The 238,761-nt window shown below is 38.5% G+C and overlaps 4 protein-coding genes across 27 annotated transcripts in view; 2 read left to right on the top strand and 2 right to left on the bottom strand.

Moving 5' to 3' along the window:
- Window positions 1–24,029: 24,029 nt before the first annotated feature.
- On the top strand, window positions 24,030–128,543 carry HERC1 (HECT and RLD domain containing E3 ubiquitin protein ligase family member 1). Of its 18 annotated transcripts, XM_075160332.1 has the most exons (80): window positions 24,039–24,179; window positions 39,614–39,823; window positions 43,463–44,418; window positions 45,662–45,757; window positions 46,067–46,261; window positions 47,918–48,229; window positions 48,920–49,016; window positions 50,170–50,313; window positions 51,782–51,909; window positions 52,791–52,935; window positions 53,030–53,201; window positions 54,354–54,488; window positions 56,247–56,412; window positions 56,975–57,100; window positions 58,294–58,515; window positions 59,734–59,886; window positions 60,060–60,192; window positions 60,690–60,881; window positions 62,093–62,314; window positions 63,232–63,405; window positions 65,073–65,187; window positions 65,280–65,400; window positions 67,553–67,724; window positions 69,796–70,102; window positions 71,467–71,587; window positions 71,867–71,918; window positions 79,631–79,902; window positions 80,213–80,428; window positions 80,514–80,634; window positions 81,627–81,864; window positions 82,866–83,059; window positions 84,001–84,156; window positions 84,390–84,496; window positions 84,738–84,848; window positions 84,930–85,106; window positions 86,080–86,319; window positions 86,523–86,606; window positions 87,590–88,110; window positions 89,251–89,295; window positions 90,254–91,029; window positions 92,372–92,570; window positions 93,544–93,704; window positions 95,265–95,381; window positions 95,554–95,785; window positions 96,939–97,063; window positions 97,326–97,546; window positions 98,747–99,015; window positions 99,545–99,597; window positions 100,887–101,087; window positions 101,713–101,887; window positions 102,623–102,893; window positions 103,751–103,964; window positions 104,728–104,987; window positions 105,556–105,683; window positions 107,467–107,594; window positions 108,839–109,039; window positions 109,914–110,044; window positions 111,101–111,300; window positions 111,764–111,878; window positions 112,424–112,570; window positions 113,099–113,200; window positions 114,247–114,420; window positions 114,740–115,033; window positions 115,801–115,866; window positions 116,001–116,126; window positions 116,757–116,895; window positions 117,360–117,541; window positions 118,277–118,432; window positions 118,919–119,041; window positions 119,634–119,736; window positions 120,469–120,638; window positions 122,020–122,158; window positions 122,436–122,605; window positions 122,972–123,141; window positions 123,328–123,493; window positions 124,476–124,552; window positions 124,979–125,231; window positions 125,469–125,621; window positions 126,655–126,960; window positions 127,885–128,543. In XM_075160332.1, exons 3-80 carry the CDS (start codon window positions 43,489–43,491, stop codon window positions 128,068–128,070), a joined length of 14,691 nt encoding a protein of 4,896 aa, XP_075016433.1. In that variant the 5' UTR covers window positions 24,039–24,179; window positions 39,614–39,823; window positions 43,463–43,488; the 3' UTR covers window positions 128,071–128,543. The 18 variants fall into 18 exon arrangements, 17 of the variants coding, with proteins under 17 accessions (XP_075016441.1, XP_075016436.1, XP_075016440.1 ...); XM_075160340.1 differs by lacking the exon at window positions 39,614–39,823 and having other exon boundaries at window positions 24,030–24,179; window positions 69,820–70,102; XM_075160335.1 differs by lacking the exon at window positions 39,614–39,823 and having other exon boundaries at window positions 24,030–24,179; window positions 84,933–85,106.
- Window positions 128,092–139,762, bottom strand: FBXL22 (F-box and leucine rich repeat protein 22). Its single transcript, XM_075160357.1, has 2 exons — window positions 139,329–139,762; window positions 128,092–136,450 (listed from the first exon to the last, which is right to left on the bottom strand). Exons 1-2 carry the CDS (start codon window positions 139,661–139,663, stop codon window positions 136,108–136,110), a joined length of 678 nt encoding a protein of 225 aa, XP_075016458.1. The 5' UTR covers window positions 139,664–139,762; the 3' UTR covers window positions 128,092–136,107.
- A 5,121-nt stretch (window positions 139,763–144,883) lies between these two features.
- On the bottom strand, window positions 144,884–192,356 carry USP3 (ubiquitin specific peptidase 3). 7 transcript variants are annotated; one of them, XM_075160353.1, is made up of 15 exons: window positions 192,129–192,356; window positions 174,147–174,207; window positions 171,677–171,808; window positions 164,295–164,378; window positions 161,964–162,045; window positions 159,265–159,347; window positions 158,244–158,357; window positions 157,458–157,571; window positions 153,165–153,311; window positions 150,187–150,293; window positions 149,942–150,022; window positions 148,902–149,020; window positions 148,618–148,731; window positions 148,432–148,499; window positions 144,884–146,715 (listed from the first exon to the last, which is right to left on the bottom strand). In XM_075160353.1, exons 1-15 carry the CDS (start codon window positions 192,217–192,219, stop codon window positions 146,697–146,699), a joined length of 1,416 nt encoding a protein of 471 aa, XP_075016454.1. In that variant the 5' UTR covers window positions 192,220–192,356; the 3' UTR covers window positions 144,884–146,696. The 7 variants fall into 7 exon arrangements, with proteins under 7 accessions (XP_075016454.1, XP_075016451.1, XP_075016456.1 ...); XM_075160350.1 differs by having other exon boundaries at window positions 144,884–145,703; XM_075160355.1 differs by lacking the exon at window positions 192,129–192,356 and adding an exon at window positions 191,489–191,507 and having other exon boundaries at window positions 144,884–145,703.
- Window positions 192,357–216,971: 24,615 nt separating this feature from the next.
- Window positions 216,972–238,761, top strand: part of CA12 (carbonic anhydrase 12) — a 26,004-nt gene continuing 4,214 nt past the window's right edge. Inside the window, exons 1-8 of the mRNA XM_075159528.1 lie at window positions 216,972–217,062; window positions 220,301–220,321; window positions 226,910–227,089; window positions 230,465–230,607; window positions 231,494–231,589; window positions 233,317–233,380; window positions 233,846–234,003; window positions 235,040–235,166. Of these exons, the coding sequence (XP_075015629.1) occupies window positions 216,972–217,062; window positions 220,301–220,321; window positions 226,910–227,089; window positions 230,465–230,607; window positions 231,494–231,589; window positions 233,317–233,380; window positions 233,846–234,003; window positions 235,040–235,166 (880 nt within the window). The remainder of the gene's footprint in view (window positions 217,063–220,300; window positions 220,322–226,909; window positions 227,090–230,464; window positions 230,608–231,493; window positions 231,590–233,316; window positions 233,381–233,845; window positions 234,004–235,039; window positions 235,167–238,761) is intronic.

Below are 238,761 nucleotides of genomic sequence, written 5' to 3'. Positions count from 1 at the left end.
GGCCGCTGAGGAGAAAACGGAGGCGGGTGCCGTGAGGGGCCGGGCGCGTGCCGGCCGCCGCGCGAGCCCCGCGGGGCAGCCTGACGGGTGCGGGAGAGAGTGGGAGTCGGGCCAGCGGCACCGAGGCCCTTCGGAGCAGCCGTTACCCTTATTCCCCTCACCTGTGGTGACACCCCGCGGGGAGCTGGCGCTGGCTGCGGGCACAGGCAGCTTGGGTTGGGGGTAAGGCGGTCAAATGGCCTTTGCAGGAGGACCGTTGTGGTGCTGCGTGCGACCGGAGAGGAGCCGTCGCCTTAGCACCAACTAGCCTTTTAGCCGGAGGGGCTAGTGGGTTTGCTGTCAGCCCAATGCTGAAGCAAGAGGGAAGGCTTGCTGGACCGTGATGCTTCTTCAGGATCGAGGTCCCTACGCCGCTCCCCTGTGTCCGCAGCCTCAGGGAGTGAGGTAAGCCTGGCTTCTTCTGACCCCAGAAGCTCTGTGCACTATTTCTGGTGTTATCTCTGGTCTGTGCTGTCCAACTCCATTTACTGTGTATCTGGTGACTTTTTTTCTTTTAATAAGAGGTATTGTTCCTATCCACATTTGCATGTAGATCAGGGAAGCTGTATGTGGCAGGGGAAAAAAAGAGGTATATATTTAACAGTGTTCAGTTGAGAATTGAAGAGGACTCGGAGGCATGTCTTTTACCCCTCTCTTCTCCGTATGGTCACTCTGTGAATTGGATGACGTTTCCCCTGTTTTTCACTTAATCGCCTACTCTGTCTTCACATAAACCTCAAACTTTATCAACTTCAGTGCATGAGTGCTAGGTAGTACGTTATTTTCAGCATGAGTGTTTCAGTGAGAGGAGTTAAAAGTGGTGGGCCAAATAGGGGTTACTTTTGGGCACCATCACCTGGAGATGATCATGAGCCTGATGAAGTGACATTACAGCAGGCTTCATCCAGCTGGGGCAGGAAGAACCAGAGTGCTTATGGGGGGTGGCCAGAGCTGTGCCCCAGCTGGGGTGACCAGGTGTGTGGCTAAGGCTCGGGGGCAGAAGTTTGGTCTGGAGGCAGAGCTTGTGATAAGCTGAGAAAGTGGAGGTTTCAGATGGGCGAGAAGTCATGGTCCACATCAGAGCGAGTGACTTTACTGAGGGAAGAATGGTTTGAGGAGAAGCCTTGAGGAGTCCTGATGGGGTGGACAATGGGCTTTGGCTGTGTGACAAGATGGGAAGGAATGGCTGATCTGGTTGTGGGTCTGGGGGGTGGGGGTTGCACAAGAAGCCTGTGACTGTGCCCTACGCACAGCATACCCCGTGTCAGAAACATGAGGCTATTAGGTTATTCAGAGACCTAATAGCATGGACCTTTGGCTCTACCTGCAGCTCCGCATGCCAGAGACTTAGCTTCTCAGGTTTCTCTCACAGTGTCATTGCTGGTGTAGTTTGCTGTTATTTTTGAGGGGTTAGGTGAAGAGACTGTCACCGAGCATTAGCTTTTTATAGCAATTCGCTACAACGTGTGACCATCAGTCTCAGAGGTGTAACGTTTTCCTGTCCTTCTTGGAACTGTGCTCAGTCACAGGCCTGTTTAGGGTGGGAGGTATCTGCTCAACAAACTCAGGTAAGAAAAATTGTGTCACATCAGTAGTTCCTAAAATACTTTTTTTCTTGAGGATGAGCCTCATAAGCTACATACGATGCTTTGTTAAAAATGATTGTTTGAAGTGTGTGTAGTAGTAGTAGTTGTAGTAGTGTGTGTAAATTGTCTTAATATAACAATTATTTGGAAAAAAATCTTTTAAGTAATTCAGCTGCCTTTTAAATCTTTTTACTCTATCTACCTAAAAGATGCTGTAATGTATTGGTATGGAATTTGAATTTCATTAGATTTACTGTTTTGAAACATGGAAAAGCCTTTCCCGTATTTAGCTTAGAGTCCCTTATTCAGTTGACAAAGGACAGAAAATACTAAATTAAGTTTAGTCCTAGTCAATGCAATTCAAGTAACAGAAAACAAGGTAAGGATGGAGTTTTGGTCTCAGTGCTGAGCCTTAGTCTTGTCTCGGCTGCTGCTGGGCCTTTAAAAGGTGCAGCACTGCAAAGTCAAGTCCTCAAAAGTCTGCAACAAGCAAAGTCTGATTTTGAAATGTAATGGCTCAAAGCCCATAATCATGAAAAGTTGGGAATATGTAATCCTACTCTGTCATCTCGAGTACTCCATTTCCCCGCGTCTGGATGAAAGCAAGAAGAAAGGCTTTTCTCAGTCTGGCACAGGAGCACTCTGTATGCTAGTGGTAGTAGAAGTCAATATTTAAATATGCAGTGTCCCCTGCACAGCGTGTATCTGTGCCTGTACTTACACTGTTATGAGGCAAATCAATGCATTAGAGACTTTCTTGGTGTTTGGTTATTCTGCCGGGAAGAAATCCTACAGGAGTCTGTAGAACATGTGGAAAGATACAAAGCAGGCAGATGTGTAACTGGAGTAGATCCAAAGCCACTGGGGGCAGATCACTTACCAACAGTGGTCTGTCACGCCAGGGTCCAGAAGCAGACCCTGCTATTTAAGGGACTTGTGACTGGGGCCCAGGGATGTTATGCAAATACTGGCCTAAATTTATTGATGATTAATTTTTTATCTTAAAGACAGAATTCATAGAGCTATTCCATTTGGCATGCACGATGTTGGAAGAGAGATATTATACAGGAGAACATACGATTTTCTGTATGGGACCACGGTAAATGAAATGATTGATCCGTTAGCAGGGAAAGCTGTATAAAATAATTTAGATCTCTAGTTTTAGGCTTTCTAGAGCATGTAAGGCAATTTATGATTTTCTTGTCAAGTGCATCCTGGTGTTACTTATGGAGAGATGAGAATAGTTATGCACGTGGAGATACAAGTACCTTGGCTTTTGCCATAGTTGATAGATACAGCGTTTTTCAGACCACAGTCAGAGGAATGCTGCTTTCAGGAGGGGGATCTGTGTTTTCTGCATGCAGAGATGTCTCATAGTTGCATGCAGTGAGGTTGAACCAGATCTGTCCCTCAGCTTCTGCTCTCTGGAGCAGTAACTGCTTGTTTCCTTCCTGTAGCTTCTCTTCCTAGTTAGCTAATACCTACATTGCAGAACTGATTTCCGGGGTCTCAATGCTCAGAATCAATTGATGTAACCTTCTTTTGCTTTGAAAGCTGAGGCCATTTAGCCTGCAATGGTATATGCTTCCAACGCATTTTAAGCTAAAATAGATAAATTGTTCTTGCGTGGCTTGTGGCTACCAGAGTTCTCACCTTTTCACAGCTGAGCGCCCTAATCACTGGGGTAGAGAACAATGCTCACTCTCTTTGGTCCAAGCAACCTCGAAGTCCCGTATGCAATATAGAAGCAGCAGCACCTCTTGTAGCTGTGTTGAATGAAAGACTTGGCCTTCCTCACAGGAGAAGCTTGGTGCCTGATTCGAGGGGACAGTTCAGGGCTGCCTCCAAACAGAGGTAGACACTTTCCCACAGTCCAGTACAGCACCGAAGGAAAAGAGCCTTGAAGAAGAGTTAGGTTTCAGATATGCTTTTTTTCTCAACTTCTCTTTGTGTCTTTCTGGGGTAATTCCACATTCATCACAGTGCTACTGGGAACGCCTAACTTTCCTCAGGTAATCTAGAGACAGTATAGGTGCTTTCTGCCAGCTCCACCAGGTCCCGGTGGAGGGTGGGAGTCTAAGTGCCTCCTAGATAATGACTGAAGGGCTTACTTGGCCCTAATCATCCTTCTTCTGTTTTTGTGGCAAAGCAGAGACTTGTGGCCAGTCCAAGTGCCACGCTGCAGCCTGTTCTTCTTAACCACTGACCTTTGTGCTGGGAGGGTTTGTCTTTGTCCTTTAACAGAGGAGGGAATGATTGGGAGAGGAAGGAGTTTGCTTTCCTTCACGCTTGCTGATTCTTGATATAAACTGCTAATGTAAAAGTGATCTGAGAGCCTCAGTTGACAGCTACTGCCATGGCAGCCTCGTTTCAGTCTGGAGCCCTCTTAGGAACGTGTTGTCAGCTAGAATCCTCTTTTAATCTTTGCTTTTTCTCTTTGGCTAGTAAGTGTGACCTTCTTTACAAGTCACAGCGTTTGAAGGGTGTGTGGGGGGGTCGTAGTAATTTATCATTATTCTGTGAGTCATCTAGGACCCATTAAGAATTACGAAAATTTTTTCTATCATGTTTAGAATGATTTGAAACCTATGACAAGGTGCTGAAAAGCAGTTGAAAAGCTTTTTCCTTTTTTTTTTTTAAATTTTTTTTTAAATGGTGCTGAAGAGCATTCAGTGTCTTTCAGGAATGACACCTCCAACTGTTTAGCTTAACTTGGTAGGTCACTGCACTTAGTACCTAAGATATTCTAGTTCAAAAACTACACCTTCACCTTGAACCACACTAGAGGGACTGCAAGATTATTCTTAAGTGTCTGTATCATGGGTTTTTAATGCACTTCAGAGGGTGGGCGGTTTGTTGGATATGCTAATTAAATAATTGTAGAATTGCACCAAGGGTTTTGAACATTAGCACATTCTCAAAGTTGCTGTTTTGTTTTAGTGGAAGAATTCTCACAGCCTCCCAAACACGGGTGGGATGCACCTGAGGTGACACAGACTGCATACCATAGCACAGACTAAGTGGTGGAGATAGCTTTATCAACAAGATCCATATGTTCATAAGGAAAATCTGCCAGCTTACACTTTTCATAAAATAGTATGGAAAACAGTGATGCAGTTTTCATGCAAATGAAAAGTTTGTTTTTGCAGTGTAAGTGCCAAGGAGACAGAAAATGTAAGTTCAATGGATATGTTCTACTTAGGAATACATTACTACAGGATGGTTTGGGGCAGATGGGATAGGGGAGGCAGGGCCTGAATCACTTGAGAAACAGCAGTGACCTTCCATAAAAATATCTGGAAGGAAAAGACCTCTGAACAAAATCTCTAGAGAACAGAATGAAGATAAACATGCTAGTACGCTTCTGTAAATTATCAAACAGGGAGTATATTTTCAAGACCATGTGGGTTCCTTTCTTACTGTCTTGCTTTTGAAGTTCTTGCTCTCTTCTTCCCACAGCAGCTTTCTTGCCTTGTTCTCCCCACCCCAAACTGTACTTCCACTCAAATTTTTCATTTCAAGGAGCACTGGCTGTTTATTTCTTTTAAAAGTCACACTGGGAGAATTCCAGATTTTCATTCTCTTTGTTTTGAAAATCCTTTCAAGAGGCTACAGACTGTTACAACTGTGACTGAGAATTTTTTTCCATTAATGATAATGAATGTAACGTTTATTCTGTTTAATGGCTTTGGCTCCACCGACTGAAGCAAATCCTAATGGACTGTTCAAATGGGTTCCGCTTTTGAGAAGTTCAGGTAACAGAAAGTTACAAGGGCCGAAGAAACGTGGGGTAATACAGGCTGTTTCACCACCGGGTGTCATGCTAGCTTGCCTGTCTTGGTTTAGAACTCTGTGCAAATAATTTATGTCCTGTGTTAAAGGTAGACCAAGCAGGGTGTACTTACACCACTGAATCTATTTGCTGCTAGAAAACTCTCCTAATAACAAAAGAGGGCAATAAAAGTCTCTTCTGACAACTTCAACTTGAAATAAAACCAAAACAATACCTGAATGTGACAAAAATGGCGATGCTGCCTGCAAGTTTGGGACATGACTTTCAGTGCCTTTTGGACAGGCAATGCATGCTCTTCATGGCAAAATCTGCACTGGCAGTCTGTCATGCCTCAGCTTCAAGCAATTTCTGTAATTAACATTAATTAAAATACTTATGACCTGCTGTGATCTGAAGTGTGTGTCTGTCCCTTTTTCGCTGTTGTTACTGCTCATGTATAAGGGGCAGGATCTTTCATAAACTTTGGTGTGCATGATCTGCAGGAACTTTGAAAGACCCTGGGCAGAACAGTGTTCATTTGGGAGACACAGATGAGCAGTCCAGCCCCAGCAGGTGAATTTTAGAAAGGAAGATGACTGACCTGTCCTTGATAGTGTTTTTGCTGACATTGGAGCTTCTTAGAAAACATGCTGAAAATCACAGGGCTGAGTTCTGGGGGTTGCTGACCGTTGTTCAGGAGTTGCTATATGTATCTCAGGTAAGTGGTTCATTGCAGACAGCTGAAGCAACTTTATGCCTTTGGTTTGAGTGGTGCTCATTAGGGAGGTAGCTTTCTTTGTCCCCTAGAAGGATATACAATGGACAGTACATTTAAAGGGAAGCAGCTGACAAGGTATTACATATTTGCAAGGTATTACTTATTTGCAAGTGGCAGATAGATACTCTTCGAGGCTGTGGTGGATGTAATGATTCCTTCTCCTCCTGTCGCCACTTCTGCAAAATGTAGCCTGGAAGAAACACGCTGAGTGATAAAACTCTTATCACTCCAAATGGCACTGTCCTCTGACAGGAGGCTTCCGGCTGTGGGGCTTTCAGTTCAACCAGATACCAGGACTGACTGTCTTTGAGGGAATCCTTCAGGCTCCAGAGGGTGGCTAAAGGCAGATACTTGCTGAACAGTCCCCAGCAGGGTTTGGGCTGTGTTCCTGACTCTGCAAGTGCAGAGAAAGCTGCACCCAGCTATCAGGCAACATCTGTGAAAAGCATTAGATTCTCTTCCAGTCCCTAGTGGAAGAATCAGAGAAAAACCCTCCTCTGAGGCTGTGGCAAACAAACTTTCCCCAATAAAAAGTTGTGTTATATGGGACCAAAAAGCACCTCCCAAAACAGGTAGTCTGATATCTTTGTTCATGTCTCCTACTTGAGCATAAAATGAGCTTAGTGAGACTTTCCGGGAAAGCTGATAGAACACATGGCCCGAAATGACTAAATCAATCTGATTCCATTTCACTCCACTGCTCATGAGTAATACAGATGGTACCAACTCAAGTAAATACACCTCACATGGCAATGCTTGTCATGCTACGTATTATACCTGTACTAAGACCTGATAGTGGATTGTAAGAGGTGCTTTTGCTATTGAATCTCAGCACCTGAATTTAAGACTGAGAAAGCAGTTAACAAATTTTAAATTTGGTTATTTTTGTTGGGGAGTTTAATTAAGCCACTGTATAGTAAGTATTATTAAGAGGTAGTGAAAATGTTCTTTCTCTTGGCCTCGTGTAGTAACAGTGTCTTTCTCAGTCTACTTTGAAACTAATTAAGCCTACCCCAGATGATGTGAAGTAATTAAGAAAATTATATCTAGGCTTGGGACCATAACACGCCAAATGACAGAAGACATACAGTATATAGTCATTCTGGGACTGTGCTCAGGAAAGAGCACCTGACCAAAATAAGTTAAGATTGACAGAAGTAGCTGCTTTCTACAGTGTACACTCTCTACAGTAAAACTCAGGTCCAGGGAAAGCAGCCATTCTGATGTGACCGTATCCAGGATTCTGATTGTGGATAGGGAGTCGTTACTGACCTGACAAGTACGTGAGAATCAGCAGTGATTTGTTCTGATTTAAATGCAATTTCTTGTAAAAGATGATGAGTGTGGTCATATAGGAGTGGGCTAAGTGATTAGTGGTAATGAAAAAAATATTGGTGTGATAACAGAAAAATCTGTCTTTCATCAGAAAATAAGACTGGATCTCAAAGCCTTCGATTATAGAGAACAATAAACCTAATTTGATATTGGGACACGGTAAGGCCTAGTTCATTTAGACATGATTGTGAAACCTTCTTTAGAAATACACTACGAATTTCAGTTTTAGAAAGCCTATTCTAGTAGTTTCTTTGGTAGTGAAAAGGCTTGGCTTCTGATGTCATAAAATTATAAACTTGTAGATTCTGCATTGTTTACAATTGTTTTCTCTGTACTTAGAAACACTACACAGGAGTGTAAAGCAACAAGCCAAGACTCTTGAGGTAATTGTTAAGTGAATGCTGGCCAGCCAGCATGATGGGAATGCGTCTTTGATATTTCTGAATTTGAATGGGCTTTCAGCTTGTTGGAACAGGTTGGTTTGTTTGTTTGTTTTTTGCTGATAAGTGTAGATAATGCTGGAATTAACAGCAGGGTACAAGGCAGAAAACCCTGAGGTGGTTAACTGTGTACAGCTGAAATCAATGTCCTAGCTTTATGTTGCTGGGGTTGTTATTTTGGTTTAGGTTTGGTCATTTTTTTTCCCACCTCCAAGTCTGATAAAACTACATTGCTTACAGTATGCTTTGTATCACTTATAGATGAGGGGATGCTAAATATTTTCTGTAACTTCGGTTCATAGAACAAATGTCAGCAAATAAATGGAGAATTAACTTTTGACTACCATATACACCTTGACACAGTTGCTTGCTTTGTGCAAAATGGGAATAAGTGCCTCTAGACCAGAATTCTCTCTTTGTGCTGATAGTGTTTTACAACCATGCAGCATGCGCTTTACATATTTTTAAAGGGTTGCATAAGAATTAAGTCAGTGGGAAATTAAGTCTGTTACAGATCAGCATATAGAAGAAGGATAATGGTCTGACTCAGACTTACTAAAACATTGTTTGCTATCAGAGGCTTCATATTAGTACAATTCCATGTATTTGGATACAGTAATAGTCTTCACCTGTAAGAAGATGCATATTTTCTTAGTGGTCTACTTGCTTACACTTGTGTACTTGTAATGCATGACAAAAAAAAGCTTGTTTTAGTCCTTATATTATGCACAATATTAGAAAAGGTCTTCATTGTGAATTGGTCATGCATATCATAAGTGAGTTCTCATTTTCTCAGGATGTCCGGTTGAGAAGGTTTTTGTTTGGGATACTTGTTTCTGAATCCTTAAAATAATTTGTACTGTAGTGGTCGCTAACATTAGAAGAAACTTTTCTAAAATTTCAAGCCTCTTGGGAACCAATTGTGTGAATTGCTCAGTTTGAAGGAAAAAAATAGTGAAAATAAGATTAGAAGTCTCATACTGTGTATGCACACATGCTCATTTTGTTACAGTGAATGTTAAATTACCTGTTTCTCAAGTGTGACATTGGATTCATGCTTCTGCATGGTCTCTGGGCAAAACACGTATTCAACTTGCTCTAATTCTTCAGAATATAGAGTAAAACTCCTCAGAAGAAATGGAAAGTCTGTTCTGAAATTGAGCAAAATGAACTTCCAGCATTCTTATAGGAAACTTAGAATCAGTTGAAAAGCCAGTTTTCCATATTGAATCAACATTAATGTTCATTTAATATCAACTTCAGATGTTTTATTTGGTAACAAAAGAAAACTAAGAATGTTTAAATGCTCTTTCAAATAGTTTCCCCCCCCCCCCCGGCCTTTTATGCATTTTTGTGTTTGTAGCAGCTTTGCTTATCAACTCCCTAGAGAACTGGGGAAGAAAAGATTACATAAAAGTTTTCTAAAAAAAGTTTATGAAAACCCCAAGTTTGCAAAAATTAGAAAATTGTGAAAAGTTACAAAATATTATGTGTTTTTCAAATCCATTTTTGTTATGCAGCTGCTTTTAAATCAAGCTTCCATAATGTTTATGTACAATAGACTTTTTCTGTACTTAATAGCTCTGTACAACTGTTGCCAGGCAAAAGAAAGGTTACGTTAATGTCTTAGTATTATTCTAACTGCATGAAGTAAAGATTTTCTCTCCTTACCAATTTTTCTTTCTAATGACTACTGGAACTTTCCTATGCTCTGTTGAAATAGTCTTACTTCCAAGTACCTTGGATGTGACACACCATTTACTTTTGATTTTTGTTCAGTAAAAATGTGATTTTTAAGGGCAGTTACTTCAGAGCACGTGTACAGCTACAAAATGTTAGTCAAGATCTCTTTTGATCCAAATGCTAAAGATCAGTGGAACAGAGACATAACATAATAAAAAATTGTCTGGTCTTCCAATGTCTTAGCTAATTAAAACATAAAAGAACCTAGCAACTTTGTTACAGTATTCTATTTAAAATCTCATACCATGACTGTAACCATGGTATCTAAGCACCTTCTAGTCATGGACAGTTTTCATAATGGTGTGAAATATCCTCTAAGAATTAGCAAGAAACTGATCAACTTGACTTTTTTTGTCACCTAGGTTCTTGCTCAGAAAAATCACTGATGTTCATGAAAAGACTTACATTCATGCTTATTTTTAAACTTATGCTTAAAATCTTCTTAACTTCTTACTGAACTGTAACTTCAGGAGAAGTTAAGCATCTGATCACTTCTTAGCCAAGATACAGAATTCACTGCTATGGGAAGCTGCTGGTAATTTGTTAGGTGTTATGTTTGTTCTCTGATTCAGTATCCTAAAATATTAAGTGACATTGTGTGTTTGGAGGTGCCCCATCTTTGAAACAATATAAAGCTGCAGTCCAGGTGCCCTATGGCTGTTTTGTAAGCATAGCTGTTGGCTGTGGTAGGCTGGCCAGTTTCCCATTTCAGTAATTGCTTTCGGCATGCCTGAGATGTGCCCTGCTGCTTCAATGGGATGCAATGTCTCTTTTGTTTCTTGCCCTATATTGTCCTGTAGTCGTGCTCCCGTGTCACATTTGTATATGAAACTATTGTGCAGCACAGCCTGATTCCTCATGCTGTAAAAACCATTATTTTCAGATAGAGAAGAACATTTAGAATTGAATTAAAAGCCTGACCTTGAGCTCTCTGAAGGATGGGATCATGCATCTATTCTAGATGTTCTTCTAGAGGATCTTTGACCTATGCTGTCTCTCCATTTAGATCTAAGCATCCCTGGCCTTCTTTGCGGAGTCTGAAAATCCTTCTCCACAGCCTGCTTCAAGGGAAGACCCCCTGTCTGTGCTCTTTCCATTGCTGTAGACTTTCTGTCTGTCTTGCCTCAATTTAGGCATGGCTGTTGATCCGAAGGCATGTTAGAGCAGCCAGGAATGGAATGAGCACTGGTTTGAAGCTTCAAATGTCCCACATCAGTGCCTGGAAGGATGGACAGGCACGTACCATCCCTCCTGCCCTCCCTGTTATTTCACTGTTGTTTCGCCTTACCGTCTCCCTGTTCCATCTGCATGACGGCCTAGTCTGTTCTTCAGTGCTCAACTCTGGACAGCTTCATCCCAGTAATTCGCCACTAGGGGATGGGACCATAAAATAAACTCAAAGGGCTGGGTGAGTGCAAGGGCATGTCCTGGCAGACATGGGTGCTAGAGAGCATCACTAGCAGTCCCCACTGTGTCACAGTGTTTCTGCCCCAAGACTTACCAATAATGGAAAAAGAGTAATCAGATAATGCTCTGGGTTGAACTGTGTATTACGTCAGGGAGCTTCCTCTTTGCCCAGGCCACTGTGACTATATTTCTGCTTTTAGACATGCGTGGCGTAGGTGATCACTATTTCTTTCACTCTTCAAGCTGGTGTATTTATAAAAATTGGTCAGTGTTACAGTATCCTGTGTTACATGTTTCCTCTTTATACCTTGTCTTTTGAAATCTGGAGGCAAGACCCGGGAATGTTTCTTCAGGCTACCATCTCTTTCAAGTTACATTCTCCTGTTTATTAATGCTTTAAAGTCACAGATATGAATTGTTGTGAGGCAGTGACTGTAGGCGTGTGATGTGTTACTGTGCAGCCATGTCTGCAGTGACGGTGCTCCTCAAATCTAGCAGCAGTAGCAATGTAAGAAGAATAGTCTGAGCAGGATTTTCCTCTGTTGGTGACAGCATTCTCAACCCATATGTCCCAAATTGCCTTCCTGCTAAACTGCTGTTGCAAATACTGCTTCTGAATTACCTTCCTGTAGTGTTGATTCTTAGTTTTCACAGTAGCATTTCAGCTTTTGTTTCAGGGAGGACACCCTTACATGAAGTGTGCAAACATGATTTAAAGTGTTGTCCGTATTGCTTTAACTGCCTTGCTGCTTTCGGTTTAGTTGGATCATGACTGTTGCATCCCTTCTAAACTATGACCAAGGTAAATAACTACTTTTTAAAAATTATTTTCAGTCATGAACTTTAAAAATCATTCTTCCAGCGGCATGTGAGCAATAATATTAATTTGTATTGTTTTTTTCAACTGCTGCATGAAAGGGTGACATCAGTTTTGGTTTTAATTCCTTTGGTCCTTGGTATATGTTTCTTAAGACACCTGTTACATAGAAGACAGAGCTACGGACATTTCTTAGAGTGGCATCTCCAAGTGTTGCTCTCTGTTCTGTACAGTTATAGATCCTACAGAAGGCTTGTGAATGATGGTAGGCCGGTTATACTTCAGGCATGGAAAATACTGCAGACAAAATAAAATACCAAGCTAACTCATTCCTGTGCTTCCCCCATCTTCTCTGTTGTACCCAGTTGATGCTGGAGCCTCTCCTCTGCTTGAGGCTAACATTAACTAGCGTTAAATTGGGACACGTTGCATTTTCAAGCAGCTGGATCACACAGTGTTCCACTAGACTTCCTCCGTGCCGGGCCTAAACAACAGATGTCCCCCCACCAGCGAAGGGCTGCCAGACCGATCATATTGTGCATACTGAGCAGGGGCCAACTGGAATAAAGTGTATTTGCAGGCTGGCTGGCCTTGCAGCGCAGCGCGGGAGGGCTGGTTCAGATGTTGATGGGCATGAGAGGAAATTGGACAATGTACTTGAAAAGGGGAGAAAGGGTTGTGGATGAGGGAAGCAGGGGAATGACACTGAGGAGAAGCTGGGAGAGGTGGGGAAGGGTCACTGTATTGCATGGTGGGGGGAGCAAAGTTTAGGGAGGTGTAGGTGGTGGCAGTGGGTGTGGGCTCATCCGCTGTCCTGAGGCATGTTCCTGGTTAGTACCTTCTAATACAATAGGCATTTTTATTTCTATGAGACCCCATAGCAACAGAAGAGAGATGTCTGCTGTCATTCCCATGTCACCATGCTGAAACTAACCATCCTGGTACTTGTTGTGTTAGTATGTTTAATTCCGTAGCTTGGACTTTGGTCCTAGCACCGGTATTCAGCACTACATAACCTCACTCTGCAACATGAATGTGAGAGCATGACCAAAAAGGATCTTAAAGCCTCTGCCTCACTTCAAAGGCTGGCACACTAGGTATCTAATTGTACATCAATATGATAAACTCTACATGTGATAGCAGAGAGTATGAACTTACTGAGTGCTTCAGCTGGGAAAGATAACTGACCTAGTGAATTTCTAAGCTCACTCAAAAAATGCTCTTTCCAGAATTTTTCTGTCCCTTTTGGTGCTTCCTTCACCCTTTTAATGTTTCCTTTTCTGTCACTCTGGCTGGGTATTTAAATATGGGGGGCAGGAAATCTTTAATCAGTACTATATTATTGTGTTGTCTTTGATTTATCTTCTCCGTGCTAGAAACTACTCAATAATAATTTCTGTGATTGCTTATGTGCAGCATAAACAGGGCTATATTTTAAAAATGAACATAAATCTTTAGAGAAATAACATGAAGCAACCGAACACAGAAAGCTTTTGTAAAAAGCCCAATCAAAACTGCTCAGTCACAACATAATCTGAACAGATTAAATTGCCCTGTTAGCTACTTCCTTTAGAAGGAAAAAGGAAAATTATGATTTTGAATATTATCCACATTGTTGAACCAATTTAGTTTAACTGAAGGTCATGGATTCTCCCATGCACTTAATCACCTGAATGGATCATTTTTCTTTGTCATTTCCATTGTTTATAGTTGACAGCACACTGTATAAGGGCCAGTAAAAGTTGCCTAAAAAGGCACGTAAGGATGTCTGACCAGGCATTGCGTAGGCTGTGTGGGACTGCCCGCTCACCGCCTCCTGCGTGGCCTGGCCGGACTGCTCTGGTGCCTGCGGCTGGGTGCTGTGCTGTACACCTTGCATCGCTCTCACCTTCGGGGCCTGCAGCCCAGGCAGCAGCATCCAGCAGCTATTCAGGGCCTTTTTGGACCTGAACACTCCTGTTTGGCAAGGAGGAAAAATAAGCAGCTTGAGGGAATTAAAAATAACAGCAAGAAAAACCTGTTCAGTAATCAGCTGAATGTTGAGGGAGGGGTGAGGAGGAGGATCAAATGGAGTGTAGCCAGCCGTATATGTTTGCTCCTTAGCACAGCATTTGGGCATGGGGATTGATTATACCAAATCCTGAACATGTGGCCAAGCAAACACTTCTCCTTACGAGAGAAGATACAATTAAAGGAAGAATAAAGTTTCACCATTTACTTGCTATACCTACTTAAAAATGTTTATGATAGGATTTTATTGGCTTTTTCACTTCTAGAAAAATTGGGAATAAAATGTCTCAGCCATGAAGTAGCCTGTTTGCAGGAGTTTGCCACAGTGAATTCACTGGCTTCTCACCTCTTCTTCCTTGCTGCTTTTTCCTGTCTCATAGCCTGGCAGAACACTTCTGCTCTCTGGTCGTATACTTCAAAAAGTACTACCCATCATGAGCAGGTATTGCAATTTAGCATCCCCAGTGGGGATGCTAAGTGGACAGAATATGTCTTTCAGAGCATGCATTCTTCTTTTCCAAGGCACATCCACAGAAAATTGTCCCTTTGGCTTTTCCTGTCCCAAACCCATTATTATGAACCACCCACATGTGCATTTGCTGCACATCCATAACACACAGAAGACCAGAAACACTTAACCCCCACCCCCCAAAACCCCTCAAAATGCATCTCAACTCATTTTTGAGAAGCAATAAACAGGTTTCCAGCTCAATTTCTGATGTTTTTCTCAGCTGGATGATTATTCAGGATTGAGTTAATTCTTTCAGTCAGATGATTCAGGACAAGTTAGAAACAGCTGCAGGTAGCTATGCAGTTCCAGAAAACCAGGTGGTTTTTTCCTTTAATATTTAAAAAGTGAACTAATATCTTCAAGTTGTGCATGCTAAGGCTCGTCTTGACTTCAAATTGTTGCCTGTCTGATTCTAGGGCTGAGTGGGGTTTTGGTGTTTTTTTTTTGGGGGGGGAGTGTTGTTAGTAAGTGCAGTTATAAAGAGAGAGACGTACCTTTAACTAATAGTGCAAGAACAGAAGATGTAAATATGTGCCTCTGTATTGGTGCCAATGGCATCAATCCTAGTCATTTACCAGCATAAGTAGGTTGGGATAGACAAGATTACCCCCTAATCAGCACAGCTGTATTGGTCTTTTACTAACTTCTTAATTGGCTGAAGTGTTTGTTAGTGTTTTACAATATAAATGTTTTAGCTCATCTCTTTTCTGGATGATTTAGGGCTGAATTAGCTACGGCAAAGAGGATATGTCTGTTGGTTGCTCTGTGATTCTGTCTGTCAAGTCCAGGACTTCATGGCACGTACAAATCCAGACGCCTGTGGGCAGGACCTCTGGGCTTTTGAGTTAAACCCTAGTATTGGATTGTGGAGACTGGAGCCGTATTCCTGCCTCTGCTCCAAGTTATATCCTGAAACTTGAGAATAGCCTTGGAAAAGTTGCTTCATCTGTCTAGGCTTCAATTTACCTCTCTGAAATGAAGATGGTGGTAGTGCTCCATGTGAAAGATTTCTTCCCAGTATTCATTTTTAAAAGTGACCTTTATATTTCCGTGTCTCTCTTGTGAGTGGGCACTTTCTTTCCCCAGCAGCAGCGAGGTATTGTAGTGGTAGCAGCCCAAGAAGCTACGTGGGACAAAAAAAGCAATGCTTGAACTTTATCATTCTCTTTCTAACAAGACCAGTATGAGCAGGGGTTTTCTTGTAAAAGTAGAATATTAGGTAACATGCTGAGCTGGAAGACAACCTGTGCTAGACATACTGGGATGAGGTAATTATCCTATTTATACCTTGTGTTTTCCCCATCTAAGGGAAAGATGATTCCTTTTGAAAAACATTTTGAGATCTCAAAGTGAAAGGTGTGGGAGGGTATTATTTGTATTATGGTGCTTGCTGGAAAAAATTGAATGCAAGAACAAATGGAATGAGAGGAAACGTGAAAACAATGGGAAGAGAAAAACTGCTTTTAGCCTTACAGAGTAGTCATTGATTCATGAAAGCAGAAGGATAATTCCTCATTGTACAGCTTTCAGACAACAGTTAGAATATTCACTTCCAGTTAAAGACTAGAAAAATATCAATGAACTGACAAAAGCCAAAGAGAAGTCACTAAAAAAAAAAAGTTAGGGGACTGGGGGAATAACAAATATAGGAAAAGAGGAAGAAAAATATAGTTTAGTGAATTGGTGGAATGGAGCATGAGCAAGGAAGTGACATAGCTGTCAGAGTTGGAAAAGATGATAAACGCAGAGAAAAATGAATGGCTTTTGTAGCTCAAGTTCAGAAAGAGCAATTCTGGGATGAAAATAGATGTTTTTTTTTTTTTTATCCCCAAAAGAGATTTTTTGGGATAATCATTTTTATCTGAGGAATGATCTCCTAGAGAAAATGGAAGAAGTCATTATTTTTAACAACGCTAAAAAATGCATTAGAATATGCTGTACAGACAAGATGTTTTGCAGTATCTTTCAGGCCTTCAGGCTTCATGTGGCACAATTACCTGCATATTGTGTAACTGTGGGGTTTGAATGTTGCTAGTTTTGAGGATAGCTTTACCATTTTTATGCATCTGTGTTCTGCAAAGAAAAAGAAAACAATCACAACAACAAAGAAGTGCTTCTTTTCCTAGGCTTAATATTTATTAATGACTTTGATAGAATTAATGCTATATTCTAACTTACAAAACTAAACGCCTCTTGCTGAAAGAAATCATGCATAGGGTCTTGCATAGAACAATTATGGTAAAGTAGTAATATTTTGCATTTGTCCAAAAACATTAGAGTAATTTGAAAGCAAGTTATACATCTAACTAGTGGTGTTATGCCCATTTCAGAGAAGAATAAATAGGAAGGGGACTTACTCAAGGTCAGATGGCCTCAATGAAAAAAATGGAAGCTTTTTGCCCTCTAGATAAATTAATTAAGATTACTTTTTCTTCTCCTTATGAAAATGGAGACTGGATCAGTGCTGTGCTTATGACTGTATAAACTTTAATTTTAATCTTTATTCCTTAAATTTTTCACCTCTAGAATTTCCTTGAAGCAAAACAGAATACTAGTGCTTGCTAGAAACAGCTCAAGCGTTATTTTGCTACTGAGTCCAGTTTCATATGATGCAATTCTTCGTAAATATTAACTCGTGAAATACTGTGGCTACTTCTTTTTGGAACAGCAGTGAGTTTACTGTGCATTAAGTTAATGTGTACAGGCACACATCTCTTGCGTACCATATCTGGCAGTCCTTCAGTACATCCCCCTATGTCCTGCCAAGACTAACCAGTCTGTTTGCTTCTGTTGCTCCAGGGCCATGGTAGCTGGATAACCTCTCCGCTTTAAATGCAAAGGGACAACTAGTCTCAGTCTGTTTGCATCTCCGCGCTCCAGTAATAAGCACAAAGGTGATGTTAGAGCTCTGCATTGTCTCTTTTCCATGTTTCCATCCAGAGGTCTCGGTTTGCCTTGCTCACTGAGTAGGAGAGACTGGGGGGCAGAGGGGGGGAAGCAAGCAATTGTGACCAGTACTTTTCTTTCCTAACTGTATTGCTAAAGGGATATGAAGTGGGGACACAACTGCAGGATTGCGCAACAGTGGTACTTAAAAGAAAGCAGAGGACCAAAACTCACTTATAAGGCCTTAAAGGTATTGTGAACAACTGGTAAGAGTACAGCTGGCAATCCTATGAATGGTACTTTGACCATTGATCATTTATTGTTTAACTCTTTCTAGTATCTTTGTGCATATAATTATTATTATGACACAATATTTAAGCTGTACTTTGGCTGTGCACCTGATGCTACCATATTGAACTAATGTGAATTACTAATCCTTTTGAAGTTCTAATAACCTTCTTGCTACATAGGCTCAAAATGTTTTGTACCCATGCATAGATTTGTTTGGAATTAGTCTTGTGTACGAATTTAGCTGTTACTTAGTTGTTCATGTATAATCCTTTTATCTTCCCCTTTATATTCTCATACATTGTCTTCCAGTGCAAACCCCTCCTGTTTCCCATGTGTTTTTCCCATTTGTTGTCTGGCATGTTTCCTGTTTTGGCCTGGCCGACGGCATTTCTGAGGTGCAGAACACTCTTTCACCCAGACTGGCTTGTAACAGTTTGAAAAAGTTACCAGCTAGCTAGAGAAAGGGAGAGATGGTGATGGATTGAATCAGATCTTAAATTTGAGGTTACTTCAGACTGGTTCCTACTCTGCATTTCACAGAGTCTTGGGATCCAGCAGCAGAAGAAGGGAAGTGACACAGCCACCTGCAATCCTGAGCTCTGAAAGTGCTGATTATGTGGCAGTGATGATTTGTACTGGGGTAAGAGCCAGCTGGCCATGTGGATGTGGCTTTAGATTGCTTTCTAATAAATAACAGTTAGTATGGCTCAGCTTGGTATGAACGGGAAGTGCCATGCAGAAGAACTGTCACTCCAGACCATGAGTCAGAAGATGAAATTAGTGACTGACACAGATGCATATATTTCAGTGCCTCCACATTTGGCATCCCTGCATAGGCAAAATGTTCTAATAACAGCTCCCCTGATATACCTTGGATCCACAGGAAAAGAGCTAGTGTTGTGATGAGTAACATATAGAAGACATAGGTGAATGGTATTTTTAGCCTAGCAATCAATTTTTCCAGGCACTTCATAGATTGCTGTAGGCTGGCTTTAGTCATGTTTCTTAGTGTTTGCAACGGCTTCTTCCACACCTGATCAGTGACTGACACTTGCTCCTTTCCTCATCTTTTAATTGCTAAACTTCCCTCTCTAAAATATTTTTCTTTTTCTTTTGCCTCATGTAAACTGTGAACTCATTGGCCAAGAGAAGTGTCTTGCCTTTGAATGAGCCCTCACAGAGAAATTATTATTTCAAGATCTTTCTTTACTGGGATAAGTATAAAATACAAGACTCTTCTTGTGTATTTCTGAACATTAAGAGCAGCATTTATTTGGGCAACCCTGGGTCCTAGTTAAGTAACTGGTCTAGTTAAGTAACTGCACAGGCAGATCACTGTGATTTTAGTAATGCTTGAGAGTGACAAAGCTTTACCCACACAGCCCTAATTGCAAGATGGGGTCACAAGTGGCAATTTGGTGTCTTGTATCCAATCGAGGAGCTTATGTTCAATGTCTTTTGTTGCTGGTTTGGGCTCGCTCTTTTTTTCCCATTGACCATTTATTAACTGGTGGCACAGAAACATCCAATGTCCATTATTCTAACTGTTGTCCCATTTCTGTATAAAATGATTTCTGAGTCGCATCCAAAACCATATAGATTCCTTCCGTTGCCATGACAACAGCAAGGCATGCCAATGTTAGCAATGTCTGCTGGAAAAAAAAATGTCAGTAAAAGCAAAACACGTTTAATTGATATATTTCATATATAAATCCGATTTTCTGTAATGATCCAAAATTATCCTGCATTGTGGAGAAATAGTTAAGAACAACAGATAAATAACGTAGTCTAATGCTGAATGTTGGGTCCTGTCCTAGGCACTGCATTACAAAAATAGTGAGAGTGGAATTGGTCATAGCCCTGGTATAATGTCTGGATCAGAAGAGGATAAAGAGTTAAATGTGGTTACTAAAAATAAAGGATAATTACTAACAGTTTTAGAAAAAGAAAGACTTGATGTTAAAGTGCGCATTGTTCTTTCATTATCATACCTTTCTCATTATTGCCTAAGACTAAAAGTAGATTTGATGGGATTACATAACAATACATTTAAAACTAATAAATGATGCAGCAACTCATACAAAATAATAGGAAATCATTAATGTAAAACAGGTCTTGTAGAGCTGAATGCTAGAAGAAATCTGCCCTATTCCAAGTGAAGCTGGGAAAGAGGAAAGCCAGGGGGGTGGGACTAGAGCGATCTGCAGTCATCAGGAGGGATTATTTCTGTTTTAAAAAAGAGGTGGGAGCACAGGGCTAATGGAGGTAGTATCTACAGCCTCCTTTCCCTTGAAACCTGCATGATCGTATGGGCTTTCTCCTGGCCTCCCTCTATGCTTTGAAGCTAAGATGGAGACTGTCTTGGAAATAGAAATTGAGCATGAATATCCTGCAGTCAGGGGCATCACCTGCTGAACTCTAGAAATTTGTAGGTTTTGAAGACTTCTGCTTATGCTTGCTGTGAAGGAGGGGGAGATGAATGATGTTGCCCACTGAGAAGCTGTGATTCAGGTTTTCCTGGACTATGTCTGGGGTTCTCCCATAAAACTCTTCTCAACTTTTTGTGTTATTTTTGCCCTATTAATATGTAGCTGCAGATAGCTGGAGGGCTAATTTTTCTTCTGATGTGTCCTCAGGGTGCCCAAAAGAGTTTCAGGAGCCTCTGCAATTTCCAAAGGATGGAAGTGCTACATTTTCATTTAATGATAGTTTGACTCTCAAATGAGGTGGCTGATTTCTAGTGACAGACATAGGCGAAGTCAGAGCAAATGTAGATCTTGTTTCCCTTATTTATATCCTTATTTTTAGACCTAGTGGTATTGCTGTAGATTAGGATGCTGTTGGCTTTATTTGGGTTCTTGGGAATTTTGACAATACTTGCCTGCTTAGTACAGGGAGATGGAATAGGCCTCCTCATCCTGCATCACTTGCTATCCTGGGTTTTCTTTGAGTCAGGGAGGTCCCGAGTGCCAGCTGGCTGTGAGAGCAGACAGTAGCTCAGGCAGTGTAGCCCCCAGTGAGTGGGTGCTCCAGCTCTAAAAAAGCCCTCCTGGACTTCCAGAGAAACTGTGGGGAAGTCACTTGACTTCTAGATGCTGTTTGAGACTTATCAAAGATTGCGGTTAATATCAAATATTAACAGTTGCTATCTAATAAACAAGCTTCATATGAGAATTCAAAAAGGTAAATTGCAATGGTTGTTTGGGACGTCGGCAGCATTCTGTGGGCTGAAAACCTTATGAAGGTTGGGTACGCCAAACTGGATTTTCCTTTTTTTCGTTGTCCCTCTTACCCTCACCTTTCATTGGCAACATGCTATTTCACAACAGTAATGATCGGAAATTACGTGGCAAAGATTTTCAAGGTGTCTTAGAGAATTAGGTACTTGGATTACAACAGTCTATATTATAATCATCATGTATGTTTAAAAAGATGTATCTGAAATGATAGGAAGATTTTTAATTTAGAACACTACTAATAATTTGCTTCCTTGGTTCTTCTCATGTTCTCGGCACCTCAGGTCCCAGTCTGGAGAGTGGCTGCAACGTGTCTCCAGTGTAACTTAGATTCTGAAATCAATGAGCCCCTGTGGAAATGGACAGATAGAGCCGCATACAGCCAGACTGCAAGATGAGAGTCCTAGACTCTCAGTATTGCAATTGATGGGCTGTGTCAAGACTTGACAAACAAAACAAGAAAACCTTGCAGCTTTATGAACTTAATATCTAAGTGTACATAACTTAAAAACATTAAACATTTGCAAACCTAAGAAATTCCTTGAGAATTGTACAACATTTGGTTGCTGGTGGAGCCTGCGAGCCATAAAAACCTGCAGTTAATGATACGGTTTGTCTTCATGCTGCGGTTAACATAAGTATGTGGGTGTGGGGCATGTTAGCATGTTGAAGAGTACTGCTTAGTGTGTCTGTTTATTCTGCTGCCTGTTCTGTGGAATGGCAGATCTGAACATTTCTGAATTTAATGTATTTTGATGTATCTGTTGAATTTTTTAAGTTTATTTCTTACACAGCATCCTTCAGCTGGCATATTTTGAATACTTAAAGAATGCTTTAAAATGTTTTTATAATTTACCCCATTTTTGGTGATGTTTGTTTGCACAGGTAGTCTCATCAACAAAGAAACTGCTGATTCACAGCAGAGTTTGCCTGTGGCTTTAGACAAAAGATTAGCCAGTGCAGTTAGGGGTACAAAACTAAAAAAACTTAAGACTTCTTGAACATAAATGGGTTGTCTCGACCATTGTTCTGTGGGTTGATATTACATGGGTAAGTTGCTAACAGCGACTTTTTTTGGTCTGTGTTTTTTAGCTTGGTTGTGTCAAAGACTATTTTTAAAGCAAGGCATTTGAGTTTTATTCTGCTGCAAAGAACTATGAATCCATGAGTAGTCTTTTAGGGGGACAGAATAAAGAGCCGTGAATAGTTGGGATCTGCCTCCAAAGCTGCCAGTGTCATTTGATCTAATTTTGGTTCGAACTTGTGTCAGGAAGTGCAACAGTCCCTCCAGGGAGCTGAGCTCTACCCTTAGTGAATCCAGTAACCACTTTATACCTCAGAACGAACTATTAAGGATATGTGCTGCTTTGGGCTGAGAGGGGGGCTTATACTGAGGAGAGGTGCAGTAAAGATGGGCTGTAGGACAAGGACCTAAGGATCGGACACTGGTCTGTCAGTACCGTGTGTCTGAGGACAGCCATCAGCAGATGCCTAGAGAAGAAAAGGCAAAAGCAACCACATGGTAATGCGTCCCCAGATACTCTATGGCCTTCAGTGGTCTGTGGGTCAGGGCGTTTTTCAACCAGAGGAGATGTCTTTGGTAATCTGTGATGGATTTTTTTCCTTCCTTGTTTTTCTCCAATCCCTTTTTGATCCCAAGTAAACTTTTGCTACATAGTATCCTGCAGCAAGGTGTTCTACAGCTTAATTACGTGTGTATGAAGAAATAATGGCTCTTTTGCTTGTTCTGAATTTGACATCTGCTAGTTCCACTTGTTAGCCTCTAGCTTTTCTATTGGAAGAGCCAGTAAACAATTGTTCCCTGTTCACTTATTTCATGTCACCAATCTTTGTAAACTTCCATTATATTGCTACCTTAGGCTGATGTATCCAAACATACACAATTGCTCCTTGCACGGACATTTTTCTCTTGATTCTTTTGTCAGTTTTCCCATTTATTTAATGAAAGTCATTAACAATGTGTACTAATTCAGTCATGACATCCCTACCATTGTATGGACCATAACCCATTGACGTGGGTGTAACTGAAATTTTTCATTGTTTTCTTTCTTGCCAGTGTGGCCTCACTGATGTTACTTGGCATGTCATTGTTGCTGCCACCATCTTGGCCTGTAATTCAGTCTTGATAGTATACTTTTCCTATTTTAGACCCAGAATTTCAATCTCCAGTGACACTTTTACTTGTTGTTGTTGTTGTCCTGTTCATTAAGTCAAAGTTTTCTTTTTCAACATACTCCTGCTCATCCACCAATGTGACCTGTTTTGCCTTTTCTGCACTTTCTATCCCTGCCATACAGCATCCATTTCTCTTTTCACTGACCTTCCAATACATCTGTTCGATCAGTATCCTCATCTAAATTAGATATTTCATTCCTCTAACCTGTTTTTTAGATTGCTTTTATGCAAAAAGAGTTGTCTGCTGTTCCTTGCACTTTAAGAAAACAAAAAAACAACCATTTTGGTAATGTTTTAATTTCCAATGCCAGCAGCCTGCATCCATTTTGACTGAGGAAAAGCCATCTCTGCTGCACGTGCTGCCCCTGCTCCAGCCCTGCCCTGTGCGATGAGTTTAGGCCCCTCTTTCTTCTGCACACCGATGGCTGGTTCCTGGTTTCTCCATGGCTCTTGCCACAGAGTCCCTCACAGCCCTGCTGGGAGCCCCTTCGCCTCACCAAGCTCCTGCAGGCTCAGCAGCACACCTGCACCATAGGCACTCTGGGCACCCACCTGCCCTGTCCCTGTCCCTCTGGCTGGGCTGCTGCAGGCCTCACTGGGGTGGGGTGGTGTGTTCCCTGTCGTCGGTCCCTCTGTTCGGGGGTTGCTTTGCAACTTGGCTAGCCAGGGAGAGGAGACCCTGCGGCTGCCCCTCGGCAGGGAAGCCTTCCTGCCCCCGCAGAGCTGGGCTGCCGGCCGATGCGCGCCCCTGCCCGGCGGGCCGAGGCCCGAGCGCACCGTCCGCGGTGGCCGCACCGCCCGCGCCGTGGCGAGCCGCCTGCGGGCCAGCGCGCGCAGAGGAGGCGCGGAGCGGGCGGCCACGCGCCCAGCGTTCCCGCGGCGCGGCCCGCGGCGGCTCGCGGCCCTGCGCGCGGAGGCGGGGAGCGGCCGGCGCCTCGCGAGACCCGCGCGGTAGCCCCGCGAGATCTCGCCGCCTCCCTCCCCCTCCCCGCCCGCGTCATGTTTTCTCTTTGACAAGCCGCCGTCGCCGTTGCTGCCGCAGGAAAGGACGCGGCTCCCGGCGGGGACTTGCCGCTTGCCCCAGCCTCGCGGAAGACCCGGACGAAGGTCCGCCGCCTCCCCCCGCTGCCTGGTGAGCGCTCGGCTGCGGGGGGCTGACGAGCCCGGCCCCCGGTGGGGACCGGGGTGGGAGGCCTGAGCGAGCCCGGCGCGGGCGGGGGAGGGGGGTTCTCCTCAGCGCCTCTTCCTACCTAAAAAAACCGCCGCCTCGCGGGGCGCGGCCGCGGGGGGGGCAGCTGCAGCCCCGCTGCACCCCGGCACGGCCCTCCCGCCTTGTCTTGCGGGGGTGGCTGCACCCCCTGTGCCGCCGACGGGTGGGGGGGGGGGGGGCGCAGGGAGGCGAGGCCGCAGCTCTAGCCACGGGCATCTGGGAAGGGGGGAAGGTGCAGGCGGGGATGGAGAAGAGGGGGAGGCAGGTGGGGCCGGTCAGATGTCAGTGCCCTGTTGCTGAGGGTGAGAGAATGACGGGCATCCAGCAGTTCTTCCTTTGTAGGAAGGGGAGGAAGGTGCTTTTTGTGCCTCTTCAAAGTGGTATAAACTATACAAAATCTGCCTTGTGCTTCGGCTGAGATCCTCGGAGCCTGTGCTTTTCCCCTGAGCCTCATGAATGCCGTTGTAGCGTGGCCATGCATTCTTCCCCGAAGTGTTAAATGCATCTCTGATTGTGTGCATCCTAGGTGGATCTGGCTGGTGTCACAAAATTCTGTCTGAAATTTGTCATGTTGGCCTTTATCAACTGTGTGTATGACTGTATAACTGTAGGTGTTCCACGTATCTCCAGACCTGTCATCTGAATTGCATTGTCTCCCCATGTCTTATTTGTTGCTCTTACTTGCAGTACTGAAAAATTACATGGATAGTTTTACTTAGAGATGATTTATTTTGTATTCTGAAGTGATGTCCTAGCAGGTGGTTGTTTTGGGTTTTTTTAACTGCATACAGTTCATTTATTTTAGGAGTTACTGTATACAAGCTGCTTTTCATGTTTTTTAAGGACAGAATTAGTGTTACGCTCTCTCCCTTTCATGGTCTACATAGGAGAGGTTTATGTACAGTTGGTGAAACATCTTCATCTTCTGTTGTTTTAGACCTGTTCTTCATGTCACATATCTAAGCTGATTGTGCTTCATGGACTGTTTGATTTGCTGTAGCTGGGACCATGTGCTCTATATACTTGCATACATATTACATACATATATGTACACCTATATATACATGCATACATATTGTGTCATGAGCTTGATCAGGTTTGTAGATTAGCAAAGTGTTCTATGCTGTTGCTTCATAATAAAAACTCAAAGCTATAAATTTACACATACTGAATTTAATGCTCCTTGTTAGAGGCCCCATATAAACCACATCTCCATTGCATAGGGATGTGGGACCGCAGAGGACTTGGATCTCACGATTGAGTCTCACATAATATAAGAAGAATATAATAGACATTTAATCTGGAAAGGTAGATTGTATACCTGGTTGGCCTGCTACTGCTTCCCAATATTCTAAGAGGAATCTATTAACTTTGTATGAAAGATTAAAAGCTGTACAATGTTAATGTGCTACAGGACAGAAGAAGGGCATTGCCAGTCTCTTGTATCCTTGCACTTACAAGGAATTTGTTAGGTGGCTTTATACACAGTAGTCGTCTCTCAGAATGAAATATCTTAGGGCTCCTTGTCTCCGAGTATAAACAAACTTGTATATATGTGAGGCTTTCCTCTCTGCTTTTATGTTCTTATTTAAATGTATCGTGTATGTTTTGTTTATTGTCTTAACGCTAAGGATAACCATGTTTTTGTGGCTCGAAGTATGTAAGTTGAAGGGGGAGTGGGGTGTTGAATTTTTTTTCTGCAAGCTGTGTAAAGGAGGTATTGATACCTAGTTGTTAATTAAGAATAATAGGATATAAAGTTTTTGACTTATTTTTGCTGAAGGACTGCTTCATAGTAAGAATATAACACAGCATTTTTTTCTTCATTTAATCCTTGAACTGAAAGATAGTTTATGAGTGAAAACTTTTCCTTCTGTTATTTCAGAACTGAATTAAATGGATATTAGTTGATTAGGAAAGGATTTAAGGGGCCTGACTAAAAATCTCAGTTGGTTTTTGTCTTTAATTTACAATTTTAGATAGCCATAATCTTCCTTTTTTGAAGAAAACAGTGCAGGGGTGCTCTGCATGTTTTAAAGTATCAGTGATGACTGGAGTGGGACCATTTTACTGGCATATAAGAAAGATGGAGAGAGACTTTTTATCAGGGCCTGTAGTGACGGGACAAGGGGCAATGGTTTTAAACTGAAAAAGGGTAGGTTTAGATTGGATATTAAGAAGAAATTTTTTACAATGAGGGTGGGACAGGTTGCTGGAGAAGCAGATGCCCCATCATTGGAAGTGTTCAAGGTCAGGTTGGACGGGGCTTTGAGCAACCTGATCAAGTGAGAGATGTCCCTGCCCATGGCAGGGGCGGTGGACTAGATGATGTTTCCAACCCAACCATTCTATGATTCTATGACTGTATGGCCTCCAGAGGTGACTTACAACCTAATTATCTGATGATCCTCTTAGTAAGTTTTTGAATCACTTCTCTTTCTGGAATACAGTGAATAAGGTGTAGGTAATTCTACTTTAAAATATAGTTGAGCCCATTTTTGCTTTAATATGCAATTTCTTATTTCAGGAATTAAAACAAAAGTACTCAAGAGCTAGACTGCAACTTATATGCAAAATAATCAAAGTATACACTTTGTGTTAACATTTCCATTTCTTGACTTGAGCAGTCCCGGTGTAACTACTGAAAAATAAACTTTTGTTGTATAAATTCATGCATTTGTAAGGAAATGTACGAGGATTAAATTTCTGTATTATGCAGTGCTGACAGCAAAAAAAAAAAAATTATTACTAGTAAGGAGGACTCAAACTGTAGGCTCTTTAAACAGTAAATTAATTCCAGCTTCCAGCAGGGAACATGATTACTTGAGCCACCTGGACATACTCCCAACTTGCTTGATGACATTAGGTCAATCACAACAGGCAGTCAAGGCCAGAGAATATACCTGGCCAGTTCCCAGGCCACAATTACACTTGCTGTTGACTGGCAAATTCCATAGCCACTGGGTTCCAAGCTATTTTTTTTTTTTCCATCTTGAGAAGTTACAAGGGTTACTATGAAGTTACTATGATGCACAGTAAGCAGCTGCAGCACACTGCCGGTTACTTCAGCAGCCCTAGGAAAGTAGAGCTTCATTTTCTGAGGGCTACTTTAGCTGTTTTTAAGGAGAAAACACCTACTAAATTTGAATGTTCCGTATGACTGTCAACCACTACAGGGAGAGAGAAAAAAAGAAAACCTGCCAGCAACTTCTGAGAGCCAATCATGAGAAAGAAACATAACCAACACAGCACTCACCATTCACTAAGATGACTTTGACACCAGGAAGTCAAATCAGCTGCAGACAAATGCACCCTACATTTAACTAAAACATACTAGTGCAAGATAAAAATCTTTCAAGTTATATAAACAGAGGAAGATTGAGTATCTGTACAGTATCTAAATGAAGACTGTTCTATTGAAAGGTTAATGACTTCATAACAACCTATGACCAGAACTCAAATGCCTGCTCCACCAAGTCTTCCTGAAATACATATATTTTTTGTCTCCATTACTTATTTCTAAAACGGGGATAAAAGTGCTTCTCTACCCTATGATAATTACAATAAAAATGGAAAGAAAGATTGGAATACTAAAGTTGAGTCTTAAACAAAAGTATTTAAATGTATATACTTTTAATTTTACTACCAAAATACAAAGACTGATTTTACGTGTAGTTTTTCCCATCCTTATATGCCCCCTTTACATATATAGAAAGGCAGCAGTCCACCTCTCTGCTTACATCAGAGCTGACTTGAAAGTTAAATGAGATCACTGATCTGGTTGAATTTTGAGTATTTATACATAGGTGGATTTTGCAGTCTCCTAGCCATTGCTGACTTTCTCAATTTAAAATCATGTTTACGAGTAAATGCATCTTAATAATTTTTGTAGTTTTTACAAGAAAATGTCTGTTCCTCTGTCTTATGGTGGTTGGAAACATTACGACTACATGGTTAGTAGTAGTACAAGTTAGTAGAAGTACAAGTGATCGCACCTTTAGAGGAGAGTGGTAATGGTAAAACCTCACCAGGGTTTTCAGCCCTTTCCCAATGCAAGATCAGTCATCTTTCTTTCCTCAAATTGTTGGAATGTTTTTGATGCATGGGAATGTCTGCTTCTCAGCTCCTCTTTTTACTAACTGCTTTTGATGATTATGTATGTGGACTGCCTTCGACATTCTCAGCTTTTGTTCCAATATACTTCTATGCATCTGAAGAAGTAATGGATTAAACTGATTTTTGTAAGTTTCTCTGCTGAATAGTAATAATAAACTTTTATTTCTTTTCTGTTTGGGTAGATTTTGTACAACACCCAGGGGTATAAGGGTTTACATTTACAAACCATGATTAGTTTTTTGTATCATTTTCTTTGTAAACATAAGGGCAAAAGAGCAAATAGATTTCATTTCTTATCAACTTAAAAATAACTTTGTCCTCCTTTTGTCTGTCTCTCAAAAGATTTTTGGAGTGACCAGTTATGACCAGCTGAAAGCATAGGGTTATATTGGTTTCAGTAATATATAAAATATATAATGATATAAATAATCCTAAAGGAACCTAAAATCATGTAGGAAGACTAGATCTGGAAGAATATTGGTAGAACCTCAGCATGGCTTACCTGACAAATATTATAAAGCTAGATGGGATTTACTGTTTGGAAAGAAAAGTTGATAGTTGGCTGCAGAATTAATCTGAATTAGGGTATCAGTAATTTGATTTCCATATGCTGAGCAGAAGGCTAATACAAGGAGGAAAGATAGTGGACATTGTGACCAATGGAGGTAGATGTTCACATAAATCAATTAATGTTAGTGTGTATTTCATTGTAACGCTTTTCTTATGAGTGAAGAACAATCTGCTGTACCTGCTGGTGGTGCTTGCTCTTTGTTGTTTAGTTCCTTTTGCTCGTTGTCTTGCTGTTTCAGATTTGTAGGAGACTGTGGCTTATTTTTCCTGCATTGTTTTACTGTTCATCTCCTATTATCTAGCACCTCTCCCTTTTTCCTTTTTTTTCCTGCTTCTAATGTCTCTTTTTGTCTCTTTAGTTTCAATTCTCTGTTAATTTGTAGTAATTTCTCTGCAGTGTCAGTATTTTCTAATTTATCGTTTTCTCTTTTTCTTTCCCATGACTGTTTTGTATAGATTCCCATTCACCTCACATCTGTCATGACACTGTGTATAGACTAAATGTATTGGCCAAAAAGAACATTTGAGGAACATTACCTTGCATGGTGATCTACAGTGATTTTTGGCATGAGTAAACTGTTGAACAAATAACTCTTTTAGGCAACATTATGTCCTGTTACCATTGGTTTTAACTGTCATAGTTTGCCCTGCCCATGAGTAATATGGAACATCTTGCAGGTTTTGCTTGCTTGTAGGTTTTACATTGTTGGCCTATGACAAGGCAGGATTTTAATCAAGTAAGAATGTTACATTTATTTGAATTAAGAAAATAATCTCTAAGGGTTCCAAGTGCTTATGCTACAAAACTCAAATGTTGCAACTTTGAAGAGATTCCACTTGTAAAATGGAATTGTAGTATTATCATCACAGTGAGGCAGTAAATAGAAACATATTGCATCAGGTTTTCAGTCATATTTGAAATAAATTAACTGTTCCAGACCTGTGATGAGCTATGTATACAGAACTTGTGTTTTCTTAAGAACTTATCTAAAATAACATCCCAGAAAAAAGTAGGTTTTGAATAGTCAGTCTCACTTGCAGTGAATTAATTGAATTATATTCTTAATGAGCTAGTAGAATTACCTGATTATTCTGATTGTGAAATCTTTCCTGAGTTTTGTGTAAGCCACAAAAAGCTTGATTTTTCTGGCCCATCTGCAGAAATTATTTCTCACTGTTGCAAACAAAGATTTAATACTCTTAGCAATATTAAGAGCTGTAGTGCGGCCTGGCTGCCATCTGTTTAAATATTAAATTTTCTAATCCTTTTCAGAAACCACCCAGGTGACATCATGCTTAAAGTACCTCTAGCACAGTTCACTCTAGGACCACTCATGTTGAAAATAGTAAATGAAACTGCTGTGAACTTGAAAAAGATCGTTGTCAGTGAACACACACTGAACAGCTCTGTCGTTTAGAAATACACAAATCTGCTTATTTGTTTTGCTTATTTGTTAAAGTTTTTCTTTTCTTGCACTTTTTTTTAGAAAATACCTTTACCTATCCATTGGGGAAAGGTGGTATAACATTACTGTGAGGCAGTAAATAGAATTCAGGCATGCGAGTTTCACAACCAGTTCTTTGCATGTTCTTTCGTTTTGGTGTTTCCTGCTTTTGATTTGACTGTACAGACTTCCAGCTTCTTGAGTTACAAGCTTTTGTAATGAGGTTCCCATAAAATAAAGTTAAATGTAGTCAGCATCTTACAAAGGTTGCTGAAATTGCTAATTGCAGAGAGGAGAGAGCAATAGAGTGAGTGCTTGTGAGGTTTATTTTTCCTCCGAGAAAACTTCTGATTTTTCGGCCATGTAATGTTTGAAGCTTTATAGGTGCAGTTTTTCAAGAGCTTTGCAGAAAATAAAGCTTTCAGCTGCTTTTGTAGCAGGTCTAAGAGTCTAAGCACTTCGCTTCTGTCAGAATAATTGTTTTTGTCTGTGCTTGATTTCTGCTATAGTCAGACTAAGTTAAAGAAAAATGTGGTAATATGTAGCTTCATTAAATTCTGACCTTGTTCATATCTTCAGTGTGTGTGCTAGTCACTGATTTAAGAAAATGTATTTTCTTCATACTGATTGAAGATACTGTATCTCATTTTATGCATATTGATTCTCAGATCGTGGTTCATCAAGTGGTGCTGTCTTCATGTTTCCAGAATTCAGAAGCTTCTGGATCATACTTGAATGTTTTTTTCGTTACCTTTCTAATATATATTTTCACTTTCCAGAAATTAATCCTGGTTTTGCTACAGGTTGTTATAACTTAACCTTTTATAAGTACTAAAGTAATTTTCTACCTCTTCCCACATCTCTTCTAGCTTTTGGGGTGGACTGTTGAAGCTGGTTTTAATTGCTTTATACCTAATACGTTATTTATACAGGGAGTGAATAATTCTCTGTTTTATTCAGTTGACGCTGTAGGGAGAAATAAAATTAGCTAAAGTAGAATTTGGATAGAATGTTAAATTTCATTCTTCTACTATTCTAAGAGTTGCTCAAATCTTTTTATAATTACAAGTGATAATATCTATGGTGTTCCTCTCCAGAAACGTTGTACTAACTTACTATTGAGTCATAATACTGCTTCCTACAACACATGATTCTCTCCTCTTATTTCTCTGGCTGACATGCCATGCTGCTTCTGAGCAGAAGTATATGACAGCATTTTCCAAATCTTCAAGTAAGAGGCTTGTGTGTGTTGTATACATCTACGGTAGGAGTTTGTGAGGATGACCTGATAGTCGAACATGCCTCAGCTGTATAACTCGTGATGAGATACTTGTGTTAAAGAGATGGACCTTGTACAAGACACAATGTTTCCAGTATTTTTGATTGGCATAAAGAAATATTTGCAAAATCTCTTAAAAATCCAGTTTTTATTTTGAAACAATTAAAAAAAAAAAAGTAAATGGAAGATTTGTTCTCTGCTTTCTGTTTGAGTGGCAGACGGCAAAAATGCAATCAGGTATGCTTACCAGGAAGTATTATTACTATTTAAGAGAGAAGCACCAGAGGAATAGACTTTCATGAGCCATAGAAAACTTCGAAACTTATAATTGTGTTAGCTGAAGAATGATTTTTGTAAGTTTGAAAATCTCCGTGGACTGTGACATGTGATGCCTTAAGGTTAGGTTAAAATATATTCCCCTTGTTTACTGTGTTCATTTGACAACATTTATGCAAGATCAGTTTTGCTTTTTATCCCTGTATTAGAATTACTTGTTTGGACCTTGTAGACAGGGAGGAAAGCACGAAGTTGTAAAATAAGAATTAAGCAGGAAGATTCAGGTATATACAGGCAATGGGAAATCACTGTGCTTGAAGATGTAGCTACATTTCTGAGTTGATTGTTCAGTTTTTCCTTTTAGCAGTCTGGGCAGCAGTTATATCTTCTTCCTTCTTATCTGTGGGCTTTTATTATTATTGAAATTCTTGATGGAATACCAATGATTACTCGCATTTGGCAACGAGGTAGAAGCTCTGTGTTCAAGATCATGATGCTTTTTTTTTTTTAAAAAAAAAAAAAGGGGTGCCCTCAAATCTATTCCTCCCTTCCACACATTTAGGTAGTTTCTGTCTGTTGATAACGTGAATGTGTATGCTAAGGACTGTGAAAAAACAAAACACATTTTGTGGAGAAACTGTGCTGTAACACACTCTACTTTTAAAAATAGTAAGGTAATATTCCTGTCTTCCACTTTTTAATGATCTTTGTACAACCTTCTTTTAAACAAAACAAAAAACCCTCTACTTTTTCTTGCCTTGACTCTCATACTTAAATCTCTTCTTGCAGGAATTTAGAGTTATCTCTTTGGAGTTGCCTGGAGCTCTTCCTTATCTTCCTGTTCCTCCCTCAAAAAGAAGCTACAGTGTGTGCTGTAATCACTTGATATGGCTTCTGTCTCATCTCCACCTTTCTTTAATTTATCACAGCAATCTTTCTCTTAGATCTATACCCAGACCTTCTCAGTAATCTTTTTTTTTTTTTTTTTTTTTTTAAAAAAAATCTACACCCTAGAAGGGAGCTTTCTGTTTACTTATATTAGGATAAATTTGTCAGCTGCATGGAAGCAGTGCTTGGGTAACAAATTCGAATATCTCCCATAATTTCCAAGCTGACATGGAAAGGGAGGACTACAGAAATTCCTTCTGGGAAGTTGTGTATACATTCTGTCCAGGGCCAGTCTTTCCTGCTAAGCTCAGAAAAAGAACCTTTATAACCTTATAAGCTTTGACCTTCAACCCCATGCTAAAATCCTTTTTAAATTATTATTTCTCCCTCACCCCCCTCGGAATATAGGAAATAGGAATATTTGCTACACTTTCCAAATTCCTTTGACTGTGCTGAAGTTGAAAACTTCTCTTATTAACTTTTTTTATAATGGTTTTTTCCCTTCTAGTGAGTTGTTCTTATACTTGCATTTGAAGTTGATCAAAGCTGTCCCACTTACCTCAAAGTGAGAAGACCTAAAAACTTCTTGGTTTCCAGAAGCTGTAGTAAAAATCTGAAAGAAATTCATTCTTAGAGATTTGACAGTCTTCACATCTGAGCCAGTCAAGTGGATTTATGAGAACTCTTTAGTGTTTGCTTTGTTCCACTTCTAGAAAAATCTACATTTTCCATAGATAATTTAGGAGGTGACGGAAGTGGCTGGAAAACTTACTGTTACTTGCCAGTCCCATTTTACCTTTTGTATGGCACATTATATAAACATAAAAATAAATTTTACATTATTTTCCCTGTAATTTCACTTTGATGTTAAGTGTGACATTTTGGAAGAATTACTCCACTTTTGAAAATAAATAATTGTTATACAGAAGTTACTTATGCTTCAGGCACATACACATGAAATACTGAAATATTTATAGTATATATTATAAATACTGCAATAGATATATTTCTGTATATATAAAAAAATACTGAAACATTTATAATGGAATACCTATTTTGTTATATCTCCTAGTCAGTTTTACATCAGGATATTGCACATGCGTCCATGCAGTCACTGGCTTGGTATTGTATATATAAAATAAACAAGCTGGGATTAATTGCAAGATCAAGTTCCTCTTTCTATTTCTGAGTGTTTAAATTGCTGTGGTGACAGAGAGAAGAAAGGAGCAGTATCACTTCATAATTTATTTCCGTTTCATGGAAATAACTCATAAATTTACTTATATGTATCTCCAGTCTCTTATTTTATACTTATTTAAAATACAGGGATAGTTTTTATTTCCTTAGAAAATACACAGTTTTCCTCAGTAAAAGCATTTACTGTTTGGCCTATTTCATTAGTGATATAAACTTAATCTTAATTGAAAGCTCATTTGTTCAATATTCTCTTACACTTAATGATTACCTGCAACAGGACTTCCGCATTTTAATACATGTGATTTATTAGTTATTTTAGGCAAGCTTACATCTCAAAAATGAATGGTAAGCAGTAGCTGGTTTCAGGCTGAATTAATTTCTATTTAAGAAAACAAAACTCTCTTAATATTTTAAATTCTTTAAAAATATTTGCTACGCCATTAAAGACTGCATTCTCCCCCTGAAATATGACAACTTTCCTCTTTTTCTCTATATTTGAACTCAAAAAGGAAGATCTTAAATGCATTAATTATTATTAGTATTTACTCTGTCTTGCTGACAAACACTTGCAGGCTCTTGGGTTTGTGTTTGTTTTTTTCCTCGATGCAACAAACACTGTCTAAACCAAAACCTCTTTAAAATCATCATGTAAGTAAATAGATGAACAGAAATATATGGAAAAAGGGGAAATTAAATTTATTGTAAACTTGCATTTTCTTTGAATTCTTGGCCATGTGGAAATGTGTGCCAACCATTTAATTATTATAATTGCGTAATGCTTAGAATTGCTTGTAAGTTGATTTATTTGATTTTGAAATGCAGCCTATTATCTTCTTTTTATGCTTACTAATTATTGCAAGATGTGAAGACTTCATCCTGAGCTTAGAATTTGAGTGATAATAGCATAAGGTAGTTTATGTATTTGGTGTTAGTTTGTTTGTTTGCATAATGGGAAAAACCATAAACAGACCAGAAGAGCTGTTTTTGTGCTTGAAAACACAGAATCTGAAACATGGGGGGATGATCATTCATTATGCAGTGAGATGTAGCTTTGGAAGATGTAGGTTTGTCTTTGGGTGCATTTTAAATGGTGGACTGATAAAAGGAAAAAGAACCTTTGTCTATGCTGCAGGTAAGTTCCATGTGTCTTACAACATCAAAAGAGAGCTCTCTTAAGGGTATTTAAATATCCTACTCTCCTTTCAGCTCAGGAAAAAAACCCTCTTGATTATGTTCCTCTTGTTTTCACAGGTTTCATTTTAAAGTTCTTTTCTTCTCATTCCCTTTCATATGATGTAAGAGGAAAAACCAGCAGTGTCCTGATTGAAGTGAAGAGTAACTAACAACTTTGTTTGTTCTACAGCTTGCAAATATTCCACTAGAATAGTTGATGAATCTGAGCCTTTTCTTCAGTTCAGTTGTAGAGGCTGCAGACTGTCTGTGACTCACAGAGCTATTAAGCATTATTTTTCCCCCAGCTTTAACAGTAGTTTCTAAGAGGGTGGTGGACAAATGCCTTTTCCTTCATCTTCTGTTCAGCAGCAGTTCTTTCGTTTTGGAACTGCCAGTAGTATTGGTAGGTTTCTGAATCTTCCTCCTAGCACTTGTTAATGAAAAACACTTTCTTGGCAGGCATTAAGTTGGATAAGAAATAACCCAAATTCTTTTGTCCAAATAATGTTTGTAAGGAATGCAGTTGACTTTTGACCTTGCCCTGTGTTTTGCTGAAGGTAGTCTCATGCTTGTATCTGCTTAATTTCTTTCATGCTTCTTGTTTACTCCTGGTGTAATGAAGTTTCATCGGCTACACTTGATTAGTGTTTCCACTTACTTAAATGTGTTCCCGAATTATTTTTTTTTCGCACAGAGTCAACTCTTAGGCGGAGGTTTTCTAGATTGGTTTCTAACTTTATAACAAAGAACTTGGAATTCTGAGTTAGCAAACAAACTCTGAAGGCAGTCTTAGTTGCCTTCAGATTTATTCTACTGCAGCTCAAGTTGCTGCAACTGCTATTTTGAAAAAAATTCTACATCCAGGATACATAGAACTTGTTTTTTAGGGTTTGGTATTTTCATTTTGTCCTAACTGTTCCCTAGAGTAAGCTTTTGAAATGGGTGTTAAATTTGGTAAGACTGTCTTGTAATCCTTCTTCAGCTATTAGTTGTAAGTCTGTTTTAGTTGACTTACCGATCAGCAACAGTAAAATATATGTGGGCGTTTACTCCCCCAAAATGGCTATTTGCCCAACAGGAACTGTGGTTCTAAAAGATACGACAAATGAGTTGTGTTGCAAATTCTCACTATTTACTTCATTTTTTTTTTTTCTGAGGAGGAGGAGAAAACAAGGAATAAGGGAAGGAGAGCTGGGCTTTTGTGATTCATGTTTTGTTAATGTGAATAGATTTTTCTCCACCTGGTGCTAGACAGCTACATTTTTATATAAAGTAAAATATCAAAACTTTCTCTAATAATTCTAATTTTAAAACTTTGTTATCTGGAAATTATGCAATAGGAAATGTTCAGGGCATCATCTTGGTTAAATCCTAGCTTTTTTGAACCAGTGAGAGCTGCTCACTTGGAAGATTTGGAGGTTTACTACATGTAAAATGTTGGCAAGTGATTTGACAGTAGGATAAGTTATTTTCAGATTGCTGAAAGGAATATTTCTTTAATTGGAGTCCCAAAATATGAAAAAATAAACACGTAACAAAATGTGATAGGGCTGTTTTTAAGGAGGAACAATTGTTGCCATTTCAAAAAGATCTTTTGGTTGGCTTTTTGTGGTGGTTTTTTTTTGTTGTTGTGGTGGGTTTTTTTCTTTTTTTTTTTTTTTTGTGTGTGTGTGGTTTTGTTGTTGTTGTTTGGAGTGGTTTTTTGTGGTGTTTTGGGTTTGTTTTTTTTGTTGTTGTTTTTAAATAGAAATCCCAGAAAGTTCTGGGAACTTTGAATTCAAAGTGCTCCAGTGTTGAAATACTTTTATAAAGCTGTTGCTATACATGTACTGTTTTAGGTTTGTGCTGCTGAAAGAAAAGTACTTCCTTTCTCCACTTCTTGTCACATGTTTCTGTCTTCTGCCTTTGTGCTTAGTCTGGTGCTTGGCCATATGATCAGCTTGTTTAGAAAGTTGATGGGACTACACGCTTGGCCCACACTGCAGAATTGGTACCTTTCACATTGTCAGCTAACCTTGTAGTGGTTAGATGTAGTAAAACATCAGTGAGTGTATTCACATGGTCTTTCAAAATCAAATGTATTTTCTTTTTGCCTGCACTTAAAAAGAAATGAGGTGTCTTTGCCTGCGCTCTGAAGCAATTATAAACCTTATATTTGTGGTTCTCGGGCAATGAGCTGGAGGAAATAAACCCTACCTATAAACTGTGCTAGCTGTTGTTACCTAGTTTCTGGTTAACTACAGTGATACTCAGTCGCTATGCTTCTGCTCCACACAGAGACAGAGATAATTTACATTTGTATTCAGAGAGCGTTTTCAGCTTGTTGCCATCAGTGTGTCAGGTTAAGACTGCTACCTGCCACATCAAACCGAATGTTATTTTCAAGATGGACCAACATATTTATTTTGAAAGTTGCAGTAGGAGAGTAGGTCACTACTAAGAGCTCAGATTCAAGCTTCAGTCTCTATTTTTAGAGATGCGTACAAGGGGAAAAGAAAAAATTCATCACTTTTCAGGAAAAGGAGCAGTATTTGCAGCTTTGAGGTACATGAGCAAGTTTAGAAATTTCTGAAAGAAGAATAGCTGGTGTAACTATGACATAAAGCAAATGAATGAGTCTTTATTCAGGGAACTTCTTAATGTAGCTAGAACCCATGTATTGCCTCTTGAGAAGGCGCTAACTTTGTCACGAAGACCAGAGTTTGGAAGTTTGCATTAATTGGCCTTACAGTTGCAATTCAGATCAAACGGCAGTTAGCAAATCCTTTCTTCCTGACAAATGAGAAAATGTTGTCTTTTCTTCGGGAAGGTCTTGGATGTAATAGTACCTGTCTGTATCCCCTGGAGGCTGAGCTGTTGGTGTGTTTTGTAATATGAGTAAACAGGAGGTGTGTCTAGTATGAAATACAAAGAATGCTCACTGCCTGTGAATGGTAGTTAACATTTGTGGCTCCAGTTTTTGTGTGATAGACATGTGTAAGGATTTTGTCTGCTGTAATACAACTGAAGTTAACTTGGGCAAGGCTCACTGAGGCTCAAATAAGGCTTTTGATGAAGGTGCTAATCTATTTTAGAGAAAATTTGGCTGGCATAAAAGCAGGTGCTTAATAGCACAGAATGTGCTTTTTTGGAGGATATATTGGCAGAAGAGCTGTAGTATAGTTCTCTCTTTTTTTTTTTTTTAAAAAAAAAAAAAAGCGTGGAATGTTAAGGCCGAGAAAGAACAAAGTTGCATTGTATGTTATCTACATACATTGCAGCTGTAGTAAGCACATCCTCTCACTAGGTGGCAGAGAGATTCCCTCTACCCCCAAAGATTTAGTTTTAAATTAGATCAAAGAGGGCTCAGACTACCAAAGAACACAAATCTCTCCTTCAGAATATTATATTACTTTTTGGAGAAATTGTAATACATTAGAACTTGAAGGGTCAAAGAACAGAAACCGATCATTCAGAACCTATGTAACCTATGGTTAATGATTACAAAACAGCGGTCAAACAAATCTGTTTTGTACAATATGAGGTAAAGCATTTGTGGGTTCCTTTAAACAACACTTCTTTTAAAAAGAGCAGTTTGAAAACACTCTTTTGCTTTGAAAAAGCCTCCTTGCATATTAAGCTATAAGTTAGCTTGTCAAAACTTACAGTTGACATCAAGAATCCTCTTGAAGAAACTGGAGTTCTAAATGCTACCAGCATTAAAATTAATAACTCAAGTGTCTCTTTGGGAGCAGAGTGTTCTTTTTATTTATTCATTTTTAAAATTTGTCTCAGACTTAGACTTAGAAGAACCCTGGACTCAAGTAGTTGTCATCAGTCTGCGTTCTTGTATGTGAGAAGTTTTTCAAACTCAGTATTTGTTTTTGGAATTAGGATTTTTTTGTCATGTTACCAATGCTTTTACTTTTGCAGTACTTGAACGTTGTATAAATGATAACTAAGAAACGATTTTAATGACTTCATTCTTATTTCCTTGCATGTAGTTCTTATGGTTTATGTTTTTGCTGTTAAACACTGAAAATACTGTGTTTATGAGGGTAAAAATATTAAGCAAGGAAAACAAGAATAAAAAAATTATTTTATTGGAATACAGAAATCGAAGGCAGTAAAAAAGTATCCTAAATCCAGTTGCAAAGCACTGAAATACTAAAATGCTGCTAGATTGCAAGTGAACAGTAAAAATAGTAAGACATTAAAGTAGACAGTCTGAAATCTATGGGACATATATAAATATTAAATGCTCAATGCACATTGCACTTAAACTCTTCTATAGATTTCTCCTACTCATGCCAGGGTTCTGATGCAGAACTATGACTAGGATCTGGCAATGAAGCCCTCACTTCATTTTTATGTAGCTGGGTATCCTGAAAGATAGTTATTCCCAAACCATATTGCATTCCTGTTTTTTTCAGTCTTAAGTGTTGACAGAACAGCCTGAAATTGCAAGATGAAAGGAAAAAACAAGAAATGGACTGAAAAGTTTTATGACACATGCTGAAGCAAGATATGTGAACTAGCTTGGATCCTGTAAAAACAGTATGACTGTATCAACATGGTGCTGTGCTTGAGCTAATAAGCCCTTCTAAGAAGCTGTTGTAATACAAGCTTTGCTTGTATCTCAGGTTACTCTCACATAGGCCGACACTTGTAGACTGGTCTCTGAAGCAGCTTGCCTTTGGGTACCAGTGGCATATATTAATGGTGTTGGTTAGAATCATTTTTTGCTCTAAACAACATGTATAGTATAGGAGTTCTAGTCACTGCTTTATTCTTGGGAGAGTACTGTCAGTTGTATTTCCTTGTTTTTTGGTCTATGGAATTTCTTGTGTTATAGGAGAGATGTGTTCAGCAGTTTACACTTTTGTCAGAACAGGTACCCCATTAGGTTAACCTCCTTTATCCTTATAAAATACCAGAACATGAGGGCAGGGTAACCCATTGTATAATTCAATGCAGACATAAATCATCATAATGCTGAGATATGCTTATCAATTCTGCAACTTTTTAGTTCTTCAGATCTACATCTTGAATTACCTTGTCTGTTAAATAAATGCTGTTCATGTATACTTTTAAAATAATAACCAGGTAAACTAAAACTGTGGTTACTAACATTAAAATACAATTCTATAGTACTTGGAAGAAGTGAATTATGGTGAGATGTATATCATGACAAAGAAAAAATCTCATGCATTGCTGCATTTATATGGAACAGTCTTCCCCCATACATCCTCATCGGTCTGAGAGAAAGCAGTCACTAAGACAGCGCTAGGCACTTTCAAAATAAATGTAAAAACCAATTAATTTACTTTATGACTCTAAGTATTGCAAAATTGGAACAAACTTTGCTTTGTGTTCTTGCTGCAGATTACTTAGGATTTATTTTTGTTACAGAAATCTCTTCAGGGAAGATCTTTTTGTTAGCCTGAAATAAATGTTTTCCTAGTAGAATGACAACATGAGACTAGAAAAATTCTCTGTGTTGTATCAGAATTTGTTGTACTCTATTTCAATAGGGTTTGCTATTTCCATTAGAAACTCATTGGAGAATTTAACTGGGAACAAACTTCTGAGTTTTTCAGTTTAAAAAATAATTTGTGATTGTTTCATACCCATTTGTTCTTATGCTCATATTCTCCTTTTGCTTACATAGCCACTCCTCCCCCTTTTTTCTCTGCTGTATTTATAGACCAGATTTCATTTTGTTTAATTTTTATTATGTATTTATTTATTTTGATTTGCTGTTCTGAAAAGCCACACTCCTAATCTTTCCTTCAGGCTAGATTCTCTATTAGGGTAGATCAGAGGAATAATCTTTTTCTCTGCATGATCCAGTGTCAATCTTTAATGAGTTCAGAATATAGGTGACAGAAATCCAGCTGGTTAATCCAATTGATGAGCATTTTATAAAATTGTGTAAAAATGCTTCCCATACCTAACCTTCCCTAACCATTCTGGAAATGCTTGTTAATGCTACTCAGGATTGTAATTTTTTCGTGATGACTCATGATCCTTCTGTGATTCACTAGATTCTTCTACTTTTGAATGTCCAAATAATAGATTCTCTACTTATGGGAGAACTTTTTATTCCATAATTGTATAAGGTTGTATGTTTTACTATTAAATTTTAAGCTATTAATCTTACTACTTCTCACCTACATATGGTTCTTCCTATGTGACATAATCATCTACAGTGATAGAGGTGCCTCTGCACTTTGTGTTGTCATTGTTTTACCAACTTATTAACCAAAATATTACATTACATAACATTGAGAAGATCTCTCAAAACTTAACTAAAAACTAACTTGATTTTTTTTCCCTGTTTTACTTCCAAGTTTTGTCTTCCTAACTTACAGTTCTTCTGTAAACTTACACCACCTTAATTTTTGGAAGTAGTTTATTACAGCATCATTTGCCTAAATAATACTGTATGCTTTTGAATATACAAGAAGCCCTTCTAATGATTTTGGTTTTTTTTTTAAGTGGCTCACACTTCCATTTTGAGTAGTATGGTTAAGAGGTTTGCGGTGACTGAGCATTGGGGAACTGCAAGGCCATATGCACATTTGCCATACTGTCCATGCCATACATCTATGGTGTGTCATCCCGAAAGAAGGACTATGTAGAGAAAATAATCTGCTTTTCCAACTCTATATTCTCCCTTCTGAAAGTGATCAAAGAGGACTTGTTGCCATGTTCAATTTGAAAGTTGATGCACCCAGATTAAATTTCAAAAAGGTCTGATATTCTGTAATTTAAGTGTAACTTTTCCATCTGTTGATTTATTTTAGATTTTGAATTTTAATACAGTGAACAAAAAATACAATCCCTTCTAATTAATTGTAAACCTTGAAACTGCTTTTCACTTAAGCCAAGTTATAAGTGGTTTAATATCAAACCATTCAAGTTTCACACATGGAGTTTGTAACTGAGGTTTTAGACCACCTGTGTAGAGCTCAGACCCTACTGTGTCTCTCAAGGGAGTAACAAGGGAAAAAGGGATCTCTCCGTTCAGCTAAACAAGTTGACTTGGGTTCAGGCAGTGCAAAAGTCAGAAGAGAGATATTTTCTAGGGGCTAGTGCTAGCCAAAAAAAGCTTTGTGGTATGTAGCGAGAAATCCCATTTTAACCGTAGGATTTCCAGGAATTTTGTAGCAATTTCATCATAATGTTTCATTGAGTTTGAATCCATGAAAAAGTGTCATGATTTATAATGCGTTGGGTTTTTTCCCTAAAATTGTCAGCGAGAAAATATCTCTCAAATTCATTGATGTCTTTGATTTGAAAGAATGTTGTAAGCTGTCAAGTTGGTTTGGCAACCAATTTGAACTTTCCTGGTAAACCAGTGTTGTTGCATTATAAGTTTTCTCTTTACCTCCATATTGTTAGTGATCCCTTCCTTAAAAAGCTGTCCTAAAAGCTTTGAATACTTTCAAAGTCATACATTATACAATACATTAATGTAATGTAGTACATAATTTTTGATACTGTAAATTTATTTGGAGTAGTTGTAATGTGTATTTGGCTCTGAAGAACCTATTCACTGAATGAGTAGGACCTACATAATGTGCCACTCTAGCAGTCAAGCCACCTGTCCTGGTTTCCATTTAATGTTCTGACATGGATTTTAAGGGGATCTCTAGCTTATCTTAGAATGGGGAAAGAGTGGCTTGTGACAGCAGGACTTAAAAATGTGTTTGACAGGTTGAACCCTTAGTTATGGCCTGAATTAGTAGTCTCATTTGTTGTAAAATGAAGGTTTACACTGGTACTCCATTCACTTGTACACGGTTGTGTATGATCTTGTGCATTTTTTAAGTCTTTGTCCTCAGTTTTGCTGTCTGTAAAGAGAATACTAGCTTTTCTAGAGAATATTAAAAGTGTATTTTCATTGAAATATAGCAGAATTAAATCTGCTTTGTGTGAATTTTTGTGCATATGGATTTAGAAAATGCAGACGTATACTAAAATGCTTACATCATGTTAAGGAAGTTGCACATACGCAAGTACTTATTTGTCTAAAATGAAGATAAAAATTAATCTGCAAAATGTCTTTTTTATGTACTACTCCTAAACTGTTCTGTTAGTATCTGGATCTGAATTCCAGGTTGCAGCACTGGGTAAAATGCTGGAACTTCGGTAATTCTTGGTGATTAATCCTTTGCTACTTGCTTTCTTAAAAGATTATTAGGATTTGTCCTACTGTGAGTAATACATTCTGTAGATGATATTGCACACCTGTTTACAGTGTTTTTCGTCTTCAGGACTAATGGCAAAGGAGTAAACCAATATGGCAGCTATGGTCCCACCTGTGAAGCTGAAATGGCTTGAACATCTAAACAGCTCCTGGATCACAGAAGACAGTGAATCTATTGCAACAAGGGAGGGAGTTTCTATCTTGTATGCCAAGTTAGTCAGCAATAAAGAAGTAGTGCCATTGCCCCAGCAGGTTCTGTGCCTCAAAGGACCTCAGTTACCAGATTTTGAGAGAGAATCTCTATCTAGTGATGAACAGGACCACTACTTGGATGCCCTTCTTAGCAGCCAGCTGGCACTGGCGAAGATGGTATGCTCAGATTCTCCATTTGCTGGAGCGCTTCGAAAACGTCTCCTTGTGTTGCAGCGTGTCTTCTATGCACTTTCTAATAAATATCATGATAAGGGTAAGGTGAAACAACAGCAGCATTCACCAGAAAGCAGTTCTGGATCAACAGATGTGCATTCAGTCAGTGAACGTCCTAGGTCAAGTACAGATGCGCTCATAGAAATGGGGGTTCGGACTGGATTAAGCTTGTTATTTGCACTGCTAAGACAAAGTTGGATGATGCCTGCGTCAGGACCTGGCCTCAGTCTTTGCAATGATGTTATCCATACTGCAATAGAAGTCGTGAGCTCTTTACCACCTTTATCTTTAGCAAATGAAAGCAAGATTCCACCAATGGGCTTGGACTGTTTGTCACAAGTAACAACATTTCTTAAAGGAGTAACAATTCCAAACTCTGGGGCAGACACTTTAGGTCGTAGATTAGCTTCTGAATTGCTTCTTGGTTTGGCTGCCCAGCGAGGTTCCTTGCGATATCTTCTTGAATGGATAGAAATGGCTTTAGGTGCTTCAGCTGTGGTAAACACCATGGAGAAAACAAAGTTGCTGCAAAGTCCAGAAGGGATGATCAGCTTTGATTGCTTTATGAGTATATTAACACAGATGCGACGATCTTTGGTAGGTATACCAGCTTTGATTTTTCTACATTGCAAATGTAGTTGCATTCTTAACTTTAAATAGTTTCTCAACACTGAGTGCCAGTTTGCTGAATAGTTTGCTTAATATATTTAAAAAAATTTGGTTTTTTTTGGGGAAATATTTTTTTCAATATTTCCTTTGTTACGCACCGTTTCTTTCTCTTCCTCCTTGCCCACCCATTTCCTCATAGTTAAAGGAGATGAAACAGCAAAGCAATCCCTATGTTGTCACTTTTGGTGTTATGCTTTAGCTTCAGGAAAAGAATCAGGATGTACTTGATCCACTTGCACTTTACATTTAAAAGTTAGAAAGTGTGGAACTCTTTTTAAGGCTTGCTTTGCTGAATTTGCTGAGAATTCAAAGTTTTGCAATATGCCTTGTTCCTGTTCAAAGTTATTTATATTGGACGTTCCTGTGCTCCAATTAACCTGGACCTCTGCTTATATATCTTTGGAGAATCAGTAAGATTTGAGATGTTTAGCGTTTTTGCTACTGCTCAGAAATTAATGCAATAAGAAAATGAGCTAAATTGTTTGGAAGTATGGCACACTGCTTTGTGTGTTGAGTGCTTACTTCTGGTCCCAGATGAATACTCTTTTTAAAGGTAAGAAATTAATGCACAATATGCAGTCAGAAGCTGTGGCAAGCTTCTGCCTCATATTCTCAGACTGAAACAGGGAAGGACTTTTTCTCTCAAGTGGTCATTCTTTTCTCTCCTCTTAGGCTTGTAATGCTTGCTAATAAACACAAATTCTAAAAACTAAAAAAATTAAAGAATGGAGACCATGAGAAGAGCGTGGCAGTGGCAGGATCTGAATTGGATTGAATGTCCTGATGGGCAACTTTTTTTGTTGTTGGTTTTGGACTAGATATAAAATTAGAGACCAAAATGTGAAAGATAGGTAAACACAAAAATAATGATGATTAGTCATTTTAAAATTAAATAATAATCACTTGAAACTAAACACAAGTGACATGCATTTCAGAACGAAACAGTATTAGGAGAAATTAACTCTAAACCCAGATACTTTCACAAAAATGAATAAATAAGAGGTGTATGCAGATATCGCAGTTCAGGGGAGAAAGGTAGTTTACTTACGCTTATAGAAAGAGCTTTTAATTTTGCTTAACTGTAAGAACAAATCCCTGATGTATTTTGTACAGATACACTGTTGCTGTATGGAAGTATTTTTCTCATAATAACAACATTTAAAAATTGTAGGGATCATCTGCTGATCGAAGTCAATGGAGAGAGCCAACTAGAACGTCTGATGGCTTATGTTCTCTTTACGAGGCAGCTCTGTGTTTATTTGAAGAGGTATGTCTTGAAACGAACCTTGACTTTAAGGTAATTGTAGCTTACTTCCCCCTCACACATCTGATTGGTGTGTGCATGTGGGTATGGTCCAGTCTCTACTAAATTATTCTGGAGTAGAGGAAGAAGGCAAAAAAAGGTGAAAAACTTAAGATTTAGAGAAACAAAGCAACTTGGCAAGCTAATGATGATGGATGATTTGTGTTTTAGGCAGAGAATCATATTGAGGGGAAATGAAAGTTGCATTAAACATTGTGACTATATGGAAATAAATGAAAATGCTGCTGTGTAATAAATCTCTCATTTTAATAGGTTTGTCGAATGGCATCAGACTACTCAAGAACATGTGCCAGCCCTGACAGCATTCAAACGGGCGATGCTCCCATTGTTTCTGAGACCTGTGAAGTGTATGTTTGGGGTAGCAACAGCAGTCATCAACTGGTAGAAGGAACTCAAGAGAAAATACTTCAGCCCAAACTTGCTCCAAGTTTTTCTGATGCACAGACAGTGAGTGACATTTATAGTGGTACATTATGTAACATTTAACAGCTTCATAGTTATAGTATGAAATTGGAAAATAGTACTTTATTTCTGAGTGTCAAGTTGTAATGAAGATATGATGCTCAGAACTAACCACACAAGTTACTTTACTGAAAGTATCTCACTACTTTTACTGATGCCTGGAAAAAACATTCTGTTTCTTTTTTAATGACACATACAGATCAATATCCATGTAACAAGAACAATTGAATTATCTAACTTGCTATGAAATGCATTTGCAGACACGAATTTGGTTGCCTGTAGTTTGTTTTGTTTTTTGTTTTTTTTTTTTTCTGTTGTTTAAAAGGTATTTTAACTGCTCAATCTTCTTTTCCATTGGTGGTTTTCCCACCAAGGTTGCCTAGTTTAAAAGTCCAAACTGGGCTGACTGCTGGCACAGCAACCTTAATTAACTTTCTGAAAATCAATATACAGTATGCTCTTTTTGCTGTCAGTCACAAATTCTGCAGTTGCAACTGAGCACTTCTATTGATGCGTGACACAGAATAGAACAGTTTGCTTTTCTGTTACTATATTGGCTTTGCAGTGTTGACTTAAGTAAAAGCATTTTTTTGGTCACTAGACAGTTTAGGTACATTTTCTGAAATTGTTTCTGTTGACGTCACTGATATATTTTATAAGCCAGTGGGCTGCAGACCAGGCATCATAAAGCATAAGTTTATGCATTCAAAAAACTTTGTTTAAACAAAACACTAATAAACAAAAGCAGAATGAGTGATCTGAATGAATGAGTTACTCTTTAAATAGCACTGTATACACCCATGCACAATGTATTTATGTGACTTCCCACTGGGATAAAGAATTTTTTCTTCAGCTTTCATTGATGATCTTTGTAGTATTTGTCTATATGAAGAAGTTAATTCACAGTAAACAGGGCTGTCACTGTGCAGTCCACCACCTGCTTTGTGCCGTTTTATGATGTGGACACACAGTGCCTTTATGCTTCAGGTTTAAACCTGCTTTGCACTTACGGTGTGTTAAGATTCCTACAGAAATTATTGCAGGGTTAGTTGATTTGCTGTTGGGTCACTCTTCAGCTGTGATCTGACTTTCCAATAGAGGCAAGTTCTCAACTTTTTAAAAACTTTTGGTCTTATTTCTTTGGTGTTTATGTAATTAACATATGCGTAGCCTCAAATGATAGTGGATTTTTAGTATTCGGCATATTTCTGTGTTGTTACCACTTGGTAGTGGTTAAAATTAAGAAAAACCTGCAGTGCTTTATCAAGCTGTTACTTTATCTTTTTAATCTTCGGAAATTAAGATATCTTCAAAGACTCTCCATTTCCATCCATGAGTCTTGGAGATCTGAAGGCAGCCCAAGTTCTGTAGTCTGTAGAAGAGATGCAAATAAATAAAATAGATTAATCACTGTTTACATCCTTTACCTCAAGAAAATAGATTTACTCATAAAATATTTTTCAAGAATTTGAATTTTACTGCTGAAGTCCAAATTCTGCTTAATTTTTACATTATGTTACATGAAAAGGTTATGTAAAGAAACCTGACATTCTGTCTAAAAATGCAGACTTCTACACCTTTACATTAATTTTACATTTATCTGACCTTTCTTTTTTACTATTTTAACCTTTTTGTTTATAGATTGAAGCTGGACAATACTGTACTTTTGTTATTTCTACGGATGGTTCTGTTAGAGCTTGTGGTAAAGGCAGCTATGGGAGACTAGGACTGGGTGACTCCAATAATCAGTCCACATTGAAAAAATTGACTTTTGAGCCTCATAGGTCTATTAAAAAAGTGTCATCTTCAAAAGGATCTGATGGTCACACTTTAGCATTTACAACAGAAGGGGAAGTCTTCAGCTGGGGTGACGGTGACTATGGAAAACTGGGACATGGAAATAGTTCAACTCAGAAATATCCCAAACTTATTCAGGGTCCTCTGCAAGGAAAGGTATGTTTTGTATAGTAGAACACCTATTTTTGTTCTGTTCAGTTGTGATATTGTGTAAAATTTGAAATATATAAAATCTTAAGAAAAAGTTCTGTGTTTTATCTAAAGTTCCCTTTGAAGCTGGGTCTGCTTTCAGCAAAGCACTAAAACTTATGGTTGCCTTTAGGCATGTGATTTGGACAATGGTATTGTCAGTAAACCTTCTCAGAGTCTTAACAGTAAAACTTGCTCCTGTGCTTTTGCTGAACTGCGGTGACATTCCAGGAGATGGTTGCTTTTGTTAGCTGTAACATTAGGACTTTTCGTATACAGCTTTTCAGTGGCTTCATTTGAAAAGTGACTTTGTACAAGGCCTTCTCTTCCCTATCTGTCTATGTTTTGGCCAGTGTTCTGAACTTCCACTGATGCTTCTTTTTGCTGCTGTAAAACTAGGGTATCATAAGGTTAAATTTGCTTGATAAATAAATCATGACCAGTTTTATATATAAACTTTTCTCTTTGTGTACTGATTTCCACTTATCAAATACTAAATAGAAAAGATTGCAAAGATTAACTTATGTGTGTACTTGCTCCACACGAGTGAACAAGTCGATTTACATAGACTGCTTCTGAAACTTGACTTTCATAAGCTTTCAAACTTCCTATTCAATTTGTATAAAAACTTGATTTTTATTTTTGTATGTAATGTAGGTTGTTGTATGTGTATCAGCTGGATACAGACATAGCGCTGCTGTTACAGAAGATGGAGAGCTATATACATGGGGAGAAGGAGACTTTGGAAGATTAGGTAATTTTAGAATTTCATGAGGTGCTTCTGGAAGAATTCCTGTGTCTGGTAATGATACTACACATGTACATGCCTTGTTCTCTTATTGTCCCCTCTAAATACACATACACGTGCACACGTGTACACAGGTGTGTATATATAGGTGACTGCATTAAAACTAGTGCAGAGACTCTTAAAAAGATTTTAATGCAGTTAATTTTACAAAGATTCTATTTTTTAAAAATTTTTCTTTTCAGGAAAAGTTGCCTATATTCATTCATAAGACTATATATGATTGCCACTGCCACTTAAATGTAAACAGTAGACATTTTAAACAAACTGGAATTCTAGGTAAGATGATCTAGTGATGGAAGGATGGTTCTTTGAACATTCATGAATAACTGGGTAATAATATGAAGGGACTGATTCTAATGTGATACTAATAAGGATATGTGACATTAAGTTTGCCAGAATGGCTTAATGGCATTTTACCTTAATACATAGAAAAAGTTAAATTTAACTGAAATGAAAAACACAGTGTTTCTATTTGCTAAAAGTTCATTTGTCTGTTTCATCATCGTTGCTGTACAGCTGGTCTGCCTAGTGTAAAACCACCCATCTCAAGCAGGTTCAGTTGAACCAACAGATTTTTATAGAAAATTGCTTCGAGCAGGGCTTTTGTTCCTTTCTGCTGTCTTTGCTTTGAATGTCGTGATCACCAAGTAGAGGGGTGAAAGCAAGTAGCTGACAGGGGCAAAAGATGAGGACAGTGTTTTACAACTTAAACTGTCACAGTTTTTCAAGGTAATCAGCATAAGTGCTGAGCCTATCCCTGCTGATAAGAAAAGAACACTGGGTTAGAGGTTTAACCTACAGTTCTGGGGGGAATTGTGGAAAGGTTCTCATTGATTTTTAAGTTAATGTGGGGTTTTTATGTGCTTTGGGGAGCTTGGAGTGTGCAGTGGTGAGTTCCAGTGCACAGCAAAAAAGTAGCATTTAATTAGGTCATAGTAACTTTTCCAAACCTTACTACAAACCTTTCCAAAAAGTGGGCAGAAATTATCATGATAATTACGATGTATATGGGTTTTGTAAAATCTTACTGAAATTACAGACCATAAATAGAACTTAAATCTTCACAGAACGAAAAAATATTTTTCTTTTTTTTCCTTAGGTCATGGTGACAGCAACAGCCGCAACATTCCAACTTTAGTAAAAGATATTAGCAATGTAGGAGAGGTTTCCTGTGGCAGTTCACACACAATAGCTCTGTCCAAAGATGGGAGAACAGTATGGTCATTTGGAGGAGGAGATAACGGTAGGTAAAACTAACATTTTGGTAGTAATTTTCATCTTATTCCATTTACCTCATAGCCTCAGTACTCCTTGGAGTTTTGTTTTTTTTTTTTTGTAATTTGGTAGCTGTTCAAGAAAAGGATTTTAGTAAAATCTAAATACAGTATTTGAAGTTTAACTGCAAGATTATAGACTTTAAAAACGGATTATCAGAAGGAAGAGAGGTTTCACAGAGCAGGAAGCTCAATGAATGCATAAACAATTCTGGCAAAAATGCTGATGACTTTCAAATAAACTCACTTATTTGATATGGCAATATCAAATGTACATGTATTCATGTACTAGAAACTGTTGCATTTAAACTGCCTCTTGAAACATCTCCCATCTCAAAATGAAGGGCTTCTAAGCTTCATTGCCAGTAGATGCTTTGTCAAAGACAGAATCATTAATTTTCTCCTATTACTGTATTTAGCTAAATTAGGTTATGCTGCTAGATAAAAATTAAAACTCAGATTAAAACTGCTGTATTATTGCTTCCTAGCCTAGTCTGAGAAAAGAGGAAAATGCAGACTACAGAAATCTCATAATCAAATTGGTGGTTAATAGAACTGTGTAGGAATTTGAATTTCATTTGAAAGCTAGCTATGACACGCGCATATAGAATTGTTGCGGCTCCTCTGTCTCCTCATTCTGTCATTTCAGTTGAAAAATCAGTTTTTAACAGGACAGGCATCTTAACCTTCACAAACAATTGGAGTTTGCTCTTCTGTTTCAGTAAATTATAAACAGTTTGGCTTTTGGTTATTAATAATGTGGTACTAAAATACTGTTGTAGGAAAGCTAAAACAACATGAATCAAAGCATAATCATTGTAGAAATTGTGTCAGTCTTTGTAATATATTTCACATTTTATTTTGGTTTTTCTCCTTCCTTTTGAGGAATGTTTTTCTGTCAACACACTGACATGATCTAGTGACAGTCCTTGTTTTTGAGCTCATTGATTGAAAATGGTGAAGTTGTGGAGACGAATAGCTGTTTTCAAGAGAAACTTAAAGGAGGAATAAGGGAATAAAAATATTAAAGTTTACACAAGTGCACACAGCTGTTAGGAAAAAATGCAGAAAAGCTGGTTTTTTTTCAAGTCACTTCATAAAATAGGAGAGGGAAATTTTTTAATCTTTTTTTGCCAAATATGAAAAGGTTTAGTGCTTTGGAAAGCTTTAGTAATTAAACAGCAGGCAATGACTAGTGTAGATACATGGAATTAATATTTCAATTTTTAAGTACACTATAATAAATATATATTTCCTGAAGTCTGTAATTACTGCAATTGAAAGAGAATAGGTTTCATAAAAGTTGTAATATGTTTTAATTTTAAAAATATACTCTTGACATTTTTGGAAATCCAAAAAGAATTATTTTTGAGTACTATTAATTGTCGTAGTTTATGTATTGAAAATACCATCTGCTTGTGTTTCCTCCTTTTGTAGGCAAACTTGGTCACGGTGATACAAATAGAGTATATAAACCTAAAGTTATAGAAGCCTTGCAAGGAATGTTTATTCGAAAAGTTTGTGCTGGGAGCCAGTCTTCACTTGCCTTGACATCAACAGGGCAGGTAGGCAAAAACAAGTTTTCAGTTAATTGATGAAAGTTGGTGAAGGTGGTATGAGTTCATTATTTCAGCATTTATTATTTTGACTGTTGAGAAAATATTCAACTAGTACTTAAATATCAGTAAAGTTCTTGATTAGAGATTGACTAAAGTACTGAGATCCTAATGTGCGAGAGTAATTCGAATTGTGCTGAAGAATCATGTAAAAGTACACTTTTTGAGAGTCTTGCTTAGCCACAGAAAATGAATTATTTTTAGGTTAATAAATGTAATCAGTGCAAAATCAAATTGGATTCAGGAAGCAAAGTGGGTTCTGGAAGCATAAAGCAGTGAAATGCTTGTAATTTTTAATGCATTAACCAACTCACGTGGTTAAGTGATATAATAGTTTTTTAAAATGTATGTGTATTTTAGAATATAGGTCTTAACTGAAAGTTTTATTTCTAATCTGAAAAATCTCGGGAGAGCTTGGAGATAAATGTTTAGGTGGTAAATGAGGGGCCTTACTGGCATGATGTATATATATGTAATACGAGAAGCATTTCTATACATGTAACCTAACTGATCCCCCACCCTCGCCCCACTGTGATTGAAAGGCAATGGGTTTTTAAAGTATGGATTAGGAGTGTTGAAGTTTACTGTAGCAGTTTCTTTTCTTGCAACAGCCTCCCTATTGATGTGCTCTGTGGCCAGTGATCTGAGTGTTTGGGGGGAAGAAATATAGATTATATGAAATGTACGTTACAGTCATGAAAGTACTGTGCATGTTTTGTTGAAAGCGTAATTGCAGTTACTGTGCAAGTGGTTATCTGGTATTTTGTTTGTTCATGGTCACCAATAATACAAATTTGGCATGCTGATATTTTGTGGTTTGTTTGCTCTAGGTTTATGCGTGGGGCTGCGGTGCATGCCTTGGCTGTGGCTCTTCAGAGGCAACTGCTCTCAGACCCAAGCTTATTGAAGAACTGGCTGCTACAAGAATAGTTGATATTTCGATTGGTGACAGTCACTGTTTGGCACTTTCTCATGGTAAAAAGAATAAGGTGTAAAAATACGTAATCCTCCTCTTGATCAAAAGCAATCGTATCTCAGGTTTTGTTTTCTACTTTATTTATGTTTGTAGATAATGAAGTTTATGCTTGGGGTAACAATTCAATGGGACAGTGTGGTCAGGGAAACTCTACTGGTCCCATTACTAAACCGAAGAAAGTAAGTGGTTTAGATGGAGTTGCAATTCAACAAATTTCAGCAGGAACGTCCCATAGCCTTGCCTGGACAGCTCTTCCAAGGGACAGGTAACAATGACATTGGGGGACAGGTATAATTTTTTTTTATACCAGTCCACTTTGGGATACATGTAACTCTTTCCTGAAGGTGTTAACCACATCATGTGTTTCAAGTATTCTGCTTGTAATCTTTCGGACTGGAGAGTCTTTTCTTCTCTCTTGCTCTCTCTCCTTCTCTTTCTGTTCCTCTCTTTCCTCCTCTGCTCTTTCTTCTTTTTAAACTGTAAAAGATTACAAGTGAAAATATAGCAGCACCGAGGATTTGGGTATTAGTTCTTTGTGTATGAAGATTTCTTACTTGCTGTTAGACAAAAATTACCTCTGTTTGCTAAAAATCGACAAGTTAGGCAGTGGGAGGAGAAACAACTCAGTATTTTTTATTTTGTGCTTCTGACAGGATTTTTTTTTATGGCTTAGGCAGTTACCTTTAGTGTAACAAGGAGTAAACTAAGCACAAGACTTTGGGAAATGGGGAAGTTTAGACAAATTACTGACGTGGATTTAAACATCTTAACAAATTTCTGGATGGTTACGTGTTAACCTAAACTAAAAACAGGTACCTAAATAAATAGTTTGGTTATTAATATACAATAACTGAAACAATACTTTGTTACACCAAAGACATGAGCAAGTGATTGAAGTGAACTGGTAAATTTCAGATTTATATATGGACTAACACAAAGGAATAGAAAAACTTAATATTTGGAAGGTAATTCAGGAAGAATTTCAAAGGGAGCTATCTTAGAAAAATCAATTAAGAAAATAGCGAGACTCAAATCATACTAAGAGGTACTACCCCTTTTGCATTCTCCCTACATTGTATCAAAGTCTCTTTATAATCCAGTATTTGTACTAATAACAGCTTTGTGAGTACTGGTCAGCTTTTGCACGAATCAGATTAAATACATATGGCTTTATATTTATGGGACTGTAGCTGTTTTTGTTCATAAATGAAGAGTGTTTGATTTGTAAAGACCTTTACAGAAAAGAGAGCAGAAAATACCTTCAAGGTTCAGGAAGTTAGTCTGCCTCAATTGTATTAGTTTCTTGTAAGAAAAAAATTGGTTTGGTCAAGTGTGTGCTCAACCTACTTAAGCCGTTAATTTATTAAAGCAGTTGGAATATTTTCAGTAATTAACTTATTTTGATGTTTGATTCCAGGCAAGTTGTGGCATGGCACAGACCTTATTGTGTAGACCTTGAAGAAAGTACCTTTTCGCATCTTCGTTGTTTTCTTGAGCACTACTGTGACAAAATTAACAGTGAAATTCCCCCTCTTCCTTTTCCTTCATCAAGGTATATAGAGCATATGCATGTTATAGATTTTTATAAATTTTTTTCTTTACAGCAGTGGTGCATAGCTTAGTCCTGGTTAGTTGTTTCTTTAACAAGTATAAGTCTGGTTTATTTGCTCTTTCAGGTGCTGTTTGTTTGTGTAACACAGGAGCTTTTCATTGCCTCAAATGTAGCAGGATCTTTTGTCTGGAATTTATTTTTATTATGCACTGAATTAAATATTTTCTTTCAGAGTTATCCTTTTAAAACACATTTTTCTATATAGTTGAAATGCATTTACTATTTCTGTATGTAATTTCTGCTTTGCAAGTTCTTCCTCCTGTAACCAGTTTGAGTGGATGCTTACTGACTCTAATCTACTGATAAGCTTAGGCAAAAAAAACCTTTTCACGTGATAATCCATCAATGCATACAGTCAGTTGTTGAGTAACACATGTATGATGCTCAGACCAGGAGATGTATAGTTGCCATTGCGTTTTGAGTTGGGATCAATGCTTTGATAAAACCCTGTTTCTATCTAAGGAATTAGGATATTATTCTACAAGCGTTTTTAGCCTGTGAGGGTGGACTGTTTCCTTCTTGCAGCTTAAGGTCTCTGATCACCTCTGGAGAAATAGAAATCGTTCAGAATGCATGAAAGACTTTTTTAAAGGTCATGTATGACTCTGTTGTTCAGGTTATGTCAAGTAGCATAACTGTTTTCCATCTGAATGAACAAAATGGAGAAAGGCAGTTCAATTTTTTCAGGAACTGTTTTGTCTATGGAACTTTGTAACGAGGCGTAGTATTACAGTTACAGCAGTTTGCTTCTGATACAGACAGAGGTTAGTAGTGGACAATTTGGGATATTTCATGATCAGTCTGATGTGGGTTGTTTTATTTAATTTTTTTTTTAAGGTAAGATATTCTATTAGTTTTGAAAATGCAAGCTGCTTCTCACAAACGTGAGATTCATAGACATGAAATGTCACTTAGGTTTGAAATACATATGCAAGAAGCATTTTCCTTGCTTTGGATTTGGGGAGCCTTTCTGCATTTCCACAAGTTTGTCTTCTCTGGAAGGTGCTCCAGAAAATGAAATGCAACAAAACTAAGTCTATCCTGATAGTGCCATGTTGACTAAACAGCCTCTTGACAAATCATCAGTAATTGTTATTACAGGTTCCAGATTTGAGTCTTATCACCAAAGGTGATGTTTTAAATGTGTTGCTATAAAATATGAAAGCATGAATGTTTCTTCACTGTTTGTGAAAAACACTATAAATATCAAAGATCCTTACAAATCTTTTTTCCTTGCTACAAAGTTTTTCAAAAGTTTTCTTTTTTAAGACGACTAGAAATTAATATCGGGAGTTTTTAGTCCAATTGTTGTATCCCTAAATCTTCTGAGAGAAGATTACATTTATTACTTCTTAAAACGTTTATTTTTTTCCTTTATGTGAGGAATGTATTTGTCTGTCTGTTTGTGTATTTTGGGATGATTTTGCCTCCTAATTCATGGGACTACTTTTCTAAACTGAATGCCTCTTGGAATCGTTGTCCACAAAGACACTTTTCTCTATTCTGGTTTTGGTTTCTGTTTTTTTAAGCAGATTGGCAGTAGGTTTTCAGAGGAGTTTCTTTAAAGTCCCAGTTGTAATTTACTTATCTTTCTGGTGTGCAAAATCAAATGAGAGTTAAAAGCTTCATGCACAAATAAGTGAAAGGGAGTAAGGCTAATAAGCGGAGAGATTAACAGGGATGTATTTCTTTTTACAGGGAACATCACAGTTTTCTTAAATTGTGTTTGAAGCTGCTTTCTAATCATCTTGCACTTGCACTGGCTGGAGGTGTAGCTACTAGCATTCTTGGCCGGCAAGCTGGTCCTCTTCGAAACTTGTTGTTTAGACTGATGGACTCTTCTGTCCCTGATGAAATTCAGGAAGTAAGTAATGCTTTTTTGTTTACATGTGAAAATTCTCCTACTCTGTTTTCTTTCTTTCTTTGACTGTGTAATTAGAGATTTCTCTGACTTTCTGAACTTGGCACTCTGATAAACATGATTCTGACTTGCCAGTTTACTCATTAAAGTTAAAAAATTTAATCACCATCACTGTTTTATGATCTGAAAGCAGAGGAGAATGTTTGCACGAGAATGTCAAAAAGCTGCTTTTTTGTAACATTTTAATTGTTATTGCTTGTAATAATGAACCTGAAATGTTAATGTTGTGGATTGAGTAACTAACTCACTCGAGTTAACTTCTCCTAAGATGGCACTCGTACAGGAAACAGCAACTTAGAAAGAATTTTGTATTGTTTTGACAATATGTTGGTCTCATTTCACTCCTTCAGTGTACCACGTATCTTTGCATCACAGGATAAAAGATTAATGTGCTATTGTGTGATAGAATTCTGATGTTAAATGAAATTAAGTGGATGTTTTGGATATATTGTGTGCATCCCCCCCGCCCCCACTGAGAAAGTATTTTCTGCTACTCTAATTTTAGGTCGTAATTGAGACTCTCTCAGTAGGAGCAACTATGCTACTTCCTCCATTGCGAGAGAGAATGGAATTGCTACATTCTCTTCTACCCCAAGGTCCTGATAGATGGGAAAGCTTATCAAAAGGACAGGTAAGGTCAAGTAGAAATACGCTGTGCTTTGAAAGCAGTTGTGGTGTTGGGTTTTTTTTGGTTTGGTTTTTTTTTTTTTGCTAGAACATTTTGAACAGTGAGGAGTGAGCCTCATTTGCAGAGTGCAAGCACATTATTGGTGAGATGCAGTGCAAAGCCCAACTTAAAATCTGTAGCCTGGCTAAATCAGAATCTAGTGAGGTAAGGAGCACTACATGTTTTCTCAAGAGAAGCTTGACTACAGAAAGGTTAGGAGTTGCTGTGTAGAGTATCTAGACAAGTTTAAAGGTTAGATATTTTTGAATACTAGCCTGATTTAACAAGTCTTGGTAACAGAAAATTTAACTATTTTCTGGGAAGAATACTTCTATAATGCTTTTTGTACATGGATTTCACCCTACTTTGCAAAGGTGACTGGGATGTTCCTTTTTTTTCTTTTTCTTTCTTGGATGTAAAGAACAGGAATTAATGCAGATTAGGAGACTTGCCCAGTATCCTACAAATGGAAGGAAAGGAATTCAAGGAGCATCTGTTCCTGTTCTTGAGGGCAGTAGGAACTGAAGCTTCAGCAGTAGTGTCAGGTTAAAAAATGAGAGAAACTATTATTCAGTTCTGTACACATAGGATCCTGGTCAAATCCTTTATTTTATAAGCTATGGAATAGACTGGTTTACACTGATACTGAAACTATGAAGAAGAATCTTCTGATTCTAATTTTCAAAGATTTCTGAAGATTAGTACCGGTACAAACTAGAGCCCCCAACAATTACTAGGGTAGAGCAAGTTTAGGTTTTTCAGGAATCATAACTAGCAACAGTGGGGAACGATACTGAAATTGAAGGTCATTGCTCTGCATCTGCCACCACCCTTTTTCCTTTTTTCATATGTATTGCCCCTCCATCAGGTAACTAGAACAAACTGGAGAAAGCATTTAATCCAATATCTGATCTCGCTCTCTTATCTCAGATTTTTACTAGGTATGGTCATATAATTTGGTAATTTATCTGTTCTTTAATACTACAAATCTGCAGAAAAAACTGTTTGGATTTTTTTGGTAAAGTCCTTCAGCTTATTTTCATGTCTCATTAGAATATTTTTATTGCGTAACTATGCCCGATGCTTTTTTCTTCTTAGCTCATTATTTTATTTTCATTAACAAAGAATGTTTCTTGTGTCCTAACATTTTTCTTTAGAGAATGCAATTGGATATTATTCTGACAAGCTTGCAGGATCACACCCATGTAGCTTCCCTGCTTGGCTATAGCTCACCATCTGATGCCACAGAAACTTCCTCATTATGTATCAGCTATGGAAATCTCTCTGATCAAATGTATGCTGTCCAGAGCAGTCATCCGGATACTCATCTAGCTGAAATCTTAATGAAGACTCTTCTGAGAAATTTGGGATTTTATACAGTATGTATAGGCCTTGTATTTATTTGGGTTTTTTTAAATGGTAATGAATTTTGAATACTTAGAAGGGTTAAAAGTTTTTCCACACTTTCAGAAAATAGTGCTCTTTTTGTTTATCTAAAGTAGCATTGCCATATGTATTTGTCCTGAAGTGGACTAAAATCAGTTAAATCATCTCTAACATTATGGTTCTAATGTTGTTACAGTGGTATTTATTGTTTAACTTGGCTTATGTAAATGTAGATGGTTTCATATCGGACTGAAGTGTTTTATTGCTCTTATTTTGGCTTCAAAATTTTTTGGGAGATAGAATGTAACACATGAAGCAAGTAGATTGTATGGAACCCTTGTTGTCAGTATAATCTCAGCCACCAGAGAAAGATAGGCAGACACCAGGAACGTGAATCTTTTTAATTAACTTCACTAGAGTAACTACCTTATAATAGTTCAGCAAGTACAGGTCAGCCATCTTATTATAGATAGTGTGTCAAACAGATCGTTGTTCTTAGTTGTGTAAGAGTAGAGGCTGATAAAAAGTTCAGGGGAGCGTAAAAGCAAGTAACTGACTCGCCTTTGCATTCAACTAGCCAGTTAAATGTAACGGCGAAAAGAAATCAGAGATTTTTACTTCTCTGGCATAGTATCCCTATCTCCTGAGGGTGAGGGTTGGTACTTTTTTGTTTTCTCTAGACGTCCACCAGTCATCTAAATTGAACTATCTACTTTGAATTTTCTACTTGAAACTAACTCATTTTTTTCAATAGATTTCAGAATTAAGTCAAGCAACCATCTACTTTCTGCTCCTCTTATTGCCATCTGAGATAATGCACGGAGGGAGTCTAATCTGAAACATTTTATGTATCAGTCCGCAATAAATTCGAAAGGGTTATTACTTATTTTAACATATTGTGATTTGGGGGCCAGGGTGGGGAGTGAGTTCTTTCATCCAGTTATCCTTGGTGAGTTGAACGAAAAATATTTCTGCATCTGAAAATACTCTTTTTAGAATAGAAATATTCGCATGACAGCTATCACAATCACTACTACGATTGTAGTTTCAAGTTTGGTTATCCCATGATCCACCTGACATTATCCGATTTCTTTGATAATCACAGGTGCACATGGTAAAAGTAAAAAAGCTTATTTTTAAGGTGATATTAAAGTATTATAGCATTTGAAGACAGAGTTGATTGTTCTTTTTTTACCCCTTTGTCTTAATAGGACCAAGCCTTTGGAGAACTGGAAAAAAACAGTGATAAATTTTTACTGGGTACATCATCATCAGAAAACAGCCAACCTGCTCATCTTCATGAGCTTTTATGTTCACTGCAGAAACAGTTGCTGGCTTATTGCCACATCAACAGTGTTAGTGAGGTGTGTGTCCTTATTTTTATCATTTGGGGGGGGGGATTAATTCAATATGCATGAGCACCAGGATGTTGTAAGATTCCTGTTGAAAATCTTCTGAGTAGGTGAAAGCTAAACTGACTTAAATACACTTAAATACATTTACAGAACTATTCTTACGTTTGATTGTTTCCTTCTAGAATTCCAGCAGTGTGGCACTGCTTCACAAGCACCTTCAGCTTTTATTGCCTCATGCTACAGATATCTATTCCCGTTCTGCAACACTGCTTAAGGAAAGCTCTTGGAATGGTAGTGTTGGGGAAAAACTGAGAGGTAAATGTTCATGGAAGAATCTGTAATGGTGGCACCGTAAGCTTAGGGCAGTTCTTGTTTGTTTAGATTTGAATAATAAAATACCTTATTTTCCCTATATCTGCATAAAGTAGACATCCCAAGCCTCCCCAAAGGAGGAGATTAAGTATCTGCCGAAGGATAGCATCTGGTTCATGTTTTTGATACAACATTTTGCGTACAGGAAAAATACAAAATAGAGAGGATATTGTCTCTGTGCATTATTGTTTCATTTTTGTTAGTTCTAGATTTCTCTTTTTAAAAGTATGGGATTTTTTGAGATTACTGAAAAGCATGGAAGTAAAACATGGAATGGATTAATAATTATTAAACAGAGCCTGTAATTCAATATGTACAGTTGAGACATTTTGAGACAACTGAGATATTTTTGTGCAATTCTTTCTGACTTGTTAACTTGTGCTTGGAATATAATTATATTCTGAATTATAATTATAGGTTGGGGTTTTTTTTCTCTGTAGATGTAATTTATGTATCGGCTGCTGGTAGCATGCTCTCTCAGATTGTCAACTCATTATTGTTACTGCCAGTATCAGTAGCTCGGCCTTTGTTGAGTTACCTGCTAGATCTGTTGCCACCTTTAGATCGTCTTAATAGACTGTTACCTGCTGCAGCCCTTTTAGAAGATCAAGAATTACAGTGGCCACTTCATGGTAAGTGTAATAACTAACACACTTTTAATCTGAAAAATAAAGAATGGCTTGTCACCTTTTTATAGTGGAAGTTTAACTTTCCCTTTAAAGATGGCTTTTTTTTTTTAAGTTAAGTGTCTTGCTACATCTCGTTTTCAAATTCTTGAATTTGTATTATGTCCCTTGCAGTGAAATATTTTGAGCTGCAGGCAGACTTCTTTATTCTGTCAACCCAGAATGTATATTGACTTGAGTGGGAATCTAGGACCAATATGGGAAATATATATTGAACTGAAAATACCAAGTTTGTAACACATGAAAATACCATTCTTTACTTGTAAAAGAAACACTGATTTTAGAATCATAGAATATCTTAAGTTGGAAGGAACCCATAAGGATCATCGAGTCCAACTCCCTGCTCCTCGCAGGACTGCCTAAAACTAAACCATATGACTAACAGCGTCGTCCAGACGCTCCTCGAACTCTGACAGGCTTGGTGCCGTGACTGCTCTCTGGGGGAGCCTGTCCCAGTGACTGACCACCCTCTAAGTGGATTTTTTTGGAAAATTGGACATTTTCCTAATGTCCAATCTGAACTTCCCTTGATGCAGCTAATAGATAGTTTTGTCATGATCTACTTACTTTCATGTCCAGATTTTACTTTTGCTTTCCATTTCATGGCGTAATAGAATTTTGACTTAAAATCATTAATTACCGCCTAAATTCCTGAGCATGTGCCACCAGATATTTCTAGTGCCAATAGAATAGAAATATAAAAACAGAGGTAAAGCGACCAAAATTTGTGATAGGAGGTGCTATACTTATTTGCCATTCATTGAATTTTTCATTAATATTTTTGGGAAAGTTTTCTGCTTTTATTAAGTGCTGTTTCAGTTGTATCATTTATCAATGCAAGTTTATCAGAATGCAAAGGAATATGTATTGGACAAAATAGGTGCTTGGGCAGAGTTTAGAAGAGCCTTTACTTCATTGAGTATGAACAGTGATACCGTGAATGGTGATAGCCTCTGCTGCTGCTGAAGTTGCAATGTTAAGCGATCTATTTGTCCTAACTACTGTTTCTTCAGTTTACAGGTTGTTGACTGAGGGGCAAATTTGCTATTAACTGGGAAACATTTACAAGATCTGCCATTAATTTTACTAATTTTGGAACTGTTTTTAAGATCTGGGCAACAGTGACTAATTTGACAATTCGTTGCTAATACTTTTAGGTGGACCTGAACTAATTGATCCTGCTGGAGTGCCCTTACCACAGCCTGCCCAGTCCTGGGTATGGCTTGTTGATCTAGAGAGAACTGTAGCTTTGCTTATTGGGCGGTGTCTTGGTGGCATGCTTCAAGGACCTTCAGTGTCCCCTGAGGAACAAGATACAGCCTATTGGTTGAAAACTCCACTTTTCAGTGATGGAGTGGAAATGGATATTCCTCATTTAGGTAAGCTGTTAAATGCAAGTGTCTAATTGTCACTGTAAATATTTGTGTTCAGTTTTGAAATTTCTGATTATGTTTGAGTAAGTCTGTGTACTTAGGGTTTGTCTTTCAGCATTCTTGTCTATATATGTAGTAATACAAAAAGTTGGAAAATGGATATTTAATTTTATGCTGTAGTTTACAAAGGGTCTTGTAAATGCATACAGAAGAAAAAAACCCTGCAATTTCTCAGTGAAAGAAGTAACAGAGACTTCACTGAGTTAATTTTAAATGTTTTACTCTTAGATGCTCAGCATTTAACAGGCACACCAGGGGCTCCATTGTTCATATTTATTACTGAAAAAGATTATCTTAAATTGTATTCTACTTACAAAGTGGAATTTTTATTATTTAGAAATAATACTATTAACAACAAACTTCAATCCTTCTCATCTACCAGAAGTGTTAACAGGACGCAACATTAGTATTTCTAGTCATCCCTTCCTATCTGAATAATGCTCTTGCTTCTGCTTCTCGATGGCCTGTTCCTCTTAGTTCACATCTCCTCCTTCTTCTGATTCTGAGTAGACTACTTCAAGACTTATTTACCAGACATAGTATTTTGAAATGGGCTCATGTCTGAAGATACAATAATTGCAAGCCTATGGCTATATAGTTCAGGTAGAATTAATGATACAGAATTATGCTATTGAAGCAGAATTGGATAATGCTTGTAAATCTTCATACGTTTTATGTAAATTGTAACTCTAAGTCACTTTATTCCTTATCTAATGTGAGTTTGTAGTCAGGCAATGAGATGTCTTGATTTTTTTTTTTAAACGAAGTGGAGAGTGAAAGCTGTTTTATAACGCTTTTAGATAGGTGCATGTAATCCTCAAAATTTGCAGAGTTTAATTTCTTAAGTATTTCCCCTCTGTTAGACAAATGCATGAGCTCCTTATTAGAAGTGGCCCTGTCTGGAAATGAGGAACAGAAGCCATTTGATTATAAGCTGAGACCTGAGATTTCTGTCTATGTTGATTTGGCCTTGGGTTGTACAAAAGAGCCAGCAAGGAGCCTCTGGATCAGTATGCAAGACTATGCTGTTAGTAAAGGTAAGATGTTGCAAATATATATGTGTGTGTGTTAAAAGCATATCGCGTGCTTCAACTACACGCCTAGGAGAATTCAGTATTTTCTTTGGCAACGACTTTTAATTCTGTGACATGATAAACTTAATTTATTGTCATGTTCCATGGTCATTCTTTTGATTTTTCCATTAGCTATTTTTGACATTGATTCCAGTGTTTGGCAAACATGTAGTTCAATGTTCTTTTTCCCTCCAAACTGGAAAAAAAAGACTCTTGTTTGCTTACGCAGTTGTTGGTGTTTCTGTTTTCCTAGTAGAGCAGGGTGAAACTTAGAATTAAAAAGAAAATTGATGGGGAAGAGATGAGTGAAGGCAAAATATGTTAGGAATGGGTCGAAGGGGTAAGTCATCTTCTGTTTTTCAAGTCTCTGGGAGGCTGGCCTTACAGTATTAATGGTTTTTCAGGCTTATTGCCTAAAATCTGGGTTCCTGCTCAAGCTTCCCATGTCTTGTTTTAATGAGATCCACTAAGCATTGAGGTTGTCCTGTAACTCTCTACTGGATCCAGAGATAATTTTCTGTAGCTCTGGCCAAGCTAGGCCAGATCAAGAAGGCAGCAAATGGTATTGTGTGCCTGTTGAGAGCAACACAGAGAATTCTGTTGCAGAATTCCACAGAAGTAGGAATTCCAGGAAAAAATGCTGGTTGTCTGCAAAATCTGAGGTGAATGGGCTAATATGTATTATTTTGGTTATGGAATTGGGTGTTTTAGAAGTTGATGTGGTTCTGCTCTGCTCACAATTCAAGCTGACTGAAAGTTGTATGGTGACAGTTAGCATAGCATCAAATGCAAAGTAATGGAACTTGATGGGGAGCAGGTATGTTAGACTAAACTTTATGTGGCCAGGTAAGTTTCTGTGATTTCTACAGCAGTTTGCAAGAATTCATAGATAATATTTAATTGAAAAAAATATTATGAAGATATTTCTAACGAAGTGGGACAGTAATAATTTTTTCCCCATGAAAAATTATGGTTCCTTGTGGAGGTTTGCTTGGCAGTTCGGTTATTTTATAGTAGAACAATATTATTTTCATAATGGTTCTTTTTAAAGTAGGGAAAAATTATTTTGAAATGAAAGAGTAATTTTCTGAAAATACTGGACGAACCTTAGTTTTGAGACCTGAAAACGTCTCTTGCTAATATTAGCAATGAAGCTTGTGCTTAAGCTTGTGCTTGTGTTAATAGTTGTCTTTCCTACTGGAGATAAGGCTTTTTCATCATAAGTGAGTCTGCGAAATAATTCTTGAATGTAGTTTCAACCACGTGTAAAAGAACAGAAAGTTTCACATATGGTGTGTTTCTAAACAAGTTCCATGTAAATGAGTGACTCAGTAAAGAGAAGAGCTCCAGTTCTGTATCCTTGCTTGAAAAAGAGGTTGTACCCTAAGTTCAGCTCTTTGAGTCTCTGGTGGCAGTTTGTGTGCACGCCCTTGGCTGACTGTTAGACTTAAGTACCTCGAGCAGACCAAAACACATTTGTCTGAAGCAGTGCATTTATGAGTTATTGATGCTAAACTTATTTCTTAAGTATTAAAACTACCCCTAAAGTAGTAGAAAGATTTAAGTGGGTTGAAAATGTATTTGTTTGTTGGAAACAGTAGCCAGTTTTGATGAATCCTTTCTATTTTCAGATTGGGATACTGCAACTTTAAGTAATGAATCACTCCTAGATACTGTGTCCAGATTTGTTCTTGCAGCTCTTCTGAAACATACAAGTTTACTTAGTCAAGCTTGTGGTGAGAGCAGGCAAGTAATTTAAAGCTGCTTTTAAAAGTTCAACTTCAATTTTTAAAAGAAAGTTTGTATGATTTTTTCTATTTTGGGTCTCTTTTTTGTAGATACCAGCCTGGCAAAGCGTTGGCAGAAGTATACCGTTGTGTATATAAAGTTCGGAGTCGCTTGCTTGCCTGTAAGAACATGGAACTTATTCAGACTAGATCATCCTCAAGAGACAGATGGGTAAGACTGTAAATCTCTTTTCAGTTCTTCAGGCTTTACTGTGTATTAAGAAAATATTACATAATGTTAGTTTCATATATGTTGCCGGTATTTTTGTTGTACCTTGTTGAAAAACTTTCAGGAGTTTTCAAATGAAAATGGGCAATGTGTAATTAGGAGTCCATTAATCTGTAGTACATGTGGTATTAAATCAATTGAAGCAAATACTTGACTCACGCACAGCCTGAAGCCTAGTTTTACCTGTAAACACAGCACTGGTATGCAGTACCATAGAAGCCTACAACTTAAACGTAGATTGCTTAGCTGTGTTGACCAGGCCACAGCTTAGTCTGGCTGCCATTCCTGAACTCAACGGAGTTATGTGGGCCTCTGACCTCTGTCCCTCTCTGTACCTCTCTCTTCCCCTTCCTTGCCTTACTTGCCCCTTTTTTCCTTCCTCCCCAGCCAGATTCTCTTCTTAGTCCTAACATTACTTTAAGGCTACTTGTCCTTGTCAGCCCTACATGAATGTTAGACATGATAGGACTGGGCCCGAAACTAGCGTGATGGCAACTTGAGAATCATTTTATTAAGCCAGATCAGAATTGATGATGGAAGTGTTCATTGAATTACTCAGAGTTGGGGACTGTTAGGCATTACAAGGTAGTCCTTAAAGTAGGATTAGGGTTTCTCTGATAGGATTTTTAATTGCTGTTTACAATCTACAAGCGGGATATTTTTAATCAAGGAAATTCTCATGTGACATCAGGATTATGAGGCTTTTTAGCTATATTATAAAGCACTAGTGATGCTTTTTAAAATCGTGTATGTGTCTTTCCTCCTTTTAATTAATATAAAGGGGATATGTATCTTTGCTTTCCTTTCTTATAGTCTGACATAGCTGCAAGCACTTCTGAAAGCATTGGGTCTAGTGTTTGTACACAGGACAGTATGCATACGTTAATTTTGGTGGTTCTCTGGCTTACTAAGCATACACAAGGTGGTCATTTTCTAAACACATAATAAATCTGTTGCTTCATGTTCATGTTATAGCTGTTGTGTATGCTCACACACAGGTACTGTGTGCTGCGTGTGTGCAATAAGTTCCATTACTCCCGGAGATCCTCAAGCTTATTGTGCAGATGCAATACAGCAAATCTAAACGTACACAGTAGATTTGTTACTTCGGGGAGATCTCAGATTGAATACTATTGGGAAAAAATAGCTGGTTTGCATTTGCATAGATTACACTGGCTTAATGATAGAACGATGAGAGCAAATAAGAGGCACCAGAAAAATGGTGACCATGATCTGCTCCTACCAACACCTTCTGTACTTTTGGAAAGGAAAACTACCAGGAGAGGGCAGATGAATTATGCTGGTAGGATGTGTATGTCCTAAGATTTGTAGGATTAATTACCTTCTGAAGTATTCTAAACCTTTAATGTAACTGTATGTTTTATATTTAAAGCTTTGCCTTCTTCAGATTGTCTAAAGCTGTTTCCTGCATTGGAAAATTGTCTGTTAGGTAGTAAGTATTTTGCTGGTCAGCACTTATATCCTCAAATTGAAGGAAAGCATCGACCCAAATATATCCACTCAATCAAAAAGATTTTTTTAAATTCAAATTCTAAGACTGTTACTCTTCTTGTGCACGTCATATGCTAATCTTTGATCTTGGGGTGCATCTGTTCAATTTCATTGAAATAAAATGAAAGTAAAGAACTGCAAATTCAGGACTGTTAAGAATAAAAATGGGAACATACTGGGTATCACTTTAAGTAACAAAATCTTGTCCATCGAAGTAAGTTTTGTCATATTCATGTCCTTTTTAAAGGGAGAAAATTTTATGAGGCAACAGCATGTGATTGCTAAAGGCTTTGATGCTGAAGTGTCAAAGTTTGAGTCTAAGTTTTGAGTGTAAGCAAGCATTGCAAGGAGACATTTTTCTGCAGATTATCTGAGTAACAGTTATTAAAGGAAAATTAAATTTTCCAGCTTATGTATTTAAAGACTTGAATGTAAACAGGTGTCTGTTGTTTATTTCACACAATAGTAAAAGTATCTTTTTGATAGGAAGAAAACTTATTAAATACTTGTGTCCTTTTATGTTCATCTTTCATTTTGGTGAGAATTAATTTCACTGTGTATATATTTTTTTTTTTTAATCAAGATGTTAGATAACCAAGAATCTGCTGATGTTGATACTCAAGAACATTCTTTTACTCGTACAATTGATGAAGAAGCAGAAATGGAGGAGCAGGCAGAACGTGACAGAGAAGAAGGACACCCAGAACAAGATGATGAAGAGGAGGAAAGAGAACATGAAGTTATGACAGCTGGTAGTAAGTAATAGTTATGTGTGTCAATAATGTAATGTGCTTTGGAAGGACAATACGTTTTTCTCTCTGAGATGAAATGGAGAAATTATTTAAAAGATTATGAAAGATCTGTCTGCATAAGCGTTGTGAGATGTTTATTTTTATAAAATGGTGTAGTGTTTTTATTGGGTCAGAAAAGTCTTTTGATACAAGGGAATGTGAATACTAGGCAAGTGGACTGTCTTACGGGCAATTCTCAGGGCATCTGACATATACCAACACTTCTTAGATGCACTTGTCTACAAGACTAATAGGTTTCATATTGTTTTCTCTAAACTTCTATTCAGTAGATCTCTGAGTTTTCATCAGTATTTATATATAGATTTTTTGCTGTGTTTGTATGTGTTATTCTTGCATGTAATAAGCCTTGAAGGGTAATGTTACTCTGAAGTTTGGAAACAAAACTGCTGTTGATAACAGTGGGCTGACTGAGTTGGAATTTACTTATATCTTTGAATATCTCTTCTTGAATCTGTTAAAAACATGGAGATTTTATTCAAAATTTGGTATTTGTAACACTATTTGCAATATTTTCTCATGGGTTTTCTAAAAAACTTGTTTAATTCTTCAGAAGACAGCTTGAAAAAGGTGAACTTTGCAAACTGTTGTTATATTGACTTGAGCTTGTAATCAGGCTCAATGGGGTAGTTAATCCTTAGTTTTTCCAATTTTAGTGAAGCAACATACAGTCACACTCAGTTGTTTTTTCTGTTGTTACCTTGGTGTTCTCAAAGACAGAAATCATGTTAGCCTTTGAAAATTACTGTAGAATGTACATAGCTTAAAAAATAAAATTGGCTAACTTGAAATATTTTCCATAGATACATAATTTTTTTTTCTTTTCCAAATATTGTTCCTCCAGATACTGTTAGAATGTTTATCTTTTTCCAGCCTCTGCTGTCATCACCTATCTTGCTGACAGTGTTTGTATTTCCCATTAGGACTCTCATATTCCTGTTTGGGATCCTGTAGACCACAATGTATGTGACACCTTTAGTTTCTATATGATGTGTCATTACATCCACAATGCAGAAAGCGTACTACAAAAGTGTACCTTTCCTGAAAGTGTACTATGGAGTTGAAGTGCACGTTCATGAGATGATTTATGGTTCTAGAAGGTGTACACGTGTGTTACCTGCTCAGGAGATGCAATATGCTTTTGCTGCTTGATACGCAGTTATCCTGAGCAAATGCTCAGTGTTCTCAAATGCTACCTGGACAGGTTTTCTGAGTACAATAAAGGAAATGTATCCAGAAGTATCCGGACAGACAGTAGTGTTACGTGCACAAATAAGTAGGAAGATGATGACTCTTTTACTGGAGGTCCTAAGGGAAGCTGATCCTGACATGCAGAGTTCAGTTTGTGTCCTTGATGCCTTGCTGCTTCTAACTATTAGTATCAATGAAGGAAGTGTTTGGGTTTACTTTTGCCTTTCCAAATGGGAACTGAATCTTTAAAATTAAAATGATTAAGTCAAGAGAACTTTAGGTCTTTGGACAGAGGTGATGTGGTCTCTCACACAGCTTCTTTAGAAGAATCTGGCACCTAAGACAACAGCAGAATTAAGCAAAGTAAAGGCTAAGAATTTTGATAGAATCTTCATTGTACTGACCAAAGCTAAGAAAAGCCTGAAACTGTTTTAGTATTGAATTACAGATATGCTGGTGTCTGGAATACAGATTTACAGAAGCATTACTTTATATACATCTGCTAAAAGGCAAACATGAAATAATCTCTTTCTCTTTGATGCTATCCAAACAGGAGTTGGGTTGCAGTAAGACACTGAAAGAGTGTTTAGTGTTCTGTCAGATTGCATTGTCTTCTTCATTTTAAACGTAACATTGTGTAAATGCTTCATTTAGCCTGTTTGCATGACTTCTTTTATAGCTTTGTATTATTAATGTATATACTGTCAGAAAAATATTCATTGTTCTTTGTAGTGGGGCAGTTTTTGGCCCAAGATGTAGATGAATATTTCATTCTGTGTAGCTTTGTCTAGAAGTTAAGACCTTCTTTTTGTGTTGCATGTTACAGAAATATTTCAATGTTTCCTATCAGCCCGTGAAGTAGCTCGCAGTCGGGATCGAGATAGGATGAACACGGGGACAGGGACTAGACTTGATGATCCACCTCCTCAGTCTCAGCAGGAACGAAGAATCAGCACTGATCTGACAGAAGGTCAAGATGTGTATACTGCTGCATGCAACTCTGTGATCCACAGATGTGCCTTGTTGATCTTGGGAGTAAGCCCTGTTATCGAGGAGCTCCAGAAACGAAGGGAGGATGGACAGTTACAGCAACCTCCCTCTACTACTCCTGAGGGGATCGGACTCATGACAAGGTGGGTTTTGCTGACTGCTTGGAATAGGTAACTCTTCTCTGCTTCCTTTATAATTGATTAAATAACCTCAATTTTCCACTGAGGATTCTTAGAATTTTATTTAAAAGAAGATTTTTGCCTAGAGCAATGTTATGGTTTTGTTGAGAATAACGATTTTTCTCAATTTTCTTTGTCCTTTATTAACTAAACCTTAATAAGAATTTTATTCGATGTGGACCGTATTTACTTTTCAAAGTTAGGCTTAGTGATAAATAGTAATGAAGTCCAGATCATCAGGTGTACAGATAACCTGGGTAATTGGAAAAATTCTTTATTTTTCCTAAGATTTGTTTATGTGTTTGGATTTTTTTATTACCATGTTTGTATTTTCTTGAACTTTACCAATGTCCTATATAGTAGTGTCCAAAAAAAATTTGTAGGATATGTTTAAAAGCAAAAGTTTCAAAGCCTATTATGAAAAAAGTCTTGTTCATGATTAATTTTTGTAAATATTCCTAACATATTGGCATGTGTAAGACACTGTTGTTAGGTATAGGAGAAAAACAAAATAAAGCCAGACAGCTCATTGAATTGGAGAAGTGTATAACTTAAATAGTATAAGGTACTACATAATGTATTTTAATTTTCATAACCTCAGATATTCTTCATAACACAGTTTTATTCTAAACTTGACCCATTTAAACTTTTATTCTAGAGATCTTTCTGTGTGTGTATTAGAATATAACACAGGAATTGTGTAGCTGGTGCTACTAGTGAACTCCTGAGTCTTCTTAAGCTTCTAGTGTACGGAAGCTCTGCTCTGATATTTTAAATGAAGATATTGACGGGGAGTTCAGAGGGAGATTAATATATATTCAGTACCCTTTTATTCTTTTTACCTCTTTTTGGAAATCTAGTCTCTAAAGCATGGGTGGCTGCCTCTGTCGTTGTCAAAGTGGCTTTCATCTCCAGCATATCAACTTTAGGATGCATTTTATGGGTGGGTTTTTAATAAGTTCAGTGCTTTTTCACCCACTTACTTTGTTTTCTTGTCCTCTCAGCTCAGAAGTGTTTCTTATACTGTATGTAATACTTACCAAGGCACTTGAATGATCGGTCATTTGAGGTTGCCATTTGTTCAGTTGACCAATAAGGGTGTTAAGAAGTAACAAATTTACTAAAACCCTTTATAAGCATAATAATTGAAGCCGTCAGACCACTTTTTTCCTCTTTGGTGTGGTGTTGTGATGTTCTGTGATAGTCTGCTCCCAAATAAAACTGTGGTACCTGCTAAATTTGACTATCAAATCTTTCTTTTGCCTAATATCAGTATTTTCTTTGTGTGTGTGTGTGTGTGCACATGCATGTGTGTGCACCTGAAGCAGGAGTGAAAGTCTTACTGCAGAAAGTCGCTCAATCCATGTAAACTCAAACTACAGACTGATTAAGTCAAGAAGTGAATCTGATTTATCTCAGCCAGAATCAGATGAGGAAGGTTATTCACTGGTAAGTAAACTAGCATTATGTATTTGGAGATTGTCAATATAATATTTAGGTGGGAAGCACATCTTAAACATTTATTTAGTGCTGTGTTTCAGTGTAGAGATCTCTTCTAATAACCACCATTGTTAAGAGAAAGTAGTGGTGGTAAAAAAACAACTGAAATTATTATAGCTGTTGATTTTCTTACTTTTATGGGTGAGGAATGCATTTTAAATACTCAAATATTACGCACCACATACGTTCACCTAAATAAATGAGGCTTTTATTAATCTTTTAATCTAGAGTGGAAGACGAAATGTTGATTTGGATTTGGCATCATCACACAGAAAGAGGGGTAAGTTTGATTGTTTACCTAGTGAATTTGTTAGTATTTCTTAAGTTAAAATGTGTTTGCACTTCGATACAGCACATAATGGTAATCAGGATGTTAAAACTGAGTATTTAAAAAGAACAGTTAAAATAATTATTACCTTCTGTTTGTTGTGCTAAGTTCTGTTGCGTTGTGGCTCATTTATAGTATTTCCTAGGTTATAACTATTTATTCTAGTTTCTAGAATTGTGGTGCTCTTTTGAAGCAAGTGAGGATTTCTGTGAGGTCAAGTGAATTAGGAACTTTTATTCTGTTTTCATTCGTGTGACTTCAGGAAGAAAAAATTGGCAGAGAAGTTCAGTATCAAGTGGAACACACTATTCGTGTGCTAACAATGAACTTTTACCATAAAATGTGCTTGAACATGGAGAACTTGTATCCAGAAAATACTGCTTCAATTTTTGCATCCTCTCAACACAGCACACCTACAGAACCAAGCAACTGCTTCTTCTATTACTCCAATATAAATCAGATTTTTAGCTTTTGTATTGCTTTTTGTTGCTGCTTCGTTCTGGGGAATCTCAATGAGCTTCTTCACAGAAGGTAGTGGAGGGAGCAAAGGATGTTTGTTTACACAGAGACCAAAAAGTCCCACCACTTGGGATGATGGGAGTCTCTGCTAGAATCATGACTTACATCTGTTGTATTTGTAAAAATCTTGGGAAGAGGTTAACAGGAATTAGCTTGGGTTATGATATCCTTTAATTACAGAAACCTTAATACGGTTAGGTAACGTAAGAGTTCTAGTTTAATAGCCTTCATCATTAAGCAGAGTATTGAGAGGTTGCTTGCTTTTTAAAGTCTTTTGGAATTGTAAAGCAAACTATCAGTGGCAACACTCATTACACTTCAATTTGTAAATAATGTGGAAAGGAATTCCTTGTACATGGATAAGCAATTGAGCCAGTTGAGCAAGTAAAGAGATTTACTAGAGCTGTTCATACTGTGACAGCAGGATGTATGTTGGCATCTCAGTGTTAGAAGATCTGATAGCCTCTGTCAGCACTCTGATCTGCAGTGTATTCTTTGCAGCCACCATTTTTAGCTTTGCCGTTAATCTGACACAGAACTCTGCATTCTCTTTCCTCTATATTCTAAAAGTAATCCAGGAAATCTTCTTGGGTTAGATCTGAGAAACAGTATATCTTGTGGATTATGGTTCCTGAACTGTTGGTTAGACTGATGATGTTTTTTGGGCTCCAGGAAATAAGGAATAATGCAAGAATAGACTTCATCAACCAACTAGTCTATAGAAGCTTTTTATTACAGAAGAAGGTTCTGCACCAGGTGTGTAACACTGAGGAGAAACAGGGGTAAATGCAGTTGATCTGTCCAGAACCTAAAGAAGCTCACGTAGCTCATTTGCAAGCTGAACACTGTGACAGGATGCACTGATACCGGTCTTCTGGTATTGGAGGACTTATTTTGCTGTCCCATGGTACTTACAGATATTTTTGTCTGGTTTTGGCAACTGGAAGTTAGTCAGCATACAATAATGGAAACATTTCTACTTGTGCTGGATGATACATATGATAGTTTTGGTTGATACCCAATACCAGACTCATCCAGTGAATGCAGGGTGTATCTACAGGGAAACATTCCTGATACTTATATCAAGGTCAGGAAAAGATCTACAAAGATCTGTGTGATCAAGTGGACGAGCTGTTCAGCTCGGTGCTAATTAAGGTCTTTCATTTCTTATGAAATGTCTGGTTTTGTGAATCCCAGTTATCTTGTAGAAGTGAAGCATGCCCCAGTGTTTGGTGAAGATGTAACTTTGGGTTGTCCAGCCCTTGTAACATAGCCAGTACACTAGAGTGCTAGAGATACTGCAGTGCCTATCAAAGATGTTTTGACTGGTAAAACCCCTTCAGTTTCATCTTTATTCTTGTGATATGCTGTGACTAATAAAGGAAACATTTATGTTTAGTGTTACCTCAGCTTGAAGAATAGGGGAAATCTAAATTCTTACAGCATATTCGCATTATGCTGTGCTCCATCCCAAGTTGCTGGCAGAAGAGATTAGAGAGTTCCATCAGAATGAGCTATCTGCATTGAATTTGCTACATTTGTTAAGAATTGAAGGATTAGAAAAAGCCTGGTTTCCTATTTATGGCAAGTAAACTGCTGTAGAAGAGATGACCTACAGAAGACTACAGCATTGTTCCTCAAGATGTTCTCCACCTGGATTTTTAAGTGCCACCAAAGTCAGATTGCCCTGAAGCAACCATTAGACATTGTAGTGAGAAACAAGCAGCATGTTTTTATTTGTGAGGTTTTTTTTAGAGATGTTCTGTCCATATTCATGTTTGTACCGTGTCCTCCTAGGACTTCCACATAAGATCTGCTTTTGAGGGAAGATGTGGAAGGTTTTATGTCCCTCTAAATGAGGAGAAGGAGAGGAAGGAAACATGTATGCCATATAGATGCTAGAAAAGATCTCTATTTTGTGTGCAGAGGATAGTCATGCATTACAGCAGAAGCATCCATGGGAAACACTTCTTGAATTGCAATTAACATAAAGTAAAGCCCCCTGTTTTTCTTGTCTCTATTTCTACAAAACAGCAGTAACCATTTTTGCTTTAAGGGACTTGCAGCTGAACTTTTCAAATTTTTGTTGGATTGAATGTAGAGTTGGCAGTGTTAGGTGGAAAAGAACAAGTGGAGTCTTACAGAAGAACCATAGGAAACACTTCTCATTTCTTTCAGTTGGAGTTTATTATTAAAAAAATTCAATCGTCTTTCCTTTTGCATATGGTTTTTAGAATAATATCTTACTGCAGTTTGCAGCAGTCCCTTGAAAATACTTGTTCTTTTAACTGTGTCTCCATAAACTGTGTGAAGGAAGTTGACAAGCAGAGTTAATTGGAAAGCAAGGTTTTTTTCCTCAAGAAATTTCCTTCTATCACCATTGTTTTTTTTCCTGTAGGCTGTGCTGTTTTGGATACTTAAAAGGGAATTTTCACTAAAAAAATTTCCTTAATATTTGGGCATGAGGTTCCTCCCATCTTTTCTTAACAAGTTTACTAGAATTTAACCACGCTACTTGTTACAGAACCATGGCCACACATGATGTTTCCAGCTGAGGTTTTGTAGGGTTAATTTATCCTCAGCTATACTCTATGCAGAATATTTGATCCTTGCAAAGTTGTCAAAATAATATAGTGTGTATAGGGTATCGGTGAGTGGTTCTTTTGTAACAGGCAAGAGAGTAATTCCCTCTGGAGTGGGTTGGCTTATTTTAGAACTTCTGTTTATTGAATGCAGCAACTTGTTATTCAAAATTCAGATCACATGTCCTTAATAACTGAATCTCAATATTGGTTATAGTTTGATTTTTATGGTACGAAAGCTGTTCCTATTCATAAATCGCAATATAGAAAACTAGCAGTAGAAAAACTACTGATACTATAAGTTATTCCTATGGTCTTGCAGATGAGTATGGAAGGAAAGCATTCTCTTTTTAGTCAATTAACGTCTTAGCCACTCAGTCCAATCTTTAATTGTCTTCTTCCTTCATTTATTGTATCTGTTCAGAAATATGACTGTGGTATTCCTACTTCAGCCTGAGGATCCTTTGAGTATCTTGTTCCTTGCTATTATTTAGTTATTTCTGAATTAGTAAACTTTTCCTTCTGTTCCTGCAGGAAAAGTCTTTTTCAATACTTTTGCCATAAGGGGTGATGAGCACATTATTATTTTCCCCTCATATCTAAGCCCTTTAGGGTTTTTTTTGCGATTCATCTTTTTCAATTTTGCAGATCCAGAGAGTATGCCTCAAAATGTTGTACCTATCCTGTACAGTACTGTAGGATACTGTACACTGCATTAGATACTTAACAGTAAAGAATGAGTATTTATCAGTGCAATCATAAATGTAGTTACAGACAGATAAATGAGAGTCCTCCAGTCTTGGGTTTTCTTACTTCATATAATCTTAATTCAGTGAATTTCAGTGTGCTTGTGTGTTCTGTAGTACTTTACTAACACAATTGGGCAACTCTGAAAAAAGCAGCAACGTAAGTGAAATCCAAATTAAATTGAAATAATTTTTTGTACCTGTAATAATATGAGTTCTGCATTTTGAAATTGAAAGATCGTGTGTGAGTAAGGGATGTAAACATGTCTTGGTGTATGTGTATAACTGTGTTAAAGGGAATATATTTTTTTTTCCCCCCAGAAAAGAAGGTGGAGAATTTAGAAACTCTGTTACCTAGGCTATGCTAATTCAAAACGAGTAAATATTTTTTTTTCCTGAAACTTTGCTGCTTGATATATTGTTGTATTGATTGAGATGAGACTGATTATTTAAGTCTAAGTCAGAATAATATGAGGAAGAGATTTTATGAATATGTTATCTTCTGTTTCAAATGTCTGCTTTTGTCTTCTGATTCTTGTGTGGTGTAGTGTATTTACTCCTTTTTGGCCAGTTGAGCCCCAGAAAAAAGAAGAGCTTCAAGCAAGTAACTGATGGCATGTTTATTTTTTTGTCTCTATAGCTTCCCTACATATTTTATGTTTTATGAAGTGTGTATTGCAGCTGTGCCACATTCATTTAGAAAACTCATTATTACAAGCTGGCTTATAAGGACAAGTAAACTTTTTTTTTTTCTGTTAGCTTAAAGTTTATTCTTATGTGCAACTCTATTCATGTGATTGTAGAGGCTTATGGAAGTGCTAAGCTGCAGTCAATTCTGTGTAATTTATATTACACAGAATCAAGCTAAGCTCTAATAATACAATCATACTTTTGATTCTTCTATTGATATTTAACATCTTCAAGAAAAAAAAACTACTTTGTTTTAGATTTGTGTGCCCTAATTCTTAAATGCTTTTAATTCTGAAGTATACTACTTTGACTTCCGACATCTTTGTTTTTAAACTCTATACTTTTAGTTATAACTTCTCTTGTTTTACATTTAATCTGTATCTCATAATTATTGGACTTTTCTCCTAATTTGAAACAATTTTAAATTGTTCTTACATTTAAACATTCTTGCATTTAATACTAAAATGATTAGCTAAGACCTCATCTTTTTTCAAATATGAAATAGTTTAGGTTTTTATTAATATATGGTGGGATCTTTTTCTTATAAGATTTGTTGACTATCAAAACTAAATTTTCTTCTGATGTTCTGTTAACCCTTGAAAGGTTTCCTAAAGCTCATGATTTAAGACATTGGAATTGCTTCTTGTTTCTTTACCAATCCTTTGGTTCTCTGCTGTGCTTTATAGTGGCATAGCATAGCGTAGGACAGGTAGAGGATAGGAAGCTAATGTCACTTTGGGATGCTTTAAGCTCTCCTGATGCTGAAGGACTGTAGGGCTTAAGGAGGCTTTTGAAATAGTTGTTGCTATGTAGGCAACATTTTGTGGACGTGGTAATGGTTTAGCTATGCTTCCTATAGGAAATCTGAGGCTTCGTTTATCCTCTCCCTTGGGCTCTGTTCACCATGCATACGCTAGGAAACCCCTTCCTACATGAATCTGAGTATTTTAGTGCCCTTTTATTCTACTCTGTCCTATTGACCTTATGTTTCTCACCTGCCACTTCAGCCTATAACTTAGTTTTTAATAGAGAGCTTTAAAACAAGTATTATAAGAATTAATATTAAAATTAGGGTAAGGTGGTACCTGTCTTTACTTTTGTTTTAAATATTGTCACCAGGTATAAATTGTAAAATTGAGTAACAGAATTTCTTTAAATTCTTTCATAGTAAACACGACAAAATAGGTTGTTCTCTGTAAACCAGGTAATATTGCTGTGTTACATAAAGCAGCAGAAATTAGGAAATTAGATTACACTTTGAAAAATAGTGTTTAAACTTAATCTTTGCATTATCCAAAATAAATTTGCGTGCGTATATTTTTGTCAAATACCTAATAAGACCGTGATGGTTCTTTCTGAAGCCATTGCAATCTGTTTAGTAGCAAGTGTAAGGAATACCATGCAAATGTACGTGAACACTATTTACAGAAAAGGAAGTGGAACATGAACAGGTTTTCATAATTCATAGCCCTGACAATTAATTTTTTTGGCAACTAAGTGGAGATTGACTACCTAATTTACAAAGGAAAAGCAAAATTTCACAGTATTTTGAATTTGCAAGTTGAGTGAAGGTGCAAATTGTGACCTGCAGGTGCACATTTGTTGACAGCATAATAGCATTTTGCCTTTACCTCAGGAAAAGAATGGTGTAGAATGGTTGCTAGGAGAGTTGTCCTAAGTTCAAAAACTGATGTGTCTGTCTTTCCTTGTTCCTATGAGCAGCTGCTTACAGAGCTGCTGCAGCTAGGCTGTGTTTAAAGGAGGTCCTGAAACTAGTATCCAGCTGTTACCATTGGAACTCAGCCTCACTGATGAAAGCAAGCTTTCAACAGATGAATTTCTATGAATTTGTGTGATTTTCTCCTGAAAATGACTATGTTTAATAATGTTTGAGGCCGATATCCTGCAGACAGATTTTAAAAACTGAAACGTTAATGTAGATTTGTATGAGTACTATGAATGGATTGTAATTCTCCAAATTATATCTGTAGCTCATTGTGCACAAGAGACATTAATATTTAAAAATTCTATGTAGATTAAGATAATTCAAACTAGAATTACAAAGTGAATTTAAACATACATTAGGTTTCCACATAGGTCTCCAGACATTACCTATCTATACAGATGGAAAGTTCTTTTCCACAGGATCTGCCCTCTTGTAACACCTTGCATAGCTCCAAGTCAGCTAACAGCGTTTGCAAAAACAATAAAATACCAACTTCTGTGTTGATATGTATATTTAACTGATGTATATCAGTTAATTGCTGATGAAGGTATGACTTCAGTGACATTGCACTCATTGTGCCAGGGATAGAGTTCTAGCAAAACTCTTTTGGAAATGAGATCAAATATATGGTGATAAATAAGTTCCAGTGCTGCAGATTGATGACTGATGCTCGTTTGAAGAAGCACATTTATTACTGATGGTAAAGTTTCAGTTAGTGTAATGACACACCGATGTAATAGGAAGTACTTGAAAATAGACTTGTGAAATTGCCAGATGATGAAGATAAAGATCTAACACATGCTGTAGATAGTATTTAAAATGCATGTATCTCTTTATCTTGAATCATAACAAAGTAAATGCTCTCTGTAAGTCTAAAATAAAAAATTTTCTGTTCCTTTCTGCAATCATGAATTCTGTAAATATTTCATCAAAAATAACATTGTGCTTTTCAAAACAATAAAATATATAGTGGTTTGATTAAAACCAAAAAACAGTCTTGTTTTATGGTTAGACCTTAAAATAAATATCCAAAGTGCACAATTTCTGTTGTAGCAGATCTTTTCTTTACTATTTTGTCATTTAGCTGCAAAGCATTTTTATTCAGTGTTCTAGCTTAAAGCTGAGCAGTTTGAGTGGCTTCTATCTTTTTGGTTTTTTTTTCACTTGGCAGCGTGTTGCAATACTGCTTAACATAATTAAAAGAAATACAGCTTTTCCTTTAGGGAAATTGCTGTAAATTTAAATCAAGTGTTTTGCTCTAAGTTGCTTAATGCATGGTATAATTAACATGAATATCCATTTTCCACCTGTATGAATAGCAGCAGTTCAGCCTTTACCTACTGTCAAAATATGTTACCTGGTGAATTGGAATTTATGAGACTTCATTATGTATATCTTTAGGAGCAATACACAGTCAAGTGGAACCTTTAAGTGACTCATGGGCTCGACTAAAACACAGCAGAGATTGGTTATACACTTCCTCCTACTCATTTGTTGAGTCCGATTTTGATCTCTCAAGATCCCTTGGAGTTCATACTTTGATTGAAAATGTTGTGAGCTTTGTAAGCGGAGATGTGGGAAACTCGCCAGGATTTAAGGAACCAGAGGAAAATATGTCCACCAGTCCACAAGCATCAATAATTGCAATGGAGCAGCAACAGTTGAGGGCTGAGGTAAGTTTCAGTTTAACACCTTTTCTTATTCTTCATACATTATGCTCATTTTATGGATTTTTTTAAAACATTGTTCAAATTCTGTCTATTAAGGACATTCTTCCTCTCTTTTCTGTTAAAATATCTTAACTGGAACTGGAACTTCATGTAAATGAACTCTAAAACGAAACTTAAAGAATTTCCTTTTTTAAAAGAAGAAGTGATGATGAGAAAACAACTACCTCATTTGTTCTCACTTACGGTTGAAGATGATCTAATTTCTAAGGATACTTGCTACTTAATACTGTCTTTTGCTTGCTTTTATTTTTAGCTTCGTCTGGAAGCACTTCATCAGATTTTAGTGCTTCTATCAGGTATGGAGGAAAAAGGCAGTGTGCCATTAATGGGAAGCCGTCAAGTACCAGGATTTCAGTCGTCTTCATTGCTTACTTCTGTTAGACTACAATTTCTTGCTGGCTGCTTTGGTTTGGGCACTGTAGGACATGCAGGCGCCAAAGGAGAGAGTGTAAGATTGCATCACTACCAGGTATGTAGTTCAGTAGTTTCTGCTGTTTCAATAACTGGGTGATAAAAATGTATCAGTCCTTATAATATTTATTTGTTTTACCCAGGATGGTATCAGAGCAGCTAAGAGAAGTATTCAAATTGAAATCCAAGTGGCTGTGCACAAAATTTACCAGCAATTATCTGCTACATTAGAAAGAGCTCTGCAAGCTAATAAGCATCACATAGGTAAGTGAAAACGAGATTTGCAAAATATGTCCTCTAATACACAGTGCAACAGCTTATATGTTTAACAGAGCAAACTTTGATATTAGTGACCAGAATTCACTTAAGTATCTGTCTGACTTCTTTTCCTAAGAGAGAGAAGCTTTTTAACCTTTTTCTGTCTTCATTTGCTTCAAGTGTTAGCCCTTTTTGTTTTAAGACTTCTAGCATTGTCAACTTTTCTATTTCACATGTCACAATCTTCCACAGTCACCCATATCTTTGGTGCTTCAAAGTGATTTTTAGGTTTTTCAGGGTTAAGCAGTTTTCTGAGGAGATGAAAAGTCTCCAATCTTCCTTCTTTCATTCAAGAAAGAAAACTTTCTTTAAACTTTTATTTAAACCCAAACCCAAAAGACAGGGCATCTTGCCTGTTTTGGAAGCCCTTTCTCCTGGCCTTCTATACACAGATATTGCTGTGTGCTTCTATCCTTAAGGGATAGCTGGAACTCTGCACCTCTCTGTGCCTTTGTACATGCACTGACTGAGAGCTTAAGTACAGAAGAGAGTTATATAATTTAGTTTGTTGGTAGAGCCTAATGGGCACTGTTACCTGAATTGTTTTGTTGTTTCACTTACAATTAAAATGGAATTGAACGAAATTTCTTGAGAATCAAATTGAAGTACAAGTAGAAAATTAAGTACTTCACCCAGTTATCCTTACCCTAGAGAGAAGATTCTGGTTTGAGATTTAGCCTCAGAACATCTACATCACAAAGTAGATATACATGATACTCTTCCTTGGGCAACCTTGACATAGAGGTTGCATTGAATTAAAGGGAGCTACGATGGTACATCAGAAAGACTACCTCAAAGCGTCTGACAAAGAAGGCTAACTCTTTACTTGATAATTTAATTCATTAAATTTTATTTTAAAAATAATCTGCTGTTCTTCTGTCTTAGTATTCTTACTCTAAACAGCTTATTAATTAAAAACAACTTTATTTTAATCTTAGAAGCACAACAGCGTCTTCTGTTGGTAACAGTCTTTGCTCTAAGTGTACACTATCAGCCTGTTGATGTCTCCTTGGCCATTTCCACTGGTCTGCTAAATGTGCTGTCACAGTTGTGTGGCACAGACACCATGTTAGGACAACCACTGCAGTTGCTGCCCAAAACTGGTATTTCTCAGCTCAGCACAGCTTTGAAAGTAGCCAGTACAAGACTACTTCAGATCCTCGCTATCACCACAGGGTAAGTATGGAATGCTCCCTTGTTCTCAGAAAACTTAATCGTTAAGCTTTTCAGCACCCTTTAAAAATAACTTTTCTTTTGTGTGAGCTTTCTTTAGGACAATAAACGTTGTTCAGAAGCATATAAGTGAAGGAGGGAAAAAAAGACTGGTCACACTATTCATAAGAAAGATGTACATAAGACTGATAAATATTTTTAAATTGTAAGTGAGGAGTTTGGACCAGGATAGTTAGAACTTTATGGTCTGTAAACATTGCATTCTAGTATTCCCCATTTTTCTGGTTTGGCTTTGAATCTAGATCTGTTCAGTTGATCTGATGAGTCTTTCTGTAAGCGATACCAATAATGTGGTAGAAGTTCTTCAGAGCAGTACATTGTGCTTTTTTTCAAAATATAAAGTATATATTCCTCAAAATATTCTGAGGAATACTGGTCTCTGCTAGACCAGGGAACAGCATCGAAAATCCTATCAACACCTAAATTTTTAGTTTAACTCAGTAAAGAAAAAAACAGTGGAGAAAGTATTTTCTATTTAGAGCAAGAGTATTATTTAATATTCAGTACATGCATCTTAATTTCAGTGTTCATACAACACATTGCATTTACCTGCCAAATCCGTTATGTAAAAAAACCCCCAATAACCCCACACCAAAAAAAAAAAACACCCAACCTACAAAACCAACACCCCATCTTTGGAAGTTGCAGTGGGGTTATATTTAATTGACTAAGTTGTTCTTTTTCCCCTAGGAAGTACTGGAAACGATTCCTTTGATTCCAAAGATTGAACAGTTTTAAAGTGTCTTAAAAATAGGATTCAAGTAAGAATAATCTGCCAAGCATATGGTGGAGGATGAGGAAAAGTAACCTGCTGCAGTAGAATGAATTAGAATTAGTGCTGCGTTAGGCCCAATTGTCACTTGCACTGAGTCTATAGTTGTGTCTTTGTTCCTTGGATCAGCTCTCAAATACTCTTACGTTTACTTTTTTTTGTGTGTGTATAGAACCTATGCTGATAAACTAAGCCCAAAGGTGGTCCAGTCTTTGCTGGATTTATTATGCAGTCAGCTGAAGAACTTGTTATCACAAGCTGGTGTGATGCTTATGGCTTCCTTTGGAGAAGGAGAAGGTGAAGAAGATGAAGTAGAATCCAAAAAGGCAGATTCAAATGGGGATAACGAGAAGAGAGACTTCAGAGGTAATTATCTTGCATCATTTCTGTTACAATTTTGAAATACCAGAAAACATAATAAAAGAAACCACTGAATGCTGAGGCCCTCACCCACTCTACTGTACTGATTATTGTTGGATCATTCTTCACTCTGTAAATTAGATTAAATAAAGTCATCAAATAATTTTGTGCTATGTACGTACACCTAAAACCAAGCTACAATTAAAAATTTCTTCAAACACACCATTTCCACAGAAATCCAAAATGTTCATTAAGGGACTACAAATTATGTGAAGATATCAATATTTCAGAAAATCTTTTGTTGCAGATTTTTTAATATGACAGGGTAGGGTCAACCTCTTCCCATCCACTCAGACTGCAAAACTGCATAATACAAAGCAAATTTCCTGAATTAACCTATATTTATTTGCAGTTTGAAACTTAGATAGCTAAACTCCTATGACCATATTTATGAAAAACACTACTACCAATAACTCATTTTTCGAGGGAAACCGTATTCTTCTCCTAATTCCAAACCAGATGGAGTAATTCTTATTCTCAACCTGCTCCTACCTTTAAATTGATTTATGTATCAAGTCTATATAATTTTGTGCTCAGTGTGGTTCTATAGCCACGTTTTTGATAAGATATATACCATAATTTCCTGTACAGTTGTTTATAAATCTTAGCATACCAAAGTACCTGTGGTCCCTAATGCAGTGTGTGTTATTTGAGTAGCTGTGTTTTTCCAAATGCATGCTAGTCCACATACTGTAGCCTAGCAATGTCAACAGACTGTATTCTGTTCTGGACTCACTACTCTCAAAAATGGAAACATCCAAAACTCAACTGTGAATGTCTGCCTTAGGTTTTTTTTTTTTCTGCTTTGACCTTGACTTTAAAAATTGTTATTTGCAGGTAGTGTAGAATTAAGGTTGTAAATGAAAACTTTTAATTTAACTTCCTAGCTGCCCTCCGAAAACAACATGCTGCGGAATTGCACTTGGGAGACTTTCTTGTTTTCCTACGTAGAGTTGTGTCTTCAAAAGCAATTCAGTCAAAAATGGCATCTCCAAAGTGGACAGAAGTACTTCTTAACATTGCTTCTCAGAAGTGTTGCTCAGGTATAATCTTTTCCAAATGTACTCAATGGTTACTTGCATTTCTGTAGTGCAGTTCCTAAAAATAGTTCCTGTTAGAACATGTGTTACATAGTGAACAACTAAAACTAACTTCAGTCGATATACACAAGTTACACTTTGGAAAATTGTGCACTGTTGGCATGCAGCTGGCATCACAGGTGTGTGCCTGATGCAGAAGTCACTTCCAGATTATTGACATGTTGTTCCATCTTTAGGAGTTCCCTTGGTTGGCAATTTGAGGACTAGACTTCTTGCACTTCATGTATTAGAAGCTGTATTACCTGCTTGCGAGTCTGGCGTTGAAGATGATCAAATGGCTCAGGTCTTTATATTTTGTTATAAGCTTTTACACCTCTTTCTTCAAAAAGTCTCATTAAACTTTTAAATGTTTCTTAGGTTTGCTCAGAATCCAAATCAGGTGAGGCTCAGTGTAGATATTTGCTTATCTAAGAGCACTAAATATTTTGACATTTATCTCTACAAAGCAAAGTAAAACAATATAATACTATTTGTTGTCCTCATCTTGCATTTAAAATGATCTGAATTATATTCTAATACACCAGGTTGTTGAACGATTATTCTTGCTTCTGTCTGACTGCATGTGGGAGACTCCAATAGCTCAGGCTAAACATGCAATTCAAATAAAGGAGAAAGAACAAGAAATGAAGCTACAGGTAATGATGCTTTTACTTTCTCTTTTGACTGAATGCAGCTGAGTTACGTTTACCACAAATATTTTGTCCTATTTCTGATAGAAGCAAGGAGAGTCTGAAGATGAAGATGAGAATCTTCCCATACAGGAAGTGTCGTTTGACCCTGAGAAAGCTCAATGCTGCATAGTGGAGAACGGGCAGATTCTAACTCATGGAAGTGGAGGTAAAGGATATGGTTTAGCATCCACTGGAGTTACTTCTGGGTGTTACCAGTGGAAGGTAGGTTGCATAAAAGTGTATTTCTTAACTTCTCTTACTTTGTTTTGGAAATATACTATGATTTATAAACAGCAGCTACCTATGTTTTCTCCCTTATGACAACATTCTTTAGTAAATGATGCTTTGGCAGTGTTACATTTATGGTTGGACTCAATGATCTTAAGAGTCTTTTCCAACCTAAATGATTCTATCATTCTATGATCTTCAATCCAAAGTGAAGAGTTTGTGGCTGCTTTTGAGCACTGCCATTTGGATATTTCAGTACACAGACTGGAGACTGTGAATATGTGTTGCATATTTGTAGAGGTGATGGGGGCAAGTCTCTAAGATCCATAGTCAGCACAAATGTGCATTGCCGTGCAAAAGTTACCTGCTGAACTAGGTAGATTTTGAATTTTTTCTTTAGAAAAACACTTCACAAAACATTTTTTTTTTCTTGCAAAAAGACACATCAGCCTGTCTGACTGACAAGACCAGCTTTTAATACATCATCTGGAGTGATTTTTTTTTAGGAATGTAGATACCTACACACTTGTAGTCCTTGTTAGTACCATCTTTGAGCATAACACTTTTACTTGGTTTTTTGCTTGAATCTGTGTAAATCACTCACTGTGAACATGAGGAGTAAAGCTTATTTATTTCTGTAATATTATTTTTAGCCCTTGTAACCCAACTTCTGGGTGTATATGTTTTGAGTCTGAAAAAAACCCCAACTTCTTGTTTTCTTAATTACTAGTAGGTTAAGTTTAAATGACTTGTTAATGACTGACCTTACACACCAAGATGTCATTTTAGAGGTAGAGTGTGATTTTAGCTTCTTAGCGTATTATTTTTTTATTTATTAAAAGCTACTGAGTAAAACAGTTAAAAGTGTGCACAAATATGTGTAAGGTAAAGTTTCATTGCTTTATTGTGTTAAAATGTATATTCTTGACTTTTTTCCCTGGGTTTTTTGTTTTGTTTTGCCTGCTAGTTCTACATTGTGAAGGAGAATCGAGGCAATGAAGGCACATGTGTAGGAGTTTCTCGCTGGCCAGTACATGATTTTAACCATCGCACTACCTCAGATATGTGGCTATATAGAGCGTATAGTGGTAACCTTTATCACAATGGAGAACAAACTTTAACCCTGTCCAGCTTTACCCAAGGAGATTTCATCACATGCGTATTAGATATGGAAGCAAGAACTATTTCATTTGGTAAAAATGGAGAGGTATTTAACATTAATTGTTTTTTTGGTGTTTTTTGCAGTAATTTGGCATGCATGTTTTATATAAAGCTAAGCATGACAGTTAAGACACGTGACAGTTTCAGTGCTTACAAGGATTATAATACAGGTATAACTTTGTCACATTTCATATTTGTGCTGGTTAAGGTGTTCTAAGTTTGGGGTTTTTTGTTTTGTTTTTTAACTAGGAGCCAAAACTAGCTTTTGAAGATGTGGATGCAGCGGAGTTATACCCTTGTGTTATGTTCTATAGCAGTAATCCAGGAGAAAAGGTAACTTAAATGTTCATCTGCATAGGTGTACTGGTTTGGTTGGGATAAAGTCAATATTCTTCATAACAGCCCGTATGGTGCTGTGTTTTGGATTTATGACCAAAACAGTGTTGATAATGCACATAATGCTGAACAGTGTTTACACAGGATCAAGGCTTTATCGGTTTCTCACTCTGTCCCTCCCAGCAAGTACGTTGGAGGTAGGCAAGAGGTTGGGAGGGAGTGCAGCCGGTCAGCTCACTTAAAGTGACCAAAGAGCGATTGCATTTTGCGTCACTTGTTTTTCTTTGTTTTCTTTTATTTTGGGGGTTTTTTTCCTCTTTTATTTATGAAACTTTCTTTATCTTTTCTCACTTTTGCCTTCTGATTCTCTTCCCCATCCTGCTGGGGGGAGTGATTGAGTGGCTGTGTGGGGCTTAACTGCCTTATTGGGGTTAACCCCCAACAATAGGTCATAAGTTTATCCTTTCCCTTCTGTTCTCCTCTGTGTCAATGTGATGGGTGTTGGGTTTTCTGGGGGGTGGGGGTGGTAGCTAACAACTGCTGAGAATGTCACTGATTATTCATTTTGGTTTATGACATACATAGCAGTACATTACTTGCACACTAGCTGGACTTTTCATAAATTCCTATATTGTGCAATCTATTGTAAATTTAAAATGTATTTTATTATTTAGAATTGATTTACAGACTTCCTGTTCTACACACAAAATTGCATTCGCCAGAAACCAGGGAGAATGTAGTATTAGGAATTCCATATAGTCTTAAGTGAGAAACCATGAACTGTTGTAATTTCAGCATCCTTGAGTTTGAAGGGATGCCGGTTTTGATCAGTGTTAAGGTGGATTTCCTAGGGAGCCCAAGCAAAAAAAGACAATGCTAGTAATTTTTTCTATTCAGCAGGAGACTCCTGTATTTATAAAATTAGCTTCTTCAGGTATGTTGAGAAGATAACTTCTAAACTGTTCTCTTTAAACACGTAGGTGAAAATCTGTGATATGCAGATGCGTGGTACACCAAGAGATTTGCTACCTGGTGACCCCATCTGTAGTCCTGTTGCTGCAGTGCTGGCAGAAGCCACTATCCAACTCATTCGTATCCTTCATCGTACAGACCGTTGGACACATTGCATCAATAAAAAAATGATGGAAAGACTGAATAAAATCAAAACATGTCTTAAAGAAGCAGGCCAAAAGCTGAAGAAAAGTCGCTCGATTCAAAGTCGAGAAGAGAGTGAGGTGAGAGAGGAGAAAGAAAATAAAGAGGAGGAGAAAAGCAAACATAGTAGGCATGGTCTGGCTGACCTTTCAGAACTGCAGTTGAAGATGCTCTGTGTGGAAGTGTGGCCTGTTCTAGCAGTAATTGGTGGAGTTGATGCTGGTCTTAGAGTTGGAGGTCGATGTGTACACAAGCAAACTGGACGTCATGCCACCTTGCTTGGAGTAGTGAAGGAAGGCAGTACATCTGCCAAAGTCCAATGGGATGAAGCAGAGATTACTATCAGGTATGCTCATTTTCTACACTTTTCACAATCTAGTGATGTGTTGTGCTTGGAAGTCTTCAGAAGTAACATATATTTTACATTGGAGTCATGCCGATCAATTACTTCAAGCTTAGACTTCAAAATTTGGCTTTTTAAAACACACAAATATTATGAGTTACATTTTTATGCTATCTAGTAATAAAATGCATTGTATATCAAAAATAAATTTGATAGTTTTGAATTGATGAGCATCATTAGACTTCTTAGATTTGGCCTCTGGGTTTCAGAGTTGGGATGTGACCAGCTTGCCACTTTTCCTAGATTTGAAATGAGCATTTCTTGTTTTAGAATCGGTATGTATTGGCTAACTAAAACATTATTGCTGTCTTAACTCACTACAGCTGCTTGGTTATGTCTGTAAAGAACACAGATTTTTATTGGGGGTTAGTGCACACTGTTGTTGTAAATGGTGAACCTGGTTCTGAAGAGAGATCTGATTGGGTTTATCAGAGTTGAGAACAGGTGTCTTTGCTGCATTGTCATTCCCTTCTTAGGGGACTGGAAATTGCTCTGTGGGGCTTGAGGAGTGGCTAAGGTCAGGAGATGGGAGGATTCTCTCTGGTGGGTTGGATAATGGTGTTCAAATTAATACTGCCTTGAAGTAGTGTTTGTTCATTCTCTGACCTGCCTTAGAGAGCTAAAGGAATGCCCCTGTATTAGATGGTAACACCCTGGAGTTATTGTTCTGCAGATGATGGTGAGAACTGGGGAGGAGGCTGGAAGGACATACTGCTTTTTTCAACTGTCTTGCAGATGTGCCTTCAAAGGGAAGGCACTTGGAAGGAAGCTCTGAAATGAAGCTAGTGGCTTCTCTGGGCTCTCTGGTGCTCTCACAGGAATTGCCTATGTTTTTGTGTGGAGAAGATTTGATTCACTAAATTTCTTAAACTCTTTCTGGCTATAGCTGAACTCTAACCTTCTGGAGAAATTGAGCAGTAATTGTTTTTTTTGCCACCAGTTACAATTACATTCTGAAACAACTGAGGTCAGTTCACCTCTTAGAACTGTTGCAACATTATGCCTGTTCTGTCTTTTTGCAAAGGCTGTTGTCACTTTAACTAAATATACTGAAGTGCAATTGATTGTCAAATTTAATTCCAGATACAAATTCTTTCAAGTATGCCCATGTGACAGTAGAGCCTTAAAGTAAGTGTGCCTTTAAAATAATTTGAAATATTATTTGAGTGAAGTGGTACAGCGCTTGAACATAGGCAAGCTCTTGGTAATGCATTGAATTCAGTTCAAAATATACCTTCCTAATTAAAACCAGGCTAAAGCTTGCTTTCATTTTTAGGTAGAAGTTTACATTGTAAGATGGGAAAACATTTTGGGATAACAAAAGGAAGAGTTAAAAGTCCTTTATCTGCTGGATGTATGGAAAATACAAGATGTATGGAAATAGAGGCTGGTGAATTTTTGTCCTGCTTAGAGTGAAAATTAGTCAAGTGTAACAGTCCTAAATGTTACAAAAAATTATCACTGAATATAGATAGACAGATAGACAGACATACATTATGTGTGTCTGTTAGGTTTTCTGACCTGTGTTTTTTTAAAACTCAGTGTCCTCTCTAGGTAATCTGTCCTGACAGAACCAGAGACAGAATTCTCGTAAGATATTGGTAGCGTGCTCCTTGTGATGAATAGTTGAACAGGAATGTGAGGTCAATCAAAGTATTTCCTTAATGTGAAAAAAGTTCAGGAGTGTTTTCTTTCTAAGCTTTTATACCTATTCCCAAATTCAGCTCAGGTATGATGATAAAATTTGGCTTAAGGTAGTTTTTCTTAGTAGAAGTCTCTAACATATTTCTAAATAATATAGTAGAAATCTCTGTCAGCACACGATTGATAGCTTCTATGATGCTTCAGGGTTTTAATGCTTGTTGTTGAAAGCCTGTGCATGCTTTGTTGCCTTTGCTCTGATACCATATCTCCCCGTTTTCTGATCATAACCTCATTTTCCCCTGTTTACATTTAATTTTTAGAATTGGTTTGTTTATTTTATTAAATATATTTTACATCTTACTTTGCCTACATTATTTCCTGTACTTTCCTCCTGTCTCTCCCTCACTTGCTTTTTCCTGTGTCATTCTGATCTTTATTAAAGCTTCCCAACTTTTTGGTCGCCTAGTGATACTCCATTGTATAATCTGGAGCCCTGCGAACCACTGCCTTTTGATGTTGCAAGATTTCGTGGGCTGACAGCTGCTGTGTTGCTGGACCTTACCTATCTGACTGGTATTCATGAAGACATGGGAAAGCAAAGCACCAAGAGACATGAGAAAAAACACAGACACGAATCTGAAGATAAAGGGGAAATGGACCAGAAAACAGAGGGTGATGTTGGATCAGATACACGATTAGGACAAAGTGCTGATGATAACAAAGGACATAGCGCTACAAGCTCTAAGTCGGAAAGTGAAATTGCTTCCTTTTCGTTAGAACCATCAACACTAGCCATGGAATCCCAACACCAACCTGCTGAAGGAAGAAAAAAGAATCATGAACATACTCCAAGAAATCATGATATAGTGCAGTCAGAAATCAGAGCAGTACAGCTATCTTATCTTTATCTTGGTGCTATGAAGTCACTTAGTGTTCTTCTTAGTTGTAGTAAATATGCTGAACTACTGTTAATACCAAAAGTCCTGGCAGAAAATGGTCACAACTCTGATTGTGCTAGTTCTCCAGTTGTCCATGAAGACGTTGAAATGCGTGCTGCCTTGCAGTTCCTGATGCGACACATGGTGAAACGGGCAGTCATGCGTTCACCGATTAAAAGAGCTCTAGGACTGGCAGATTTGGAACGAGCACAAGCCATGATCTACAAATTAGTGGTTCATGGGCTGCTGGAGGATCAGTTTGGTGGCAGGCTTAAACAAGGTACATTTTCAAAATAATGGAAGTATAGTGCTAATATTTTTTTTTTATTAAAATTAATAGTAACAATTATAACACAAAAAACATAATCTTGTAATTTTGTAGTGGTTATACTTCGGAGGAATCTTAATTGGACAGAGCAATTTTACAAAGATGTTTTACTGTTTTGTAGTTATAATACTGACTTTTTTGCCCTTTCCCCAATTCCTTATTTTAATAAAAAGTGAATGCATATCAGTCAATCAGAAATATAAGAGTTTCTAATTTGTCTTCAATACTTTTTAAAAATGAGCAGTTCTGTATATACTTGTCGGAAGGATTTGTATGTGATATAAATATCATAAAGTTCACTGTTGTTAAATGTGATTGTATGCAGTCATGTTAACAGAAGATGTTGAGCATGTGTATATTCAGGGTGTAAGTAACCTGTGTTTCTGTCTGTGAAAATCTCTAAATCAGTTGTGGGGTTTTGGTTTTGGGGTTTTGTTTTCTGAGTTTTTTTTCTGAGATATTTGGCACTGTACTAACAGAAGTTGAAGAGAAAATGTGTATTATTCCTTTTCTTCTTAAAAACACGTGTATTACAGTCTGCATCTTCAGGGAAATCATTTAGAATCATAGATTCATAGAATCGTTTAGGTTGGAAAAGACCTTTAAGATCAAGTCCAACCATTAACCTAGTGCTGCCAAGTCCACCGCTAAACCACGTCCCTAAGCACCACATCTACACGTCTTTTAAATACCTCCGGGGATGGTGACTCAACTACTTCCCTGGGCAGCATGTTCCAGTGCTTGACAACCCTTTTGGTGAAGGGTTAAACTGATTTAAATCAGTTTAAACAAAGAAAAAAAAATCTAAAATATTAAAGCTAATTACTGCGCTATCTGGTTCTTTACTGTCTTAAGATTTCTTCTAAACCAACCAAAAAACCCCCTCAAAAATCTGTTATTTACACAGCTGAATTAAAAATAGCTTTATAGTTAATCAGCTCTCTTTTCATATCTGAGACTTCTTTCCCTTTTGCCCAAGCGAATAATCCTAGCTGTTACAATCATAAATCTAAATCTCTAAATCTAAATATCATAAGATCTAACCAAGTAAATGGCTTCTGTTATCATCTGGAAAGACTTGTTTACTATTTACCTTGTATTGGTATGACAACACCAAGAGCTGATAGAGCTGATTTCTTTAGTAGAAGTATTTGTATGGTCTGCATTTCTGCACACCCCTTTCTTTGGGGGGAATTTTAAATAATAATAGTTATCCTTGAAAACTTAGCCACAGCTACTGTTTTGCTCTACAAATTATATTAATGTTCCTGTAACGTCCTTTTTTCTGTTGCAGAAGTAGATCAACAAGTAGAAGAAGGTGATCAGTCTCAGCAAGCCCAAACACCAGTTACAACCAGCCCTTCTGCATCTAGTACAACATCCTTCATGAGCAGCTCTCTGGAGGATACTACCACTGCTACTACTCCAGTAACTGATACTGAAACAGTTCCAGCTTCAGAATCACCTGGTGTTATGCCTCTCAGTCTTCTCAGGTAAAATATCTGTATTTTTAGCATAGATGATTTTGTGGGTGTAGGTAACCAGTTGTGTGGTTTATATGCAATATATGTCTTTAGCTGTCTAAGCCTTTGAAAATGTTAATGTTTGTATTTACTGCCAAGAACTGCCCCTGCAGAGGACAGAGTTTAATTTGTTACTTTGCCTTGCAGGACACGCGTTACTAGAAATAAAAAGCTGTTAAGCTTTTTGTATACACTGTATATATATGTAACATCTGAATTCTTTAAGACAGGAGAAGATACCTTCCTTACGTTGTCCTTCAGTTCTCATGTTTATTTGGTATAGTTTAAATTACGAATCTCTGAAATTCTGTATTTTTAACGAATAGTTGTTGATTCTTAAACTAGAGTAGATCTTAATTTGTAGGTAACATCCTGCAAGCTAAGACCTTGTTTCATCCTCCCCTCACATAGTGAAATGGAAGTAAGATGAAGCTAGTTAATCTGCAGAGGCTATTTGTGATGTGGAAGGAAATCTGCGTTACATTGAATAGAGTCCTGTTCTAAGTTTAATTCTGTTGATGTATCTGACCTCTGTTCTTAGAGGTTTTGCAGATATAATTTGACAAAAGCCATAACAATGTCTTATTACCACGACAGTGAAAGTAAAATACTCACCTGATTTATTAGTCAGACTCAGTTCTGAACAAAGTGGGGAAATAGGAAGTTTATTTCTTGCTTATCTCCTAGGACAGCTCTTGGTCTATGAGGGTTTTTTTTAGGTGCATACTTAGAATTTAACTTTCCAGGCAGAGGTGATAGGAATGAGCTGTTCCGACAGGGTTTTTCTGCCTGCCTCAATGTATGTGTTGCACCTTACCCTTACAAAACTCAGTTGTTGTAAAGTATGACTTACCAAGTGCACTCTATTTTGGTGGATTTCTTGTGTCAGACCTTTTTCAGCATAGCTATTTTTAATATAAATGTATATTGTTCTTTTTTAAAGGCAAATGTTTTCCAGTTATCCTACCACAACTGTGCTTCCAGCACGACGTGCTCAGACTCCTCCAATATCTTCTTTACCAACATCTCCTTCAGATGAAGTTGGAAGGAGACAAAGTTTGACTTCTCCTGATTCCCAGTCTGCAAGGCCTGCCAATCGCACAGGTAAACCTGTAGTCAATATAGATAGAAATGTGGACAAGTTAGTAAATTCGCAGAAGTTCAGTGTAGTTTTTGAAGACATTGAAAACCAACAGGCTTTCTTTTTAATGCAACCTAACATGCAAAGCATTGTTGAAAACCTTTTAATGACTATCTTAGGACAAAAAGTTGTAGATTGTCTAGCTGTAGACTTTATCAAGCAAATGAAAGTAGTTTTTAAAAGCTGTGGAGTGGATTACAAACTACATGTGTAAAACGAGAATGCAGTATAAGTGGTAATTACCTCAAAATGTTAATCTGATTTGGGCTTGTTTCCTTGGTTGTGTGCCACTGTTTAGTGCACTAATTTTCTAGCTTTTGTTAGATCATATACCACACAGAAAAGGGGAATTGGTGTATTTTATGATACATACACCAGTGTAGATCCTTCCAGTTAATCTTGTTTAATGAGATAGAAAGGGCTGCCCAGTCTTCATGGACTCCTCATGCTGCTGTCTTCATGTGAAGATAATGGGAGGCTTCTGTTCACAGAAGTTTTATTACTGCCTGCACTGTACTATTCCAAACAGAAACTTGCTCCATTCCAGATGTACATACAGAATGGAATAGCTAGGAGGCTGAGCAAATTGTTGCGTGAGAATCTTGAGCTTCTATTGTGATGCAAAGGAGATAATACTAAAAAGAAAAATACAAGTCCGTATATATGTGTTTTGTATTAAATGAATAGAGGAGACTGAGTTAAAGTATATTCTCCAGATTTCATACTCAGTGCTGAGAAACGAAGTCCATGCTTTAAAATTCCTGACTGATACAAGTTTTTATTCTTGCTCTTATATCCATATCATTAGTTGGGTCTTTTAGCTGTTTCATTTGTTGCATAGCAACTTGTCTGCTCAGTTTCACATCTCTTTTTTTTTTTTTTAATGAGATAGCTTGCTTCTACTGTCTTTACGACAGTGTTTGTTAGTACATTGTAGATGCCTTCATTGATCAGACCTCACTTTTATGGCAAATGATAAGAAAAACTGTGGATTTTGGGCAGTAACTGACCTTTTTAGAGTCCCTTGAAAGACTCTCTGCACAGAAATATAGCCATCATCTGCAAAGAGATTTTTCAGATATGTCACCAGCTTAGTTGAGGTCTCTTTCTGTACCTTAAGAGGAATGTGTGTTGGTGTGATCTCATAACGTTTGGAAATCGTAATGATTCAGACAAGGATAACTTTATCTAGTCTACCTAAATATAAATCAAGTAGATAATTTGATACAGTTTTAAATGGAAATAAACTTCTTAGAAATATCTTAAAAGAAATAGTTCTTTGAATATCATCAGTATCCTACTTGATTAAACAGAAGCTTACACAATATATATGTTACCAATAAGAACGAACACCGTCTGGTTTCATTACAGAAAATATCTTACTTTGTGGATGGTAGTAGAGAGGAAAGTTGTTAATGGCAATTATTCCCTTATTTGAAGCTAATATATCAAAGCAAGGTCTAGTAGAGTAACACAAAAGAAAGATTTATGCACTTTACATATAACGTTTTCTGTCTTTTAAGCTTTGTCTGATCCAAGCAGCCGACTTTCAACATCCCCTCCTCCTCCTGCCATTGCTGTTCCATTGTTAGAAATGGGGTTCTCCCTCAGGCAAATTGCAAAAGCTATGGAAGCTACAGGTAATCTATAACTATAATACCAGTTGAGACTGAAAAATTAAATAAATATGAAACACTTTTTTCCAATGGAATACTTCATTTTTAAGTTCTATAACCATTTATGGGAAAAAAATTGAGTTTTTCACCATCAATGATATAATACAATTCTAAAGTGTGATTTTCCTGCTTTCAGGTGCCAGAGGAGAAGCAGATGCACAGAATATCACAGTGCTGGCCATGTGGATGATAGAGCACCCTGGGAATGAAGATGATGAAGAGCCCCAATCAGAAGGGACTGCAGATTCACGACATGGGACAATAGTCTCTGGAACTGGTGGAAAATCTGGTGATCATTGTTATTTGCAGTCACCAGGTGATATCCCTTCTGCTGATGCCACTGAAATGGAGGAAGGCTTTAGTGAAAGGTAAAATGTAGTTTTCTTCTAATTGCTTGTAATCTGTTGCTGAAACTGAAAATCTCACAAGTTCATTGTTGCTGACAGAACATTACTTTGTAATGCCACTTCTGAAATTTCTTACAACGTGAGTAAAAGCAAAGATGCAATTAAATTAGGTGTACATGGTGCATTTATTTTCCAGTACTGTTTGTGCACAGAACTGGGGAAGAATGTAACTGAGCATCCTTCCTTCAAAAAAAAGAGGAAGGAAGCTTACATTTTACCTAAAAGACCTAGTAATAAAGCAAAATTTCATTGGAGTATTTTTTTTTTCTTCAGTGCATTCATGAACAGGTATTTTTCTACATTTTTCTTTTTAAATGAATTCTTGGTTTGTCCAGAGAGGATGAAACTGAATTGAAGTTTACATTCTCAGTCACCTTCACAACCTTAGATCTAAACTATCTATTAAAAAAGGAGGAGAGGTGGTTGTTTTTCTTTTGTTTTGTTTTTAATCCTAAAAGTAGATTTTTAAGTGACACCTATTTGGAATCATACCAGCTTTTTTGTTAATAGGGAGGATGACAATTATAAGATATATTTTGAGAACACTTTTGTTGAGATTCCTTGATCCTACTGAGATATGCATTTTTAAGTTTCCTCAGTTACGTTGTCTCAGGTAAACTGTCATTTCATGGAGAACTCACAGATTTCAGTTGAGAGAAATAAACTAAGCAACAAGTGTTAGTAAATAACTTAAATTCATGTTTTGCAAAAGATTTTGGGCAACAGAGGGAATGACTGAGGCAGCAACAACAGACAATTTGATTTTATTTCCTTTAAAAAGGAGAAGAAACCTAGTTCGAGCTGTAATTAACATTGACAGCATAAAATGAGTGCTCTCCCAGAACTTCTGCAATGCTTAGGCACTATGGCAGTATCGAACAGGTATTGACATTGCTGCATCTAGTTTGTTTGAGGTAAATCTCACTGTCAAAAAGACAGTAAATATGTGCAGCAGTGGAACTGAAAATTCTTGAATTCCAGATTCCCTTTTTCTCCTTCTGTGAAGGAAAGAAACAAAATGCCAATAAATATGATCTTAGTATTTTTCCTTACTTAGTGTATGTGGCTGTTTAAAACTTGATTTGATTTACCTGTAAATTACAAATTCTTGTAGCCCTGATAATATGGATCATGTGGATAATGCAGCTTCTGCAAGTGGACCTCCTTCTAGAAGTCGGTCAGCTGTAACGAGAAGACACAAATTTGATTTAGCTGCGCGAACGTTGCTAGCACGTGCTGGTAAGTATACTGAAAGACTTCCAAGGTCTTTGCTTATCCAGTAAGTGAAAAGGAGGGGGATTGGTACTTAGCATGGAAGTTACAAAACTCTCCTTCACATATGTGTATCAGTGTATATTTAACTTAAGTGTTTTATGTGGTAATAAGTAGATTATGTTTAGCAGAAAAGTTGAAAACAAAACAAAAGGAAGTTGAAAGTACAGTCATCTTTATTACATATGAAATAAAAGTACTACTTTCCTTTTATTTTTTTTTACTTAAGCGGGATTATACCGCTCTGTACAGGCCCACAGGAATCAGAGTCGAAGAGAAGGGATATCTTTGCAGCAAGATCCAGGGGCGCTTTATGACTTCAACTTGGATGAGGAGTTGGAAATTGACCTTGATGATGAAGCGATGGAAGCTATGTTTGGGCAAGACCTGGCTAGTGATAATGATATTCTGGGAATGTGGATCCCAGAGGTATTGGATTGGCCTACCTGGGTGTGTGTGACTGCAGCGGGGGCTGCTTTAACTTACTGCTTTTTGCATGTTCGTATTTTTAAATTTAAAGTAACATGCATATGCTTATAGCCTGTCTGAAAATACCTTACTAAATGCCAGCAATGCTTAAAATCATCTTGTATTCTGTAGCTTCACTTTTAGATTAAGAATAGTGCTTTCTTGTGTTTCTTGCTCTGCACTTCTACATGTACATAGTTTTCTTTCTCCCTCCCCTGAAAGATGAGAACAGAACTAGTATAGTTGCTGTTTTGATGATATCACTTAGAAATCAAGTAGGTATTCCAGATTGCTTAGCTGTATGGGATTACAAACACAGCTGTAAATGCTTGTTCTATTTTAAAAAAAAAATCTGATCCGTAGCAACATAATTTGCACTTAAATCAGTTTTTCTTAATTTAGTCATGTCATGTATTTCATTCTCTGTGAGGGATATGGTGACAGTCCTCACTCAGTTGTTGTATAGCCCATTAAAAGTACGTTTGAGGTAGAAAAGAAATACAATAACAGCAGCTTGTTAATCTTTGGATTATCCATTTCAAATTGGATAAGCAACCCATTAGACTAAGCTTTCGTCTCTTAATTATGATGTTACCTGAGTCTGATATGGAAGCAAGTTTCAGTATGCATATTGAATTTTTCAGAGAGCTTATTTCAGTGGAACATCACAATAAAATTACTCACTTAGGACGGAAATACAATGATAGAAGAATGAACTTTATATTCAGACAAAATCTCAGAATTTATTGACACAAGTGATAATTATTGTTGCTCAGTAAATGTAAAGTCCAATTATCTGAAAAAAAGGATTCTTTTTTCTTTGTTGGATCTAGTCTAGTCAAGTTCTGAGGAGAACTAGATAAAGACAGCATTGAATGTGAACTGAATATGTGAAAAGTTATACTGTCAAGAATTTTGAGTCAGATCTGAAATGAAATAGGGAAATCTTATCCTCTGAAACTTTACTTCCAAATGTTTTCCTGTTCTGAGATGGTTTGCTCTTCATTATGTCATAAATTGTCTATTTCTGCTTTGCTTTTGTGCAAGTTAACCATATAAATATCACTCTGTGTGTGTAACAGAAATGGGCAGGAACATCCACCCAAGAATATTGGCCTATTTTATATCTGATATGAAGATATTTGTTCTGTACAAATAACATGTGAAAATCTTACTATGCAGCATGTTTGTGAATCTGAAGACAGAGAAGAAGTAGTGGTTTGTGAACTGTGTGAATCCAGTGTTGTCAGCTTCAATCAACACATGAAAAGAAACCACCCAGGCTGTGGTCGTAGCGCAAATCGCCAGGGCTATCGTAGCAATGGTTCTTATGTAGATGGATGGTTTGGTGGTGAATGTGGAAGCGGAAATCCTTACTATTTATTGTGTGGCATCTGCAGAGAGAAATACTTAGCCCTGAAGAATAAATCTAAAACGTCAACTTCTGAAAGGTACAGAAGTACAAGATGGCGGAATACTCTGTGTAAAGAAAGGAAACAACTTAAAAATGTTTACTAGCATCAGCATTTTAAGAATTTGATTGAAGAAATTAAATTTCTAGCAGAATTCGTCTTTATTTATTTTAACTGAGGCTTAAAAACATTCTCTGTATTCAACAAATGCATATTTAGAAAAAAGGCTGTCTTGCTATTTCTATTTTTTAAATTAAAAACAAGGAATTATTTCTTAAGATGTTGCCTACTCTTGTTGACTTTTGAAAACTTCCTTTTTCAGTTTTGTCTGATAATTCCAGTATTTTTTATGGGCCTTTCTCACATTAGTACTGCAAATGCTTCCCCCCTTCACAGACACTTTTAGAAGCACTTTATTTATCTCTCTGTTACTAGCCATTTCCAGAAATCATATATACATTGACCTAACAGTAAAGTAACTTAATAGTAAACCAAGTTTAAAATTATTATGCATATATGTAAATTATTAGATCTGTTCAGTTATTTTCTTTGTTATTTTTTCATACAGGTATAAAGGCCAGGCTCCTGATTTAATAGGTAAACAAGACAGTGTCTATGAAGGTATGTTTTTAAGTTGCTGAAGATACTAAATACTTCACATTTGCACAGTGGTTTATTTTTCCATAAAGGTACTTCCATGCAAATAAACCTGTCATGAAACTGTACTTGAAGGTATACTTTAAAACCTTATTCAGACTACATGTAGTATTTTAATATTTTTTTTTTAGTTCAAATGGGAAAAAAATCAGTGACATTTTTTCCCGTGTCTTTCATCTAAGTAGCTGAAATGGCAAATAATTAACTTTGGGTGTTAAGGTATTGTGGATAGATGTTATATCCAGAATTGTATATACAGAGCCTTATGTTCAAATACATTTCTTCAGCTGCCTTTGTAGGAGAAGTTAATTAGCATAAGTTAGAGTTTCAAAAGTCTGCCATTGGGCTTATTCCTACTTTTTCTACCTTTGTACTAGCTGAGAGTGTACTTTTCACTTTGAACAAATTATTTGTAGTGATTGTAAAAAAAACCTTTCCGAGATGATTCTTTGATTCTGGGCCTTTCTGTAGCTTGTATGAGCGCAATTGTATGATTTACCACATTTGTCTATTTAAGAGTAAACGAGTGCTCTGGACTTAACAGCAAGTCCGTCTTCCAATAGATAAAAGGTGTTCAGATTCTACTGTATAGGGAGTGAGATAGAGCGGGATGGATAAGTAAATGTAAGTTGACTTCTGTGTAAATGGTTGGGAAGTGAATGGAATGCATAACTGAATTGCAATTATAGTGTTTTTTCTTTTTTTTTTTTTTCCTCCTTCCCTTCCTCCACTCCCCCCCCCCCCCCAAAGGAAAAGCAAAAGCCTGGGTATACAATTATGACCTAAGAACTTGTGCATACTTTTTTGATAAATATGAAGACCAGAAATTTCTAGTATCTGTCTTTACTATTGAGTCCTTTGGAATATGCACCTGTTATCGTGATTTAAAGCACAACTGTATGTTTACACTTTTCACTATATTCCAGGTTTTGGAGTTGTTTTGTGCTAGATGTGGTGACCTCTCATTTCTGTGTTTTAAAAAAGCAGCTAGTTTCGTGGAAGATTCTCTGAAGCATCAAACTTCTCTGCAGTAGAAATAAAGATCAAATTTAATGGAGAGGGGCAAGAGTGGGATTTTGTTTTTCTGATTTCCAATGTTTTGTCTATGTCAACATCAGAAGATGAGTTTTTAATCTGCTACTATGTTGCAGATTACAATCCACATTTTATACCATGTATTGGTTTTTTAATGAATTGAAATTATTTAATTTTAGCTTTTGTAACCAAGTCTGATTATATTTCTCCAATTCTAGAAGACTGGGATATGTTAGACGTAGACGAAGATGAAAAGCTGACAGGAGAAGAGGAATTTGAGTTACTGGCTGGACCTCTTGGGTTGAACGATCGACGTATTGTACCTGAACCTGTACAGTTCCCTGACAGTGACCCTCTGGGTGCTTCAGTTGCAATGGTGACAGCCACCAACAGTATGGAAGAAACATTGATGCAAATAGGTAAATTTGAAATGCGTTTCATTCAAAGAACGAATACCTCCCCTTTGGTATGATTTTATAGGGGCAATGCAGAAATATTTTGACAGTCTTTCTTGCCTCCCACGATGAGGAAGTGAAGACAAGGTTCTAAATTGTCCCTTTATTATAGAGAGTTAGAGAGAGGAGTGTGAGGCATTTATATTGGCAGAAGGCTTGAAGCTTTGATTTACTAATAAAACCGTGACCATAGTCCTACAGTGGATGTCAGTAGCGTATTTTGCAGAACTCAAAGATGCATTTGTGGATTTACGTTAGGACTTACTGACCAGCCTATTGAAATGCTGGATCAATATGTAAGTTTGTAGGCCCCTCTAGTGGAAAAGGGAAACAGAGGAATTAACATTAATTTGAGTATTGTCAAGTTGTGCTCATCTATCTTTGAAAATAAGGAATAATTAAATTATGGAGTGTATTTCAGGAGCGTATTTTCCTCTCAGTCATTATCACTATAGTTCTGTATGTATGAAATATTGAAAAATTAGTAAGTAATTTGAAAGCTTAGGCCAAATTTGCTTCTGTGCTTATTACCATATGATAGTGTTTTGTTTTTCTTTAAATACTAACACAAATCATCATTATTTCCAAGGCTGTCATGGCTCTATAGAAAAAAGTTCTTCTGGCAGGATAACCTTAGGAGAACAAGCAGCTGCCCTAGTAAATCCACATGACCGTGTTATGGCTCTAAGAAGAGTGACAGCTGCCGCTCAAGTCCTCCTTGCAAGAACTATGGTTATGAGAGCGCTCTCACTTTTGTCTGTCAGGTTTGTGGCATCCTTGGCAACACTTCCAGATTTCCATTTGGAACCAGTTATCAAGTTATGTTTGATAGGGATGCAGTTTTAGGCTATTTGGGAAGGTGATTCTCATTTTATATACTTACATCATATTATTAAGAGAAAAAGTTCTGTTGATTTTGTTCTTTTGAACCCTATCTTCAAACTTTATGAAAGAAACTTCTACATCTTATATGGAAAGTGGACGCCAGTAGTATCAGCCATTCAGAACATAAAGATGCTGTGTTTGTCAGTGAGTTTTTGTTCAAGGCAAGTATTAGAACTTAAAGGTAAACGTTAGAGGAAAGAAGATGTAGTGAAGGAGTAGATGTGATATGAGGATTTAAAAACTGGCTTTGTACAAGATACAAGATACGATGAAGACGTCGCAGAGATCTAACATGTACATGTGCATATTGTGATAGCATAACTCTAAACATATCTGAATTATCCATATAACTTTGTTTGTGAGTGCTTCCAGGTAAACTCACGGATTTTTGCTAGGGCAAGTCTATAATGTGTTTTTGTCTTCAGCTTAAAAGAAAAGGAGTGGAGGGGCTGTAGGTTCATTTCTCTTTCTTCCCCTTCCCCCTGCATGTAAACAATGTCCAGCTAATCAAACAGGCAGTGTTCAGTAATGGTTTGGGAATAGTTTTATCCAAACATAACTTTCTTTTAAAATGTACTAACAAAACCAAGAGCATTTATATTCATTTTTGACAGTGGTTCCAGTTGTAGCCTGGCAGCTGGTCTTGAATCCTTGGGATTAACAGATATCAGAACTTTGGTTCGTTTAATGTGCCTCGCTGCAGCAGGGAGAGCAGGCCTCTCCACAAGTCCATCCACTGTGTCAAGTTCAACAGAGCGATCTAGAGGAATACACAGCAAAACAAGCAAGCCTATATCTTGTCTTGCCTATCTGAGTACAGCAGTAGGCTGTTTGGCATCAAACACTCCTAGTGCTGCAAAACTGCTGGTACAGTTATGTACACAGGTAGGACTGTTATTTCAACATAAATATTTATATTAAACTTATACATGAGATGAAGCAATCCATTTTGTACATATTGGTAATATGTGCTTTTATGTTCTGAACTGTGATGAGACTGCCCTCAGTTTGAGGATCTCCTTAGAGTTTTTGTTTATGGCTTTGCACAAGGGTATGTTTTATTGTTGGTAAAAATTAAATAACTTCACATTTTTTTGCTCAGTACTGTTTTCAAATAGAGAAAAATGGGTGTGGTTTTTGTATACATAGGGTTTTTCTGTTAAGTTTTGGGTTTTTTAATTAAGTTAACTATATATGGAGCACAGATTGTTTATATTTAGAAAAAGATTATCTGCAGCTGTGGACATGCAGCAGGATCTCATATGTATCAGGAAACTTCTAAGCAATGAGAGTAATAGTTTTGTTTTTCTGAGTTTGAAATATAATTGTGGAGAAATACGAGTGTTGGATGGGATAATGGATTTTATTATGTGTTATTGCTTTTTATCCTGCTACTAGGTGCATAACTTTTTATAAAGTTCTTCTATAAGCTCCTTAGTTCTTGCTGGTATTCTTGGTTACTTGATACTTTTTTTTTTTTTTTTTTTTTTTAGTTTTTATATATCCCTGGATCTGGATATTCGGTTCCATTAAGACCGGGTATTCCCCAGGGCAAAAGACTTAAATTCCATATTGTACATGATCTTTGTCTGTTAAAATAAAAATGGTTGGGAGCTGAGAATTTCTGAAATAAAAATGAAAATCTTTAAAACTCTGCATGATTTATTCAACTAAAGACGTTTTCCAAAATTGATTTTTCTGTTTGTTCTGGTTATTTATTGTCTTTAATTATTTATTTTTAGAATTTGATTTCTGCAGCAACTGGTGTAAACTTGACAACAGTTGATGATCCAATTCAGCGAAAATTTTTGCCAAGTTTTTTAAGAGGAATTGCAGAAGAAAACAAACTTGTCACATCTCCGAATTTTGTGGTTACTCAAGCACTTGTAGCACTGTTGGCAGACAAAGGGGCCAAACTGAGGCCAAATTATGATAAAGCAGAAATTGAAAAGAAAGGTATGATACAGCCTTGTTTTTTAAATGTTAATTACTAAATCTTCAATTCCTCATTTATATTTAAGGAGAGACTTCCTAGAATAATGTATAAATAAATACACTCTCAAAAATGTACAAAGCTTTTTTTAATCAAAGTAATCTACAGTTTAGTACACAAATTTTACTTAGAAATATGACCTTATTACATAGTTGCATCTTTTGCCACTTCAAAAAAAATCTGAACGTGTGTATTCAAAGCCATACAGCTAAGACGTTCAGCCTCGGTTGTGCCACCTAATGAAATTAGGGGGAGTAACAGTTGACTGCTGCCACCGAAGTACTGTTCTGTCTCTGACACTGTGTCAGTTGTGCGGTCTCTGCTGTGAGAGGTCAGGGAGCCAGAAAGCAACTGCTGTGCCTCAACACCAGGCTATTGCTGTGTTAAAGGGAGGGAAGGACATAGCAATGACAGCAGCTTTTCTCTGTCAGAGGAGGCATTTTCCTGTTCAGAAAGCACTTGCTCTTTGAGCAACCATTTTCCATATGGTGGGAATAAGAATATTCGTAATTCTATTCCTAAGGGGTTTTTGTGACATTTTAAAGGAGGTTATTTTTCTCTTAGTGTCAGAAGAGTGTTTTTTGTAACAATTAACATGATTGCAGTGTTCTTAGAAGATGTTTGTTAATCTCTTTCTTTTTTTCTGGAAATTATGGCTAATGCTGTGTTCATTTGTGTAATTCTGTTTGGTACTCATCTAGGCATCATCTCATTGTTTTGTTTAAGCAGGTTTAATTGCCCATTTGTATGCCCATCCTTCCTATGATCCTTCTGCTGTAGGCCCTCTGGAGCTGGCTAATGCACTAGCAGCTTGCTGCCTCTCTTCAAGGTTATCTTCACAACATAGGCAGTGGGCTGCTCAGCAGCTGGTGCGAACTCTTGCAGCACACGATCGAGATAATCAAACTATTCCTCAGACCCTCGCTGATATGGGGGGAGACTTGCGAAAATGTTCCTTCATAAAATTAGAGGCTCATCAGAACAGGGTAAGCATGGTTTCTCCCAAAATCACATTAATTTTAATACTCTCTTTTGTAAAATACAGAAAAAGGAAAATACTGTTATTTTACAAATATACTGACTGAAATGATTTCCCACGAGAAGTAATTTTTTGGTGATAAAGTAAATTATTGCTTGAGGATATCTCTGATGCAGAAAAATGCTTAGCTTTGAAGCTTCAATTAAGGAGGACGTGAAAATATTCTCACAGTACATGAAGTCAGCAGAATCACCCTAAATCTTTTCTTAGACTAGATCTTAATTTGCATTAATTTTTCTGTCATAGTAGTAACGTCTTTGTCCAGTATTCTGTGCAATAGTGGCCTGTGGAGCATGGGTCTGAACAAAGTGTAGCATCCTTATAAATCATGCTTAATTACAGTACACAATACTGTAAAAGTAGAAAATATATCTTGTTTGATTGTTACAGTGTATTTCAATCATGTAGCTAATGCTCTGTCCCATTGGTTAATGTTTGCTTAATATTAATGAAGAAACATACCTAAGTTTTATATTTAAATTCCAGTTGTGCCATGATTACTTTGGTATTTGTAGGTCATGACATGTGTTTGGTGCAATAAAAAGGGACTTTTGGCGACTAGTGGAAATGATGGCACCATAAGAGTGTGGAATGTTACAAAGAAGCAGTATTCATTGCAACAAACGTGTGTGCTCAACAAGCTGTAAGTTGATTCTTTATAATAGTCAGATATTTAATTTAAACTGTAATTGTGCAAGATAATGAAAAGAGCAAACCCTGCAATATCTCTTGCACAGACATTCTCTCATTTTTTCTCTGGGACTGTTGCTGTGTTTATGGCATGCAAAGTAAATTAAATAGCTTAAAACTGAAAACAGAACTTAAATATCAAGCTGATAAGTTGGTATAAAAAGATTGTGTTAAAGCTGTTTAAAGATATTCTTAATTAATTCATGTAATGGGAAATGGGTAAAATAAAAACTGTAAGGGACTGTCATATGAAAAAAATGTGAATATCCCTTCAGTGGGTTCCAGTGGACAGTTCCAACATATAACATGATAATTACGAGTGTGGTGGTTTGATCCAGTGTGAAAAAAGAATTTGTGACTTCTGGGATTCAGGAACTGAACGTAATTCTTCTTCATGAGCGTGTCTGGGAAGTACTTTTGTATCATTTGGATGTGTCCAAAAAAGAAGAAACAAAAAGAAAAGATTAAAATCTAATTCTTTAGTACAGCTTAGGTGAGTTTAACTCAGGAGAATGAAGAAACAATAGTGAACTAGAAGGTTGTTTCATGATGATTTCTTAGTGGTCATTTTAGTTCATGTTTGCTTGCTGCTGCTAGATGCTGCCTTAAAAGGAATAAACAGAATGACATAACTTGACTTCAGAAGATAGTAATGAGCGTGGCATCTTCATTTAACGGCGATGATCTATTATTCTTGTGGCAGAAAAGTGTGCAGGAGGTTCAGAATTCAGTACTTTAGTGGGCTTCATTCCTAACAGTCTCAATAATGACTTTAAATACAAATGCAACACAATTCTGTTTTTATTCTTTGTTGCAGTGGATAAGTGCCAGTTCATCTTTAAAGGTAGAATTATTTTTTTTAGCCCTTAGAGATGACCAGATGAAAAGACATTATTCCTTCTTTTTGATAGAATTATATCCTCTTTCTGTGAGAATACTTTTTGGTTTTCTGAGTTCAGAGGAATGTTATTTAAATGCTACTAGATTACTATTCCCTGATACAGTATTACTACCTGTTATGTTAACTTTTTATGTTAATAGTGTTAGTAAGTTAATGTCGTTAATAATAGTTACAACATCCCATTACCTGCTGTACTCACAAATTAAATGTCTCCTGCTTAAGCAAGAACACACCAAAGGTATGCATCCTCATTATCTTCAAAAAAACAGGGGTGATACAGTATTTGGCCTACAATATGCATCCTGGCAATGTTAGCCTTCATTTTCCTGTTACTAAAACCAGTAAAAACTGTTCCTGTCATGTATGACTTTAAAACGTACCGGTGGTCCTGTTACAGTTGGCTGAAGCAAACTATGAAGTAGAATTTTAGAACAGTGTAACAATATTGTAAGCTAGAATTGAAAGCAAGATGTACGTTCACTTCTGTTGTCCAAGCTATTCTGTTTCATTTCATGACTTCCCAGAAAGTTTTTCCCTCACCAAAGATCTTAAATTTGAGATATAAATAGGTAAAATTAAAGATAATTAAACTTATTTTTCTAATTGAAACCTAACTTCAAATTTCTCACTGTGGAAAAAAATGGTATCTCATTCTGTAATCCAAAGTGGTTTTAAATAGAATATAGAACTATGAGCAGAAAAATTTGTTACGTAAATCTGCAGTGATGGCAGGACTCCTCTAGATTTTAACTCAGATAGTTCATTAATTCTATGTTTTCCTGTCTGCTTAAAGGAAATGCCCTTTTTTAAATTGCATTATTTTATTCTATTGTAGAGAAGGTGATTCTGAAGAAAGTCTAGGATCACCCAGTGACCTTAGCTTGTCTCTTGTCTGTTGGAGCATCAGTGGCAAATATCTGGCTGGAGCTACAGAAAAGATGGTGAACATATGGCAAGTCAATGGTATGCTCTTAGCTACTTGTGACACTTTATGATACAATGTATTTCTAGGGAAGCTGCTAAGTTACTGAATATTTATTTACCAAAGTATTTAACTGTGTGTGCTCTCCAGTTTAAATGCCTACCATCTTTCGTAATATCTTCTAAACATTTAATTACAGGATGGCGCTAACCACAAATGGATGTGTGATTTACAATTAATTCAGTAGAAAACTGAGCAGCATATGAGTTCTTGTTGAATCGGAAGTGTTTAGGTGTGAGGCTTGATCACTCTTAGCAATTTTTGTCTGTAAATACTATCTTTCTATAGTCTGCAAGAATTATGTTTGTACATGCAACAGGGAGAATACAAAAATTGACTGAAACAGATGGAGGGAAGGACTGCATCACTCTAGACATCCAAGCTAGATGGAATGTCTTCTAATGAGAGTAGAATAAGTGAGCTTGGTTTATTTATTTGAACAAAAGATTCTTGGAGGATGAAGCTTATAAATAAATACATTAGGAAGATAAACTCTAGGAGAAGCCCAGGGAGAAAAAGCAGCTATGTAAGCAAATGGATAGTGTTGACACAAGAAGAAATGTAAATAAATTGGCCATGAATAACTTCAAGAAAGTTTCTAATGTTCAAAAGATTGTGATCGCATATTTTATAAGGAGGGATGACACCGGGGGAAGAAATACTATAAAATGAATTAGCTGAATTTATGAGATTGCGTTGTGATAGAGAGGACTGACCCTGATCCAGGAAAGGCTCTTTCCAATTCCTTGGTTCAGTTTGCGAGCATCTTTAAGTGGATTGTCTTATATTTTTACTGTTATTTGTGCTGCAATTGACTAATCCAGCATAATACCTTTAGAACTCCTGTGAGAGAAAGAATATTAATCACTTTGTCATTTGTAATCTCTGAAACTTCATTCTGTTGTTTTGCACCTATGAAAATCACCAGTTACACTGCCCAAACAGACAGTCCACAAGAAAAGTATAAATTTACTGAATACTGAAGAACTTAGCTTCCTTCCTTAACAAAACCATGTAACTTGACTGATAATTGAGATTTGTTAGCTAGATTTTATGTTTGCATAGATTAGTGGACCATTGCTTCGTAGGCTTGTAACTTACATGAATTTGTAATATGTCCTAGCTCTAAATAGGATCTCTTGATATTTTCCCATGGAAAGTTTTTTTGTTGTTTTCTTTTCTTTATGAAGATGAAGTAGTTTTAAAAGACTTTTTGTGCTCCTAGGAGGAAAAGGATTATTAGATCTTCAGCCTCACTGGGTATCTGCTCTAGCTTGGCCAGAAGAAGGGCCAGTTGCAGCATGGACAGGAGATGCTCCAGAATTATTATTAATTGGTCGTATGGATGGATCTCTTGGTCTTATTGAAGTTGTAGATATTTCAACCATGCACCGGCTAGAACTGGAACACTGCTACAGAAAGGATGGTAGGTGACTGTATCTGTATTTAAGTAGAAAATAAATTATGAACACCCTCCCCCTTTTTTTTTTAATTAAGCAAGTATATAAGCTCAATTTTTTGTTATTATTCATGGGATGTGACTTCTGGTACTTTACCTGCAAGCATCATTCACTTGCGTTCATGGGAGGAGAAAAGTCTGTGGGATCTCCATCTGCACCCTGATTCCCCTACAGCAGAGGCAAACAGTTTGTAGCAACCTAGTCAAATCCTGACATTCCTTTCCATCGTATAAAATCCATATAGATTCCCTGCAGTGTCTGCTCTGTCTACAGATAGCATGTAGTCAGTGTCATTTGAATTACTGAACTATTGCCATTTTTTCCTTTGTAGTTCCAGTCCCAGGGGACATCAAGTAGCTCATCTTTGGTAGCATTGTGTGGTTTTGCATATTGCTTCTTCAGGAAATTTGCAGATTTTTTGGCAGAATCAAGTGAGGCAGTATCTACATGCTAAGAAAGGCTCCAGTTGTTTCCAATACTTTTCTTAGAAGCATCCCTTTCTTAGATACACGTGTATCTGAGAGTCAGTCTACTTTTTTCTTTTCCCTAGCCTGGTTCTTTTCACCATGTCAGGAATATAAGTTCAATTATTTTAATAAAAAGAAGAAGAAGAAAAAACTATCACAAAATCATCTCAACAGCTGTCATTACAGTGGCGCTCAGTTTTAACTGTACTGTACAAATTCAAGAAAATTTTCAGACCAAAAGTATGTTGAGTAACCTTGGTGGTGAGGGAAGTTGTTATGCATTCATATTTTAGACAATTGCACTGCAAAAACCTCTTCGGCAGGAGTAAAGTTCAATTTAGTTTAATTAATTTTGTGTTGTCTGTTTACGTAGTGTCTGTCACATGCCTTGCCTGGTTCAGTGAAGACAGACCATTTGCAGTTGGCTATTCAGATGGAAAATTGCTAGTAGGAACAAAGGAACCGCTTGAAAAAGGAGGAATCGTTCTAGTTGATGCACATAAGGTAGAGTTAGTCTTTTTAAAAATAATGTATAATTTTTGTAGGTAAAGATCTGTTTAAGCTATTTTCTGTTTGAAAGCTATTTATAAAGTCAAGTGCAAATTATTTTAAGAACACATACTTATTTCTGATACACATATTAAACACAATATATTTTAAAGGAACAGTCTATCAAATTAAAAAAAAAAAGAAAAATTTTATAGCCTTTTTTGCTATTAGAGGTTGTGAAGTGTATGTACATACAGCAATAGAAGTGTATTAAGGACACAGCTATGCATGTCTGGATTTAAAAGACTGTAGTACTTCTATTTTGTAAAAGTGCTCATAATAAATTCTAATTTTGGTTATGTCATACGTTTTTGTAAAGCTTAAGTTCCTGTGCAAAGCAAATATGTTTTTCTAAATATGCAGCAGCAAAAGTTTAGATCCTTCGCTTGGCTAGTATGTAATAATAAGTCATTAATAGTCCATAAATGATTTCTTAGGCTAAGAGGAGAATTCCTCAAGTGTAGGTGTAGTAAAAGCATCTTGAGTGCTTCCATGAACTGGTCTTAGTATTTGAAGCATGGTAGTCACAGAAGTGAGCATGCTGTGACAATAAAACTATACTTGCCTTTTTCACTGTGGGCTGTTCTCCTTTCCTACCTCAGTTAGACTCAAAGCTACATCTGGCCCGTTGCCTAATATGTTTATGAACCCTGTACCATTAAGGTAATTCATACTACAATTTTGTAATATAAAAAAAGAAGGAAAAATTGTCTACTTCTTTGGGGAAAAAAAAATCAAGAAAGGTGTGCAATGAAAAGAGAACATTTTTTTTTTTTCTATGCTTTCCCTTTAGTTTCTCTCAGGAACCTAGGATTTTATTTTAATTTGATAGTTCTGAAAAGTATTGTTATGATTTCATCATTGCAACTCACTATCTCTGTAATGATTTATTTGAGAATAAAATGTTTTTTGTTATTAATAAATAAACATTACATTAGCTCTGAGAGGTAAATTTTTTCTGTTCTTACTGTGTTCCTTCATACTGACTTTTAATTGTTTAAAATCCAATAGGATATGATTGTTAGTATGAAGTGGGATCCAACTGGTAAGATTCTCCTGACATGTGCCAAAGAAGAAACAGTGAAACTCTGGGGATACATGGGAGGATGTTGGAGACGTCTGCATTCACTGTCCCATCCGGCTCTTGTGAATGGTATTGCCTGGTGTGCTCTTCCAGGGAAAGGACCCAAGTTACAGCTTTTACTAGCTACGTATGTAATGTTTTTTACTGTTTTTATAGCTCTTTTGCAGGTCTTTTCTACCAGCCTTTAGTGTTCAGAGCAAAGAAAAGCTTTGTCTTTTTTTTAAATAACATTAATTCAGTAAGCCAGTTGTCATGAGATCCATGAGGCTTCAGAATTCAAATGGAAGGAGTGGCTCTGGTCATGTTACCAGCTGTTTTCTCCATGCCATGAGACCTGTGTATGGTGGTCCTGCTTGAAATTTTTTTGTTTTATTAAAATATTTTTTCTGAGATTTTTTTCTGGTGTTAGTAAAAATTGAAAAGCTACGGGGTGGGGGAAATAGGAAAAAATGCATTTATCCATTGGGAACATGCCTTTCCACTTTAGTTTAATTGATACGGTATAGTTTTATAGGACGGTGGTGAAGACTACTGATATTTTAAGTTAATACCTTTTCTTTGTTTTTCTGATTTATCCTGACTTCCTTTAGAGGATGCCACAATGGTTTGGTGTGTGTCTGGACTGTTCCCCAGGACATAGTAATCACACTGCAGTCCAGCTCAACTTGCTTAGAAGGATGGTGGGACCAAGAAACAAGTGCCAAGGTAAAAGGAGTAAACTTGGTGTTTAAGAAATTCTCTTTGCTCGCTCCAAAATTGGGGGAGAAGAGTGTGAGCGAGTTACTCAAATCTCAACATTTCCTGAGAGAAGACATTTGCTAAAAAAAATTTGCATTTGCGTATGTGCAGGCATTTTCAGAACAGGAAATGAAAAATCACAGGTTTAAATGAATTTTATTTGGCTAAAGATTATATTTTGATCTGTTTTCATTTTTTTTAAAGTTGATAAATTTATACTAAAATTTAGTAAGAGTTTAAAAGTGTTTCTAGATAAAATTAAATCAAGATTAATTTCACCTACGTAAATTGTAATGTGGTCTTCAATATTGATGGCATTTTGTAAGGGGAGAAAAGATAATGTGGTAAAGATATTTGTAAAATATGATCATAGCATTGGTCTTTTTTATTATCTTATGGAAATTACCCCATCTCTACAGATGATCAGTATTTATTGCAGAATACAGAAGCTGTTATGCTATTTTGTTTTCTGTGAATAGTTCAGTGTTCTGTAACTATGAAATAATTTGCAGGATGGATACAGAAAAGCAGTAGAAGTCAAGTGTGTATTTCAACTGAGAGGACATATTACTCCAGTTCGGACTGTTGCATTCAGTCCTGATGGACTGGCATTAGTATCTGGTGGACTTGGTGGTCTCATGAATATTTGGTCTTTACGGGTAAGATCATCTTTGATGTGGCATGATTCTTTTTTTAGTATGCGTATCTAAAATGGCCAAGGCATCAGAGTAGCTTTTTTTTTTCCCCCTAGTATGTTAGAAACATTAGAGAAAGCATGGTATAAAATAATGGTATTAAATTATAAATAATAAAATATAAATTGAAATTGGATTTAACATTGAAGTATTTTATATTTTATGGTTCTACTGTTGATTCATGCTGTAGGCTTGGTCATGTTAGGCTTTGCAGAACCAGCCACTCTGTATAGTTGGAAACAATATTCTCTTTGAGAACTTTTCCAAGAGTCAGATAATGTGGATTATTAAACACTTCTAAATCCTTAATTATGTTATCTCCTTTGTATGATAAAAACGCTAGATTTCTTTTTGCTTTAATATAAACCTTTCAGTTTTTAAATAGTTACTGAACAGCTTGGGAGAATATCATCCCTTAGCAATGTGACTGCATGCATTTAAACAGAAAAGTAGCTGTGTATACACACTGACTCAAAACACTTCTTTCCTTAGGATGGTTCGGTATTACAGAGTGTTGTGATAGGTTCTGGAGCTATTCAGACTGCAGTATGGATACCTGAAGTTGGAGTAGCTGCTTGCTCTAACAGATCAAAGGTGACACTATATGTTAAAGTAATGTTCTTTCAAATTTTTTTTGCTAAAAGAAAATGCCATTTGTCTGTCTTTATTTTTCCTTTCTTTTCTTCTCTTTTTCTCTCTTTTTTTTTTTTTTTTTTTGAAATATGGAGATAGAAGTCTCTATCTAACTCTTATATTTTCAAGACACATTGTTTGGCTTTCAACTATCACCTGACCCTAAAAAGACTGGGTTTTTTTGATAGTACCCCATGTTTAATTTGGGTGGACAGGATGGAATCCTTCTGAGCCGGTGGTTATAAAGGATGCTGCACACCGGTTACATGAGCTTATCTGTTTAATGGCAGCAGCTGTAAATGGACAACAAAAATAGGCAGAAGACAGATTTCCTCCCTCCCCTCCCCCTTATGCAGCATGAAGAAATGTTTCATATTCCCCAGTAAATAAGATACTTCAGTGATCTAACTTAATCTAAAGCAGCCTCAACCTCAGAAATTTTAAGGAGCAGCAGAATTTACTTTAATGTTTGCTGTGTCAGGAACTTCTGGCATCTGAACAAAAGTTTCATAAAATTGATTATTCAAAACGATGGTATTTTTTGTGAATGAAGATAAATACGGCACAAGTTATGTCTCCTGTTAGTAGAGTCAGGCTGCATGTGGTTCTAAGTATTTTGGGATTCTTTGAAAGTCTTTTCTGAATTCAGACCTAATATTGAAGGTCATATTACAAGGCAAATCCTAAACTAAGGTTACACCTAAACTAAATACTAAGGTAAGGTTACAGCATTTACTGAAACGAACTCTGCATATTACCGTGTTTGTGCTCTTCCTTGGAGTGATAATCGTAGTGTTGCCATGGGAATGTGAGGAAGTGGCAAATGGAGATGGCTACTCTCTAGCATTTGTCAGCAGATTATTCACCAACAGAGAAAAAATGTTCAAGCTTGTGTGTTTTCTGGCCCCTATAGAAACTAAGATAATTGGTGATAAATCAATGGAGCTGAATAATCCTGCTTTATGAATTTTTAGTTTCTAATGTGTCTTGTGACTGCTATTAAACAGGATGTGTTGGTAGTGAACTGTACATCAGAGTGGATATCTTCCAATCACGTCCTTGCAACATGTAGGACTGCACTGAAACAGCAAGGAGTTCTGGGATTAAATATGGCTCCTTGCATGCGAGCTTTCTTGGAACGTTTGCCAATAATGCTTCAGGAACAGTATGCTTATGAAAAGGTAAGAAGAGCTAATGCAAACATTTTAAAATTCATGTCTGACATGAGGTCACTGTTTGAATCTCAGCTGGTTTCAGTCTTTCACCACAGAGAATCCAGACGGCTTTCCCGCATCCTGTTTGCAAATGTCTTTAGGTATTCTCAAAGCTAGTGGTCTCCTAATTTGAGAATATTTAAAATATTAGAAGAACTTCGATTAAGCATGGAGGACGGTATTTTTCTACAGGACTAGCTTTGAAGGACTCCTATTTCTGAGTTGATTAATATATATTTCTAACTTTGCATGTTCAATTTCTCTCTCCCCCTCCCCTCACCTTTAGCCCCATGTTGTTTGCGGAGACCAGCTTGTTCATAGTCCTTATATGCAGTGCTTGGCATCACTTGCTGTGGGCCTTCACCTAGATCAGCTCTTGTGCAATCCCCCGGTACCACCTCATCACCAGAACTGCCTCCCTGATCCTTCAGCCTGGAATCCCACAGAATGGGCCTGGCTAGAGTGTTTCTCTACTACTATAAAAGCTGCTGAAGCCCTGGCCAAGGGAGCACAGTTCCCAGAATCCTTCACTGTTCCAGACCTGGAGCCTGTTCCAGAGGATGAGCTTACTTTTTTAATGGTAAAATGTGCTATGTTGTCTCAACAGCGAAGCATGTTGTTATTGAGTATCGGGTATGATGCAGTTAACATCTCTGAACTGTAAAGATATATATTCATTAACATAAGCAGCAGCAATAAGTGTAAGTTTATTTTTTAATTAGCTGGTAAGAATATACTGTAAAGATTGCTCCCTGTGAGTGTAGTCATGAGTGCAAGTCAGTTGCATATTAAAAAACAAAACAAAAAACAACCCAAAACTGTGACAGTAGTCTTCACATGTGATAGAAGCAAGAAATGTAGAGCTTTACCATGCTATTTTTAGAGTAACATTTTGGCATATTTCTACACCACATGATTTTGATAGTGTCAATTGTCTTTATGACTTGTTATGATATGTAAACCAAAATAGAAATTTTGGATTAAGAACTTTTTATCGGCAAGCTTATAACATTTTAAGCTAGTGTTTGCAATTAAAACTTCAAAAAGCCCTAAGCATCAGTAAATAGGAAAAGATTACTTCATCATGAATTTTGAATTTTTTTATTTTGATTGCAAGTCATGGATAACAGTGTCATGGCTACATAGGCGTAGTAAGGAAATAAACTTGGCCTATGGAGGAAAATAAAGTATTTGAGTGTGCATACATTCATTCTTACTGCTATACCATTTAGAATAATTTGAATGTCAATATTGTTTTTAGTTAGAAAGCAAAATATATATTACATAACAGCAAAATAATGTGCATCTCTTGAATGGAATATGGTAACTATGGCTTTTGTTGTGTAGGATAACAGTAAATGGATTAATGGTATGGATGAACAGATAATGTCTTGGGCAACATCAAGGCCAGAGGTTAGTAAAATTGATGTTTGTTTTTTTGTTTGGTGTTTGTTTGTTTGTTTGGGTTTTTTTTTTAATTTTTCTTAAAAATTGTAAGCTATTGAAAGTAATCCTGTTCTAAAGCATTCTTTCATGCTGTTCCATAGGATTGGCACTTGGGAGGCAAATGTGACGTGTATCTGTGGGGAGCTGGAAGACACGGACAGTTAGCAGAAGCTGGTAGGAATGTCATGATACCAGTAACAGCACCTTCATTCTCTCAGGCTCAGCAGGTGATAATTTTAAAAACAGTCATGTGCTTCTATATTTAAAGATTTAGCATGTATTGTTTTTATGGTTTGTCAAAATTTCTCTCTAAATGTCTTTTCGATTTGTTGTTTGAAAACACACAACACGTGTTTTCACTAAAGAAGTCGTCTATAATTATTTCACAAATTCAAACCAAGAAGCCACTGAAATCTGGTAAAACAAAATTGTTTGATATGAGCATGATTTGAAAATACCTGCACAGCTTTAACGTAATACATGTGCCTGTTTTGTTTTCTGAAATAACATTGGCATTCAGCATGGAAACATCAAAACTCAATCTCAGGTAGGAGTATATTGTGATTTCTCTCACTGGAAGAAGGTTTGCCAAAACTAGTAGCAAGTTTCAGTGAAGTAGATTTTATTATGATGTAATTGGGTAACAAAACCCCATTAAACATGGGGTGAATGAAGTCTTATGTTAATAGGGTTGTCGCACAGGTATTTGCAGTGTGACAAAGGAGTCTGTGGTCTTGATATAACAAGACAAAGAAAAAAAATCTAAAAGGAAGATTGTACGTTGTAATGCAGGTATTACAGTGTTGCTGCATCTAATACAAAAATCATTAAAACTCCTTTGTGTCTTCCTAAACTAGGTGGTTTGTGGTCAGAATTGTACTTTTGTCATTCAAGCTAATGGTACGGTTTTGGCTTGTGGAGAAGGGAGCTATGGGCGATTGGGACAAGGAAATTCTGATGATCTTCATGTGTTAACAGTCATTTCAGCACTGCAAGGTAAAATTGTTGGGTTTGAAATGAGTCGATAAAGCACAAATAAGCATTTTGGTAGTTAATAAAATTATTTGTGTTGATGCTATTTTTGCAGATTTACACAGTAAAATATTGTAGTCTTTAATTAAAAAACTGAACAAATAAATAGATGTTTATTTCTCTTTAAGATTTAAGTAGTAATATGTTAAAATTCCTTAATTTTAAGAAGGCTTCAGGGAAAAGCATTTGCTCAAGATAGGAACATTTCATTTCAAAACTAATGGCAGGCCAGAAGCATAGGTTTTACATAAGATGATGAAGGTTTTGTTCAAAATAAAAAGAAATAAATTGCTATAACAAGAAAACTGTTATTCTGATTGGTTCCTTTCCCCAGACTTAATTGGCTACCACTAGGGGCACTTGGATAAATGTATGTTAAGAGTTCGTTAGTTTATTCTAAACTTTGTTTTCTCATTTTTCTTTAACAGGCTTTGTTGTAACACAGCTGGTGACCTCTTGTGGATCTGATGGACATTCCATGGCTTTAACAGAAAGTGGCGAAGTCTTTAGCTGGGGAGATGGAGATTATGGCAAACTGGGACATGGGAACAGCGACAGACAGCGCAGGCCTAGACAAATAGAGGCTCTGCAAGGAGAAGAAGTGGTGCAGGTTCCAAAATATTTTTTGTCTCCTACAAACTGCAGGCATGGTAACCTAGTGCTAGGAACATTCCAGAACAAATGTCAGTCATGACAGTTTGAATTCATATACTGAATGAAAACAGGCAACTTTTTACTTCTTTAGGCATTATGAACCAAGTTGATAATTTCCATTTGAAGGATGTTACTATCTCAGAGCTCATTGTTGATATGTGATGTTAATTGACAGTTGTTACTGGAGAAGACCGAAAATTAGAAAGAGCATGGAAGAGAGGGATGATCAAAAGATTGTCAAAATACAGACACAATTTAGAAGTTTCCCTTGGTCCTTGTCAGGTGTCCTTGACCTACAAAACTGGTCATCGAGACCTCCTCCTAAGTAATAAGTGTGCATTATAACAATACACAAAAACGTATTTGGCTTTGACTGGAGGTTTCTTTATAAAAATGCAAAATATTCATACAACAAAAGCAATCTGTTTGCAGAAAACAGTAGTTGATAAAAATAATTAAAACACCTAAAAGCCTTTCTTCATGCAAATACCTGCCTGTCCTCCTTGTTGAGAAGAACAAGAGATAGGTTGTTGGAGAAATCATTAATACTAAAATGTCTGTATTTTAGCTCTTTACAAAGTGAATATAGTTTAGGGGAGGAAAAGATATTACATATTTACATGTAATAGATAATATAACTTTCCCCCCAAATTTAAAATGTATGTAAAAGTTATGTTTATTTTGCTTCCAGATGTCATGTGGCTTCAAACACTCAGCCGTGGTGACAGCAGATGGCAAACTTTTTACATTTGGAAATGGTGATTATGGTCGATTAGGACTTGGAAATACTTCCAATAAGAAACTTCCAGAAAGAGTGACGGCGCTGGAAGGTTACCAGATTGGACAGGCATGGTTTATCTAAAACTGGCAATGTACCTTTGTTTAAAGCTGATGTTTTCAACATATTTAAGTGTTCTGGTTTTTTTTAACCTTGGCTTGTATTTTGATTATGATGGCAGAATTTGACTATGCATAATTTTTTAAATAATTACTTCCCGGACTCTCTTGATCCTCTTTCTACAAAACTGCCCATGTTTTTTAATATTTTAACATTTCAAGATTTAGTTATTTTTAAGCATGAATTCATGAGCTATTTTGTATTCTGAAACAATGAGCATAATACTACCCTTTGATTCTAGGAGCTGAGAGGAAGCAAATACCTAAAAAATACTACTGTGGTCCTAAATGTCTTTAAAACACTGTAATAAGCAATGGAGGTTTTAATGGTTTTAAAACGATACTTATTTTTTTCTTGTCTTAAAGGTACGTGGGGTGTTTGAGTTAGTAGTAAGTTAGCAAAAAACTGTGGTAATAACGTATTTCTCTCAACCAGGTGGCCTGTGGACTCAATCATACTGTAGCTGTGTCAACAGATGGCTCAATGGTTTGGGCTTTTGGAGATGGAGATTATGGTAAACTTGGTTTGGGAAATTCCACTGCAAAATCCTCACCACAGGTTAGAATTCATAGAGAAGTTATTCTTTGCGTAAATTTTCAGTGTTGTTAAACGTGTTACACAGTGTTCAGAGTGTAATTTGCAGAAGTTGAATTATTAATTCCACCCACTATACTGTTCTAATACAATCTAGAATAAATAATTCTGATGATACTTTCTGCTGAGCCTGATACTTTAAAGGATTTCACGTAAATAATAGTGACCTTGCTTCAGTGGCAATACAAATAGTGAAAATCTTAGGATTAGCTTAAAGAGGAGAGCTTTCTTATTTTGGAATTTGGGGGGAAGGTTGTTTACACACTCATCTACTTCCTCCCATGCCACTCCTGCTCACTCCTAGTAATAAAAGGTATTTTGAATCATTGTACATAGAATAAGGTGTTGGTTCCATTAAAGATAAAGAGAAAACTGTGTCTCAGTTTCCTGTATTGATTTACAAGCATTAATTGGAGTAATCCTACAATGTATGCATTGCACAGTGGGAATTATAAAATTTCTTTTTGGAAGCAGGAGTTACAGATTAAATTCACATTTGCTTTCTGTTTATATCCTCATAATACCATAGCTCTTTTTCCTTTCACTTACCCCTTAGAAAGTGGATATTCTTTGTGGAATTGGAATTAAAAAAGTTGCCTGTGGAACCCAATTCTCTGTTGCACTCACGAAAGATGGTCATGTGTATACTTTTGGACAAGGTAGGACAATCTGGTATTTGGACTTTTCCATCTATAGGTTTGTGTGTATTGCAAGTGAAAAGGAAGAATACTAAGATGTATTTATAAGACTGACCTAATGCTACTTTTTAGATTTGTGCTGACCTAATCTGAATTTTGGAACTTCAATAATGCAATTTTAACATAGGCCTAAAATCTAGATTTGTAGCTCTATCTACTTTGATCTCAGGATAGCCTTTCAGTTTACTAATTTACTTTTTGAAGAGTGTTTTCCTAAAACTTCATTGAATTTCACATGTCTAGAAACATTGGGTTTACTTAAAAGTTTGTCTAATAAAGCATATACCTACACAAGTTGTTTAAAAATCTGGACAGGAGAATTTCCAAGTGCACTTGAATTAAACGTATTTAAACTTCTCAAGTCAGTTAATTCATATGTATTATAAAACCATATGTTTAGATCTAGAAGTCTTTTTTAATAGAACTTGATCTTGTTTCAGACTTAAAGTGAAAATAACAGCTTTAGCAATATTAATGAGCGGTGTAGGAAGCACTGTTTTGTAGGAAACATACGCTAGATTTCTTTCTCACTGTTTTGTAGGAAACATACGCTAGATTTCTTTCTCAATTGCACTTGTGTCCCAGTTCCAAGAGCACGTAGAATTGCTTTTTGTCCCTCCCTGATTTCTGCCTGCAAGTAAAATTAACTTTTCAATGTTCTTTACATATATAGACATGTGCTTGCAATTTTAGATCGCCTGATAGGTTTGCCAGAAGGTCGAGCTCGGAATCACAACAGACCCCAACAAGTTCCAGTACTATCGGGAATCTTCATCGAAGACATAGCTGTAGGAGCAGAGCATACACTAGCTTTATCATCTACAGGGGATGTATATGCTTGGGGGAGCAACTCTGAAGGGCAGGTATGTTCTGTTCCCTGTTTATTGCTAACCTTTATAAGGCTATAATTGTACTTTACGGATGTGGTTGGAATATCTTTATTTTGGTGGAAAAGAAAGCTTTTATTTTTGTTCTGCTTCCACCCTCAGCCATGATAACATTTTAGGCATTTCCATTATTTTCTTTTTTATTTCCTATGCTCTTACATGGTAGTAGTTTGGGAAAGCACTGAAAACATTCTACCCAAATTATTCTAATCAAAGCTTTTTTAAAAAATTACAAATTTTTACCTATTTCTTGTGCTGTCATCAATTTTTTCAACATCATAAAATTTATGGTTGGTGTCAGTCAGATTTGAGAACTCTTTAGATGCTTTTCATGAAGAAAATATAAAGTAACTTCTTTTAGAGAGTAATTTTTTAAAGTCAGAAAAAAAAATCAGTAAATAATAAGTTTTCTCTTTTCATTGGGTTTATCCCTGCCCTTAGAAGTCCATTTTCCTCCCTCACCCCATGTATAACTCAAATTTTTGAAAGCACTTCAGTTTTTTGACAGTTTTACATGCTACAAGTATAAGAAAGAGCCTCTTGATATATTGGGGCTGTTGGTGTTTCAGGAAGTTTGGGAAAAGTTCGTCCTATGGTATTTCTGGATTGAGTTTTTGAGAAGGGTTGTTGAGCAAGTTGTTTAGAATGATTTCTGAGAGGAACCTCTTTGGTTTCTTCGGGTTTTTTTGTAGGGTGCTTACTTTGTGTTTCTGGAAGAGAAAAAATTGTTAGGGTAAAAAAATTCAGAGAAACTTAATTCTGACAGCCTGTTTTATATGATTTTCCGTGCAGTGCAAAAAATTCGTTTTATAAGAAATGGTAAAAAACATTATACTCTTATAATATGAAATATTCACTTTTAGAATATGAAATTAAAATATGATATGAAACTATCCGTAAAAAGTCAGAACAGCTTCAGTAAACTTTCTCTTTACACAAATTCTGTTTTCATAAACTATTGTAGGAATTTATGTGCTGGAATAGAAATGGTATTTCAGAAGACACATACGTCTTGACTATGCATGAGAAAAACTGTGCAACATAGATGACTTAGCAGCATAGATTAGTTCCTCAGTCCGCAAAAGATCTTGCAAAAAATCTCTAGCTGTTTTAAGGTCCCTTTGACACCTAGATCTGCTACACCCATTGAGTATGGATGCAATATTCTATCAGAAATAAAAGGGAAATGCTAGCATAATAAAATATATATACGGTAAATATTTTTTATCCCAGTATAAGCTGTAGGTGAATGGCATTTTTTACCATTTGCTCTGAATTTTTGCTTAGAGAGTTTTAGAAGTATCATCACAGTTGTTGATTCTTCTTTGTCCCTTTTACATCTGTTATAAATTGTCAGCTTGGACTGGGCCATACCAACCATGTCAGAGAACCAACCCTAATAACAGTCCTGCAAGGAAAGAATGTTCGACAAATCTCAGCAGGACGTTGCCACAGTGCTGCCTGGACAGCTCCGCCTGTTCCACCAAGAGCTCCAGGTAAGGAACTGAGATTGTTTGTACGGTCATTTGATTTGGTCTTTGTGTTTCCTGGGGGATGAGTGCAACAAGAACTTCTGAACATTTCGGACAAAACTTGTATTGTTTTGTATCCGTGCAGGTTTTCAAATTATCTTAGTCTCTTAATTTTGCTACTGTCGTGGTTTAACTCCAGTAGGCAGCTAAGCATCGCGTAAGCTACTGCAAAGAAAATCCCAGTCAAAAGCAGTACAGCTACCCTTTATGAAATCATGCTTTTTTTCTTTCTCTGTGGTAGGTGTTTCAGTGCCTTTACAGCTTGGTTTACCTGATGCCATTCCACCACAGTATGGGGCACTGAAAGAAGTGAGCATTCATACAGTAAGAGCAAGGCTCAGACTGCTGTACCATTTTTCTGACCTCATGTACTCTTCATGGAGATTACTTAACCTCAGTCCCAATAACCAGGTAAAATTCCATTTGAAAAAAAAAAAAAGCTTAGCTGTGTTGTGTTATGCCATGTCGCTAGAGAGTTTCTGACCAGATCAAGATGGATCTTAGTAATAGGGTCTATAGTTTTTTTGTAATAAATAAAAAAAATATATAAATCCGGATTAAACCAAACTTTGTCAAAGTATTGTTATATATTTTTGCTTATGCTAACATTGACATGTCAATGTTTCAGTTTCCAAAGGCTTACTGGCCTCAAAGCGGAAACAAAGACGTTTCCTGAAACATTGAAGTGCTAGTGATTATTATGAAGGTTTTTATTCTGTAAAGAATGGAATTAATATCCTTTATTAATATATTTATTCTCATACCGCTTTACTGCAGAACAGTACATCTCATTACAATGCTGGAACATGGGGAATAGTTCAAGGACAGCTAAGGCCCTTGCTAGCACCACGAGTATACACACTCCCCATGGTACGCTCTATAGGAAAAACTATGGTTCAGGGGAAAAACTACGGGCCACAGATTACTGTGAAGAGGATATCAACCAGGTCAGTATTGTTTTCACAGGCATTGTATTAGACTTCAAACAAATATTGATATTCATACATTTTCCATAACTTTTGGTATACTGAGCTCTCTCTGTACAACTTTGTTAATCAAGTGATTTCAGTAGCCTTTACGTGTTTATGAGTTACATTGTATGGCTGTGTCTTTTTTTTTTTTTTTTTTGAAAGAGGTCGGAAATGCAAGCCCATTTTTGTACAGATAGCGAGACAAGTGGTAAAGCTGAATGCATCAGACCTTCGCCTACCTTCCCGTGCCTGGAAAGTGAAACTGGTTGGAGAAGGTGCTGATGATGCAGGTGGAGTGTTTGATGACACTATAACAGAAATGTGTCAGGTATGAAAAGTCTGTTAGTTCAAAATGCCTGAGTAGAGTTTTTGTTCTCTCTGGTGTCTTTTAGTATTTTTCAAATTTCTATTTTGCAGCTTAGCAAATAGTTATTCTTCAGTCCTGAGCCACAATACTAGAGCTGCCTACTTAGGGGTGTCTCTGAGGATAAAGAAATCTTCCTAGATTGTGGCAAGGAGATGCCATAAGGCCACACTATAACTAGTATTACACTAGGGCACCTTGGAATTCTGAGATGGCCCCTACACATTATGGGAGCATTTTGCAGCCCCCCATTCTGTCCAGCCAATACTTTCTATAAGGGAAGTTGTACTGTATTCCATGATTACAGTACATTCCATGCATGCAATACAGAAGCACCTCAGACAGGTGTTTCTCATACGTGTCACCTCTCAGGTTCAGTGCTGGAAAGGAGATCAGTAGCAGAAAGTGCACATTTTTGCCTGTCTGTAAGCAGGATATTGTCAACATAGCTGTCTTTTCAGATTCACCTGAAAACGGAAGGCTTCAGACTACCAGGACTGATCAATGTTAATGTGTACTGCTTGTAGTTTTAAAGGTGTGTCTCAGCCCTGCGACACAACTATGGTTGTAGCCAGAAGGATTCAAGACAATGCTGGCTGGAGAAGTTTGGTTGTCCTTAATCTTCCAGGAGCCTCAAAACCCAAAGAATGAGGATTAGTGAGGATAATCAGTGTATCTGCTTAGTCTGGTACAGGGCAACAGCTATGGATAGTGCTGCAGCTGGCATTGGAGTTAGAGTTAGGATACAGGATGGAAGAAACTGAAGAACTCCATTTATCATCCCTACCATGTGTACTTTCTCTTAAATGTTTCACATTAATTTGTAAGAAAAGTAATCATCACTATGATGGAATATTCTGTCTTGTAATGCTATACTGTCATAATATTGCTATAATAGGTTTGTTATCCCTGTGTGTGAGAAGGCTTTTTTGTGTTGATTTTTAAGGAACTGGAAACTGGAATAGTAGACCTGCTTATTCCTTCCCCAAATGCTACAGCTGAAGTAGGCTACAATAGGGATAGGTAAGTTGTCCAGGATTTGCTTTTATGGCTGATGTTAGTGGGTGAAGATTAAAATCTTCTATTAACTGTTTTATACCAAATTATGAGACTTCATGATTGTCTCTAGTATACTTTTTTCCTTCAGGTCATGATGTTACTTTATTGTGGAGGAGAGGGCATAGTTTTAACATGAACTTCCTGGATTGCTGATGGCAGAATTCAGAGTAGCATCAAGAATGCCAGCCTTTGTGGTCAGGATTAGTTCTGCCTATCTCGGCCTCCATTATTTTAACAGCTAAAGATAACAATAATCTCATTTGGACACCCCTTGCTGATAATTGTGTTGATAGTTACTATGCTGTGCTTAGAAATGTTTTGTCTTTTACTTCTAATGAAGTAGCATAGAAATGATACTAGAGTATTTTTACTGATTCTTTGTTCTTTCAGGTTTCTCTTTAACCCTTCAGCATGTTTAGATGAACATCTGATGCAGTTTAAGTTCTTGGGCATTCTCATGGGTGTAGCTATTCGTACAAAAAAGCCATTAGATCTTCATTTGGCTCCAATGGTCTGGAAGCAACTTTGTTGTATCCCACTCATCTTGGAGGATTTGGAGGAGGTAGATCTGCTCTATGTGCAGACCCTCAACAGCATTCTTCACATTGAAGACAGTGGGATTACTGAAGAAAATTTCCATGAGGTAAAATACGAAAATTGGAGCTTTTAGGTTTATTCTGAAAGCGGTTACTTTATCAGATTGACCTTAACTTCAGTATTTATATAATTCACTGTCTCTGTTATTGGGATAACAAGCACTTCATATGTATTTGGAATAGTTTGTGATCTTATTATAGTTCTAGGTGACTGACAGTAAAATATTAAACTTAGATCACTGGAGTGACTTACGTGAACATACTTTTCCTGTTTTGCATAACAGATGATTCCTTTAGATTCTTTTGTTGGCCAAAGTGCTGATGGTAAAATGGTTCCCATAATCCCTGGAGGGAACAGTATCCCACTTACCTTTTCAAACAGGAAAGAATATGTGGAGAGGGCAATTGAGTACAGACTCCATGAAATGGACCGACAGGTAAGAATCTCATTGTGACCCTATCCCCATTGCTAATGCGAACAGTATTTTTGATTTATGCAAGTTTCCATTACACTTTATTAGGGAATAAGAAAAGCTTGGCTTTCTGCATCTCGCGTGGATCCCCATGGCTTTTTTTCCCCCCCAAACTGTTTTGGGGTTTTGTTTTACATTAGTCCTATTTTTCGTAGTAATTGCTCAGTTGACAGAAGAGCATTAGAAACCAGAACTTGTCTTTCATTGGAGTAGCCCCACTGCAACTGTCAGCCCCACTTGAGAAAATAACCTGCAATTGTTTTGCTGTGCACTGTGATTAGATATTATAGCAACATAGAGACTAGCCAAAGTAAATATTATTGACAAACATTTTTTAACTTAAAACTATTTATCTTCTGCTTTAGCACAGAAACTACAAATATTTCATTACATGTTTTGAGAAGTGTTAATTACCTATTTGCATACTCTTGTGTATTTGTCATTTGAGTAGCGAAGCTTCGGAAAGCAGTATACTAATTACATGCTAGGAAAATTTTTTTCCTTTTTCTCAAGATATAGATGCATGCATGATATTATCTACATTAGAAAAGTAACTTTCTCATCAAAGGTACCAAATCCTAAGTCTTCTAGAACAAGCACGGACGACTTAGAAATACGGCTTTTTTCCAGCTCAGATGTATGGTATATACACAGTTTTTTGGTTTAGCCATCATCGTGTGTGTTGCTAACTTGTACTTTTTTAAGTTCTTCTGTTTTGTATCAAAACATGTTCTTTAATGTGCAATTACAGTTAAAAATACATGTAATATATTCTCCAGGATTTTGAGAGAGGATACAGCCCTTACAGGGGATGCATGTGTGGGAGATTGTATTTGTTCTATAGATATTCTATATCTACATCTACGGATGTTCTATAATTCTATCTCTTTATCCCATTTCTCAGCTGATATGTTACTTTTGCATTTGGATGGTAGAGGTGGTAGTGGCAGAGGTAACACAATTGCACTTCAAATGTCTCTTCTTCTTTGGGCAACAGGTGGCTGCTGTAAGAGAAGGAATGTCTTGGATTGTTCCCGTTCCTCTGTTGTCTCTTCTGACTGCCAAGCAGTTGGAACAAATGGTCTGTGGAATGCCAGAAATATCAGTTGAAGTTCTGAAGAAAGTTGTGCGGTACAGAGAAGTTGATGAGCAGCATCAGCTAGTACAGTGGTTCTGGCATACCCTTGAAGAATTTTCAAATGAGGAGAGAGTCCTTTTCATGAGGTTTGTGTCAGGAAGATCTCGATTGCCAGCCAACACAGCTGATATCTCTCAGCGATTCCAAATAATGAAGGTTGATAGGGTAAGATGCTGTTTTTGGGGTTTTTGTTTGTTTGTTTGTTTGTTTTTAATTCCTGTCTAATATAATCTGTCCTTTGGCAATAGGAGACAGGTTTCCATAATTGTAAATTTACAGAGAAGGTATGGGATGGCATACGCTCTGAGCTATTAAAACCAAACATTGTAATTGTGTAGAAGTACATAGACTGCATGAATTGCATCTTAATTAATTTGGTGCATTTAATATAGTTACATGACTGGAGGTCAAGACAAGTTCTTGCAGAAGAAACAAACGTTCTTGTATTGTAACTTGTCCACAGTTACAATACTTGTCCACATTTTTCTGTTCTAATCCCTTTTTTCATGTGATAATTTTAACTCAGTTTTAAATCTATGTAAGTGACCACTAGTGAACTCTAATGTCTTAAAACCACTGTAATGAGTTTACAGTATATTACTTTACAGACAGGTTGCATTCATTTGGCATTACTTTTGTGCAGCGAAAGCACATTCTCTGTGAAATATATGAATCAAAAACTTGGCAAAACGTAAGGTAACAGTGGCTTGACTGTCATCTTTGGTTAGGTGTCTCTCAAATTGCCTCATGTTAAGGCACACTATGGTATGTAATTTGAATGTTGCTTGGTATCTATCAGTGGGCTGCTAAATAGTAGTGCAATCAACTTTTCAAATAGCTGAATTTTATTAGTGGGTTGGAGTATTTACAGAGCAGGTGATACAGCAATAGTTTTGCACGTGCTTAAGGATGAAACAAGTGATGTAAACAAGGGAGGCTAGTTTGCTTCTTAAAAGGAATTTTGAGATAGAATGTGAAAATGCTGAATAATAGAGGCAAGGAAGGGAGGGAGCAATGAAATATGGATATGTTGCATTTTTTGCTTCATTCACAACTTAACAGTGTCCCACCTTTTATCCATTTCTACAGCCTTACGACAGCTTGCCTACCTCACAGACTTGTTTCTTTCAACTGAGGCTCCCACCTTACTCCAGTCAACTAATCATGGCAGAGCGTTTGCGCTATGCAATCAATAATTGCAGGTCTATAGACATGGACAATTATATGCTCTCACGGAATGTGGACAATGCAGAGGGCTCAGACACAGATTATTAACATTCTGTGAACAAAATCATCTTCCTTTTCCTACAAATAGTGCCCTAAGTCCAATTCATTGTTGACATAATTTTACAGTAACCATAGATGTTTTAGGAGCATAAAAACAGATGTTAATAGACAGTGGCCACATTTTAGTTACTCTAAATGTAACAAAAAATTAGATGTTTTTATTTTTTTGTGATTGTAAAAAAAAGAAAAAAAGGAAAAAGAAAACAAAAAAAGTATGATCAGTAATTTTTTTCTCCTTTTTTGGTCACTTTTGATAAGTTTGCATGGAGACATTTTGGTGCATTTTTGTTGGGAATAGTACATTTGTAAGCCCTCCCAGTGAACATGAAGAGCTGTACATTGTGTATAATTGTTCATTAGCAAGGACAGTTTTACATGAATATTCACATATTTATTTTGTTTTAATTTGAATTGCCTGTGCAGGGTTCCTTATGCAGAGAAAAATAAAGCAAATTCAAGAATCGGTTGCTTGTATGCATTTGTGAACTGTGATTGGTTTACTCAGTCTTCATACTTTTATATTTTGTCTCAGGAAATTATAGTATTACAGTGTTTAGACAGGACATGACATTTGAAGCATCTTAAAATGTTTATCTTCAACGAATCTGATGTGTAGTACTGTGCTCTGCATTCTTAATGTCTCTGAGGTACTGGCTTTTTCAGGTATACCACTATTTATTCCTCGTACTTCAATACAAGTTAACGTTGTACTTGGTTCCTTCTTGATTTTCATTTAAACATTTTTCTCCTCCAGAGCAATAGTTGTTGACAATAATAACATACTGCCACCTTGACTTAGAAACCTTTAAATCTTTTGTAAAAAAAAAAAAAAAAATCCTTCTTAATATACAGATCGCCGTAATTGATTCCCGATCAGAGTACAAAAAAAATCTAAATGGAAGTGACAGGGTAGTAGTTGAGGGTATGGATTTTATATACATTCTTAGTTTATGCCTTTGATTTTAGTAAAATTCATGTGTTTGGTCTCATTTTGTTGCAGCTGTAATTGTATTATGATCAGCAGGGTGTGGCTTACACTGTAATGTTCATATTTGGTTAGGACAGTAATGTACTGTACAAAGAAAATCTTGTTCTGTGTCTTGGGGAGGTGCTGAAGGATCAATAATTCCCCAGTGTCTCTATCAAAAACATGATTTGTGTCAAGCTACAAATGCTGCTTGGTGCTCAGGAGCAGGATTTATCGGGGCTGAAGAAAAGGGCAGAGTCTGTCCCAGGTGAGTCACTGCTGCTCTGCCCTGATTTTTCCACCCCTCATTCTCACTGAACTCCTTGGTAAGGATGCTGTGGGCCTGAGGGATAGCGGAACATTTAACTTAATCTCACCTGGGACAAGACAGGTCCATCTGAGTCTGGAGAAGAGGGTAGAAATTCCTGTTGTTTTCTCTCATGTCATGTTGTACGTTAGCAGGGATTGATAGGGAAACTTCCTGGTTGTCCGAGACTGAACTGGTGTATTGCTGCCAGCTAATAGTGGTCAAAGGGCTGACTTGGTAAGATGTAAAAATTTGCAGATCCAGGTTTTATCTGGTGAAGTTCTTTCGGTTAGGACTAGTTGTTGGCTCATGAAAAAGGCAAAAGGTTCTTGAGCTATGACCAAGAACCAGACTGCAACATGACACATCTAGAGGGGGGCTTTCAGCCGTTTGGGGGAAGGAGGGACTCAGGGCTCTGAAATCATGCACTTAGTTTCCTGCCTCATTATGTATTATGGTTCCAAATTGGACTGAGATTTTGGTGTCCCATCACTATGTTGTGGGGGAGTATATTCACATCTTGGTCTAAATTTATAGGTGTAATACATAAAAAAAAAAAGCTTACAAATAAAAGGGGAAACTGCTATATAAAGTCCCGTATTATTGCCTACTAAACTTGATTTATGTGTCTTGAATTAGTGCTACTAATTTGTCAGTCTGTTTCAATCAGCCACAGAAAATAATAGAACTGTGCCTAAAAATTACAGTTTTGTATGGACTATGTAGTTGGCTTCTTGGATAATGAGAATATTTTTGGAGGCAGTTTACAGTGAAGTGAAAGAGGATGTTGATATTGGTAAATATTGATGTTGATTAAAGGATTGTGCTTGATTGCTTTAATTGAGACTTTTATTGATTGTGCTTGTCCTTTGAGTACTCTATCTTAGCATCATTAAAACTATCAAGCGCTTAATTATTTTTATTTTATCCTAATGTTTGTTTTCATCATAATTATATTGTGCATACATTCCTTTTAACCTGCTGACTGACATTTTTCAGTTGCTCAGGCATCTGAGACTGGAATCATGTTCAAGTTTCTTGCATAATGCTTCTTATACATAATTGCATACAAAGATAAAGAATGTACAGCACTGATTATGTCCTACTATTGGAGACCATCTGAGAAAGTTCTAACTTTATGTCAGTCTAAGGGTATTTTATGTATGCAAACCTCTCCCTGTATAGAAAAGGGAATAAATATTACCAGTGTAGTATAAGTAGATCACATATGCAGTTATTTAAAGAAAAAAATACGCAACTCTATCTTGTAACAAACCTTCCAGTGGCAGCATTGTTGCACTAGGCAGAGTTGGCTGTAGCAAGGTGGACTGTGAGCGATTTCCATTTGTCATACCTCGTTTCCTTTCCACCTTTCAGCATTGGAGGGACGTATGTGTATGACTGAATCAGGGAGTATCAGTGTATCAGAGGTAAGAACAGGTGTATGACAATGTGTTTATCTAGACCCGTTTCAAATTAATATGAGATATGGAGGCACAGTAAGCTTAGAAGTGTTAAACTCTAAACTAGAGAAAAACAGCTTGAAAAGCTTTAGCCACAGAAGTAATGTGCTGGGTAGGTATTATATAGGAAAGCACTTACATGCCAAAAGCCTGCGTCTCTTGTTGAACATGACTCCTATTTGCTGCTGCTTATTTTTTGCTGTACAGGAGTGGTACCTAACCTTTTCCTTACACCTCAGATAACTCTCAAGCAGCACTCACTCTCTCTGGTTTATAATGGGCTGTTGCTTCTTGAAGCCCGTAATTTCTGTTTCTTACCCTGTTTTTACCCTGGGATTAAGTAATTTTTTCTCTACCACCTCTGGTATTTCCAATTGCTTTTTCCTACTTTTTTTTTCTTTCCCACCTAGGAAGTACATCCCCAGCCTTTTGGGCTATCAGGCTATCAGACAGCTGGATAGCCCTTTGAAGCAGGTAGGCACACTACAACAAAGAGAAGATGAACAGCCAGTCCCCGAGACTAGAGGTAGGCAAGTTCCTTTAACTGGGTGAAGCCTCGCTCTTTCTGGAGCTAGCGGTAGTAGTACTGGTTCATCTGACAGAGCTGGAATGTAGCAGTAGGGGGAATGCGGGTGTGTCATGCTTAGAGGGGACTGGTAAGAGCAGAATGTGTTCTTGAACAGTAGTATCCTCCAGAGAAGGTGTCAGCAAGTGATCAGGTCACGTCTGGAATTTTGATTTAGATCTGTCATTTAGCCCTTTTGACTGGGTGATGAAGTTTAACGGCAAAAAAACCACTGCTGCTGCGGGACTTAATTTAATTTCCTTTTACCTTATTGCCAAGCTGAGCTGTGTTATCACAATGGAAATCTGAAGGGTCTTCTGGATGTTGCTTTTCCCCTATTGTGTAGGAAAAGGCACAAACTTTGGATAATGAAGTCTTGTTTGCCACTTGCATTTGATAACCTGATGCAGCTTCCAAGTAGGCATCTTGGTTTATGTCACCTTCCTTTTAGTACTTTCATAAAATGATAGATAACAAGCCTTCCTCCCTCCATACCTGGTAAGTTAGAGTTAGGGTCTGTGAAGAGTAAAAAATGTTTCAGTAATGTTAAGAGAACTTTGACGGAACTGAAATGGCTTGGAACTAAAGAAAACTGTTAACATGCTTCCATCCTTACATAATACCCTAAGTAAAATGTAATCATTATATACTCAATTTTCAAATTGGATTGCTAAGTAAGAAAATTTATTATTGATGCTGAAAAATTTATCAGCTGTTTTCAAATTTTACTATGTCATGAACAAATATCCCCATTCAAGGAGAGGAAGAGCTAAGTAATATGACTTTGAGCATTTGTACACAAATAGGCAAAAATACACAAGTGGGAGAGTGTTCCAAGGCCCTTTTTAGCTCTGTAAAGTAAAGAAACACAAAAACCACACCACCACCTTCCCTTCCCGCCCCCTGCCACCCCCCCGAAACAGTCCTGATAGAAAACTGGCAAAAAGGCATAAATACCACGTAGACAGATGCCAGCCCGCTTTCATATCTTGTAGCTACTTGAAAAGCTGTTAGGTGTTACATCTACAGAGACGTATCTTTCATCACAGAGTGCTTAGAGAGCTGGCATAAAAAGAAGGTCTTTGGTTACTAATGTGACTATATAGAATTCCTACCTTGTTTTGGCTTGTCAGCAATATGTGAAACTGGTGTTTTTTCACCAGTTGTGTATCCAAGGTAAGAATTGAGTCAACATGCCAATTTCCACATCACAGTAAGTTTGTTCAGCCCAAGAATCTCCTTTCCAAGTTGTAAATGCTGTTTTAGGATTGCTGTTTGTCCTTCCTGTCTGTGCTTCCAGTTTTGTTCCTTACTTTGTAGTGCATAAGGGTCCTACTTAAATTTTAGGAATGAGTTAATAAAATACCAGAATATTGCAGCGTCATGCTGTTAAATATCTCTTAAGTTGTGAAGATGCAATAATGAAATTACTTTCTTTATTTGTCTTCTGGGTGAGTGTTTCTTACGCATACTCATACAGATAAAGTATTTCTCTAGAATTTCAGCTCTGTTTGACTAAGTTTCTGTAATGCTGTGATTTATTTCTTAGCTCAGCCAAATTAGAGTACCAAAGGGTATCTGTGGATCAATTAACCAGGATGGAAAGGAGGAGTAAGTATATTCGCTTATGTTGAGAGGTGTAAAGTCCTCTTTCCATTTTTGATGCACCACATAAAGAATGTTTTCAGGAGTTCGTAGCTGCTCAGTTCTGCAGAGGAAAGAATAAGCCCTAGGAGTGTAGTCTATTAAAATATTTCTGCTGAGATTGTTTGAAACTTACCTTCCTAGAGAAACTGATTTGGAAATACAATTTTACAGTACTACTCTTGCAGTAAAAATTGGCTTCAAGTGGAATTTTGATAGCATGTTTTCTTTCTTTCTGTTCAAACATGAACGAAAGGCAATGTATCAGTTGAAATAAATCTTTCAAGACTACCTGAGGCATCAGAGCCAAGTGCTCTATTATGACACCCCAAGCATTTTCTCCACATAGCTTTAGTAAAAGGAGCAACAATATTGTAAAAAGAATGCAGCGAGAAATTGGAAAATTAAACCAGTTATTCCTAAGTAATCAAGGCCTACCTTCAGAACTGTTCTCTACAGTTTAGATGCCAATGAGGGGGGAAAGGTCTGCTTTACTTCAATAGTAGTTTTTCACACATTCTTTTTGTTTTAGAGAGGTACTACAGTCAGGCTGTTCTCTAAATTTAAAGAAAAACATGTATCAAGTTAGATATTTGTGACAACGTTTAGTATTTGTTAAATAGCAATTTAAGAAGTCACAAATTCTGTTCCTTAGAGGAAAAGCTAGCTCTTGTAGTCTTCCAGTTATATAAAAGATTAAAATGCAGACAAGTAGTAAGTCTGTAAAGCTATGCCTGTAGATACAACTGTTAAAATGCAACAAAGCTATCAGATTATTTTAAAGCATGGTAGCCTTGATATATTTGAATTCCAGTGATGCAAGTTCCAGTTCATGTGGTTTTAGCTAGCAAATTTCATCGGTGGTCTGTTACTAGTGCAGTAAGATTAATTATAAACAATTGCAGAGCCCCTCATGTAAATGAGAAACAGGCTTGCTATGGTATATGCACAGATTGCTGTAGTGACAAAGTCTTGAGTAATTGTTTATGTAATGGAACAGAAATGTTGACTCTCTTTATGGGACAGACCAGTATTTCCAAAAGCTAGTATTTCTAAATTTGCTTTAATTTTAAGGACACACTCACTCAGGTATTCCTACTCTATGTAAGGTTTTAATTTAAAATGAAATCATAACTGCTGTACTTCATTGTGATTTAAGCTGGAACTATTCAGGATCCATAGAGTTTGTCAAACCGGTCTGTATGCAGCCTTCTGTTTGACGTCTAAGCTGAACTGACATCTGGTCCTCTAGGAGAAACTGTTATCGATAGCCAGATTTAACCTTCTGTCATTCTTTATAAGCATAAAGTTCTTCAGTGGATTGAATGGGAGAGAGATTTAAGGTAAATACAAGTTCAGCTGCAGAGGCAGCAAGAATGGGCAGGCTTATATATTATGGTGTGCTCTCTAGGAGTAAGAATTCTGAATTCATGTCAGAATTGCTGAAGAAGATGGGAAATAATGGAAAGCAGAATTTGAAGACGTGCTCCCACATAGAGTAAAGCACAGGGTTTGAGACAGGGTGCTTTTTAAAAAAGCATGCTGTAGTTTAAACAAAAACCTGAATAATTCAAACTAGATGATCACAATGATTTTTCTGTATTGTTATACTGAGACAGACTCAACAAGTAAAACTTTTGACAGGTAACTGCAGTACAGTTGACACCGTGAGGTGGCACTCAGAAATGTTTACCTTTCCTCAGGCAAAAATCTGTAAGTGCATAAAGAGTCTTGGAACGTGGTGTTACCAGTCTCGAGTACTCAATACCACAATCAAATCCCAGCATGTTGTATCAAGGCAAATTTTATACAGCAGAATAAAACTGTACTGACCTGCAGTGTCAAATTTTGTAGACAATGCCATAGCAACCCTTCATAAAAAAAAAAGTTTTGCTTCCATGTAGCAGAGCAGCATGCAGGAGAGTGACAGCCTTGTGGTTTGGGATGAAAATAGCTATTTGGTTTGTACTTTGCAGTGAGAAACAGGTGTCTATGTAGATCTGTACTGTGGTGTGTTCCTAATTCAGCATTTAAAGCTACAGGCTGTAAGTTACTGTCTTTTCCTGTAGGTTAGTTGTGTAAACTAGCATTTGTTCACATTGCGCTTCCTTTAATGTCAACTTTAAAAAATAAAGTGTATCTTGTCAAAGTACATTATGCAAAGGGTCAAACTGTGTTTTGTGCGCATTGCCATGCATCCCTCATTTAATAAATTACTAATAAATTTAATAAATGTAGCTGACAAATCAGCTACAAATGTTAATCACTGAGGAAGTAGCGGTTGTCAGGTACTCTGCTTTTGCTAGAAAGATCTTACATGGCGTGGTTATCACCCTTAGCGGATGGAATGACCGTATGCGTATATCCTTTACAGAAATTTGTTAATCGCTCTTTCCCTGAAATTTGTGTAAATCATACAATTACCCAAGCTCCATCTGCTGCGGCTTTATGCCCTTTCCCATTACAGAAGGAGTTTAGAAAGCAAGGGGGTCCACTCTGAACCTTGTGACTCAGCGGAAGGGTCCTCCTTATTCTTTGCATCTCCGGTCTCTGTGTGAATCATTCTAACTCGATTCCAACTCAGTTTTCCTTTGTTTCTTCCATGCAGTAATTAGTAAGGTGAACCTTGCCATCAAACTTACTGAACCTTGTCAAACCACTGTTAAACTTTGTTAAATTCCATCGAATTTATTGAACTCTGTCAAATTATTATTTTACCTCAATAAAACATGTTTATGCTTCTCTCTTCTGAGTGAGGTGCGTTCCACTGATCTGCGACAAGAAGGTATGAAAAGTGCAGTTTTCAGCCTTAATCGGGTCTAGCATTTTGTGACAGCAATGCAGGGTTTTCCAGTTTCAAGGAACAACAGACAGCAAACAGGGTTTTTCCTTAAGACTATCCTGGTGGAGATAAATGCCTTTTCCCAGTGCAGCCTTTAGAAAACATATCAACCATTTGTTTGGACTTAAACCAGAGTGCAGGGAAGTAGCCACAGTTCATTGGAGCAATGCTACCCAAGAGGAGAGTGGAAGTGAAGTAAAATACCCACATTGACTGAGTTTATGCAATTTGTTGCACTTAAAGCTGAACCAATTTTGATGCTTTTTCAAGCATCAACTTTTTTCCTGGCTTATTGTCTGGAATCATGTTAGCACTTCTCTCTGCTCTCAGCATTACCAAAGGACATTTTTCCCTGACTCTCTCTAGACCAGTTTGTGTTATGTTCCGGCAGAAATCCACGTGGAGCGTTTGCAGTGATCCCCCATAGAGGGTTACTGCTTCTAGTGTCTGGTCAGTGATCCGCACACAGTTTTCCAGTTTGAGTGTCTTGAGGTTTGGGCAGTTCTTGAGAAGAAGCAAGATGCAATCGTCTGTAACATGGCCGCATCCAGAGAGGGTCAGAGATAGCAGGTTTGGACATCTGAAAACATGATCGTTACAGGTGAGATGAGGGGAAAAAGAAATAATAGAGCTTGGAGAAGCTAGTATTGTCAAGAATAAATATGAAAGTTAGAAAAATACCTCCTCTTCCATCAGGAGGGATAAGAAAGCATGAGTAGGTGGGGAGAAATGTAGATCTTAATGCTTAGCTTTACCAATCGCAAAACTTACCTTCTTTGCTTTTTCTGTTGGTAGCAACATCTATAGCTCAGTTGGTGTAGTGGAGAAGGGGATGCGGATGCCTATTTAAGCTGCAGCTGCAATGTTTTTTCTTACGGAGTTGCATGGTGCTGCACTTCTCCAAGCGCAGCGAATGAAGACCCAGTAGAGAGGAGATTCAAGTCAGGATAAATTTGAGGTCAATTGAGTGAAGAGGCTGCTGTGTAGACATGCTGAGTGTGGGCAAGTAAGACACTCCCACTCTTGATTTTACGGGGATTAATGGATGTATTTCAGCTCCTTGGATTTACTGAATAGTTGCCAGCTACTGCCTAAGTGTTGATGTTTGAACCCCATACAACTCTTAAACCTTCCTTCAAATCATTGAAACTGGCAAGAACTCTACTGTTAAACAATGATGCAGCAAATTAAAAAAGCTTTTTGTTGCTTGGGAAGACCTGGGAGAGTACAGAAAAGGCCTGTTCCAAGTCAGTGTGTTGATGACTTATACTAACTGTCCTTGTGCAGAAAGCTGGAGCAGACCAGTTATTACTAGCTGTTGTACTCACCAGGCATATTTGCAAGGACTCTTGTGCACCAACCTGCAAAGCCTTTTGTACAAAGTGTTTGGTTTCTGGCTTACACCTCTCTCCAGGGAGCAGCAGTTCAGCTATCCATCAGTTTAGCTCAGTGCAGCTTCATGTTTCTCTGTTAGCACAGGACTTGTTTACGCTCTGTTGTTGTGGGCAAAAATGATTACAGCAATGCTGATGTTGACCTTGCGAGAGCTTTGGACAGAACTATTAGCCTGCCTCCACCCTGTAAGAACTGTAATGTGTCCCTAAACGCTGCCATATAAAGATTAGTGCTTAGAGCCTGTATCAGGGTTTTAGGTGTACAACAGCAGTGGGGGCAAACAAGGGGGTCTGCCTCACTGCAGCATTTTCCTTTGTCCTTAAAAGCTGGTACATAGTACATTCCTCTTTCTTTACACCCCACCCTATCCCCCCGCTGCTACTTGACTTCACCGTTTGAGCAGAGGTAGTAAGGTGAGATCATGTCAGCTGCATGATCTTTTTTTTTACTCTTTTCCTTTACACTTATGAAGAGTTAGAAAAACAAATGTTTTAAAGCAGGCGAGGTCAAGAAAGGCTCCGACCTGCCATCTCTTGTGGCTTCGTCAACAGAATAAAAGTACTCCAAACTCAGGGAGAAAAGCTGTATCTTTGTTTAATTTGCATTTTTCTTTGCACAGAATGCCAGGAATTTTGTTCGGATGGAAATGTTTTCCATGGGTTGCTGCAAAAAAAGGCAGGAACTTGTCTTAGGAAGGCTAAAACGGATGAGGTGGGAGGCGGGGAGAGTGTCAATATAAACTGTCATTTTTAAGAGTTCAGTTTAACTTGTGGAAGCGAATCCATGTAAGTCTGAAAGGCATTTGCTGAATTTTTATGGATTTTGAGATTGCTTACTACTCAGGCTTTGCTTTGAATTTTGTCCAGCAACCAGTTTGGGGTTATGGATTCTGCAGAGGAGAAAGGCACTTAAACTATTTCTGCAAAGCTGTGGTCTTGTGTCCTCTTTCTGAATCCTAATTTGTGATGGCAAAACAATGGAAATAGTTAAGTGTGGCCTCATGGTAGACATTCCAGTGCCAAAATGAGAGAATACTTCCTCCTACACCCGCCTTTGTAGGCACAGATGTGCTTCCTAATGATACTTTGCTAATTAATCCAAATCTTTTATTGGTTGTTCTAGAACAGTTACTTCTGAAATTCTGTACTTGCAACTTAACATTCTGTTTTGAACCTATGTTTCAGTCCTTGTTTTGAGACTGCACTGTTGCCGTTCTCACCAAGACTCTGTCCTGTCAGTATCCTGTAATTTGTTGGGGTTTTTAAATTGTTTGTTCCAAATAAAACTTTTTGCCTTCCATGTTGTGGCACAAAGCTGAGGGCTGGCTGCGGCACAAAGGTGCGCCATTTCAGGATAGGCACAGACGTGCCCCTTTCACTCTAATCTAGGACCACAGCCATCCTCGGTGTTGCTAAAACACTAGGATTGGCTCTACCCCGTTTGCTCCTCCTAATGTAATTTAACTTTTTTTTCTCAGCGCTGCTTTGTAGCAGTAAAGCTGTTACAAGAAATGGCATGCACCCAGAGCTGCTTTTCCATAGTGGTATTTCTTCCTTTACTGTAGTTTATAAAAAGCTTAGATAAGAGTTAAATTTCAGTATAAATGCAATACTTATTTCTTAGAATGAAACAAATTTGGTGTTTCGTAACATGTTTAATTAACTTGGTTTTGTTATGACTATGTCTATTCACTATTCACTATTTGAAATTGCATCTTTCCTCTAGCCCTTCCCCCCCAGGACAATGCTTTGCACTGCCAGAATGGTACGTTTCAGTTAAGCAGCAATTTAGTAGGCAGTATTGCACTTTCCTACATTAATTATTTATTCTTCAAAAAAAAAGAAGGAAAAAACAGGCCTAAGGAAAGTCAATATGAAGTATATGCTATTGCCACTACAAAACCAACTTAACACTGTATTAAAACTGCAAAGTCAAAGCACTCACGTACTTAATGCTCCATTTCAGGTAGGATGTATGCAGTAGATTAAATAGCTCTCAATTGTCTCATTTCAAGGCAGTTAACCTTTACAATACATGTAGAATTTCACACCCAAAGAACGTACCTGTTGCAAACTTCTAGTAAAAAATCATTGACAGTGTTTTCATGCCTGTTACAGAAGTCTTTCTGGAAACTGTTTTTCATCCAGTCCTCAATGTTACACACCTTGACTCTCTCTGAATACCAGCAGATGGATAAGTATTTTAAAGCAGGTCCCAGGAGAAAATTATCCTTCTTTAGTTCCGCTGGAGAATGAAAGTTCAACAAAGACCACAGTAAAGGATCCTGAAACACTTCTAGCAACTTGTGACATGTTTTTGCTAAACTTTTCCTACTGTTTTTGTCCAGAAAAGAAAATAAATGTAAAAGGCATTCCCGATTCAGCTGGGTTATATGCATAGCCCGTCAGAGCGTGTTAGAAAGACGACAGTCTCTTGGCCTTGTGGAATAACGGCAGTGCTGGAGGGGGCTCAGAATCACCAGAAGGCTGTTGCACATATATGGTTGTGGAATGGTGTTTATTTTTGGCGAACAACTGATGCAGAAGCTAAGAACAGAGAAAGGAAAAGAAACACGCATGCATGAAACTCTTGTTCTGTTTCTACAAGGGAATGGAATGGGCATGTAGAATAGCAGCACTTGACTGTCATGAAATGCTCCCTTAAAAGGGATTTCTTTCCTTTTAGGCACTTGTGAAGTTTAGCAAAGTTCTTGCGCTGAGTTACTGAACTGGGGGTGGGGGCGGGGGGTGTAGCTACAGCTGCAAGGAGTAGCTTTGCCAGCCTCTTGAGTATGGAGGATTTGGCTTTCCGAGCGGAAGTTTGTTTTTGCAGTGTACAATAATTTTAGCCTTGATTTGTTCATCGATTTTTTTCTAAGGTTGCACTTTTGCTTCATGTTCAAGGACTGTTATACTGGATAATAAACTTTCACAAACAGCTTGTAAAATGAGTTGAAAAATTCCCTGGATGCTTTAAAGCGCGCACACACGCAAAGTCTGCAGCTTCAATTTACAAGCCTCAGACTTACGGGCAGTTTCCTGCACACTGTTATTTGAATAAACAAAGCTAGCTGTTTCTCCACCTTTTGCATGAGAAAAGTAGTGATATGCAGGAAGACATGCATGGAACAGCAAGCCTATGTTTAGCTGATTTAGCAATTTAGGCTTGTGCTTTTAATAGATGTCTTCTATTAGCTTTAGTTTTACAAGTTTTCTTGTGTTGTCTATGTTTTTGTAGGTTTAGTTCTGTTACCGTAGACTTGGCAGTTTTGGTAGGAAAAGGATACATAGAATTGGTGTGTCTTTTCCAGTAATGAGAGAAACTGTAGCAGAAAGTGTCTCCTAGAAGAAAAATAAAGCTACAGCAAATGGCAGGTTGGAATTAAAAGCAACAATGAACAGCCCTATAACGTTCATGTTTGTGAAATAAAAATGCTCGAGATCAAGGTATTTTATGCCCATCTTCTGTCTGGTGTTAATACAGGAAAATAATACATTCAACTAATTAGCAGATATTAAAAGCAAAACAGCCCTGCAGCAATTTTTCAAGTGGCTTGCACATTTTTAGTACCTGGAAGATTTTATGTACCTATGCATTTTAATTGGGTTTGTTTCAATATATGACAGGGTTGAGTGGGACCAAAATTCATCTTTTCCCTCTTACCCTGAGAATGCAGTTTGAAATTCAACTCTGAAAAACAAGATTTGAAATTCATTTGCAGTCTGCAACAATTATTTTAGCTTCTTATCTTCTTCTAGCTTATCTGTGCTTGAGTAATGTGTATGCCTACACACAGTAACTCAAAAAAATGGCAAATGTGGATCTGTTTAATTCTTTAGTAATTTTCTATTCTATACGGTAAGGTGTGCTTAACAGTTGCCAGTCTTTTTGGTTTCATATCCTTTGTCATTTAATGTTTTCCTTGAAATGAGGAGCTTCCTGTTCCCCACCCACGCTCAGAAATAGGCTATGGACAGTGGCATGAGTACTTCATGAAGCCACGAAAGGGACAAGAAGAGTAGATGATTTCACATACCAGGTAAGCCAGTCACTGGAAAACAGCAGCTTAAATGGTGTGCCACCAGTCGTTCTTCTTCGTTCTCATACTAGCATTTTCAACTCCCACTCTGTCCCTTCATCCTTTTCAGAATTTACCTTCATTTTTGAGCAGGTTGAAAGAGTCAAGACTGCTCAGAGTTGTAATAAACACAGGAATATTATTTATAAAAGAAAAAAAACCAACAAACAAGCAAATGTGAATGACAAGGTTGCAATTGCTAGGATGGACTCTTTAACCAGACAGAGGACACACACCACAATTTGACATAAAAGTTAACAGCTGTTGGGTGACAAGGCCTTTTAAAATCGAACTGCAGGTCCTCTTTGGGTTTAGATGCTGAGTTTTGGTAGAGGTGTTAAATAGTGGGAACACTTCAATTTGCTTTATTTTGTTTTCCCCAGAACAAGTTAAAATACTCTGCCATCCATGTTCAAAGGATATTCTGCAAGCCTGTAGAAGGACAAGAGGAGTTTCATTTTCTAAGGAAAGGAGACACTTTAATGGCACATTTTCCATAAACACACTGTGTGAATGAGATATAATTCACATTCAACCTGGAAATGCTCTAGAAACACACAAGATGAGCACAGTCAGTAATCCTCACTGAAAATTACACACTAATTTTAATGGTAAACAATTACAACTATGGCACTACAGTACGTGAGGATATCCTAAAGCACATTGGAATCAGTTTTCAAGGTGCTGATTACCTCATCAATTAGACACAGACACATCAGTAATGAAACGCTGGGGAAACTTTTGAACACCACGCGTTATGCTTTCCATTGATCTAGCAAAATCCTTATAAACAGCCTCCTGCTTTTGATAAAAGTCCACTGTCCCTGGCTGTCGGAAAGTTTTGAAACTCTCCTCAGGCTGACATCCGTTACCACCTGGCAAGCACCTTCTGAGAAGGAGCTCTCGTCGTAAGTGCCTAGAGTTTCGCATAGTGCTGCACTTAGCAGCTCGCTATACAACACACTAAAGCAGAAGTATTCCGAGAGCTGGACATTTTGCTGTTTTGTTTTACGTAAATCTTGTCTCCAGTTGTATACGTGGCTAAACAATTACTAACAAAAGGACAACCTTTGATCAGACAAATTTTGGTGAAAAATATGCAAGCCTTTGAACTTGAGCAGTTGTTGCTTGCAGACTGGTCACAAGCAAGAAAAAAATTCTTGCCAGTTAGTGTGTACTATGATCAGCACTAAGTAGAAAAGAAACATTTGGCTTAAATGAAATGAGATATATCTCCCCCCCCCCCCCCAAGCTAGTAGATAAATATAGGATATACAAGTAAGATTAAAAATGTAATACTAGGCCAGGTGCAGTATATGTTACTGGTTCAGTGCTCAGTTACTTTTTTTTCTTTTTTTTTTCTTTTTTTTTTTGACACCACACTGAATAGAATACAGTGGATAAGCAAAGTTCTCCACCAGGAAGAGAAATACTTGTGTTGCCACAACAAACTGTTCATAGTGTCCATCTGGGTTTGCAGTGGGAGAAAGTTAAATTAGGAAAGGATTTACAATGTACTTGTTCCAGCAAAGCATATGGCTGAGTCCTTATCCCACCTGCTGCAAGAACAAGACTGACGTGATTGCATTGTGTTCTCATCGCCGTGTCTCAAATGGACCATGCTGGATACCATTGCCCAAGACCTTAATGTTACAGAGCAAATGTTACTGAAAAGAAATACTGAAGTGAAGAACGTAACTCTGACCCCAAAAATTAACTGGAGAAGTAGAAGCTGCTTAAAGTAAGTGAATGTTGCTGAAGATTACAAATTTAAATTTCTAAAAATACAAAAAGGCACATTTACATCACTGGTTTGTGAGAACACTGCATACACCTGACTACTGTAAGTTAAACTGCTTCTGGCCCATAGGTAGTTGTGTATTTTAAGCTTTGTATTCTCAAAACTAAAACTCTAAAGCAATCCAATCCAAGTAGTGTGCAGGCAAAACGCAGCTGTAGGTGGAATCTGCTTAACTCCCTAACTAACTGCGAGCAGTAAGGCTGCCCTTCGGGGTAACAATGTGGTAAGATACTTCACTTGCCCGGCACACCGATGAAGTCTGTCAAATACCTTTTTCTGCCTGCATAAATGGTAACAGCTCCCTATTCTGATTAAAAGAAAAGCTCTGGCTGCAAGAAACGGAGAAATGGTAGGTGACAAGCTATCTACAATTTAAAGCAATGAATAGTTCTATTTATTGTTCAACTTAAGTAAAAGAAGACATCCTTATATATGTCACTTAATGTAGCAAATAATAATCACAATAGGTTTTAACTAGTGTACAGTTTACATAGTCATACACCATTAGCAATGCTGAATGCTTTCTGCAGTTTTATATTAAGCATTTCTCGCTTTCCTGGTCTAAGATGGTGTGAAAAAGCTATGAAGAATGACATTTTAAAAAACACCTGATTGATTGTGATTTCTCTTTGTACTTGTACAGCTAGCAGGTAACCCACAGCAAGGAGATTGATGCATACTCCATGTGCACCAGGCTGAGCTATGGTACAGTCTGTAGGGAAATGTTTACTGTGTATTATGATGGCTTTCAGAAGCATTAACTAAAAAGGGTAATCTCATTTTACTTGAGTTCTTGAGTGTTTTCAGACTACTCTATTTTACTCTTACCACAACTAAAAGGCAGTGTTTGATTGTGTGACTCTACATGAAGTTTGTTCTACTCTTACTACCATGCTTTTGAGATTTTAGGAGTGTCCAGTTCCTTGCTAGGCACACGGGGGCTAGCTAGAAAGGATGGGCTGGGGGAAGAGAACTGAAATGTAGCATTCGTCAAATTTCAGATTTTTTTGGGACTCCGGGCTTTTGCAATATTGGTTTTCCTGTCCACCTTTTTTAAATCTTATTAGCGGACTTCCACTCTCCAGAACAGCAGTACAGCTAAAATTCCATTTTTTTTTTTAACAGAAGTCTTTCTCCATTACATAGCCAAGTTTTAGAAATTGTATCATGCCTCCAGTGTTCGTCTAGAGACCGTAAATAAAGATCCCACACTGGGCCAATGCGCAAATACTACAACTACCCGAGTCTGCTCCAGCCAACAAGCAGTCCTGCTCATCCACTCCCAGCAGGAGGCTATGCTGTGAAACTGAGCATCTTCCCTTTAGTTTGCATTTGGACTGGTAAAACAATCATCGTGCAGAGCATCTGGGACACCATCCCCTTCCTCTCAGTTTTAAGTGAACTGCAGGCATTTCGTGGACAGGAGCTTTACTTAGACCTAAGAGTGTTCTCACAAACCCCAAACTTTGGGGCCATACTCCTAATTCCCACCAGGAAGGAGGGTTGGGGTCCCACTGCCACGAAGTCCCGCAAGTTTTCAAGCAAGGAAGCATTCATGATCAAATTTCAGGATGACAGTCTAAAACAAGAGATGTCTAAGGCAATTCAGGTTCGGTTAAAAAAACATAAATCTCAACACAATTTAGACATGTATATATTTTAAGATAATATTTTTAAATTTGAAGGGGGGGGAGGGCAGAGCATATGTGAGGAATATTTGAATTAAACTGCAGTATAGATACAATTGAACCAACTGTTTATTTACAATGATTCCTGAAAGTCAGCAGCCTGAATACACACCAATATAGCAGCAATTACCTGGTCTATTTAATGATGCCACATCTCCTCTCTTCTGCAGACAAAGAATGATTGTTCAGAGGTCACTGTTTAGTTTCTTGCACGAGGGAGAATAGTACGTGCAAACAATTCCTTGATTTAAAGAGATTAAATCATATCTACATAACAGCTGTGAGAACAGCATGAAGTTGTATTGCTCTTCATAATCAGAAGCACATTTATGTTGCTTGTAAGGAGGATAGAAAGCTTCTCTGATGTAAATGTGCCTTTAGAAAGTGAGAACTGAAAACATTAATATAAAAAAGTCAAATAACTAAGTATTTCATGAAACTATATATATAAAAATTGAGTTATCACAACTAAAGCAGCAAATCAAAATCTGCTGAGGTTTTCTGGTATAACTAAAAAAAAAAAAAAAAAGTTAGTTTGTGTCCAAGTTCAGTAAGTCAAATGCTACCATTGACACAACAAAACTAAAACCCACAAGAGGAAATTGAAAAGTGCACAATGAAATTAATAGTCTTGGATCAAGTATTTATGGAAAAATGGAAATGTTTTGTCCGGTGAACTTGATAAGTGAGAATTAAAAGGAGGTATTAAAGTTTATCTGATCCAGATTTGGCTTGCCGTTCCACGTAGAAGAGGATGTAGGCCTTGGCCTTTACCACAGTCTCCTCGTCGGTCAAAGTTACAGTACTGTCGTTGAAATGGAACCAACGGCCTTCATGGGCTGCGTATGCGGTGTAATGTCCAGAGCCAACGCTGTCAGCAGGGGGGGAGGTGGGGAAAGAAAGGACAATCAGGAGGAGACAGACCACCTCATTCTCTGATGCATTTTCTATTAGGGCTAAGTGACTTCCAGGAACCAGAGGAAGAAAGGAACTGAGAGCCTTCCACAACAGTTGGTAAGATGCTTCCCTTCTCAATCTGTGGGGCTCAAGTTTTACGTTAAGTACAATAATCACTTACTGGGATGAGTTGCGTTGAAAGGCTTTTTTCTATGAACTTATTAGCATCTCATAGTTTTTGTGCAAGCAAGGCTTCTTGCAACACTGAACTTCCATGTTTGCCTACATAAAAATCAAGTCTATTCTCTGTTATTATTCAAGCATTAGCTATAAAAATTTTACTATACTCTATTTTCAGAAACCTTCCCTATTTAGGTCTAGAGAGACTCACATAGTCTAAATATAGTCAAAAGCACTCACAGCAAAACTAATCCCAGAATACCAAGAAGAAAATTTTTCAAGCTCGTTTTAAACAATCCACGTCTTGGAGCCGTATTTCTTGAACCTAACATACCAGAACTACAAACCTCCATTTTCATTGCCCTGCCACACCAAGATAAGGCCTGCTTTCGCTTGCTTACATGTTACAGCACATGCTCAATGTTTCCAACCATCTAATTGCACTCCAATCATGACCAGCTTTCCTTTGCTGTCCATGTAGTTTTCCTAAGACTTTGAAGCACCAGTCAGATGCACTGTGGTGCTACAAGGGCTGCCTTTAAGTAGTCAAATTTTTCTAAGAGTCCAGACCATTCCTCTAGAGAAAGCCAAAGGAGGGGCTTTCTGGACAGAACTTTTTGTTTCGTATCTTTGAAGTAAATTCAGGTAACAGCAAGGTTTTGACTAATGGGGTGTAGTTTCTTTAAGAAAACTCCTTTCGCTGCTCCCATGCAGAGAGTGATCGCCTAAATGACAAGAACATCTTTCTCTCAGGATAAACGGTTGTCTTGTCCTACTACTGTTACTCTCAACAGATCCGTCCAGGGCTGGGAAAAGGAAAACAAAACAAAACAAAACACACCCAGCAACTTTACTTCAAAATATGAACACTAGCCAGCCTTGTGGCATGCCTATTAGCATTCACTTTGAAGTTCACCCCTGTAGGAGAGAAGGTAAATACAGGATAATTGCTTTCACTGTGCCAACCTTAAGTCTACATTTGTTCCAAACATGCACACACTCTTTTGGCATAAATGCACATGTGCCTTTCAAAGTGAATAAAAGAGGAAAAAATATTTCTGCTTTGTACTAAGAATTTCAAAATCATAGAATCATAGAATCATACAGGTTGGAAAAGACCTCTAAGAGCATCGTGTCCAACCGTCAACCCAACACACCATGCCCACTAAACCATGTCCCTAAGCGCCTCATCTACACGTCTTTTAAATACCTCCAGGGATGGTGACTCAACCACTTCCCCGGGCAGCCTGTTCCAAGGCCTGACCACTCTTTCAGTAAAGAAATTTCTCCTAATGTTCAATCTAAACCTCCCTTGGCGCAACTTGAGGCCATTTCCTCTTGTCCTATCGCTAGGTACTTGGCAGAAGAGACCAACACCCACCTCGCTACAACCTCCTTTCAGGTAGGTGTAGAGCGCGATGAGGTCTCCCCTCAGCCTCCTCTTCTCCAGGCTAAACAGTCCCAGTTCCCTCAGCCGCTCCTCATCAGACTTGTGCTCCAGGCCCTTCACCAGCTTCGTTGCCCTCCTCTGGACACGCTCCAGCACCTCCATGTCCTTCTCGTAGTGAGGGGCCCAAAACTGAACACAGGATTCGAGGTGCGGCCTCACCAGTGCCGAGTACAGGGGCACGATCACCTCCCTACTCCTGCTGGCCACACTAGTTCTGATACAGGCCAGGATGCCGTTGGCCTTCTTGGCCACCTGAGCACACTGCTGGCTCATGTTCAGCTGGCTGTCAACCAGCACCCCCAGGTCCTTTTCCTCCGGGCAGCTTTCCAGCCACTCTTCCCCAAGCCTGTAGCGTTGCCTGGGGTTGTTGTGGCCGAAGTGCAGGACCCGGCACTTGGCCTTGTTGAACCTCATACAGTTGGCCTCAGCTCACCGATCCAGCCTGTCCAGGTCCCTCTGCAGAGCCTTCCTACCCTCGAGCAGATCAACACTCCCGCCCAACTTGGCGTCGTCTGCAAACTGACTGAGGGAGCTCTCGATCCCCTCGTCCAGATCATTGATGAAGATATTGAACAAGACCAGCCCCAGTACTGAGCCCTGGGGAACACCGCTCGTGACCGGCCGCCAACTGGATTTAACTCCGTTGACCACAACTCTCTGGGCTCGGCCGTCCAGCCAGTTTTTTACCCAGCCAAGAGTGCACCTGTCTAGGCCGTGAGCCGCCAGCTTCTCCAGGAGAATGCTGTGGGAGACAGTGTCAAAGGCTTTACTGAAGTCCAAATGAGGCATTAACTTCTGGAAGGCCCCTTGATTCACTCTGTTGGTTTAGAGCTTTCCAGTCCTAGAGGCACTAGACTATTTTCATTCTGTCTCACACTTCTAGTCATTAGCCCCAAAGACTGCCAGTGGGCATTCACAGGAATAACTGTATAGATCTGTCTTAAGTTCATTCAGCTTAGCTCCATGTAAGTTTATAAATTACTGCTTATTTCCACCAGTAAAAATACAGACATTCACTAGGGACAGAACTCTGCATGTACTTCAGTGGGGAGAAGTTACTCCACGTACTCACCCTGAACCATGATGCACAACAACAGCCGCAAGGTCATACAGGCAGCTTTCTGGGCCACTGTTTTCAGGCTGTGGGTAAAAAGACAGAAAACGCTTCAGATCTCAATAGCACCTACTATAATTTGCAATAAAGACGTATGTCTATGTGGAACAAATTTCTACAGAAAGTATTGGTGAGTCTTCATACCTCTAGCAAGTAGCATTTCATGTCTAGGCCTCGTAAGGGAAATTCAACATATGTATCAACCTTGTTTCTCAGATATGCTGTCCAGTGAAATCGTTTCAAGTGTAAGCATAGCACCTACAGGATTTAAAAAAATAACAAAAATAGATGCATTAGAGGAAGAGGTTGAACTTAGGCTACTGCAGATGTCTAGCACTGTGGGAGGCTTAGGTGTTGGTCTACTAACGGTGGAGTCGTCATTTCCTTTGACATGTTGTCATGCTGTTACTTTTCATGCTTATACGAACCTTTGGTAGTTTCTGAATCCAGAATTTTTTGGTGGACTTTTGTTTCTTTTTGCATTTGTGACACATATACAGCTCTGTCTCATCAAGTTCTTCCAGGTCTGTAAAACTGCGAAGACAATCTAAAAAAGAACAAGATACAAAAAACAGAACACCCACACAAGATGACATTGAGTGATTTTTGTAACATGAAATACAACAAATACAGCAAGATAGAGAAGGTCTGCATATCTGCTGCAGACATTCTAGTTGTTATATACAGTTGTGCAGCAAAAAGGTGTGTAATAATGTGTTTTAATACAATAACATGTCGTAACATGCAGCATTCCCTGTTTCTGAAAACACAGCTATCAGCAGTTCAAGAGAAAAAAAGGCATTCAGGAAATCTCCATCTTTCAAACAAGATTCTGTCCAACATTCAGCATAACTGTTTTCAAAAGAAACTAAATGACTTTCTAACAAAGAATATTCAACTTTTAAAGGTGATTTGGTTTTAGGTACAAAGTGAACAGAGAAAAAATAATAAAGGGGTTTTGATTAATATTTCACAATCTCCAGCAAGTATATGCACAAACGTGTAAAAATTAACATCCTTTGAAACAAGGTCAGTAACAGCACTACTGCCCAACTTTGCAGGACTGTATTATGTTGTTTAAAAACACAGAACATCCAAGAGCCATCCTTGCTATGCGCAAGGGGCTCATACTTCTTAGCAAATGCCAATAGGTAACGATGCAGATGAGTGTTGGTTGGGAAGACTGTAATACATTAGAAATATCTGACCAAAAAGAAAACCCTCTGCTGGAATCCTCGTTGGTATTTAGCTGACCTCCTGAAGTTTGTCATAGTAGCATGTCAATACACAGTGACTGGGGTAAAACCTGCATGGAGAATTATTCTGGCACCACCTTCTACCACAGAATCTCACAAAATAAGATGGCATGTGGCATCAAGTTACACCCTAGGTGAAAGCCTGGAATAGACACTCCGGAGACTATAAACTTTTAGTCCTGGCAATGATTTCATTATCCAAGCACACTTACCTCGTAGTGTGCACATTGGTCCATTTTCTTGATTTTTAGTACGTTTATTTCTGAACTGACTTGGAATATCTAGCGAAAGGTCTAGAAAAACAAACATTAAAAAAAAATTAGGGCTGAATAAAACAATGCCTAATCTTTTCAGGGTAAAACTCTGGTTCAGTCGTGTGACATTTAAATATCTCAAGCTTCAGATTTATTTTGCTGCCTTAAGTCAGACAGTGTTTTGAAAGCAAAAGGATCCTTACCTAGGAATGGGTCAAACTTTCTAGATTCAGTCCCACATATTAGGCAGTTGACTTCATTTTGAAGAATGCCTCCAAAAATCGCTGTGACAACAGTAGACGCTCCATTTCTAGACAAACCACATCAGAAAGGTAAAATCGGCCAGAATGCCTGAGCATAATTTTCAATAAGTTTACTGCTTACAACTCACCGCTACTAGGCAGAGAAGTTTTGTCCATGTGTAACAGTGACTGCATTCATCCATTTCATTCACCCCAGAAGTGTACAGTGCAAGTATTTAGCTGCTATAATACTTTTGCTTTATCTTGTCACTGAAGAAAGTGTGAACCACGTATGCTCCAAGCAGATGCTCAAAATTTCAGTGTTGAAAGTATTACAGTTGATTGCATTTCTATAGTGGAGAGCTGATGCTCACAGGGGTACAGTATTTTAACCCTGTAATTAAGGCTGTTTCTGAAACAAAAATTCTTCCCTCTTAGGTAGGCTGAGCATATTTTTGTTTTAATTCTATACCCTTTGTTACAAGTAATTTTGACTTCTTAAAGCTATTTCTGCTCTTCACTTCCGAAGACAGCTGAAGTTGCATTAAGATGTGGTTGCATTAAGATGTGCACCCTCAGCAAGTTTGCAGATGACACCAAGCTGAGTGGTGCGGCTGACACGCCTGAGGGACGGGACGCCATCCAGAGGGACCTGGGGACAAGCTCAAGATGTGGGCCCGTGTGAACCTCACGAGGTTCAACAAGGCCAAGTGCAGGGTCCTGCACCTGGGTTGGGGCAACCCCCGGTATCGAGACAGGCTGGGGGAGGAAGGGATTGAGAGCAGCCCTGCCAAGAAGGACTTGGGGGTACTGGTGGATGCAAAGCTGGACATGAGCCAACAACGTGCACTCGCAGCCCAGAAGGCCAACCGTACCCTGGACTGCATCACCAGCAGCGTGGCCAGCAGGTGGAGGGAGGGGATTCTGCCCCTCTGCTCTGCTCTGGTGAGACCCCCCTGCAGTGCTGCGTCCAGCTCTGGAGCCCTCAGCACAGGACAGACATGGACCTGTTGGAGCGGGTCCAGAGGAGGCCACGAAAATGGTCAGGGGGGTGGAACGCCTCTCCTGTGAAGAAAGGCTGAGAGCGTTGGGGTTGTTCAGCCTGGAGAAGAGAAGGCTTCGGGGAGACCTCATTGCAGGGCCTGTCAGTACTTAAAGGGGGCTTATAAGAAAGATGGGGACAGACTTTTTAGCAGGGCCTGTTGTGACAGGACAAGGGGGAATGGTTTTGAACTAAAAGAGGGCAGATTTAGACTAGCTGTAAGGAAGACATTTTTAACCATGAGGGTGGTGAGACCCTGGCACAGGTTGCCCAGAGAGGTGGTAGATGCCCCATCCCCGGAAACATTCAAGGTCAGGTTGGACGGGGCTCTGAGCAACCTGATCTGGTTGAAGATGTCCCTGCCCAAGGCAGGGGGTTTGGACTAGATGGCCTTTAAACGTCTCTTCGAACCCAAACCATTCTGTGATAAGATATGATAAACAATATGCATCATCATCATCGTTCTCTATGCTTTCATTACCCTCTTAATCTTTTCAGCAGATTATGTAATGGACTTGCTTCTCATAGTCCAATCAAAAAAAAAAAATTTAAGTTTATTATTATACAGCTTCTACACTTGCTAGTTTGTGCTTGCAGATCTGACACCACAAGCCTGCAGAAACCTGTGTTCCTTATCCGCACTCCACCTACATCTTTACAGTTAATCTGAACGCTTCTTGTTGCGCAGAAGGAAATGGCTACCCAAATAAACCAGCACTCAAGAAGAGAGCATTCACAGCGTATTTATTACTTTACTGTAGGCATTTAAGTGTATGCGACCCTAATTTGCCCTTGACAGAAGGCAGCTTACTCCACCTCACCATGCATTTGAACAGCCATTCTCAAGACAAATTGAGATATATGAACAAAGTTTAAATTCTCCTTGGGTTTTGCCATTCAAAATGTTGACATAACAAAATTGGCTTAGTTTTCAAATACCCTTCAATTCGAAGGCCATTTTAGGATTCTTTCGTGGGATTTTTAAGCATCAGCAAAGCAACATAAATGTGGTAAAGAGCACAGGCCGAACTCTAGGCTTTCCCTAATGAAGCATCTATGAAATCCTGCATCTCTCAGACCTGCTTTCTACATCCTAACTGGTATAGGAAGGGAAAACTCATTCAACTCTTACATAGGAAATCCAAGGACTTAGGGACCAAATGTGCAGGTTGAACTAACCTAACATTCCTTCCTGAAGCAAATTAAAATGTTTTCTCTCTGTGACAGTTTCAATCTGAAAGAAAACACACCTGGGACAGAATTCAGAAACAACAGTATTTTGAGAAGTACAGAAAGAAGCGTGAAACACATGGATTACCTTTGTTAATTCTGATTTTCAGTAACATGAAAATCAAAATTAACAGGGGGGAAAAAAAAAAACCAGCAGCTTTAACTGTGTCAAGTGATACGCAAATACAGCAAGATCATCTGCAGGAAAACTGACTTCAAACTGTAACTGCATTGCTTACTCGTTAATCCAGGTCTGCTGCCAATTTAAACCTATAAATACTTGACCATCTTTTTTGCTCCTGTACCATTCAGGCCATCTGTCACCTTAAGACAATGAGATTGTCTGAACAAAGAATTCTACATGGGTATAGAATAGAAAATACAAAGTTCTTTCTTTTTATTTCTGAAAGACTAATGAATTAAAATGTGTTTACAACTTAGCTTGTACGCTCACACACACCTATGAAAAATGCTGATCCTTTTGAAAGGAAGCACATCCTATAGGATGCTAATACTTTACAACCTGCAGCTTTGTAATTCGTACCATTACAGAGGCACTAAAAAGAACTTAAACAAGGAACCATGAATTTGAAATTTCAGATCCACCACACACAGACCCATACAAAGGCATTTGAAGGTTTTGAAGAAATTAAAAAACACTTCTTACATGCAACATTTGTTGCTTGCAGACAGACTAGGATTTTCTTGCAAAATTACTGAACGTGAAACACCATTGAAGCCACCCTGGAGTTCCAGGTGTAGATGGTCCAAAAGGTAACGCATGAACTCATGGGCATCCTGTTGCTGGTATCCCCTTAAGAGAAAAGGAAACAACAGCAACAAAATCACCAAACATACAGGTTGCTTTAGTACTGACACACAGAGAGCACCAGGGTCACATGAAAGAACCTTTGCTTGGTTAATAATACTCAGCAGACTTTAGAGAGACATACATATTTTGTACCAAAAAAGTTTTCCAAGTAGCCTTTGGAAACGTACAACTATGTCTAGACAAAAGAAGCGATTTTGGTCCTTTGCAGCTCTCACTCTCTCTCTGCGCATCTCTTTTTGAGGATGGAGAAACATTTGAGAGTATACATTTTAATAGGAAAAGACCTTTTAGAAAACAACAGGGAGAAATGTAACATTTGCTCACATATTCGGTTAATGTTAATTGGCCTCACCAAGGTCAGTCTGTGCTAGTAACGTCCTAGGACTCATATACATGTTAATGGCAAATACACAATGGTAGCAGTGACTTCCCCTCACTCACACAAAGCATTTCTACTTTTTCTTTGTTATTGACTATATTTGATTAGTATCTCCGCAGAATTGTCATGAATCAGGTTCAGGCAGCACACTATTCATCCCTACTTTGAAACTACTATAAGTTATGGTCAATATATTCACATTGTAAAGCTGGTAGGATTCAAAAGACCCACAAAATGTATTGTTCATATGGGATTCCGAGTCAGTATTTCTGAGCAGTTTTCATTCAGCCACTAATCCCACTCACTTTGGCAGTTCCAGGTGTTTGCTTGCCTGTTTGTTCCCCACCCCACCAAAGTCAGGACTTTAATCTTTGCGTTTGTTTTCCACAGGCATCTTTCAGCAACAATATGAAGTCTGAAATAATTAGGATGAAAGAGATTTCTCTCCTCTTTTAGGGCAAGATCTGAGCCATGCTCAGAATTGCACACCTCCCCTTCATAACCCACACACCATTTGTTGGGAGAGAGAGGTAATGGTGGGGTATCCAGAGCATCTCTTGAGCATCTGGATTTGGTAGGATAGGGCTCCAGTCTCAGATGTGTCATGCCATCAGCAGCAATGCTGCTCAAAGAGTCACCATTAACAAACCTAATCGAAGGGAATAGAGAAGCCATCAGGGTAAAATATGCCTTTAAAGTTATTTAAGATAAGTCATGCATCAAATCTAACAAACAACTGCTATTCATTTGCCATAAGATGTATACTGAGATGAAGCTGGAAAGCACACATAGTGGAACAGCGAAAGCTTTGTGCAACACCAACATAATTATGTGCAAGTCTTTGTAGTCCTAGCTACAAAAATCCCTACACAGTAGCGTTGGCTTTCCCTCTTCCTCTTGTCCATTCTTTTTGGCTGCTTTATCATGCCTCCCCCGCCCCTCTTCCTCCTCACTATTCCACATAGGTATTGGCCCTGTCACATAGGAATGCCTGGGAAAGAACAACAGACATGGGTTTTATGCTACTGCTCAGGGGAAGGAAAATGTCCGTAAGACTCATGGCACGGTACCCAGAGTTGGAGAGAAATGAGAACAGACTCAGTGCAACAGAAGTATGCGATGTGAGGCTGATGTGCTTAGTGAAGAACATAGGTATGTCCTACAAAAGGAATTGCTAAGAGGTACCAAAATAAAAATTAAATAAAGCCTTTTCATCTCGTAGAATTACAGTAATGTTTTCTTCCAAACTAGCAGCTTTAAAAGAAATCACTGAGTTTGTATGTAGATCTTACAGCACCCTGAAAAACATCAGCAGCACTACCTACCTTTTACAACAGAAAAACTGGCACACAGAAACACTGCTGTGCTTCAACAGGCCGCAGTCCTGTACAGCCAAAAATAGGACTTATTCTCCCAAAGTTGCAAAATAATTTTACATTACTATGGAACAAGGTAGTAAACCAGAACTCAGCTTCAAAGCTGTGTGTTAACTCTGCACACTCTGTAGGATAATTTTGAAGTTGCTGAGATAAAACAGGATTTGCTTAGTTTACTGAATACAGGTATCTTCAGCTTAATAAACAGCTGAAGATGAAATTTATGGAAAGTCTTTGCTTCAGACACCTTTTCAACATTAAATTCCTCATAAAAGAGCTCTGAAGTATATGGCACCCCTTGCTCTGCAACAAATTTGATGAAATAACCTTTGGAATCATTCCACGTTGTTGGTTGTGCTCCTGGTGCATGTGTTTATACTTGCATACAAATATGTTAATTATAGATGAAAGATTCTTTGGATTTGATAAAAATCCAAAGAACATGATGATATGGACAATGCCCTCTTCAAAATAAACCATGACCTAAAAGCCTGTCAGCAAAAAGCTTGTGTAATAAAACTGATCTCCATCCACCTGAAGCAATTCATCCACCTACTGGCAACAAGATAGGATATAAACAGGAAGAGTTACTAGGAAAATAGAGCATACTATTTATACAGCAGTAAATCAGCAAAATGCACATCTTGCAACTTGGCATGAGGCTACAGAACTCTCTCGGCATGCAGCAGAATGACAGCGGCAGACTGTCCAACAGTCAAGGAGTAGGAATTCCACAGTAGCATTAGAGCTCAGAGGCACTCCAGTTGTGCTTATAGTAAGCATAAGTGATACTTCTCTACTCCCTGTATGCAATATGAGACAAAGGGCCATGAAGTGCAACAGCAGCAGTTTTTTCTATAACCTTCTCTAAGAACAACAGCACTTGCAGTCCTTGGAGGCAGGCACAACATGCCTTTTACAACTGAAATCTCTTCAGGCTAAAACAATTAAGGCAGGTTTCTAACCATGTTTCCTGCCCCATCACTTCAGGCTTCATAAACACAAGCAAAGTGGCTGGTTTGCTGTTAACATGCTACTGGCTCCGGCTTTCTTCCACGTGTACATCCACCCACCTTCTCCTCCTAATCTCACAAGAAGCACACAAGGTAGAACTAGAACTGTAGCATCATTACCTTTTACAAGGTACAATTAAGCACTGAACAAATTCAAATTGTCTCCCTGGATCACGTGGGAGCAGGGATCTACTGAGCAGCTGACTCTATTCTCCATGTGATTTAATGAGTTCTCTTACCAATTAATCATGAACATATTCCCACCTAACTGGCAATAAAAAGGGGAGGGAGAGAACCCCAACAAACAGCACTTTTTCTTTTAAAAGCTGTGACAGAACCCACAGTGCTGAAAATTTGCTTGAGGAACTTTAATGAACTGGTTTCTCACTTAGTCTAACGAGAATTATAGCAAAGACTGTAATAGGGAAACTGGTCAAGGACATTATGGATGATGTTCATTTGCCTATAATGTTTTGGTCACTGCTTGCAACTACTGGTATTAAACTTCCTTGATTCTCATAAGCCAAGTGAAACATATTTGGCAGTGTGAAGAACAAAATAAATAGATTTGTGTTATTCGGGTTACTCGTTGAGCAGACGTGTTCACAGCATCTTTTCAGCACTGCTGGAGATGTAACAGATAACAGAACATCTTTACTACCTGAGAACACGGAGCAACTTACCTTCATCACAATATATCCTAACAGGTTTCAGTGCTCCTTTGAAAGAGGTTCAGGGGCCAGGACTGGGAGACCTTGGAGAGGAATGATACTTCAATTTATTTGGGTAACCTTCTTTTTCCCTTTCTTTTTATCGTCTTTTTTGTCAGTATGGGCACAAAATGCCTACTATGCACAAGATTTTTTCTAATAGCCCTTATTTCATGTCCAGATGGTGACTGCAGTATTTTGAGAGAATCAAGGAAGTTTCAGCCAGTATGTTTGCATTTAGGCCTGTAGGTGCTGTACCTTTTTTAATCTGACTACATCACTTTCTTATTGCAGCCAAGCTTGGGTTCTGTCAACACCATGCACTTGGCACTTACCTACCAGTCATTATCTTGATTCTTCTGCCCTTCGGAGCACTGGCTCAAAGGTACAACTACTACTATTTTAGTATTTGAGATGTTTGTCCTCTCTAACACTGCTACATATAGCATGTGGTAGAAAGGCGGGGAAAAACAAACACTACCAATGAACACAAAACTGTTGATCAAAGTGAAGATCCTTTTCAAAGCATATCTGTGGGCATATGGGAAAGCTGCATAGAGTGCATCCCGCGGATTCAGCAAATTTTAGAGTAGGACACCAGCAATACAAGGTTGCAATCGAGAATATTGTTCTTATTCTACAAAACTTACCTAAAATTTGGCATGATTTTCCAAACAACGTAAAATAAAGACTCTGGACTAAATGCAGTTTGGCTTCCTTGCCATAAAGCGCAGAGCGTCTTTCTGAATTCTTCCACCAATGAACTGGAAAGAAAGTAAAAGCTGGTGATTAATATGGGTGTTTGTATTATAACCCTGATAGGTTTACCAGCTCAATGGTACAAATATCGGGCATTACTTTGGTTAAGATTGTAATGATTGGGTAAATATCCTTTCCAGTACTTCAAAGATTTTATGTCCAAAATCCTACCCAGGTTAGGAAAATTCTATTTCAGTGTTGAGGACTCACCCGGAAATCTATCCACCCCTCGCCATTTTACTGTAGACTGCTAACATCATCCCTTTGACACTTGCTCAAACAAGCTACTGAATCGCTTACTCTGATATTTTTTTTTTTAAAATAATATGTTCACTTGCAAACACATCCCCATGACCGTATTTTAGCTGTAATTAAGTAACGTAATGTCTGGAGTACATACAACTAGCACTCCTTAACCTCACTTTAAATGCAGTTACATCAGAAAGCACTGGAGTGTATCCGACTGCTTCCCCCTGCAGCACCAGACCTATATAAGCAAACTGCAAGTGATACAAGTTTCTTTTTTTTTTGTATGGCCAACTATTTTTCTATGACACTGTCCCCCCATGAATCATTTTTCTATGATTCCGCAACACTGAAAGCATATAATAGCTCTACTACCCAAGCATTTGCTGTTTTCTGTAAAGTTCAGTGCTAACAAGGAACGTGCAGCTTACACGTTGTTATCCCCCTGGCTCCTGGTATGGTAAGTTCGCCTGCCTGCCGTCTTCCCATTCCTCAGCTCCACAGCAGGCAACTCTTTGAAGTAACAGCAAAACTGTTGAATGTTACTACAGAAAAAGGAAAAATGAATGAAATCCTTAAAGGGCAGAGAACAAAGAGAATGTTATGTATTCTGGAGCCTGTTCTTTGAAATGCATAAACACAAATTCATGCAGTGATAGAGGATGGCAATCAAGAACGGTTCAAGATACAATAAATACTGTAGCAAATACTCATCGTCTGCAAATAACTGAGCAGATCTGTAAATATCATCATCATCTCAACAACCTGAAATAATTACGTTTTGGCTTTGCTTTGACTAAGAGATACCATGACAGACGGAGGTATCAGAAGGCATTCCCTAACAAGCCAGACTGCATCTGCTGAGGTGGTTAACTCCATGTCTACTGCCACCTACCAATCCTAACCTCTGCTACCACAGTCCCAGTAATGGAACATAAGAAGCATGTGCCTCAACTCCTGCCAGTGAACCCTGAATGATGGAAAAGAAAACGGAGACCGTTTAGTCCTGCTATAGCCCGACTCAGTAGTCCCCCAGTGAAGAAAGCAAATTCAGAAATGCAAAAGGACAATTACAGAGCAGCGGTGGTCTTGGCAGCAATGAAATGAGGTCTAACATCTCAGTACTGCAGAAACTTTTCTCCTGCCCGCTTCCATGAGACCCCATCCCTCAAAGCGCTGTCTCTGCTTTCACAGGGACCATAAGCATCAACATGTTTCAACACCCTCGGCAATGAAAGGGCAGTATCCTTTTTCACTGAGGATACGGCAGGCTTCCTCTGGAACGCTGCATCACAGGAAGTCCCTCACCCTGCGAAACACAACTTTATGGTACCTGCACACACCCATTCCTGCAAATCCAGGGACACTTTTGTACAGTGGTAACTTGCCAAATTCCCTTGCCTATAGCACACAACCACTCTCACAGAGGCATCAGGAAAGCTTCGGAGGTACCTGAGCGACTGAAGGATTGCATTCATGAAACACGTATTCCCCAGGTTCCGAAGGCCTGTGGCACAAAGGGCAGTGGTGCTTCCCTGGAAATGAGAACGGTTAAGTTAAAGAAAGACTTATCATTGCTCCCCTGCTTTCTCCCCACAGAGCTGTCACTGTTATATCAGCATAGATTTAAACAATAATAAACTACACTGTTTAAAAAGCGCAGTTTCAAAGCCAAAGCAACCACTTCATCAGCTCAAACTGCCTTGAAGCAGTTTCTTGACATGAAACCTGTTTCTTACTCATTCCTGTCAACAGAAAACTATAGTACATCTTTTCCTCTGCAAATAAATCTAGAATAGGACAACACAGAGTTAATCACAGGCTTTTATTGCAAAGTATTTGTGTGTATATATGTTAAATACTCACACTCCAATAATGTGCGGTGAGAAACGGACAGCAATTTCCCTAAAGTGCCTTTGAAAAATGAAAATACCAATCCTTATCTGTCTAATCCCATCTCTACTATGCACAGCGTGGCACTCTGCAGGTTGTTTTTAAGTCACTAGCACTAGCCTGCTGTCTTGTCTTGGTGGGGTTTTGTGGTGGCCAGGAGGGCTTTTGAAAGACAGACAACAGCATTTATTTGGGAAAGAAACAGACAAGTTAGACTGTGCAAAGAAAACGCAATGTGTTGAATGAAGAGAAGCAAAATATACACCATTTACAGTCTAAAACTTTCAACAGGTTAGAGCAATGTTACCCACAGATGAGCTTGCCTTTTGCCAAATAATCTTCAGAGTGGGGTGGGAGGAGAGGCAAGAGAAATGTGGACAGTGTTGCATTTATGATTTCTAGAATCCGCAACATTTGGACACATTCCATTGTCTACAAAATATCACGTTGAAAGTTCATAAAATATTTGGGCATTCTTCATTGCTCTAAGAGAATTTAAAAGCTAGACTACCTTTTAGTAGTAGTATCTCAAAATGAACATATTACTTGACACCAAAGACTGCATGTAAATCCAGGTTACCAAATATGAATTCAAAATGTTCCAACAAAACTTTTTTTCCTCCCCAAATCTACCACAAACATCATCTCTGGTGAAGAACTAATGACAGCAGGACATTTGTGTATATGTTTTTTAAAAAAAGTATTATTTACATAAGCAATTTACCAATTCAGTAATAATTGCTTAAAGAGAGACCTGTTTTCCAATAAAGGAAGAAAACTTTTAAGTACAAACACCACAGTGTCCTTAGCATATTCTTTTCTCACTCTTGCCCAGGGTATTAATGCAAACAGCAGTGCCCTGTCTTTTCTAGATAAGGATCCAATGTGCTCACAATAAAAAGATCATCTGTTGCCACAGGCAATATTCAAGTATTAATAAAACTGAGAAAACAGCACAGACTAAGAATAATAAAAGCAGCATTAAGTTCATGCTTTCTAATTCTGTCTTCTCTGTATCTATCTATCTCTGTGTCTTCTCTGTATCTATCTCTTATCTAAAACCTAGAATTTTCCTTCTGGTTTTTACTGGCTTTGAGTTTTCCAGACAACGATGCTGTGTGTTGCCAAAAACCCCACTGTTTCTCCCAGGCCTCCTCAATTACCCAAGATTGGGGTAGTACAGGAAACATACACAGCACGCTCAGAGGATGCTAAGTTGACTATAGGGAGTGCATTTTTAAAGTAACTAAACCCCTACAGACTTTGCAAAACAGCAGAGGATGCTTTGCTCCCACCCCACCCTCTTATTTCGATTCATACTCCTCTCAAGAACTTCTTCTCTTCATGATCAGATAATTGTTCCTCATAGCTGAAGACAGCTATTACTTCAGCTCCCTTTGACTACGTTGCTGTCCTGCAGCCCCAAGGGCCAAGGAGCAATAGTTCTGCTGTACCACTCCTTCTGGCTGAGGGTGAAAATGAAGCAGTTGCATACAGCTGGGTCAGTATCCCCCCTCTCCCTCCCTAAAATCTGGGAGAAATTATGAAGATTAGAAACTCCTTCAACCCAAACTGTGGAAAACAGAGACATTTGGTTTGGGGCATTCTTTGTCTGGAAGAAACTATGTAGCCCTTCAGCTATCTAGCAAAGGCTGGATCGTCCTCTCCTGGGTGCTATTCTGCAGATGTGAAGTTAAAATAGCAGGAAGATGAGAAATGAGAGTGAGAAAAGCTTTCAGAATAGTCTGCAGTTCCTTTTGAAAGCAAGTTTTACTAAGCTCTTTGAAAAATTTCTTAAAATTTTTTACTTTTTCCTAACAATTACTCTCTTATTCCCTTAGAAAAAAAACAGTGCACCTGCTTCTCTGCCTTCTGCACCGTAAAAAAAAAAAAAAAAAAAAAAGGACGATGACAAAAAACTCCTTGTCTGCTCAGAAAAGTCTTATGTCTAGCCCTTATGTACTAGCTCCTTCTGATTTCGCTGATCCCACCAAGCTCAAACTGCCCTGAAGCTCTGTCTTGACACAAAACCCTTCTTAAGCACAGGGAAGCTCAAAGTCTAGGTCAACAGAAATGCAGCAGAATATCAAACATTCTTTCGTGAGAAGGGGCTCTTCTAGGTGTGTGATCAGGAGATAACACAAAGTGCACCAAGCAGAATTTGGGTAACTGATTGTATTTCAAGTCTAGGCCAACTATAAGCCTCAAGAGTTTAAAAAAACTCTTTAAACTCACTGTACCCGATCCGTTGTACTTACATTTACTTTTAATAACTTGCTGTTCAGAGATGAGTTTTCCAATAGTTTTCTTTTCCTATGTCTGTCTGATGTAAAGGCTGAACTGTTGGAAAGTAATTAAAAGAGGTTACTTACTATAAATCAAAATACTGTGTGAAATGGACAACAGATAATCATCCTAATGCTTAACACTGTGATTACATCTGCCATCAGTTGTCATTAAGACAGCAAAGAGATTCCCGATTGCAACATGTGCTTTTCATAGTCTTAAAACAGACTGCATCTCCCTCAGAGAAGACGTACATCCCATTTTCAACACTAATGTCTGAGTTAATTGCATTAAGTTATGCATGCTACAATATGCGCCCTGAAAAGTGGCCTTACTAGCATGCTACTTTTCATCTAAAATATTCATCTTTTTCCTTAATCAAAGGAATACTTAATACAGAATTTGCCATAAAATACTTCTGTGAAAAGAATCATTTAAGCCTTTAGAAAGACAACTTCAAAAAATTAGGACAAAGTAAAGTTACCAAAAATCAAAAATATCTCGAGTGCTAACACTTATGTATTATAGCTGACTTCTCTTACTTAAAAATATATGAGGTTATAACATTTGTGTAATACTAATACAAAGTTACAAGAACCAATTAGATATTCTTTTTCACATCACTGGAATTCTAAGTGGCCCCTCAATTCTAAGTTTATGACTTCTCTCTAATCTAATAGCAAAATCATAACTTGTTCCAGATTTTAGTTTTGGTTTGTTGTTCCCTCCCCCCCCCCATTTCTTTAATTAAAAAGCCCTCCAAACATTCAAAAACTGTCATTACACACAACGGAAGCCTCCACGGTATCATTTACCTCCCAAAGAGCTAGATCTCCTGGACATTTCTGAAATACTAATGTGCACTTATCATTATGCTTAAACATCTTTACATCTCATTACATACCTGAGAAGCCCATCAAAAAGAGAATGGAAAATAATGAAAATGTTAATATTACCAACAGAGTAAGTGACACACTTAACTCAGGGACGATCCAGAGACTTCCCAAAATCACAGCCATTTCTTGGCAGGAGTCCTATTTGAACTCTGGGGCATTCAAATATATTTGGAAGCACTGTATGCACACGTACTTCTACTTAGTATTATATAAGATTTCCAAGCAAACTGTGAAAATACTATTTGCTATCTAGCACTGGCCACAGCATCTGCATCACACAAGACTGTAAGATCTGTATCTGTATCAGAAATAGTGTGGCCAGCAGGAGCAGGGAGGGGATCGTGCCCCTGTACTCGGCACTGGTGAGGCCGCACCTCGAATCCTGTGTTCAGTTTTGGGCCCCTCACTACAAGAAGGACATGGAGGTGCTGGAGCGTGTCCAGAGGAGGGCAACGAAGCTGGTGAAGGGCCTGGAGCACAAGTCTGATGGGGAGCGGCTGAGGGAACTGGGGTTGTTTAGCCTGGAGAAGAGGAGGCTCAAGGGAGACCTCATCGCGCTCTACAACTACCTGGAAGGAGGTTGTAGCGAGGTGGTGTTGGTCTCTTCTCCCAAGTAACTAGCAATAGGACGAGAGGAAATGGCCTCAAGTTGCACCAAGGGAGGTTTAGGTTGGACATTAGGAGAAATTTCTTTACTGAAAGAGTGGTCAGGCCTTGGAACAGGCTGCCCAGGGAAGTGGTTGAGTCACCATCCCTGGAAGTATTTAAAAGACGAGTAGATGAGGCGCTTAGGGACATGGTTTAGTGGGCGTGGTGTGTTGGGTTGACGGTTGGACTCTATGATCTTAGAGGTCTTTTCCAACCTTAATGATTCTATGATTCTATGATCTACTTTTCAGTGGAACAGCACCAGATAAAGGCAGAGGAAAAACATGTCTCTTCTGTACAATTCCAAGTTCATTTCCATTTCCAAGGAAACCAAACTATGCAATTAATATGAAGACTACTTCCACCTGCATTTTCACTTCAACTTCTCTGCTCCAGAACTTATTCTGGTTTTGACAAAACTATGATTCTGTTCTAAAAATTCTCTCCTGTTTGTATGGAAAAAGACAGTAATTATTGGCTAGGTAGCAAGAAAGTTAATCGATATCTAAATTCCTGTATTACCGTACACTGCTTCTACAAGATTCACTGTGTAAGAAACAAAACATACGAGATCAGCCAAATGCATTCTTCTGCACCTCTGCTTCTCAGCGATGAAAAGGATATTTAAACGTACACAGTATCACACACACAGAAGGACCAAAATAGATATATAAAATAAGTATATACATATATTACCACTTAAATGATGCAATATTACAAGTCCACCCAAAGCAGTCTGGATGTAAACAAACTACTTACTTTTCCAAGTTCTGTAGGTGCTCTCTGACCTTCTGTACCAGGCCCAGCTTGGTATCATTGACTACAAAATCATCACAGCGATAACTGCAAGAAAAACATTTATCAGAATGTGCAAAGGATTTCAATGAAGTACTCCAAAACAGTCATGCAAGCCTACATGCGGGAAGCACTGAAGTGATTCAGTGGAAGATTATGAGGGGAACAGGAGAGCACAACACCTACAAACTGAGCTTGGTTCCCTCTGAGAACTACCCCATAGCAAGAGAAGGTACAGGCACTACCTTATTACATGTTTTTTCTTCTAGCTCCGTTCTTTATTAGAAACCAGAAGCATGATTTACTGCTTGTCCCAATGCAGAATTCCAGTTCAACAAAAATTCAAACATACAGTGTAACCAAAAGCAGCACTAGTACACAATCCATAGAAGATTTATCAGAAAAGATCAACTGACATCAGGTAAACAGAATACAAAGTTTTTATTAATGTATAGCATAAATTAATTTATTTTAATACTGTAAAGCTATCATTAAAACCTGAGGTGCTGAACACATACACACATAACGTAAAACTTTCTGCTATGGAAAAAAGACCAGGGAAGATGAACTAAGAGATTACATTTGTCCAAAGTCACACCAGAAGTCTGTGGCAACTCGCACCTCGTGCTTTAACCACAAATATCACTCAATCTCTCATATAGTTTTTATATATACAGAAACTCTTATAAAACTTAAGCTAGTATTTTGAGCTTTTTCAGTATGCAAAAGTAAGTAACTGAGCTCAAAAAGAGAGAGAAGCTGATCCCCTCACTGCCTCAAAGCAAATGTAAAGTGAAGCTAAATCAAAATGGCCTCTCAGCAGAAGCAAGGGTTACTAAAGTCTACAATCCTATAATGTTCTACAAAAATCTCACATTTCCCAGGAAGCAAAGATGTTCATTGTAATTTAATATTCTAACTGTGGGCTTGTAACGCCTCATATAGTGCACAAAGGCAAAGGTTATAGACCATTTCTAAAGGCGGGGAAGAAGGGTCTTTTAGGGAAGGCTGAAAAAAACCCCACACCTTATTTCACTGTTTTTCTGAGTACTTGTGCACATGTCGATTTGAAGAAATGAAAGGAGAGGGTAGCAAAGAAAACTGCCACAAGGAGAACACCGCTGCAAGATGGGATTACTTCTGCTGCTTTGCTGTATTTTAAATCCCTTGATTTTCTTGCCCTCACAAAAAGGAGGAATAGAGTCCCAGAGTGAAGTGGACCCTCCTACCCATGCTCTTTCTTCCATTTGTGAAGGAAAGATGACACCTGTATACAGGGGCAGGGTCGTAGAAATGGGAGGGGAAGGAAGGACAAAAATCCCTTAAAACCAAGAAACAGAAATGCTGCAGTCAGTAAGGAAGCCCAGCCCTGCAGAATCCACACCTGCACGTCAGTAAACCAAGAATTCTGTGCAGCTCCTCGAGTCTCTCTCAAAGGAGGCAGTCAGCGGAGCGGCAGTCTTACTGCTGTGCTCGGGAGCTGCAGATGACGTTTCACAGTATTCTTGCAGGGTTAGCCAAGAGCTAGCTCAAGAACTACATAACCCGTATTCTGGCATGAGAAACAGGAAGGTAAGAAAAGACTTAACACCACTTGCAGCAGCTCTTTTGAGAACACTGCGAGAAAAAGGGAGCAGAGACTTGTCACAACTTCCCTTCCCCCACATCCCACAAAGGTAACTCAGGTCTGAGCCCGCAGTGTTTATCAGCCCTGTGCTTACTGTGAAGCATCGAATTCCAGCTTCAAATTCTGGCAGACAATTGAACACTTCCTGTGAAGAAAACTAACTTACTTTGGATATGCTTAATATCAGAACAGTAGTTATTCTCTCCTTTCCCTTTGGCACAGGACTGACTCAAATGCAAAATACATCCTCATCGTCTCAGGTTACTCCTCTACTGGAGCAGTTCCATGCTTCCTAAGTTAATGAAGCTATCGACTTCAGGCACAGCTGGAATTTACAACATTCTTTGTGCATAAATCTGAGATGTAGTTCAAAGACAACAGTATTGCTAGTGTTAATTCAAACACGATATTCTTGAGGAGACTACAGAGTTGAGAAAGTAAAGGCCCTTGCCACTGAAAGGAGTCTGTATGACCAGTCTGTGCAGGATCTCTGTTGATTTTTGCCTCTGAGAAGAGAAATTAATATGACTCTCAGGATTTCCAAACACTGAACACAGCAGTTATGGATACTTAAGCAAGATCTAGAAATTATAAAATAGCTATTGCCAGTAACAGACACTTTTTTTTTTTAAAAAAAAGATTGCCACAGACCTAATTAGTTTGGGAGGGGGAAGAAGTCTGTAAACATGCTTATTTTTCAGCCATGTTTTAAGTAGTCCTATTCAGCTTTATCAGCCACCTACAATTACCTAATGAAGTGTTCCTGCATTTGCCACTCTCACAGGACACCACACCTCAAGGACAACCATCAGAAACAAACTACCCAGGCCAGCTTTGGTGAGAGGTAAATATGGTGCAGGTGGATACAGCACAGTTTGACTCCTCCTCAATACCAAGGGTGTCCACACCCCCAGGTATACTAGCCCAATTACACTGCTACCCTAATTGTGTAGCTACTAACATTTATGAACAGGGAATGAAAGCAGATGCAAGCTCACTGAAAGCCTCTAAGCCAACTTATGGCTGAAAGATGATTTAACACTTGCTCCCATGCCCTAAAGATCATGTTAACCTTATTTTTAGTCTGATCTCACATACCAGTTACATCTTTACATAAAATCGCACGTTAGCACTTTCCCCAAGATGAAGGAATAAAATCAAGTCAGTCAGGGTCCTTGCAACAGTGGAAAAGTAATTTTAAGATTCTCTTAAAAACAAGACAAGCTTTTTCTATTTCTCTTTTTAACGGGCAGGTTTTTTAAATCACCTCCCTTGAAACACTGAGGATTCAGCACTACTACTAGAAATAACAGCACTACTACTAATCTATTTTGGATAAACGAAGTAAACAGCACAGGAAGTAGTTTATGCTTTAATAGCTTAAAATTTGCTAAGTCTACACACCTTGAAGGTGAAGTGCTGAGAGATTACTCCCTATATGTGAAGCTGACATTCAAAACAGATGTTTAATATGTGATCCTCAGGATTATCACAAATTAACAATACACCTTCTTGCATACAGCAGTTCTACAATATGCTTTTAACAGCAATTGTACAGAACAAATCCTATACTTCGGGGAGGGTCCCTTATATGGATTAGCACAGTATTTTCCTCTCTATACACTTTCTATTTTTAGCACCTCTGCTACCTCCAAGGCCTGGTCTTTTCTGGCCTCCTTTGCTGCTAAAATGGCAGCAAGCCAGTGAATGTATGCACTGCTCTGGGGAACACTTATGCTTAGTACTGGCCATTTCAGTAGGTCACAGAATTTTATGCTATGTTTAAAAGCCCTGATTGGATTTGAAGAATTACAGGACAAGAAAAATTAAGAAAATCCAAGTTTCCTTAGTTGTGCTAACACTTTATATATGAGTAAACTAAGAACTCAAGTTTTACTGTCTTGATAAAGGGTTTTTTACCTTCTTTAATTTCCACTGTAGAATGCATTTTCGGATGCTCATGTGCTAGCACAGTAAGTCTGTTTTTTAAATAGAACCACCATCACAAAAAGAAAGACTAAAAAAGAATTGTTTAAAGTCCTTGGCACTTTGTTATTTTTACATCAGCCTGGGGGGGGGGGGGGGGGAACATTAGCACAACCATGTTCCTTTATGAGATAACAAGGAGGCTAATGGGTCAGAAATCTGATCTGCAAGTTGTGTCTGGGATTAAATGAACACGGGAAACATATTATGCAAATACATAAACAGGGGAGCCTTTCTTCTTCTATGCTAACCAACTGTCTGTGCACTAGCACAGAGAAAACAAATTTACAAGAGTCCTCTTTCAGGAAACCTATTTCTAAAAGCAGGCTTCTTATAAGTATCGTTTTACTTCTCATGCACAGAAGAACAACCACTACCATAGCAGGAGAAAGCATCATACGACAGCTTGACAAGAAGAAAGATCTGTTCTTCTCGTAAACTCTTTGCGCTTAGTACTTTAGAACTAACTGAAAGGCCGATTATCTCCAAAAAGTGGAATTCAGGAGTCTTTTTCTCAGTGCTTAGGGTCTCAAACAATTCAGTCTGAAGATTTAGTATTGCCATCTACTGTCTCAAAAGTGACCAAAGAATCAAGAAGAGAGTTGTACTCTCATAATAAATAAAAAATTAACATTCTCTCAACTTTTCCACTGTGGAGACTGAACAGGCAAATAGGAGGACATAGAAGAAAGATCAAAACCCTCTAGAAAGCAAAGCGCTAGCTGCCCAATGCTTAATACCTCAAGCATGCCTGTATTTTTCAAAACATTACCAAATTCATAAATACAATAAAAACCTCATCTCAGATTAAAAAAAATAAAAATTAACCACCATCCTACCAGAACTGAAACATTTTCCTTTCAAAGCTATGTTGAAAGCTTGTGATCACGTAGAAGAAAACACACACACTTAGACTTGCACGCTGAAATGCAACTACAGGAGATTGCTTGATCTGGTTTTGGTTTACAGCAAGATTGCATGTGAACTAGAAGCAAAATTAAATAAACCATGGTAGCTTCAACAGTCACATATTATTTCTTCCCCATGGACTGACAAGAATAGCTAAGGCAAACCCTGGACTGTGCTCTCATGACTGCATGAAAGTTCATGACATAGCCAAAGAAAAGCAAAGGATTAAATGCCTTCTGCTTAGAAAAGAGCCCATACAGGCCTGTTCACTGCTACTATCATGCAAGCTAAGGAACACAGTAAATTGGGATCCATAGGATAAAAATGGAACAAGAGTATTCTACTCAACTCTGTGCAGTAAACAAAATTGTAAATAAAAACATAAAAGCCAGCACTGCATCAAAGTATCTGCATTATTTTTACAGTAGAATTAGAATTCAATTAGTCTTAGGATGGTATTTTCTTGACTTTCAAATTACTGAGGTTGCCCACATCACTAGCATAAAATATTAATCTTTAAATAAAAGTTCACTTAAAAAAACTATCATTGGATAAACATAGCACTGTCTACTGGATTCATGTCTACACTGAAGAAGCTGACAAATAACATTTCAAAATTTAATCTCCACAGTAGCTACTTATGACTCAAATTCACTCAACTATTTGCTTTAACTGGCAAGCACTATTTGATAGCAGCCCCTACAGTACTGTCTGAAATAAAGGGCAGAAGTTGGTCTGAATCCTTTCTGCTTCATCTTTACTCATCTAAGCTCATTTCCACTGAAAAAATTGGGTGCAATAACAAATCCAGGTATTTTTTTCTGGTTATCAAGTAGGAAAAAACTGAAATATCCTAAGTGAAAGCAAAGATACACTGCTTTTGAAACTTGTTCAGCTTCACATTAGCACAAGAGAGTTATAATTTGCTAGTGAATTATATAGAACAGGAACTCCCCAAGGCAAAGCTCTCTACAATTAGTTCCAGTTCATCCATAGATGACTCAGCCTTCTACTTCAATTACAGCAGAAAAGACATCACACGCTAAATCTGTCCTACCACAAATATGCTGTGAAACACCAGTGAGCTTCCTAAGTGCGTACCTATCTGCTCCTCACAAGCATTGTTTGTTTCAGTAACAGATCCCATAGTCCTCAGTTTGGCTGTCACCATTTTGCAATGCCCATATTGGGTTTGGGATAAGGTCAGCAGGGTGCTCTGACTTGCTAGTGTAACTCATCCAGCCCCAGCAGGTTGGGCATGCTATTTGTCATAGTAAATGGAGATATAATCAAGACTTCAAATAGCCTGCTAAAATTCCTCCACACATTATTACCTTCAGAGTGACCAGAAGACAGGTCATACTTTAAACAAAACAAAACAAAAAGCCACAATGTAGAACTCAGTTGTTAACAGCATTAATCGGGAAAGTGGAATTAGCTTCCCACAGCTGTTCCAATGCTGGTAACCTGTGCCTATTATCACTTAGAAAAATGTTATGCTTTCTAATGTTTTCACATAGGAGCAGATAAAAATGATGGTCATGTAAATAAAATGTAAATAGAAGCAAAATCCCCGTACATCACAAAGCTACTCAAACCTTTCTTCTATGCTTAACATCCATACAGCTTTTGTTATAGCTGCATGCACCATCTGAATAATTTTTCAGTTGCTCCTAACAAAATTTCTTCAGGTGAAACCACTTAAATGTGATTTTACTTGCAGGGGATAAAGATATTTGTTACAGAAGTATTCCTCATAAAACTGGACACCCAAACTTCAGCAAACAGGTTTTTTCCTGATGAAGTACACAAAAGATACCCAATTATTTGAACAAAATACTCATCAGTGGAGCTATACACTCAGTAATGTTACAAAAGCGTAACACGGATTACCCCAAGATTTGCCCTGTTCAAATCCTGCGCTGCCACACCACACAAGTAACGACATACATGGGAAACCAGGAAGCTACAGGAAATGGGGAAGCAGCTGTCAACAGTTTTGCTTAGGGGTGAGGAGGATGGAAGATGCTGAATGCACAAAAGCATTGCTTTCAATAGACTTCGAGTCTTTGCTGTCTGAGGAACAAGGAAGATAGGGAATCCCCGACATTACCAGCATAACTATTAGATCTCCCTAAACAGTGCTCATACCTCACTCTAAGAAACTGATAATAAATCAGTCCAGGCCATTCTTCTGTTAAAAGAATCACTTCTGTGATTCTGCTGCTTAATCTTGCCAGAGAGCTGATGCTGCTTCCCAACAGGATCCATCACTTTCCTAAACTCATGCAGGTTGCAGCAAATCTCCAAAAGAAAGAAGCCTTTCTTTCACAGTGAAGAAAAAAGTAATATTGGAAAAAAAACCAAACAAAACACACACATACACACCTCAAGTTCACATCTCTTGGGCAGGAACTATAGTGTATTACTTTACTTTCTGATATTCTGACAAATAAAGGATATGTGAAAGGCTTACCAATTTGATGGAAGGAGTAACTACAACCAAACAGCAGCTTTTGCAATTAAAAGGTTAGGTTCTCAACATACCCCAAAGCAAACAGAAGCAACTCCAAACCACATAAATAGCATTTATTTCAAAAAGTTTCTGCTCAGTCATTTGAAAGGCAGGAGTTTAGCCACAACCAGCGCTACAATACACATGCAAAAGCAGAGGGTTATTTCATAACTGTTTTTAAACAGCCAGGTCTGGAAATCAAGAGATGAAGTGCTCAGAAATGTGTGTAATATAATGCTTCACAAGAGTCTAAAGTTTTCACCCTCTCGTATGTAAAAAGTTGTCAAATTACAGTGTTTAAACCCTTACCAGTATGTACTGTAACTACTGCAATCCATACACACAGTATGCTGAACTTTCTCTTGTTTTTCTGTTTTCTTATGATTGGTCATAGGAATCTGTGCATCTTCATAATGCTTTTTTGCATGGCCATTCACATATCTAAAATAAATGAATAACAAAAAAAGTCTTATAGTTTTAAACAGTTACTTAACCAACATTCATTGAAAATAAGAAGAAAAAAGGCAGCCTAATAAGCACCCAATATTTATATAGGCATTAAAATAGGCAATTCACCTGTGTGAAAACATTGGTTGAATTTTCTAACTTTTTACCCCTTTACTCTCCCACGTTGTCCTAATTAATCTCTCCATCTCCTTCAGAGCAACCACAAACTGGCATCTTTGTACCAAATCCCAGGATCTGGGCCCTGAACAGACTTCACAACTGGGAAAATTACTAGCTCCCTTTTTCCATACCTGTAATGTGGTTAGTCCTCCATATTGCTTTCCCATATACTTTTCTTACAGCTCTGCTTTTTTCTCTACCCAGCACTCATCATGTCACACTTTAACAGTGTGCTGACCCCCGTATGAAAGCACATCCATACTAAGCTTTCCCATGCTGCAGCACAATTTAATATTGAAGCATTCTATGTTTTATAAAGTTCATGAATTTGAAAGGCTCTAGGGCGTGGGGTCACATAACTGAAAAAGAAATCTAAAATCCTACAGCTCTTTTGCCGACACAATGAGCGTTTTCACGCTCAAAATTTGAGATCTAGAAAATTAAGCATCTTTAATTAAAAAAGGGTCATTACAAATGCAAGTGCCCTGAGTACCAGCTGAAAATCATTAACACTGAGAAGTGCACGGCCAGACCTCAGGTGAATTTCCTCCTCCCCCTGTCTTGCTTGCTGACCTCAGTAATGCTAACAGGTAGGAACTCAGCACATGCTCCACATGAAGGTCTTTGTATTCTACACTTGTTCTCACATGCAGGTGTAAACAATTCTGCTAACGCAGCTGTGCTAGTTAAGGCACAGGGTTTCCAACATCGCTGGACTGGCAGAATCCTGCAGCAATTATGTCATAACCTGAATGAGACAGTTGTGCTTGCAGGTGTTGGTTTTCTGCCTAACAGCGCAAATGACAGGTTTATAAAGCTATGCTCCCACCAGAAATGCTCTGCTGCTATAACATGGTCAGTAATGTTCCCAACTCTAACCTGGGGGATGTACTTCAAGTGAAGATCTGAAAAGCTCTACTTCTCTTTCTTTAATTTCAAACGTTATCTGAAGAGAAGAATATGCTGTGTGCTTTCATGATCAAAAGTGCTCCCATTACAAGGTGTATTACATTTTTCTCATTCAATTATTTTCCATTCTAAGGATGAGAGCAGTTTGAAAAGTCAAAACAAACTGCATAAATAACTGACCCAATGTCTACTAACTGCACACAAGAAAGGTCATATGTGGACAGCAATAACATTTTTTTTAAATCGGTAACAAGTAAAATATTCCAAACTATTTATATCACACCATCACATAACATGAAGTAGCTCCCCTTCTCTTAGCTCTCACCCAGTATAAATTTATAAAATAAATGAATAAATAAGAAGTGAAAAAAAGGATTTTGTGCTGAAAACTCTCAATAAGAGACGTTATTAAAATTGTGGCACTTACTGCTAGCCAGATCAAAGAAACAAAACCTAGAGTTTATTGAACCCATTTTAAAAGACAAAGTCACTAAGTTTTATGATGCTTTTCCAGAATAAAAGCAGACCAGCACAGATGCTGCCCTGCAGATGAAAACATGTTCACATCTCAGATACTGTCTAAGTGTCAACACTAACTGTATTCTCATTAATATGTGCATCTCAAACACTTACGTAGCAGCAGATTTTCTACAATTATCCTGACATATAAATAACAGCATTGACTGTATCATTCCTCTACAAATTCTTTGACAGACAAAAACCAGGTGTACTCTGAAGGAATTCTGGTGGTAGCTAGTCCTTATATGTTATGGCAGTAACTTAGTTCCAAAACTACACTACATTTAAGGTATTTTCTGTCTAAGCTGGACAGTTGCTATTTTTCTTAAAATAACCTGTGCCAATTTTGGATTTGTGGGTTTCCAAGAATGTTTATTGGTTTAATCTTATTACAATAGAAACATCTTTTACTGAATGGAACTTTGCAATAATCCACTGAATTAGTAGTTCTCCAGGCACTTTTTGAGCTGAGCAATCCCATTCACTGTACGCTTTTCTTTTGGAAAAAAAAAAAGATGTTGAGTATAATCTCTGGACTCTCATAAGGTAGCAAAGAAGTGTGTTCAGTATAAACACACAATGTTAAATGAGATCATGAAAGGTTTATTTCAGGGAATTATAAAGGCATTCAGGAAAATTTTGAATGAACTCCTCAGAGTTGAGCAACAAAGGAAAAAGGTAAAGGTCTGATTAAAAGATTTGCACACTAAGACTTTGTACCCACCTTCCACAATGGACACTTGAGCACGTCAGACAGACCCACGGACTTTTATTTGACCGGCACACTATAAAAGATTTAAAAAAAAAAAAAAAAAAGTCAAATGAATTGGCTTTGATATTACAGTTGTGTAACACACCCTGAGTGCTAGCAATAGCTCTGCTGACTCCACCTTAGCCGCACAGTTATATAAAATAGCCACTCATGTTCATTAACCTATATCAGGGACTAAACTAACAGACTGAAGAGCTATTGACACTAAAGCACATCAGCCGCCTTCTGGCTTGGGTTTTAGTCGCAGGCTACACATTTACCTATTACTTTCCATGAAAAATTTAAATTTTTTTGTTTGTATTACATCCATATGTAAGGTCCATCCATCAAGGTCTGCTTGATTTTGAAATACAATACAGAAATAACAGAAGCAGAAGTAGCAAAAACACTGGCGAAGTTTAAAAACCTTTCTTTTGGCTTTTAATAAGGCAGTCCACCAAACACAGGGAAAAAAGCCACAGACTTCACTTCTGTTTCATAAAACTAGTTATACAAGAAGCCATTTTAAAGAAGATATTGCAAGAAAGCCTGGCAATCTGGTAAGAAGCACACAGAATAAATTACTATGCAATGCATGATAATATGCACCATTTATACAATACGTGTTCCTATGCTGCAGTGCTGGTAAAGGCTTTATCTATGAAGATTTTACCCTTTCAGTCACGCACAAGAAGCTGAAAGGTTAAAATGCAACACAGTTCTGTGCTTCACAATCCATTCAAGACACCAGAAGATGTTACCTAATTTTTTAGCTGTCTTCTAAGTCTAGAAAACTTAAATTAAATAAACATGGATGTTTTTAAGCTAAAAGGTTTAAAGGGAAAAAACAGCAGATACTAGAAAATGATGAAACACCATCTCAGGGTAGAGTCATAGAAATGTGATATTCCAACTACTACCCCAACCCAGTAGCAAAGTCCGCAAATTCAAAATAGAAACAAAATCTCAATAAATAACCCATGTAGGCAGAACACAGTAAAATAGGCAAGCAGAGTAAAATTTCCATTAAGCAAGTCACGAAAATGTATATGCGTCTTTATAAACAATAGCAATTTTGGAACTACAACTAAATCGATATTGAACCCTCAAATTTTGAGAGTAATTCCAATTTGGATCATGTCATTGAAGGAGGGATGTTATGATCTACAATGCTTAGATTTGAATAAAGTAAAATTGTTAACAACCATATATTACCACAGAATTTACAGAAATAGCATTACATTTTCAAATACCCAACTAATACGATGAGAAAAGAAAAATGAAATGCTAACCGCACTTCTGCAAGGGCAGAAAACAATTATAAAAAGACTACTTCAATTATCCCAAAAATACAAAAGGGTATGATGCCACCTAATTTTTCTACACACTATAAATAACTGCTTCTTGGAGCAGCCAGTCAAAAGAGTCACAGAGGAAAAATACGACATCAAGAACACGAGGGTCTGTGAGGCCAGGGGGAAGAAGGGACAAAGAGAAAAGGATTAAATCCTAGCATACATGTAAATTATTTATATTGCTATTTATTGTGGAAAAGCTTGAGAACAGCCTTCCCTGTCTGGAGTCACACCTTAGAGAAAGGAACTGGGGAAACTGAAGCATGCACAGAAGCTGCTCCAGGGCAGGATCATCTGAGCAGGCTAATTCAGGACTTCCAACAAAACTCAAAAATACGTTCACCAAGTTACAAACCATGGTACATATCAAACTGTTAAGATCAAAGACTATCAGAGAAAACTAAGCTAACAAAAGTGAAAGAAGTTTCTTTATCAAATGAAATGCTAATTAAAAAGAAAAAGCAAGGAGGGAGTCAATTTTTAATTGAGAGAGAAGTGACTAGCTTAGCTGTTTAGAAGAGCTAATATACTTTTCCACCATTAGATTTCACCCTTTTATTTAAATCAGATGGAAAAATAATCTAGCTAACACTGCTTCTTAAAAAATTGTCTTCTGGATTTGAATTCAGTATTACAAATACTTGTTGTATTTCAATTCACAGGCCCAACCGAAAGAATGTTTAAAACTAAGAGTTTTACTATGTTCACTGGGAAAAAAGCATATCCCACAGAAATATTATTTGAAGTAACTACTTGAAACTCTGTAGTAAAGACCCCAGAATTGTTTTCTTGAACTGCTGCAATTATTCCTTTACTTGAGAAACACATTTTCTCACATGTCTCAGTTTTCTGGCTTTGATTTTCCAAAAACAAATTTTCTTATTTCTAAAGTTGATGGGTTCCCACAACTGTGATGGTAATCTTGCGCTAGATAGGACCACCAGGTAGAGCTGTTTTGGCTTACATTTCAAGTTAGGAAAGTGGAAGAAGTTTGTCTAATTTGACCAAAATGTTATCAAGAAAACCAACATTTGGCACTGGCAAACAGAAGAGAAAGGGAAGACCTTTAATAGCCATCATCAGTTAAAAACGGGCTAAATGGACCATCAGTCTAACTTCATACAATTTTATTTTCCTGAATTACACAAACTGAAAGGTAAAAAATTAACCAGAAGGAAACAGAAGCCAAAACCATTCATGCACTTAAACATACACTAAGTGCTGCATGAACAAACCATTACCCTACACTCTCCTTGCCAGGAACATAGAATCATCAAGGTTAGAAAAGACCTCTAAGATCATAGAGTCCAACCATCAACCCAACACCCCCATGCCCACTACACCATGTCCCTAAGCGCCTCATCTACACGTCTTTTCAATACTTCCAGGGTTGGTGACTCAACCACTTCCCTGGGCAGCCTGTTTCAAGGCCTGACCACTCTTTCAGTAAAGAAATTTCTCCTAATGTCCAATCTAAACCTCCCTTGGCGCAACTTGAGGCCATGAAACAGTCTTCTTAACATTAAAATCCCAGCAGAAATCTCCCACTTTGAAATAACATTTTTGCTTTCACTATGTTATCATCCATGGACAGAACTAGTTCTCAACGAGTAGGTCAAACCATTATGATGCAAACTATTATTCTTACTTTCCACCATGTACCAGACAATTACAATTTCACATTCAGGTATTTTAAATACCAGCACTGCTTGCTTGTCAAGTGTTAAATTATACTGAAGTAGTGCTCAGTCTGCAGAGTTCACACCAGGTTTAAGTGTTCTGCACAAAGCCAGCAAACAAGTCCACCAACTCCGCACAACGCCAAAAAATAGTGTCCACTAAAATGTTCCATCTGCATATCAGGGAATAAGAAAAGATGGCTCATTTGTTTGCTTTAACTTTTAGGAAGAACTTTGCTCCAATTGCATCACATTAGAAATGTGTAGTTTATCTTCTGCACAAACATCTCCTCCCACAAAGAACTCAAATAACATGGAAGTGACTCCCACTAAGATTAAACACAGAAGCCAGTATAAAATTTGTGACCTACAGTTGCTCTGTTCTGAGAGGATTACACAACTGATTTTTTTAAAGGTTGCTGAAGATTGCATTCTGTATTTCTCTGAAGTTGGCTCAGCAGATACCTGTACTAAAGCTTGGCTGTCTAGGTATTCCTCTATTCAGATCTTGAAGCAGTTACCGTCTGTTACTTACTATTAATAAATTAGATTAGGCCGGGAGCTTCAGGCATTAGTCAGGACTCTAACAAGACAGGCACCATGGAACGCACAGCAAAAGTAGAGTCACTGCCCTGGACTGCTTATAACCTAAATTAAAGGTAGACAGTTTGGCTTCACCTGTAAAGAAAGTGCACATTATTCCTTTCAGATGTGATACTGACATGAAGGCACTTAAAAGTAGACCAGAAGCAAGAGACACAGGTCCACAGCAAATCTCTTCTCAATTCAAAGCACATTACACGGCCCTGGAACTTGGCCCTTAAAACAGACTTGGGTGTTCAAGACTTTCAGGTCAGACAGTTACACAGAATCATGAGGAAAGACTCTCAAACCGATTTGTACAGGTACAAATGTCTTCCCTCAATAATCAGTATTCCAACAGGGATTTGGGTTTTTATTTTTTTAGTGCTATTTAAAAAAAGAGGAGGACGGGTGCATTACATTAGCACCCCCTACTTTGGAATAAAGTTACAACATTTAACAACAAACATCTTAACCACATTTAAAAAACCCTTCATTATCTGTGTTTGTTATACCTTATTTAGTGGTATACAGGCTAAGGAACACTGGCTGCTTTCTCAGCTTGAACTAAAGTGGCTACTGCAACAGTTACCAACTGCCTCATTTTGCCATATTTTTAGAATAGCTTCAAGTGGTTAGGCAAAGATGATACTAACATGTCAAAAGAAAAGGGAAAGCAAATGTGCAATGCTACAATGTTGTCTGAAGCAGTAAGTCATTTGCCATTTAACATCAATATCAGCTTATGGAAGCTTAGAAACACAATTTTTCATCATGTAATAGGAAGGGGAAATACTATCTTTTACAGAACGACTTCTCTAAGTGAAATCTGAACACTCATTTGTTATACAGCCTACAAAGCCCTCTGCAAATGAAGAGGAGTATCAATCCGTCCCCAAGAGAGCAAACAATTGAACACCACTACATACAGGCTCACACATAACTATGGGAACATTCAGACAAGTCCCTCCCCCTCCAGCTTCCACTTTCTGTAAATCATCCTGATAAATAATCAAGTTATGCCAAGTAGAATGAGTAAGATACGGCTAATCAGTTTGGCACTCTCATCACAGGGCCCCTACCCCATCTCACCCTCATGATCACTCAAATAGGTACATCCGAATCTTGACTTTTTTTTTCTTATTGAAAACTGACTCCAAGTGCACTCTTGTGAAACATGAACACTCCTGGCAAACACTGTATTCCTTACAGAACAAAGCTGCAGATTTCCACTGCAGGAAAGTTACAACTATGTAAAAGTATACAAACAACCTGTGAAACTAATAGTTTTGTTTAAATAGCACACTGCATAATTTAGAAACTGGCACGAGAAAAAAGAAGCAGGAAGAGGAGGAGACAAACAGGAAGCAGCTTCTGTAAGGCAGCCAAGTTTAGAAACCTGCAAGATACAGTGTCCACCGAGATCTGGCAGTAGTGCAGCTATGTGATCAATGCAAACCGGCGACTTCGCCAGTCACAGGAGCACAAGTGACCTGAGGCCATAGCTACTACAGAGTTGTGCTTACATCCAAGTTTTAAAATAGTCCTTTATTACATCACTAAAGAAAAGGCCACAAAATATCAGCACAGTAAGAGCAATACTGTGGTCCTTCTATTAAGAGCACGTTGAATGGAAACAAGATTAGGGTCATTAAACTATTTACAATAGTCTCCACAGCCTTTAGAAAACGGCCTGGACTTTGTTCTCAAAAGGAGCTGTACCAACACTTGTATAATTATATGGTTAAACTACAATAACATAATGACCTCCACAGAAACATCTTTGGACTAAGATCCCTTTTTTCAGTTCAGTTTATGTTGACATAGTAGGTCAGCTATACTGATATAAGCTAAACTGAAAAAAGCCACTGTTACTCCACTCAGCATCTGCACAAGGAACAATATTTACATAGTTGTGGCTGCACTGGTATACTGATACTGTGCTGAGCAAAGTGTCCCACAAACATAAGCACTTGGTGACAAACACATATATAGGCTACATATGTATAGCATGCTGTTTGTGTAGCATGTATACACATGGTGTATGTATGCATGTGTGTATACACACACACATATGTGCATATAAAAAAAAAAGGAAAGAATACTGTTGTTCTAGAGAAATAGACTTACTTTTCCTTTCCCATACCTTTAACTTCATTTTGCCTAACAATCCCTCAGTGCCTTGTTTAATTAAGATTTGGTAGCAAGACAATGTTACTCTACATTTTGCTCCTACAAGAACCTGACAAATGCAGCAAAAAAGAGCTGGGCAGTCTCCATTAACAACATGTGAAAAAAAAAAAAAGAAGCAACAATCTGCTTTCCAAAATGTGCAACCCCTGCTTTGTGAAACACGATCCTTTTGTCTGTGACACATCAGGCCTAAGGAATCAGACTAAAAGCTGCCTTCTCCAAAGATCTGGAAGTAAAGGTGAGAGAAACTTGTACGCAAAAAATCCTGGGAAACGACCACAAGTGGTGGGAATACAAAACTCCACACAAACATTTAACCAAAATTACACAAACCTCTTTAGTAATAACATCTCAAATGCAAAGTTTTCCAGTCACGGGATTCAGAGCATTTCTCAGAGAGCCCACTTCCATTTTACAGACTGAAAAATGGAGAATGAGAGATCGAATAATTTCGCAAAAGAATTTTAAGTTTATCAGCGTAGATCAGAACTGAGCCTACTAGCCCTAACACCTTAGTCCTTTATGTCATTTTACTTGCAGGCAAGGGTAAGACATCCCAAAACCCAGCACTCTACACGAAACTTTCAAGGTGACTTGCCAAAACAGCTCTGAATTAAACACCTAAAACTTCCCATATGCAATACACAAGAAGTATCAGGCATCTGAGAGAGTCATCTATGAAAGCCAGTATTCTAAGTAAGGAATTGCTGAAGTTGTTAGCCTATGAGAAATATCAAGGACACGAACGCATTGGATGTTGTCCCTTCTCTGGGCTTACGTGCTGGGGTTGCAAAAAGGCTCTGCCCACCACTGGAATTTACAGCTCTGGAACTCCCTCTGGATGCAGGCACGTCATCTTTCAAAGACTGAATAAATCAGCTGAGGAGTTTTCTCCATGCAATACCCACTCAAGATGTGAATGCCTCAGGTTTAATGCACACACCTCCTACCCTTGGAAGACCTTCCTTCCAGACTACTCCTAAGTGCTGAGGGAGGACCAACATTTCCTTCTGTTAAAGATGGCTCTTCCCATGAATAAGTAGTTATTCTTGAGTGAGACAGTGAGACAAAGCAAGAGAGAGAGTGTGACTTTCACCAAGCCTAGCATTTACAGCTTTTACCTAGGTTGCGGTCTCTGCAGCAATGAATATCCATGCATTCTATATTCAAAAACCACCAGATGAAACATTCAGTTGTTAGAATTGAGACTGGAACCAAGGATTTTCCACTTACAATGAACTGTCCAAAACTCAACATTACAGAGTCACGTGCACTCTTTCCTTGTGGCCCATAAACTCAGTTATAAACCAGCACATACAATAATGTGTGCCTTGGCTTCTCAGGGCAAAAATTAGAAGTCTTACTCATCACGGAACATCACACAAGATTGCAGGACATCTGGATATGTGCAGAATCGGACACTCTGGCACTGAAAAAACACTTTATTAGCAGAATCAAAGAAGCCTAAAAAAATATAGGTGTCCTCCAAGGTTAAGTCAGTATTTTTACAGGCGACATGTAAAAATTTGTAACAGGCAATATAAGTTACTTAGTACTAAGTACATATGTATTAACACAACTGACCATGTTCCCAGTTTTCGACTGCGCATTCTTTTGTGTATTTAAAAAGGCAGTTGCTACAAGCATACATGCAAGCTTTATTATCTGACCCTATTGTTTGTTTACATTCAGGAGGAATCAAAAATACTGAAATTAGTATCTCAACTAAACATGTTGGTAAAATCATAAGACAGGGCAGGCATTAACATACACAGAAGCACACTAAGTCCAAGCAGAATGCTAACATTATTTTATAAAATAGGAGTAGGTTCCAGAACTTAAATACTGAGTTAAACGACTATGGTTGTTGATTGGGGTTTTTTTTGGTTTGGGGTCGTTTTTGTTTTTTTTTTTTGTTGTTGTTGTGTTTTGGGTTTTTTTTGTTGGGGTTTTTTTGGGGGGAGGGGGCAGGGAGTGGTGTGTTTAAACTGTATACACATCTGGTAGAAGTATCTACATTTTAAGAACTTAAGGCTAGTCAATTCCAGATGAGTAACTGTAATGAAAACCAGCTGACTGAAAGAGGAAGTAAATGTTACAAGAGTATTTTTTAAACCTTTGAGTAGGCTGAAGTCCCATTCTAGACAGAGAATGCAGGAAAAAGGAACGTTATAGGCTTTGAAAACTAGAGACATGTTCTACACCTTACTTACAAGCCAGCTGTTTTACTGTTTAGGTTTTAAAGAGTATTCTCATTTGTTTTCAAACTTCATTTCATATAAAGCTCTTCTTTCTATCCTACCCTCAGCCCCATTACAAGAAGTTCATAAATGGACTGAACTGTTTGATATCAGAAAAACAAATATTCTATTTAACAATATTTTACATAAGTTTCATTTGTTAGACATCTTTATTGCCTATTTTAGAAAAACAGCATTCTAGTCAAAACGAAACCAGACAGAAGAGGAAATGGTTTTTAATTATACTATCTAAAATGTTTTGTTTTAAAATCAACTAACACCCACATACTAGAGGAAAAGATAAGAAAAGATGAAATTTAAATTACATTTAAGTCAAAGCAAGAGAATTTACAACGAAGCAAGTTTCCTGGTAAGCATTACTAACAATACAAAAATGTGAATCATTCTTTCAGTGTTTCATACCCTCATTACAAAGAGATGCACAATGAATAGAAGTCTCAACAGTATCAAGTCTTGGCCTGACTCAAATCACATTCAAATGTAAGAGAATTCAAACAGACTCTGAAGAACTTTGAAAAAAACAAACAAACAAACAAACAAACAAACTACCCTCACCTTACAGCTATGGGAAAAAACAGTATTTCTTCTGCTATTATCTTTCAGCCAAAACCAGGAAGATTAAGTTTTTAGTGAGAAAAGAGTAAGTCCTTTTGTGATAGCGAGTGAACTTATGAAATCAACTAATATTTGTGCTCATGCATAACAGTACATGTGGTTTCCTCCTCTCTGTCACTAAATAAAAGCATTGCTCAGTCTCATATAAGAAATTTCACAGACGGTTACAGTGAACCACTCCGTTACAACAGAAAACCATACATAATTCAGACATACTAAACAGCAGAGAAAGAAAGTAAAACACAGGTAGGTGAACAATTTTTCATAGAATAAATAGATCACTGAAGCCCCCAACATATTCGTAACGCTGAAGAATGTTTGTCAGAGAACAATGTGATTAGCTTCATCTGCATGTAATTCACCTCCCCAGTTAGACTCAACCACATTGGCTTACAGTTCGGTATTTTGATTATGCAATCAGAATTTCACACTGAAAAACTTGGAACTTAATAAAAGCATGCTTTTTTATCTGCCTATATTCTTAGTCCGGTAGTGGAAAAGCAAACAGGTAGGCAAGGAAAACTTCTTTTAACCAGTGTAAACAGACATGTCAGTTCCTGCGAAAATGGTTAACCGAACCGGGGGGATGAGGGAGAGGGCAGGAGGGGAAAAAAAGGGGGGAAAAAAGGTGCAAATCCAAAGTCAGATCACCTCTAGCAGTAATATACAAAGACACACAGAGCATGCTGTGCTGCTGCTTTTGTTATGGTAAAGACGTAAGGTCACTTAGCACTACCAATCACACACATAGATGCTTAGCTCTCGGCCTACAGTAGTGCCATATTTTTTGGTAATTTACTCTTTCTATATGTCAAGTCAAACTTTAGGTCAAGAAATGTCAGCAGTTGATCTTCCTGCATATACCACATAAATCACATCCTAGCACAGTGAGAAAATATGCATTATTTAAAAAACAAAAGGGGGGGAAGAAAAAGAAAGAAAAAGAAAAAAAGAAAAAGAAAAAAGAAAAAAGAAAAAAGAAAAAAGAAAAAAGAAAAAAGAAAAAAGAAAAAAGAAAAAAGAAAAAAGAAAAAAGAAAAAAGAAAAAAGAAAAAAGAAAAAAGAAAAAAGAAAAAAGAAAAAAGAAAAAAGAAAAAAGAAAAAAGAAAAAAGAAAAAAGAAAAAAGAAAAAAGAAAAAAGAAAAAAGAAAAAAGAAAAAAGAAAAAAGAAAAAAGAAAAAAGAAAAAAGAAAAAAGAAAAAAGAAAAAAGAAAAAAGAAAAAAGAAAAAAGAAAAAAGAAAAAAGAAAAAAGAAAAAAGAAAAAAGAAAAAAGAAAAAAGAAAAAAGAAAAAAGAAAAAAGAAAAAAGAAAAAAGAAAAAAGAAAAAAGAAAAAAGAAAAAAGAAAAAAGAAAAAAGAAAAAAGAAAAAAGAAAAAAGAAAAAAGAAAAAAGAAAAAAGAAAAAAGAAAAAAGAAAAAAGAAAAAAGAAAAAAGAAAAAAGAAAAAAGAAAAAAGAAAAAAGAAAAAAGAAAAAAGAAAAAAGAAAAAAGAAAAAAGAAAAAAGAAAAAAGAAAAAAGAAAAAAGAAAAAAGAAAAAAGAAAAAAGAAAAAGAGTAACACATCAGTAGCAGGCTTATTTTACTGAACAGTCATGGCCAAAAGCATTTTTTAAAAATTATTGCCTCTATTTTTCCTTTACATTCTAAAAACAATTTCTAATGGTTTGGCTACTTTGATAACTAATTGGTATTCAAATTTAAATACATACATACACACACATATATACTTATATATTTTAAAATTAAATGCTTTCTAGCCCTCACCGATATTGTTCCTCATTATAGTAGTAGCATGCCAAGAAAAAAAAAAAGTTATTCAATCTTCATGTTAGAGTGAGACACACAAATATTCATTTGCAGACACCAGCCAGAAAAAGCACAGCAAAGCCAACAGTGTAACATAATTTTTAAACCCTTAAGGAAAGGAATCTTCTTGAGTCAGTTAGCAAACAATCTCAGGTTGAAACATTCAAGCTGGAAATAGGAGGGAAGAGGGAAAAGACAGCAAGAAGGCTTCTTGCTTTCTTTATATAACCTAGTAATTAATTTACTTATTTGTAGTCCCCACTATTTCATTCCTACTTCCCCAATATTAGCAAAAGACACGTTACTAACCATCCCTGTGAACAAAAAAGAAAGAAATCAAATGCTCAGTGGACAAAAACGTTACCAAATGAAAAACCTATGAACCGAAATTTAAAAAGAAAGTTTTAAAAAGGGTCATGGCTATCTCAAGAAAATGCACCTGTATTTTGACATGGACAAGCAGATGCTCATATTCACACAGAATCCTAAATGATGTACCTGTGAATTACCTTGAAAAACCAGTATCTGCCTGATTGGTATTGATAAGGACCTCCAACCCTGACAGTGCCATGTCGCTTCAAAGTTTAAAAGCTGTCTGCTTGTAATATTGAGGGGCGGGGGGCTAACTTCCAGAAGAATCACCTTATTTTGCCATGTTGCCTGTGGTATTGGGATTATATTGAAATGGGTAATGAGATCTGTCAAAGAAATTTCATATCTACATTTACAAGATCCAAAATTACGCAAGATATTCCAAAGGAGGGGGGGGGAAACTCCAATCACTAGAGGATTGCTTTGACATGCCAGTTAAGACTGCTGAACGATAAATGTATTCATCATGTTATGTACAGTTTAAAACACGCTCTTATAATCAAGGAAATAAATCATTAAGGACACAAAATCTGACACTGCTCCCATAACAAGGGCACCATAAAGCAATGAATGTTTTATCAGATACTAATTCTCATTCACGTTACAATAAAAACTGTTTCCTCCAGTAATCTCAAAATAAAACTCGGAAAAGCCTTAACTAGTTTTCAGATCCAACCTTCTGATTAAGTTGCACTGTCTAACCTCCATGGATTATTTTAATTAATGGCCTTTAACAACTTTTTACCTAGGTAATGAATGTTTGTTAAAACAGAAAGCAAAGCATGAATTAAATGAAGTGAGCAGCACTGATCAAACAAAAAATGGCTCAAAGCTTAATTTCATTCCAAACATTGGGTCTGAAACTTTCACTCTATTGAACCTCAGAGACAGATGCGACGAAAAAATTAACTAGTCTAACTCTGTCGGCCTTAGCACCTTGCAACAATCAGAAAAACAGAGTAAGAACAATGCATTGATCTTGTTTAACACCTGCACATCTTGAAGGGCTTGGGAAAGGCAGCTGAAAATTATTATCCTGCTTACATTTAAACCAGCTGTAATGAGATTTGCACTAATCTGTGGATAAATCAAGAGTCTGCCACGCACACATGAGTCTCTCTCCTACACACTTGTGTGTGCCTTATATATCCCACTTCCACAATGCCTCAGACTATCCTGTCTCCTTACCGTATGGTACACTTTGAAGAGTCATTTCAAAACATTGATTTTTAGTTAGATCATTAAATACTTCGGAACAGTCAGTAGTAAAATTTGTCCTTCAAAATTTATCTTCAAACTCATCATGAAGATTAGATCTAGTTTCTAAACAAAGGCAATGTATTAAATGTCTGACTACTTTCCTCTGAAGCAGTCTCTTTCCTCAGCTAACATTCCAGTTTTGCGACGGATTGTGATTTTGTGGAGTAGAGAGTATAAACAAATTTTTTGAAAGAAAATCTAGAAAATATTAATCACCATCAATTTAAGTTTATTGACTTTTAAAAAATACCACGTATTTGAAAACAAAAGACTCCCCTTTTTTGTAATTAAAAGGAAAATTAGGTCTAGCTTATGAAACCGAAATTGAGACCCTTACCCCACTGCAATAAATGTGCATCCTCTAATAGAATCAGTTCCAAAGCACTATGCTCTATCACACACGCAGATAACTACTGCCCCCATGGTTATCTCATACATCAGTAACCAATTCAAATGGAAAAAAAAATTAAGAGTTTTAAGGAAAACAAGGCTGAATCTAAAAAACACCAAATCTAACAAGCTTTACTTAAAAAGACAGCCAAGGAATTAATTTAACGAGTTATAACAACCTATAAAGTCTGTTGAGTTACTAACAAGCATTCCTGCATTGCATTGACCCAGAGAAACAGATGAAAGACTACCCAACTTTGAAATTAAATTTAAGTGACTGAATAAAAAAGGCAATTTTTTTTTTTTAAACATACTTATTTTGTGGTTTACGTCTCAGAATAAATCTGAAAATTTCCAGGCCAAATTCATTTTCCAGATGTAGGGTGACAACCCTCACACACACAGACCATTAATTAGGTCCACACACCGTCCATGAGCTTACCCTGAGTCTACATGCAGCTGACGGAACAGAATTTTTCACAGGAAGAAGGTCCTACCTATGCCTCTTCAGTTTTAGTGAGTTCTCTCTCCTTCTCCTGTATTCTAGTAAGAATGGAAGGAAAAAGGAAATGAGGACCTCTAGTAATAAAAAGGAAAAAGCAAAAGGAGAGACAAATACTCATGGAGATGGAGAAGAAACACTAACGAGGAGCTGAGATGAAAAGGAAAGCCAAGACGGTTAAAGTCTGTGTACCTGAGCTTTTACAGTATATTTGTTTTGGCACTGACTGCAACAGTCCAACGCCAAAAAACACAGCGTGGCAGAATGCTGTTACCTACCTCAATGAAAAGAGAACAGTGTAACTGATTTAACTGAGAAAACAAAACCAAAAACTGATGGGAGGGGGCAAACTAAAAAAAACATCAAAAGCAGTCTGACCCAGTACAGTCATGTTCTTGAAAGTGCTCCTACTCAGCCCAAAACATTTGCTCTCAAATATAAATAAAGCATTCAGTGATATTCGGGGTTATACTGAACTAACTGAATTTACTAAGTAATTTAGTAAATTACTTCAAACACAGAAAAAATGTCATTAATTTAGAATGTGGATTTCTACCATAATCATCGTTCACTAGGCCTCAAACAGCTTCCTCGTGCTAGCTCTCCTCTGTACTTTTTACGGTCCCAGTGTCATTTGCAAATGCCACAACGTATGTTTCCGACCAACTGTGAAATTACAGCTCTTATTCAACAGAAGTTAGAATGCAAGAAACAGATGCCAGGCAAATATATTTAGCTGTTGCAGGAAATACCAGTCTACAGCCAGAATTGCTCTTCAATATCTAACATAATTATGTTATTTGAGAAAAAAATTTATTCAAACTGACAGTGATCTGAAAAGCAACAGTTTTAAGCATACTTCAGAAGTACAATTCCCCTTTAAAAAAAAAAAAAAAATCACCAAATCTCCATTTCGGCAGACACAATCCTATCTGTCTGCAGTTGTTCTTCTAAAGAAAGAATTTCAAATTCTACATTGAACAATTAATGAGTCCAGTGAGAACTAATGAATCCTCAACCACACAGAAAAAAAAAGTTGGAAAAACTCTTCAGACTTGCACAGGTGTGCTTAGAAGATTGCAATCTCACTTAGGTGAGGCATGGCTCCCTGTGGTTTCATGAGTCTATGAAAAGTTGTTGAGAAATACCACATCTGAGCTGTTCCAGAGTACTTTTCATAATTACATGATTTGCACAACAGTGCTGAAGGTGTGGCACATCATACAAATTCAACTGATTCAGTCTGTGACACTTTGCAGTCTTGCCAATGCCTCCAGCTACTCTGCTTCCAACTTCAGCAGAAGTTTCAGAAATTAAAGTGCATGGAAAGACTGCACTCTAATTGGAATTAGCAGACATCTGCATGCAGTGTTTCACGTGACAGCACTGATTAAAAGCCATTTTCAGTTTCTGTACAGTTTCTACTTTATATATTCATCTCCTCTCCTCTTAAATGCCCAATTACAACTACAACCACCTGCCTCTGGATCTGCAAAAAGTCATTCTGTGCTCTCTTTTGATAGTCTTAAAGCTCTTCAAAGCAAATGCGTGCTGCTTTCTGCATTGCTTACTGTACAGAGCACGCTTGACCAGATTAAATACTCAGGGAAAAGCATGCCACTTTCTAAACCGGCGTGCTTAAACTCTCAGACTTCCAAACTACACAATAGTAACATAACAGACATTCTAGAGACACTTAAAAATGAACTACACCATTACTCTTTAATTTGGAGCGAAAACATTCATACTTGGATCAACATGCTTGTTGTCAATGCTTCCTCTTATTGCTCTTTTAAGAGTCTTCCTTCATCACAAGACCTCCGTAACAACTCTGTCAGGTAGCTTCAAGGGGAACTGATTTAGGCCAAAAGAGCAATTAAGGCTGGTGCACATCCTCCTCTAATCAATTCCCTAACTTCAGTAAAGATAGCTTCTAAATATCAGCATCAAATGCAACACTCCTCCATTATACAATGACACAATATTCAATATCAAATAGCAATATTCAAAAGTGCCTCCATATTACCTTGTTAAGTTATTGTTGCAATCAGGAGAGTTTTTGTGGAAAGGCAAGGAAAAGGTACTTAACCAATATGCATCACTCAGCGTGACAATTCCAGCTCCTCAAATCGCAGAAACGCAAGATAATGACAAAAATAGCCACTGGCAGTCTGAACTAAGAAATCGCTCTCCAACCTCTTCTGCAATGTTTTGCTATCACTGGCAGGTCACGTGGCTGCCAGAAAGCTTCCTGTGTATCAGTATCTTCACTTACTCTCCTTTTCTGGAAGGGTCAGCAGCAACTTGGAACAGGACTGATGACAAGTTCTGAGTCATTTTAAGACAAAGTGCTTGATGAGAGATGTCTTATTATTACAGACTGCAGAAAATTACCTTCTAAATATTTTTCTCCAACTGAGGCAACACCACCAACAAAAAGAACTAAGCCCACAGAACCTTAGAAAACAGCATCAAAAGCAATAGAAAATGCATTAAATTTTGACAGGATATTAATTTATAAATGGCATTTTCTCTGTTGAATTTTATATTGCCAATTTGCAGTAAAACCAGCAAATAAGAAATGGTGTTTATTGTGAATTCTCAGAAACCAGTATTACATATCTTTAAAAAATTAATCTCACTAAAATAAGCACAAACAAGAAAAAGACAGTACTCTATATACCATTAGGGAGTTAATGTAACAATAACCACATATTTCTAGCTGGAACTGAAAAGGGAGGCACTACATTTTACTATACCAGTAGGAATGCAAAATTCATTTTTAAAAAGAACAATTGTCATTTGCTTTAAATTAACAAGAGCCTGCTGTTGTTCATTGCAATGTTTTAAATTCAGTGTACCTACCTTTTTCTCTAGCCACTTGTTAAGAATTCAATAGTTATCTACGCAAATACTGTGTGACTTACTATCTTAATTTTCTTAAAAAGCATGGCAAACAGAGACACTCCCCTAGACGTGGTATCGTCATCAATCTGTTCAGTTCCCCAAAGTGTCCGGCACCTTCTTCCTGCCTCCTAGCTGAAATAGATCAGTTGACTGCCCAGCAACTGGCTCTCCCTTAAGTGCTGGCTTGCGAGAAACACCTCTGAACAACAAAGAAAAACTTCTTCTAATCGCTGAACTTCTTCGTTGAGAAGCAGCATGCCTAACAGGGTCCTGTAGCTGTAAATTGGCTAATTTTTGAAGTTGGAAAGTTATATTAATAGCTGAGCATATAGTTTTAGTTTTTGCAATTTTATCTTTTTAAAGTTCTCTGAAGGGTGGTTCCCTACTGCCATATGCTTCTAGTTGACAACTTTGCTTACCCTTGATACTCTGAAGATAACAGATGGACCTACAGAGTTAGACTTCTTGTCATTAATTTTTTTTCAGTAAAGAAACATTAGGGACAACAGATTTCCCCGTACTCCTCCTTTTCTTCTAATCATTCTCCACATTATTCCACTGTAAAGTGTACTCCCTCTAAAATCAAAAGCATTACAGAGCAAAATAACTGGTTTTGCCAAAGGAAGCAGCAGCACTACCACACCTTGGCTCCAGGAAACTGCAATCAGGGAAGAACTCAAGTAAGCAGCAGCCTTCCCACACGAAACCATCGATACCGCGAGACAAAGGACACCCATCTTCCCTTTAAAAAAAGGAATACCTTAAAATACATCTAGCAGTTCAGTGCTCCCTGATCGGTCATTCCAAATGAGGCTCTCTCTCCGGTCCTCACGGGCACAACAAGTCACGCTGCTGCTCTAAGTGGGGCCTACTTCCTACGTTAAACATACTTGGTTGCATCTACATTCATACCGAGCACAACTAAACACATTATAGTTATAGCAAACAAAAACATGTACCAAGAGTGACAGCAATCATCGGAGGTTATCTGTGTAGAAATATGCGATGATCCATTAGAAAGCTGAATTTAAAACACCTTGGGCACAGTACCTTTAAAAGGAAAGCCCCTGAACAAACAAGATCGTGCGAGGGAGAGTACTGAAGACAGGATACATTTCAAAGACGGTAATTTGCATTATTAAATCAGCGAGCAAAGTACTAAAAAAAAGATGACCTCTACACTCCTACCGACCCACGCTGCAGAGTAGGTGAGCTGGTGACTCCCAGACCCCCCACAGACCACCTTCGCTGAGCTGCTCCTTGGATTGAACGGGGGGCCTAAACGTCGCCTTCGGCCTCGGCACTCCAATTAAAACTACACTCTCTAAAGTCCTTTCAAAAATGTCCATTAAAAACAAAAGTAATCTCAGGCCGATTTAAAGAACACACTGACCCTACAGCAGCCAGCGGCCCCTCTCCTCTCAGCCCCGGTCCCCGCGGCCAGGCTTCCCCCGGGCAGGGCTAAGCGCGCAGCTCCTCCGCGAGACAAAAGGAGCGAGACGCCGCGATCTCGCGTTCCTCCGCGCCCGGCGGGGCTGGGGGCGCCGGCCCCCGGCGCAGACAAAGTCTGCTGCCCGCCCCGGGCGGCCCGGCCGCGCTCCCGCGCCGGACAAAGCTGCGCAGGCAAGACCGGAGCAGGAGCGGGGGCTGCCCCCCCTCACCTCCACCCCCGCTGGGACATGTGGCGGCCGCTCCGCGGCTCCTCCGCGGGGAGCAGAAGGGGTGGAAGGAGCAGCCCCGCCGCACCCCCTCGCCCCCCCAGCCCTCCCGGAGAGGGGTCCCGCGGGGCGGCTCCCGGCGGGGTGGGGGGCCGGGGCAGCTCCCTCCCGCCCTCCCCCGCGCCCCCAGGCCCTCCCCCGGCCGCGGGGCGCCCTCCCGCCGAGGGGCTGCAACGCCCCGCGAGGCCCGCGCGGAACAAAGGAGCGGCCGGCGGCGGCGAGAGGCACCCGCCCGCCGCGCGAGGGCCGCGGGGCGGCCGGGCCACCTCAGGCCGGGAGGGCTGGCGCAGCCTAGGCCGCGCCGGGCGCACTCACCGCTACAGCACCAGGAGGAGGGCGAGCCCTGCGGGAACTTGGCCGAGTCGGGTGCGATGCAGACGCTGGAGCCGAGGTGCGGGCACTCCATGGCGGGCGAGGCGGCGGGCGGCTCCTCGCGGCGCTACAGCAACGGCGCCCCGCGCACAACAGCCATCTTAGGGCCAACCTCGCGATCCGCGCGCCGGGCTTTGCGGGCAGCCGCCCTCCCGTCCGCGCCCAACGACTCCCTCACCCCGCCTCCCGCCGCCCGCCGGGCTTTCCGAGGAGCCGGCCTCCCGTCCGCCGTTCCGCCCGCCAGGCTTTCCGTGCTGCCGCCGCCGCTTCCCGTCCGCGCGAGGCGGAGCGGCACCGCGCCGCGCCCTGCGGGCGGCCACCGGCTGCTCTCGCGCGCGGCGGGGAGGCCCGCGTGCCGCGCCTTGGCGCCCCGCCTGCCCCGGGCACGGGCTCCCTGCCGGCGAGGCGCCGGGTTCCCCGCGCCGGCACCGCGGGCACCGCTTTAGGGGAGGCAGGCCCTGCCCTTGCCGGGCCCGCTGCAGCCACTGAGGTCGCCGAGGGGACGTGCGGGCGGGAAACGGCTGCCCGGCGGAGGCCTGCGGCGGGGTCTCGTTCTGGCGAAGGCCAGCGGTGTTGCGGAGCTCTGTCCCTCCCATCGCCTCCTCCGAAAGGTTTCACAGCTCTCCGCTGCAGGTTTCCGCACCGAAATGCAGCGCCAGGCCAAAACTCTGTCCCGGTGTCGTGGTTTAACCCCAGCCGGCAACTAAGCCCCACACAGCCGCTCGCTCGCTCCCCCCGGTGGGATGGGGGTGAGAATTAGAAGAGTAAAAGTGAGAAAACTCGTGGGTTGAGATAAAGACAGTTTAATAAGTAAAGCAAAAGCCATGCACGCAAGCAAAGCAAAACAAGGAATTCGTTCACTGCTTCCCATCGGCAGGCAGGTGTTCAGCCATCTCCAGGAAAGCAGGGCTCCATCACACATAACAGTTACTTGGGAAGACAAACGTCATCACTCTGAACATCCCCCCCTTCCTTCTTCTTCCCCCAGCTTTATATGCTGAGCATGATGTCATATGGTATGGAATATCCCCTTGGTCAGTTGGGGTCAGCTGTCCCAGCCGTGTCCCCTCCCAACCTCTTGGGCACCCCCAGCCCACTTGCTGGTGGGGTGGGGTGAGAGGCAGAAAAGGCCTTGGCTCTGTGTAAGCCCTGCTTAGCAGGAACTAAAACATCCCTGTGTTATCAACACTGTTTCCAGCACAAATCCAAAACACAGCCCCATACTAGCCACTATAAAGAAAAGTAACTCTACCCCAGCCAAACCCAAAACATTCTCCACCCCTTATTCCATACCATTTATGTCATGCTAAGGTCCCACACTATCCAATACAACCTCATTCACCACCACCACCACCCTTCCCATCCTTGGATATAATACACAGATATCATTCCCTTAGTCTATGGACCACCCTTATAAAACGTCTTTAAAATGTCCACAAAATGTCTATTGAGTTCATTTAGTCCATGACTTTGGGCTCCATCTGTTATGGTGGTCACTCAGGACAGGAGAGGTGGTGTGTTGCGTGGGGTTACTGGGCACCAAAGCCAGCTCAGGTCGGGTCACTGCTGCACTTGCACAGCTTTTGCTTTACCTATTAAAGCGCCACGAGTTTTCTCACTTTTACACTTCCCATTCTCCCCCCCATCCCACTGGGGGGGAGTGAGCGAGCGGCTGGCTGGTGCTTAGTTGCCAGCTGGGGTTAAACCACGACACCTCGTTACCTGGGGCATGAATCACAGACCCAAGTGCAGGCTGGAGCAGCCGTGTGGGCACTGCTGGATCTGCCTGCAACAGGCGTGTCCCGCCCCGCCGCGGGCAGCACCTACCGCCCAAGGGTTACCGTGCACTCTGCTCACAAAAACACTATAGCTTTGTGCATGTGAAGGGAGACCATATGACATTTGTATGTGGTAAGACAGATGCTGTATTCAAGCAATCTGTTCCTTAAGATGCACAGCATATGGCATATGCTTACTTCCAGAGCTCTGTCTTAAAAAGCTGCGTCGTTTAACTTCTCCCTATAGACAACAGGAAGTCATGTTAATCTTGTGTCTCTGCTGATTATTTGCAAATATCTTTGCCTCACACTTCCTTTAAAGAGTTACCTGGCCTCAAATTTAGCTTATTACTGATTTCCCACTCTATGACTGTAACCTTTAAGTTAAGTGGTATAAAAGTACAGATGATGTATTACAGCTTTTCCAGACAACAGAGAACAACAATTTTATGGCTTAGCAATTTGCACACTTACGCTGGATCAATACAAATGTTCTATTGAAAATACTCAGTTCCTTTTCAAATGTAGCAAATAAAATCCACTACCATAATACCTGAAAAAGTGGGGTTTTTTTTTAATCTAAGGAACTGTGACTCCTCCTGCACATGAGTTTTAGACCTTTTGTCTTACCATAACTAATGTGAGAAATACAATTTTACCACTGGTTTTGCCTGTTGTGTGACCTGCATGTAGACACAAAAAGCCTCTATCCCAATGCATTTTACATGGCACAGCACTATTTCATAGGAGATTACTTTAGAAACTGACTGGATTTTCAGATGAGATACTTTAAATATTCATATCAAAGATATCTTGGTGGTCACAAATATCCTTGGCAGAACACTGTTTTCTACCCTCTTTGTTCTTTTTCACACTGTTTACACAAGGGGGGAAAATTCAGAGCATGAAAGATCCAATTTTCCACAGCATCAGAAACTACTTCGACTACACTCAGTGGGGTTAGTTTGTATTTCTAGCTGTGCAGTTAGAAGCAGAATTAGTTCATAGATACCAAACTGTGAATTAAATGGCTGTGAATGTTGTCTTGACACAAAATCATGGAGCTTCCTCACATATTCCCTGTCCTTCAAAATTGTCACATTTGATCAATCAGGTAAGTAATATTCCCAACGTATATTTTACAGATTCTACAGAAAGCATGTATTTGTATAGTTTTCTAAGAAATATTGTATAAATAGAGCAATAATTAATTGGGAAGACAGAATTTTAAAAATTGTTTCATACAGCACAACTTCGATATACATCTAAGAATTACTTGTGCATGTTTAAGGAGCAAAAAGGTGGTCATGTTAGCATGTTTATATATTAGCCAAGGGGTCCTTTTGTTTCTTCTCCACCCTCTGCCTTCCACCTTCTGCCACAATGTATAATGAGGACATACGTTAAACTAAAGCAGCAGTTTGACTGCAGTTGCTTTCTGTCTTTTCTAACCAATGCATATGTTTAATTCTCCTGTCATGCCCCACCCATCCTTACACACAAACAACGAGAAAGAAACCTCAGTCAGATCTGCCCTTCTCATTTTCCCCTCGGTAGCAGCGTCACTTGGCCTTCTCTAAGTATTTTGCAACCAGAGTTTAACCAAAACAGTCAGTTCTTATCTCACTGTGTGCATTATGTTAGCAGTATACTTAGTCTTTCAGAAGTAAAGAACTGGTTAACAAGGATTAAATATGGTAAAATAAACATGGTTTAATACTTTCAATTATCTACTTTAATTTTAGCACTCCCATTCATGACTTTACAGTTGATATAATATACCTGGAGAGGAGAACCAATTCCTTTCCTAAGTAAACAAAACCAGGGTCTGTCTCAGAAGAACAGTAAGGCCTTGCACAGTCACTGGAGTTGAACCCCTGCCAGTATGAACTATTACATCTCTACTAAAGATGAAATCAGCAGAGCTACGATACCTTATATTAGAATAGTTTTTATAAGCATAGCCATATTGGGAGAGTATCTTCTGGCAAGATACTAATAGATCCAAGTATGGGGTAAATAAGAGATGGCCATCTTGTTTCCCCAAGCCTCTCATGGACTTAACAGAGTAACAGGCTGAATGGGGTAGCAGATAGGAATGAGTGTTACTATTTCAGGCAGGGGGGCGGGGGGAGTGGAGGGCTAGTAGTATCTTTAAGAGAAGATAAAAAGGCATGATCCATTGCAGCAAAGCTGTAATGAACATAGCAGACTATGGAACAAAGTCATCCTCAAAAACGTCTAGAGATATAAGGCCTATGTATTGCTTTCTCTTAGAGTTCCTCTTTTTAGTCCAGAAGGCTGCAAACTTGCAGACTTCTCAAAGAAAAAAACCCATGACTGTGGTTTAATTTAAGAGGCCTTTGACCATCGTGTATTACCTTTATTTTAAGATGTGGCTATTCAGCTTGCAATATTACGCACAAACAAAAATGTCCTTTCTCCCCTGCTGTGGAGTTATTAGGATCCCCATAACAAAAGAACAAAAGGTGCTTGGAATTGCAAGGAGGTTGGGAGGGACTGCGTAACTCTGCTAAGCACAGCACTTCCTAGAATGACAGACACCAGTTATAACTTCTCTGGGCAGCATTTAGCTGCGAAAAACTACTAAATAAAAAGATGTCAGCTTTCCAAGATAGGCCCTTCATCTTCTATCCCTGATGTTTCATGTTTAGGAGCCAAAACCATCCACACTGTGACACCTTGTTCCTTTGCAAGATAATAATGGTGGTTTATTCCTCCTTTCACTTGTGGGTTAACAGACATTCAGTGAAACTCTTTAAACAGTGTAATTTTGCCCAAATATTTGCATGTTTCTTCGTTTAGTTGCCATGCCCACAGCAAACGTGGTAGCCTTTAAATTTTTTATCTCTGGTTGCCAAGATATACTTAAGTAAGGGTGATTCAATCTGTTAGGCAGTCATGATACATAGCAGGTATCACATACACGAGGATGCCTGGGGACAATTTAGAAGAGCAGTAAGTATTTGTAATGCAGCCTCTGCTTACTGAAAAATAATTGATCAATAATGCAACTCTATGAGCACTCGGATCTCAAAAGCACTACTACATCAAGGGTAGTTTTAAGTGGCTTGCAGTGAGGCATACATGTCGAATGCAGAGAAAAACTGGAGTAGAAGCGCTGGATATAGTTTTCCGTTTGCTTTTTCAGTAAGATTTCTTGAGTACAAATCACTTAATTTGGAACTGGAGTCCCATCTCTTGCTCCCATCCTTCCTTAGATCAGAGTAATTTAGATGATAGCTAAGATAAATCCTACAGGCATGCTCATAATGGGTGCAATCAGTGCAGAACAGGAGCCTATGAATTACCATTATAAATTAGAAATTTCTATTTAATATAGCACATTATCATCTCTACTACAACAGACATATTCCACACAACATCCTCTTGTGGGATATATGTAGTCATCCATCTATGCTATAGGCTCCATCTGAGAGCATCTGAGCTTAGAATTCGGCACTGAATTGCTATCTTGCATATATACTCACAATTTACAGTAGGGAAGTTTGCCTGGAGGGTTCGTTAGTTCTGCTGTATTTCTCAGAAATAAAATCTATTGTCTTAAATATTTGAAAAGATTAACTTGCCTCCCTTGTGTATGTATTATGATGTGGTCTAATGAGGCAGTAGCAGAATTTTCCATGTGATCTTGGCTTACTTCAAAATCATAGATGAACATCACTCAATGGATCAAGTGAAGCAGATTGTTGCCTTAGATGACTTCCTCATTTGCTGTAGAAATTGGAGAGTGTGGAATGAAGAAGGGATGACGCTGGAGGAGTGGAATGAATGCTAACCTGAAGAACTAGAATCTAATTCAGTCTTTGCCAGACAATTCTTGCATGCCACCTGGCAAGTTATTTAAACGAATTTTTTTTACTAAGTAGACCTCTTTGCTTAAGTTAGAAGTCTAACTTCTTCTCAACTACAGCTGAGGAAAAGAGGCCAGCCCTGTTCAGAGCACACATGTTGGAGTCTTCCTATCTCTATGGCTAAACATTCGTCCTCAATTTCTAGATTAAATGCATAAAGATGGAAAGAATATCGTCTCCCATGGCATGTTTCTTCTTTTCTAAGTGGTAAACTCAGAATGTGTGGAATGAGGTTGGCAGATGCCCTGAACAATCAACTGAAAAGGATATTAGCAAGCCTTTTGCTCTGAACACATAAAGCAGTAAACACTCTGAAAACACAACATGCCAATCCAGACCTAGTAGAAACTTGATAGATTGGGCTTTCACTTCTTATTTCCCAAAGGTGTAAAAGTGAAACATTCAGATATGATGGCGATAGCAATGGTGACTACACGGAAACCCACCAGAAGGGAAATGAATTCTTTACTTAGCACGGATGCAACTTTGAGGCAGACAACTGGCACGGAATATATCAACAGAAAGCAGCAGAATATAGGTAAGTTCTAATACAGGGTCTCAGCTTAATAAAACCTTTACCAGAGGCTGGTCTAGCAGCTCTATCAGTTATATGCCATCTCTGCAGCAGACAGAAGCTTAGCTGCATGCATCTGTGTATAAAAGTACACTACAGCACATTAAATACCACAAGCACTGTTCCAGCAGCATGTTGTCTCATTAACAAATCTTATTTCCGTTTCCTGCACATCCTCTGAAAATAAAGGTCTCACACTTTTCAGTGTTTGATCATAACACCACAAGCAACTCCCTTTACAAGGTTTAATATTCTTCTCTAAAAGGCAAGATGCCCAAGATGAAGGACAAAAATTTAAAACTAGGCAAATGTCCAGAGCAAGCATCTGTGACAGTATTTAGAACATAAGATTAAAGCATGTAAATAGGCATGACTCCCTTCAAAGCATGTCCACGACACTTCTGTACGCATACCTTGAGGGGGCGGTGTGACACAAAGTATTGTGCAAAGGTACCAGGTAGCACCAAAGGACAGAATTGTTCTTCATTCCCCGCTGCTTACACCGTCACTGTAAGAAATTACCTGAACTTCTACTTCCAGAGGATTAATGCTTCTCTTCAGTGCTAAAGAGGGATCCCTCATTTCTTAATGAGTTGCTTCTTGTGGGGAATAACGTTGACTATAGCAGTACAATTGTATTAAGCTGATACAGATTCCATCAGAACAGAAGAATTTTTTTTTTTTTAAGTCTAATTCAAGTATGTATCTGAGGTCTAGAGAGCAGCTGTGTTCCTTAAAACACACAGAAAAGAAGGAAACTGGCCAAAGAAATTGCATGCTATTGATAGGATCCATGTGGGTTGGATTGTGTACAAACATGCACAAACACATATATACCGGGTTTTTTTCCTTGTATATTTCCCTCTGTGTATGTGTGTACATATATATGTTTCTCTAGAAGGATGTTCCTTCACACAGTTAGAACTATGGGTCAGATTCCCCAGGTGGTATACACTGGAGTTGTTCTATTAACTTAGTTCAGACTAGCTGAGAAGCTGCCGTTGTGTGTTTCTTTCAAATTAAATCAACAGGTTGTTTCACTCTCCCATGAGTCAGGGTGGGCCAAAGGCACAATTTGTTAATGTGCTACTGTCAGAAAAAAACATGTCCTTTTCCACAGTTTATGTTTGCCCAAAGAGATCAAGCATTTTCTGGGCCTTAACAGCAACTTGGTATTCCATGAAGTCTGTTGTAACAGATTTGATTTTCCCATTGCTGAGCATGCCTGCAAAATCCAGTTACTAGAAGTGGACATTTTGGAAAGGGTACTTTGAGGTGATGCAGTCCTCTAGACTGGATACTCCTCTGCAGGAACCAAACTGTACCTTGGTATTAAAAGCTCTCCGAAATAATCTTGTCATTTGCAACTCAGTGTTAAGAATGCTACGTCAGAATGCAAAAAGTAGGAAATCTGCTGCAGCCTGATCTCTCAGATGAGTGGGTTGAAATCCTGAGGACATGGTTCTAGTTCACTGTATTCTGAGAGCTGTAGCCGGGGAAAAGAGAGCAGTACTAGAAGGAAGAGACTAGTGTAACAGACAAGCAGAGAGCTGTAGTTTTATTACCAGAACTCCCATTTTCAACAAAAATAACAGATATTCATATGATCTTCTAGGGCTTTGATTTCTGAGAGCCCCTATGCTAATTTTACATCACTTTTCCAAGGATTCCAGAAGCATCTTATTGAACAAAGGCAGCGCTTTAACTCTGATCCAAACTTTGCCTTGTCTGCACTATCACAGCTTGGTCACAATGCAAGGTATAAATAAAGGTGAATGTGACTGTTCTGTGTGGTGGTTTTTTTGAATAAACCAAGGAAGGTATGAAAAATAAATGATACAAATAAACTGAATGGTTTTTAAATTCTCCACATTGTTTTCTTAAGATGTTATTTGTACAGACGAAGGGTTATTTTTAATTCATGCTTTAAACAAATGCCTGAAAGTTCTCCTATGTCTGGCAGCTTTCAACACCAACTTCATCAATTGTTACACTGTCCTCCAGAGTCTGTTCAATAATGCAAGTGCATCAGGGTGACATCCAGCAGTATTATTTCATGTCACTGGCATTTAGCTTTTACTGTAATCAGTTATGTAAATTTTATATTATATTATTTCCAAATGCAGTCTTGAAAATATAATAATGATTCTGTACTTGTGCTTAAGCTACTTTTAAGATCTGCAGGCTTTATTTCATCCTATCTTAATCAAAATATAAAATTTTATAGCCAACATAACTAATTTATCTTCATCACAACTGAACAAGGCTTACTCACTAATTTTTGGCAAACAAGGGAACTACAGGTATATTTAAAAAAAAAGTAATAATAGGCAGCTAAGTTTACATACTATGTCAGAGCACAGAGAAGAACTCCCAAGCATCCTGTTGAAAGAAAGCCTAGTACTACCTATTTGCCTAGAAAATGTGATAGCTGGGACCAGCCTATCTGCCTATCCGTTCAATCAAGGAAGGGGAAACTGTTCAAAAGCACTTGAGTAATCCCAGAACCTAAAACTCACTAGTACTATTTCTTATGTCACATGGGGCAAAACCATAGATGTTTCTAAGCCGCAAACGCTACATGTTAAAATGACACGCAGGTTTTCAATTTCACCGCTGTGATTAGCTTGTTAACAAATCTAAGGAAAACAGACAATAATCCAGTCACAAATATTAAAAGAAGAATTACTCTGATGATAATCTGGGAGGACTGGGAAAAGAATGAGATGGTACAGAACGATACTATTTCAGATAAAACTCAGGAATCGGAATGTAAAATCTATTTGCCTGTGAAAAGAATGTGTAAAGAAAATATTGTAAAAGAAGTGTTTAAATTAATTTCTAAAGTCCCGTTCCAAACACTTAAAAATGGTATGATGGGAAAGTCCCAGGATGAACTGGGTGAACTAAAAGGACTTTTTTCACCTCTAACATCTGTTATTTTCATGTAGAATATTTACTACAGTAAAAGTATCATATGTATCTGTGAACTGTAACTGTACACAAATGATATCACTTTTCCCTCTACATTAAACAAGACTGTTGATAGCCAAAATACTCTACAAGCTATTTTTGCTTCTTTGTTTGCTCTAAGCTACAAAGGCATCCCGCCTGTCTCTCTGCTGCATGCACTTGCTTCTAGTTTTGTACAAAGAATTTTGTACTGTACTGCGCACATATTAGATCTTGGTTCTACTTTACTGACCACAAAGAATTGTAAATATTAACACAAAAGGTGCCAATGTCTCAGAGCATTTTGATTCCGAATTGTTTTGACTCCAAAGCAAAGTATCCCTGGGAAAAACTTGCCATTGTACACAAAGACAGTATATACAACACTTCACTGATAACTGAGTTATGAATGAGACTTGTGTTAGCTCTCAAAAGGCAGCATTTTACCCTGTTTGGAGATCAGCTCATTACCAGGGAAATAGGAATTTTCCTGACATGTCACTAGGATGATATTATTTGTTATTATGTTATTCTTCAGGCTCAGTTATTCACAATGTTGAGTAGCAATCTGAATTGTGAAAAAGGAGACCATTAGTTCAGATTTCCTTTCCTCGCTCCCTTTACTTAACATCTGCTAATTCAAGGACTGAACAAGGCCGCCTGAAATTTTTCTGCTGTAGCTGGAATTTGAAACTGAGATGGTAAAATACAGTGAGAGGGAGATATTCAGCTTGTTCTGAAATAAGAAGCCACCGGGACGCCCTATGAGCAGTACTAGATCTTTCAAAGCAGTCTTGCTAAGCTCCAAACACTAAACTGATTTACTCATTATAGCAAAAGGTGAATGTGCCAAGGCTATTCAGTGCTGTAATCAAAGAGCTTCTATGAACTGCTGACACAGATAGCCCTGAATTTTGAAGAACAGAGATGTAGCTGAGTTTTCTGGGATTTTGACTTGCTTCACACTAAAGGTCAACATTCAAATATATTTTTAATCATTTAAATGCATGGCATTTTGTAGATGGATAGGATCAGGAAGTTAGTATGTAGCATGATACAATTCAGGAAAACTATCTAAAGACCTTTTACAGAATTTCAAATCTGCAATGCCTCTTATTTCTTTCACTCAGCACCTTGTACAATTAGACTCAATATAACTAAGGCAACTATTTTAAAATATCAACAGGTCTACATTACTACTTCTCTACCTGCTGGACTCTAGAATTTACCCAGGCTGATCTCTGTAATGCCTGTGTGGCCTGGAATTTATAGTGCACTGTGAAAAATGATTTATTAGCACTCCCTCAGGAAGTGCTTAGTAACTCATCCGGGCTCACATAATGCAACCATTCCCAATCACTGTGACACTGTACCACGTTAACATGCATTTCTGTATGTTCTGAGTTGTGTGTCTAAAAGAATCTAAGGCGACACATAACCGCAGTAAGACCTTTCATTACTATGATTCCCTTTTGTTAAAAGCGTGCTTTAATAGCAGGGACCAGAATAGATGTTCCAGTCGCTAAATGAGTAAGCTTGGTAAGACCTGCTGCGTTTTGTGGTTCCTCCTTCCCCCACCACTAGTCACTTAAAGATAGTTAAGCAGCAGCTGCATAACTACATTCTGATGTCTTCACTGATTCACATATCCCTATCAACATCATTCCATAATTCATTTGAACCACTTCCCATAGTTCAAACACACAAGCAATGTAAAATAGGCTAAAACCAGATGACTAATCACCATATATCCCTACTGCATGTTAGCACAGTTTTGTAAAGTAGCAAACAGCTGGAAAAATTATGCAGGGGTCTCATCATAGTGATCATTTCATTAAATTATTATTGTTTCAGTAGGAGATCACTTTGAATGTTCCATCGTGTCCTAAAAATTACTGAAGCCTAAGCAATGTGAAACTTCATTGCTGTATTGTCTCTATCCTAAGCATGGTATTTAAAGTAGGTAGAGACTGCCAGGCCTGCATTTAGAGCATAATGAGATTTTACTCCTGTAAACATGACTGAGTATCCAAGCTCAAGAAATTATTAAACTTGCGTGGTGTGTAGTGTAGTTTAAAAAAAGGGCTTTTAATTCAGGACACCCAATTCTCCTTTGTCTCACTTAATGCCACTTCAAGCAAGCCCAAGGGAAAATGGCAGGCTCAACATCTTTCAAGTACGTAAGGGCCAAAACTCTGAAATACAGGTTAACATGCTTGCCAAACATAGGATAATTTTCTTTTGATGGGTAAATGTAACAGCTGTAGTAGATCAAAAGGCTGATCTAAATAGCCAGAGCATTTAGGTACTCATAAGCATGGCATGTAACCATGAATCTTGCTCCTGGATTCAGGGCTTAAGCTTTACACCATTGCTATCAGTATTTCTGCATGAAGGTAAAGCTCCTCATTGCAGTCTTTCTCTAAGGAAACAGAAGCCTGACTTCTCATTACAGCTTCTCATTCGCACAGACAACACTGCATTTTGCCATTCCTAGGATAAAAGGCTGGGATGGACTCACTCCAGCCGTGAAGACATGAAGGAAAGAAAAAAACCTGAAAACAGCAACTTCAGTTGCTGGGCTGCTGATCAGTCTGACTCCAAACTTTGCCATACCCATCCTGTCTCCTTCTGCCTGAACACCAACCATAGCCACAACCAGACTGGTTGTCTAGGCTTGTGGCATAGGCATTTCTGCTGCCAGCAGGCTGCTATTCCAGGCAGCTATTTTGCTAATGCCGAGAGTCAGCCCTGGCTGTTAACTACAGAAAGAGAACTGGTATGTCACCTTGTCATGTGGGAAAATGAGCAGATATTATTGATAGTTCTGTAAAACCATTAGCAATATGAAACCACAATGTATCTATGTGCAAGGAAGGTAAGACTTAGGACTACCTGCAGACTTTACTTCTTCCTGCAAGTATGTGCACTGTGTACTTTTTGTATGTGGTGTTGGCACATGCTGCTTATATTGACCTACAAACATTTCAGAGTTTTAGCAGTTTGAGGTTATATTTATTTAGCTGGCTGCAAGTTGTCAGGGATTGTGAAGATGCATCACTAAGGGCTGAAATTAAGAGATGAAATGAAAAGCGAAATTAAAATCCATCTGACTTACCATCATCTGGACAGATTTGTGCAGCTGATGTGGAAAAACTCTTCATTCATTGCCTGTCAGTGAAGAAGTCATTCCCATTCCCAGCAGCACCTCTGTAAGCAAATGGTTTGCAGCAGTTCACGGTTCTGTAATAAGAGGCTATTCAGCCTTACAATCTACAGTGCTGGGTTATGCTGGTCCCCTTTTACCCTATTTGCTATGATAATGTGGTTATCGCTATGTATGAAATATCACATTGCAGGTCTGGACAGAAGACTGCTGCAGTAAACAAGCTGGTGGGAGAACTTCAACAGCCCCACGTTACAGGGGCTGCATGAAAAATCCCTTTGTGGGGAGGTTTCAAACCAGCAACTGCACCACTGCTCATTGCCTTCCCAAAGGGAGTACGGGCCAGAAAATGTGGACTCCCTGCATTCCTGAATGACAGTTAATATTTTTAAAGATTTTTGGAACATACTATTAAAATATAAGCAGAATATATTTCATTTAAAACACACCCATTTTTGTGCCTTCATGCAAAGAACTGGCCCCCATTTCCCTCTCCCTCTTCCCCCACCCCTAACTCCCTGGCTTTTGCAGTCACTATTAAGAGATTCACATTTCTGGAAAACTACAACACTGACTTCTTTCACATTGGTTTTTGAAGCCAATGTATGACTGGCAAAGTGTTTACCAGCAAGACAAACCAAGCAAGCTTTTTATGTCTTCAAAGCTAGTAAAATACTGCTTGGAGCACAGTTTGCCTTGAGTTTCTGCACAAGAAGAGCTCATTCTGCAAGCCCAACACGAGGAAACAGCTATTTTAATCATCCTTTAGTTGCTTAAGCTTAGGTTCTCCTATTGATTTAGAACAGTCTCAACCCAGAACACTAAGCCATAAATACATCTGGAGCTGAGGCTGAAGAAGAGTTAATATTCATCTCTCTAGTTTTATTTTAAAATATACCTTTAGCTCTCTTGATGTGTAGCAGACATCAGTGAGTCACTCCAGACAGCTTAAAAATATTTTGGAAAAAGCTGTGAAGTGAGTTTTTGGGTTTGTTTTTCTTTTTCTTTTTTTTTCTTTTTTTTTTTTTCCAGTCACAAGCAGACTTGGCTTAGTTATTTGGTTTTGTTTTGTAACAGAAGGAGAACTAGAGTTGCATAGAAGTTAATGAGCACATAACATCCCTCAGCCACATAGACACTCCAAGAGAAATGAAAGGACTTCTGGCCTGACTCTAGCCAGCCATCCTGTGTTGATGAAGCTAGTGGAGTGGTGACAAGGAGCCTTTGCATTCATCCTCTGTGTAGCAGCATCAACTGCAGCGAACCTCTATGCTCAGAGCAAAGAGCACAATTGCACCAGTGGAAGGAGGAAACAGACCAGTGAGGCCATTTTTCCAAACCTCTCCAGTTCATACTGCTTTATGGGTCTGGCTGGCTGCCATGTGGAAAGTATGCAGCATCTACAGATATTTACAAAGGTGTAGAGAGAGAAATTAAGCAGAAGGAAGTCGGTCACACAGTCAGAAACTGAAATCCAGCATGGGGACTCCTGGTACCCTGTCCAGATCACTCCTTTTCACCTTGCCAGCTTAGAACCTAGGCAAGGCCAGAACTGATGATGCAAGTATCTGAATGCCTCTGTCTTCCCTATAGCAAGACTTTTGTCTGGCTACGCCTTCAGTGTCTCACATTTAAGCTCTCATTTAAGCCAACACCATGACCATGTGTGGTGAATGAAGCAGACAGAGCAGAGGACAGCAACAAAAATGATCCTGTTATCCTGAGGAGTATTTCTGGCAGGATCCAGGAGTGCGAAGCAATGAGGAGAAAGCTGTGTTCCATCTTTAGCAGAATGTCTCACTTTGCTGTACTCTGCTTCTTGACTTGTTTGCTTGAGTCTTTTTTTAACCACACTTTTGAGCTTTCCAGTGTGTACAGACAGGACAAATATAGTGACTCACAAGTGTATACCTATTATTTAGTTGTTATATAAAGCCCACCTGAGAGCACCATGAATTCACATTTTAGGTTTGCTGGAAACTTCTGCTGGAAATTTGTTCTGGTCTGTGGCTACCTTGCAGGGATCCTTTCTCATGCCCCACACACAAGCAAATCCTCAACATGTTTTTAAATGAATACAGAGAAATCCTGTTAGTCACAGCAGTGACCACAGAAAAGTTTTTGCCTTTGAGATTCTTTTATTATTTCATACACCTTTACTAGGTAACCTTTCATAACATAGGATACCATTTGCACTTTTCATGTGGTGGCAGGGGTCACCATCCTGGCAGGTGACAAGGAAATTTGTTGGAGCCTATTTTAGATACCAGTTGTTGTTGCACATCATTCATATAGTCATCCCTTCTCCATTCCCCCATTCAGCGACTTAGGTCCTCAGCTCTACTCTAATGACGGGGAAAGATCTGAGTCCCTGATAAAGTGGAACCTAGGACAGGCTGATAAATCAAAGATTGTAATGAAAAAAAGCGAGGGATCTTTCTCTAGAGGGGTAATGCCATTATTCGGATAAATGCAACAGATGAAGAGAGCTAATATTTAATGCTTCTCCCCTATTTGCCTTACAAACCTCATTTTAATATGCTTCAGAACACAATCACAGCGAAATATTCTCAACTTTATGCCCCATCATTATTGCTCAGTCAGTACCACAGCATCTCAGAAGAGATAGTGCTCTGAGCCAAAGACCAAAACAAGATGCCTCTGCTTTACAGGGGGCTCTGCACATTCATGCATCTTCACACATCAAGCTGGAAAAACGGAAAGGTACGGCTGAGTGGGCCCCCCTCCCTTCTGCCCCCAGCCATGAGGTAAAGAAAAGTTGCATAATGTAAAAAGAACATCTCTGCTTTTTTTCTAAAAAGGAAACTAAATGGTCATGCCCAGCTCTCCTCCCCAAATTTTCGTATTATTTTCTGGAAATTATGCAGAGAATCTGGTATCCTACTGAGGTGTGCTGGAGAGGGGGAAAGGGCAGCCTGGAGAATGCACTGATGCAGGAAATGGGAAGCAGGAAGGTGGGCACATGGCACCCCAGCCCTTGAGTTACCAACAGTTGGCATTGTAATGACTGGCTCAAGCTCATTAAAGGAGCTCCTTGTTGAATTACTGGCAGAGAAGCAGGGAAGCACTCTGCTGTGCAGAGTGCTGATTCCCTGGCCGTATCTTCAAAGCCCAGGATCCTCACCAGGCTGGCTGCCCTATTAGGGATGGGCTGCATTTGGTTTAAGCTGACCAGTCCTGTTCCCAGTGTTCCCCATCTACACCTAGGCCTTCAGCAAATCTCGCATCTTCCTGTTTTCTTTGCCAAACCCTGAAAAGGCAAACATTGCAACATTGCAGGGATGTAGCACAATATTAAAACACAGATTTCAATAGTAATGACTCAGGCTTAATGGCCTGTCTGCAGAGCTCATTTTCCTGCTGCCAGCTCCCTCTACCACTGCAGTTCACAGTTCCTAGAAGGTTGAATGGCTTTAGGAATCAATAGTGTATTCAAAAAGGAATACTTTGACTACAAAAGGCTAGAGAGGCTATTACAATTATTTCCTATTTTCAAGGAAAAAACAATCCCAAATACAGACAGCCAGCAGTTTTCCACAATCTTTGGGAAACTTTCCACAGGCCCACTGCAGAATGCTGCTGTCCTAGGGAATGATGCCTCTAGGACCCACATCAGTCACTCCGCTGAATGGGCTCTGGGAACCTACTCGCATACAAAGTGATCCTCATGTCCTAAAAGTTATTTAGAATACGCCATGCCCTTGCAGAGCACGCAGCAACCATAGCCAGTCCCTACACCTACAGTTCATTATAAAGCAGTGTATCTACCTCATCCCTGTGACTGAGAACTGTGTTAAGTCATATTATTTATTAGCACCAAAAAGGTTAATGTTTAGCTTTGTATATATTCCATTTATTATTCATTGCATATATTCCCCACGTGCAACTAAGTAGATACTTGACAGCTCTTTTTCTCAGAAACCGAATGTAATGCCTTGAAATTAATTGGCAATATATTTGGACTTTTGACTCACATGCATGCCAAGATTAGAAGTATTTCTAACTGGTTGTAGTTACAGCCACTGTAAATACAGCATTCAATGTGCTTCCTTTATGGGTGCTGCGTAACCTATTCTAAGCATCGCAGTTTAGTCTACTGTTTAAACACAAGTTGAGTTTTCCGAACAGCTGGGACCCGAGGCCAAGCTGCTTTGCAGTCATGTTTTACTGTAATAGGTTAAATTAAAGCCAGCAATTCAAGAGAAATTAATACTTCTGAAAACATACTCTGAACAAACCAATATATGCACGCAGAGGGATTTTTAGTTCTGTGCCTGATGTGACCTTACATGCTCCTGTAAATCTGTTTGAGAGCTGACTTCAGGGAAGACAGGCTCTAAATCTGAATACTAGTTCAAACAGAAAAAAATGTTGGGGAAATTCATTTGAGTTTGTGCAAGTGGCCACACACAGTAGTGCCTGGCCTTCTCATACAGGAAATCCTGAAGTGCTGCTCCGCTCAGTCTGCCAGTTCCCAGCCCATTTAGCATATACTTCAGAACACACAAGAACCCTTGAATATGACTTCACTAGGATATTCTGCCATAGCAGAAATTTCTTCCATAAGGGCATTCTTCCCTTCCTTCTTGGGAGGGCAGATGGAAAATCACTAACATATAGGGAATTTCAGAAGGGTAGAATGTAATTTAGAGGGCAGGGCATTGGATTTATGAATTCCTGCTCTAACTCTGTGGCTTGTAATGACCAGTGATCAGTATCTTGGTTTTGTACATCATCCCCAATGAAGAATTTTTTAAAAAGTAGTTCTTACCTTCCAAACTTGCTGATGTAATGAAAATGAGGCAAGAACAAAATGAAAACACAGCAGGAAAAAATCTACCATTATGCATTGTGCCTCAGGATGCACGTTCAGTGCCTTTGCCAAGAAGGCGAAAGTTATCAACTGTTCCCACACGTTATCTGATAATACAAGGTTCACTTCAAAACCTGATCTCTGCCAATAAGGAGTTAATATGCATTTATCTTTAATAGCTAGCTACCTAGTAATGATTTTATGTCTTGATGTATCCCTTCAAAAAAATTAAATGGATATGTCCATCTCCTCCTAGTTGTTTTGTTACATATTTATTATATATTCTTACTCCAAGACACCCAAAATATTATTAAGAAGTTGGGTTTTTAAGGGCTCCCTCTCATATACACATTTTCTGGGATCTCTTTGTCCTCATCTAGTGATTCCTAAGGTGCGAGTCCTAGTTCTACAGCCAAGAAGACTTAATACTAATTTCCAGGGATGAAATTACAGGGATGAAATAGTTCCCATTTTCCAAATGCCTTTTGAAGAGTCATCTGATGCCAGCAAGACCTAAGTTTTCAAACAGAGCAAAACATCTGCTGTTTCTGCAGCCTAATGGTTTGTCACTGGAAAACAAATGCAAGACTCAAAATGAATTTCTGGGCCTTCCACTAAAATTCCTTTTTGTCCTCACTGGAGTGCTTCTGGGTTTCATTTTTAAGTAAGAGTCACACTGAACTGCATACAGATGTACGCGTGCCTGTGCAACACTGAACCATAGGATTCAAGCCACAAAAGTGCAACAGTAGAAACTATGGCACTGAAGCTTAGAAGGCAGAAAACAGACCTGTGATCTAATCAGAGCAAGCTGTAGATTTCCAAGAGAGCTATCCCACGGATGCTCCTGTGTCTCCAGCTCCTCCCTGCTTGGCTGGTTGTGCCACACTAACCAAGACCAGAATTCAGCTCCTGAAGTTGAGATATGTAGATCCAGGGCTTTGGGTTGGTCTCTCCTGAATTTAACGGACCACAAGCCCCTCCAGCTGTCTCAGATACACTCCTATGGCCAAACATAAGTGAGGTTCAGGCCTTCGCACAAGGAAGGAAGGCAGAACTGGGGCGGCCATACATGACGATTGACAGTATGCAGTCCAGCACTTCCATCTACCAATTCTGCTGCTCTCCCTCCTTCCCTCACTCTTTGGTAACCCTCAGCGTGTTATTTTGTACATCTAAACTGCTCATTAAAGAGTAACAAGTGGTTCAGCAGCTGTCTGTGTTTTCATAAAAAAGAACTCGGCTATCACAAATTGCTTCTGCCTGTCTTGGATCACCTGTAGGAAGCACTTGTAACCAGCCCGGCGACTGGAGCCAACTGGTGCAGGATAGTCCTATGGTTTTCACCTTGCCTGCGCACAGCGTTGCAAGAAGGTATTCCTAGCACTAAGGTTTGGCTGTGAAAGGCAGACAGACAATACCTGTTAGGGTTAACTATTCTCACCTTCATCTGCTTGTCAAACAACTAACTGAAAGTATGCGATCTTTCAGTAGGTTAGATATGATATAAGCAAAGATACTGAACAATTTCCTGCATTGCTCAGTGATTTAGAAATGCAGTTTTGAGAGACTGAAAGGCCTGAAGGAAGATCATGTCAAGGAAACAAGGAACTTACCTGAGATAAAAATACCACTCATAAAACCCCATAACCTGGAAATGGCCAGTTTAACAATGGAGTGACCTTTCTACAGGAGCCAGTGTCAAAAAGAAGACAACAAATATTGAAGCTCTGAACAACCTGTTTTACCTACGCAACTAGAGACTCCGAGAGGATGGACTTGGTGGCAGTGTGCCCTAACATTTAAAACATAGACATCAAGGTTTATATTCCAGCATAGCTCAAACATGAAAACAGGACTCAGTTTAAAGACTTCTGTTCGACATCAAAGACTCCTCCAGCATTGTTAGCGTTTCTGAGACAACTAGACTACATCTGTCTGTCCATGCTGTGCCCTTGGTCTCCAAAATTCCTCAGACAGTCCTGGGGTTAGACCTTTTGCTTACACACAGCAGGTTACCAGTAAGCCAGCATGGGTTTGTATCGCTTGTGCCACAGCAGGCTGCAACAGAGCCTTGCACCCACCCACTCTCACTGGGCCTCATTGCCAGCAGTCGCCCCAACACCCGCCAGCCTCACAAACCTGGGGGGGCGGACGGGTGAGACCCCACTAGATGGCACTACGACCCAGACTGATTTTAGTTATTGTAGGCGTTGAGTTAATTTCTTGTTTTGGATCCAACTGACCTTCTTGTTTGCTTTCTGTTTACAGTATGCAAGGTGCTCCATAAAGAGTCTGTTTGTTGTGACCACTTATTCACATGTTTGCTAAAATGTTTTTTAAATAAAAGTACCCATGCGGTATCAGCATCTCCCCTGACCTTTGACACTGCTCACATCAAAGCCTTCTTTTCCATTTTATTTCACCTTCACCTTTGAAGCTAAACATACCAGGAAGAGGGAGTGAGGGTGATCAGTCAAATCATCAAAAAATTTGCAAGTGAAAACTCCAAATATACTCTCTTATGAGAAGACCTCATCTCATCCATTTAATGGGCAGGGAGTATAAAATATTTAATAGTGTCACTTGTGCATATTGACTGATCAGCAACCAGGCTAACCAGCTTGCAATAAGATAAACAAAAAACATTCCCATTAACTTTGTAGAGAGCTTTAAAGGCACTAAAAGTTAACTCTCGTATACCTGCTTATCAACTCATGTGTTGACACTCCTTGAAGAACATCTGAAAGCCCACATTCCCAAACTGATTTCCTGCTAGAATAGATGACTCTTCATTTGATTCCTGCATAACTGGCATGATATGACACTTTCCCATGCTCTAGCATGGGAAGTACTTTAGGAATTAATTTGCAAAAAAAAATCCACAAGATATAACAAGGTATATACAGTAATGGCTGTACAACATTTATCCCACAATAGGGCAAAGCACAGTGAAAAGCGGAAAAAAACAAAAGAGATTTTGTCTAAGCATATGTTGGATGATGCTGTCAAAACTGTGCAAGCAAGGCAAAAGCAATCATAAAGATACAGGGAATATTTCTAATTTCTTGCAATCTGGAATTGCTGGAAGTGTATCGGCTTCCTTTCCTTTTTCCAAAATTCTTGAGTCCACCATTGTGAAATATGTCTGTCTGACAATGGCAGAGTTCGACTTAGTCAACAAATTTGGCAATTTGCATGTCAGAAACATGGCTATTCCTGGCAGCCTTGAATCTCAACTGCAGAGCTAATTTAACTTTTTCCATATAGTTTGGAAAAACGGCTATTCTGGCTCATTTATAATATGAACAGCTTTCATAAAAAGACCTACACAACCTATTTCGTATATTGTGTAGTCATTAAACGTCTCTTGACTTACTGCAAATGCATCACTTGTTATCCACATTTTACATTCTTTTTTCCTGTGCCTCGTTCTCATACCTACTGTGATCACAGTAAAGGGCATGGCCATGATGAAGTAATTCTCGGACTAACAAATACAAACAGAGTATTTATTAATCCAAAAATGAAGGACAAATTAGAAAACATGAGCTAATAGGAAGTAGTTTCCCAATATGGGAGCCAAGTGGCATTGTTGTGCCTGTCAATCCGTACTTGGAGTTTGTTCTGCGTGTGGTGTGTTATGGGCTGGACAAAATTAATAAATGGGGATGGGCTGATTTTGAGGAGAGAAGCAGTGGGGACCCCGGAGGTCTTTGCTTTTGTAATCAAATTAGCAGAACTCAAAGGTAAGTGAGATAGAGCAGAATTTCCTTTGCTGATGAACCGCTGGCCAACTAAATGTGCATAGCCATTTTCAAAACAAGGATATTTATACATGAAGATGTTTACCCATGCCTGTCTACTTGCAGTACTTGACCTGTGTGTCCACTGCAACTGCTACCATACCAAAAACACAAACATGAGCAAGGAGCTGCTCTTTTTAGCATACTTAAGCCTGAGCACTGCAGAAAGCAGCAGTAATAATCTTGGCTGGTGGTCATAGCAGTCTCAGCGTACTACATTCAATAGAGCTCACGTACATATCTCCTGAAGGACAGCACATGTTCAGATGTAACATGGAAAACAACAAAAGAGTAAATTTTCAAACTAGATTAGTATTTTGTTAATCTAAGTTACTCAGGAAGATGGTCTGCAGTGAGATCACTTCCTATGCCCTGAGGCACAGGAGAAACACATAGCTCTTGAACAGATGTAACAGAGGGCTGACTTGGTTATGGACTTGGTTGTGGCACTGCCATAACCAAGGTCTAATCATAAATGTCTCCACCACAAGTGTGTTCTCTAATTTTCCTTACCTAATGGCCATTTACCCTATCATTGTCTAATTTCTACAGCACTATGCCCTGGGAAGCAATGTTCCGCCTTTTTTTCTGTTCCCAGTTCTACGCACAGAGATGGGGAGGAAAAATTGGTACAGAAGAATTTGACTGAAAATAACTGTGCTGATAACAGTGCATCTTCTGCCCTTCAAAATATACCTCAATAGAGGGAATTACCTGCTTTTAAAGCAGTTCTGTTTGTACACTGTGAGACTGAGGCAGTGTTTAATACTCCATTGTGTTTGCCATGTTGAGGTGCCAGAGAAGCCAAAGTGTCAGTGTAATTTGGCGAAAATCAGCCTGTACTGCAAACTCCTGGTTAGCTAGATCACAGTTGGATGGTGATAATGTTTTGGTACCATTGCCACAGGGAACTCTTGTAGCATAAGCCAGCCTAGCTCCACCACCTTCTCAGCTGAGAACAGCAGAACTGAAAGTTTTGCAATGAACTGCTCTAGAGAAAAACAAGGTAGAAAAACTGAGGAACAGAAATAATGGAGCTGCCAAGCAAATCTATATTCAGGCCAGACAGCCTGCACTTCAAAGGATTCATGATCCTTAATTGCATCAGGTGGGGAGTGCTGCTTGCTAACCGGGGCAGGGCCTCAGACTCTGGGGACTGTAAGCTCAGTTTTTCTTCAACATTGGGACATTAGGCAACCTATCATTCATCCCTTGCATTCCTTTGCCCCAGCTTTAAAATGGGAAATCACAACTAGGAAGAAACAGGATATGGAATCATCTTATATTGCACTTATAATTGCACTTCTGCAGTTCCATTCAACAGGGAATCTCATAGCAATAATCAGTCTCCTCTGAAGCCCATGGTCCTGCTGGTTGGTTGTGTTTTATTTTTTCTCCATTATCCACATCATCTTTCATCCTCCCTCTTCTTAGCATTACTTATTGCATATTGCATTGTAAACATGTGTTTTAATATGTCAAACACCCACATTTATGGAAGAAATTTTTCAGCATAACGAGTTGCCTTAAACTTGTCCTATGCACTCTCCAGGATGACTATCACGTTAGTCTGTATGTTACTACTGCCTTCACAAACACCACTAAAGTTAGCAGACAGTGCAAGTTAAACATTGATAAACCCACACCACAAAATTTCAACCTGACCTTTTGCACTGGGGATCCAAATCTACCACTTCTCATGAGCCCCACCAATCTATGAAAACCCTGCTCTGTCTCCACCTTGGACTGATGCTAAGATGAAAACCAACTGCTAGCAACCAAAAATTTCTTAAAGATAGAATAAAATGGCAAGCCCTGTGTGGTTTGTGCAGAACACAGGCAGGTAACTGTGTCAGGGAGCTTTTTTTTTCTTTTTCTGTGGCTTGTATTTTGCAGAGCTTTCTATCCAGCTAGCCTTGAAAGCACAAGCACTGCCTGGAATTCCTCCTGAGGATGTGAAGCCAAACTATAGCAGAAACTGGGGAAGGAGAGGCGTAGATTGTGAAAATGCAAAAAAGAGCTGAGGGAGATGCTAAGAATCAGAGCATTCTTCAGCATGGTGAACTTCTCAAGAACACCGGCAGAAAAGAGGAAAGGAGGAGACATGAAAACACAGTTTGGCAGATAGCTCAGTCCACACCCTCCTACACAACAGGGTCTTTTTGTAGAGGAGGTAATTTTCAACTGTAATTGATAGCAGCCTTAGCAGCTTGTCAGACAAGTTGCCAGTTATGTACAGGGTGATGACAAACCAATTTCTTCTACAGAAACCTACAAAATTATATTTCCAAACTTCCGGCAGGTTCGGGAGGTCCTGCATGCAGCAACAACTCCGTGCTGATAGCCCACATGCTTCAACACACTCAGCATGCCTCTCTGTACGAACATGGTAGACAGCATCCCTCTTTTTTGGACAATGGCACTTGAAAAGCCATGTTAAAAACTTTTTCACTATAGCCCATGCCCTCTCCCTCTAGACTACATCCGGCTGAACCAAAACAAGCAGAATTACAATCTGGGTTTACAAAATACTAAGGAGAAGTATGAGAGAGGAACTGTACTCAACGACAGCTGCTTTCTAAAAGGCTACAAGACATTAATTAGTTGCTGCTGCTCTCTGCAGCCTGCCTCTGCCTAGCTTGGGAGGATAGGGCTACAGATGAACAGCAGCAATAGGCCAGAATCATGCTCTACAGCAGGTCCCTACCTGGGATCTAGGCAAAAGTGAGCCATGCTCCAGCCAACTTTCCTTTCCTTTCATCAGCCTCATAAATGACGGTAGGAAAAAATACGCAAGTCTAATAACGTTGAGCAATTAAAGAGCAGTTGATAAATAAAGATGCTGAAAATAAAGTTGGACCAATCAAAACTAATACATTCTACAAAGCTGTTACCGAGATGTCGTAAGTATTTAATAACAATTATAAAGAATAATGTACTCAACTAAAACCAATAGCTTCTCCAATCCCACCTTCTGCCCCTCAACTATCCATGGTGCACTCAGTTTAAGAGGTTATTCCTCAATCAACTTCAGAAGAGGACATTAACTTATACCCTGTGCTCCTCTTAGCCCCTCTCCATACATGTCCTGAACATAACATTAGACTCTGGGGCTGTTTCTTCATGAATTTTCACTCCTCCCTGCTTCATGTGTTCTCCCGGTTCCAAGAGTCTTCAGCTTAAAAAAAAAAATCTCTTCCTGACAAGTCAGACAGTTTTCGTGGCAAGTGTTCATGGTCCCTCTGAGTTACTAACAGTCCCACACACAGCCTCACTTCTCTTCCCCTCCCTCCAGTCCTCACAGTGGCCCATTATGCTAAATCACACTGATCCAAAAATGGGAGTTGAGGAAGACACTCCGAAATAGGCTAGAAAAACTCTACTGTGGTATGGCCCATAAGAGGACAGCTTTTTTAAGCATTTGTGTCTCTGCTAAATAATTTCTGAAGTTCCACATTTAAATTCCCTCTCTAAGTGCTGCAGTCTGCCCTGTGAGGAGCTCACTAAAACTGAGGTAATGAAGGATATGATCAGTTTTCTAAGGGTGCTATGACCTAGAGGCAGGTCTGATTACATCATTTGTTTTGGGTTGAGTCTCAGGAGCTTTATAAAAAGCAGTCCTAAAAGGAGGGAGAGAGACAAGGGGAGAGAAGGGCAATAACTCATTAGCAGAAGCTCTGTATGTGTGCATTCTGCTATTTGCCACATATCTACAAGGGAGTTTCTTCAGAGTACAGAGAAACCTGTGAACTCTTGGAATATTACAAGTCTTTCCTTGAGATGTCAGCCAAGAGCTTCAGTATAGTCACAGTCGCTACTGTGCTTATTTTCTTCCTAAAGATACAACTCTCAATGCAAGCGCCGTTGAATGGTAAAGTCTTTCAGCTTTCTATTTTATTGTCACTTGTAACTTAGAGAGCTAATGTATGTAGAAAACTGGCATCTTTTAATTATTACTATTTCAATAGCATGCTCAAAGTTGTGTATTGTTGCAGTCTGCAGTTGTTTGGAGTTAGTATCCTTATTTCAATTTCTCAGAGTAGGTATTCAGATATATACAGGAAAAAGAAATTTGTCCTCTGATTTAGTTTGAGTTACAGACTTCTTGCATGCTCAGTATGCCTTGCTTTGTGATCTTTTTGTTTCTTGTAGAATGAAGCAGAGACTTCTCAGAGTTAGTGGAAGCATCACACCTTTCCCTCTGCCCTGTTTATTTTTAAACCAGAGGAAAAGAATGCAATCCCTGTGAAGCGCCCCATATACTAGACCTCATTCTCTTATATTTAAACAGGACCAGTTTCAGGAGGTCAGCGCTCTCTTTTTAGGAGTTAAATGTTCATCTGATTGTAATCAGTTCAAGCTGATTATAATAAATTTTCATCGATTCATGCTAACTATAATCCACCTAGTGTGATTATAGGATATGAGGGAGAATCATCATAAAGGGTGGTGTAAGTCGACTTTTTACTCAGCACATATATTCATGGGATGAAAATCCTGAAGGCTCAAGCGTAATCCAGAGCAGTCAGCTTCACACAGAGCTCTGCCAAGACAAGCATTTTACTGGGTTTTTCGCATGAGCTACATAAGGGGTGGAATTCAAACTTTTAAGGTCACCTTCTTATTTTGGGCATATATCCTCTGAAAAATGGCTATATTCTCTAGCAGAATCTCAAACCTGAAGGGCAGAGGTTCCTAGAGCTTGATGCTTTCCAGAATAACAGAATAAAGCTTGGTGCTTTCCAGGTGCTTTCTCTGACAACACAGAAAGTTTGGAAGTGAAAGGATGTGTCGAAAAGATATCTTACAATACCTCCTGAAGAGAATGCTAGAGAATTCCTATCTTAGGAATTAGACACCCAGTACCAAGAGATGGCAAGAGCTACAGCATCTGCCTGTCTCTGACATCTTCCCATGTCAGAGACACAACTAACGTAGATTACCACAACTAAAACCATTCCCACTTTCCCAGCTCCCAAGTGACATGGGAAACATATTCATTCTCTAGTTATTGATCAGTGAAACACAGAGATACACTGGCTCTAGGAACCTCCTCTGCCATGCATGGGCATGTAACTGTATTACTCATTAGCACTCACCCCAACATGAACAAAGAGGCAGGAGAGTGCTCACAGGTATGGACTGTTGATAGTTCCCTTCTAGATGTGAATCAGACACTTTATTGACTCTCCTCCAATTTTGGGAGACTGTGTGACAGTCTGCCTCATCCTCATTTCATCGTCAAGCAGAATAAGGGTAATAGCAACCTTGCTCACACTCTGAGGATGGCAGTAAAACACTTCTGCAGCTCTACATGGTCATTCAGACAAAATCAAGAAGATTCTGCCATATTGTCATCTATTCATCTCCCGATCTAAGTTAGATGAAATAAGCGTTACACGTGCCTCAGCCCTACCTACACTAGTTGCTATTATTGTGCTCATCAGTAAAGTCATAATGGTAGTGACTTGCAGATCATCAAAATGCTCACAGGCTAAGGAAAATTTAACTTGGCAAAAGACTTTAAGCTTTCATTTATTTTTTTTCAATTGGCATAAATGCCCAAAATATTGAAAACCTTTGAAATTGACTCTTTTAAGGTTGTTCCAGATTATAAAAATCATAGTTGTGACACTCGTACACATTTTAATGGGCAGTAAGAGCATGAGCAGAGAGTAGCTATTGTAGTTAAGCCAATATTTCTTCAAACCCTGCTCAGATGAGGATGTGGCGATTTCTAAAACCTGTTGAGAGTCAGTTGCTACCTTCATGCAAGTTTTACCTACAGAACGTGCTGACCAGAGCACACAAGCACCCGCAAAAAAACTCAGTAAGAGATAATCTCCTGCAGAGAGAAGGGGAGAGGAGAATGAGATTTCTCATCTTGAAATCTAAGACAGTGCATGAATTTTTCTACACGAGGAACCTGGGGACTTTAGCCAGGATGATTACACAGACCTCGTTTTGAAAATTTCAGTGTAAAAGAACAAGGCACATGGTCCTAACGAACTGGAAGCAGAGAGCTTAGTGTTCCCAGCACATATCAATGTGAAAGAGCTAAGTGCAGCTGTTCTGCACATCCCTACAAATTAATCCCAAACATTTCACAGGACATTCTTTGGAGAAGAGCTGTATCTGTGATCACGCTTCAGAGTACAAGAAATGCAGCCAAGAATCATGTACTGAGCAGACATGTGCATGTACGGATAAATATTTGCCTGCATGCATGCACCCACACACAGGCACACTGAGTGTTTGCAAGACTCGTAATTCAGGACTGTTTTCTAAGCAGAAATAAAATTAAATTTGCGGAGTAAAGATCTGCATTAGCCTGATAACCAAAATTGTTCAGGTCTGTCAGGACAAGCACCTGTAATTACACAGCAAGCTGAATGACTGTAAGTAGGTTTCAGGACCGAAAAAAAAAATCTAAAAAGAACATTTAATAAGTCAAGACATTTCCAAAAACATGCAGAGACACTGAGCCAAATTCAGTTCCTTAAGCAGTGGATGAATATTGGTCATTTTAACACTCACTCAACCCCCCAGGATTCTCTGAGTTATATGGGTTTGTGTATCATACTCCCTTTTTCAAAGTCCATCTATTCCTATCTGTTTCAGTTGGCAAATCCCAGAGCCGCTGTACAGAAATGACTGTCCAGCATTTCTCAGTGTAGCAACTGGCAATCCACTGATATTTTTCAAACTCCTCAACTAGGCGTGAGGGGATTCATTATAGCTACACCCCATTTATATTCCTTAGTTTCCTAACCAGAAAAAAATCAGGGATGTACCTACATACAGAGTCTGTGGCTATTCAAAAAAAAAAAAAAAAAAAAAAGACTGACAAAAGTTTTGCTCCAGGATTTAAGTGACCACAAGAAAGTCAAGCCCTATGGGCAGGATCACAGGAATAATTATAGTTATAATTTGGGTGAGAAGTGTTCATAATCTTTGAAAGCGTCTATGTTTTGCTCAATATCTGGGGCTAGAAAGACAGATAAAAGTATTGCAAAATTCAATACATGGGCTTAAGTGGCAATTTGTTTCTTTACAGAGTAAGATCAATTTCAAATATTCACAGTAATATTTCCTTTGTCTTTAAACAGGGTCAAAATGGTCTTATATTGGTAAGTACCAACTAATTTGTACATACTAAGTTGTGGCTTTGTTCTGTATTTTAAGGATAACATGCCAAATGTATTCTGCTGAGAAATTACTGGGTTCACTATCTTTACCCAGGTTTGGATCTGGCCCATTGTCTTGAAATCTGTTATTCATCCATCAGGTTTCGTATCCGGGTGATTGAGAGTCAATTATTGGGTTCTAAATTGCCTTGCAGGATGACAGGAACTTCAGCAGACTCAGATTGGCCCTACAACTGCAGAGGTTCCCCAAAGCCCTCTGTTTCCCCACTGCTCACAGACCAGCAGCACATTTCAGCCTCCTTCTGTAAAGAGCATACCTCTCCCAACCCACATGGATCTTCATTTTTAAGTAGAGTCAGAGTTCAGCAAGTCACCTGTATCGTGTTACTGCAGACTCAGCTTCCTGAAAATCCCAGCACTGACAAGGTAGAATAAATCATATTCAGGAGAGCAGTGTTATTTTGTACACGAGTCCTTTAAGTCAGCTACTAACCCAGAGGGATCTGATGGCTGCTCAGGAAGAAGAATTATCTACAGATTTTCTTTTAATTGATCAAATCCTCTGGCCAGTTATTTCCTCATTTAGAGTAGTGTTTTATATGCCACATGCCCACAGAGAAGTAGGCAGTACTGAGAATCTCAGAAAAAAATGCTTGTTCTTAAGCCTTTGGTGCTGCTCCAAAGAACCTCTGAGACTGAACTTGCTGCTAATAACTACTCCCTTTGGCTGTGCTCCAGTTTACCTGACTCGCTTCACATAAGCAAAAGGAAAACTGTCAGCTGCATGTCTATAGGTATTAATCTAAATGCCAGTATGCGTACATATACTTCACGTTCTCATTGGGAAAAAAAAATTTGACACAGTTTGAATAACAAAAGCCTGAGTTTTCCACCTTGACAGCAGCCATCAGATGAACCTAACCCTTCTGGGTAGTAAGGAAAGCAAGACTTCTTTTACTACCATCAAAGTAGAAGTTTTGCCCTCCTTCCCAGGGTAATGCTTATTTAAATTAGTTACTTCTTCCTTTCTGGGAATTTGGGTACCAGTGTTTATTTCAGAGTATGTTATTCTCAGTGCTCAACTTCACCAATTCCTGTTAAGTGCTTCCATACTTCAGTCTGATTTCTAGGAGGATAGAGGGAAGGTTCACAAAACAGATTCTTTTTTTTTTTCCGTCAACTACCGATTTTCAAATATATCTAAAAAAACATATAAAAGCAAATTCAGAAAATTAAAGTGGCAACTGAACTTGTACAGACAGTTCTCTTCATATACCTGGAAAAAAGCAGCGGTAGAACACTGGTCTGCACAGAGAAAAACAGCGATTAGAGAGACTGCAGTCAGCCAGAAAAGAGCCTCTCCATACTCTACTACTGATCCTGGTTCCTTACGGCAACCTACACATCCCACCATTTATCTTTATCCCTGCAACACTTTGCAATGCCTCCCACTAAAACTAAGTCAACAGGAAGGGAAAGGATGTCAAGCCATTATAATCACAGTGCAGGCTGATGTCAAGATGACCGTCAAGGTACAAGATTAAGGGTGGAAGAGAAATCCGAGTGCTGTCAATTAAAGTTCTATCTGTTCAGTACGACAATATGTAAAACTGAATGTTGATACAGCACTTGCAGCTCAGGGCAAGCAAGATGACACTGCATGTGATCAGGCCTTATCTTTTCAGTGCAAGCTTTCCAAAGAAATGAGCATTTGGCTTGGCTATAATGGAAACTACTGCATTAGATACACTAAATATAAAGGCTAAACCTCTCCTCTATTTGCCTCTTCCTTAGCCAAACTGCAGCAATGCTATTTGTTCTTCCTGATTTCAGTACTCTCGTATATAGCCCAAGAAAAAGTGCCTGGAAGAAACAGCACAGGCCAGTGAGCTGGGGGTGAGCCCTCAGCCCCCTCTGACACAGGCTTGCTTTGTGTCCTCTGATGGGCTGCTTCACCTTCTGTAAAACGGACAAAGTAGATAAAGTATGTAATGAGAAAAGTGTTTTCAGTTAAAGAACTAAAAGAATTGTTCCAATGACCCATAGCTCAGGACAGCATGTGCATGCAGCTTTTGGCAATGATGCTGTGTGGCTGCAAGGTGCAGGCCTGAAGTCCTCTACCCTAGAAGAGAATTGGTAGAATTGGAGAGCTGGGCTTCAATTCTTTGGATTCTGGCTTCCTGCTTCTGTAATGTAAGAGGGCTGGAATGAAATCAAAGAACCAGAATCACTCCTTGAGAGTGGACAAGCAGCTACAATGGAGAAAACTAGTTTTACAGCCAAGTTTAAAATAATAGTGCCAACGGAATTATTAACGTGCTTTAGCATGTGAGGAAACAACTTCACACTACAATGTAGACACAAGAACTGTTGTTAACAGACATCAGGCTAATTGAACTTGCAAACTCTTTAGCTTTACTGTTGCCAAATACTCTACTTCAATTCAGTGAGGAGCTGATAACCTGTGCGAAGACGCCTCCACTTCCCCTTAGGAAATGCCAGCTTTAGTGAACACACTAGAACGTGCCCAAAATTTCTGATATAGTACTTGAATGGAGTAGCAGGGACAGCTACAGCCCTTGGCAATTCCTCTATCTCACAAGTTTCCCTCTGGACACGTATGTGGAAGATATACACATATGGGATATGTGTACACAGAATGGTATGACTGAGGTCTGCCTGTGCTCTGAGCGAAATGGAAACCATGCGGTCATGTTACTGTGGCAGGGAGCCTGGACTCAGCCTTCACTACTAACTCAGCCCTGGGCTAGCGGCAGCTAAGGGCAGAGTGCTCTGCCTGGCTGCAAAAATACCACAGACATTCCCTGTGTTACTGACCCAATGCATTTTACTACATTAGTTTACTTCAGATCAAGAGAACTTGGATACCCCATGAGAAGCTCAAGCAACATGAATTAATTGGTCATCAGAGCAAAAGTCTGTTGGTAACACTGGTGTCCCATAGGCCTGTTTTCTTCTTTAAGTCAGTCAATATACACATCCGGGGAGCAGACACCACTGTTGCTCCTAAAGGAACATCTGTCCTGCATCACCCAGCAACGCTAGGGCTGCGGGGCTGGCTGAAGGCTTAGGCATGGAAAGCTAAGAGCTGTCAGAGCAGATGATACGACGGACGCATGCAGCCATGGTGCTGAGGGTATTTTGCTCAGTTCACTGCGCAGCTGTGCAAGACTATCCAAAGAATTATTACAGACATCTTTTATAAAATAGCCACGAGGGCACAGCCAGGCTCAGGGTTATTTACAGCGTGGTATGGGAACCTGGTCCTGGAAACTCATGTAAAAGAAGGCAGCCCGCAAGCTGGATTTGAGCAACCTGAGTTTGCACTCCCTACAGCAGGGAGCGTTCATGGCTGCACTGGGAGCCGTGGTACCAGGAAGGGTCCTACTTCCACCCACACCAACCGCTCTGTACCTTAATTTGCTCACTCCAACAGCTGAATAGTAGTGCTGGGTGTGTAGGACAGGCCCATGGCACAATTATTGTTCTGCTGACACAGTCCTGACAGGATTCTCATAGCAGCAAACATCATCTGAGATGCCTGGGTCTTTCCCTTTGTCACAAATGTTGTCACAAAGGAGGAAATTAACTACTAAGATATTTTTGCAATGCTTCTTATGTTAATACCTTTTGGGACTTGTACAGGCCATTCTTAATACATCCACATGCTGTTCTTTACTCAATAGCGATCAGACAGAGCCTGATCACACACAATGTGATTTCCACTGAATTTATCTGAATGTGCTGGCACAGAAAAAGGAAAATCTGGTTCACAATCAATCACTCATTTTCAACAAAGCTAGCTGAGAAATGCCTTCCAGCTGTGTGGTTTATCTACCATGGAAATCTCAATTTCACATACGCAAACCCAAGCTGCAGTGAGCTCAGCTCTTTGAGACAGGAGTTTTGGGGCACTGAAATTAGAAAGACTACATGGCAGAATTTCTGGTTTTGTACCAGAGAAACTGGTTTTGTACCAAAAAAGGCTTTTTGTTTGGTTTGTTTGGTTGTTTTTTTTAATTGAGCAGGAGTGAGAAACAAGCAAAAACTGCTGTAGCTTAGAGGCCTGTGAATGGAGTTGCAGATTTATGTCAAGGAAAGGATAACTGCTAGTAAAGATCAAGGTACTTAAAGACTGCAATAACTACAGCATTTTATAGAAAAGACAAAAGTTTCCCTTCTGAACTGCTGATGTTGGTGTGGAAGTTCCCCTACTCTGTTGCCAACTCTTAAGGCATTCAATTCATCCAAACATAGTACTGAAAAAGTGAGTGGTACTTCATGACATGGTTTCCACTGGCTGGGACTAGACTTCTATTTTACACATCAATTAAAAATTACCTATTTAATTAACAAGTCTCCAAACCTATGATATGTAATACATTAAAGTCTTCTTGCAAACTCACTTATCTTATCAGTGCACAGAAACCCCAAACCTTTTAAAATTACTGAAGTCATTTTACAATAAAGGCTTTTCATCAATTTTTCTGACACTGCTGTAGTCTTAGCTCCCTGCAAAGTGTTAAATTTCAGTGTCACTGTCTTGCACATCAAGTTTCAACCTCAAGAAACTATCATTTCCTGGTATATCCTGATATATATTTTCCTGGGAAATATTCTTGAGTATGCATATCCCATAGTATGGAATTTATGCTCTTCTGGATGGATCTGTTATTTCCCAAAAAATACGTAGAGGATAGTATACAGTCTTCTCTAATGTCAGCATAACATCTATTAGCTTTTAAAAATAATTTCAATAACTTTAAGATAGTACCATGAAGATCTAAGAGGAGAGAAATCAATGTGATTGACAGCGAACTGGAGTCAAAGATGTCAGTTACAGCAACATCAAGGCCTATTTATACTGAAAAGCACTGATTGAGTCTGAGTATCCACACTGCAAACAATGTCATGTGCTAACCTATGTCTTGAATAATCTTAAAGAGCTTTAACAAGGAAGTAAGTCTGTCTTTGAGCACCAGAACTGAACTTGCAAATTCTGTCACATGCACTGTTTAAGTCCACTACCCATATCCTTGGAAACTGTCTTTCACATTAAAAAGTGAGCCTCTAATAATATTCTCCCGACTGTTAATTTTCCTTCAGAAAAGATCTGAACTTGTTTTGTCACTGATGACCCAATCTAACATTAGATTCTGGCATTCATGATTCATGGAAGATGTTAACATACTGGAGAGACTTCAAAGAAGCCACAAGGAATATTATAGGTTTGGGAAAAAAGCCTTCTAAGCAAAGACTCAAGGAACTCAATCTATGTATTTTAAGAGAAGTGAGAAACTATGTCCTCATATGTTATAAGTACTTCAATGAGGAACAAAAATATGCTAACAGGAGGCTCTTCAATTTCTAAGCAAAGGATTAAAAGCAATCACTAAACAAAGTCAAAGCTAGACAAACTCACAGTGAAAAGCAAGCTGCCAAGGAGAGTAATTATCCATTGGGCACTAATGAAGTATCTTTTACCTGCAGTGCCTAAAGGAAGAGTAGATGTTTTTTCCCTCTGAAAGATATGGCCTCATTGAAGTAGAAATTAATCCAGGGAGATTCAATGGCCTGTGTTATACAGATCAGGCTGAGTGATCCCAAAAGACATTTCTGCCTTAGAAATAATAACGATGATTCTTCAGAGTGAAGGAGAAACACAAGTTGCAAGTACCTCTTTCGGTATTTAAATCCAAATGGTCTCAGCTTACAGCTTGCAAACAGCTGCTAGCTATTAATGTGTAATTAAATCAAAGGCACAATTAAAAATCTCTTGATATTATCTATTCTTTGTAGATCCTACCTAGGGCAAAAGACTGTGATGAAGAAAAGTTTCACCAGAGTTTGAGCAAGTTATTACAGGTCAAATTATCATAACATCTTCCATTTTTGCAAGTTAGCTTTTCACTGTGGGTTATGCAATATTGCTAGATGGAGCCAAACAGTTTGTACGATAAGGAAAAGTTTATAAGGGTCTGGCTTTCTGTGTACTGAGAAGTATAGAAACTTTCCTCTGCCAACATGAAGTCACTTCTTTCAGCAATTCTTTTCAGAAGGCTGGAATAGCTGCATTACTGTGCCTATGCCTGTTACTTCCATAGGGAAAAGTAATTCATGTCAGTAAATAATTCAAATACTGTCACAGATCCAAACTCTACTTGTCACACTTCTGAGCTCTGAAGAGAGACAATACCATCACGAGAAGGTCAGAGGCACTGTGGCTGGCTGTGGTGCTGCTGCCCGCAGGCCTAACCTGATGAGCTACCTGGCCTGCAGTTCCCCAAGAGTGTAACATCAACAGCAGCTGAGATTGTTAAAAAACTGAGGGGTGGTAAAGTGTCTCTATGTGAGATTTTTGTTGGCATTTGGTCCTTTTCTATCTAATGGCACACTGGAAAGATGAAATTAAGTTAAAAAAAAAAGAAGTCTTAAAAATTCAGAAAAAGGTCCTTTTCCAAATTTTGGGTGAAGGCTGAAACAGGGGAGTTTTTATATTAATTGCGTAGTTAAGGCTTGACAAATGTGTCTCTTTGTTAATTCACACAGGTCCTGACGGAGAGAAGGCCTGGCCAAAGAAATACCCATTTTGTGGAGGAGTATTCCAATCGCCAATAGATTTCCACAAAGATATTCTCCAGTATGATTCTAATCTCTTGCCTTTAGAATTCATAGGCTATAATGTGTCCTCCACTGACCAGTTTACATTGACCAATAATGGTCATTCAGGTAAGGGAGCTCAACGACAGCAAGGGATTGTGAAGGAAGGAGTTGCTAGGGCTTGTGATTTTTTATTTAATGGGTGAACTACTTTGATTATCAGATGAAATTAAGCTGTGACGATGAAGCCTTCACATCAGCATACCTACATCTAGAGAACAGACTAGGGAAACTTGGGAATGTATTAGTACAAATGGATTTGCAGTAAGCCAAACTAGGGCTTTTAAATAAACTCTAGGCATGCCAGAATTAATTCCTGAGCTTTTCTTATTACTTTGGTCGGAGTGCTCTGAAACAGAAACAGACTTTTGATTCTGTTAAAAAGAATATTCTGATAAAATATGGGTGCAATGGGTCTCTGACCTAATCAAAGCAGCTCAGCTAAATTACGTGAGGGAGGGAAGAAAAAAAGAAAAGCTAGGAGCATCATTCTGTTCCTTTGACTTGAGATAGAAACCTCTTTAGTGTAAGATAAGGCAGATAGATAAAAAGATGGAAAAATAATTAGAAATAGCGTACAAACATGCCCTCCGCTGTAGTACTAAATCAAAATGTCAGTACAGTAGGTAGAAGCAGAGAAGATGCAGTCTCATAAAGGTCTACTATATTGACACAATATACAATACCACTAAGCTAGTCCCACCATTTTTTGTTCCTTCCTGAAACATTTGAAGACATCAAAATAAGAACAGTTATAAGGCCCTCCTTCTTTGTATCCTCCTCTATTGCATAAGCATCAAAAGAACCTGTGTTTCAGGTTCCCCTCTTTCAGTGGGGTAAACCTGCTCTGCAGAACATCATATGCCCATTCTTCGTTAAGGGCCAACCTCTTAGGGCATGGTTCCTGTTTTTCCTCTTGATCAATTTCTTCATCAAAACCTTTAGACTAGGAATGGGTGGAACACCCTTTCCTTGTGAACCTTCTTTTCCTAAGAGCCTTTCTTGGTCCTGAGTGAAAGATTGTACTGTCACAGTTGAACGTATTAGGCTGACGTAAGCGACAGGCAGTAGGCACAGAAGGAAACATTGTCATTGTGGACTTCAACGGTGCCAGAGAGCAGGTGGAGACAAAAGAACAACACTGAGAGCCTGTCCCTCACATAATAGTCACACAGGTAAAAGCAAGTTCCTTGTAGAGCCTACGTCACTAACATTGTCAGATCTTGCCCCTAAAACAAGAAGTTCAACTACTTCCTAATGAAAGCCAAGACAAAAATATATCCCTCCCCTCAGTAAAAAAGGGAATTCACTTCTAAGGTCAATGCCCTCCTAGAAATGCAACCCACTCTAGAAACCTCACTCAGATACAAACTTTAATTGCTCTGAGTAATGAAAAATTAGCCTCTCTTAGAGTGATCATTACACCATCTGCTGCTATCTTCTCTTATGACTGGAGAGGAAATCAGTAGGATGCTTAGTATTGTGGTATCAGTCATTCCTACGTATAATTAATGTGCTTCACCGGCCAGCTAATCCAGATACAATTACCTACTTCAGCTAGACTGAAAACAGTAGAGCTCAAAAAAAGCTTTTTAGCACTAGCATAAAAATACATAGGTTTGCAGCTGTTCTTTCATTAAGGTTTCGAGCCTTATTTCCCCTGCAAAACATGTCTGGGACACTCCAGGAACAAATTGTACTCACACTGGAAAATAATAAAGATAAATTGCAAAGAAATCATAGAATCATAGAATCATACAGGTTGGAAAAGACCTCTAAGATCATCGTGTCCAACCGTCAACCCAACACCACCATGCCCTCTACACCATGTCCCTAAGGGCCTCATCTACACGTCTTTTAAATACCTCCAGGGATGGTGACTCCACCACTTCCCTGGGCAGCCTGTTCCAAGGCCTGACCACTCTTTCAGTAAAGAAATTTCTCCTAATGTTCAATCTAAACCTCCCTTGGTGCAACTTGAGGCCATTCCCTCTCGTCCTATCGCTAGTTACTTGGCAGAAGAGACCAACACCCACTTCGCTACAACCTCTTTCCAGGTAGTTGTAGAGCGCGATGAGGTCTCCCCTCAGCCTCCTCTTCTCCAGGCTAAACAACCCCAGCTCCCTCAGCCGCTCCTCATAAGGCTTGTGCTCCAGGCCCTTCACCAGCTTCGTTGCCCTCCTCTGGACACGCTCCAGCACCTCCATGTCCTTCTTGTAGTGAGGGGCCCAAAACTGAACACAGGATTCGAGGTGCGGCCTCACCAGTGCTGAGTACAGGGGCACGATCACCTCCCTACTCCTGCTGGCCACACTACTCCTGATACAGGCCAGGATGCCGTTGGCCTTCTTGGCCACCTGGGCACACTGCCGGCTCATGTTCAGCCGGCTGTCAACCAGCACCCCCAGGTCCTTTTCCTCCGGGCAGCTTTCCAGCCACTCTTCCCCAAGCCTGTAGCGTTGCATGGGGTTGTTGTGGCCCAAGTGCAGGACCCGGCACTTGGCCTTGTTGAACCTCATACAGTTGGCCTCAGCCCATCGATCCAGCCTGTCTAGGTCCCTCTGCAGAGCCTTCCTACCCTCCAGCAGATCAACACTCCCGCCCAACTTGGTGTCGTCTGCAAACTGACTGAGGGAGCACTCGATCCCCTTGTCCAGATCATTGATAAAGAGCTGTTCTTTACATAAACCATTGTTTTATGAAGTACCAAACTTCTCAGGTGAACACCTTAATTTCTGCTGAGTTGAGAACTACTACTGTAACTTCTACACAAAAAAAATAACCCAGCCTGCCTTCCACACTGGAGAGCATTAGTGAGCAGAAGGGAGGGTAATGCATACAAAGGTCTCCCTCTGGCATGTCAAGAGAGGAAATGCTAATTCTTAAGGCTTGTGATTATCTCGCTGCTTGACATCAATGCTCTGGGTTTCAGGGGGAGCAGGGAGAGGGGAAAGTTTATTTGGTTATGACATATGCTCCTAGAAGAAGATTAAGAGGCAGAGGAGTTCAATATAACAAGAGTTTAAAAACACCATGAGAAATATTAATTTATTAAGCCACTTTTAACCACTATAAGGGGATTGAAAGAAGGCACATGAGCCTAAGTTTTGCTTCGACTCGTCAACAATTGTCTCTTCAATAAGACTGAGATAATTTTGCATTCTTCAGGGAGAAGAAAGATTTCCATTAGCAACAATACTCACATTCAATTCCTTTAGTTTAAGAAAATAGAAAAAGGGTATATTCTAAATTCTCCTGAATTGCCTAGAAAGGGTTAAAGATAACTAAAGTGTTTATCTTCTACCACAGACTGAGATGGATTTGAGTGAAGAATCTGCTTTGTTCATGCTCCATAGTAATATGCTTAGACACAGTATTTTTGTTTGCCCTGTGCTTGAAAGCTGTGGTATCATTTGCTCCCATCTGGTTTTGGTCTGCTTACAGTGAAAATGTATCTGTCGCCTACTATGTACATCAGAAACCTCCCGTTTGAATACACTGCGTCTCAACTTCACCTACACTGGGGAAACAGAAACAAGTCAGAAGGCTCAGAGCACACAGTCAGTGGGAAGCACTTTGCAGCAGAGGTAAGACAAGCTCAGATCAGGGAAAGAAACAAAGAAGGTTGGGCAGGTCCCATTGTTTCAAAGTGGGGTCTTTATCTTGGATATATGACTGTAAAAGGCTGCAAGGTTCTAGTCCAAGTATTTATGATCTGAGTATATACTAGAAAAATGCATTGTGCACCGCAAAAAGGATGGACTCCAATGTACTTTCATGAATATGCCACAAGTCAGGGAGCTGGAATTTACGTTCTAAACTTAGGGCTGGCAAGCAAATTGCTAGATATTTGACACGTTGGTTCTTCTCTGTAAACCAGGTGTATCTTTTAGCTGCACAACATTGCTTCTCTGTCTACCTTTACTCACCTTGTTCTATCCAGTGAAGAACTATTTGTTACCTTTTCTAATCCTAAATTACAGATTAGGGAATAGATTTTAAAAAGCAGTACCAATCGGATATTTACCCCAAATAAAAGAGAAATCAGTCAGAATAATTTGCTTGCATAACACCACTTTAGGAATCCATTTCTTCTGTAGTTACATTTAACACTGGGTTTTGCATTCTAAACATCAGAGAGCCCCAGGAGTGCTAAGGAGTTACTTTTTCAGAAAAATTTACTAGTACTACAGTGAAGATGCCTTGAAGGTGAAGTGATTGACCCTCTTCCCCTCCCCCCCGCCCTCCCATTATGTGTGTGTGGGGGTAACTCAGCTACAGCCGGGCTGGGATAGGAGTTCCAGGACCTTTTGCTTTTCTCTAAAAAGATCTTACCACTACACCCAGAAATCACTGAAGGATCCCATTGTATTGTCTTGGCCTGAGGTGGCTGCACTGGTCCTTTTTAGCTGTGAAACAGAACTGTGAGCACAGCCCAGACATTACCATAACATAGTATCTCCTTCTTTGTAGCTGCATATTGTACATTATAACTCTGAGAAGTATCCAGATATAACAGCAGCAATGGACAAAGCTGATGGACTGGCGGTTTTGGCTATTCTTCTTGAGGTAGGGTGCAGGACCTTTTTTTTTTTGTTTAGAATATGCTTTCAATTATTAAGTCATCAGAGACCTTTAATGTACAAAATTACCTAGATTATTTAACAATGCTGTGACTGAATAAAGGTTCTTCCTTTTCTCTTCCACAAAAAAGGGCCAGATTCCAACAGCACATACATAAACAGGAACAAATTTTAAGAAAAGAGGAATTCTAAATATTTCCTCATGTTTTTCAGTAAATTAACTTCAGCTATGTTAAATCCATTTTTGCATTCATTTACAAACTAAGGATTGGTAGAGTTTATCAACCAACAGACAACAGTGAATTTCAAGCTCACTTTCTAAAAACTGCCTATTGTAGCAAGAAGAGTTTTAACACAGCAAAGAGGCATAGGCAGGCAAAACTCTGGCTTTGGCCACTATATGTAATTAGGATTTGACCACAGTTTTCAGGTCACAAACGTCCCAGATTCTTTGAATCACAGATTACAGTACACAAGTAAATTCAGTGCCCTTTTTAAGATGACAGAAGGCCAGCTTTCCAGTTTTCCCCTCTAAAGCCCCACATGCAAGTAATTAAAGATAATAATGATCTGAAAGAAAAATTTTTAGAAGCTTGCACATATATAATTCTCCTTTTTCTTGAGGATTAAAACTCCTCAATAAGATAACTATAAAGATGATTTTTAAATGTGAGGATTTTCTGCAGCATAAAAAAACCTGAAAACACCCAGGTTTTCACATTTCCATCAAAAAAATGAAAATGTTCTAGTTAGCAGACAAAGCTCTAATTCTCACTAATATTATGCAAGCTTACTTCCTAGCAGCTCTAAGACTTTGACAATAATTTTGTGTAAAATTTCAGTTAATTTTTAAGTTGCAGCTGTGAAAAGTGTCAGAATATTGTATATTTGCTAGGGAATAATACTGGGATTCTGGTTACTTCTAAGCAATGGTGTTTAAAAATCAAATAAGGGAACAATGGAGATTAGATCTTTCAAAAACTTTCAGACAGCTCGTGGCTATTAAAGTTGATCTAAGGATAACAGTTTACTATGTCTGGTTGTCAGAGGAGTTGCGAAGCACGAACTCTAAAGAATTCATTAAAAAGGCATTGGTTATTAGACTGAAAAGCTGCTGGTAGCAGTTGAAAAACATGGTCTTGTTTGATAGTTGAGTTATAGCCCTTGCCAGATAGTTCAGTTATAGCCCTTGCCAGCGGCCCTGCGGTACCCAATAGTGTCATTCTTTATCTTCCTGGACTGTGAGGAGCAGCAGAGTAAAAAATGTTTGTGGGTGGAAAAATGTGGCTTTGACTAGAAACCAGCAGATGATCTGAAAAGCCTGTCAGTTGAGAACTTATGCCTGTAATGTTCTCAGAGGAAATGGTTTCTCTTCATTTGTGCAGTGTGCTGAACAGGCAAGGGCAATAGGGTCTTTCAAGTGCACACAAGAGGTCTACACTGCAGTTGTTAAGATAGCATTATGACAAAGCAGCTGTAATAGCTCTGGAGCAAGTAAGAGCATTAGCGGGGTTCTGAGGATAGTGTTAATGTTTTGAATAAAAAGAGTACTTATACTAGAAAAGAGCATTCTAGTATATGAATATCTGGACAGTGGAGACACTTGCCTTATGACAGAGGCCATGAAATACTGCTGTCTGCTGTGTGCAGAAGCAAAAACTCATATTCAGGCTGCAGTGATCTGCACAGCTGTTAACAGTCTGCTCATTACAGATTGGACCTTTCAACCCATCCTATGAAAAGATCTTCAGGCACTTCCGGAATGTGAAATACAAGGGTGAGTGGCTATAAGCCTGCATTGGATTGAGAAGGGTTAAGAGTATCAGATGTCACCCTGAGAGGGATTGAACCGGTTGAAGAAACAGTCCAGAAATCCCAGGCAAACCTGTCACAAACTGTGAAAGACTTACAAATGCAGTGCATTTCTGTGAAGAGTGTAAGGCTAGCATGCACCACGTGTTTCTGACTGGGCCTTATTTCTTCCACATGGTGTTTTTTGGTTAATACGGCCACAGTTTATCTTAACAGAACTCTGATTTGGTATCTAAGACAAGATTTGTACATAGGAAACCTAAAAAGCTTAGGTATTCCTTATTAAACTGGGATCACCTCTTTAAAATGTATTTTTCTTCTGCTAGTGATATGACTGAAAGCATCCTACTGACTGAAAAGCAAATTCATTTCACTGGTGCACTACCTGTGTAGCAAAGATGCAGCATTTAATATCAATCCCCTATTTTAGATCAGATGGTCCAAGTCCCTGGTTTCAATATTCGAGAACTGCTTCCTGACAGACTGGAAGAGTATTATCGCTATGAAGGATCCCTGACAACTCCTCCTTGCTACCCTAGCGTTCTCTGGACGGTTTTCCGACACCCCGTTAAAATTTCACAAGAGCAGGCAAGTTTAAATACAGCACATGTTTTCCTGATTGGTATCTGCTAAAGAACAGTAAATGCATATTCTGATTTCCTGGATTTCTCTTACATTCCTGTAAAACTGAAAAATGACCGTTGCTAAAATCCTTTAAGTGGGAAGAACAGCACAGAACTGACATAAACCAATATCCTATTCTGCTTGTAGTTAGCATGTTTTCAATTGACCAGAATAAATAAAGGACAGACAACTGCATAGCAATTGGTATAGTATCAGCTTGAAAAATCACAGTCAAGTGAGATTAATTTCTCTTTTCACTATGTACTTACTCCCTGCTTTGAGTCTTTGCATGAGTCACTTCCAGATCGTTTTTGTTCAGGCTTCATGTCTGAACCTTATTCACTAAGTATTTTAGTGCTACTTTGATCCTGACTGACTTAGGTATGATAGGTTGGGTAGATGCTTTCTAAAAAGCATGTCATGTGTTATTTGTCCATCTTGAATCCCCTGGCTTTTCTCCAACTTAGGTTTTTTGTGGTCACCTAATTAGCTTTTTTTGTTCTTAGGTGGCCACTTACATAGACTATAAACACAGGGGGAAAATGGTATTATCAAAATCTCTGACCAAATCACTGCATGCTCCTTGTTATGAAAGTCCATTCTTAACTTTGTCCACTCTGCCAGATCATGTCTTTACCAAAGTAGAGAGTTCTTTCATAAAGCAGCTTTTAGTACTGCTTAGGAGTTAAACTGTGCTAGGGAGAACATGCTTCAAAGGGCCACCATGTTTCCTTCCATCCAGTTTTCCTGGCGGATGATTAATAAGCAGGATTCATTTTATCACGATGTAAACAAAATACAGGTATGGGTTTGGAGATGTCACACTGTTTACACATTATTCTGTATTTGGGCTTACAGGCCACGCACGACTTCAGTATTACTTAATGTATCCTCTTCCCTTTGACTACCCCTTTGATTTCAAACACACGCTCTCAGTGATCATACACTGGCATTGCTTTTTCTGTATTCTGGGAGCTGAACAGGGTGCTTCCCTTTATAGTTACTGGCACTGGAAACAGCCATGTACTGCACAGAGAGTGATGACCCAGAACCCCTGGAAATGGTCGATAACTTCCGAAACGTTCAGGAATTTCACGAAAGACTGGTTTTCATCTCCTTCCGTGAAGGTAAGTTGTATTAACACTTCTATGCAAAGAAACAGTGCGCAGTGATTTGTGTAAACTTGAAATACTGAAGTGGCAGTCCTGTTGCACTGTACCACCACAAAAATATAGCAATCTCATTTTCCCGCAGTTCACTTTGTTCCGTTTTCTTCTCTTACTGTATTGTTCCATGGGCAACTGTACGAGAATAAGGTATTCAGAGAGTATATAAGAATTTTTTTTTTTCCACAATGGGTATCAGGCAAGCCCTACAACCCTTCTGATCAAAGGCAAGGAGATAAAAGAAGGAAGACATGTTTGGCCTTGTCATGCTTAGCAGAAATATTTGCTGTCACTCCAAACACTCAACAGTTCTCCACAGCTGAGCTGTTTCAGTCAGCATAAGTGCTTGAGCTGGCCTTGTCTCACCAGTGACATTTGCTGATTCTCAGCAAATATCAGGATTGTTTTTATGCAGACCACACATTTAAAGGGAGTCACTACTTTGCCTTTCAGGGAGACTGTTTTTGGGATCTTACATAGAATCAGGAGAGGTCCTTGAGGAGTTCAAACTTGACAAATAAAAATAATTCATAATACTGGATTGTATGATCCAGTGCTACAAATTAAAAAAAATTGCCAACTTATGAGGAACAACTGATAAAAGCTTAATTATGCAGTATTACACAATGACAATGCATAGGTTTGGGCGGGGAGTTGCACAAAAACCTGCATCTATGGTGATAAGCTTAGCTGTGCCCCACAGTAAGGCATTTGAGTATATTGTTTGTGCAAAATGTATTGTTCCAATTTCTGTGTTGTCTTGCAAACAAATACTCTTAAGCAGTTGTGAAACTGGCACATACACTGAAGGCAGATGAATCTAGGCAAGCCACTATACTACTTGAAATTGAGAGTAAAAGATTTTTAAAAGAAAAAGCAGGCTTCACAAAAAAAGATTGGCCAAGCAGTAAACTTTCAAATTAATAAAATGTGTTAGCACATCATTTCAACTTTGCCTGCTAGTTTCTTCACTGTTTAGATGAAAGAACAGAAAACACAGGAGTTGTCTATATTGGGAAATTTCACACAATAGCCACTGCAGGGAACAGTTCTCCCTGCAGGCATACTTGCAATAGCTGTTCTGGCCATTCCCCTCTCCAGACAGCCCCTTTCATAATATATCTTTTCTAATATAAAGCTATAAAGGAGAAAAGTGAAAATCAGAGATCAGCCAAAACAAATCCCAGACAAAACACTTCTCTGAAATCAGAGATGATTTAGATTTGTTACCAAAAGTTGGCTGGTCTCTGTCAGATTAGCTGCATCAAAACTCCCAACCAGAGCAGAGTGGACCATCAGCAGCATTTGGCCCTTATTTGAAGCAAATCTCCATCTTTGAGATAAAACCCAGAGACAATTTCAGAAATCACTCTGTGGCTGGGGACCATTTCAGTTCTCATGGAAACATTTTAAAATCTTTCTAAAGCTTCCCATAAGAGGAACATAATGTTGTGGTTTAACCCAGCAGGCAGCCAAACCCCACGCAGCCACTCGCTCACTCCCCCTGCCTCCCAGTGGGACAGGGAGAGAATCGGAAGGGTAAGAGTGAGAAACACTCATGGGTTGAGATAAAGACAGTTTAATAGAACAGAAGAGGGAAAATAATAATAATAATAATAATAAATACAAAATGAGTGATGCAATTGCTCACCACCCGCGCTGACCAATAACCAAGTAGCGATTGCTACTTCCTGGAACACGCCTACCGTTCATATACTGAGCATGACGTCACATGGTATGGAATACCCCATTGGCCAGCTGGGCCTGCTGTCCTGGCTATGCTCCCTCCCAGCCTCTGCATTTGGTAGAGCATGGAAGCTTCCTTGACAGGGCACTTAGCAACAACTGAAAACATCAGTGTGTTATCGACATCCTTCTCATACTAAATCCAAAACACAGCACTAGGAAGAAATTTAACTCTATCCCAGCCGAAACCAGGACACATAATTCTACCATGAATTTTCTTTTGCGTGCCTTCTCTGGAATTACTGCACATAACTTAGTAATTATTTAAATAAGTATGTTGATGCTACTGTCCTTGCTACTTAAGCACATTTCTCTCATTGAATTCTAATGACTTAGATCTTCATTTCTCTGTATTTTTACTGGAGTAAAAAATATTTAACAGTTCCGAGCTGGCTGACTATATGGCTTGAACCACAAGCCATGACTTCCCGTTCTCCAGCTCTGCATTAAATCTCTACATTTCATAATCCCCAGAGCACCAGCAACAAAGGCTACATCTCCTTAACTGCTGCGTCTCCTGATTTTCATTTTATTAACCATTCTACCTGCAGTTAATATAGTGGATCCTCAAGAGAAGCCTTATGGACCAGGTGTATAAAGAAGGGCAGGATACAGAGCTAAAGGCAATACACAGTTTTCAGTGCAGTTCAGGGATCCCAATTACCTCAGGTTCTCATTTCTGTACACTCAGCAGAAAGCTACTGACTAGAAAAACAACTATTTTAACTTGCAGCACAGAAGCAGGGGCAGTGATTTAAAAAGAGATGGGATACTTCCCAATTTTGAGGTGCAGAGAAACAGCATAACATATCCTTTTGTTTAACGTGTGATTAAGGAGCTGAAGATGTCACACCTGATGAGTAAAGTCATCACTATATGACTTTGTACTTTTTACTGAGCATCTTGAAAGGTGCTCAGGTTCTCAAGGACCCTCCTGTCTGTACACAGCTTCCAGTTTGTAAATAAAGGCCTAGAAAAGTGACTTTCACCAAAAATAGCTGAGTAGTTTTCATCTCCCATCCTCATTCTGGAAGCTAGGAATGCATTCATTTCAGATACCTCAAAAAAAGGTCCCCAAGCCTGTTGAGACTACAGTGCAGAGCACTGTAAGCATCCACACTAGTTCCTTCCAGTCAAGCAGCTGAAGCATTTTTCTGCTTTCATTGTCATGTCTCCGTTTGCCTCCTTGCTTATTTGCTGCCAAAGGTATCTTATCACAGCTTGCATCAGCTCACGTGTTAACAAAAAATAAGATTTTTCCCTTTCTGAAAGATCATGAATACCTTTCTGCTATGCATAATGAAGAGTCTCTGCAATCTCTGCTCACACATAGTTATCTGCAGTAAGCAATAACCTTAATCTTACTGCTTCAGAGTCAAGAATAAGTAACAGAACAACCTCCCTATCAATTTATCAGCTAAGAAAATTAATTTGTTTGTATTATGTTGGTAACAGGTGGAAACCTTGTATCTTGACTGTAATATGGCTCTGCATTAGACAAAAGTTATTTCTGTGACTATATACAACTCACATGCAGGGCATACACAAGTCACGCTTGGCATTTTGCTGGTTCTGTTCCTTGATTTCTCATTGTATACTATATAAAGCCATAGTTATGATATTCTATTCTATCTTCATGCCTCTTATCAAGTCCCTATGCCATCACTTGCAAAGTATAATGGTTATAGAACAATACCTCAATTTAATCTCATTTTAAAATGAGAATTACACTAGTAGTTCTCTTGTTGCTAGATTCTAACCAAAATATATAAGAAAATCACAAGTTTACCAAATCATCAACAATCCTTAA

Source organism: Calonectris borealis, chromosome 11 (genome assembly GCF_964195595.1).
Source record: "Calonectris borealis chromosome 11, bCalBor7.hap1.2, whole genome shotgun sequence".
Classification (NCBI taxonomy): Eukaryota; Metazoa; Chordata; class Aves; order Procellariiformes; family Procellariidae; genus Calonectris; species Calonectris borealis.
This window is presented reverse-complemented; position numbering and strand designations above follow the sequence as displayed.

Excerpts from the sequence above, each read along its gene's own strand:
- HERC1 (XM_075160331.1), top strand. The coding sequence starts at position 43,489 with ATGGCAGCTATGGTCCCACCTGTGAAGCTGAAATGGCTTGAACATCTA. Across the intron at positions 86,607-87,589 it reads GCAGTAATCCAGGAGAAAAG|GTGAAAATCTGTGATATGCA; the intron begins GTAACTTAAATG and ends TTAAACACGTAG. Across the intron at positions 118,433-118,918 it reads AAGGTTACCAGATTGGACAG|GTGGCCTGTGGACTCAATCA; the intron begins GCATGGTTTATC and ends TCTCTCAACCAG.
- FBXL22 (XM_075160357.1), bottom strand. The coding sequence starts at position 139,663 with ATGCATATAACCCAGCTGAATCGGGAATGCCTTTTACATTTATTTTCT. Across the intron at positions 136,451-139,328 it reads TTACTAGAAGTTTGCAACAG|ATGTCCAAACCTGCTATCTC; the intron begins GTACGTTCTTTG and ends TCATGTTTTCAG.
- USP3 (XM_075160356.1), bottom strand. The coding sequence starts at position 190,832 with ATGGGTGTCCTTTGTCTCGCGGTATCGATGGTTTCGTGTGGGAAGGCT. Across the intron at positions 158,358-159,264 it reads GCAATCCTTCAGTCGCTCAG|TAACATTCAACAGTTTTGCT; the intron begins GTACCTCCGAAG and ends CTTTTTCTGTAG. Across the intron at positions 148,732-148,901 it reads GGATTCAGAAACTACCAAAG|GTGCTATGCTTACACTTGAA; the intron begins GTTCGTATAAGC and ends TAAATCCTGTAG.